The following is a 218,189-nucleotide window of genomic DNA, read 5'->3' on the forward strand; positions in this document are numbered from 1 at the left end:
GCCAAATCCACCACAAAATAACTGGCCAAGGGCACGACAGAAATAAAGAAAATGAGCTCAGACTGATTCGTTCACAATTATAAATTTAACTACTATTTTAATAACTACAAAAAAGGAGAGAAGTACAAGTAAGATGTTGATCCACCTAAAGATGGTAGCAGATTACATCATGCAATTTGGGACTTCGATACATAATTAACAATTACATTTTTAATTAACACCAGTAGGACGAGCATGCGTGAGGCTTGGGCGTGGTTGACGTCCGTCCGGTTCCTGGGCCGCACTTCCCGCGCGTCTGGGCGCCTGAACAGGACTGGTGACGCACTGCTCCTCTAGAGCACTGAGCCGGTCTGGCCCAAGCCATCTAGGAAGTGCATTGAGCTAGTGAGCCTAGGGGCGCCTAACAACCATCGCAGGAGAGTCCGGTGGCGTGTGGGCTAAAGACAAGCCCACGTTCTCGGCATCGTCTCGTGGCTCAAGTTTTGGGGTTGGCTACCAAAACGTGTTGGGGGACACACATTACAGCGACGAAGAGAAGAGGACGGAAGCCTCCGACTGACCCGTGGTAGTATAGCGTGTGTTGTGAGCGATGTCATGCCTAGCCTTATGAGGTGATTTTCGTCAAGGTTAGTGCATACTGACGAGTGCACCCAAAATCCAAATAAATAAATAAATAAATAAATAAATCTTAGAGACAATTGGCAGTATAGAGATAGGACGATAATTGCTTATACTACAGTTGTCTCCTCTCTTGTGAATTGGTGTCACCAGAGCATGTTTCCAGTCTTTGCGATAGGCTCCCAAAGAGGTTAAAGATGTGAGTTGGATATTTGGTAATACATTGGGAATCCATTTTGATCATTTTAACACTTATCCTATCTGGACCTGTTGATTTCCCTTCTGACATAGATGATATTTGCTTTCGAACAAATTCTTCTGTAATGTGAGGTATCACGTATTCATCGTCGAGGGAATCATAGATAGGAGCATCAGCATTATCGTCTTTTTCAGGCTCGTACAAGGGACCGTTACCACTTTTGCGTTTTCCAATTGTAGAAAAGTGTTCATTAAATATATCAGCAATGTCAATAGGATGTCTTATCCATTTGGACAAAGGATGGAGTTTGGAACACTTTTCTGATTCTTCAGGAGAACCTCCTTTAGCTTTTATCCATAACATAAATGAATTGCTTTTGTTTTCTTCTATGGCTGATGTGAAGTATTCTCTTTTCTTTTGACATATTTTCTTAGTCACCGTGTTACGCAGTATTTTGCAAGAATTCCAACGTATTGGTGACCCTGTGCGATTTTGTGCAAGCGATCACGTTGCCTCATAAGTCGAAGAATTTCCCCATCGAGCCAGTGAAAGGAGGCACCCCGAATACGTTTAGTTTTGATCGGTGCGTGGAACTTGATAATGCTCATAAATAGGGAATGCCAAATAGACCACGCTTCGTCGACGTCATGACAATTAAGACATGTTGCCATGGTGAAATTGATCGGCAACACAATGTCCAGTCACATTTTTATGCAGATGACCCAGCTGTACACTTCATTCAGGCCCAACCTTGAAGATGATGATACTAAGATGCGCCATTCTCACATCATATCCTTGCATGACACCCAGAAATGGATGCCAGATTTTTTTTTTTGAGGTTTAACTCACACAAGACAAAGTTCATGATAATTTCTTCGCTACGACTTCAACACAAAATCCAAATCCACGACCTACCAATAAGTGGCGATGTTCTAGTACCCAGTACGGATGCCCGCAATCTCGGTGTGATGTTTGACCGGTTCCTAAACTTTGAAAAACACGTGTCCAAGGTTTGTCAGACATCATACATGCATCTAAGAAGAATAACAAATATCAGACACTTTCTCAGAACGCAGCAGAGCAACTCATTCATGCCTTTGTTACAACCAAACTCAACTTTTGCAGCATCCTGCTCGCTGGTCTTCCACACAGTACGATTCATCATCTGCAACTTGTACAGAATGCTGCCGTACGTCGTCAACAAGCTCCAAAAGAACTGATCACATAACTCCCATCCTCAACAAGCTACATTGGTTACCGATCAAATATAGAATTCAGTTCTTAAGATCCTCCTCACATTCAAGACATTCCACAGCCCTGGCCATCTTTATTTAACAAGCATGCTGCAACCCCGCTCTGTCATGCCTGAGGTCAACAAGCAAGCAATTGCTGTTCCCTGGACTCGGCTGGCCAGTTATGGAGACCGAATTTTTTTTTAGGCATTGCACCTCGTTTATGAAACTTGCCCTCTGATCATTTGAATCAAGAACATGACGGAGTTTCAGGTGGAAAGGCTTGCGGCAGCACCATGCGAAGGAATATATCTCTTATGAATGTGTGAGGTTCTGAAGAACTGGGAGTATACTCAGCGTTTCGGACTACGTGCTCATTCCGTCGTCAGAGCCGCTTATATAAATATCTGGATGCAGTGGGGTGTGACGAGGATGCTAGTGGCTTATGGCGGGTTCAGCTGGGCGCTCATGCGGGACGGGGTCCAGCAGGTCAGTGAGGCGTGTCAGGTGGGCATAGGTTGGGCGGGGTGAGGTGGCCGGGGTTATAGGAGACCCCATTAGCGGGGTGGGGGTGTCCTAGGGTAGAGACGACCCATTGGACTGGGAGGTGAGCAGGGGTTGCCAGATGTCACTGATGGAAAAGCCGATGTCTTGGGGAACGGTGTCGTGCTTGAGAATCTCAAAGGCTTTTCTGATGCGTCTTGCGTACCAGTGCTCGATGCTGGAAGGCCCCCTACGTGATGAGGTGGGCTTGGTCCCAGTTGATGCGGTGGTCTTCAGAGTGTAAATGCTTGACTATCGCTGACTTCTCATACTCTCCCTTCCTGCTATTGGCTTGGTGTTCTTTGAGTCTGGTGGGGGGTTCCCTACCAGTCACACCAATTCACACTTTACCGCATTGGCAGCCTCTTGTACACCCCTGGTCGGTGGTGCGGATCTTGTCGGTCCAAGTCCTGTGGATGTCAACGTGCTGCGGATCTTAAGAGGGGCTTTGTGGAATGCCTTGACGTAAATGACATTAAACAGTTTAAGCAGCGTCTCAAAACATTTTTTTCATGACATTAGCCCTTTTTCATCGTAAACAAAACTGAGTTTTCGTATTCCACGTTAGACCGCCGCCTTTGAATGTTTCCACAGATTAAGTGCGCCTTATATGTGCTTTAGTTATTATTATATTATTCCCAAAAATCAATCTAAGAGAGAGCATCTTTAAATGGAATGGGATAGAGCCATAACTTCTTAACCAAATATTGAAATATTCACAAGCTTCTTTCGTTGAATGTTTTAATAGTTGAGGCAAAGCAAGATTGTGTTCACTATGACCACTCATTTTTGGTGGTTTCCTCAAGTAAATAAAGTTTTACTGAAACATATCCCCATACTATTTTGAACTTAAAAGATTTAAAGCTTACGCATGTCATTAAGTTTGTGATGTCATCTAAGGCAAAGCTTTATGACATCGTGGCTGTTTTGTGCACAAAAACTAAAACCACTTGTTGCCGGTACCGGACACGTGTTCTTAATACGCTCGTCCGGCGTCTCCAGAATTGGACAAAGGGAACTGGGCTTTGTAACAAAAGACCGTACTCGTAACAAAAGACTAGGCTGCTAGGCATTACAAGCATTCTTTTCACTGTCAACAGTGGAGACAATTCAGCATTTTTTGAAACAGTATCCCACGGTTTGGGGCATTCAGTGCGAGCAGATTACCACCGGGGACAAAAGCGCTCCACAGCCGAAGCGATGAGCCACACGGTACTGCACGAAGTGGGACAGAGGGGTAACCCCCACCATTACAATCCCTGTACACACTCCAGCCTACTGTAACTTAACACATCCCCCTAGATGTCTGAAAGAATTCCTGAGATACCAGTATAAAAATAACCGACACAAAGGCGGGCGGGGTTCTCTCTGGCCCATAGTTTGCTTCATATGTGCCGCTGCACGCTAATCTGGGTTCTTTATTTTATGTTTAATGCTTCCGTGAGACACTTTTCCTGTTATCAGTTTACAAAACATCACCTTCATAATGTGCTGTTTAAGATATGTCATTTTTGGAAAATTTAATTATTGCATCAGATCTTACAATAATTAACTTATCTTTTTTAAAGCATTAAAAGTGGATTTGAAATGCTGACATTTCAAGATATTGATTGCTCAAAAAATCTTCCAGTGAGGATTGTGTATCATGCATGACAGAGCACAAAACCAAAACAAAAATTTGCCAACCCTACACCGTACAGGTTTCATGCTACGTCATCGCGCATCGCAATCACAGCATATTTATCGTAAAATGACGCCGCGTATGTACGACAAACACAACCAACTAACGACTTGATTTCAAGTCTAAAGTCTTGCGCGCTACCATAACATCATCTGTTACAAGTCGAGACTTAACTTAAAGTTACCAGGAAATAGAAATATTTTATAAATTTTACTAAAAACCCTTGAAATTGCATCTTTGGGACTCAATTAACCCATTTCAGTTAACTCATTTTAAATGTTTGTTTTGCAATTTTAACCCATATTCTGATGCCTTATTTGGTTTTTATGCTATTGCATATTCATGAGCAGAACTATGATGTCATCCAAGGCACTGAATCTCAATGTTGCACTGATTTGTGCACAGAAAATTTCTAGATTTTTGCTATAGGATCCGCTTTGTTTGAGCAAAACACTGTAGTTCAAATGTGGATACTTTCGTTTAAAAGAACGGGGGATTTTCAAACACTTAAATATGAAGAAGACTGTTGTCGAGCACATTTTCAGGACTACCAAAAGATAATCTTTGTTTGTAAAGCAGATTTGGGTATTTGCCAAGTATGAATTCATGCATTCACAACAAGAGGTTTTAAGCTAGGCTCTACATTTTTAGGCATTACTAATGTAATCTTATGTCCTCCCCTTTTTGCTTCAAGACCAAAACTTTTCAATGCAAAGTTTGATACTAAGATTAAGACTCAAATTTTACATGCAAAACGTGTAGTTTATTGGTAAAATCACTTTTCACCCTGAAAATGAACTATTGCAAAGACTTAATATTAGAAAATATTTGGATTTACTCTAAGTTTGGGGACCTAAAGATGTAGTATTTCCTACAAAAGGTTGTTCTCAGCAGATTCACCTCCACTGCCTTATTATTGTTAACATGGATTTTTGAAATCATAATTCCACAAAAATTCAGACTCTAATTTTAAAAGCCCCGTGTAGTTTCGTCACCAGAGTGGTTTTTATAGTTGCACTTTTTTCGATATCAGCTTTTTTGCAATTTGTCGATGAGCTTTGCTTTTGTCTATGCTTGGTAAGTTTGGTGATTGAACTGTCAGTTTCTTAATACTTCCTTTTAAAAATATAATAAACAAGCCTTCATCTTGCAGATGGGAACAGTCTTGAAAATGTATTTCTGATAAGCTGGTTATTGAACTCATCGACATTGATGGGCTGTAATACATACTAAAGCCTTGCTATTTAAGTTATCAGCCAAGTTACCAAATACACTCATCAGGTCATTAAGAAATTCATCAAGCATTTCCTACTTAACACTTGTGACTTCCATTTATATAAAGCAACAGAATCTTAAGAGGACAAACCAGACTTTTTTTGGGGGGGGGCTGAAAACTGGTCATTTATTTGCAAGTTGTTTCCTTGAAAATCAGCAAAGTGTGAATAGCTTCAGGGGTGCAATTATAAATATAAAAAAGGGAATGTTGATTTGACATCAAAAGCAGTCAAAAATTTGGTTTCTCTCTATTCTGCCTCACAAAACAATTAAAAAGTGAAATACGTTTGCTCCAGAATTGAAACTAGTTCACAGAAATACAAACATGACATTCTGAGACCACTGAATCGTAAAAACGTAAGCAATGCAACTTAAAAATGACAGAAAAACGGATGTTTAAACACTAATACAGTTGAACCTCGTAAATTAGAGGTACCTCTGACTTGGCAGAATACCTTGTTATAATAAAAACCTTGTATTACCAGGAATGAGAACAATGAAAAACACAGGATTGGGACCTAAATATTTTCTTGTTAAAAGCAGAATCTTGTATTAAGTGCAAGATGACATGTGGGCAATGGAGTTGATCTGATTTACCATGTTTACATCATATCATTTGCATGCAGGACTGCATGGAAAACATTTCTATACAAATGAAATAAAAGTATCAAAAACACTATTCAACAACTTGCAGATTTTATCCTCTCAAGACCATTTTCATCAATCCACACGCCATGAATGCTGAAAAGTGTGAAAGAGAGCAGGAAACACCAAACAATGTAACAAATTCAAGTCAGCCAGTAGAGCTGTGAAGTCAGGCATCAAGTTGAGAGGTCAAGGGTCAAAGGACCGACTTGGTGTAGATATAGGTGATTCTTTTTTACAAGTAGAGACTAGCAGCAAACACAATGTCTCTTTTGATCTTGGCAATACCTGAAACAAGACAGACAATTGTCATGTATCAACCTCATTACATAACTAGAAACAGCCAATAAGATTACTTCCATTTCACAACAATACAGTTGGGAGGGTACTTGTACTACTACAGTTGCACATTTTTAACTTCCTGGCCAGTTTGTTTTCTGTTTCTCTTTGCAGGCCGTAACTAATCCTGCACACTCACCACTAGCAAACTTGTTTTCCAGTTCTGTGTTTCCAATAGCCTTAGCAGCATGACACATCTCTCTCAGTAGCTCTTCTAGCCTTCTCATACAACGGATGATACTGCCTGTCAATGCATGGAAGAAGAAAAACATTTGCCTACTAGACAAGGGTGAAAATGACTGGATGAAATCAATGTAGCCATTAAATTAATTATTGATTTATGCATTTGCAAACAAAATTTATAAATTTAAAACAACTACAGTTGTAATTATTTTAGTAATTTCAGATCACACAGAATTTCTGCTGTTATAATGATTGACATTTCTATCAGGTGTTTAACAAATACTAAATAAAATAACAAAAGCCAAAAGACTGACATTCATTTTACAATTTTATCTAAGTTTGAGAGATTTTTTCTGTATTTTTAGGCACACCTACATGCCATTTGTCTTAAAAACATAATTTTAAGAAGGAACCTCAGTTTCATCCTCACTTCTCCCGAAAATTGTTGCCTTTGTAAATTTTTGAACTTCCAAAGTCCCTTCAATACATGCATGGGGAGTGCTATTTCTACTGGGAATTCCATGAATGAACAAGAGGTGACATATTTTGACTGGAAAAAGCATCCCCTTAGGGCAGAAAGGGTTAAAAAAAATCTTCGCATGAGCACCAGGCACCAACTAAAAAATAACCTTCAGGTCAGATCATGCTTTGTGCAAAAGTGAACAAGAACACACATTTTTGACGTAACACATTTGTACAAGTTGAACACATTTCAACTTGGGCAAAACTTCACTGCAACTTTTTGTGACATCAGATTCGCTTCACTTTCATATTTGCCTGAAGTATGGACCGCCCTTTATAGCCCATCTCTTCTCTGCCAATGAGGGGGGTACCTGCTGATGGAGTGGACAGATATGTGGAATATCAAGCCAAGTTTACCAAAACCTGAAACATTGTCTAAAACAGTACAGTTGAAGGACATTTCTGATAGATTCTTGACACTATTACCAACATGAATAACTGTGAAGCACTCATCTAACTAGCTCTTATAAAATTCAGAATAGCTTTGAGCAATCAATTTTGATCAGTTAGCTGTTTGAACTTACACGATGATTACACAAAAGCTATCTTTGGAAGGTATTAGCCTATCGATTTGTAATCTATAGCAGCACCTAGTCGGTATTTTATAGGAGCTTGTACAAGTACATTTTACCACCTCAATAGACATGTTACTGTTTCAGCATGTCAAACTAAAACAAAATTGTGATGAGAGCTTTGAACTTTTGCTTCCAAGTTACAACTGTATATTTACCCTCAAATACATCAGTCATCTTGCAGATTTCAGCAAAGTTGGATCCATTGGCCCAAGCAAACACTACATCCATCATCTGTGGCTTGAAGGATTCCACATAATCTTCTTCTTCCACAGCTAGTTTAGCCTCAGCGCTCACTTTGGCTATTCTACGGGCTGAGTCCTGGCAAACATAAAACATGAAGGACTTATCTTTAACCCTTATACTCAACAATGCTCCAATCTCATCTAAATGGTTGTCACAAGAGTTCCAATTAGTCAGTTATTTAATTTACTATGGCCCAGTGACATCTGTGAAAATCAAAGCCCATCCCACTGTATAAAATAAAAGAATCCATGTCAGCTGAGCAACTTCATGTGAAGTTCCCATCAAGGTGAGCTTCAGCCAATCAGGGCTTGTTTGTTGCACGTACGTAACCCTGAAATGCTACTATCGTGGCACTGCATCGCTGGGTATGGCACACTGGGCCATAGGTTTTGTAGAGGATTCTCCCCACCATCAAAACAAAAGGATAAGCATTAAAAATAAGAAGAGAATGAGTAGTGAGTGAGGTTGCGCTAACCTCACTCTTTTGGTTTGATAAAAAAAATAAGTTGGAATGGCTGGGAATCAAAAGCTGTTATGTCCGCAGTTCAAAATATAAAACACAGTACATGCACGGCCCGATCAGACATGCACTTAAAATATGGTGCTTTTACCACCATGCAACAGGCCGCAATCAAATTCCAGTCTGTGGGACCACTACCACAGTGAATTCCTTTCACTGTGATGAATGTGCAAGAGCATGACACTATACGCTAACACACATTAACTGCCACATGGTACAAAGGATATGGCTCTTATCACCATGGGTCATGTTGCTAGCATTACCAGAGGATGACAGTTTTTATCATTTGCAGCAAACAGCAGCAGCAAACAGAACAATGCAACACGCCCAATACGTTGGACAGTGGATGCAGTTAGTTGCTGTAGTTTTTGATGGGCAACTTCAGCCTATAGCTGTCAGGATTGATATTTAGCAACTTTTAATGAGTTAAAATTTTTTCATTACAACTTCCAGTCTGATGACATCATCAACCTGAATTTATGCACAAACGTTGCAGCATAAAGGTTATTGTATCTACCAATTTTCAAGCGATTCTAGCAAACTTTGCCCAAAACATCTATTCAAAATGGATTTTTGAATGTTTTCAACCTGTAGACAGAGGGTGATTGAATTGAGTGCTGCATGATGTCACTGGTACATGAATTAAGAAATAATATCATACCCAAAACAGCTAAACAAATTTTTGATGGGAAAAAAAGTTGTTTGGGCTGATGTCCAAAACAGCTAAAAATCCAAACTGCATCAAATGCGCATTGGTGTTTTCTATTTACAATGGCACTACCAAGCGAAGGCAAAACCAAGAAATAACTGATCTAAGGAAGGCCATATTTTCAAAGATTTCTCAACTCTCCCTGTACCTGCATTTGCCTCAGAGGGCCTGACAGCTGCTCAGATAATCTGGGTACATTCTTGGATTTCTCCTCAAAAACAAAACAGCTCAGAAGGGCAGTAATCTGCTCTGGTTTCAGGCTATTGAAGACACCATTAAAGATAAGCTCTGTCAGGAGTAGTTCATCAGCACTGTGAATAGCAAACAAGACAAGAATAAAACTTGAACAACTCTCTGTCTGATACAAAGAATTTATTCCCTTGTATTGTCCAAAGGTTATGTGAATTCACATGGTCACCAATGTAGTATTAGGATTGAGTAAACCTCCAAGTCATCACTCTTCCCTTTTGGTGAACCACTCTTCACATATGGGACAATCCAATCCAGCCAGAGGCACTGTCTCAGCATGTGACAGTAGATGACTCTTCTGTTAGTCTTTTGTATTGGCTGCAGCTCAATATTGGTAACACACTCAGCTAATGACTGCACACACAAAGGAGCAAGTCAAAGTCTTCTTGGCAGTCTGTATCAATTTCAAAATAAAAAATTTCACAAAATAGACAAAGAAAATATCATCTTTCAGTGTCTGCCATCTTTACTGGAGAATTCAACTGATATGTCAATGCCGAGTAGTCAACCAAATACGTAGGTAATAAATGAGGTCAATTCAATGTTCTGGGAACTGCACTGAAAAAACAAATTGGGAAGTATCACCTAAATGCAACCTGAGATGCAAGATGTTTTTCATTCGTCAGCACTGATGCTCTCAAAAGGACCCAAACGTATGTGCATAGTCTTTCATCAATTTGAAGTTCTTACATAGTTCCCACTTCTATTTCTCAAAAATGACTGATGATGTGATGTCCATATTTTAAAGAATGCAAGAAACAAGTCAACAACATCTTTCAAATGGAGCAAACTTGTGTGCATGAATGACATCACCTGTTATAAATATACTTTTATTTCCAATGGGCCCTTGTTAGGGCCTTTGTCTTAGTATGCCTTCCATTTTGTACTCATAGCGTACAGTCTTCATTTAGCGGATAGAGAATTTATGGGCAGAAAATGAAATGAAATTTTGAAGCATTGTGCAACAGGAAGCAACATAGTATCTTCATTGCAGCAATCACACTGTGTTAATGCTGATCCAAACAATTGAAAACTAAAAGCACAGTCTGAGAAATTTACACTAAAATGGACGGGTTGGAGCTACACATGCATGCACATGAGTGCCTCACATGCTGATGTGTGCAACTCCATTATTAGTAATTATGAAATGAATAAATTAGCTGTTGGAGGAGTCCTTACTTCAGGAAGTTAAACTGAGTGCAGATCTCTGAATTTACCTGCTGATTTCACATGCTACTCGTCCTTTCATCTCAATAACATCCGCCACAGTGGCATAGCCTAGTCTGCGAATGACTCGTTTCCTACATTTCAACTCCTCCAACTGAATCACTGTCTTAGCTCGTTTCAGCTCACGCTTTGCAGCTTTGACCTCTGATGCAAGCTAAAAAAAAAAGATGCATAAAAAGTATGTCAACTTGAACCTTTAAACCACTTCAATCTGTCCACCAGGAGAATGTTTGGTGTTCAATACATGGTTCACTATTTACCACATTAAAGCAAGGGGAGCTACATAATACCTGAAGAAATGCTCTAATGCACCCTCAAAACTCAATTCACTGAAAGCCTTGCATAAGTGCTGTCTATGCAGAGGGCACTGGCAAGAGTTTAATGTGTGGATACAAAACTCCTCTTTACCCAGTGGGAAAAAAATCTTGCAGGGCCAATAGGGTACATTGTTTTTGTAATATCCAATACAGTTGGGTCTGGTGATTTATGGTCCTTATGTATGAGGTGATAGTATATGTGTGTATGAACCTAAACAATTGATCCATTTATCAAAGGTAAGTATATGGACTAGTCACAATAATACGAAACACGTGTTTCCATAGCTTTAAATAATACTACAAATGTATATAGTACAGAAATAAACAAAACAGTGAAAAGGTTTTATTCTAATTCCTGCATGATCTTTACAAGTTAATTACAACTTGGGTGGAATCAAAGCTATTGGAAACTTTGATGGTACCCTTTCAAATATAAAAGGAAACTGGAACACTTTTGTGATACTTCTCATTACAGTAGAAAGGGTAATGATGCACACAAAGGCATAAGTAGAACCATTTATTTGAGCTTTCTACAATTAAATAAAGTATGAAATTATGTAATGGTCATAACACCCTATTTTACATTTAGCAGAAGTGATTTGGGCAAGGCTATTTGCATTTCAAAGATTTCACTGGCACCAGCTTTGACCTTCTAGGTTATTAAAGAAACAAAGACATTTTCAATTTCATACCTTTGCTTTCTGTTCATACTGGCTGTATAGCTTCTGTACATCAGGGCTTTTGTGTAATGGATGGCTGTACATTCTCTCCTCAAATGCTTCAATTTTCTGGAAAAGAGAAAAAAATCACAAAAGACAACTAGTAATCATTGTGTTTTGCATAGTTGGGAAGGAAACCAAAACGTGTGTAAAGACTGCAACCACTGGGGTACCCCAAACATCAACATCAGATTGCTACAAAACCCCTCAATGTACACATGTTCCTGTATCTGGTACTTGGGAACTGTGTGTGTGATTTCCTTTCCATCCAAAAAAAGCTATGATTTTGACAGGATTAATATGGGCCAAAATGTCTTCAAACTTGGATGTCCCCCAGCCAGGTGAAAAAAGTGGGAAATTTCACCACTTCTTGGTATAACATTTGTCCCAGACACCATGCTTTTGAACAGTGAAACTGCATGCAGATCAACATAGTTGTTGGGAGGCATAAACAACTGTACTGATTGCAAAGTCCTCAATTTTTTCCTGTAACTTTTCACATTTTGCTTGTGGAACCAAAGATTGGGTTCATTCAGGTGAACCTCCATTATGGCAATATAGGTATGATAGGGTTCATTATGGGTCACAAGGGGAACGATTGCTTCATTATGTCTCCCAATACCTCCACAACCTTCCTAAGATTTTCATCTTTGATGCCCATGTCCTCAATTGGGTCCAGAAGCGGCAGACTATCAGGAAATCTTCTCTGAACTTCCTATTCAAAACATGAAGGAATTATGCACATATGAATGGCAAGGAACAGTATGCGTACGGTGTTAACAGTCCTACTGAAAAACCAGAGTTTGAATTTTTCTTTCATTGTGCAAAATATCAATTTCTGCTCACTGTGTGGATGAGCCATAATATAACATAACAACCATTAGGCTTATGAACTTTTAATCAAAACCTGACTTTTAAGAGTTTAGATTTTATGTACTGCATGTATGAAATACGTCTCAAATGGCATTGACTGTAGAAATTTTGACATAGATTAAGGCAAGTTAGTTATCCCTTTTGAGGCAATTTCTGGCAGCTTTCGTCCCCAGTCATGCCATTCAATTGGCACAAAAAGCTGACCCCCCAAACTTTCCGACTTACAGATCAGAAGCGGAACTCTTTTTTTGGCCTCGTGAACTTTTGTAATTTTTATAACTATGGCAATTTAGCCATTACTATTGGTCAAGTGCCTGTCATGTGACTGGTCTTAAATAGCTGATAAAGCACTAGTTGGCTGTGCACCACCTCACATAGTGTGTGTCACACATGCACCAATCTCCATATAAGAAGCCTGCTTATGACCACTCAAGGGAGGCACATACCATAACATGGGTAGAGGGGTGCTTGATAAAAACATGAAGTAAAATTGTTCAACAGAATTGTCGGAAATCAAGAATTGTACCTGTTTTCTACCTTCTGACACAAAGTATATCATGAATGGGAATAACTATGTGTTGGGCCAGTCCTGATTGTTCATTTTAGACCAGCATGGGAATGGAGGCTCTGACATTGTCCCTCACTGGCTCAAGATATCATGAGCCTCCATTCTCCCGGTAAGATCGGCCCAGCACGCATCTATTCCCTTCTTTGAACACTTCCAAACTACAGGCTGTCAGCAAACATATAAATCCTAACATGAAGCACTTCATAGAGTTTGTACTGAGAGGCATGACTAACCACTAAAAACATATTTAGTGAGGTACAATGCCAGGTGCCAATGCATGAATATAAAATTATACAGAAAATAACTGATAACATGTGAATAAAAGGTATTACGTAAATTGACACTGGTCAGTATACACACTGTATTTCACATTATTTGATTTCAATTCATTCCACGCTATACCATGTATAGAGAGATCACTGGCTCATCTACATGTAGTGGGCCTAAGACCTCTACCAAACCATGACACGGTGCATTCATTCCACACTTTACCATGTATACAGAGAGACCACTGGCTCAGCTAGTAGGCCTAAGACCTCTTATCAAACCATGACACGGTGCATTCATTCCACACTTTACCATGTATACAGAGAGACCACTGGCTCAGCTAGTAGGCCTAAGACCTCCACCAAACCGTGACACAGTGCATTCATTCCACACTATACCATGTATACAGAGAGACCACTGGCACAGCTAGTAGGCCTAAGACCTCTTACCAAACCATGACACCCTGCATTCATTCCACACTATACCATGTATACAGAGAGACCACTGGCACAGCTAGTAGGCCTAAGACCTCCACCAAACCGTGACACAGTGCATTCATTCCACACTATATCATGTATACAGAGAGACCACTGGCACAGCTAGTAGGCCTAAGACCTCTTAACAAACCATGACACGGTGCATTCATTCCACACTATATCATGTATACAGAGAGACCACTGGCACAGCTAGTAGGCCTAAGACCTCTTAACAAACCATGACACGGTGCATTCATTCCACACTATACCATGTATACAGAGAACACTGGCTCAGCTAGTAGGCCTAAGACCTCTTACCAAACCATGACACAGTGCATTCATTCCACACTATACCATGTATACAGAGAGACCACTGGCTCAGCTAGTAGGCCTAAGACCTCTTACCAAACCATGACACGGTGCATTCATTCCACACTATATCATGTATACAGAGAGACCACTGGCTCAGCTAGTGGGCCTAAGACCTCTACCAAACCATGACACAGTGCATTCATTCCACACTATATCATGTATACAGAGAGACCACTGGCACAGCTAGTAGGCCTAAGACCTCTTAACAAACCATGACACGGTGCATTCATTCCACACTATACCATGTATACAGAGAGACCACTGGCACAGCTAGTAGGCCTAAGACCTCTTAACAAACCATGACACGGTGCATTCATTCCACACTATACCATGTATACAGAGAACACTGGCTCAGCTAGTAGGCCTAAGACCTCTTAACAAACCATGACACGGTGCATTCATTCCACACTATATCATGTATACAGAGAGAACACTGGCTCAGCTAGTAGGCCTAAGACCTCTTAACAAACCATGACACGGTGCATTCATTCCACACTATATCATGTATACAGAGAGAACACTGGCTCAGCTAGTAGGCCTAAGACCTCTTAACAAACCATGACACGGTGCATTCATTCCACACTATACCATGTATACAGAGAGACCACTGGCACAGCTAGTAGGCCTAAGACCTCCACCAAACCGTGACACAGTGCATTCATTCCACACTATACCATGTATACAGAGAGACCACTGGCTCAGCTAGTGGGCCTAAGACCTCTACCAAACCATGACACAGTGCATTCATTCCACACTATACCATGTATACAGAGAGACCACTGGCTCAGCTAGTGGGCCTAAGACCTCTACCAAACCGTGACACGGTGCATTCATTCCACACTATACCATGTATACAGAGAGAACACTGGCTCAGCTAGTAGGCCTAAGACCTCTTAACAAACCATGACACGGTGCATTCATTCCACACTATACCATGTATACAGAGAGACCACTGGCACAGCTAGTAGGCCTAAGACCTCTACCAAACCGTGACACGGTGCATTCATTCCACACTATACCATGTATACAGAGAGACCACTGGCACAGCTAGTAGGCCTAAGACCTCTTAACAAACCATGACACGGTGCATTCATTCCACACTATACCATGTATACAGAGAGAACACTGGCTCAGCTAGTAGGCCTAAGACCTCTTATCAAACCATGACACGGTGCATTCATTCCACACTATACCATGTATACAGAGAGAACACTGGCTCAGCTAGTAGGCCTAAGACCTCTTATCAAACCATGACACGGTGCATTCATTCCACACTATACCATGTATACAGAGAGACCACTGGCTCAGCTAGTAGGCCTAAGACCTCTTACCAAACCATGACACAGTGCATTCATTCCACACTATACCATGTATACAGAGAGACCACTGGCTCAGCTAGTGAGCCTAAGACCTCTTACCAAACCATGACACAGTGCATTCATTCCACACTATACCATGTATACAGAGAGACCACTGGCTCAGCTAGTAGGCCTAAGACCTCTTACCATACCATGACACAGTGCATTCTTACCTGTACTGACTTGCCCACACTCTGCCTGTTATCAAGTGGTCTGAGGTCCTTTGGTAAATACAACCTTACACTGCTGATATGTGTGATTAAATTCAGTAACACTGGAACCACCTGCAAAAAGAAGTAAAACAGCCACGGAATATTAAACTTAATCTACATTTGCTATGTAGTGTCTTGGTGGTAGTTATTGGGTCTAGATTTGTTAAATGTCATGTCTACAAAAAGGCACTTATCATCCATGTTACCATGTGTATTGTGTTTACCTATCTCTTGTCTACCAAGGAATTTTACAGTTATCATACTGGATGTGAGAAGGGTGAGAACAGCTCCCATTAAATGTCCCTTACATGGGGCTAAATGTTTCTGTAGGTTCAAGTGTGCCTTCTGGTACGTACCTCTGATGTCATGTAAAGTGGCAAACTAAGAGGAAATGTTTGAAGTTAAAGGGAATCAAGGACTTTGGCTAAATAAATGTACAAGCACCTTTATTCAAGTTGTATAGCAAGACTGGAGATAGTGCTTTGGAACTTACAGCCATTTCTCCCTTCTCTCCAGCCATGGGTGGCTTGGCAGAGTCTGTGGCAGCATTCTTAATACTCTCTTTGGAACAATTAAGCAGAACTTCTGCAATATAAAGTGGGTCATCACGTGGACTGTTCATCTTTTGGTTGGCCTTCTTCCTGAAGTTAATGACGACACCCCATCCAAACTCATCAGCTTCATTCTTGACCTAGTAGGGTTTGCACAAGAACTCCAATTTGATCATGTGAAACACTGTGGCATACACTATACAACAACAAAAGAGGTTTTCCGCTGACGTTATTTTTGACCGTCAGCATTCAATTTAAACAAATGTTCGCAGACATGCCTTTGCCTTCGAAGTCTGTCAGCATTCTGGCATACTTGCACATGAAATTGCCAATAGAAATTGCAGGTTCAAAACGGATGCACTGCAGTGGACTTGGAATGTTTCCTAGACTGCCTTTGCCCGTCAAGTGACGTCACATGAAAAACCTTTATAAGCAATAAAGTTTGGATATGCAACATAATGTGTAAGGGTTTCCCCATACCTGTTTCTTTACTACTGGCCAACTGGACCAGTAGAGCCACATCTTGACTTGCCCGCAAAATGTTGACTGGTCCTCTATTTTTTGGTATTTGTTGCACAGTAAAAAAAAAACTCAAACAAAAATGCCACACCAATTTGTTAGTTAAATATGTGGCTAGAGTTGTACATTTATTGCTGCATTTTATCCCAAGAAACCGACACACAAAAAATAATAAAATAAGCAACCTTTAAACCTCAATTTAATCTTTATTTAATCCCAAACTAATGACAAAGAGTGTGCTAATACCACGTCGGTACGGCAGAACAAACAATAGCCAAAAAAGGTCGCTATGCATAAGTAAACAACCTCTTTCGGTAAATTCTCCGGTGTAGACCCTTTCAACCTAGTTTCTGTATTTGGAGATGATGTTCAAATATGGTAAATATAGTTTTTAGAAATTTGGACCCTTTTAATACTCTCCCGATATCCATTGATGTCTGGGTCAAATATGGTTTTGACCACTTTGCACCGGGGGGAGCCCAGTACCGGAGACACAGTGCGTGGCCCACAAGGCCGGGCTGCCCGAAATCGTAGCTCTCATTTCAGTAAAAGATAAGGTTGCTGGGCATATTAAAAAAGTTTACTTGCTGTCAATAATAAATTTTGGCAATCAGCGAAGGTAATTCCATGATTGATTTGCAACAACTGGACTGGAAAACTGGGCCTTTATTCACTTGGAAACAAAAGACCGAACTGCTGGGATTTGCCAATGAAGGTTCGTACAATAGCTATTAGTGTAGAGTGCGGGCCATTACCAGCGGTAATCTGTCATTGCTTTTGTCCTTTCCCAACATATATTTATATTTAAATAATCCGTCATTATTTTGAAACAGTATCATAATCTGCCGCTGCCAGTGAATTGTACGCATGGACAAAAGTGCTTGCTCCAGTGACTAGCCATACAATACCTCTGAGCGCTCGTGGAATCTGGCTACATTGTGCAGCGTTCACAGTGCAGCTTCATGGCTCATGAAGCATAGCCACACCAGCCGTCCAGCATAGCAATGCACTGGGCTAATTCCCAGAACAAAGAGGAAATTATTCAACACTGCATAATGGGGACTCTTTACTGGGCAGCATGCATGGCTGCAATACTCGCATATCAATGGAGGTTCCTGTCAGATTAGAGTGGTCACAGGAGCATCATTCTTTTTTGAGTGTGCAAGTAAATGAAGATATGAATTTTTGAAGAATTTTGAAAGCAGAAAAAAATGAAAAAGCCTCTAGCCCAGCAGCCTGAGTATCAACGTGCCCAGCAGAAAGTGGTTAAACCACTGTGTTGTGTACCTGAAAGTGTCACTGACCCTCACGTTGGGCACTTTGAATTTTTGCCTCTAATGTTTATTGGAGCAATATTTTACTTCAAACTTCAAAAACGTGAAATTTATTCAAACTCCAAATATTCTGATTCATAAATGTCTATTTCATATACCCACTACAAAGTTCTGATGAAATTTTATTTTGTCCTCATTTTCCTATTTTTCTGAAGTGCAAAATATAAGTTTTTAAGTGCGCCACGTAATACTCTACAGGTACAAGCGCTTTAGCAGTGCAGCACTTGTGATGACTTACTTAGTTACACATTGGCTTATAAGCGCATGGGGCTAACATACCGACCTTAAACCTTAATTTGCAGATTTTTACTTGCTGCAGCAAATACTCCGCATGGCCAATATTCTGCAAATTACGGCAATTCAACAGCTGCTGTAAATGCCGTCATAAGTGAAATTTTGATGGGTCAAGGGCAAAAGTTGGCACTGGTTTTAACTGGACCACTTCAAGGAGGGTTTGACTAGTCCACAAAAATGTTGACTGGAATTTGGCCGCTGGACCAGCGTTATGTTCAAACACTGTAAATGACTTTTGAGGAATGAATACGTAAATATTGCTGACCTTGACTAGCCGTCCAGGTTGTAGGAATGGCAAGCAATACTTGGGCTTAGTAATGAAGGCTTGTATCTCGCGTCCCAGCTTGTTGAGTTGTTGTCTGATCTTGTAGTAAGCCTCCACACTCTCTTCCTGAGGGATCTCCATTTGATTGTATTCTTCCTCAAGTTTCTTCAACTCTGCATATAAGAAAAGTCACAGACAAAAGAGACAAAATAAACAAAGCTAATTACTGGAATAACTAACCAATGAGGCAAAGCAAAAATTGATTATATTGGGTCTTCACATTTCATTGGTCATTTCATTGGTGTAAGGCAGTCCCATACTGTGTATGGAAAAATGAATATCTCTATTAATGTCATTCTACTTTCACCTCTACATTGAATGTATGACACGCACACACACAGAAAAGCTTATTACAACAGATACAGGTGCAAGTATAGTAGGAGGAATTCAAAGTGCGTTACTCCAACACTGATCATTCTTGAGCATTCATCATTCAGTAATCTTCAAGACACAGGATTACTCATGCTTTTTTCAAAGTATTAGGCGTACACTTTTCCATTTCAGGACTGAATCACAGGCTAATCTGTTTCAAAGTGAAATGTGATTGAAGAACTTTTCATAGCCGTTTCAACTCAGAAAGTTAGGAGATGAAGTTCCTTCATGGAGTTTGAAGGGATAACAAGTCTTTCATCTAATGTGTTAACTAGGTGACTACATTAATGACGCATGATATCACATTCTCAGTCGGGCACTGCTGACAGACAGCTGGATTATCACCTTTAATCGTGAACCTCGTAGTGTCTATAGTATCCATTAATTTTGTGATTTTTTCTGTGGACCTTATAAAGATCCAACTGAGCACCCCAAATGTCCTCTAATGTCCATGAGTAAGAAGCCAACTGAGCACCCCAAATGTCCTCTAATGTCCGTGAGTAAGAAGCCAACTGAGCACCCCAAATGTCCTCTAATGTCCGTGAGTAAGAAGCCAACTGAGCACCCCAAATGTCCTCTAATGTCCATGAGTAAGAAGGTTAAGCTAACACTTGCAATACAGACATTATTTTGAGAATAGGAAACAAATAGACGCCACAAACACTCTGACTAATCTGACTGTCAATGTAAAGGTACAGCAGAAATGGGATCAATAGTTTCCGTAAAACAGAACTAATATTTTCTGATAACTTACTGTCAAAGAGTTCTGGGATGACAGAATAGTTCTGGAACTGATGGAAAGACCTCTCCAACATGTATTCTGGATTGATGCCCTCTACTCGCAGTAGATTGAGAACCATGTTGTATGTCAAATGGAAGGCACTGTTTAGAGGATCTGGCTGGCCCTAAACGCACACACAAAATGAAAATGAGTATATTGAATAGCAGAGATGAAATACATACTGCAGCACAAAGAATTTGTTTAAATAGTCTTTGATTTACAGCCTTCAATGGCTCCCTCTTGTCTGTTTTACGGAGTGTCGCCTTGGTCCTTCGCAATTGTAATGTACTAATATGCAACTGTTATAACGGATGGATCATTTTTTTTCTGTTCCCATTATGAACAACAGGATGGTGCACTATTTTTGTAACTGAGTACTGATCTGTTACCCAGATCACTTTCAGTTTAGAATAAAATATACTTCCAGTTTGTCAAATACTTAGTGTGAAAACAATGATTGCTCTGTTGTTCAATAGACATCTCTGTACCCAAAAACAATCCTCGATTGAAGCCATGTATATGAACCAGTAACTTCACCAAATTTCAGATTCATTTTTAAGGGAGAGTGAAAAATCAGAACCAATCAAATTTGTAATCAGAATAATTTTTCCATTACCTGCAGGATGTTCTTGCCAACTCCTGGGCTCATCTTTTCATCGATCATCAAGATAACGATGCCTTTGTCATCTAAACCACGCCTCCCAGCCCTCCCACTCATCTGAATGTACTCCCCTGATGAAATCTAAATAATGGTTTAAAACAAGATCATTTCAACAATAATAATCAGTGCTTTTTTCTGGCTTAGAATTTAAATTTAATCAAGGATTTCATCAATAACCAATGGTGTCACTTGTTACCCTGTGGTTCTTGATGAAACTTGCTTAAAGCTGCCCAACTTTAACTTGAATTTTTAATGTCAAAACTTTGTGTTCCCTCAAAAATCAGAAATGCCCCAAAATAAATACAAATTTCTTGTACCCATCTGAAATCCTTGCCATCAAACTTGCGAGCATTTGTGAAGACCACGGTGCGGGCAGGCATATTGAGTCCCATAGCAAATGTTTCAGTAGCAAACAATGCCTTGATGAGGCCCTCAGAAAAGAGAATCTCGATGGTCTCTTTAAGGATTGGTAGAAGTCCTGAGTGATGGATGCCAATGCCACGTTTCAAAAGAGGAAGAACATTTTCCACCTGTGAAAAGACAAGCCATTCTAGTGTTTGTTCCATAATTGATCAACATTGTTTTAAAAGCCCCAAAGGGTCATTCAAACTTCAGCTTGTTCCCAATTGCAGTGACAAACACTGAGAAATCACCTGTTAAATGTGAAACCAGAGTTGCAATTGAATCACAAGTCATCTTATACCATTCACAAGCCCATCACAAGTCAAGCTGTCTTCAGTCGCAAGCTTGACAAACAATCTGCGACATTCCTCTCAATCCTTTTGACACTACTAAGACTCTGGAACTGAATTACTACCTGATTTGTAAATTGACTAACTTCGATAACTACCTTGTCTAAAACAACTAAGTTGTTGACATAACAGCTCTCTAAGTTGGCTTGAAGTTGCCATGAAATTTTTTCTTGGCCCAAAAATTTTGAGCATGTTGTGTGATATGATTTAAGACTTAACAGAACTTACATTATACATGTTTTTCACGCAACAAAGAAATCCAAACTTTTTCCATCACTTTGATACCATTACTAATAATACGTGTTCTTTCTGTAACTCTTTATTAAATACTACAAGTTCCAATTAGTAGCTAAAGCAAGTTAACCTGTGGTAATTTCTTGTCATCATCAGAGAGGCAATCGATAGCATTGTTAAAGACTTCTGTCACCAATGCCTTCTCCTCTGACGAGCTGTTGAAGTCCAGTTTGGACATTTGCATGGCATATGCCTCACACTCTTTCTTGCTGAAACTGAAGACAATGACTGGCTGAAACATCCGTTCCATGATCATCTTGACTATCTTGAAGATATTGGAGGGACCTAGTTGAATAGAAAATGGACAGAATTGACTCATCAATTTAAAGGGGAGGTGAAAACATTTTGTTCACCAAACAGCCAATGACTTTTAGTTCTACAATATTATGAAGCACTGCATGCTTTCAGCACTGCCAGAGATTAATGCAAACTATTGCTGGCTAAACCCTGCAAAACAACTCCTGTAACATGACACATCAGCCGCCCACCATGATGTCTTTCTGAAACGTATACCAGATGTCAGTGTTGGGCTTAGATGTAACAATAACCGACAGCCCCAATATGGGCGTGAATGCCGACCTGACTTGAACTGCATTCACATCATCATTCTTTAGTATAATGTACAAGCAACTCATAAAGCATAACTCAGAAAGCTTGTGAAAAAAAACATACTCAGGAGGGACTCGAACCCATCTGCACTTGTAAGCAAGAAGTTGTGGCTTCAAGTCCCACCCAAGTACGCCTCTGATTTTTTTTCACAAGCTTTCAGGGGAAACACTGAGTATACAGTTTTCCAATACATATCAGGCAGGGCAAAAAAATCCAAAATGAAATTAACATCTCCCTAACGCAAATCCATCCTTAGAAATGGGATTTTGTAATCTTATCTCTTTTGTAAGTGAGGTTTCGCTCCCTGGCAGATGGGTTTACCCAAACAAAGAGGTGTTTAATCCCCTTAATTTTTGTGTATGGTGTAGGCTCCCCAATGCAATTCTCATTACTCAAGAAAGGTATTTCCATTTTACTGTTGTTTAGGATGGGTCCACTTCTTAGCAACAACCCCGAGTAGGATCGCCTTCCACGCTTTGACCCAACCAAGCACAACGTGTTAATGTCAACCACAGAAATGAAAAAAGAATTCTTAAAACGAGTGTACACGTCCTTCATGGAAAAAATAAGGAAAATTATGTGTGTTAACACGTCATTTGGCGTCGAGTGGTTAATTGTGAGAACCAATTGAGGGCATGTGTAAGGCAATCAGAACAGACCAAATCTGTGAATTGATGCAAAAAGGACAAACAATTTAGTTCCCTCACCTAAAGTTCACTTATGCTTTTTCAGCACTAGAGGGCATGCATGAATCTCTGCAAAAGCACATGGGCCATCTGTATAAGGGGACTGTCACACACCCCTTGCCTTGGGTCTTTTATTACATACATGGACATGTAAGAATAAATGAAATGCCAATGTAGAGCAACACCATACCTTTTGTTCCCCCTTTCCGTCCCCTGTTCATTGAGTCACCCTTAGCAGCATCACCAGAATCCCTCAAGACAGACATTGCAGCACCAAAATTATCTTGACGAAACTCTCCCTGTGAGGAGAAACAAAAGTGGTTTTAGGGGGGTTTGCATTTCCCTTTCAAGCATGTAATATATGAAAAGGCTTACGCGCATGAATAATTCAGGTTGTACAAAAAGCTTATTGGTTAAAACATGCTACAGCAAAATGCATGTCCTCTTCCCTTATACTTCACTCAACAATGCAAGCATACACAGTACAAGCACAGTAGGGAAGTGGTACTAACTTTTTCATCAACAACCAGATGCAGTCCATCACCACCCGCAGGAAAGATGTAATGCTGCAAAGGTACTGGCCTGTACTCAGTGTACACAACATGGCAAGGCTGCAAGAAATCATGCCAAGACATGAGTAGTTATAAAGATTATTTCCAACATAGCTATATGTATAATTGCCTTTCAAAGAGGAGCTGTCCTACTCGTACCACAGAAGGAGTTACAACTCTGGCACTTCAAAGTGCTTGAGGATCGTCGCCACCCAGTCGGATGAATACATGTAATAGAAAACATCCCCAAAATGCCCAATTACTGCCTGCAGCTTAGCCGGACCAGTGGGGCCAGTAAATATCCTGGCACTATTTTTTGGTGTTTTGCTTGTAATTAACTACAACTTATCGCTGTGACCAGGAAATAGATAAAATCCCTAATGTAAGACCTACTTTTGTGAATAAACATTTTTATGTTGACACACTGTTCCATTTTCCATGCAATGTTTGTAATATTATTTTTGTCCCTCCAAAACATCAGTTTTCAGAGACTTGGTACAAAATTGACTAAGACTGGCAAACACGTTGACCACACTGGAAAGCTACATGTAAGTTTATATTGAACAAAATGCGCTATTTCATCTCAACCATGTGATCTCATAAATTCACAGTTGTACAAATGCCCCAATAAAAATTATTCAAACAAAACACAAAAACTCATAAACTACTTGGCTATTTATTCCCAAAATACCTCCAGAAGAAAGCATCTGAGAAGGGCAATAACTGCACAAGAACATTCAGGGCACAAGACCTAACAAAAGCAACTGTATTAAAGTTGATGTTGCTGTGAGATCACACCCACCACCAACGAAGACATGAATATTCAATGTCCAATACTTCAGTACACAAAGTTTTAAGGATGCAGACAACCACCGAAAAATTGCGGTGTTGATCATGTTGTACAAAGGGGTCTCATGGTTGTGAAACAGTATCAAGCTCTCTGTGCTCTGGCTACAGACATACCGCACATGCCAGAATGCGGTAATTGGTAAGATGTTATAGCCCGGGCAGTTCAAACTCCTTCTGTGTCCTTCCTCATGCTCAACACACTTCTTACTCATATTACTGCACTGCACAAACAACTGTGATATGGTGCCTGGCAGCTTTTAATGTACAATATGCACAAACCACCAGGCCAGGCCAATACGTTTAGCATGTTTTTCCCCAAACTTCTGGCCAATTTCATGATTATGCATGCATATGGTAGATTGTTTAGACTGAAGATGAAACTGTCCAAACCCTTGTGTTGTAATTAAATTTCACTAGCATTAACATGTCTATAGTACTGACCTGTTTATGCAGATGACAGATCCATTCTGCAAACTGTCTAGCATTGGGTATAGTTGCTGACAGGAAGACATAGTGAACATTGTCTGGCAGAAGTATGATAGTCTCCTCCCAGACAACACCTCTATCTGGATGTACATGTAACACAATTTTCAAACAGAAATTGTAAGTACAGGTCTTAAAAGTGGGGCTCAACAAAGAACTACAACCAGTTTTTACCAGCTGCCATAAGATAAAGCATAAGTTAAGAACCTGTTTTGCACCCCAAGTGTATAATGAATTTGTGTGCTTTTTCATACATGCATATACAGTTGTTACAGAAAATGATAAATATCAAAATAAAAATGTCTAAAGTACAGTAGAATATACACTGATATTATTTGAGCTTTGTCATTTCCAATCCTGAGAAACCTCATTAAATACATAATATAGTCTTCCTGAATCAATGATAAACTTACTCTTGTCTCGCATATAGTGTATCTCATCAAATATTACCCATGCAACCTCTCGCATGATCTCTGAACCTCGATACAGCATGCTTCGCAAAATCTTTACAGAAACAAAGACAATTTTTAAATAAAAGAATTTGCCACATTATGCATTGGGAGAGGGAGCCAATCTTTCTTACTTGCAGCTGCAAGGCTGCATTGTGGAACGATGCAGCTACAACACAACATCAAATGACAATAGTGACACAGAAATTGAAGTGTTGATCCTTGCCGAGAGAAGAAATTCAAGAGAAAAAACCCTTGCCGTGCACAAAGGAATCAACTCATAACACTACTCAATTATGGCCAGGAATTGAACCCAGGCCAGAATAGTGAGAGGCAAGTGTTTTATGCACTCGTCACTTGTGCTACCTAGAATGAAGATATATATTTGAATCAGGGTTTCCCCTGGGGTACTGATGCATGTATGTGCTAGGTGGTCAAACAAATTTTGCCAAGATTCAACTGCCTAAAACAACAAGGAGTGTTTACAAAAAGACCTCAAATAAATTCTATATTGTGTAATAGTACCTTTACTCCAAATTTCCCCTCTAAAAAAAACAATCTTACATGTGTCCCTCCTTACCATTCTGAACAATTTGAATCCGATCTATTTCAAATTATCTGAGTTATTATGCTTTTTCCTTCCATCTTTGTCTATTTTTAGTGTGAGATGGTAACATTCAAACCTGAGGTGGTTACTCAAATCAGTGAGGTGGGCTGCCTCATGGTTGAATAAGCAGGGGAAATCCTGATTTGAATATAAATTTGGTCCGCACTGCAAAGAAGAATGATGGCTCTACTTGAGCTTTAAACAGGTCCCTTCCTCAGGTGAAAACACTGAACTAGTTTAGGGACTGGAGCAGAGTAAGGGTTAGCATCAATAAAAATGTTAAGAGCAATATTTTACAGAGAACTTCAAGGACTCTTCTTATTTCTTACCTCTGTTGTCATGATGAGGCAGCTTGCTGTCGGGTTGATGGTAACATCACCTGTCATCAATCCTACATCTTGGAATTCCTCATACATCTCACGATATTTTTGATTGCTCAGAGCCTTGATGGGGGTAGTGTAGATGACACGTTGCTTATCACGTAGTGACATTGCAATGGCATACCTGTACGTGAACATAAGCTACTGACAGTTTTCAAAAGCACATTGAAAGCACATTCAACCAAGTGCCAGAACTGTTGCAATGATGGTGCTTGAAAACACTGCAGAACGAGAAATGATATTGGGGTAGGTTGCTGAGGACTATGTATTCTGAAACCTATCTGCAAAAGAACTGTCAACTATTCAACTTCTTTAATCGGTTACAAAGTGCTGATTTCCCTGAGGGTTTTCTCTCAGCACCATGCCAGAGCATGAAATTAGGGTCAGACATCCGACATTTTCCGAACATCTATTGTGTTTGTCTGAACAAAATCAAAGATGTTCGGACAAATTGTCCAACCAACGTATCAATAACAGCTCTTAAAATATCAACATAATATATGGGATTGTGGCATCCAATTTATTATTAGTTTTGTGTTAGAATTACGTTAATTACACCTGAGGCCTTCATCAAGGCTGATCACTCATCACCGGCCCATGTCACCTAGCGCCACGCATGTATGTATACTTTACTTGCACAGACATGAAATCGCCCCGTAATTCTTTGTGCATCGTCAACATTCACATTTCGCTGTCACAGTGGTGAAAACACGTGTACGAAACTCAATGCATTAAACGAAGCTGCTCTGCTCTTTGCACCCTTGCAAAAGAATGCATGATGGAAATGCAGCAACAAGTACCAGTCTGTAATGTACATGTACTGAATGTACTGTACATAAGCACTCTTCGTCAGCCGTACACGTCATGAATGCAAAAGGCTGCATGCCAGAAAGACATTGATGTTATGTTGCAAGAGGTTTTCTGCAAGTTAATTCACAGAACTTGGTCTCTTATTTATGTCTGTATTTTCTGTGTTCGTGAGTGTAATTTGAGGTTGTTCTGCTAATGCCGCAAGGTTTGGTGCCCGCAGGTCTAGATGCATCACGTTCGCTTACCAAGCAATACACAGACATTGTTGGCCAGTTTGCCACTGTTACTGCCATCGTGATTGTGTGAATAATTTTCTTGTGAATTGCCGTATGTAGAAATTTTTACACAGATTAAGACAAGTATTCATCACTTTTTGAGATACTTTTGGAGGTTGTCGCCCCCACCGATGCCATTCAATCAGCACAAAATTGCCCCCAAACAAAAAAAATGTTCTGACTTACCAACCCAATTTTTGAGAGGCATGCATAGCACAACTATTTGTTTGGCCTACTAGAAGACTGCATGTATGCAGTAGGCCTTAGTTAAATAACAATAATCATGGATTCTGAGAAATCTTTGGCAAGTGTTGATCCAATTTGAGCAAGCAAATGGCGTGCAAGGTCGGGCAAACTAAATTTAAAAAAAAAATAGTGGTGGCCTGCACCCGAACAAGGATTGCTCAATGTGGCTGCGTGTGCAGTTCTGGTAGGAAAAGAAAAAAAAGGGAATTTCGACCTCTGACACTGCACGTTAAAACTCTACCTGTTATATAATATGGCAGATCAAACGATGGTAATGGCAGAACAAAATTGATGTGTTTTGACATTTTGTCCGAGCACTTTTTGGGTCTAATTTCGCGCTCTGCATGCTACCCTGCGAATCCTTTCTTTTAGCAAATTTCTCAATGTTTTTACTCTCTAAAACAAAGTATTTTTCACGGGACACTTCCTAGGGCCTTCTAAATTCTTTGCAACACTTTCTTTGAACTTCAACTTACAAGGGGAATTAAGCTGCATGTAAAGAAATAGTGGATGGGTTACACCTTCCTCAATAATGCAAAACGTGTCTAAACATCTGGGTGACCTTGAAGGATAAGGATAATACTAGGGTCTCATTTGGCAGAACTTACTCTGCAACTACTGTCTTTCCTGCAGACGTGTGAGCTGAGACCAAGACTGACTGGTTATTCTCAAGACACTTCAGAGCTTCTTTCTGGAAAGGATCCAGAATGAATGGATACTCCTGCAAGGAAGAACAAGTTTATTTCAAATATTCAAATGCTGAAAAAAGGTTTGGAGGGAAAAAAGTGTTCTCTTCTTAATTTCATTCCCTTACAATTATTATATGCTTCATATTTACCCCCCTCCCATCAGTCATTCCTTAACTCTAACTGCAAAAACCCTGTCTGGACCCTTAAGTGAAGACACTCACTTGCAGACCAGCATCTATGACAAAGTATCATGTATATGCACATTTTATGATTAATAATTCCACAGATCTCCAAATTTTGACAGCAGTCACATATTTTATGGACCATATCAATGATATTAAGGAAAACATTACACATAGTGTATGTACAGGCGAGCCATCCCATGCATACTGTTAAGACTGGGTAGTCCCATTCACATGCAGTTGGGCCAAAGTCGGTTCATAATTTGTATATTTGCCACACAACTGTACATCCACAGTTTCCAAAACCTAGAAAAGCATCTTTCTTTGCCCCGAATCACTAACAGACACATTTTCTGCAGGGTCCACCTAAGCCGGTCAGCTGATATGGTCAGATGACATACATGTTGCAGTCTGGCCATCTAACATTGATCAATGAACTGATGACCTTAAGCATATTTCTGCTTGAAATGACATCAGAATTTTTAAAGCTGACTATTATTGGCTTGTGAACTGAGTCACATCAAATTTGCATGCCCGTATCAGGTGTTTCAGAGCCACACTCCATTGAGCAACGGATGACAATGAGTAAAGAGTAAAACTATTACAACTTCAGTCCTTATGCTTAACTGTAGCATCCAAATTCATCCATTCAGCTTCCAATACCTCCTTCCCATCTCACCTTAGCTGGTTTGTTTCCTGAGGGTTTGAGTGGTTCATATTCTTCATTAAGAGGTAGAGCCACCTCGTGACTACAACCTTCAATAGATTCTACTGTCTGACACTTCACCTGGGGTAGGATTTCTGCCAGACTGAAATTAATTGGATGACATTTCTGTTAAAATAGTTTAATACGTGAACACATGTACATGTCTGAGGCCAAACAAAAAATTAGTTGTGTTTCCTATTACAATGAAAAATAAAATAAGATGAAAAATAAATTAGGGTGGTTGGTTGGGTGAAATTTTTTTTTCCCTTAATTTTTTGTTGCCGAAAGAATTAGGGTCGGATGATCTTCTGGGTTTTTTTTGGGGGGGGGCTATATTTGTAATAGGTGTTAAGTCAGTGTCAGATTCATACTGTACATGTGCACATCAATGTTACATATCAGCTCTGTAATTGAGTAGTAAAGCAGCTGGTTGTTGAAATACAAACACACAAAAGCTGTCCATCTCGTGCAAAAATTAAAACAATACAATGTAAAGGACAATGTACATGTACACAAAATTAGGCTCGGGGCAAGGCACCCTAAGTTTTAATATTTTATTGATTTGTTGAATGAAAAGATATAGGTTCCGTGAGGTTTTCTAAGTTGGGTCTGGTAACTGGAAACACAGCCATTTTTTTGTTTGGCCCAAAGATAAACATCACACAGCACAACTTCAGGGTTTGACATTAACTTTTAAAATTAATTTTAATTAGAATGTTTTTCATAATACAATATATACATGTAGTGATCATGCATCATTGCCAAGAATATCAGGATATTCTACCAATTAAACTACCAAAACCCCTCGGGTGTATGTAAACTCCTATTGACATTGGAGGATTTGGGACTGTTAGGGCTATTCATTCATGTACATGTACCAGTACTTGGATGCTGAGACAGTTTGGCATGATACATATTCCAAGCCATCTTACATTTGTAAAGTAACTTACTTGAGTTCATCTGCAGTCAGAGAAAGCTTGGGCTTCTTTCCTGTTGTGTACTCTGGTACCTCATGGTCACCTGCATCAAGCTGTTGATTACCTTCCAAAAAGCTGGAAAAAACATAAAATCAAAATTTCCCACTTTTTAAAAATTTAACAGTTTCCAAAGTAAATGCTAACTGTCCCAGTTAAGTTTGACTTTTTATGACATATTGTTGCTTTCTGATGGTAAATACGTATATTCCTGCAGGGAAAATTAGAGATGTCCATGTTCCGCAGTAGGATAAGATACCCTCTGTAGATGGCAAACACCAATGAAAAAGTGGCAACATGTGGAGATAAAAACCTACACGTACATCACTTTTTGCAAATCAAACCATATACAACACTGCACCAGAACAATTTAGCAAATGTTCAACTTCATAGTTATGTAACCTTTTACCAGAAGTCGTCAGGTGCCCAGAAAAAGGTTGTAAGGGTGAAAAATGAGTCAACCGTCAAATTTATTTTTTCTGGAAACTGATAGAGCACTGAAATATCTTTCATTTGGTATACATGTTGATTCAAGGGACATCATTCTAACGTAATTAACCTGAATAAAAAGGACGGTAGGTGGTTTTACATTACTTTTGCCCGGAATAAGGATGTTACAATGTACAACATAAAAATGTTAAATATTATTTTTGTCATCAACAAAACTTCATCTTCTCAAAAAGATAATAGTCCTGCTTGTGCTTGTATTCGTTATGCATCCCCAAGATTTGGTCCAGAGGGAAAACACCTTAAAAAGAGTTCCATATGCCAACAGTACACCACTATAATTTTCCCTTCAAATGTCATAACAGCTGTCAAATAATGATATTGAGCGTAATCTTTTAAAGTGCACAAACTTCAAATTTGTGTGTGCAATTCTTAAAATTTTGCACAACCAAAAAATTGCATGGATACATGACCCACAAGCAACAGTTGTATGTAACAGACTAACATCAACTACACATTTTGAATGATTTTGTAAGGTCTGTTTCACACGTGATGTACTGCGTGGCACATACACGTACATGTATTTGTTATGGGGCTGGGGCACGGTATGTCACACGTCATGCCAGCAAACTGCGAGAAATTTCCCCATTCAAGCATTTTGATAAATACTGCCATGTGAGAGTAATTAAATTCCTTTGTCAACATTTAATTCTGACTTTTCTTCCCTCTCAAAGATTTCCTTGTGAGAGCTTTTAAAATCCTTCTCAGCTTTAATAGCACAAATATGCATGAATGCCCAAAGTCACTCTTGTACATTGTCTATAAGGAACACAAATACATGTACATGTATGCACAGGTTCAACATGTACACAGTTGGTTGCCAGCACAACATGACACAGGGTCTTTTGTGCAGTCTTCTTCGCTGTACTTGGTTTACTGCACAGTTATGCACATGAAACAGTGAGGAACAGTTGTTGGGCAGCACAAAAGTGCAATTTGATATTCCTGTGAGGGATAGTTGGTGCAGTGCACAACATGACACTGTTGTGCATTTTTTGTACCTCTTACCAACTGACTCAAAGAGTGACTTTAGCAAAGGAGGGAGTTGAATTTCCCTGTTGACATTTAATTCGAAATTCTTAGAGTCGTACATGTACTAGAAATATATCTGCAATAAAAGTAGGATCTCAGACAAAATAAATATCAGGGAAAATAAGGATTTTGAAATGACCCCCTAAAGTCCTTGTTTGTAATGGAGTCTTAACCTTTACTCAAGGCAACAGTTTCCCAAATTGACTGGTGCCAGATAGCTGTAGACTAGCTTTAAGGGGAATGGGTATCCCCAGTCAAATGCCAACCATCACAAATTCCTTTACAATCGCAAAGTTTGAGGCACAAAAACTGTGCACGTTCAAAGATTACACTCAACGTTATCTGTGCAAATTTTAAATACATGTATGCACAACCTTATAAAAATTGCTTGAGCAAAATTGCTCAAGTTGCACATTAGGCCGATGAAAGTTGATCTTAAGGTTCACATCAGCCACAAATTTCTCCAAAATTTGACGAGGGGTTTTCCTAAAGATTCATCACACTCACACTTTGCCAAGCGTGTCCAAGAACATTATGATAAATATCAAACTCTTAACATTCTAACACACAAAAATGTACGTCTACATGATACTGTACATCCAGTGTTCTAGCTAGGACCCTTTTAGTACTGGGTAAGTTTTTGGATTGCGAGGCTCATAGCCGGACTGCATTTGTGCCCTCTATTGATAACGCTGTTTGGCTGGTCTTGAGCAAAGACTACGACCACGTGCATGCTACCTTGGGGGAGGCTACATTATATCCCATAATTTCAAATCTGGGTCTCGTAACAATGCGAGTTAGACATTCTCAATGCTTTCTGATGCATGAAATACCATCAAATTAGTGCATTTTCAGTAATATTTCTGTTCATTTTTTGGAATATCTGTGCTGGGAGGCACAGCCAATTTGAACCTGAGAGCCTGGCGGAAATTTGCAGTACCGGATGGTGCTGCCCACCGTGGCTAGAAGACACTCTCTACATCTATCATGAATAATTTAACTCTACCTACCTAACCCCACTGGCTTTTCCCAAAAATGCCTCCATTCTCTCAATTTAGTATTGCATTCTCTACCGACGGAGACACACACGAAATTAACCGTGACCATTTTGTACATGCATTTCCAAAACAACAAGTTCATTGGATGTATTGGCAAAGACGGCAATTCAATACAATTTTGTGTGTCTCCAAAGATAGAGAATGCAATACTAAATGGAGGGAATAGAGGCATTTCTGTAAAAGCCAGTGCTAGCGTTCGGTTCTAGACTGATGATCTTGACGCAATTTTTAAAAACAAGTGAACGGCGTACGTTTTTGATGTGGGCTGAAATTTCCATGCAGGCAGTGACAAGAACCATGAGATCAACTTTCATCGGCCCAAATTTAAAATCTGTGCACTTTCAAAATGTTCGAAGATTGCACTGCATGCACAGTGACAACATTAAGTATATCATTTTTACTAAATGTAAAATTTAGCTAAGAAAATTCTGAAGCATTTACAAACAAAACACTCGTTTTTTTAGACAAGTTTCACAGGTTTGTGCATTGGGACCAAATGTTTACCGCATTATGGAACTCTTTCCAAGACAGACAACATGACCTGATTGACACAGATTTTTGTCAGACAAGAATCCTAGTTTCTCACGAAATTAGTGCAGCAAGGCCTAAGCTAAAACCATATTTTCAACAGTTTTTTTCTTTTTAACAATACATTATGACGCCTTTTAAATGGTTAACCTCGATTTCCGGCCATCCAGGACTGGGTTGCGCTTTCGTTTCTTGGCGGTCTGATCATCGTCTTCAAAGACAGTAAACAAATCGCCTCCAAACGCATCTGCCATGTTGCTGATCGCAGTTTGGAATTTACCGTCGTCTGTGTCCAACTTAACACGTGGGATTAAACCTCTATCCACTGCACTGGTACGCTGGTGATATGGACACGCCGTTTGTGTAAACGAACAGCAGGGAACCAGTTCTGTTAAGATTAATTCCTGATCATAATGGCTTGTTTATCCTGATGTCGCAGCTACGGCAACGAACGCAGTAAGTACCCTGAAAATGTGATGAGCTTTATTTTTTACTATTCCTGTATTGACACAGTTACGATTATGTGATCCGTGCACATGTACCTTAGGAGTTTTAAGTTGTGCTTGTAGCATGATATGACTCTTTGCTTTACCTTGTATAAGTTGTCATAGGCCTGGGCCCACGCCAACGGTAGTGTGTGGTCATGCATGCCATAGCAGGCCTGGCCCCACTAGTGTGGCACGGATCACTCCTGATTTATCCTTAGGGATAAATCAGGAGTGATCCGTGCCACACTAGTGGGGCTAGCTATAGCAGGCCTAACTTCTTTTCCCATTCATCCAAGCTCTGTGGTTAAAGTACTTAACCTAAACTTTGAATCTTCATGACGAGAAGGGGCGTAAGACTAATAGGAGGATTATTAAGCTTAAAAGGCAGACTGATGTACATGTACATGGTAGTTGACTTGTTTAAGTTTCTTCACGGCATTTATACTTTCAATGCCAAGAAGTTCTTCTCCATTCCACAAACAACCATAAAGCCTAACAAACATGCCTAAAGTAGGGAGTCCAACACTTTTCAGTTTTCTTTTACCCCCACAAATTTAGTACCATTGGAAAGAGAATTTCAAAAGAAAGTGAATGGTATAAAATTTAGCTCAATATCTGTTAGTATAGTGAAGTTATGAATTTTTTGTTATTAAAATTAGGTGTAATTATTCTGTCACTTTTTGGGGGTGGACACAAATTTTATTTTCATCAATGTATTTGAACCACATGGAGTCATGGTCCTCATCGGTTCCATTTCCAGACATGCCAGAGTTTGACTGAGATATTTAATTAAGTCACAGAGGAAGTGTAAAGTAAACAATATCTTTTAAATTATAGAGAACTTTATCAATAATACACATACATATGTAGCATACATACGGGACAGTTGAGTTGGGCTTGAAACTTTTAGTGGTGTGTGAAAGATCACTGAAGCACAGTTTTGATGTAATTTTTGTCATTAATAAATAGATATAAAAATAGAGGACCAAGTTTGTCAGGTGTCATAAGTTCCTTTAAATCTTTTCGTGTTTGACAGGGTCTTTTGATAACATTTGATTGAAGCAACATGTGTGGTTTATGCGCTTGTTATTTGCATCTTGCTCCCCATGCACCATGCATCAATCTGATGCACAGGCATACACCTATAGGGTCGTCATGAGAGTCAGTGTTGATTTAGTGTTGTTGCCAACTTTATTCGCAAGAATGACCAAGAAGGTTGCGATAGAATTGTAAGCTAACTGTTGACTGAATTGGAGAATTGAAAAGCAGACTAATACTGCTTACTGGATCTGGATACTGGGCACTGGATACTGGATACTGAGGAGCTGTACAATGATGCAGGACGTATATACGGTTAGAAACAGGATGTAGTTCAAGTCACAAAACTTAAGAAAGGAAAGTCTTATAGTCACATGTCTTAGCTGGATTCTTAGAACAATGACTGTGAATGAATAATTTCACCTTAAAACAAAGTCCTTGGTGGATGATAGTACAAGCTTAAATGAAGCATGCTGAAGTGTGCCACAGCCTCTGGGCTAACAAGGCCAAATAGGCGGAGCAATATACACTGTACAAGACACTGTGTGGATGTACTCTTACAAGGAAAATGCAGTGAGTAATATGTCTAAGAAATGGCAAACAGGATATACATGTATACAGGAAATGAAAAAGTTATCAAAATTAAAAATGAAGATTCTGAAATAGTAAGGAAACTGACAGTTTGATGTCACCCCCCTTCCTCACTCTGTTTCCTCACTCTCCACTGCCCACAGTGCCTGGGTTTTCCACTTCACCTGCCTTGACCTTTGACCCCGACTTTTTTACCGCACATATAACCCGGGCGCTTCTACTGCACATAAGGGGACTTCCCCTTGCTTTCCCGGTCGCTACAAGTCTCGACTTGCCCGGCCTGAACTTGTGACTTCTACTTCCTCTCTGCACGAACAGGGAATTCCCCTCGTGACTTCTGACAGTTTACAACCGCCTTAAATAAGCGGACTATATATAAAAACAATGTCCAACCAAACCTACATCGTAACCGACGATCACGAGCGTCTCAATGCCGACAACTGTGATCCCCACGTCACCTTTGGTCCTTTTGACCCGAGTAAATTAATTATTTCAAAACCCGTGATTAAAGACAATAAACATGCTTCTGTCTGCAGCTCGTCTATTTTTTGTCACTACAACGGATGAGAAAAAGCCTGTTAATTATGACGATCGAACCCTGTTAGGGCATAAACCTGCTGGATAAATACGGTACAAAACCCCCGAAAATATCAAGGGCCGCCAAATATGCTACCAAATCGAGCAACCTACTGCAAATGTACTCGATCACATAGATTTAGCTGTTTATAGGTTTATTGAATCTCAAGTCGCCATCGGGTCTAACATTCCGTCTAATACCATAAACGCCTACAAAGCCAGTCGCGAAATTGATGACCTTATAAAATAGAGTACGTGGTTAAACCACCTTACACTGCCAAGAACCGAATGTATGTAAAATAGATCCCCATGCTTCTCTATTTTATCACCGAAAAAGACCTATTGACTCATCAAATATCCAGAAATTTACCGATAAGAGTTGTGACGCGCAATCTTTTATTCACCCAAAAGATGTATACCATGGTACTCATGGTTCAATGTTGTTCAAATAAATCTGTGCTACAAGTGTTTAGTGGATTTGATTTTGAAGACGAGTTTGAAGATTGAGAATAAATGAGATTTATTTTGGAGATTTGTGAAAACTAGAAATGCAAAACAATGAAGATTTGAGAAAAAATGAAAAAAATATTTTAAAACCTTGTATAAAATTAGAGATGGAAAAACCAAACAATGTCAATTGTCACTTTTGCAAAAACGTAAACGCGTCTGTTAAGGTAATAGACGGCAGTGATTCTAACAACTGTTCAAATTGTCGCCATATTTATTTATGCCAGGACTGCAGGAATCGCACACGTTGCGAAGGATGCACCAATTGTTCTAATTGTAAATCTTGTCAGGAATGTGATAGTTGTTGGAACTGTAAATCTTGTGAAAGTTGTATCGAATGCATTGATTGTTCCAACTGTACTTATTGTATCAATTGTACGAACCAGAGCGATAAAGATTTTTTAATATTTATAAATAGCGTTTATAAAAGACTTATATTAATTATGCCAAATGACCCTTTACCCAAAGTAAAAACAGACTTTGACAAAGACTTGGAAGAATTGGGTCTAATGATTGACGAAACCAGAGAATTACCTGATGGATATGAACCCGAAGAATTGCCTGATGATTTTTATGGTTGTACCGACTGTCATGATTGTATTGGATGCGAAAGATGCCACAATTATATTGGATGTGAAAATTGTGAAAGATGCTACGATTGTGGAAACTGTACCGATTGTACAAATTGTTATAGTTGTTATTGTTGCATCAACTGCGAAAATTTAGAAGGCAAATCACATTTAGCATTTGAATGGGATGAATATGGTTTTGATCACTATTATAAGATGAGACTAAGAAGACCAAACGAGTCCTACCCTGATCCAGAAACCGAATTAAAAGAGCAAGCTCAAAAACTTGGCTTAATGATTAACTATGACGAAGAAGTAGAAGAACCACCACCAAGTAAGTGAAACAAATACCGAGTGCACTTCCTAAAACAACCCAAAGAGAACTTCCCCCGGACATGGTTGTTCGGTACCTATATTACGCGGGTGAACAGGAGGGAGGCACCGTCAGAAGGGCAACAGATCCAATTTGGTCAGTGGACGTTTGTCAAGTGGAGAAGCGTACCAGTCAGTGTAAGCTAGCCGGGGTTAAAAAATTAAAAACGGGGCCCACTTTGTACTATCTGTTAAACGGGCCAAATAGAAGTTTCGTCAAAGAAGAGCTTCAAGTCGTACCTGAGGATACCAAATTACCACCAGCTAAATAATGTCCGTAAGCTAACATGTCTATGTCGTTTGGTAATATATAACGTTTAGTGTCTAATGGCGAGAGGCTTAACTTATTTTGCCTGATGGTGTACACTTGATGTTTATCTGATCTAAATAACAGCTCTTTATTTAAATGCTGCGCCCGTTAAAATAGGCAGCTTTTATACATCTCGTGCGACAATCGTTTCTGGGTTACGACCTTAGTGACGCTTTTTGCCTTCTTTAAATTTTGATCTTCTGTTAAAATCGAATACATCTTAGGTCTAATGCAAACGACTTCCAAAATGACCTTACCTCCAAATTCGTCTTTCATCTTGCCTATGACTTTTTTGTTTTTGGGATCGTGAAGTTTATGGCCAGGTGGGTAATTGCTACAGTCAAATACATGTAGCTCGCATTTGTTATGCAGGTACTTGGTTAAATTTTCAGTTTGGATCTGAACGAGTGAACTGTCCGTATCCGTGTAAAGTAAATTTACTTTATCGCCGAAATTGAATTTTATCTCATTTTAATAAAAGTCGTACATCAAAGTTTTAGATAAGTCGAGCACGCTTACGCTGCAGTAAATAGGCTTGTTCAGCTTGGTCTTTACGCGATACATTTCCACGAATGAAAGGTCGCACTCTTTAAACGGAACCGTCGATTTGTAATTCAGTTTAAAGGTCAATTTTTTGTACTTATCTGTGTCTTGTACGTCTCTCAATAAACACCCGTCCATTTGGAATCTGACATTTCCATCGTCTTGCCAAAAACTGAATTGTTCATCAGTTTGAAGAAGTCTTTCTCGAAATCGGACTTAGCTAATTTACGCAATTCGGTATATTTATCGATGTAGCTCTTCATCCAAGGCCACTGTTTAAACGACATTACAAGGTGTACCTCTTTTAACTGGAGGCCGAGTTCCAGGTACTTTTGCAACATACGACAATGAACTAAGTATTTATGTTTTGTGCCTAAAGTGGCCACGAGTTTGTCTACAGAGGTTACTTGCTCGCCTTTGCTAATTAAATTTTGTTTGTAGCTTGAAAACCATTCATTTGGAATTGACATATTTTCAGGCGCTAGCGGGAAGTTGTTGTGTTTGACATGTGCTGCGGGTAGTCTAAGGTGACCTCAAACATGTACCCACACGTGTCATTTGGTGGAATTTTAAGAATAAACTCAGGAGTAAACTTGCCTAAGTTTTTAAGCCACTGAAACTCACCCATGGGTAATGATTGACTCATCATAAAGCAACTTTCATTGATACCATTAACCCTACTGAATTCTATACTTTGAAATATCAACTCAACTTTTAGTTAGTTGTGACAAAATAAAATCACTGTGTAGGGGCCTGAAATAGGTACACATTGTTTATCTCAAGAACATGCCCCCCCCCCATTTTCTATGGTTGTGCTTGCTGCTAGTACAGTGGAATCCTACAACTGTTCAGTGTAGGAGTGGTGATGGACAGGAAACGGCTTAGAGAAGAAGTAGCACGGTGTTATGTAATGCTTCCTGAAAGGCAGTGTGGTCACATGTGGGCCATGTGTGGAGTCTTTGTTCTGAGTCACTCTGACTCCATGCGTTGTCGAAGTAACATCGACCCCAACACATGCCCTACAAGTGCCTACCTGTTTCCTTCTTTTACAGGTATGTAATGCTCTTCTTTCTTTTCATGCCAATCTATGAGGTCCTTAATAAGTAGACAAGTGATTTATATTGTTTAGATTTTCATGTAATGGCAACTAGGATGAGTCTTTGACGGGTCAGTAATTACTTGTTGGCAAGTTAGGCATGTATCATGTGGCATGAAGATTTCTTACCACTACGACATTATGCAACACGCAGGGACATGAAGTGAATCAGGGCTCGCCTAAACCCGCACTTTGATTTTTCTAACTTTTAATAACTAGGCCCACTGGGGAGTGAATTCAGTGCGTATTTGTATCAGCGAACTTTTTCAGGCGTGTGGTAGATACAGCCTGAATTAGGCCCTTTGGCCATGCTAATTTGAGTGGAGTGTAACAGGTCAAAACGCGAATCCAGTACAGAGCATGCTGTAGCCTAATTGACCAACTGATAGATTTGGATTGGAACCTAAGGTGTTCATGTTTCTTGTTATAGTGTGGACAGTTATAGTTTCGTGTAAAGAATCGATACTGAAGAATCGATACTGAATGTTTGATACTGGGACCACGGTGTGCGTAGTATCGATTTTTGGTAATCTCTAGGATTAGATTTATTAGTAGTAAGTAACAGATAATGTATTTAAGTTTAGACTCTGACTCCATGCGTTGTCGAAGTAACATCGACCCCAACACATGCCCTACAAGTGCCTACCTGTTTCCTTCTTTTACAGTTTGGAGTCATAATTTTAATGTGCACCCTCACGGTGACTTGTATAGGTCACCTGGGGTGTAACAACTGTGTAAACCAAACTTAAGTTCTTGAATCTGGCTTTAAAAAAAAGTAGCAAGCTAATGAGCATCAGGATGGTCTTCATTCAGCGCTGGCTTCACCTTTATGGGTTTCAATTCTTGGGAAAACTCAGAATGCACGAATTTCACTGCTCCTACTTCTGCATTAGATGATTGAATAACAGAAGAATTACATCAGACATCTTGTTTCCATCACAAAAGTGTTTGGCCCTGAACAATAAAAGAAACTAAGTGGAGGGAGGAAACAAGCGTGCTGACAAGTGACACAGAGTTCTCTGCTGCAGACTATGAATGGTTCATGAACAACTCTGAGCTTGCATCGTGGCATTGTGCGACATGTGCCTTGTTTTTTACTGACGAGTCTGCGATTCCAGTTGGAGAAAGTACCAGAGCATCTGCCCAAGCACTTTCTCCACCTGGAATTTGTGAAGATGTAATGGAAGTGGACGAGCATGCCCTTTGTAGTGAAGAGGAGTCCAACGCGTTGTTTGAAGTCTCTGGTAGATTTCAGATCCCTCAGCTGCCCAAGGAGGAAAGCATTGCCAACGAGTCTGTCCCAGAAGTCATCTCTAATGCTGGTCAAGACCTTGTTGTCACTTACAAGATTTTGGAAAGGGGTACTCAGCGAGGAAAGCTAATTCTGATGGATAACCGAGGCTACAAGTATACCAAGAGGTGGCAGCAAAGCCCATCATCAAGCAAGGCTGCAAAATCCCACTGATCTCTAGTTTCAACTGGCTACTGATTTCATCCTTGTGGACTTCTTAGTCAAGAACATTATCATTGACAAAGAAAGACACTTGCTCTTCATGACCCCAGAATAAGGCATCATTCTTGATTAAGCCGAGACCTGGTACATTGATGGTACTTTCAATGCTGTCCACAAGCCTTTCACCTAGCTGCTGAGTATCCACACCTTTGTGTAATTAGAACATGGACTACAAAAGCAATATCCAGCCTTTTGTGGTGGATTTGGGTCTGGACTGTGGTCAGTACTTTGAGCTATTCTCCCTGATCGTCACATTCAATGGTGCTTGTTCCACTTGATCCAAGCAATCTGGAACAGAGGCCATTGCCCTGGCTTAGCGTGCTGTGCACCATGCAGAAGTTGATGGCTCTTCCATTCCTACCACATGAACATATCCAGCCCTCCTTCATCAAGCTCAAGAACAAAGTCAACGAACCCCTCCTGAGCCATCTGTTTGAGTACCTCCAACATGTCTGAAGTACTTGGATCAACAGCTGTGTTTGACCACTGAAGCACTGGTCAATCTTTAAGCATAGCATTCGCACCATCAACGATGTACCGGTAGAGGGGTGGCATTGCAGGTTGAACCTCAAGGCTGGAAGATCTGGAGGATACATGTACCAGATCATCCCACCTCTACATGCAGAGGCCAAGCTGGTCAGCATCCAGATAGTTCTTGTAAGAGAATCCAAGATGTGCCACATCCAGCAGAGGAGTGCCAGGCAGATTCCAGCTATGAGCAGCCACCAGGGCTTCTATTCACTTGCAGCCATCTGCACAGTCCAGCTGTTTCAAGAACCCAAGAACACAAACCCCAACGGCTGTTTTTAGAGCCATGCATTTTCAAAAGAGACTGTTCCTTTCACATTATAGAAAGGCTCTTTTCAGAGCAACATTCTTTCCCCCCCCCCAAAAAAATGAGAATTTGTATGTTTAGGTAGGAAATCAATCAATCTAAAAATACTGATAGATAAAATAGTAGCACCCAAAAAAAATCAAGAAAAAATTTGCCCAGGTACATAAAACATTCTTCAAAATCCTGTTCTGTTTTTTTCGTAGGTCCAGATCGCATGAAAAGAAAAGCTACCTTTTGCTCTAAAAATCTCGCTTCAAATATCTTTTGCATCAAAATGAGTTTCAGAGTCTCCATTTTTTGTACCTTTGCAGAAAGCTGAAGGTATTCCAAGTATATAATAAGTCAACTACATGTACGCATGCAATAAGATTGTTGGCGTATAAGTTGGTTGGCATACAAGTTGGTTGGCAAATGAGTTGGTTGATGTATGAGGCGGCATTCATATGAGTTGGTCTGCATACATGCGTACGAGTTGGCATCGGTCTGAGTTAACCAGCATTCCACAGAAATGTTCAGTACTCTCTGTGCTCTCTTAGATGTTTCAGATATATGTTTCTTCCACGATAGATTGTTGGTAATGCAGATCCCAAGATACTTTCGGCTGTCTACGCTGGTTAAATTTTTGCTGCCAGAAATGTTAAGATAGTTTTGTCAGTGCCCAGGTTTTAATTGTCCTGCATGTTGATGGGTATAATAATCCATTCTCCAATTTGATTGCAGACATGACCTTTGAGCCTTTAGGGAAGGCCTAAGGAATCCCAGATAGGCTGGGAGATTGGCAATTCATTTTCCCCTAATTTTCCGAGTTACTGCTCTGGCTAAATATTGCACTTGCAGTTGCACCAGTCTTGCCTAAGATCTAAGATCCTACGAGTCCACAAAGATCATGTAAATACATTGTATAATAAAGCATTTTTTTATTGTTTAAGAAAGTTAAAATCTGGATTAAGTAATCTGACTATGGATTTGAATATTCACATTGGGTTCCAGTGGTGTAACTATGGGGAGGGGGGCACCTGACCCCCAAAGGATGTCCAGGTGCCCTCCCCTATGTGAAGTCTTTGAATAATGTCCGTTGTAATGCATTGTAGCTTATTTTCTTATGGTGCCCCTTTGAAAAAAGGTTCTCAGACAAGCACTGAGTATACAGTATTCATGAATTTATTGCTGTGCCGGTATAAAGGCAAAACCTGTAATTAAAATAACTGTGACTGTTTTTCTCAAGATTAAGATAAAATACGTGTAGTTAATAAAAGAAAATTTGTTTACATTTAAGACAGTTTTGGTGAGAAAATCAGCAAATCAGCAGAAAATCAGCAAATGTTATAGCACACTTCCTGCTGCTTTTCTATCTTGGTAGGCTGAATAATGATCACTTGTGGTTTACTGAAATAGACTTGTGCATGAAATTTGTTGCAGCATGAATTGGGAGCACTTCCAAGACATCCAGTGTGCAAACATTGTAAATTCCAGATGTACACATGGTGCCTGGTCAAGCACTTTCAGCAAACTGTTTGATTTGTTATGGTGCCCTCAAATGACAAGAACAGTCTGCAAGCAGCAACTCAAAAACTGAATCTAGAGAAACTAAAATCATTCCTTTAATTGTTGAATTGCTTTTGAGTTAATGGTTAACTGAGTTAAAACAGATAAGTTAGAAACTTTTAAAAGTTTCTTTACAGTTAAGATTGAGGGACATGTATGTTATAAAACATAATAGATTGCCATAATTCACTGTCTTGTGTGCATCCATGTATAAATGACCTTGTCACCCCCATACATATACATAATATAGTGGTTAATTTCTAGAAAGAAAAACATAGCCCTTGAGCCAGGAGAATAACAGTGCTCTCTCCCTCCGAGACTGACCTCCACCAATATTTCTTTAATCCTTTAGTCCCCAAGAGCAGGCAAAAGGATATTAACAGAAAGAAAGTTGCTCTCTCTCTCAAGAAGCCTCTTTAAATCTCTTCAAACTGCATATACCGGGATTTTTTTGCATAATTTCTTAGAACGTTGGATAAAAGATGGACCCTCAATTGGTCTTAGCTTGACCAAATCTCATTGAATTTTAACCATGCATGCACTTGATATATTGAATATACTTTCACACATGTATGTCTCTTTCTGTAGTGTCTCTTGTTTCTATGGCAACCAAATATACAGGGCGACACAACTAAAGAAAGTTTTCTTATAGGACTCTCCTAATTTGGTGCACTTGTTTTTTTAAGTTTTCATTTAGAATACATGTAGTTGCGATTGAGCTTCAACTTCATAATTGTTTGTCTGCTGTCATGAAGATAATGGCAAAATATTACAAAATGTAAAGCACTAGTATACTTAAGTGTAAACCCTACCCTTACCTGAAGCTACATACAACATACATGTACCTCTTGTCAAAAATGTAATATCCAGTTCTGTGGCTTGTACAACCTTAGCCTGGTTTCAATGTTTACGCAAAGAGACACAGAGAGCGTTATCCATCTCTGATGATACACAATTATAAACGCTTTATCTCGACTGATGACACAAACAGGAACGGTGACCATCTGCTTTGAGATGCCAGAGTACAGTAGGCCTGTACAGGTGAGCAAGAATGTCTCTCTTGCTTAATACCACTCATTTTGTCCATTTTTCCTTGTACTGACATCTGACGCTCCAGTTGTCAACAAAAAATCAGATCATTAACAAAATACATCAAACTAGAAAATCACTTTGGCTTCAAGAAGTGGTATCATCACCTAAAAAAGCATTTTATGAGAATATATATATACTTATATATACTCAGTGTTTTCCCCGAAAGCTTATGAAAACAAACAAACAAACAAACACCCCAACACCCCAACAAACAAACAAACAAACAAACAAACAAACAAACCCAACAACCCAACAAACAAACATACAAACACTCACCAAAAAACAAACCAACACCCCAACAAACAAACCATCCAACCAACCAACAAATAAACAAACAAACAAACAAAGAAGCAAACACCCCAACAAACACAAATGTACATGTACTTGGGTGGGACTCGAACCCACGACTTCCTGCTGACTATATAATTACTTATAACATGTTTGACTATTTCCTCTCTTTCCCTTTCCAACAAATTAAGTACATGCACAGGAAGAGGACAATTTCAGTGCATGCCAAGTTATTGGGGTCATGGAATTGTAGAGTTACAAAGTACAAATATAATTGTAAGGTTAAATGACAACTCTCATTAACGCAGAACATACTATACTCACTTTATTTCAGAGCATGAAGTGAAAGATAAAATAAAAGTATGAATGAATGCTTTATTTGCTCTGAAATTTATGTCTTCCTATTTACAGGTTTCATTTAGCGTTTGAGAGCTTACAGCCATGGTACTCGTCAGCACTTCTGGTTTGGTGATATTTGGCATTACGCTGATCACATTGGCCGTCACGTCAGCTGTCATAGCTGTTTGTGGGTTACTACTGCAAAAATGGCAACTAGAGAAGCAGCTGAAGGCCTTCCCTGAAGCACCAGAAAGACATTGGCTCTTTGGCCATGTACACAAGGTATTGACCCCATTGTTGAATGATTCATGAGTATGTTTGGCTCTGTGACAGGAGTTACAGATAATGTCATTAAGGACAAGTGTGGTACCAGTACATGCACTTGTGTGTAGTTTGCGCATGTAGACAAATTAACCTACCAATATTTGAAGATTCTGGCAGTCATGGAAGAGATGGTGTGTGATGTCATTTGACCAAGAAATGGAAAAAATAGGCATCTGAAACACCATTGCAATGATTTTCAAATGAAATGCCATCTTTAAAGTGGAAGCTAAACTAAGACATGTACAATACTTCAATTTGATGTTTTTATTGTCAGCTATTTATTTTTCCATTAGCACTTCATTTCTTAGTCATTTAAGGAGAAAAAGGGACCAACTACATGTACAGTATATGGAACTCAAATGAGATGGACATTGTTGTATGAATGTCATGCTGATTTAGGGGTTTCGATGTGCCTGTTCTGACAACTTGACAACTTCTGGAACAAAGTTGTTCGTTTCTCGTATAATCCTTTTAAGTTCAGCAATAATGAGGCTTAACCAGACCTGATAAGCAAGTCAAATTGTTCATTTAAACTTCGCTTGGCGCAACTTACACCACCTAAAATGACTGTGCAAGTTAATTTGTTACATTAGTTGCGGACTTGCGCAGTGCGTAAGTTTAGTAAAATTAGTCTTAATTTGTTGCACAACTTAAGGAATAAAATGTGGTATAAGTGGAGTTACGCCATTGCATAAAGTTTCGTGAAATCAGCTGCTGCTGAGAATTATAAGAGCCATCTCTGCAGTGGCATACCCTGTTTATAAAGGTAGAACACACATGTTGCACGCGTCTGACAAATAGGTGTTGTGACTTAAGAATACATGGGCATTTCGCTGTTCCCAAACTGTGGCCAGGGTGCCAGAATGCATCATTACAATCCACACCGACATGTTAGTAGACTCATACACATCATGACATGCTTTACTGTGTGGGTTTTTTGATATAACAATAATGCACCTTGCCAGTGTCTTAGGCTTGGTCCAGTACTATCACCAGGCCCCTATGAGGTTTTAAGGAGTAAAACTATCCCATCATATGTACCTGTACTTTTATTCTCTCCATGACATGTAGTAATCAATACACTGTCATATTTATTGAAAACAATTATGAATGCAACCAATTTCCTCTTAGGCAACCTCTGATGAGAAAGCAATAGCATGGGGAAGAAAGAGTGTAGATGAAGCCATGTATGCCTTGGTCTTTTGGGTGGGGCCTTTCATGCCGTTTGTCTGTGTGTTTCATCCGGACACAGTCAAGACAATTCTCAAGACCTCAGGTAACCTAAGTGTATTAAAGTTTGTTAAGTGTTATAGAGGAGTTAAATTTGCATTCAGTGTGCCATGATGTTCAATCTCTCAATTTCTACACCATTTATCAGATCCAACTCAATGAGCTGGGTGCTCATGATGGATACTCATCCATGTAGCATGCTGGTCTCTTGTGAGTGCAGAATCTAAAAGGATCAAATCAAGAACACCTCACAATTTACACATGTACATTCTACATGTAATTGACAATTTTAATGAAGAGATTTGAAACAGTGGTGCACTGTAAAATCACAGAGGGCACACAGCAAAGTGATTTTTACAGAAGTTACCGGTATTAATCACAGCATGAAAAGCCTTGGATTGTGCCATGTTTTACATGTTTTTTTTCCAGCAGTGTTTCTGTAAAATACCTTTTGATTGTATGAAAAATGGAAATATCCCTTCGGATTTGTAGATGTTCTCTCGACCGTTTATCTTAATATTGTATACACTGTGCCCTGGTTGGTCTTGAGCTGGTTTACTTTGAGACAAGAATTCATTGAACAATAGTAAACCACATTTGTTTCTGTGATAGAAATTGCAGTGTCCAAATGTTTACATTGTCGTGCTGATTTGTCATCAATTTATGGTCCTAAAATTGATTTGTGTAATAGCAATTACATCGTTACAGCTCAAGCATGTCAAGTAGGTGGCTGTGCATGTACAGTACATGTACCAGAAGTTGTCTCTGAAAGCTTAACCCCAAAGTCTTATCAAAGTCAAAGCCTGTAATTGATGAAAAAAAATCATGTCTTCAATGCAGCATTGTAAAATAACTCATTTAAAAAAATTAAACAGTTGATGTTTCCTTCGCGTAATGTGTGTATGTGTGTTCTCTGCATCATTTAATACAAACGTATTGGGAAAGCTTCTAATCTCATAGAAAAAGATATTTAGTAATAATGATGAAAATATCCAGTCCTCCCAGTGTCACAAAATCATATTTGACAAATAAATAGGCCTATAATATTGTAATACTGCATTACATACATGTACATATATGTACCTTTATATCAGTATCTATTGTGTCAGTAGTCAACAAATGATGTTCTGTTGCACTTGGCTTTCTCTTTGGAAGTCCAGAAAAACAAGTTACTTGAGGGCAGGCTTTGGAAGTTACGAGACAAACTTCTAATGTACTGTACTTGTACCTGCATAAAACCACTTCACAAACCACTATCACCCAAGGGCTTGAAAAATATACCAACTGACCTCTGGATCAAGACCAGTGTTAAGTACTGATCTCTAACTACTCTTTGTGATCAAACCGACTATTTTTTTTTTTCAAACGGCAAAGTAACAGCAAAAAGTTGTTGTTTTTCTTTTGGGGGGCATCATTCTTGCAAAAACCCTTTGGCCTAGGAAAAGTTTGAACTACTCACGTATGTACATAATGTAAGCCTACAGTAAGGCTAGTGGATTTCAACTAAAATACCTTGTCATTCAGTTTGTGTTGCTTCTTGTACATCCAGAGCCTAAGTCAGAGAATATGTATCGCTTTGTACGGCCGTGGATTGGTGATGGGTTGCTGCTGTCTACTGGCAAGAAATGGGCACGCAACAGACGTCTGCTGACACCAGGCTTTCATTTTGACATTCTCAAGCCCTATGTTGATATCTTCCAAGAATCTGGAGATATCCTTGTTGTGAGTATAGAGCAATGGATGTATGAACAGAAGACATGTATTACCAGTTTTCCACCAATCATGCCAATCCATCGAATAAACCCTATATACATGTACGTACATTTATATTGGACTTTATTTTGGCATTTATGCATATTGCAGATTTGGCTCATTGTGATTGGCCAACACGTTGCAAACTCTTGGGGAGGCACTATTGTGAAAGGCCCGTATTCCAACAATAAGTGAAACTGAAAGAAGCTTAGAAACTTCTGTTTACATGTACACGTGTACATAGCCATTTTTGGCTAACTCTGATTTCCACCTGCTTTGCATTAGAAACACCCTGTCTGCTACTTCAGCTCTGGCCACTGCTGTGGTTTCCCCTGATTATAGACTGTGAACACAGTATTGGGAAATGTTGACTTAAGTGATAACCACAGGTTTTCTGAAAAGGGGTTTGTAAGGGGTACATTCTGATTATACAGTCTTCATCAGGAGGTTGTAGCCATTTTAGATGCTTTGTGTAGCATTCAAATTTGACAGTCTTTACTGAAAGGTTTAGCTTCATGTACGTGTATGACTACAATGTTACCTTTTGCATACGTATCACTTTCACTTGCGGGGATAGATGGGGAAATATGGGAACGATCAAATGCTAAAATTGCATCTCTTAATATGTGAAAGTTTGTCAAACAAAGAGAACTGGCATAGGCAACTGAACACATCATCACATTTCTTATGGTCAGAATTTTTTTAACCGAAAAATCTGCTCTTTGATAATTGTATGTCTTATTTAGAATTTCAGCCGTCGGCTCTTTTTTGGAGACAGGACTTGCCAAATTTCTTTTAAGAATTCAAAATTTGTTACACTAAAACTTAAGAACATGGATTAGAGAAATCCATGCTCTTACAACTTTCCGATGAAGATTAAATGACCAAACAAGCTCTGGGTGTATACATGCATGGTTGCTGGTGTACATGTACATGTATGATGGCTATTATTGATGAGGTACCGTACTGTGATAAGTAGCAAGACTCAGCTGGTAATTTCATTTCCCACATTTATCAGCCCATGTGCAACAACTGATAAAACATCTTTCCATATCATCTTGCAGTGGAGTCTGCTCTGCATTGCAATGTCCGGTATCTGACGCCAACTTTGACTGCTTTCCATATTGCTGCATCTCATGTTCGTTGTCTAATCATAGTCCTTTCTCAAATATTATCATTTCATTACTTGACAAAGCAACAGATAAATCCAAACTTGAAAGTATTCTGGATTCTACAAAGATGCATGTCCTCCAAACTGCAAAACTCATACATTTACACACTATCTTGCCTGCATTGTTCACCAGAATTCGTGCCTTCACATCTGTATCATGCCCTATCTCCTGAAGAATTGGTATTTCTAAAAATTTCTAAAATACGTTCACTTTGACCAATGTAGTGATAGTCAGACTTCAGATAGAATTTAAATGTAAAACATTTAAACAAGCCCCAGAGACAAGGAAATAAACTGCACAGAAGTAAATCATAGAAAGGAATGAGCCTCGAGCTGGACCAAGAGAGGGTGCTATTTGGACCAACAGAGGTTCCTTTGGTACTAACTGCACATTGCTGGTTCACGAATGACTAGGAAACACTAGTGTTGCAGTCACAACGCCACTAACAAAATGAACAATCTGACCAACACAGCTCTTTTCAACCAATGAGGGGGTGCTTCTGCTCGAGGTGGGTTGCATAATCACTGAAAATTGTCTCCAACTCCAGGGGTCCAATTTGGTGCCAAAAAGAAGCATGGGACTGCAGTCTACCAATCAAGTTGAGGCCATTATCTGATTATGGCCAAACTACATGTAGCCAGTGTGATCTTGTTCCAAAGTCCTGGTCAAGTATGCAGAAGCACTGCTTCATAGTAGTGGCCAGGATGGTGCCATCCACAAAGGAGAACCTTTCCCCATATGAGGCATTGCCCCATGTGAGCTCCCAGAGATCAGTTAGACTGCAGTAGAAGCCAGCTCAGGATGATGTACGTACATGCATGTAATGGCCTGCAAGTTTAAGAGGGCGTTCCTGGATCTTTTCTGTCACTGTAAAGGTCCTCATTCCTCATCTGATCCTGTCACAAGATGTTCAGGGCCATACACAGCATCCTAGTGTAGCACCTACCTGTATTGAGAGTCTCCTACATCTTATAATAGTTGTGAGGGTGTAAGTCTCCATTCCATAGAGAAATACTGCCCCTACCATGGTCACAAACGGTGACCTTTTAAAGTTATTGTTGAGCGCTAATGACCAGACTTTGATCCTGCTGTGGAGCAGCACTGAGCACTGGCCACACGTGTCCTCTTTGGGTCTTGGGGTCTTTACCACTGGAGTTGATCCTAGCTTCAAGGTACTTGTAATCAGGTTCATCCTTGGGAGTTGTACCATCCTTTGTGTGGACTGCTGTGTCATCAGTGTTATGTTCTTTGTGTTCGGCCAGAGGCCAAAGGTCACGGATAGTGTTAGGCACCTTGCACAAGCCAGTGAATGTGATTAATGTTCAGAGATGTTTATGCTTGATGCCTTCAGTAATTCTCCTTTTCAGTCTACCTGATGCTTTATTTCTTGATTGCTTTCAGTTTGCTCATAATTGGCATGGTTTATATTGACCTTTACATGTGTACAGGACTACCAACAAGGCAACATTGTTCATTCAACATTTGAGTGGTAAATACACTAGTTATCCACTGCAGCTTGCTTTGATGTGCGCTGTTGCCTTGCTGGATATCTTTTCCTCCAGTGCCCAAATTGTTGTCTTCAGAGGGAAGAGGATGACTAGAGGATCCGGGTCAAAATATCAAGTTCTAATTTACCAGTTCTTTTTAGAACCACACAGGTTCCAAAAGAGATAGTTCCTTACATATTGTACATCTGCCAGCCTCCTACAGAAATCAGTAAGCCTTATTATGTATGCAAGTAACCCCCAGAATTGGACATGCACAGTTGATAAGTGCCAGCTAAAGCAAACATGTACGTGATATTCCTAGAAACCTGCACAACACATGCATTGTTTCTAAACCCATACTGGCTTTCATGTGCTGTCCATACAAGTCATTAATTGTTTTTGCAGAGAGTTCATTCCAAGGGAATTGAATGGCATTTTCAGCTGATCGTTCCCAGTAGTTAATTAGTGACTCTCTTCTGAAGTCATTCCTTTTTCTGTTGAACTACATGTAAGAACAGCCATAGTGTTTTAAGATAATACATTCAAGATGCATGTAAGAATTACGTATACATGTACAGCATAAGTACCTACGTGTACATGCAAATGGCAAGATTTGCAGTTTAGTCAATTACAAGCCACTCATAATTCATGCCACAAAAAGTGACGTGGAATTAAAAGAATTCAAGGGATCGTTCCACATAGCTCATTTAATTAGTTTCAATGTGAGACAAGACAATTTGTATGGCTAGTAGTCTTGGGAATAATCTGTGATGGCTGTGTGACTGTTGATCTAGAGAGCCAAGCATTTGTTTTTATTTTTATTTTCTGACCTTAATCAAGTGCAGAAGAAATGGCAAGCTGCTTGTGACGGAGAAGAGAAGCAGTCTATGGAGATGTTCAGTCATATCAGCCTCCTCATGCTGGATAGCCTACTGAAATGTATCTTCAGTGTTGAGAGTAATTGTCAAACGTAAGACAACAGTAACCTGTGCAGGATGGGATGACCTGTTTAAAAGCACCCCATGGAGATACTGAAACCAGCCCGTGAAATTATTAGAAATTCAAAACTATCAATTTAAAAGTTTTAAGATGAGTGTATGATTGAGGTTTCATTGCCAAGTGTAGGAACTTGCAAGGACAAAAGAAAATAAACTTGTCATGCTGCATTGCTGCATTGTGCTCACCACACTTTCAGGAGAAAGAGAAACCATCTAGCCCCCCTCCTCTTCAAAACACATAATCTCTTGGGGGAGGGGAGGTGGCCCCTCACTCTTGCCAGGTTCTAAAGTAGTACGCCAAGCAAGACTATACATCTTGGTAAACATAAAATTTTTTGTCCACTGTAGACATCTTAACCCCCCCTCCCCCTTTCTATAAGTCATTTCACACTGCATGCACATGTAGTTGGTTCATGACATTTTGAATACACTGCTTTTAGCCACTTCATGCCGGGGCATTTTTCAATGTTGATGATGCTGGGCCGGCATGACTATCATTTTTTCCGTTTTCAAAATCCTTAAAAAATTCATTATTTCATTTAACGGTCGTTTATAGCCGCACAAAGTAATCTTTAGGCACTACTCTAAGTTGACAGGTGACCTTCATTGACGCCCGAGTATTTCAGCCAGGCCTGCAGCCTTGTAAACAGAGCCCAGATTGTGCTGTGTTATATAACTTTCTTTTGTTCACGAACCTGGCTCAGTGCACTGCTGACCTCTTTTCAACAGGGGCCAGATTAGCGTGCAGCGGTGCTGTGTGGCTCATCGCTGCGGTGATGGAGCGCTTTTGTCCCCGGCGGTAATCCGCTCGCTCTCAATGCCCCAAACCCTGGTATACGGTTTAAAACAAGGCTGGATTATCACCACTTTTGAGAGTGAAAAATGTTGGTAATGCCCAGCAGCCTGGTTTTTTTGTTTGGAGTACGGTCTTTTGTTACAGGGCCCTGTTTCCTTTGTCCGAGTTTGGAGACCCCGGCCATGCATATAAACCATACGTCTCCGATTCCGGGTCTCCGGCATGAAGTGGTTAAGGAGCTTTGACTTCAAATCACATGGACCTCCATTTCATGCGAACAGAAATTAATGTTATGGCTGTTTGCTTGTTAGATCTACCAGTTGAATATGTACGTGCACCTGATGGAGCATAAATTGGTCTGTAGGTTTGAACACAAAACTGTTAAATTGACAGAGTTCACTGTCTCCAGCAGTTTCATGGGCTGTCATTGGATTGATACAGCCCCTATGTTTGTATTTATCTGTAACAAATATTTGGCTCCCTGTTTGTCATGTTCATTGTATTTCAATGCTGAATTCACCAAGGAGGCACATATACAATACCGGTATGTCTGTGACTTTCATAACATTTACAATGCATTCTCCTTACCACTCCGAATTTAGATATCATTCATATGCTGTGAGAGATCTTATTGTTATTAAACAATTTTAATCTTTCTTGTAGTGTTGAAGATCACCCATATATCAAAGGCATTTATGAAATTGCCCGGTTGGTCGGAGAACGTTTCCGCTTTCTTCCCTTCCACTTGGACACAGTCTACAACTTAAGCCCTAGTGGGCGGCGCTTCCATCGAGCAATTGAATCAGTTCACAAATATGCACGTGATATCATCCATCAACGCAGGCTGACTCTAGCAGCAGAGACCACCAACAGTAAAACTGGACAAAGGAAGCACGTAGACTTCTTGGACATCCTTCTCTGTGCAAAGGTGAGATTCTTGTTGAAGAGGGGTGTCATGAGGTCCGTGAAAGCTAATCTTAAACAGTCATAAAAGGTATTTATTAGGCATGCCTGCTAGTGCAGCTGCATCACACTTTTAAGTGCATTTTTGGGACCTACCCCTGGAGAAAACATTGTGGATGAATTTAAGGGACTATCTCAAAAGTTGGATATGGTCAATGGCTATTCCACTGGGCACAGTCAGTGTTCTCAGTTGAATGCTCAATGGTCTGCTTGAGGAAGCCATTTCACCTAATTGCAAATACAACAGTTTCCAGTGAGTTGGTACTCGTCATTACTTACGTGTGTCTTTGCTTGTTACCTGATCTGCCTAACATGACTCTCACATAGTCCCCTACCATCCCCAACTGACTCAAAAGGGCAGAATTTTGGGACACCTCATGTAATTGTCAAATTAAATGCATTCATATAAGCTACTCTCAACACATAGACATCAACACATTCAACAGAAGCAGACATTTTGCTCTTTAAGTGTCTTTTTTTAAACAAAATCAAACTTGACTTACTCCAAGATGTACAGACATGGGGATGGACAGAGACTGGGACAGATGGAGGGGGAGATGGGGATTTGCAGGGGAGGGGGGAGACAGACAGAGAGGGAGGCATGGGCGGACACAGACAGGGGTGGACAGAGAAGGAGACTGGGATGGATGAAGAGAGAGTTGAATAAATGGAGAGGGGTAGGGATTGAGACGGGATTTATGGAGATTCGGATGGACAGAGATGGGCACAGAAATATAGGAACACGAGGGGATGGGAACAGATGGACATGGAAATGGACAGAGAATGAGACATGGATGGAGTCAGAAATGGAAATAGAGACGGACAGGGACTGATGGACAGGGAGATGGAGGAGGGATGGATGTAGACGGGGACGGATGCAGTGAGAGACAGAGAAGAGAACAAATGGAAACCACTGCATGTATAGATAAACATTTCCTTTGCAGATATACAATGTATACTAAAAACTCATTTTAACTCGTCTCTACAAAGTGGCAAAAGTCTGAACTGTGAGAACATCAAAATCTTTTTTCCCTTAATGTTTTATTTCAGTCACAGTATTGTGATCAATCAAAGGTCTGTGCAGGTCCACCATGAGGACATCACAAGCTGTTAAATACCAAGTCAAGTCTCAGATCATTCAAATGAATTGTGACAAAGGTATTCTCATACATGTACATGTAGTTCACCTTATCACTCCTGACTGGTCTTGTGAAAAGCAAAATTATGGTGACACACGGTTTATTCCAATTCCAGAGTAGACCAAGATTACAAGGTCTTTCTGTGTACTCCTGATTGAATGATGCATTTTCTTTCCTGTTGGTTTCAACCTGAGCTGTATTTTCCTGGACTTTCCTTTATTTCCCAGGACACTGATGGCAAGGGATTGACAGACCAAGAGATTTTCGATGAAGTAGACACGTTCATGTTTGAGGGTCATGATACGACTGCATCGGGCATATCCTGGTTCTTATACAACATGGCCAGGTTTCCTGAATTCCAGCAGAAGTGTAGGGAAGAGATAGACAGCCTTCTGGCAGACAGAACAGATGACAAATTGCATTGGTTTGTTTTTAATCAAATCATTCTCCAAACTATTAATATGTTATGGTTTTTTCAGTCTTGGTGCTGTGACCTGACTGTACATGAAAATTCATGAGTGTTCATCAAAATGTGATTTACTGAGCAAACAACTTCAAAGCCTGGGGTTGAAAATCAGTCAAAGCCTGAGAGGAAAAGAAAGCCAAGTATTGGACCTCCCTAGGAAGCAGTCTGCTTTTGATGAAAAAAAATTCTGTTGATGACATTTTCCTTTTTGACTTTTGTTTGAGTTCAGGCATAACTTGCATTTAATATGTTGCTGTTATTGTGTTACTGTATGAAGGGATGATCTCAACAATCTACCATACTTGGCCCAATGTTTGAAAGAGAGTCTACGTTTCCATGCACCTGTCTACCATATAATGCGAACTTTGACCCAATCTGTGACCTTTCCTGATGGCAGAATGATACCAAAAGGTAAGAAGCAGTTCATCGGGCATCTAACATAGGATCACTAAATTCTGATTTGAGTAGAATTTCTTTAACTTCCTGTGGAAAGACATTCAAGAAATGTCATCTACAGTGTTCTCCAGTCTATAAATGCTGCCTAGCAGCCAGTGTAATTCCAAACCTTGGGAAGGGAAGGAAAGGCCAAAGGTGATCCTGAAACAGCCTACCCCCTTTGTATTTCCTTGTCGTACTTTTATGAGACCCCAGTAGGTTGGACTTTTAGAAATTAGAAAACAGTATCAAGAGTGCTCTTAAAATTGTTTCTGCTACTGTACTGAATATTCAGTTGTACCAAAGTAATCCTTGCTCCCAGTCTCTCTGAATAGAGCATATTAAATACAGTTGCTGTAAAAAGTTGGTAGATTTTTTTGGAAATCCGGCTGTTTTAATTCTTGAGTGTCAAACAGTGCATGCTGATCATAAAAGGTGCAGTGAATATTTAATATTTTATAGTATTGAATTATAAGAACACATGTAATCTCAATTCAACAGGCATATCTGTCGCTATTCTCATCAGTGGCTTGCACCACAATAAAAATGTTTGGCACGACCCAGAGACCTTTGACCCAGAACGGTTTGCCCCAGAAAGGATCCAGTCCATCCCTACATATGCATATGTGCCATTCTCAGCTGGCCCAAGGTGAGAATTAATTTTGAATTCAGACTGTGAACAGACATCTTTACCACAGAAAGGCAAGGGAACATTCCTTCCAAGTCGACGTGTATTTTGAACAATGGATAAAACATGGGGGGTGGGTAAACCCAGCTTCCCCCCCACCTTGTTTTTCAACGTTTATCGTTTTGAAAAGGATCTGCCAGGTTTTTCTCCACCAGACGTGATGCCTTCTTTTGAGAGAGTGCTGTTCAGTCTGAGTGGTTAACAACAGTCAATCTGTTATCAGATGCTATGCAAGAATAAATGGGATCTTGTCTGGTTACTGTCACCTTTATATTCTAGGAATTGTATTGGTCAGCACTTTGCCATGAGTGAGATGAAGGTGGTTGCAACCATAATACTTCGCAACTTCTACCTGTCTGTTGACGAGTCCGTACCAGTCTTGCGCAGAAATGCTCTGGTTCTTCGAGCTGATAATGGAATAAATTTGTACATCTCGCCTCGCAAACTCTAGAGAACAGACAGAGTTTCAAAGAGGAATATGGTCCAGAGAGGAGTGAAGGTTTGTGTGTGAGGTTGGTGTGAGATTCCAGAATCATTCCAAATTATTAAGGAAGTAACAACAAATCCAAAAGATTTTCATCCAGAGAGGTAAACTGTGCAGCAGTCCTTTGTATAGCAACAATTTTTATGTTTTTTATGCATTTGGTTCACAGAGACACACATGATTGAGTAGGCCTTCTGCTTTGATCGTTAGACTACTTATCTGGAAAACATTTATTATTTACAACAAGTTTGTTTCATGCTAAATCAATAATAATTGATCGACTTGCTGATGCACCCACCATAACTTGGCTAGAGGGGTGTTTTAACTGAATTGAATTAAACTTAATGAATGGTAATTAAGATTGGAATATATGTGTTCTTGGACAATCTTAAACATTTAAGGCTGCCAAAAGAGTTTGGACACTGATTTTGAAGCCCTTGCCACTGGATAATCACATTCTGTGCCACCTCACGTAGCATGTGCCATGTGCACCTATCTCTGCAAGGCAATTGTGTATGACTACTCATGACAGGAACATATTGTCAAATGGCTTGCAATGGCTTGGGTTTGCAAAAAATTAAGAGAATTAGCTACTTGGTATTTAGGTCTTTCGGGAACAATGCCAAAATGAGTTTCTGTCTGGCTGCGCTGATAGGTCAGACAATCACATGCATATTGCTTTTCCAAACCTTGGACACACTTCAGTTTGATTTTGTGCCGTTAGAATACCAAATTTGCTCATACTTTGGAAATTTATGATTTCAAACTTATTTTGACTTTCTGACAAAAAGTTTTCTATGAATGGAAATAAGTATGTGCTTTGCTAGATGTTTAAGACCTGCTCATTAGAATGGGCGCAGTTGATCAACTGTGAAGCTTTGTAGCATCTTTTCTAAGCAATTTCTGTTGGGTCTTTCACCTCCTACTTTGCTCCCTGTCTCTCTGGTCGTTCAATTCCAAGTTCTCCCTGCTGCTTTTGCTTGCTCTGATGCTGTTCCACTCCTAGCCTTGTGGTTTTCTTCAAGATGGTATCTCTTCTTCTTTTGCATGTTGTCAAGGTAATCAACCGCTCTGTTTTTCTGTGCCTTCAACTTGCAAGATAAAAACAGGTAGTAGCCTTAGGAGCTGTTTTCTTTAACACTGCAGACAACACCCACATGTCTGTGTTCTGGCAGATTTTGTTTCTTCCTTTGAATTAATGTACATGTACCTTGTGCACTGACATTCCAGCACTTCAACAGTTATATGGATGCAAGCTTTCATCATTCCTTTAAACTTGTCAGAATCTTTAGATGCCTGTCTTAAGGGCTAGAAGAGTGGCATCAGAGTACCTCAGATGCCAGTTGTCCATTCCAGCATGCATGTCTCCTGGATCCTCCTCCATTTGAGAACGTATACCACTGCAATTCCTTCCACATGATCAATCTACTCATCTGCCCCTCTGCAAAACTTTTTCATCCATTAGTCTGACATTAGTTTGCCAAGCAGACTGAGATTATGCATTTCTATCAGTCCATTATCCAAAAAGTGCTGAGTAATGTGCCGCAAGACGTTCCCTCCTGAGGGAGTGTTCTGAACTTGTCATAATGTTAGATAAGAGTCCCATGGATGAGGAATAGAAGATAAAGGCAATTTCCCCTGTATCTAGGTGGTATGCCAATGAGATTCTCATTCTGTAAACATGTTAAACCACATAGGTCACCTTTTCCATATATGTACCTCAACTTATTCATGGACAAAACAATATTGGCAGCTATACCACTGTTCTGCAGTGCTGAGGAAAAAGTCGTAGGAATAGATTTCAGAGGATGTTGTTGACTATGGAGTTCATTTAGATTTAGTCCATGCCGGTTCAACAAGCTGCATTGAAGCATGGTTTGCAGTACAGCAATCTGTCAGTGCATTGGAAATGTTCTCAAGGAGTTGCTGTTTTGAATCCTCTTCTTTCACATCTGTGAGATATTTTTTGGATTTTGGCCAGATTGCCCATGGAATCTGTGATGTGGCAGTTGCTGTCGTCAGGTAACCACCCCCCGCCCTCAGCAGTTGATCAATAGCCTCAATTAAACAGTAAGATTTTGCTGTGTTGGTACTGCTGTCATGTTTGTCCTGGATGATTGCCTCAATCAATCAGAAATCAAAGTACACATGGAATATTCATCACAAACTAAGCTGAATGCCATGAATTTCCTTGGATCTGAAGGTTTTCTGTACTGATAGATTCTGAGAAAGAGTCCTTTCCAGAGCAGCATCTTACGTGCCACAAGATCTTTTTCTGGTGAGTTGATCTGGGGATGAAGTGAGTCAAAAGCTGTCTTTACTGTATAGGTTTACAATTCTCTGTCTTTATTTAGTGGAGTGTCCAGACACTATTAATTATCACACAAGCTTGAGTAGAACCCAGAATAATGTTGTGCATCTGTGTCCCATATACCATGAGTCTTACCGGTTGGGAGCATGATAACGGATTTATTTTCAAGAAAACTTGACGCGCAGTAAAGATGTTACAGGGGCCAAATGTGCCACCTTTGAGTTTACAGTAAATTTTGCAGTTGTACATTTTGCTTTTAGCGTCAAAATAGCGCATACAAAACAAACCAGAGAACATCAGCATAAACCAAATGCATGTAAAGTAAGACAAAATAAAAGAAAGCACAATAATACTCCAAACAAACTAAATCAAAACAAAAAAAACAAAGCCAAAGACAATCATGCAAAACAAAAAGATAAAAATTGGGGAAAAGCTGCAGCAGAAATCTATGCAAATGCATTATGATAATTTCATATTTTCTGTCAATTGTGTTATATTGTATTTATGTGTTTTTGTTATGACTGACTGTCAGTCTTTTGATGTGCAACCAATGATAGTGCTTACCGACAGTATAATCTAGTTTTTGAGCATGTTGTGCAATTTTGATACTGCATGTAAATACTCCATGAAACTTCTGTGGTCAGACACAGAACCCTTGTCACAGTTGAAGTCGAGTGAAAGAAATGGCCTTCTATTTAGTTATCTATTAACTAATAATCGTCATTACCAGAATTTATATTTGCTTGTGCATGAGCAATCAGGTGTCTTTTTAAAACCCGATTGCATAACAGTATTTAACAGTTAAGTATTTTTTTGCTTTTGTGCTCATTATCTCTAACTAAACTTACAAAGAAATTTTTCATGAGGAAATATGTCTTTAAGGCCACATAGATCAAGAGCAAACAATTGTGTCCACATTCCACATTGTATCCATATTTTATTTATGTGTGTAATTTTGCACAGTCATCACTTATAAATTGTGAGCAAATAAGTATTAATGGGTTTTAATTCCTTTATGTAATTGTATATTTTTTATCAATAGTGTTCTTACAGTTTGTAGACTTGTCTTGAATAAGCTTGTCTTCAAGTGTATTATTTTATTGGTTGAACTCCTGAAAATAAAAGTTAGTCTCAAGTAGATGTGAGAATTTGAATGCATACATGTTGTCACTGGCAGCATTAAGTCAACTTACTCTTGAGACAAGCATAATATTTTCATAGGCTTAATGATTTTCACAAGTTGATCAAAGGAGAGGCAAAGTCAGTGCATCATTCCTCCCCCACACCTTTTAGAAGGGCACATTTCATCTGTGCTTATTTGCACTTATCAGTTTTCAACACAGCTTTGGGCAACCCTCCTTCCTCGTAGCCAAACAGTGGATCCATCACTGAATTCTGTTCTTTTTTTGTAAATGAGAAGTACACTCTTGGTGAGGGATTGGATTTTGAAAGCTTTTTACCCTGAACCCAAACAGTAGCTTTCTTTGAGAAATGGGTTTGTGGGTACACCATGGAATCAATCTCTTTTGGTTGAGGTGTGGTTCTCAAGAACCGGTGAGTATACACTCACTCTACTCAAAGTAGCTTTCTTTGCTGATTTGATGGGAATGACAGGCTTCTACAGAAAGGAATGGACCATGGCTATCAGGTCTTGATACACCAATTTGGTCACTAATGATGCTACTGTTGGTGAGTCTTCAAGACCAACAGACCACATTATCTACAGAAATCCAATGATGTCGAGTAATCCCCCAATAAGAACATTTCAAAAATGACATCATTGGAAAGTGTCCACATATCCTACAGTTAGGCCAAGCAAAAAGATTAGCTGTGTTTCCGGTTACCCGACCCAAAGTAGAAAGTCATGCAGAACATATATCTTTTTAATCAACAAATCAATAAAATATGAAAACTTACGATGCTTTGCCCCGAACCTAATTTTGTATACATCGTCCTGTACATTGTATTGTTGAAATTTTTTTGGCACAAGATGGACGGCTTTTGTGTGTTTGTATTTCAACAACCAGCTTCTTTGCTACTCAATAACAGTGCTGAGGAATATGACACTGTGACTTAGTACCTGTTACAAATATACGTCCCCTCCAAAAAAAAAAAAAACATCATCAGACCCGACATTTTGGGGCTATAAAAATTCAGAGTAAAAAAATTTTACCCAACCAACCACCCTAATTTTTCAGTGTAATAGGAAACACAACTGATTTTTTATTTGGCCATATAGCAATAAGCATGTGAATGCTGTGCTCGTGTCCAGTACACCCATATTTGTGAGGATGTCCTTTCAAAGCTTTCATGATGGCCATCATTTGACATGTCAAGTCTACTTGAGATAAGCAAGAAAAAAAGGTGAATGTCACATTTTTACGAGTGTGCTCAAAGTTATTCTTAATTGAATGCCCTATGTTCAATTTACATTGGATGATAATGAAGTCTCTTCAAGGAACACAAAAAACTAAGACAAAAACATTCTGTCACAATTCTTGAAGCAAACATTGAATGGTACAAAAAATTCCTTTTATTTTCCAAGTGAAAAACAAGTTGGACCAATATGAACTGTTTCTTGAGATGTCCTCAAAAAGTCTCAGCAGTTTTTCATCATGACAATTTGCCCAATTAAAACCCAAGTTTCCCTAAGCTATAAGAGTACTTTTACAGTTTTCTACAACAGGAGTACTTTCAATTTCTCACAGCACAGACAAGTTTTCATGCACTCCCAAGCGTTCCTCATTTGGGCCATGATAAACCAATGACGATGAGGTAAAAGTTTCTCAGCTTCAATAAGTTATACTGAACTAATAGATACACTTGGTGTATTGAAGAATACCATCACTAAACAGAATTCAAGTATCACATTTTTAAACATGGACAGTTACAGCATGGTTTCGTCACAAAGAATATTACACTGAACACCAATGATGTTCGACAAATGAGTTAAACTATTTTGCCTATTTGGCCTGATTCAGTTACAATAAAAGCTCATAAAAATAGGCTGTTGCCGGGAGGTAAACAGGTTAAAGGGGCCATGTATAAAATGACACATTTAAAGGAAGAAAAAGACTCTTTCACAATGTCCTTTCGTTGATTGGTTGAAACAAATTGTCTCATAACAGACTGCATTAAAACAGGTTTGAGTATTTGCTCAACTAAGCCACATTTGATTAGAAGCTTTTGTCTGACATCAATGGAACTGGATCATCCATAACTACAGGTCTGTAAGTGCAATGCTCAAGAGGAGCAGACAAACCAACCCTTTATGATGGAAGTACATGAACATCACGTTCATTCTCATTTTATGATTTCAATTCTATACATCCACCGCAGTAACTTGCTTCAGTAACTTGCTTGAGGGGGCAGCTCAATGAATGCAGAAGGCAGTTAGTTCCTTTACAAGACACAATGTCAACTTACATTAGTGCCTATTTTATTATAACTAAGCAAGGATATTATTACTGATTCTTTAAAACAACAATCCATGCTTCATTTCAGTTTACATAAAATAGTGCATTGAACCTAATAAACGATACCTAACAAATCTAGTTTCACCAACACAGCCTCAACACAACAAAATTAGCACAAAATTACACTGACATACAAACTGCAAGTACATTGTACATGTACCTTGCAAAACTCTCCAAATCCATTTTGAGTTGACCTCAGGTGCTCTGAATCTCTCAGGTATTAAAACATCACAGTAGCCAATAATTGTTAAATTATCCTTCGTGTTACCTAACCCATAAAGTACTTGTAACAGGTCTTTAGTCATAATTAAACAAGAGAAATCAGCAATGTGCCCATCTTTTCCATACCTTAACCCAAACACGGAAAATGATGTACAAATTTACTGTTATCAAAACTCTAAAATGAGCACGACAATTCTGATGGGAACAAGAAGTAGTGGGTCGTATGAATAAAAACTAACAAATGCTATGAAGTTCAAGCAAACAGCTAAAGCATTTACTGAGAACTCGAACCGTTAAGAATAAGAAAATGCTTGAATTTGTAGGAATAAAATGTTTCTTTTACTATTCAGCATCTACTGGTATAAATATTAGCAAATGCTTTATGCTTGTGGCTGACTGCACAGCCGAATGGTTTTGCACAATGGGGCTTCCATTGTCTGTACGTACAGACGCACATAGTGGAACACAGTACTGTATTTTGAGACCTCAGCAAGGCAGGCAAGCACAATGGGAGTAATTTTAATCGCAAAAACCTTGGGAGAAAATTTCTCTGCCACTCTCAAATCAGTACAACTGCCTGCATCTGGTTTCTTGAGATTCCCTCCCAAAGGCGACAGCTTTTCCTTTCGAATGACATTCATGAATACTGCCATTTTGAACATTAGTAAATGCGCCTCGTTTTCAAGCTTGCCCTGACCCAGTCTGGAAAAATGTCCAATTCTGTAGAACTTACTCATTTTTATTCATACAAACTGAAGCAACTGCTTATTGTCAAGCACAAGCTTAAAAAGTAAATACTTTCACTTTTTAGCAAATGCACTAAAGTAAAAGCGTTTGCTTCGTTATTATTCATACATACACAAGCAAATACTTCAAAAATGGTAGTAAAAGCAAATGCTACTTTTTATTCATACGACCCATTAACCAAATTATTTTTGGTTGACACCCCTTGACCACTACCTGCCGGGCGACCTGTTTTCGGGTACATAGGCTTATATGCAGAGCTGGGGAGGCCGGAACTGGGACAAAAGAGTTGGGCCTTATAACAAAAGACTCTGCTCAGCACAAAAGACAGCTGCTGGGCATTACCGACATTTTTTCGCTCTCAATAGTGGAGATAATCCAGCCTTGTTTTGAAACAGTATACCACCGTTTGAGGCATTTAGAGCGAGCGGATTACCACCAGGGACAAAAGCTCTCCACCACCGCAGCGATGAGCAACACAGCACCGCTGCATGCAAATCTGGCCCCTATTAAAAAGAGGTCAGTAGTGCAGGAACAAAAGAATCTTACGTAACACCGCACAATCCGGGCTCTTTTTACAAGGCTGCAGGCCTTATAAATTTTACCTGTCAGTGCCCAAAGAGTCCTTCATTTTGGTACAAACGGCCATAACCCCTTTGCGACAGATGATGGTAAAAACCGCCGTAAAAATTGAGATCCTCAGCGTGCTTTTCAGCTATTATTCTCGGCCCATGCTCGAGCGAACACGGTGAAAGAAGGCAGACCCTGGCTCTTGTATATATGGTGATTGGCCTTTGTGTGGAGCCCAGAAATGAAAAGATCGAATATGCATCATAATCAGCAGCTTCACAATAGTCCCCACTTTGAAAAGAGGCAACGGGAATGTGGAACCGTGAGTAGAGCCACATGCCACCAAACAATGTTCCTTTCACTGTGTAATTCAATGTGTGCAGAGCACGCAGGGCCACAAACCAAGAATTTGCAGTTTGGCAGGTGGCCTTCGTGGCCAAGCGAGGCTGGAATTCTCGGAGTCAGCTTTCAGAAAAAAGTTCCCCTCGTCAAGGGGTTAAATGAAATGATGAATTTTTGAAGAATTTTGAAAACGGCAAATCTTGAAAATGACCCGGTATCTTGTCTTGCTCAAGAAAAATCCACTCGGCAGCAAGTGGTTAATGTACTATACAAAACCTCAAACTGCACTTCAAACCCTCAACCTGTGACTTTCCAAATATCATACTAGGGCTCCTATAATAGATACTGCCAAGTACCCAACAACTTGTACACACCAGAATATTACAGACACTGTAGCTTCATACTTAGAATAATTTCTTTGGTAAACCAAAAATTTAAAAAGATTCACTAGTGTTAAGCCTTAAACACCAGATACCATGGTGGAACCTTGACCCCTAAAAGTCATAAGAACTACTTCTTGAATAAAAAGAAGGCATCTAAAAATCAGCATCCAGTGTGAAGACATGCCTGTCGTCATTTGGTGCCATCACATTTGCACGCTGGTACTCGGCCACGCGCTTCTCAAAGAAATTGGACTTGCCTTCAAGGGAAATGGATTCCATGAAGTCAAAGGGGTTGGGGCTATTGTAAATCTGTGAGTAAAGATAAGTACAGGGTATACATGTAAAAAGGTCCAATTTAAAATGGGGTCTATACACCTGCACTCACTAATAAGGGAATAAATATGTGCTTAACAAGTCTTAATCGTGTGTTTAAGACCAGTTCAAGAGAGTGGACGTGAATATCATTAGCATTCAGTGTCCTGAGCCAGTCTTAAACTAACATTTAAGATATTTGTTGCCATTAATAAATGCCTTTCTTCAAGAGTTACAAGAAGTCACAATACATGTATGATGTACTTCCAACGATTTTGTTCTAGAATTTTACTTTCATTATCTTGAACACCCCAATCCATTTTATGGTATATTCCTTGTGCAAATTGTCCAAAAGAATCTCTTTAGATGAACTTGGAGCGCGCCTGACGAGCCGTGTACACACAGACTCTTGACCAATCAGAATCAATTAAACTGTCTCATATCCAGGTGTCAGTGCAGTGGGCATTATCACTTCTCTGTGGGCATTATCAAATGTGAATACACAGTCAAATTGCACATTGTGCAACAGGTAAACGATCCTGGGTATTTATGAATGTTAAAGGAATACTCGCTGGACTTATTTGTTAGATTGCACAATAAAGAAAATCATGCCCACTGTACAGTAATGAAACAAAATCTTGTTTAAATAGCAAATGTACTCAGGTCACTTGTCTTGTAGTAGGAAGAACTATGTGGCCTGGCACAATTTAGATTTTTCAAAGCTGATAAGAACACTGTTGTAATGCCGAGGTGGGACTTTTCAGAATTCATAATTGAAAAAGAACTTCAGGGAAATGTGTGGCCTGGGAGGCACTAGGACAGCTTGATGTCCATATATTGTCAAGGAAGTAGCCTCAAAAACCAAGGACATTCAAAAATCTGGTATAACTCATTCAGTGCTTCTAAAAACTGTCTTCTAGTATGAAGCAACATAATCCCTGAACCATCGGTGGATTTCCTCACTAGGCTTGAAAACAACACGAAAAAATTTTTGCCTTTTTTTTGAATTGCAAACCTTCACAATATTGATACCTTTTGGCAATTCAGCTCTATCAGCAGCCTATCAGCCACAAACTCAATGTACTGTAACATCAACTCAGCATTCATCCCTATCAGACGAACTGGTAAAGCCTCCAGAAAGAACTGTTTTTCAATCTCTACTGCATCTGTGATGATCTGCTGGATCCTGGTGGGAGTTGGCCGGTGGACAAGGTACGTGAAGAGATGGCAGGCAAAGTCACAATGGAGACCCTCATCACGGCTTATCAGCTCATTGGAGAATGTCAGTCCAGGCATCAAACCCCTGACAGACAAATGGATGTTGCCAGCATATCACTAGAAACTAGTTATGCACATTAAGGTGCAAATTGGTCACAATACAAACACAGCACAATTTACTGTTCCTGAACACAGTTTAGAATAATATGAAGAGCAGTGCAGCAACTAGTCATTCCACTCTACCCTAAGGGTCAGAAACAGTTCTCTTCGAGTAGATCTACATGTACAACACTGAACTGCTTTTATTTGATACAATCTTAATAGGCCTATGTACTGACAATGTCACACTTTGCTTTGATGTGTGCTTTTCTATGGGAGCCAGGAGGGGGCAAAGGATTCCAAGCTCAATAGGTAAGCATGCATGTAAACCAAGCATGACATCATTATAGCATACATGAAGGCCTATTGGAAAGCAATGCCCTGAATGGCTGACATTTATACGTCTGATTTGAATTTGTCATGAGTGTACTTCAACACAAACACATCTTGTAATAATCAAGTTACCTCTTTTTCAACCAAAATATTGCAGCAAACGATCCAGAGAAGAAGATGCCTTCCACTGCAGCAAATGCAATGAGCCTCTCTCCAAATGTAGCTTCCTTGGCATGGATCCATCGTATGGCCCAGTCTGCTTTCTTCTTGACACATGGCACTTAATAAACAAAAGAGGCATTTTTCCTTTGAAGAACCTTGCCATATTAAGCATACTTCCTAGACTCTCAAGGGAAGGCGGTACATACAGTATGCTTATTAACACACTGTGGCCATGTGTTAACTGATGCTTTAGAGTTTTCTTATTTAGCGTTTCTTATTTTGCGCAACCTTTAACGTAAGTGTGTTCCCCATCAGGCATAACAGAAATATCCTCAATTGTTTTATATGAAAGAAATTTAATAAACCTGGCTTTAAGGTCACACTGACAAGAAGACAAACTTTTACAAGAGACATTCAGTAACTAGTTAGACTTTGTATACGTACATGTCAGTTGCTACAAGGACAGTACCTGTAATTCAATTTTACAATGCATGTATAAATTTCACATTTATTGATTTATTTAGTCAACTTAAGTGGTCTCTAAGTACAAACCAATTCTAATTACTGCTTATCACACATATATTCATGATTTAGAGCCAATTCCTCAATGGTTCATAAATCATGGCTTGCCAGTCACCACTGTTTACCATGCAAGCAAGTACATGTAAAGATCCTCTCACAAGTCAATGATGCTAGCATTACAAGGAAAGCATCACCCAAATACAATAAAAGTTTTGGGGAAAATTATGAGACAGTGGGTATATCGTTTGATAGTTTTGGTAAGAAGTTGCATGATTGTGTCAAACAGGTTTAAAGAAATGTTTGTTTTTGCTGAAGAAAGGTTAGCTTTCAATTATCAGCCTAACTCAACACAGTGTCCAATGTAGTGTAGCGTTGGTACGGACTCGCGAAGAACATTGGTCACGTGAACATTGTCAATGTGAAAACGGAGCGATGATTGATCCAGAGAATCGTGTGGTATTTTAAAATAAAAAAGGGTAGATTGTTTATTAAACATTTCTGTTTTAAAAGCAGTTCAACAATTTTTAAATTTTCACCCGTCACACTTTTTGCCCAAACTTCATGGAGAGACCCATACTTGTTACTACCTCATTTTGCACCATATCCTCAATACTATCTTGAGATCTTGACAATGCTCTTTCAAATGACTAAAAATAACTAAAAACTAAAAATATGGATTTTTTTTACTCTTGAATACTTTCAAATAACACTTACTTGTTTCAATTGCATTGAAAAGCTGTGTCTTCTCTGAAGAATCCTGAATGTAGCTTTCTATGAGGAGACTGTACATCTCAGAGTGCACATTCTGTGATGTGAATTAACAATCAAACTACAGGCATCATGAAAGTCTGGCCAAAAATAGGCTGTAACATGTGTACATAAACATAACATTGCTGACGATGCAATGGAAAGGGAGTAGTCAGGAAACGAGGGACTGGTAACAACTTTAACCATGTAAAATCCATAAATGTGATGTTTACTTGAAAAATATATACAAAGGGCTTTCAGCTGGGTGTCACTTTAAAAATGGGCATCGAAATTGCACTTTCTCTTTCCAAAATCAGATCTCCTTCCCACATGCCACTGACCTGATTAACAATTGACACATTAAACATATAATGGCAATTAGGTATACAATTCAGCATTGTTTGCCCCACCTCCATTGCCATTTGGAAGCCATAGAAACATCTTGCTTCAGGAATCTGAACTTCTTGACCAAACCTCTCTACTAGATTCTCATTGACGATGCCGTCACTTGCTGCAAAGAATGCCAGGATGTGCTTGATGAAATGTTGTTCAGATGGCTGTAATCAAATTCAATATTATGTAAATGTATGCTCAATGGTTGGAAACTGAGATGATCATTTACATGTGGTTACAAGATCCATCATGCTTTAGGAAACAAGCTTTACCAAAATAAAGTCTCCCTTCATGTCGCTTCCTTAACAGATTAGCGTATGAACAATCTGCAGGTTTATAGCAGACTGGGGGAAAGACAGAAGTCTGAAAATATTGAAATTTTTAAAAAAGTTTTGTTTGTATTTGTTTTTGTTACTGGGCAACTGTGCTGTAATAAAGATAACAGAAGTACCTTTAAATTCTGCCAATCTGTCAGATCTTTTCCAAGATCTACTTCCTCACACGTCCAAAACGATGCTGTAAACATTAGAAACAGAAATGTGAAGTATTTTATAAAATTGCTTCTTTTATAAAGTGCTTTTCATAAAAGCTTCAGAGTTTTACACACCTGTCAATTTATCAATGTTCTGTAATTCCTTAAACAGTTAACTACCAGGTACTGAATGCTAATTTGAAAGTACACATGTAGCTCCAAGTAACATTTGCAAAGCCTGTTGGGGAAAGGCTTGCATTCCTACCTCGATGAGAATGGACTCCAGCACTTGATTGAAAGTGTTTTGACAAATTAAATGTAATATCACATGTAAAAGTCACTGTTTACAAAATCTGATGCTTTCTAAATAACGTCAACATTTATAACAGAACTGTATTCTCCTTTATAACTGGTTACATTGAACCTAGCACAGAATTCCTGTGAGTTATCTAAGTTAAATTAAAGATTATGCATTCCAACAAACCTTGTGCTTTTTTGTAAAATTCCCAAACGAGTGGATATCTGATTGGCAAAATGACATAGCGTCCAGGGTTAGGTCTTAAAAGGGGTTCGTCTGAGACTTCATGCCTGCTTGTTAAAGCATCTCGGTTTTCCTCTTTGGCACTTTGTGTTTTGTCTGGAGTATGTCTGGGAGTGTTGCCTGATGATGTTTGAGGGTATGGTTCTGACAAACTGTGGAGGTGTTTGTTTTCCTCTGTGGGTGTAGTTCTCCCACATTCTTTATCTTCCTCCTCAATGTACGACATTTGAGATAACACGGCTGGCTCCTCCGTGTCATCCTTGATCTCTGGAGATGATGGCACCTCATTACTGCCAGGTAAGCCATGTAATGAAGGAAGAGCAAACGGTTCAAACTCCTGTGACATGGCATTGGTTGGTGGTGAGAACAAATCTAGCGACATCTGTGAGTCTGGAAGATCATGCTCAGATGCTAGATCCAGATGAGGTAAGGTTATTTTTTCATGTCCATCTTTGCCAATCATGGTGTCTGATGAAGTGCAACTTTTCTTGGAGGGATTTTCACTGGAGATCTGTGGAACACAGTACCATTACACTGATAATGTTACAGAGAAAAACAAGAACTGTGATCCATCCACCAAATCTAACATCAGGTTTGGCAATTTTACACATTGTTTTTGACTGAGCAGCAAAACCTTCATTACTTTACATGGGAAGTACATGTACAACGCACAGCTTCCTTATTTCATTGACATGACAAGAATGTACCATAACATGGCACAATGCTGGATTTGGGTATTCCAAGGAGTATTCTTGCTAAGTGACACAAGTGATTCACAATGCCATCAAATTGTCATTAAAGGACTTGCACCAATGGCTACACACACCGACTATGTAAAAAGGGTCAAAATTGCAACACTCTGCATCACAGCAATCACATGAAGCTCTGTATTACCAAACATTCCAACTTCATCGTCTTGTGACAAGAAGATGACTCCAACCACTAGCAAGCATCACAGTTACTTGACCCTTTTTGGGATCTAATGAGACCAGTTTCAAACTAACAATCTTTCATTTGGCCCTTTCAACGAGCTCTGAAAATAGGGGTCCCTTTTGATGAAATCGCATTGATGTCATGATCACAGAGATGTATGTAGTGCCTTGAGAAAATGTATACCTGTCACAAAAACGTGAGGGTCCCTGTGTGATGATCGCAGATACAGACCTCCTTAAAACTTTTTGCAAGGGTGCTAAATCTTTGCGCTTATCACTGAAATTGATTGTGTGAGTTCAAAGCATGCAATTTTCGCAAGAATGGTTGGCGCTGAAGCCCATGAGCATTTGCCGTCATTCAAAATGGCAATGTATCGCCTGTTAGTAATAATCTTGTGGACATCTGGTTCCTAGGGTGCATTATTATCGATTTGAATAAACTAGAGGAGGGAACCAGATCTATGAATGTTGGGCCTTATTGTCTGGAGCTAGGAATACCAAGAAAAGTTGCGCTTTATTTCTTGAAAATCAAGCTGCTAATGTGTCTTTTTGTGAGTTCAATGAACGAAAAATGCCCAGGATTGCTCGCAAAAAAGAGATATAAAAATCAGGTTGACAGATAGGTGCAAAGCTGTGGCAGCCTGTGACCTGTAGGCAAAATTTGCATGTCTTGTCTTTGCTGAAATGTACACAGTTAGTTTGTGGAAAAAAGCATTCGCTTATATTATGGCTGGAAAACCACTGGTACTCTATACCTCCACCATTCAAAGAATATCGCAGTACCAGTGATCCAAATGCCAATGCTGCAAAACAAGGGACATTCGCTAATGTGCTGCATAGATGAATATATACCTCCTCCTCCAGTGTGGCACTCTGAATGTCCCTTTTAAGATTGTCACTACACTTCCTCTCCATCAATCTGTTTCCAGTTAGAACTAAAAACGAAAGAAAAAGAAACAGCTTGAGAGAAATAATTCTCTCTCTGAAGGATATCTTAATTTTGCTTATCTTTAAAAAAACAGTGAATTAACAACAACCCACAATGAGGAATAGACTCTTTTAGGAAATTTAAAAGGAGACTTCTGTATCTTTTTGAGGTGTTACAAAAACCTAAAGTTGTCTGATCAACAGGCCCAACAGGAAAGCCAACAATTTACTTCCACAATACCAACTGATCCTATCTTTTTTACATCCCATTTCAAAAAGTTTACATTGGCCAAAGAAATTGACTTCTGTCCTCACAAAAACTTTTTTCTCAACAGTTTTCATGCAAAATAAAATATAATACCTATAACTGGTGTTTGCATTTATTTCCCCATCTTTACTTTTTCAGAACAGAAGTTATGTAATCAGGGAATGTTAACATTTAAATATCATTCTAATATTTGCAATTTGATTGAATTGAGGGTTGAACATTGAGCCACACTTGAATTGACTTACAGACTCAGCCTATCACAGCTCACAGATTTGAAGATGCACCCTCATGTTGCGAGCAGCGTGCCTTGATCATCGGTCTATTCACTTGTTCTGTCACATACAAACAAGTACATGTTAATTCAAAAATAACATGGTATTGTTCAATGCTGGCTGTAAGCAAAAATTAACATCAAATCAGTTCACAGCTTTTGGCAGACCAAGAGGACAGCGCCTACAGGGGCAATGGCCCCCCAAAAGAGACAAGTTTCTTTGTTTTGAAACAGGCCAGTGAGAAGTTTTCACAGTGGCTGTAATGTTGTCACTTTGGATTAGTGGTTTCTTTTCTGTTGTAGTAATCTGCAGCACTGTACACAGGAACCATGCACACCAGACTACATGCACATGTATAACCCATGAAGGAAGGAAACAGGAGTTGCGAGTACAAGGCACTTCAAAGTGCTTGATCATCACCGCCTAGTCAGACGAATGATAGAAACATCCTCCAAATGCCTGATTACTGCCTGTAGCTTAGCCCGACAATTGGAGCCAGTAATATCCTTGTGATACTTGTATTTGTGGTGTTTTGCTAGCAATTTTGCACTATCTGATCACAAGAAGTGATCATGAAATCTCATACAACAAACACAAATGCCATATTAAAAAAAAATGATCCAAAGAAGACACAAAATCTTATTAACAACTTGGCCATTTATTCCCAAATAACTCCAGAAGAAGGTGTTCTAGGAGGGCAATAACTGTACATGAACATTCAGGGCATATAGCATAACAAAAGCAACTGTGCAAGTATTAACTTTGATGTTGTTGTGTACTTCATACCAAGCACCAATGAAGATATGAATATTGAATTCCCTATAGTTCAGCACACTAAGTTTTAGGGATACAGATTACCAGCAAAAAATCATAGTCACAATGATATGGTACAAAGGGGTCTCATGGTTGTAAAAAAGAGGATGCGTATCAAGCGCTCTCTGCGCTCTGGCTATGGACATGCCGTACCAGACAGGCCAGAAAGCGGTAATTAGCCAGATGTTATACATGTAGCCTGGGCAGTTCATACTCCTCCTGTGTCCTTCCTCCATGGTATAACAAATGATCTCAGACTATATTCCTTTGGGAAAGTCCATCATTTGCAGTTGTCCAATACAAACCTATTGTTGAAAAGCATACATTTGGTGGTTATGGCTCTAAGCTCCGTGAAATTACATACATACACTGTGTTCTTTCTGGCAAGCTGCCACTTTGAAGAGAGCAACAAAAGGTCATTTCCAATATGAACTGTCCTGAGGTACACACTGTATAGCTCTGGAACTTGTTGAATAGTGGTTTTCAGACTATGAAACAGACTATATTTTAGAAAAAAAGTAGAGTTTTTATTCACAAACTCATTCTCCACACCACAATGACTACATCATAAACTTAGTGTGCATCACACTGCACATGAGTCATGCCAATGAGCCATGGGCTGACTGACCATCTCGGCCAATGACGATATCAGCTCCATCATTCTTACAGGTAGAGGATGAAATCTTGTGTCCGTTCTATTCTGCATAGTGAAGCTGTGGATGGGTATTCTGGTATAAACCACAGTCTGCAAATGTTTTAACTATCAGTTTTGGTACACTGTAAAGAAAACTTAAACTTGAAATCAGAAAAAATGTTTCTGAGGTGTTTTGTAAGAAACGGTCCCAAACTGGTCAAGCTGATATCATTATCAGTGGCCAAGCTGGTTAGTCAGCTCATCACCCGATGCATGTGCAGTGCAATGCACAAGAAGTGTATGGTTTGATTGTCATGTAAAGAATGAGAGATTGGTGATTTACATGTACATGTAATAAACATAACTATTTTGTCTAAAAACCACTATTCAAGAAAATTCAAGAGCTACACATGGGAATGTAGGTACCCGAGGATGGCTCTCACTAAAAAATCTAGTTGAGAAAGTAGAATTTGTGTCACAAGAAGTAATTTACATTAGAGGCTGAATTCAAGAACAGGCATTATGACCCCCATACATGTATGCATGCATACATACATACATATATAGGCCAACAGTAATATGGCCAAAAGGCACGCTGAACTGCCCTCAGGTTTCCAGAAGTAACTTTATCTCAAAACTGTTGCTTTCCAACAGGGCAAGTGAACAACTGCAGCATCCTCACTATAAAGATGTTGGTTGTGTACGAAGTCAGTTTGTGCATCTTTCAAAGAATTTTCTAAGAAAATCTTGAATACAATCAGTCCAGATTCATGTCATTTCAACATTTTAGATATGAATGACCTTCATTGTCATCATGGTCACTGAGATCATAACTGAAGAAAAAGTGGAGGCCTAGGCAGGATATACTCCTAGATCTGCCAGCCACAGTCCGTGTGACCCACCGGTGCTAATTTTTTAATTAGTTTTGTAACACCGTGGGATTTTGAATGTTCCCATTTATTTGGCCTAACACTGGACTTCGCCAATCAAATCTTACCCACAAAAGCCATTGACACTAAATAATATCTCTCAAACACGCATGTTTGATGGCTTTTGGACTGTGTAACCAGCTATTTTTGGCAAATTTCAGACCTTTTACTTATAATCCTGCCTCTCTTCACAAAACGATCTGCACATCTGAGCTGCATACTGTGGCGCATGCCGTTGACATGGAAGACTGGTTCCCATCTCAGTCCTCTGAATGTATATTATATGGATGGCCACCAGTCCTTCTTCTTCTCCTTCCAGTCTAATGATGCAACCTCATTTCCATGGGTACCATCTTGCTATGCCATGTTAGTTCCCAATGAAGGGACACAACCCATGAAGTCAAAGTTGCCAATGACATGGCACATTGTACATCATTGGACTGGCTGGCGTCCCTATTATATATGTTTGGAGGAATGGGATGAGGCAGGCACCAGTCTTCCATGTCAACAGCCATGTGCCACAGTATGCAGCTCAGGTGTGCAGTCCGTTTTGTGAAGAGAAGCAGGATCATAACTAAACGGTCCAGATTTTACCCTAATCGCTGGTTAAATGGTCCAAAAGCCATCAAACATGCGTGTTAAACAGATATTATTGAGTGTTGATGGCTTTGGAGTGGAAGATTTAATTGAAAAAGTGCAGTTTTAGGCATTATAGATGGGAACATTCAAAATCCCATGGCATTAGGAACTCATAAAAATCAGGACCTGTCAGTCACACTGAGTGTGGCTCACAGTTGTGGGAGTAAGCCCAGGCAGGATTGCATCACTTTTTCAAGTCGGGCATGCCCCACCTGTGACAGTGATGCCAAAGTGTGTTTTGAATGGGATGTAACATTGACAGATGATACAGTACAACATTGATGGATCAGGCCTCATACATGTAGGCCTACTTAACAGTAGTGGGACTAGATCCATTAACAGAGCCCTATGTATACTTCTTCGATATACATGTATGTACTGGGCCCTGAACTGGTTGATAGTGATTTCTTTTGATCAAGAATATCTGGGAATGGGATGCCCTGGGATATTATCAGACATCTGCTGGATTTTATGAGCTGAAATTGCACCAGTAATTTCACTCCTCAGGGGGCTAACTATTCCCAAGGTTGCCATTTGCAAAAAACTCGCTCTTCCTCCTTTGGAGGAAAAATCCTGCCTTCAGTTGGCATTTTCCCTACTGGGGATGAATTTTGGCCTGACTTGCATATTAGTACACAGACTCCTTTTTATGGTTGACAGTAGCCTGTATACAGAGCTGGTGTAGTTTGCAGTACGAATTTCGTTCAGATCTGCGAGAGTACCTGTCAATCTAAGTAGTCGTGGAAAATTCCGGCTGTTTTGTGTCGCAGCTAATGCACACCACCCTTGAGTTGACCAATTCCCTGTCCACTCAAATAAAGCTTGCGGCGAATCACTAGAACATGTAGCACGGCTTGCTTTCTGCGACATGACAGCTGTCACTTTTGTGCAAGTCAGGCCATAATTCACCTGGAGAGGGAAAAATGCCAACATTTTTTCCACTAAACAAGGAAAAGGCAAGTTTTCAGCAAATAGCAACCTAGGGGAAAGTTAGCCTCGTACATTGTAAGTAGTGAACATAACAGTACAATTTCAGCTCATAAAATCCAGCGGATGTCTGATAACGCCCCTGGCGGCCGGATAAACTAATCGAAAGAATCACTACCAATCGATTCAAAGCCCAGTATATTGACAAAGGAGTATACATTGGGCCCTGTTTACGGGTCTATAGCAGGCGTTTGTAAACTTTGGGCCCCCATTTTCATCATTTGTGCAAAAGACGTCGATCTACAAAAGAGTACAACCTCGAGCAATGTTCTCTTAATGATGTTGACCCTCTTTATTGTGAATTTAGATCAACAACTTAAAAGAAAATGCGACTTTCTTACCTGATTTTCCGACACTGACACACTGGACCGTGATTCTCAGTTAGCATGACGTCACTATGGACTTCTATTTTCTAACAAGGGATAAATTCACTCTTCATGCTATTCAATGATAATGGTAGACGGAAAAGGAGACCACACAGAATGACGTGCGTACGTATGCATATTATACTCAGCGAGTGTATAGTACACTGGGTACATATTTTATGTGTCCTGAGCATAATAATGCTCATGACGTATGTTGTTCTGTGTCAATGTGTGGCCTCCTTTTCGATCACCTTCAAAAATGTACAGAAGTTCCCAGATGTCCAACCACGAGAATTTCGCCACAGTCAGATGGTTGTTCATTGGCCCAAGATTTTCCCTCATAAATCAAAACTCTGCCCTCTTTCCACAAAATGAATCTTGCAAGGCTGCACTTATTCAGCATGGTGACAGCGTAATCTAGTAGTACTAGTCCTAAGGTGAGTTAACAAGTTTAAAAGTAAGTTTCCATTCTAGCAGTGTACATTTAATGTGTACATTGTAGGAACACAACAGGGTCCCGAAATTTACAAACGCCCTAGTACATTGTAGTAGGCCTAAATAGGACCATGGAGGTAGAATACCTCCATGGTAGGACTCACCATATTCACCAAAACCTCTGGTCAACAGCATGTAGGCCTACATGCCATTATGGTCATGACATGCAGGATTAATACTATATTACTAGCCTAACAAGTACAACCACAAGTTTAAAACGATATTTGCCAGTTATCATTCATAGGCAATTCGGCAAATTTGCACAAGCACATTGCTAGCGACAAGCTCGGACAAGTTGTGTAACCCTGCCTTGCCCTCCGTACGCTATATTCACAGATGAGAAAAAACAAACTAGTACCTGTAGTGATGCACACTAAAATATCACTCAGCATTAAATAACACGAACTGACGGGAAGAAAAGCAATTTTTGCACAGCCCCTTTTGTGTTTGATTTTTGAGTACAGACCCTGTGTATGGGATCGATACTGGTTGGACTACTTAATCCTGCACAGACTGCAGTGCCCCCTCTATATCACTAGCACTTACAGCCTACAGTCATGGAGATCGGTCGACAGCATTTAAAATGCCATTATACAAGTCTAGGTTTCTTCCCGGTCGCCTCACTTTCATCTTAGTTCTAACTCTAATCGTCTCCACGCATTTTATTTTTGGAACACATGCCTTGTCTTCAGTTCAATAAAATTTGATGTATTCGTAAGTGAAAAAGATTATGTTGTGTTTAACATATTTCATTACGAGGAACCAAATTCGTAAAACTGAAGTCCAAGCCATGTTGCTTAAGAACCCATGATTATGAAAACTCCTTTATGAACTGATTGGCCGTTTCTTAATATACGACTTCGTTTCCAATGAGACTCGCCAATAAAATTAATTCCCGATTATAGGTCTGCAGTATTCAAATGAACTTCAAATACTATATTTTTGCATATCATCAGATATTATCTATTGCGTTATCTGACTTCTTTTTGAGCTTAAACTCAAAAGTTCTGTGGTAAAAAATATAGAGCCACTGAGACAAATCGAGTATTGGAAAACGGCCATGGCATGCATCGCATGTATGGTTCGGATCGGCGCGGCGCGTCCACACTAATGCCGTATTTGCACAAACTTACTTCTGTCTAGTCGCGAGTAGATGAAGCGATACAATGTGCACCTGACGTAGCTACAGTGTAGTTGTGCCATGTCAACGCACGCGAAGCTTGATAACGGAGTTGTTCCAAAGAACTTTACCTTTTGGGTTCTAAAGTTAGGGCGTGCTAGTTTTCTGTAATTTTAGACCTCGGTATAACCGTGATTCAGACTGCGGGAAAAGATGTGACTTTGTTTATTTCCTTCTTTTCTTGCAAAACATTGTGGAGTACGAGTGGCAACAGATTCTGAGTCATACAACGGACAACTAGTGCCGGGCCCGTCGCGTGACTTGTGTGTCTCCCACATGCACCTCCATGGTTGTATGAAGTTACTACAAGGACCCAGCACCAAGTTTTGTCAAAGAATTCGAGACCCAGCTCAACTAACAGTTTACTAGCCGAAAATGGCTTGGTGTTGTTCGTCTCTTCTTGCCTGTTTAATGATCATGGCAACCACAATCAATGGACAAAAGACTTTTCCAGGTAGGGCCTAGTTACCTTTTTTAAAAATTCATTTCCCCTTAGTTGCGGATGCTTTGTACCGGTACGGTATATGTACATCAGAGCACAGAGCAAGGAACAGCTCTGTGAGTATGGTCAGAGTCAGACCTAAATCAGACCATATATACTAGAGCAAGTTAACAGACACAGTGCTTCGGCTTAAAAATAAGACCTGTCTTGATGATAATTTCTAGGCAACATTTATCCTTTCCTCCACTTTTTTGAGCAAGAGCTCCATATCCGGCCACCGTGTATAAATTTGCCTCTAGACATAAATTCGTACCTTGCCATGTATTTTTATTACTATGTCCACTCTTTTTTTAAAATCAATTTAGGCCAAGGCCTAGTTAACTTTTAAACTTGTTTTATGAAACTTGTGAATAGTAATGGCCACATTCAGAACTCTTTCCGTTTTTGTCTATCTCAGTTTTTAAACATTTCAAAGTCAAAGTAAATGTATCCTGGTCCAAAATTGTTGTTGCACTCACTTGCAGCCTTGTCAGTCCTTTTCACTTTGTCTTGTTTTATTTGTTATGTTTTTCTGTTTGAGCAAAGTAGATTACTTTGTGTGGATATGTTTTGTGTGTGTTTAAGGTTTGGTACTCTTTTGGGAAAAAGATTCATACTGGTACAGGACACTTGACACCCTTAAAGCCTTTGAGACTGGTCTGAAAATTCCTTAACACTTCAATATTTTCCCTGGTGAATTTGATATTTTATGATATTTCTCTTCCTGATGGCTGATAAACATGTATCACTTTAGACTAAACCTTAGAGAAAAATTTATATCTGTTTGTGAAACACTTATCTTTTGTTGTATTATTTGAGACGGAAGAAAAGAAAAAAGGTAATTTTGTTGTTCATGTTGTACTTAACTACATGTACATGTACTGAAAAGTCATTTTTCTGTGTTTAATAAGCGTACTGAATGCTACTGATGACAACAAATACTGACACATATTCAAGCCATTGATTGCTTGTTTTCAAAAATGTCAATTTTTTTCAGGACATTCTGAATCTGTTAAAGAAATATATTGCTCTTGTTTGATACACTAACTACAAGTGGATTAACTAAATTTTCTATATATATTACAGGGAAAAACAACCAAAAGTGGAAAAATAGGTAGCAAGTACATTGTATTTATGTCACACTGACACACCATAAAATGGTAGACCTGAGATCGGGAGAGGGGTTGAAGGAGATCCAGTCTTTGAGCAGAATGTTTATGACCACAGTCTGTGTGCCTGTCCTGCTCTTTGAGGAGAGAGATATTGTTCAGGCAAATTTGTGAAAGAAAAATAGGCCTATGGTTTGACATTAAAATAAATAAAAAAAATAATAAATCCAATGAATCTCAAATATAGGGCTGAGTCAATTTGAATAATTAACTATTTGAATATTCAACATTCAGTTGGATTGAATAGTCAAATACATGTATTTGGTCTTACCGGCCGGCAGATTGTTGATGAACAAACCATATATAAACAAAATCAGTCACAATAATGCATACAATTATACATTATAATCACTGTAATAGCTTCTCACTTTTAGGACTATTTCCAGCCATGATTTAGCAAAGATTTAGCAACAAAAAACTTCTTCGACACCACAATTTGTGATTGCCAAGAGACCACTTATAATTTTGTTTGATGCAGCCATCTTCCTCTTCGGACCTCCAGTCATTCGATTTCAAGTTGAAATATTCGTCACAAAGGTTTCATCATGTTTGTTTGAACAGAGCTTGTATCAATACATTATTATTACATTATTGTTCCAAAGACTACCGTCTTGGCACATTTATATTTATTTGTTTAAAAGCTATTTTCATATCGGAGGATGGATTCAGCATTGGACTGTTGGACATATCAGCTGCCTTAAGTGTCTGGAATCTTCTTGAAACAAGCCACAATAATATGATTTTAATCATTTAAAAAAGAAAAGTCTCCCTTCTTTTTTATGATTTTTGCATTTGAATATTCAAATTTGAAAAATGAAATCGAGTGTTCGATAATTGTTTGGATATTTGGCACAAACCTACTTAAATGTGTACATGAACCTTCTGTCTTTATATGATTCCCAAAAAAGAATTGTTATTTTCATGTTGTAATTGGCTAATGAATCCAGCATGTGAATGGGTATAGAATGCACTCACTGTAAAGTTGCCTTTTCAGTGACACCCCTAAAATTCATGAAACCCAGAAGTTTTCTGGAGGAAAGTAACCAAGTATCGAATACTGAATCCTCGTCAACTTAAATGAGCTAATTTAGTATTGACAGCGCAGAAACACCAAGTGAAGCATACATGTACATGTACATGTACATGTATGTGAGGTGAGATCCTTCAACTGTGCAGTATATGAGGTTTGCCCTATCAATGTGCCCTGTACAAACTCACGTGTGCTTTGTTCCCAAAATGAAATGACCTTGCTTTTTGGAATACCTGTATATGTGGATCATGCATTCCACATGTATAATGTCCATGTAGGGTACATCAGCACCAATAATCTTTTATATAAATTTACACAACTTAAATGGACATTTTGAAGTTCATACATGTACATAAACTTACTGGTACATGTACAAACGAGTAGACATTTTTTTAAGTGAACTCTACCAGGTGAAAAGAGAAGAGGAGTGTAAAACAAAGATAGTATAGCACTGCATAGATGGGGAACTCTGCCAAAAAAGTGTAATCACCGTGAGCACCTTTCCAGCAAGCGCACACACCTGCGTATTGCACGTTAATGCACAGGCGCAGGTACTAGGCACTAGCACCAGTAGGTGTGTCAGCAGGAATGTCATCTCCATCTCTGTCCGGCAATTCACTGTCAATGTTTAACATTGTGTACTGCTATTACATGTACAGGTACATGTATATGAGAATAAAATTGCATTAAATGCCTAACTTGGTGTTCTTGTTGATTGTTGTATTCATTTGCATGTGTGCCATTACGCTGTTTCTTTATTGAAAAAAATCACCGTTAATCAAAATCAAAATAGATGAAGCAGTGATGCACATCTCTTGGAGATATTGGTGGAGAATAGGGGAGCCTTCAACCTTTTGTCTTTCAAGAAAATAACCCACCGGTAGCCACTCCTTCCAATTTTTTGTCCTGATAAAAATGTACATGTATAACTGAAGACGATGGAAATGGACTTGTCTGGTTGCACCATTTGTATGTAACCATTTTTGCTGTCAATGTTTACTGATTGACAACCACAGGCACTGGTTTTTTCTCCTCAGTTCTCGTAGGGCTCATTTAAGGAATTAATTTTGTTTTAATTTAATATTTAACATAGACTGTTTTCCATTAAATACTGTTAATAATGAACCTTTATTACACCTGTTTCATGAACAAGATAAGCTAGATTTAGCCACTTTGTTCATTTTTAAGCCCTATAAAGGGCCATATGTCATTCCTTCTAATGCTATGACTTATGTACATGTACATCCGGGTACTTTTTCCAAACTTTGCTTGCTCAAATGGTGCCCAGGCAAATTACAACATTTTACACGTATTCACAGTAAAGTTTTCGATCTTGCACCCCTATGCGGCACAATATGATCTCTGGTGAAAACACATTGCTGTCTACTGAACTACATGTACATGTAAGTCATGTACATCTTGCATGTGAGTACAGTACCGATACCTGTAGGTAGGTCAGCATGTACCGGTATATCTAGGCCATGGACATGACATTTGGACAATAATCCAACATTGTGCTCTAGCTTCCAACTGCTTTTCCGTACATACATGTATGTTGTTCATGTACATTTATGTATATACATGTCATCACTATTTTCACAAAGAGACTTTTCTCACCAGAGAGTAAAACCTAGGTTTTTGAGAAAATTGCATAGGTTTGTGTCTTTTTCAAATGCATATTTCCCAGGATTAAGCATGCCATTGACTTAACCAACGCTACTTCATGAAAGAAGACACGTTAAATGGCACAAAACCACTAAATGATATTCATAGAAGTCCATTAAAATTGTTTATCTTGCCTCTTAAATTTGCCTCTTTGTGAAAACGTTAAAATTCTCTTGTGGAAACATGTGCTATTTTGCTATAGCATGTGCCAGGTGCAAAATTGTTACATTTCCGGCATCAAATTTGCCTCTTCATGAAAACGAGTTTGCCCATTTTTTTGCCCTTTATTGCTAACACTAAATGGAAGACAAATTTGCCCCAATTAGATTATCGTGATTTGGCTGATTCAGTAGATTTGGTAAAAATGATTACACCAAGTTGAAAGCATTGCATAACCAAGTTGTTTTTGCGCCAAAACAGAAATTTGACAAAATCATGATTTTGGGCCAAAGTGTTGCTTCATGAAAACGATGAGGATGTGCACAGTACAATGTACCTATAGGTGTGCACACACCTGGTAGGCTATTATAACCTGTTGGTGTCAAAGGCTTGAGTGCAGTGGTTAAGGGTTTTTCCATTTAATACTTTTCTTGCATACCAATACATTGACTGGATTACTGTGATTAAACAGAACTGCAGTACACTTACCCTCCCAGGGAAACTAAGAAATGAGCACCACTGGGCTACCTAAGAACACTTGAACACTTTATGTGTTACACCTAATACCTGCCCTCAGATTTCCTACAAGAACTCACAGATTAAATTACTTTCAAAAAAAAAATTGCCTAATTGCATTAAGCCAGTTCCACTGAAATGCTTTTATAGCCAGGAATATGATTTTTTTTGGAGGGGGGGAAAGATATATAGGTGTATATGCTCGTTGAAGTTGTGGTATGATAACGGTACCCGGTACATATCCAGTTGGTCAATAGTTCAGGCCTTCTGTGGGTCATGAGAGGTCACAACACAAACTGATTTTGATGGCACTGATTGGAAAACCAGTTTGAAATAAATGGACCGAACATATGTTGTATAATTTCTGTATTTCCTGTTCAAATTGATTATTTCCTGTGCTTACACGGTAGCTGCAGTGTTAGACAAGCATGCTATTCTTATTTGGAAATATGCAACATACATTGACATGGAAAGACTTGCTTACATTGACTCTACGTACATTGTTGATATCTTCTACACAAGTACATGTATATAACGGTACATGCAGTAGAAAACACTTGAAGGGAGAGCCTACTTGTGTAGATTATACATGTAGTTCATTAAATTACCCTGTCCATATCAAGCGCATATGGTACTGGTACATGCATTTGTACCCAATAGTCACAGCCAAAGCTAATCCTGTTAAAGACAATCTTGAAGGGAATTCCGTATTTGATTTACAAGGGGAAATCTGACCTTCGAAGAACCGTGAAGGAGCAGGTTTTTATTTAGTATCACTTATGAGTTCCTCATCTGAAGTCTTACACAGCATTTTGACAGTGATTTTTAACCCTAACCCTGAATCCTCCAATTTTAATGTGATCTTACACACACCTTAGGGAGTTAGGGTTAAAGCGAGATACATACATTGAATATTTATTGACTTCAAAGAGGAGCGAGAGGTACACATGTACATACTGGTGCAGGGACAAACTGTAGTAACCCAAATGACAGTCCTGCTGGTTGGACTGTAGACACACAGTAAAGTGCTGCAAATAACTAGTAGCTAACACAAATTGTAAAATAATTAGCACCTGGCCTTGACAGGGAACTTTCTGAGGGGTTAAGGCAGTTAACCTGTGGGTGCCTTGAATTAGTTGGGGGCATAACAGCCAAATTGGAAGGCACAAAGGCTAATTGCACAAGAAATTTAGTTGGTCATGAATTTATACATGTATGCTCATAAAGCATTAAAAAGGTCCTACTGTTTGAACTATAGTTTGTTAAAATTAGGAATGCAGATAATGACTTCAAAGTTGCAGGAAAATTACGCCTTTCTTTTTTGGAAAAAAGACACAGCTAGTGTTGTCCAAGTGTACTTTGACTTCAAAATAAATCCATGAAAATGGAAAATGTTGTGTTAAAATTAGGAATGCAGATAATGACTTCAAAGTTGCAGGAAAATTACGCCTTTCTTTTTTGGAAAAAAGACACAGCTAGTGTTGTCCAAGTGTACTTTGACTTCAAAATAAATCCATGAAAATGGAAAATGTTGTGTACTCAAACAGAAGAATTTTAAGCAAATTTTACATTGCATATTTTGTTAGTTTCAATCATTTTCAATGACTGTTTGACAGTTCCTCTATTATGAGAGATGATACTGGCCAAAATGCCAGAAGTGGACACTTGAATGGGCAGGGGAATTCGGGCATCAGCCAGTTCCAAACAACCTGCTGAACAGTGTAGTGGCTATAGCATGTGATTCCACAGTCCTGGACAAAATTGTTGGAACACTTGGCAGTATAGCCATACGCTCTCCAGTGAACTCCCGTGGTCAGAGCCAGAGCACAGTCCATGCGCGTAGACCCAACATTGAAAGGGGATCTAGTAGGGGTTGGGGGCCCAACAAGATTTTTCCAGGATTGTCTGAATTGGTTCATAGTTGTGTATGTGAATACCATGCCATTCAAGAGGTGTGTCATGTAGCGTCGCTTTTAGAAAACACAAGTTGAAAATATGAAGATTTATTATGGCCAGGCTGCATCGTAGAATTAAAGAAGGGAATATCAATACCTATTTTTGTATTGTGTAACCACAGCAAAGTGTGGTATTAGGAGCCAAGTCCTATGGGGAAAAGAATCTGAAGTCATTTTTAGGGGTGCAATTACAAGGCATGATGTATGCTTCACAGACTTTATGTTTGTAGGAGTGCATTGTATACAATGCACTATAGCATTTTGCAGGTTTTCAGTTCAAAATAGACTTCTTTTTTAAACATGAAGTTTCCATTTGGGTCTGGACACACCATAAAATCGTGTGGGATTTTTGTTTTGTAGTTATTCTGTCATTTTGCTGAGCAATTCAATGATGATCCGTGAAAACCCTAAAAAAAGAAGGGGAGAGACTCAAGTTCTTTAATGATGTGTAGTGGTTCACCGTTGGCAGTGCACCTTATGCATCGTGTGCGCGCGCCCTATTATTTTAGCGTGTGCTATGTGTTCTGTTGGGTGAGGATGGAGAAATGCAATCATTTGAGTGTGAATTCAACACATTTGATGTTATTGCAAGTTTATAGTGATAAAATTAGATTTGGCCAGTGGCGGAAATGGTTGGCGCACTCTTAGTTACCGGTACCAGACCCTCCCCACACACACATACACGTGTATATGTAAACTGGCATGCGTAAACTCAGACAATCCTGGACAAAATTGTTTGGACACTTGGCAATATAGCCATATGCTCTCTAGCAACCTCCCCCCCCCCACTCTTGTGGTGGATGTTGTCATATCCAGCTGGAGTGCAGACCACCAAGCCTAGACCCTACATTGAAAGGGGGTCTGGGGGTTGGAGGCTCAACAAGATTTGTCCAGGATTGTAGCTGTACTGTGTCAAAATATTTCTAAAATTAAATACTGAATAACATGTTTTATGTTGGGAATAAACACACTGCAAGTATTCAGTGCATGTTTCTTGGGTCCTCTGTAAATTTATTAACAAGATTACTGGTCTACAGAGTTGGCTCCCCTAATCAGATCCTAAGCCCTCTGTAATTTGATCTACTTCACAGCACTCTTCATGGGATCTAGCATTACTGCTGCAATACACATCCCTTTGGACTATCCTAAGTTGTCTATTTTCTCCGGGCCAAATTGAGATCCGTCAATACCTGTTTGCCAGGAGGTAAATGTAATAAATAGTGCAGTCCCTAGCCAGGGCATGGACCTAAACCTTGGCCCATTGTAATTCCACACAAATTTCAAGAGTTGCTACCTTGCCCTACTGAGTTCAGGAGGGAAAATAAGGTTTTTACCATAGCCAAATTGGAATGTGACTTTAGGTGCTTCTGTACAGAATCCTGTTTATATCAGCTTAAAATTCCAAAAGTGTATCAAAATTATCAAGATAGGATTCTTTTGTCATTTGTGTATACAGAGTATCCTCTCGATGTTTTGAGGCACAACATTTTCTTCATTTTGTCAAATCAATTAGAACACTAATGTGTGCAGCATTTAAACTGCATGTTAAAGTGTAGTTATATAATTTAGATAAGTTGACGGTGTATGGTTATTTTAAGAATTAAAAACAAGTTTGCTGCATTTGATAGTGTTTTTTCTTTATATGCAAACCAGAAAAATGCATCAGCTTCTAATTTATAACCTATCTATACCTGTCACAGTAGTGCACCTGCCGGATGTGCACATTTCAGGGGTGTAATATGTGAGGATTTTTTTGGATTCCAGATTTTGATCCCGAACTTGTGGATTGTAGATTAACTACATGTATATTGTATTCATGTTTTGTTACCTTTTGGCAATTAGGAGAGAGAGCAAGATTCACATACTGTACTGGTATGTGGTTGTCCTCCCACACATTAAGTGACATTTCTTCCCTGTTTCTTTCATTTAACAAAACAAAATACATACATGTGCATGTACCAGTACATGTGTAACATACATACAGGTACCGGTACAGCCCAAAAATGAGCTGCCCTATAAAGCTTTGTAATAGTGTGGGAAATATTAAACTCTGAATTAGATAATGTGGGCATGGCCTGGTCACTTACCACCATTAGACATTTTTGTGGCAGAAAGTTACATGGAAAACTGTAACTGCATGGCTATATGATGTATTTATTCATCTGTCTAGTTGCGTGATGGAACTGTGATGGAACTGTGACTGCCCAACCAGATATCATTCCATCTAATTTGTTTTGCTCCCTCGGTTTGCACTTGTACTGGCATGTCAGAATCCCAGTACTGTAACCTCCTATGACATTAAAGTAAATTGAGTTAGTGCATGTAACTTAATTTATGCCATTCGTTAAGCCCCCTAACGAATTAACTGCTATTGATTTGTTTTTCCACTGCTGCTGATGATTAATTAACCAGCAGTCTGTGCAGTGTGGCAATCTTGTTAGTTTACATACCCTTGTACATGTATTAAGTATTGAGTTACTGTTCATGGTAGTCCTGTTTATTTAAATACATGTACCAGTAGCACAGTGAGGATGATTAAAAGTTGGTCAATATGATCTCCATGATGTCTTATCAGGAGGAGGGGGGACCAACATGTGGACATTCCTCTGTGGACTAAAGCATGCACATGTCTTGGCCAAGCAAACCCATTGTGTACTACACAAAGAACAAATGGCCATGTACCACTCATGGTACTGTATTAAATAAAAGTGACATCTGCTCATCTGCAGGGGGCAAATTTCATAGAGCTGCTTAAGCATAAGATTTGCTTATGCCCAGAAAACCTTGCTTGATAAATCAGGTTACCAGCCAAAAGTCCATTTGATGTACATGTATATTGTCTTGGGATCATATTTAACTGTCTTTTGGTTAGCATGACAATTAGATAGAGTTTGAACTGGTAACCTTTGTTTCTTTGAGCAAGGTTTTTTCATGCTTAAGCAAATATTGTGCTTAAGCAGCTCTGTGAAATTGTACCCAGTCCTAGTTACATGTGCATGTACTGCTACATGTATACATGCATGCATTGCGGGCATTGGTTAAGCCAGGCACCCAGCTACAGTGTACATGTATAATGCAACAGAAAATACTGTGAACGGAAACGTTTTTTCTCCCATCAGGTTCTAAAACCAATCATATTGAATCTACAGATTTCGTTTAAATAACTATTACATGTACATGTAAATATTAGGTCTCAGATGATACATTTCAGAATAAAACTAAAATGTTAAAAAAGCATTTCTAATCAATAAATTGTTTTTGTCCGTGGGTTTTACAGCGCGATCCCACTTGAATGGGGAAAAGGTGGATCTTGATCCAGCATTTTGGTGTGATCGTTATTTTACCGCAACGAAACCGCAAATCGCATTCCCACTAGCGCTTGATCCACCTTTTCGGACGGAAATGTCGAGCCTGAAAGGTCACTTAGTTCGGTATTGCACATGTGCTAGCTTGCTGAGCGCGCGCTCTGTGGCAGTGTGGAGTGCTGGGGCGGCATGCTTGTGACCCTGCGGTGTTTGGGTGCAGAGTTCTACTGACGTGATGACCTTGAATCGGACCGAATGTTCAGCCTAGTACGTTGTCTCTTAAAACTTTGCTTCCGTTTTTGATACTCTGTCACACGTTGCGGGCTCTACACTAACACGGAATTAGTTTTTGATGGAAAGCAAGTGAAATTACACAAATGAAAAAGGTTGAGAAAGGGACGAATGCGCAACGAAAATTGTGAAAGGGCAATGCACACATCGCGGCACATCGCGGCATGCATGCATTGCGCATGCGTGGTGACACATTTTGCTAGCCCGTAGTTCAGCAGTTGTTTATTGTGCATGCTGTGCACGTTAAAAATTTCACATTAGCTACACGCCAAAAAATGTATTTCTGTGTTTATCAGACCGCAAAAGTTTCGCACGGATGGATGTTGACAGGTCAAATTGCCAGATCAGATCCACCTTTTGCGTTCCCATCTGATCGTGATCCGCCAATTGCAGGATCTGATCCACCAATTGGGGGATCTGTATCCTGCTCCAGAGGAGGATCAAGAAAAGTGGATTTGATCCTGATCCATCTTATAACGGTTAGCGTTCCCACTACACACAATTGCCGGATCTGATCCACCAATTGGGGGATCTGATCCACCAATTGGGGGATCTGTATCCTGCTCCAGAGGAGGATCAAGAAAAGTGGATTTGATCCTGATCCATCTTATAACAGTTAGCATTCCCACTACACACAATTGCCGGATCTGATCCACCAATTGGGGGATCTGATCCACCAATTGGGGGATCTGATCCACCAATTGGGGGATCTGTATCCTGCTCCAGAGGAGGATCAAGAAAGGTGGATCTGATCCTGATCCACCTTGTAACGGTTAGCGTTCCCACTACACACAATTGCCGGATCTGATCCACCAATTGGGGGATCTGTATCCTGCTCCAGAGGAGGATCAAGAAAGGTGGATCTGATCCTGATCCACCTTATAACGGTTAGCGTTCCCACTACACACAATTGCAGGATCTGATCCACCAATTGGGGGGTCTGATCCACCAATTGGGGGATCTGATCCACCAATTGGGGGATCTGTATCCTGCTCCAGAGGAGGATCAAGAAAGGTGGATCTGATCCTGATCTACCTTATAACGGTTAGCGTTCCCACTACACACAATTGCCGGATCTGATCCACCAATTGGCGATTTATTCATTGTCATGCTCATACAGTGTAATATTGTAGTTTCATACATGTAGCAAGGTAAAAGAGAAAATTACCAAATTGGTCATTTCTTTTGTAAGAAAAAACTTGCAAAAGGTCAATGTATACAGAGGTAACTGGCCATTTATGGGAAGCATTGATATATCTACCATGGTGGCACTAACCCATAGTTATTAGTATGAGCCTGGTAAAGTACATGCACTCTGTTATTGTTACCAGTCTTTTCTGATTATTGTTCAGCACCAAAGCCGTCAGCTTTGAATGAAACTTCAACAAGATTTGGCCATTCCTTTGTTAATCAAAGTTGTAGTGGAGAAAAGCACTGAAAATCTCTCTTGAAATCTGGAGTTTTTACAGGGCAAATTCTATTTCTTTCACAGTTGCAAGCAGACTACATGTACCTTGTCAGAGGAGATGTCGAGAATACTCACTCAGTTTCTGGTTGGCTTCACTCCTTGAATGAAATTGTAAATAATCAGTCAAGTGGAGTGATGTCATACGTGTATGGTTCATTTGAATTTTACACTGAGGGAAAGTGTTGATTGCGTGTATCATCTTGGTTTTGCATTGGCCTTAAATGCGCTGTTGGATGATGAGATATACTGTACATGCACATTGTGCCTTGCTGTTTCTGTTTCTCTTGTCAGAAACCACGAGCATGCTGACTGGCATTCTTAGTGCTTGTCATTTTGTTTAGGTTCCCTGTCTTGTTCTCTGAATCAGTCGTTTTCAACTTGTTGCTTTCACTGCTGTGTGGTATCACATTTTGCCACTTACATGTACATGTGTACCCTTTTTATGAAGGATTTGTTAAGTCTCTCTGTTACCCTGTCATTACTGTACATGAAACTTTCTGTCCTCCAAAAGTCAATAGTTTAATTGACAAAGTGAACACATTTACAGTGGAATTGGAATGCCGCTATAACGAACATGCCAGGGTCCACACTAAATGTTCAGTAAGGCGGTCGTTTGGTATAGCGAAATTTACTGCCGAACGTTTCGTTGCCATGTTGCCAGAGCGCCCTCTCTTGTCTAACTGAAGTGCATCCTCTTATGATACCATGGTTCACTGTTTTCGTGATGTTTTGCCGTTGCATTCACGTTTAAAGTTTCTAAAAATGTATCTGTTAATTATTTTTGTTTTTATTAAATCTTAAGTTACAAAACTGATTTCTGGTTTAAACCTAAACGTTGTGAAGCTACCGCTCAGGATCGATCGCTGATGCATGCTGGGGCCAATTTCTTGGCTGTGTATGAGCGGTGCCCTCTTTAGACTAATGTTGCAATGCCACAGCGGATTTCTTCCTCACCTGATCACGTAAAGTCGCAAAACCAGTGTCCATTCAATACTGTTAGCAGATTAACTGTGCGTGCCCTGGCCATCACTACAAGACGACTTTGAACAAGTGCGGATCAATGTACCCATTTTTGTCAGCTAGCTAATTACAATTAACTCTTCAACAACTAGTGGCTTTCCCTTCTAATCCTTGGGGAAATAATGGCAAATTGTCACGTTCCAACATAAAAAACCTGACTGTTTTATCAAGTTGACGTTTGGTAATTACAAACGGCAACTGCATAGTGTTTGATATGTTTTGTGCACAAATTATTGGGAGCCAAGGACGATGTTCGGTACAGCTGAATGTTCGGTATAGCAGCGTTCCAATGTATTACCGTAAAGTATTTAGTGTGCGAAACTGCAAACATGCTGTCTTTAAATCTGTTTCCAGTGTATGTGTTGTTGCAGTTAAATTGCTGGAGTTAAAAAAAGTGTTAGTAATTAACCAGAATAACATTGAAATAGTTTCTTTTGTACATGTACCTCATTCTGAAACATTTGCTGTACATGTTCATTCAAGTTTCATTTTAACATTTGCAGTGTGTGTATCATTCATGAATAAAAATCACAAAATATGGAGGCCCTGACGTTTCGATCCTAGCACAATCTTTCTCAAAGGCAAAATGACAAGTAGACAGGGACAAACAAGGGAATTGGGAATCAACCAAGCATGGATGAATGCAGGAGGACAAAAGGAAAGGTCATGCTGGAAGCTTGATAGAGGGGCAAGGCTGCTCTGTGCCTGCTGCTCTGCCCTCGTGAAGAACGGACACACAACTCCCCCATCAGTGAGATTTGTACGAACCAAGAGCAATTTCTCCTGCATGGGCAAACACTATCTACCTGTACATGGTAAAGCTATGGGCACTCACATACATGTACATGTAGTTCCCTCCTTTGTTTGCTTCTTAATGGGTAACCTTAAAGAGCGCATGCTTGCTTCAGCGCCATGCGGCCCTTGGATCTGGTGGAGATAACATTGATGATGTATTTTTCATCTGGACCAGTGACAGTGGCAGTCTAGACATCTTCATTAACCATATCAATTCTTTCCACAGGACAATTAAGTTCACTTCGGAATATTCCCTCCATCAAGCAAACTTTCATAATGTCAGCATCCAGAAAGAGAACAACTGTATGACTGTCACCCTTGACACTGCAAGACTGGTATAGCATACAGCCAAGCACTCAGGCTGAGACATGTTTGTTCTAATGATTAAGATTTCTATTGTCATACACAGGAACTGAAGAGGCATTTGATTGTAAGGGAACAGAGCTATCACCAGGTTCAACGCTCTATCAATAGGGCCTGCTCCATCCCTAGAAGTCTTTCTCCCAAGGAGAAGACCCCCCCATGAAGAAACCATCCCCAGGGTTCCCTTATCACCACTTTTCACCCGCATCTTCCTCCCCTCCGCAAAATAATCAGTGACAATCATCATATCCTCCACACTTCAGAGCGCCTAGCCAGTGCCGTCCCAGACACCCCACTTGTTGCTTATAGGCATCCCCACAACCTACAGGACCTGATTGTTTGGGCAGAGGCCCTCCTCCCCTTAGATACCCTTCCCGTTCCCAGCATAGCACTTTCAGGTGTGAATCTATCAGATGTGTTGTTTGCCAGAACCATGTCCTGGAATCAGATACACTCTCTGGACACTCCTCCGGTACTACCCATAGGACCAAAGGTACTCACTTCAATGGGGATAAGCTTTGGATCAAATGCTTCTGCACCAAACAACCCCATGGCCTTAACATCCAAGAGGGAAACTACTAATTAACACTCCTTTCTTTCCCTCGCCTTTGTCTGCTGATTTTACCCCCCTTCCCACTTGGGTCCAGTTCACACTGTGAAATTTGGATCGGTTAAGATAGGGTTAAATGTTGTTTCTCGGTTAAAATGTATTCCGCCCTGATTTTAACCCCATTTTAACTGCATAGATCAAGCCAAAACTGTCACCCCATTTAACAGTGTTTCAACTGAACCGTGATATCGACGCGTGATATCGAAGGCAAGCTTTTCTGCATGTGCACGGGCTGGGTCGGTAAAAAGGTACACAGGGGCAGATGTGGACGGACATGAACATCCATGTTCATGCATAGTCAGTAAGGATGGCATCCCTATACAGAAACCACTCGTGCTCATCATTTTGACAAAACAGGTGTTCACTTTGTCATTGGTTGTTTAAAATGTCTGTTCATGGGTCATTTTTGCTTGGTGGAGAGTGCTTTTGTGTGTGAGACTTATGACCAGCCTTATGTTTGGACCAAATGACTTGCGACCTGAATGGGACTGTTACCAAATGACTTGTGGCTTGAAATGGACTTGCAAAATGTGACTTGCTACAGTCTCACCTGCACTGTATTGGTTTTAGTCCTCACAGGCATTTCATCTGCACCCCACCATGGTGGGTCCAACAACATCCATCACTTTTTAAAGTGTCATGCATGCAGTGTTTTTACAGTAGAAGTTTACCAACACTAAGGGTCTGGCAATGGATCCAGGCTATTGGTTCCCACATGTATTAATACCTGTGAATGGACAGTACCAGTACTAAAGGTTAGGATTTGGAGAGTGACTGTGCACATAGGCCTCACTAGGCCTAGGGTATTTTGTAAGGATATTGGAGATGCATGTAATGCCTTTGATTACTCAGTGTCCTTAAATTGATGGGCAAATAGTGCAAGTGGATGGGTTCAATTCAATCCTTCGTTTTAAGAAAATCCATGAGATCTGTACATGTAAATGGCTCTCCCAAATCTCCCAGGAGAGCAAATCACTCTCCTTAAAACAGACCAATTAATAGAAGTACAAAAAGCAGTCAGACAATTGTTATACCCTAGGGGTCCATTGTTTCCAGTTTTTCCGATGGTTTCTAATGGTCTTTTTTAAATTGATTTATATAATTCTGTTGACACTTAAATCCTCTCTGTACTTGTTTCTTTTTTATTGAACCAGAATTTTTATGTTTGCAAATAACAAAATACACTATCAAACAAAGTTTCGACCTACAAATCAACCCAGTTTTTCACATCCCAATTTTGAAAACAATTAAATATTAGTGGAAGTAAACCTTTTCCATCCTGCTTTTAGCATTTTTTCACTGAAAACAGTGGCCATCATTTTGAAAAGGCTAGAATTTTTCCACCTGTGGAACATCCCATATTGAACACTTTGTTTGGACGACATGGTCATGACAGATGGAAAGTTTGGGAAAATGTAAAACCTACATGCACATGGAAACACGACAGTATTTATGTGTGATTAGTGTCTGTCCTGTTGGGGGATTTCCTGAGCAAATTCAGTGGGCACACATGCTGTACATGTATATACATGTACTCGTACCGGTACAGAGCAAGGTTTTTGTGATGATCAAAAGCTTATGGCACATTGCTTTCTGCCTAAGCGCCTCGTAAAAAAGATCATTACAAATTTTCTCTCTTGTCATTCAAAACTTTTTAGCCGACCAATAAAGCATGTAACAGATAGTACCAAGTACAGCGAAACTGGTTCTTGCTGTGTGCAACATACACTGTATGTACATGTAAGTGTGGGATGTACACGTACAGTACATGTGCTGTACATGTACCATAGGGCTGGTTAGCCAGTCTGGGCACAGGCCGCCTTCTATCACATCATATTTATGCAATCACCATGTGTATAGTTTATTCTTGGCAGAATAAATGTGGAATCGTACATTATATATATACATTGTAACACACTGTCCTTTTTTTGGTAATGTTATCCACTGGTTTGTGTCCTATCATTAATTATTATTATATTTGTAAAGAGCCCTTAGGTTGCGCTCCTAAAAATCATGCACTTGTGTACATGTACTATGCTGTACTGTACGTGTACCAATGTTACTGCAGTCTGAATCTACACCCACCGTTTAAAAGAAAAAACTTCTACTCATAAGTACTGATGTCATAGAATTTGACAGGATACTAATTGTATTGTACCAGTATTTTATGTACACATGCGGTACCCTGACTGAAGGTGCCTGGTAACCAAGGGGAGTGCAAGGCTTGCACTGTTGATTCAAAACAGTGGTCTGACAGAAAATAAATGCAGAAGTACTGTCCCAGTAGTTCTTCATGCAACCTTTTCTTATCGTGGGTTATCAGTACAGTGTGCCCTACAGAATTTGGTAGACAGTGTCAACAAAAAAATGTCAGAGTTTGTTAAATCAGGTTTTGATGAATAGACACACAAAGTTAATCTGTGTGCTGGCAGTGATGTCCACGCGTGCATGTACAGTACCAGTACAACATGTATGCACGATTGTGTTGTCCAGTAAGTTTTCAGTAGAACTGTTATAAATCATTTACAGGGAATTCTTTTTAGTTACAGTTGTTCACTTAGAATAGTTTCACAGTTTTTTGAACTGTTACTTGATTGAATGGTAGAATGGCTTCTTGCTATCACATTCTCACCAGTAGATCTTTTTTTATAATGCTTCCTAGACTGGTAACAGAATTAAGCCTTCAACTATCCCAGCAATCAAATCCTTTTAAAAAGAATAAAGGATTAAGTGCAAATGTAGATTAATTCTAACTGAAACGAATTACATTTTTGAATAGTTGGTTTTCAAATCTTTGTAAAATTACTACTAGGTATATGCCAAAATTGTTCATTTTTAAACAGAAACGATAAATTGATGATGAACAGTTTCCAAGTGATGCATTACAGTGCCCAGACCAAACCAATCTTTTATGGTAATACTTGATAGACTTCATTCTACCTGTTTGAAGTGTTATTACAGTCATTTTTAAGGACATAAATAATGTTCATGTTAACACACAAGTCATCCAACTTGAAACTTGCAAAAGTTCATGGATTTTTTTCCACAAATGAATGTTGTACAATGTACATGTATGATAGGCCTTCAAATTAATGTCTCACATAATAAGGATTTCTAAATATCAAGCACTTTACCCTGGACCCATCCTCATCTGAACCACTCATGACATTTCAAGCAATGAGCCTGCATATTGGCACTATATGCATAGCATGAAGGCTTGCTGTCAGAGTTGACACATGGATAGGACTACCTCCCCAATAGTGTGATTTGATTGGCACTGCATACATATTGACTCATCTTCCCCTTAACATTTACACTTTGTATTAGATCAGCCAGCCACTTTGGAGTGACAGATTTTGATGCTCTTATCATGAAAAGTACATGTTTGTGATGGGGTTGAAATGGCATGACTATTTGCTGGTCTGCTGGGGATGAGTGTAATGACAACGCTGCTTCAAATATGTTGTGTGCCATTATCCAAGTCATGGGGAGGATATAATTACTTCGGTACGACATCATGATCTGTTAGTATGTTTGCTTTCAAAGACCTTTTCTGTATCAAAACAAATTTTCATTGATTTTAGGGATGCAGGCATTATTCAGTTACTTAATTCACTGACATTTGAATTGATCAGTCACAATTTTCCTTTTCAATCAATTGAAACCCCCCTTTTTTAAGTAAGTTTTCAAATGCTGGAAGAGGAGGACTAAACATTCTTAAACCAAAATTCCTAAACATTCTCCAGCAAAAAAGTGGGACAAATGCAAAGTAGCCGTAAGGTTACAGTGGAAAGGCTCATACATGTGCATGTACCAGTATGAATGGATTACATGAATTCTCAACACTCGTAATCACTTGCTGTTGGGGAACCCCGTTTCGAGCACCATGGGTTTATACGCAGAGCCGGGGTGCCCGAAATACATGTAGGACAAAAGAGCTGGTCTGTGGAACAAAAGATCTGCTGCTGGGAATTGCCATCCTTTTACGGTTTGCATTTTTCAAAGGTAATCCATCACTGTTTTTAAACAGTATACCACTGCTTTGGGCATAGTGCGTCCATGGATTAGCACCGCGGCTGGAGAATGTTTGGGAAGTGCTCCAGGGCCTCATTGATGAGCGACACAGCACCGCTGCATGCTAATCCAGCCGCGTTTGAAAAGATGCCATTCTCATTTACTGGAGACAAAGGAAATTACTCAACACCTCACAATTCTGGACTCTCTTTACATGGTGGCAGACCTGGCTGAAATACTCAGGATTCAATGAAGGTTGCCTGTCAGCTTAGAGTAGCCGCCAAACAGTCTTTCATGTGGGTGTAAACATCCATTTAATAAAATAATGAATTTTTGAAGAATTTTGAGAACTGAAAATCTTGAACATCTCCTTTATGTGTGCACTGCATTTTTGAAAGCATCCGGCAGAAAGTGGTTAAAGCAATTTCACAAGATGAGCCACTGGCTTTTCTCATATTGTTAAAACTGCAAGAAAAATGCAAGGTCAGGACCATTCAGTCAGTTGAACCCTTTATCAATGGAAACATTAATCCAAAAATAATTGAAAATTTGTAGGCTTACTCATGTAAATTGTGATGTTGTTATTAAATGAAAAATTTGTATTCAAAGCAATCATCAATCTTAACTTCTTCCGTGAAATTGATATGTCTTTCTTGGAAAGTCTGGCTCATAATGATACTTGAGAGATCTGGACAGAAAAGGAAAGCATGTCGTGTTACTTAGTCAACTTATATTTTAAGAAAATAATTTACATTTATGTCCTTGGCTGATATTAAAATTACATTTAAGACCAACTCAGGAGAATGGACGTAACTAAGTCAGCTTTTATTCTTTAATTTCTAAAGTGTTAATTTCATCTTCACTATACGTGTACATGCTTTACACGTCTATATGTCTTTAAAGAACATGTAAGCTAAAAAGGAAATACATGTACATGTATTCTGTACATGAACATACATGTACATGGGAAGCTGGTTGGAATACATGTCCCGGTAGGCCGAGGTGCTGGTTGCTGTAGGTGCTATGGTACACTGCATTTCAGAAGAGCAAGGCTTACTTGTTTTTATGTAGCTAAAGAAAGTCACTCGATACATCATCAGAAAACAAACTTTTCAAAATCAAACATTTTATGAGTTTTGATTGAAATTGACCAAAGTAAAAATATTAACACCAGTACCCTATATGCATATTACAGTACTTACCAGTATATACATGTACATGTAATTGAGAAAGGGAAAATGGTTTGGTTATAAGCAATCTTGTTAAGATAAATGTTCCAGCTATTGCCGGTGAAATACTAAATTTGTTCCAGGAATCTGAAGTGGATTGTACAAATAGTTTGCAATTTGCAGACTTATAGTACATGTATTTTGAATAAAAACATTTCTGTTTAATGTGTTTATTTACTGCATTGTTTGATTGCAGGCAAGTGCGGAATGTCCCATCCATGTGCTCAGATCTGCAAAGATATTCCAGGCATGGAGCGGGTGAAGTGTGAGTGTGAATCTGGTCATATACTGGCTGCTAATGGCTTCCTATGCATTAGTGAAGAAGGTTAGTTAATAATAAAGTAAAAAGTTTTCCATGCTTACAATGTACATGTATTTTGTTTATATTTCCATCATTTTTCAAGTTGAGCCTTATTGCTACATCTCCTTCGATTGTATCCAATCGTTTTATGTGTGAAAGCTGTCTGAAACTGTGTTTGCAGTCAGTCTATAATTCTGTATTTTTTATTGATTCATTTTTTAAAAATATGTTTTCTATTAGTAGGGGTAATCTTTGGTCATTTTTGGACGCTGAAAGTTTTCTAAGAGTGCCCTGGAAACAATCAACATACCAACACTCCACTAAAGGTCCTTACACATGAGCCACTGGAAACACATCTGCAATGTTTGGCACCAAGCGTCTTTCGCAAAGGTTGCCTGTGATTTCATCACGAGCTTTCACGTGGTACAATGAAGCACATTAGCAAATGTCCTTTGTTTTGCAGCATTGATATTTGCATCACTGGTACTGCGATGTTCTTTGAATGGTAGAATTATAGGGTACCAACACTTTTCCAGCCATATAAGCGAATGCTTTTTTGCAAGTTTCCATGAACATTTGTGTATGAATTCAGCGATGACAAAACCTGATATGCCTGTTGGAGGGTGCCCTAGCTGTAAACCTCCTGTCTTCAAGATTCTCTATCTTGATTTCAATCCTGGGCATTTCTTGTTCAATGGACTAACAAATAGCAGCATGATTTTCAGTGCTGGTGCCTTGTTGCCAGCTCCAGTCTTGCGCTTTATAGCATTGGTGTCTGATTTATTAACAGAAGATATCATCTGCGATCCCCGGAAATGCTGTGAAGACAATATTCTGTTTTTCCTCTTTTTTTTTTTTTTCATGGCTCCACAGGAATTTATTTCCGAAAGAAATAAAGTTCCATTTGTTTTGGTATTGGTACCGGTAGCTCCAGATGATTAAGCCCCAACTTCATACATATAGATCTAGTTCCCCTTCCTCTAATATAAAAATCTGTAATAATGCATGCATAGAACCAGGTGGCCTCAAGACTATCACTAACAGGCAGTATATTTGTGAAGCGCCATTTTGAATGACGGCAAAAGCAATGTGGTTTGAGTGTAATGGACTTCAACACCCACCATCCTTGCAAAAATTGCATGCTTTACACTCACACAACCAATCACGGTGATAATCACAATGAGTTTGCACCCCTGTGAAATTTTGGAGAAGGCCATGTGACGATCACACAGGAACCCTTATGATTTGGTGACAGGGATACATTTTCACACGCTACTGCTTGACGTTGATCTTGACATTGATGCAATTTCATCACAAGGAACCCTTGTTTTCGGTAATCACTGATATATATCAATATTATCGATATGGGTTTGATATCGATATCGCCGATGTTAATTATTTGGCAATACCAATATATCAAAAATATCGGATTTTAGAGAAATACCCAAACTGTGAAAACATTAATATTGAAATATATATCGAAAATATCGCTACTGAGGAACAAAATTTATTAAAAACTAAGAAAGTGCATCGTCACATTACCATAATTTTCGATAAGCCACAGCTTACATTGGTTCTCACGCTGAGTGAAAAATGTCCCTGTACATGTAGCTATTTCTTCAGGCAGCTTATACGGCGACTTTTGAAGAATAAATTTAGTCACCTACCGGGTATCTCAGTCTCACATTCAATAATTCGCGTACACAGTGCCCCGAAAATATAACAAAATTTATCCTCCAAAACAGAGAATTATTTGCTAACCAAACGTACGTAGACGAACACCACGTGCTGATGATACTGCTATGCATGGTAGCGTGTATCCCGTCCCATGTAGGCAACGTACGCAATACAGGCGTTAGAACATGTCACCAAAGTGAATTGGATCTCACTATTACGGTGTTGAGGTGTACCCTCAGAACAGTTTACCAGCAATTAATGCCTGTTACAACACAGGTAAAACGATATATCGGTATCGGCCAAAATACAATATCGAAAATTAAAATGAATAAAATTCAACATATCGATAATATCGATATTAAAAAAATGATATATCGGTATCAGCCAAAATACAATATCGATGGTGCCTAGTTTTGGGTGCCCATGTGAAAGGACCTTAATTGGCCAAGACTCAAGCTTGACTACACATGCTTTTATGAAACCATTCTTGGTTCCATTCATAGCCTAGAGGTTTATACAGAAACCACTGCACCCCATGCTTTGACAAGCAGCATTCAGTAGCTCAAACAAAGCAACATCCATGTTCTGATCCTTATAAATAAACAATAATTGATTTATAGTAAACCCCCATTTATAGCCTACAGCCTTTGAGTGGCTCATTATGAATAGGAACCCATGTGACCCAACCTTTAATTTGGATTCTTTCCCTTGAGTTAAATTCCACAGTTGAAAAATTATGACATGATGGGGGGTTGTTTCCTGAAGTTTATCTCTGACCTCCACACAAAAATGTGGGTAACCTTTAAATTCCTTTGTCTGCCTGGCCTGGATCTGCGTGGGCCCCATTTATCCATGGAGGGAATGCAGATGTGCCCCAGCCTGCCATAATGCAAAAAGCACAGTATTGATAGGCCAAACAAAGACCTTTGGCTGGTATTCTGGGTAATGCCAAAGCCCTGATATGAAGTCTAGGCATTAGGGTACTCTTCAATCCGCCTAACAAATGCAGTCAACAGCGGTCAAATAAATTTGCCTACCTCTATGATGGCAAAATCCACGGAGGAAGGAATGAACAAAAACTATTCTTTTCAAGTAAATTGCATCTGTCATAGAGAATATTTTCCTTTTAGGCATGATGAAAGTTTTCTTTCATTTTTATTGAATAAGGTTGCTGGGGAAGTTTGATACCGGTGTTTGAAAACCCAAGTTTCAACTCGACCTGGGAAATGTACATGTAGAACTTGAAAGCTTAAGCAGAATTCAGTAACCTTAATTAACTCTTGACTGCTCGTGTGTCCTCTGCTGAGGAGTCTTTTGACTGACTATTCATGACTCAACCATGACTTGTGACTGACTCATTTACAACTCTGCCTTTTACCTTTGTCTTATAGGCCCTTTGCAGCACAGGGTTAAATGATTCAGTGAAACAGTGTATATCTTTTTGTATACATTATTGTCAACTACAGTACATGTACATGTAAAATAGATTGTTGGTGACTACACCACCCCTACACAGCAAGTGCACAATAGCAACTGTGTGAATAACCGAGTGCATGATGGAATAATTTGGCCACTAACGCAGATGAAGAATTGACTCAAGCAGGTGCTTACATGTACCTGTACATAGTAGAACATTCTCCCAGGGCAAACATATGACAGGAAACAGCATGAGTCTGTGGGATAAGGTTTTATTGGAAATTGGTGGGTAATTGATAATTTCCAGAACCCTGATGTGAGCTTGATGTACGTGTAGTGCATTTGCATTTTATGTTGTGATGAGAAGTAAAGTTTTCAAGTCCTTTCCCTGTTGTTTAATCAAAAGTAAAATTGCATTTGAATAACTTTAAATGTGAATGCAGGTTTTAATGTTTAGTTGACAGGATAAGTACAGTAAGCCTGTCAAGGCAGTGTTGGAGCTCTCGTACTTGTTGTTCAGTACTCAATTTTCAGTACTTGTATAGTTGAAAAAAGTACTCAGCCGGTACTCACACCTTTCACCACCACTCACACTGTATGTGGTACTCAATTTGTAAAAGAACACTGGGACGTACCATGGAGTCTTGTTGATCTGAAGGCAAAAGTCTGGCTGGCCATCATCACCTCACCATTAAAACAAAAATCCAAAATGTTTGCCTTCATTGAAAATCATAAACTGGGGATTTTTTGGCATCGCAAAGAATACCGGTATTTTGCCAAGAGGCAGAGGTAGTGCAGTACAGTATGTGAACGCTAAACTTGATGTTCCCCCGTATCCCAGCACTGTGGTGTTTCTCGTTTATAATGGAACACAAAAAAATTAATATGTCATGAAGGCTGTGCATTTAACTTCCTGGAAAATAGTATGTACTTTCTTAATAAATCAGGTTTCATTTTGAAAACACAGAGAACCTGTAAACAATTAACAACTTAAACCTCTGTCACTTCTTTTGTAAATGTTAATAACAATCAGGTACTGTAATCCAGGTGAACAAGCACTCTGCTAAATTCATGTGTTCGTTTTTATGAATCCAAAATATGGACCATTAGATATTGTTCAACTTTGGGGGTTCATTTTTCCTGAAGTGAACAGCAGTGAATTAATTCCAAATACCTGATGTAATGAGGGAAGTCATGGCTGATATCTGGAACAATGATGACCGTGTCCATCTTTCAACCTAATTGGAGTTAATCAATTAAAGTCTCAAATGTCAGCATTTTTGACGGACGTGAACAACCTGTTGAAATCCTAGCCAATGAAATTTACCGAGGAGTGGCAATCCCTATGGTTATTTTACACAGATTTATATGTGGTGAAAGGTGGTAATATTTACACATATTAAAACCATAATCATGAAATTAAAAAATACCTCTCACAATTAATCGGGTTCTGAAGTCAGCAGTTGTAAACGTTATTCGATTCTGTCATTCGTGTAAAAAAAATCGACTGCAAAAAACAGCGAGTAAAATTGAAATTGGTGTACATGTACAACACAAGCTTTAAAAAAGAGTACAAAAAGCACCCCCAAACCATCATCCTTTTACAACTGGACTGATCACATTTTTTTCAAGTACGTTTCTGAAAACTGCAGTCCAAAATACCGATCATGGCAATTTTGCAGCTTCCATCATAATCTCACAGTGCTGTGAAAGAAACATTTCACTGCATCGTGGCCCGTTTGACCTTTGACATCAACCCAGATTGTGCACCCTTTTTTTTCATTCAATATTCAGCAGTTCCTGCACGGAATGGTGACGCTCTGGATTTTTCTCTTTGTACCAAGGTTTCTTGAAAGAAAATTGGTCATTCTGAATGATGGACGTTCGAAAAAAAATGATGTCCTAGACTAACATTTAATTCAGGAGGAAAATCTAATGCTCAGAGTTGTTAATTTTAATTTATTTTTCAGCGCAGATATCTCCAAAATAAATCGCAAAATGAACGTCGTGCATGGAATTTTCAAGCACTTCATGTGACAGCGTTTTGTACTCATTATACATTGATGCAGCCAAACTTAAAGATATTTTTGGTGGTTGAAAGGTACAGGTATAAGACCTAGCAGATATGCTGGTTTAGTGAGGGTGATTATAAACAGTAAGAGAATGAAGAGAGCCAAACTTTTCTCATCATTTTTCGTCAATTTTGTGCTCTTTTTTTCATAGTTTACATGCGTTTTTTTCAAGTTATTTCTTAGATACTTTAAAATACATCAGTTGAAAAATATACTGAATTCTCCTTGTTAAGAGATATTTTGAAATCAAGTCTTCTGGTACAAGCACTTTGACGGAAAACTTTACATGAATTCAACTGCATTTGATTTGCATTGGTACTACCCAACCAAATGTACACATTATGCCTAATTATCCCCAAATAATCATTCTTATAAATCAGAAGGTGCTTATTTGTATTTTATATGCTCAAAGTCACTCTTTTAAAAGTTTTGAAAAATGATATCCAGAGTTGCATTTTGGTCCATTTTATAAAGAATATGCCGTATGCATTTAGATGATAGTTTCCATAAATGTTTCATTTCGTGTGCAAAAACTGCATACAATGTACTCATACTACTCAACCTGTACTTTGACGCCTTACATGAGTTTGTACTCGGCCTGCACTCGGATGCTGGAAACCTACATGCAGACTTGGGTACTTGGATAATTGGCCTAGGACTCAATGACAGCAAAAAAAATATTACCAAAATTGTGTACTAATGAATTGTTTGCTTGTAACACTAGGTGAAGATTGGGGGAGGGGGTTCAAATCACCCCCCCCCCCCGGCTCTGAGACAACAAAACTCCAAAAAGGTAAAATAAACAAATGAGGAAAATAATAAAAAATCAACTGAAGTAAATTCAAAAACAAGATAGCATCCCACAGGTTTTTCTTATGTGTGCGTGGTGAGTGTTACAAACTGGAGACAATAGTCCCCAACAATAAGATACATGTATTTAAATAAATATCTCCGGCCTAACCCCCCCCCAAAAAAAATTCCTGGATCTGCCCCTGAAGGTACATGTACATCTTTTTGGCCCAACCTTTCAAAAAATAAAAGACCAAATTGTGTGCCTTTAGACTAAGTTTCCAACAAGTGAGTGATTGATTACAGTAATGAGTTTTAATGTTTGTCTGGTTGACACAGTTTCCTCTGTCAAGCATGGGAATCATACTAGTTTTACCACTTACCAGGATAACACCCTCAGTGTTATCTCAGTGTCAACTTAAGTCACTCCTCAAATTCTGGACAAGAATAAGGAACAATGTGGAAGGTAAACATGACATTATTGACACAGACTTGTGTCAACTCGAGTCTGGCCTTTCAGGTTCTGTCATGTGAGTATTTGGAACCAAAATCATGAAAATTGAGTTCATTTTGTTTGTTTTGTTGATTTGTAAAAATCTTTGATATCAACGAACTTGAATGTGAAGGTTTCTGCTGTTACACTGAGTTTTGAGCATAATTTGTGCAACTGTAAAAAGTCTTCTTTTGTTATTTTTTATGATTTATATTAACTTTAGCCAGGGACAGTTTTTACAAAGTACCGGTAATTCTTGTTCGAGAGAAGCGTTAAGCAAAAGACAAACCCAAAACCTGAGCAAGAGGCAAGCAAGATTTATTTTTGTACAGTGGCATTTCAATTGATCTGTACAGTCAGAGGGATTAGAGCAAGGGAGACAAAGGGTTCTGATTTCAAAGGAGCTTACAAGTGAAGTGGAAGAGAACAACAGAAAGACCTTCATGAATATCTCACAAAGCATCAATCTTTAAGATATTAAGTATTGTACATTAATTGTAAGTATATAATGTACACATGTACATGTAGGCCCCATTTAATCTGCCTAATTTCCAGACATTTGGCTACAATGAACATATCTTTCACATTAGTTGAGAAATATAATCGTTGGGAGAGTAAGAAGTTTTGGTCTTAATTAAAACGCATAACCACACTTTCCTCTCTTTGGCAGCAAATCTTTAACATACCTTTATTTCCAGTGATGTTTATTTTGTGCTAATATGAGAAACCAGTGACAAAATGTGTCAGCACTAGAAACTCAATCGGAAAGAGCATAGCACTCCATGGGAAGAGTTACTATTAATCATGTCCCCATCAAGATACCAGTGGCGCTAATTGGCTTTATACCACCATGGTTCCACTTGCCCTCAAAGACTGACACCAGGCCAGGTCATGACCTGACACCAGGCAACATAACATCTTCATCTTCCTATCATTCCCTTCTCATTGCTAGAATGTTCCCCTGTGGCTGTCTCACCTTGCTGACTCAAGCCAGCCCCAGCATTCCACTCATGCCAGGCAGTCTTGAGATGTTGGTCATGTTGGAGCAAGGTTACCCAGGCCTAGCCTATTTGCTGTGCTGAGACTGCTAAGGGTCATTCTTGGTTGATATTTCTCACCCAGGAAATGATAAAAAGAAATCAAGGCTGTGTACCCTCATCACTCCTTGCCCCTATTCATTATAATCAGAATAGATGTCATTTCATGGTAAAGGTCTCCTTGCCATACATTTATAAACCTTCTTGCCCTGTGGGTTATGTATCAGTGCATGCAGCTCTCTTCAAAACAAACTCTTCTTGGCAAATTCTCCAGGTCACTGTTATCATAAGCTCTCTAAAGCCCTTTTCACACTAGTCTGGACTTATCCCAGTAATTACGGTAATTATCCAATTACCCTGGTAGTTGTTCAAACTGGGGTAGAAACTATAACCAGGAGAATTGGTTTTATACTACAACACTTCACCCTGCAATTTGCACTTGTAGCTTCATTCGTAACTGCCTTTCACACTGCAAGGAGCGGCATCCTGGAGAATATGAATTTGATGCGTGCATGCATTGCTCGACCTCGGATATCCCACCATCCATTATGCTCACTACAACATTGTAGTGAAATGGCACCTGTTGTGGACTTAGGAAACCCTTGTGTTGATCGTAGTTCCGTGTTTTCTTTAAAGTCGCCGAAGAAAACAAATGTGCACGTGTATGTACATGTGTATGTGTAACAAAAACCTTAAGCCATGCGTCACGTACATCTACATGTACATGAATGTTCACACATGCTACATGGGTTCAAGACTGTTGCCTTGCAAATAGTGTACACGTACATAAAAACAAACACAGAAAGATGAGTTACTGGCCAAATAGCTCGATGTCCTCCATTTGAAGTACATGTACATGTAGAAATAACGTTATTGCCATTGATCTCTTATAAATCCTGATACTGCGAAGAGAATACATACATGCGTGAGCACTGGCAAACCCTCACCGTCAGCTGTCCCTTTTTCTGAATCCTCTCCGTACATGTACCATGAGTCAGCATATTCGTGTCCTATCCAGTTTTTATTATTGAGATCAGTAATTATTATGACAAGATACCAGCCATGGTGAACATTGGCCGCACACCCCCACCACACAAGGCAGCGCTGACTGTGCATGCGCTATCCTGTGTATTCGACGAAAAAAAATGGGGTTGAAGAAAACTCGGCGAACATTCACATTGCCAGAGGTAACCTGGAGAATTATATCAAGGCTGCCATTAACCCCAACATTAGTGGGTTAAACCATCTTGTGAGTAGGGTTCTAAATTACATGTACCAGGGTTAAATGACGTTTTGAGGCAGTTAACCTGGAGAATTTCTAACCCTGAGAAGTGCATTGTAAACACTCCACATTACCTGGGTAATCTCGGGATTAAATTTTTTGATAACCGCGAGTAACCCAGGTAACCGTGTAGTATGAAACCTGCTTAATTTGCAATGTCTTGCTGCAATTTCAGTATTAAAAGTTTAATTGAAAGTTTGACTCCTACTTGGAGCCTTAACAGTACATTTATACCCTGCATGTATTGTTTGTGCCATTGTACAAGTTGTTTGTAATAGCGTATTTCTTGCAGCTACCTCTCCACAGGGGATTTTGTGTAAAACTGAGGGCAGAGTTTCTGATTGTATCATCCTCACCGGAAATCAAAAGCTTGCTTGTAAAGCTGAACCAAATACAGTCACAGACCAACTAACTTTTTTATGCTGAAATAAAAGGGGGTTAGTCTAAGTCCTGGCACATTTTAAGGCTTTTAAGTTTTGCTTGATCAGTAAATTGAGAGAGGGGAGTGGGGGAGGAAAGAATATTGACACCATTTTGGGGTTTGGAATTCTCAGTTGTCTCACTTGTTTTCATGTACACGGACACGCAACTGGTGAGGTTTGAGACCATATACAGTATGTGTGTTGTGAGACCATGAATAAGATACATCAGAGAACGGAACGCAAAACTGAGGCAGCACAGTAAATGCTATTTGTTTTTTCCAAGATGCATGATATTGCGTCACTCGTGACATATACATGTATCACTTATTATTGCCGGAATACTCGAAAGTTAAAAGAGGTACAATGTGTACTGATTACTTTTTTCTGTCAAATTCTGGTCAGATTGAGTTACATGCACATTTTTTATACTAAATGTTAATAGATGGTGAATTTTAATTGGTTGAGAATGAATCACATGATTTATATGTAAGTGATGTACCATACCCAATGGGCTTACAGTGCATAAATCTCTATCTTTCCTTCTTTTGAAAGTGCTGTTTCCACCGCCTTTTATGAATATAATATTACATGTATAACCTCGGGTATGAGGTTGTAGCTACTGGTATGTGTACTACATAAATTAATAATCTTATGAGATGGGGGGGGCAGTGGAGCATTGTTTTTCCACAAACGCCATTGTTTACATTGATCGTCACTGTTCATTTGTCTCTTTTTTCTTTGTGAATGTGCCAATTATGCTATAATTTCAACACAGTAATGTCAGCAGATGACAACAGGTCACATCTGAGAAGAGGTTTCTCTCTTGTTCAAATCAGAATCTTGATTTTTGAATAGGACAGCAGTAGCATGAAAAAAATTCAGTACATTCTGCTTCAAGTTGTTCACAAATTCTGCTCTATATGCAGCAGGAAGACACCCACAGTTTTAGACCTTACCAGTGACAGAATTGGACAGCTTACTGGAAGATTTGTTTCAAAATGAGCAAGTGTCATTTATTTCGTTATCCTTTATCAAACCCAGACTGTGTCTGTTTCCCATCAGTGAGGAAATGCTTGTTGAATAGACACCAGCCTAGTGCACCTCTGTCTTGGTACATCCGTCTCAAATGAGAATGATTACACTTTTGTTTTGAACTTCATGGTTTCTCTTTGAAGAGAATTCACTTTCATTTCACTACGGATGAAAAATGTTGGAAAAATCCTGTTCTCCACTTGCATGAAAATTATAAGAATTCGTCAACACTTATACAGTACTTTATTTTTGAGTATGACTTTCAATGTTTCCCTTATTTCCAGATGACACCATTGATATCGATGCAGAGACAAGCCTCAAAGAGGCAGAGGTAACTGTTAAAGAGGAGATGGATTCTAAAACCAAGGAACAGCAAGGCAGCGGAGGACAGGAGATAGAGGGTAGTGGCAGCGGCACAGATGATGATGGACAGGAGACAGGGAGTGGTGAGGGGGTGCTTGTGCCTGACCCAATGGCCCTCTGTCAAGACTTTGAGTGTCAAAATGGAGGCACATGCTATGTGGATGTGATGGTAGACAAAGCAATGTGCCACTGCATGCAAGGATTCCAGGGAGAGAAGTGTGCTACAAGCATGGTGATAGGTACATGCCAGGAATTCATGTGCCAAAATGCCGGCACGTGCTATATCGATGATGAAACAAGTAAAGCATCATGCCACTGCCCACTGGGATATGAAGGAGAGATGTGTGAGCAAAGTAAGTCAGGGGCATAAGAGCCATTTGTGTTTGACAGTAATCAGGATAGCTGATCATCAGTGCTCAATTTAAGGTTCATACAAAAAATACAACTTTGTTTTTTGGAGACTTGTTAGGCAATGAGGGAACTTCAAGATTTTTTGCCCAGTTCTAACAAAGTAAAAGCAAAAATATTTTCAAACTGGCAGGCAGAGCTACATGTAATTTAATAACTGTTTGCTGTAATTAAAGATGCACTTGTAGTTGAATGGTAGAGGACATTTTCCTGCAATATGACTTTTGTTATAGAGTAAACCCATAAATATGGAAAAGACAAGGTCTCATTTTTTTTCACTGTGTATTCAAAATTGAATGTGAGCTAAGTATTCATGGTTGGGGGGTCCGGCAGGCACAAAAAGAAAAACAACAATCCTTGGCTATTACTAAAAGTTGTGACGCAGTACATGGGAGTTGAAATACCTGCAGCTGCTAGTTGCTGAAGCATGTTTCACGATAATGTCAGACGCTGAGCCTGGCAGTACCAGTATGGTGTGATTTCTGACAGCCGCACTGATATCAATCAGTTTTGTCACATTCCTATGATGAGAATGATCTAGTTGACAATATCAGCAGCTCTGAAATATTTTTGCAGAACCAATTTGAGAGTGAATTCTCGGAAGAAGGCATTGTAAAAAAATGCCATTACCAGCAATACTGGTGTGAGACGGTAGACAAGATGGCAGAACATGTGATGTGATGTGTACATTTTTGTCAGTGTGCTTTAATTTTGTGCAGCTTGCAATAAATATTACCCCCAACAAAATGTGCACTGCATATTTGCAAGTGTTCACTAAGAACAAAATCTGGCAAATTTAACAGGGACTAATTTAACCCCATTTGTGAAGGAAATGTGAAGACTCTTTTATCAGGACTATTCTGTGGAGTACAGTTGGAGCCACCAACAATGAGTTATTTAGCATACTGTGACTTCAGTTGTGCGTGACCAGTTTTATCTACCACAAAACTTCTGGTGCTGCTGACTGTAGCTGTAGCTAGGCTGGGACAGACGTGCGCACAGATTCCACGTATTACATGCAGGCCCATTGCCAGCTGTACCAGTAGTGGGCATGATTACTGCATGTGACTCCCACTTACCACATCATAATTTCAGCCAATTCACTGGCTGCCCTCAGCAACATATTTTGGACAAATGATGACGTTTATAATGACCCAGCCTGGAAAACAAGGTTCTGAGAGTCATTTTTAAAGTTAGTCAATGACAAAATCATTTTTATTTTTGATAAAGGAAGTTTTCAGCTTTATGCGTATGATGACACAATGCCCTGCATCAGTGAACTACCCAGTACAGTTAACGTCTGCTGCAATTTTGAAAAGGAAATAGCTGTCATAACTAGCCATAATCGTCCAAAAAATTGAGCATAATTTAAAAATTTAGTCTTTACCGCATGAGGTCAGATGTACTGTACTGTACATGTATTTACAGTGTACATTCATGTATCTCAGTATCAGTACATGTAGCCGTGGGTTCCTCTTGTATCTAAGCAGTATTCACATTGGACTAGAAATTGTAAAAAGTTACACAAGTGCTTGTTAACATGTCGCTGAAGCCACCCCTCTGGTGTGTCTGCTGGTGGACTACTGGCACTGCCTTTACACTTGATCCGGTGAGGAGGATCAGATCTGGCACAGGGGATCAGATCGGGATCAAAAAAGTGTGTAAACGCAACGCAGGATCAGGTCCTGATCCCGGGATCTGATCCTCCTCGTGGGAAGGATCAGATCTGGTTCAGATCCCGTTTCTTGCATCAACATTGTCTCTGATCACAGAGTTAGGGCCCTTGAAGGTGAAGGGTACAAAACCTACTTTTCCGAGTTAGAAGAGCAGTGCGAGACATGCAGCGTTGTTCACAGCTTTGTGTCGACAGGCGAGGTGGACACGTCGAAGGTGTTGGTGCATAAAAGGGCTGAATGATGTGCTCACCAGAGATTGTAAATTACAGTCACTCTCGAAATGTTAACAGAGGGGATAGCGTTTCATTAAAACTTGGTGTGAAAAACAAACAAACGATGAAACCAAAACTTACAGAAAAGTTGGTTACGTACCTTACAAACCAAAGACTTGGAAAAAGTAGGTTTTTTTACCCTTCACCTTCAAAGGACCCTAAGCTGACTAAGCTGAAGGACATAGCTGACCTTTGAACTTCAGTTACCTTTTTTTAGGAACACACTGTATATTACAAGATTTGATGCTACATGTATGTTCCTCTCATGAATTCAGGTATAAAATACTGTATGTATTGCACAGTGTAATTTAAAGTCAAGAATTTTCCGCTTTGCAGAAATCCGCAAAAATCGCGGATTTTGGAGTAGAAAGCTGAAAATGCAGTTCTTGGTAAAAAAAATTTAAACAAATATTTTTGATCATTTCTGCACAATTAATCAAATAAATATGAACCCAAATTAGGAATGACAACTCACTTTCACTGTTTAACTCACTTTGAAAGTAACATTTGGTAGTGTTTCCCCTCCTGTTTTTCCTTTGCGTTATTGATTTCCTCCGGCTCCGCACCGTGGAGATCACACAATTCCTGTTCCCTACATACAGTATATGTAGTACTCAGACGTCTCATGGCTTATGAATAAATCAATTGGGATGGGGACCAGCCCAAGATCACAGTGGCATGGTGCGTGTAGACCCTACATGTATCATTATGCCAAAGTTGGGCTACCTGTAGATATATGGTAAATGTAGGCCTAGAGTACTGTACATATGTACATGTACAGTCACATACAGTTTTTGTTGACAAAATTTAGTAAACGGCAGAGAGCAGAATTTACTTTCAGAAAGCAGAAAATTCTTGACTTTAGTGTAATTCTTCCACGACCCATTTTGCTCCAACGCATTATTTTCTTGTGTGGTAAAACTTCCATTGCTGAAGGTTAAACTGAAATTCAACATCCAGTACTTTACAATTATGACAGTTTACTGGCTCTCCATATAATAATTGTATCAAATTGACAGCAGTCTCTGTAAGTTTTAGCCAAAAGTCCAGTGCCAACATAGCTTTAGCCTGCATGCACTTCATACTCTACTTGGAGCGATATGTATGGGTGTATGGTGTACAGTTGTTGGTGGCTAATGTAACAAGAAGTTGTCAGTAACTAAATGTACAGATGTACCTAATGCTTTGAAAGTTCAACATGTACACAGTTGTGAAATATGTATCATCCATTCTGCCTCTTTTCTTCTCAAAATTTTTGGAGAAAACTACATGTATCAGGTCAGAGGGCTACTTGAAGTTGATGGCTGAATCAGAATCCTCATAACATGTGAAATAATGCACATTTTAAAGTCATTTAACATGTAAGATAATGGGAAAGCCAGGCACATGTAGTTAACAGAACGGTGCCGACAGAAGAAATATGTTTCCTTTTTGAAGTTGAAAGTTAATTTTTAGGAATGTTAACTGAATGTACCGGTATGCACATGTACCGGTACATTGTAGAGAGAACATTAAATTCACCGTGTCATCACACAGTAGTGAGCAATGTTGTACCATGGTTGAGTTCATCACAAGTCCCTGCATGTCCCTGTAAGTCCATCACATGTCCGTCACAAGTCATTAGGTCTTAAACCAATTCACAAGCTATTCAAGTGAACTGGCATTTATGTATAAATGGCCTTGTGAAGGGACTTGTGATGGACTAGACTACAGCCAGTGAGCAGTGACCTTTGCATGTTCATGGTGGAAAAATGTGTTGAAAACACATAGATTAGGGTCTGTTTTTAGAGTTAAATTAAAACTATTTGAGGACATACAATATGTGACAGGACAAAAATGAGTCACCAGAGCCATTTTTGAGTTTGAACTCTTTGTTTTGATATGTCGCTCAGTTTGGTATGATGAAAATGGACATTGTGTAGATTAAAAATGTTGATAATTCCTTTAACTCAAAAGTGGGTCTGGCTACCTGGTACATTTTGTGACTCTTTTTTGCTGAGTGGGCCTTGGAAAATGCATGTACGGTAGTTTGCTTAAAATTGGCAACATTGTGTAGATAGTATGTGTATGGTAGGTTTTGGGAGGTAGTAAGCCTGCATCATTGTGTTCAGAATGTCAAGTGTGTTAGAATCTCTTTCACACATTTGAAAATGCATTATTACATGTAGTTTAATCATCATGTTGGTATAAGTTCATTTCCAAAATGTTTGGAACCAATTTGAAATTGTGCATGATACAACTTTTAGACATTTCAAATATATTTGTATACATGTATGAGACGCAAAATCTTAGTATTTCTGGACAAGATATTCTTTCCTAGAAATGCAAAGCTTTAAAACACTGTGTTGGAATGCAAATGTTTTCACACATTTGAAAAAATTCTCATTTTGACAAGTTTGCACGTAAAAATTTATTTTAAATAACAGGAACCAGTTTACAATTAAACAACTTCAATATTATTAATTTACACACCAGTGAGAAAAGGTTAATCTCAGTATTTCTTGCCTAAATTCTTTGTTACATGTAGCTGAGGGAATTTGTTCCTCCACAAAACAAGTGGAATACATACATGTTTCCGGTACATGAACCAATACCAAATTTCTGCTTGGGAAATTCTCCACATGTAAATTCTGTATTCTGTTATGGTCAGTGGTCTATCTTACCACATCCTTGGTACAGTACTGATATCTTCCTACAAGATTCCTCAGAGGGATATTCAGTGTTTTGATTTATTTGTTTTGTTTTGTTTGTGTGGTTGTACATTATTAGTTGTATTTTTGAAGCAGAACTTTATACATCCATTGTTCTCGTAATAGTACACTACGTGTCATCACCAGCTTATGTAACAGCGTGCTCATTATTTGAAAAAAGGAATATCCCTTACAAGAATCAGTGCTTGGGTTGATAACCAAATCAAGGATGTGGCTTTATAAAAGCACAAGCCATTTCCTCTGAAAAAGGTCAGTCTGCATACGTTGGATTACAACATACATGCATTCGGCAGAGTGAAAGAACAGCATTTTGATAAAGTTAGATGTTGGTTGTTGTACAGAAATTAGGTCACCCTGTTGAGAAATGTAGCTTTATATTGTCCTAAGGTCTTTTAGAGACCGTGCAAGTATTTATATCTTTCTTGAGAGTATGAGTTCTTCAGGGAACAATACTTAACGAACAGTGTTAAGAGTCACAGATAACAGAAGCCCTATACAAATGTGATATTTACGGTATGTTGTATGAAGGGAAGAAGTGTGAAGTACCTGGACCTGTAAGTGTTCATGACTTTGTGTGAAATTGAAAGGAGTAATTGTAGGCAACTACCACATGCTGTGTGTGATTATAGGGACAACAATACAAAATAAACTTTGTGTCAAAACATGCTTGAGAAAATGCATAAGGCTGTATTGCTGCACAGCCCATTGAGCAAGATACACTGCTGGATTCAGCCACCATTGTGCCTGTCAAACCAAGCAATCCCCAATGTACATCGTTACTTTTTCAGGGCTAACGTGTTTCGACAGGGTGAAAAGGCATGGGGATTAGTGTCAGCGTGGCAGTCTGGCTGTGTCTGGAGAGAAAACCTTTGGAGCCCATTCCACTGAGGTCTATTCAACCCCAGGAACAGTGGGCAATAATACATCATGCCCCTGCTAGTCTCAGCTACCTGTTCAATTCCCATTGTGCCTGGCCAGTCTTTTATTCTGTTCTTGTTTGGCAAGAGTTGGTTGACATTCTGTACCATGTTTTGCTCTCATTTTTTTCAAGAAGTAGGTCTCATTGAATAGGATAGGGCTTATTGCTACTGGGCATTCCACGAAGTCTATCAGGTTCTCTCTGTTGAATCTAACATCTTTGTCAGAGTACAGAAGGTTCTAATGGGATACATGTCTGTATGACACACACTTTGCACTTTTGACCTCATTGTTTTGTTGTATGTAAAATATCATGGGTGACTTTTTTGTCTTCATTGCTGTGTCAGTGAAAAAATACAATACATCTCAAAATCAAAGCATACTTCCCCTCCCCATAAACCTCAAAGAGTCCATCTTGACACTATTTCCCATTTTTAAAATACAGCCAATGTGCAGAGAGATTTTTTGTGGTACATCTGCTTTCTACTCCAAACCCTTGACAAGGGCAATTACTTGAACTTGTTGACCCTGACCTTGTGAGGTTCATTCTTACATGAAATAACAAATGGTGCCCATTTAGTATGACAAAACATCTTGCTTTGGGTATTCATTACATTTACATGGACCGGTAGACGCCATCTTTCAAAAATTGGGAATAGTGGATTTTGCATTGTTGGTTTGGAATTGCATAGTTTACAAATGAAAGTCATTTTATCCCCATTGCTTCCTGCCTGTTCATGTCCATGTTTATATGGTACATAGTAAGGTAAAAAGGGCCCACATGCAGATACTGTGTGTATGTTTGTGGTACAGGAGCTTCAATGGTACATTGTATACACCTAATGTACATGTACATGTACACATACAGTACATGTACATGTACATGTATGTAACACTGACCCATACATCACCACACAAGCCAGGTTTTTTTTACCTGATTAATTTCACTTTGGGAAGGGTGTTTGGTCAAGTCCATCAACAGACACATCTTTTTTAAAACTGCGCCTGACAGACAATTACAAATCTGATGGCCCAAATCTGAATACAAACCTTTTGGAAGCTGTCCTAATAGGCCATCATTCAACTTTGCAGAGATACAAATGTACATGTGCAGCTGTATGTCCATGAATTTATTGAACGCAAGGGAGTGATAGACCATTGGCCCAACCAGAGCAGTCAGTCACCTTACATGTACCAGTACTTCAGTTTGAGGACTGCGTGCACATCTACACAAGGTTGAGGTTCTGATCACAGGGTAAATGCATGATAAATTTGTAAAAAGGTACATGTGTGACACGAACATACATTTACATGTAGCTAAATAAAGTGGTGTAAGAGCCCCCATCAGCAAATTTAGGCTGAATGGTAAAGTTGTGGTTGACTGCATGTTACTTTGGGCTTTGCACACAAATACGTACCGGTACACTCATCAGAGATGTGGCATGTGTAGGCTTGGTAGCATTTATAGCGGTACATGTATACATGTATGTACTTGTATATGGTGCTTTATGCCAAGTGTCCTCTCTCCCAGACCCTAGATGTGGCAATTTGTAAAGTTATTTGTGTGTTTCCATACCAATATATTTGTAATTCTTGCTCATTATCATGCTTTGTAACTGTACCACATATACCTCTTGGAAACCCTAACAATACATGTACCTCTTGGAAACCCTAACAATACATGTACATCTAAATTTGGTAGACCAGTCCTGGCACTTAATCCTTGTACATTTCAGTATCCCTTAGCAATGGTGAAATCACTTTCTGTACCAGTGAGTTTTCAGGACAAGTTGTATTCAATAACTTGCACTGTGCTCTCTCCACCAGTGGGGAGGGGTGTTCTTTCCTTATAAGAAGACCATTTTCCATGGCCAAGAATAATTATTACATTGACCTTGGATTAGTGCACCTCTTCAACAAAGAAACAATGAAGATTTGATTTTTAAAATTTGAGCATTGAAGTTACTGCAGTCGACAAGTATTGAGTTTTTACCCTCTGCTTGTTTTCAGAACCACCTTTTACGTATAACACATGAATACATACTCTTCACATACTGCAAAACTTCTACATGTACATGTATGTATCTGACCTCAGCAACACGCATGCATACACTTGCAAGTAATACTCTTACTTTTCCCACTTGCAGCTGTTGCCATCAAGTTCCCAAGTTTTCAGAGCCATTCCTACATGGAATTTTCGACACCATTGGGCCTGTACAGGACATTCCAGATCAGGGTTGACTTCAAGCCAGAGATGCTGGATGGACTGCTACTGTTTTGTGGTGAGAAGAACAGCACAGATGGGGACTATTTCTCCCTCGGTCTTGTCAATGGCAAGATGCAATTCAAGTAAGTTAGTTGAGGATACTTCAATGATAAGGTTTTCCCCTGAAACGATTCGTTTTGTATATGTTCGTAAATGTCATGTAAATTTATTCAGGGTGGCAAAAACTATGAACATTTCCAGGTGTACATGTACCCGTATATCATCCAGTCACCACTTGTTATCATACTTCTCAGAAATAAGTGTTGAAGTGAACAAATCTCTATCGGAAGAGATGCAAATCCATGAACAAATATATTGCCCAGCTGACAAATCAACGCTGGCAAAATACTGGGTTGTATAAACAGGGGACTCTGTGACTTACATCCAGCCACAAGCAACTGTGACCTGCCTCACAAAGGGATGAAATACAGTGCAATCAAAGAGTGGCCAACAGCCCCAATGCTGTATCCTCCAGCACCCTATATCCCTTCATCCTCTTCCATAATAGCTCAGCTATCCCCTGAGGCTGGTGTGACTGAGTTGAGAGTGCAGTAAGGATACTGTTACTCATAATACAAGTAGCCATACAAGTTCCTTGGCATTCCCATGGGGCCTGGAGATAACATTGATGACATCAGTAGTTGGGGGGAAAGCAATCCTGTGGGAGGTTTGCCATGCTACCATAAACACCCACAGAATGCAAGACCAGAAATTTGTTTCTTAGGCTCCTCCTTCCAAGTTTTTAATATCATAATCCGATAAAAATGGGGCTATTTAGTGGAGAGCAGGCCCTCGGGGCCCACATTGTAGACGGATAGGTAGGGGGAACTTTTGGGAAGAGGCAAGACAACCGTATTTCGTGGCCTTATTTTGACGAGATATTGCTACAGCATGGCATAGTTGGTAGAATTGTGTGTTGTACCTCCTTGGGCACTTCATCTCTGCAGATTACAGCCACTGATAAGTCACATCTCATTTCCCGTTGGTTTGTTGATGCTTTGCAATTTTAGATTTTTTTCTTTTCAATTTGTATTTTCCCGTATGCCAGCACAGTTGTTTTGTTGGTGTCCTATAAATTGGCAGGTAAAGATACAATTTCATCTTGGAAGATTTTCTCGGTTTGCTTGAGGCATTCCAGTAGACACAAGCTACTGCATTCGTTATTACAGAATTTCAAGAGTTTGAATATGTCATTTACTTTTTAAAAAATGTGTCTAGTTTATTCTATTGTTTGAATTACAGTGCATTTAGTGATGTAGTATTTAATATTTTAAAATGTATTGTCAAGATTAATTTACACTGTAAGTATGGCACACATTGTCCCTTTGAAAGGTGGAGGAAAGTTTGTTGGGGAGAAAAAGTCAGGAAAATTTTTGGAGAAGTTCTTTTTTGTTAATTGCTTTTTGGTAAGGAGAAAATTAACACCAATCTAATACTAATAATAGAAAACTACATGTACTAGAAGGAAATCAGCACATTTTTGTGCTGATTATTTTGAGAATCAATTTTGAATGAAATAAGTATTGCCCCTTGAATGCACAGGCTAATTGAACAAGAGGAATGGAAGAAGTTTGTGTGTGAAGAAGGCAGATGATTGTCTTCAATGAGTAGATGCCGATAGCTACAATTTTCAGTGTTCTTTCTTGGCTGTGCAGATGGTGGAGATAGAGTATCGGATTCTAGAGGTGCCCCCTGTGGGGATGCTTTTATCTCATTTAATTTGGCGCAGAGATCTTATTGATGCCTCACTGGATGAGTCTGTTACACAGAGACGTCATGTGAGGTCACTGACAGCTACAATCAAGGAGCAATTAGAAAATTCATGTGAATAAAAACCCAGGTGATGGAGGAAGTTTAAGCAGTTAACAAGGATGAAATACATGTACACATACAACAAACTGTACTGTTTATGTATATTTTGTCAGTGTTGCACTTGCAGATGCATGCGTAATGAGTTGTAATCAGAATATTTTTTAAATGCAGGATGTTGATTTTGTGGAATATTAATACATTTATTAGTGGTTAAACCAAAGGTCCCAGAATACCGGGTACATGGAAGTAAGCATTAACCACATGCTGCCAGGTGTATTGTATTGTACATGTACATGTACCAGTACATTGATTTTATCATGACCTATCAGTACATGTATATACATGTATGTATCACCACTTAATAGACAGATGCATTTCTCCCCAAGTCTATTACAGATGCCTGGAGAAATGAACATTGAGGTAGAAATGCACATGTAGGCTTCGAAGAAAGAAATCCCAACTGCAGGGGTTGACAAATTTTGGCTCAGGAAATACACTGTGCTTGTCGGGGACTTGGCTTGAATCTAGCGCAGTGCTTGCCCAGTGCCCACCCAATCTGCTTGGTTGTCCTACGGGATGGAATGGAAACAATGCAGTTGTCCTGCATTTCTTCCCTGAACTTTTACAGGCTGTGCATTCGACACCCTAACACATTGACCAAGATGACCCAAAATAAAATGTACCTGTAGCCTACATGAACAACTACCAACAATGCATTCTTAAGGAGTGTGTTTATGTTCAGCCAAGATTCAGGAAACTGACTGTGCAATGTACATGTACATTAAATGTGGTTAATCCAGGTTTGGGGTCCAAGGGGCAAATTTCAAGTTTTCTACAAATGACTGACTTTTTTTTTGCCCATAAAAACTAATGTACATGTAATCTTCAAAACCCCCCTCCCCCAAAAGTGGTACCGGTTGTACCATTTCTAAAACGCTGATTCTTTGAATTCCTAAAGAAAAACAAAAGATGTACATGTACATGTCTTCCTTCTTACATTACACATGCACAACATCGGCTGATATTGCTTGGATAAGAATATCAATTTAGGTGAATAGAAAACTTTTAGTTTATCATCAGTACATGGATTATTTAGTTTCAACCATAACAAAGATATCAGTTACTTATGGAGACATCAGTGCTGTGGATCATCCAATCTTGGTTTGATCCAACCTGACTCATTGCGGCCTGGCCACAGTGCCAGAAATCTCTCTTAACACATTTTCAATGCAACAGCTTACACATGTACATGTACATTGTAATGGAGGTGATTTGCAATTGATTCATCTTTTGTGTTTGTCCAGCTTTAGCTTTTTAATGAGCTCCGTGATAGGATTGGTTCAGTTACAGTAACAGGTAATGGTCCAGACATGTCTGGTCTTGTGGTCAAGAGATTAACTTGTGAATTACTGCTCCTGGTATACTTACCAGGTACATGTAGCCAGTGAATGTATTCTCCATTTTGGCTATTTGGCCTGCTAATAAGCAGGGCATTGTTCGGGACACTGTTGATCAGCTTGCCATTATGCCATCCTCATGGTTTTCCAAGTTTGAGGATTTAGCTAATCTTTAGCTTTGAGGAGACAAAATTTCATAGGGGATTACCTCACACCATTTGTAAAGATAGATGTCTAGCAAGCTTTATTATAGGGTTAACTTTTCATTGTGTCCAAAAAAGCCAGCTTACAGAATCCAAAATGTTGTATTCACCCAGCTGATTGTTAGTAGGCCTATGCACTCTGGTCACATCTTAAGCAGTTAGATATCAGCGGGCAGTGGCAATTGACAAAAGCTTTACAGACATGTACCAGTACATGGAAGCCCTACCGTAGTTTTGAATATGTGATGTTTCTTGGGAACTGACCCATGCAAATGAAAGAAAATTCATGCATGGTCAACTAAGGCAGTTGGCTCTGGTACTGGTACATCCTAGAGCTGGGTCATTTTGGACCATCTCACAGCTGGGGGAGTCAGTCCCACCTGAGAACCCAGCTATCACACGCAAGACCGTGTTGAAGCTTAGCTTGCCTAAAAAGATGGTACTCATCAGCAAACATGTTAAGTTTGAATTCAATATGACCTAGGGTTTTGATGTCATGGTCATTTGACCTCAAACTTGTAGGCCTGCATACCGGTACATTGAGACACAATGGAGAAAGTATGGATTCCTAGCTACAAGAGTGACATCAAGTTGATGTGAAACTGACTGCAAGATGCTACTGAAAAACTCAATGCTCGGCATTTGTAAAACTACTGGTACACTGCAACAATATTACAGAAAATGTTGAGGGTTTCAGAGTTAAAGGCCTTTAATGCAGTAGATACTACATGTACATGTATAACTAAGCACACCAACTTACTTAGAAGAACTTAATCAGTTTTATGTGATATTGCGGCTTATGTTTCGAAGGGCAGTTTTTACCTTTAACATTTATGTATGATTTTCAAATTCAAACTACAGCACTTCATACATTTTTCCACTCAGGAGCTGAAATGTGAACTAAACCATTCTGTCCCAACTCATATACATGTATCCTATTCTTGCGAAATGCCCCAGTTGGGGAAAAAGCATGTTTTATGTACATCATCATGCATGTGTTCATCCGAGAATACTTGGTTGAGTCATGATGTGATTCCTTCTCCACATCATCTCAGCATTTTAATGAGCTGCAGATGGGATAGAGTGCAAACTCAGTATCATTACTGACATTTGCATGCAATTCAGAAGGCTTGGAAGGACAAGGCTTTGGGAATAATGAAATACCGGTGGTTACTGTGCTCATCATCAAAAAAGGAAAATAATGAAAGGATGGCATAGGAAGATTTTTCCTTGAACAAATTGCTTAAACAATTTAAATCATGATTTAAATCAATTGATTTTTTTAACATTGATTTAAATCAGTATTTTATATGAAATTGTGAAATTGGCAAAGATGTGGCAATTTTTCCATTTTTTTCCACTCAGATATAAATTCTACCCCGTTTTTCATATTTTAAACAGCAGATGCACTTCTGTGAGCCCTTTATTAACTAGAATATTGATAAAAAGTACAGTATGGGTGCACACACAGAACAAGCAATCTACATCTAAGTTGGCAGAGAGCTTTTGTTCAGTTCATGTCATTTGTTTTGGATTTATTTTACTTGATTTCAATTTTCAACCTCAAAATTTCAAAATTTAACATGGTAAAGTGTCAGTGCACAACTATGCAATAAAATACAGTCATTGGTGTAATCAACTGGTTTTCATTTATTTCTTTATATTCTTGGGATTAGAAATGCTGGTTATTATGCAATGAAACCAAAACTTCACGTTGTAAACAAGCTAGTTTTAAATAAAGGCATAGGCATCACTCAATAAAGCATGCAGAGAAATAATATCAGAAAAGAAGTCATAAACATTGTAAAAGACACACACATTATGTACAGGTATACACTTGTCAAGGGAAAAATAAGAATGCCTTTGTATTGGTAAAATAGAATCTCCATGGATCACCTGGGTAGGCGACCAGTAGTATTACTACACCCTGAGATACTGGTATAAAGCAGTCCGTATTTGTTTTATAACACCTCTCCCTTAGATTCTACCTGATTTAAGCAGTAAATGATTCATTTGATCTAACTGCTTGTAAAAATATGTCAATTTGTAGAAGAAATGTGTGCAAAATGTACAGATACTTTTCCTAACAACCTCTTCATAAAATGTCTTAACCCAGATCTGTAGTGCTAGCACTTCAGAATGAGCATGATGTGCATTGCGCACACCAGTATGCTCGGCTTGGGTGGTATTTCAGTATTACCAAATACCGCATTTTTTTAAATACCGAACAATACCGACTAACAATCCTTGTATACCGGAATGCCTGCTAATTTGGAATTGAATTTCAAAACCAAAGTATTCTGGCTAATTTGTTCAGAATGTTCCCACAACCTTCTTAAGATGAAAGCAGAAATTATATCCGCAACATTGACTATATATTTCATGGTTTCAGTCACCCAGCATCGCGATTATAATGTCTCTTTTGGTGAGGAGATAAGACACAACGTGATACTTCAGCATGCAGCCATTATCCACCTGTCAAAAGGTTTTGTTTTCCTATCACCATGGGTGAGTTTGCAGTTTTGGAATGGCTTGTAGGCAGTGTTTGTTGTATTGCTCATGACTCATATCACAGCCCTACAGCTTGGAAAATTAAAATCCAGCATGTCTTCCGTGTCCATGCTGGACTTCCGAAGATTTGTATTGGTGGATCAGAAAATGCGAATGCTGCTTGTGCCAGCCTTGTGTGCTGTTTGGGTCTTTTTGTCCTTTATACACAGTATGTACAAGTACTGTGTGAAAATTTGTCTAACCGAAGCCAGGAATGTGTGTTATAAACTATAAAAGGATTCCATAAATCTGCATCTGTTCGACATCCACGGCAATCAAGGATCTTTTTTTATTGTTCTCTCATTCGTTCCAACCACACGAAAAGAGAAGCAAACCCGATTCCTCACTTGCCACTGCTTGTATTTCAGTTTTTCCGGAATATAAAATTAGGACAATATGGTTGATCAAAAAGATGTCTCGGTTATGATTAATCAAATACCTTGTGATCTGTTTAGAATAAACTTCACTGTCATAGGACAACATGTTTAATGTGCATGTGATATTTAAAAAAGCAAATACATGTGAAAGCATCGATCCAGGGATTTTTAAAAGACTTTCAATCGCCATGGATGATGACGAAGCCAACAGTAACTAACCTGCATGCACATGTAGGCCTGGATGTACCTGCAAGAATGTGAAGGCTCATCAACTAAAGCCCCCATCCATGGAAGTAGTCTTTCTAACACAAATTATGTCACAGAGAGACATTTTTATTTAATTTTTCGTCCGTCTTTTGATTCTTGACGCAAGCTGCATGACACAATTGATCGATAGTCCGTGTTCACTCACCCACTGCGTCATGAAGGTATATTGCCATTAGATAGCTGTGTCTTGCCAAATGTGCATCTTGAAAAGACACAGTCTCATTTGCGGGTACGCTAGATCTTTTTGCAGCTATATGAATAATTCAGTGTTGGGCGATTAGTTTGTCTCTTAAGATGTGAGAATAGTCAAGCGAACTTATCTGTGGTGTATTTTTATTTGAATTGGAATGGGAATTTTTGTTTTGGTGTTTGTGTAATCAATGTAAAATAACATTGATTTTTTTAAATCGTGCTCTACGCTGTCACGACTGCAGGAAACAATGTCTGTATATCACGTTGTAAGCATGCCTGATGCATCTGGAGAGGTGGGCAATAAGCCTCGTACTGCGGCTGGAAATTTTGTGGAAACACACTCGCTTGAGTACAAGCAGTACAACTTCAAATTAAATTCATGAACGCAGAAAACACAAAGACATGAGATAAGTTTTGTGAATGAACCAGCAGAAAAACTTGTGACGGCAGTGTTTTTCGACTTTCAACCATAGAGCTGTATGCATGGAACGTACATGTACGACCCTTTTTTAGCAGGAACTGTACATTGACTGGTTGCCGCATTTCTATCATGCTTTCTTTGGCAACGGTTCAGCCCTGCGGGAACCAGTGTGGTACACTGCACTGCACTCATGTTTTCACCACCGCAATTTGCAAACACTTTATAAATGGGTCATCAACAATGGTTTTTTAGGCAACGCAGTCACGGAAACCTTTCGTTGCACCAGGAATTTCGTACATTTTGCTATAACAGATTTTCTCCCCGTAGAAATGTGCACGTTTTCACCAGGACCACAGATTAGTGTTTGTTATAATGGGAATTTTGTTATAACTGATTTCGTAATAACGAAAGTCAACTGTAATTGCTTGCCGGCCGCGCTGCAGAATTTCCTGGAAGCCACCTTACTATTGCACATGCGCAGTGTTAGGGTGCTGCTAAGAGGAGCAGCCACAAGTGACCAACATGTAATCATTACAGTAATGCATTGTCTCAGCGAGTACAAACATGACTGTAGTACATGTGCAGATTTTCACACAATAGGAGTGACATCATAGATAGGAATCACAGACGATGAATCGGTATTTGAAACACCGTTCGGTTTTATTATTCTTTCACATACATGTAAATAATTATTAAACTTCAAATGGAAAGATAAATATTTACAAATAGGTCATTTTGGATACATTTTGTGGTAAATTTTTCAGCATCAGGGAGACATTGGCTTTTAGGGAGACATTTCAGTGTCTCCCTATTTTCAAACTACCAGAAGGAGCCCAAATTTTACCATCCATAGTTTGAGAGATGATAGATAAGGGGCTAAAATGAAAACATACAAAGTTTCGTTCAGATCAGACTGGGGAATATTGAATTGTGGGACAGTAAAGTTGGAAAAACTGTGTAGCTCTTTTAGCTGCACACAATAACATAGCAAAAATAGCAAATGTTATGTGACTGGATCTCGGCCAATCAAGATACATAATCTGTTGGTGAGGTGTTATAATCAAGTTTAGTTCCCTGAGTTACAAATGTATTGAGAGTTGACAAACCAGTTCCTGAGGCAAAACTGAAGGAACTACCGGTAGTTTGTCAACTACCAACACCGGGGGAGCTAGTTTGTCAACTACCAACACTGGGGGAGCTGGTTTGTCAACTGCCAACACTGGGGGAGCTTGTTTGTCAACTACCAACACTGGGGGAGCTAGTTTGTCAATTACCAACACTGGGGGAGCTGGTTTGTCAACTACCAACACCGGGGGAGCTTGTTTGTCAACTACCAACACTGGGGGAGCTGGTTTGTCAACTGCCAACACTGGGGGAGCTTGTTTGTCAACTACCAACACTGGGGGAGCTAGTTTGTCAATTACCAACACTGGGGGAGCTGGTTTGTCAACTACCAACACCGGGGGGGGAGCTTGTTTGTCAACTACCAACACTGGGGGAGCTGGTTTGTCAACTGCCAACACTGGGGGAGCTTGTTTGTCAACTACCAACACTGGGGGAGCTAGTTTGTCAATTACCAACACTGGGGGAGCTGGTTTGTCAACTACCAACACCGGGGGAGCTAGTTTGTCAACTACCAACACTGGGGGAGCTGGTTTGTCAACTGCCAACACTGGGGGAGCTTGTTTGTCAACTACCAACACTGGGGGAGCTAGTTTGTCAATTACCAACACTGGGGGAGCTAGTTTGTCAACTGCCAACACTGGGGGAGCTGGTTTGTCAACTACCAACACTGGGGGAGCTAGTTTGTCAACTGCCAACACTGGGGGAGCTTGTTTGTCAACTACCAACACTGGGGGAGCTAGTTTGTCAATTACCAACACCGGGGGAGCTAGTTTGTCAACTACCAACACCGGGGGAGCTGGTTTGTCAACTACCAACACCGGGGGAGCTGGTTTGTCAACTACCAACACTGGGGGAGCTGGTTTGTCAACTACCAACACTGGGGGAGCTAGTTTGTCCACTACCAACACCGGGGGAGCTGGTTTGTCAACTCCCAGAACTGAGAGGAGCTAGTTTGTCAACTCCCAGAACTAAGAGGAGCTAGTTTGTCAACTCCCAGAACTAAGACGAGCTAGTTTGTCAACTCCTAGTACTGAGGGGAGCTAGTTTGTCAACTACCAACACCGGGGGAGCTGGTTTGTCAACTACCAACACTGGGGGAGCTGGTTTGTCAACTCCCAGAACTGAGAGGAGCTAGTTTGTCAACTCCCAGAACTGAGAGGAGCTATTTTGTCAACTCCTAGAACTGAGAGGAGCTACTTTGTCAACTCCTAGAACTGAGGGGAGCTAGTTTGTCAACTCCTAGTACTGAGGGGAGCTAGTTTGTCAACTCCCAGAACTGAGGGGAGCTAGTTTGTCAATTCCCAACACTGAGGGGAGCTAGTTTGTCAACTCCCAGAACTGAGGGGAGCTAGTTTGTCAACTCCCAGAACTGAGGGGAGCTAGTTTGTCAATTCCCAATATTGAGGGGAGCTAGTTTGTCAACTCCCAGAACTGAGGGGAGCTAGTTTGTCAACTCCCAGAACTGTGGGGAGCTAGTTTGTCAATTCCCAATACTGAGGGGAGCTAGTTTGTCAACTCCCAGAACTGAGGGGAGCTAGTTTGTCAATTCCCAACACTGGGGGAGCTAGTTTGTCAACTCCCAACACTGGGGGAGCTAGTTTGTCAACTCCCAATACTGAGGGGAGCTAGTTTGTCAACTCCCAATACTGAGGGGTGCTATTATCAACTATCAACTCCTTATAGTTGTTTTACCGCTTCTCGGAGTCAGACATACTCAGTTGCCATTCAAATGTTAGGAGAAAGGGAAAGGCAGTGTTACCGGTATGTTCAACTCATATAGCATAACTGGGGCAGTGCTTGTGCGTGCATACTTCACCTGGGGACAGATCCTCATTACCTGAAAGCAAAAAAGCAAGTGGTACATAACGGTGAATGTTCCTGTTAGAATACATGTATGTATGGGGATGCCAGTATTATATTCTGCGGATTTCACAGATGGAAACATACTTGGTTACCACAAAAGAATGGAATTCTTCTTTCATCACATACAAGTAAAATAAATGAAACTCTCGAAATAATGGAACAGGTTTTCCTTTCCAGTCTTGATTAGCCATGTGTTTCATGTACTTCAGTACATTTTAACCTTTGAACTTTTACATAGTACTGTAGTATGGAAGTTTGGGATTAACACCAGTTATTTTTCAGGCTTGCTGCTTGATGTGTGAGCAACATATAAGCTGCATAGATGGTAGGTACATTTGGATATCAGTTTATGGGTGATGACGTTTAGAAGTTGGTTACATTGAATAGAGCATTTAAAGGAGCATAGAATATGTACATGTATTTTCATTTCTTATGTCGGTACATGTAGCTTGTAAATGTATTTTGAGTTTGCTTCTTTGAATAAAGGCTTGACTCAGTTACATTTTTCCTCAAGTGAAAAAACTGCCACTGGAAATAAGCTTTGAAAATTTTGTTTGTGCATGACACAATGTTTCAACCAACATTTAACAATTATTGACCGGTGTGATGTGGGATATGATGTTTTGAACACCCGAGGGATGCATAGCACTGGAGGCGAAGCCAAGGGCACTATGTGTGCCCAAGGGTGTTCTAAATGTCATATTATGCATCACAGCAGTCGACAGTTGTTTTTGTCATACCTCTGTCATGTAGAGGCTTACGAATTTATCCAAAGTAACCAGCTCTAAAGTTCAGAAGATGATAGGCCTACTGTCAAACTGTATATTTAACATAACAGACATAAATGATATTGTCTGTGTATACAGTTTTCGCACCTCCTTTAATTGCATAAACTTAAATGTGAAAATAGTGCAGGTACCAGTGGGTATAAGTTCACATCATGTAGTCTGGTTGGCAGTCCCTGTGTTACCTTATATGCTGCTGGGACGGGAAATGAGTCTGTTATTGAATTCCCTGGTAACCTACTGTATGAACAAAATGTATCATGGGCACTAAACAAAACTAGCTAAATGAGCGACAGTGGTCACTTCGAACATCACGAAGCTCTTCTGTCTGGTGTGCGTGCACATGCTATCGGCAGAATGGGATGTCTCATGATGATATGCAGACATATCTCCCTGTCGTGTTCATTCTGGGTCAGTGAGCAGACAGTATCCAAGAGAAAGGTAGGACAGTTATTATTGATGGCATGATTCTGGTGTACCAAGGTTACAGATGACAGTAATTTCTCTTGTGCAAATATATTTTAAAAAATGAAGTTTAAGTTTTTGAAATGTCAAGTACTTGTTTCACACTTTGTGAAGGCATGTTACTTGGAAACACAATTCATAACTAATGACTTAATTTGGGAATCAGTATTGAACATAACTTTCTAGTCACTCAGTATAGTTGATCATCATTGGAGACTTCCCTGATGGTGCTGTTACAATGTACAGGTGTACATGTACACATACGCCTGTGGACTTCAGTGTCTACAAACCTCTGTTAAAGTGGCAAGGATGTGAGGGTCATACCCCTGGAATTAGGCGGTCTGGAATTTCACTCTTCGTTGAGGGCAAGGGCTTTTTATAAGAAAATTGAACCATGTATCTCCATGAGGACAATTACGAGGGGAGTGGACAACCGTCTACACTGTAGAAGTGCAAAGATGCATTGTATGAAATACATGTAAATATGAACTACAACGTAATGTCACTAAAATCCACATCACAAACTTTAGAAATAATTTTGATACTCAAAACTCTAATATACAGCAGCAGTTAAACTGTAAATTTCGGACCTGTGATATCAAAACTCTGTGTGGACAAGACATATGTTGCAGTTGTTACTTGGATTCATTACATGTAGCTTGTCTCCAAAGTGCTTTTTTTCCCCTGAGACGATTTCTCTGATGTACAAGTGTGTACAGTGTAGGAGGCTCATGTTTTAAGCAATGAATGAGAAGTCAGTTAAAAGGCTTACCAGGCTTGTTTTACTGTCTCGTTACTTCTCTAAAACAAGTTGTACAAGAAATATGTTTAAGGAAGTTATAAAAATAACCTCTTTTTAATGTGTAAAGGAAACAGATAAAAATAACAAAACTTACAATTTGTCCGAAATTACCGTAGGTGATAAAGAGAGAATCTTACAAAAGATCCTCTGGCCTACTCCAGCTTCCAGTTTAAAATCTCACCAACACCATGTCTCCATAATATTTCAAGAATTTTGTCCGAGTTAATTGTGATAAGTCTCACTGTATTTGTGATGCTTGTGAGTTGTCATCACTAAACGCACAATATTATTTCCACACTATCTATTCCAGTGATGACCCCAAGTTTGCAACTATTTTAAAATAAGAGACCACCAAATTAAGGACAAGGGGAACATCAAGTATATTAAAACACTTATACATGTATTTACACTAATAGTATTTACACACTTTACAAGAGAAAAAACAAACTCCGGAGATCTCGAGTCAGTTACCAATCTCTTATGTTCAGAGTCAGATCTCCCCTCAAATCAAACTTCGCCTGTACATTCCCAAACTAATTTTGAACAGCATGAAAAGTAGATTACTAAAAACACAAGCTTGTTCTTTTCGAAAAGATTAATTATTATATTAAGGGCAGGTTACTCCCTCGCATGTGGCGTGCAAAGGTCCTGCATCAAGGTTGGCCTTCAGTGGAAATTGTCTCGACAAATAGGTCCTTGGTAGCCTTGTTCGGATGAAGAGTTGTTCCTGTGTGAACAAGCTCACAAAGTCCCTGGCTATTGGAGCGAGAGGGAAACCTTAAACCTAAGGGGTACAGCCATCTATATCGGAACAATTTTAAGAAAAATACGTACAAGTTCTAGGGCCAAAGTAATCAAAATACAACCAACCATTTTAACAATGATAAATTAATACATGTGACGTCTTCAACATCGATTTCTTGTCACTTTTTGACAAAATACAGACAGTGATTTTGATAGGGCATCGATCTCCATTTCATTCTCAAACACTGAATTTCTACACATTCAACATTTCCTTCTGAAAAGCCAATATGGTGAACTTTCATGAACACAATAATTTGGTATTTCTCAAGTCAACTTAATTCATTTTCAACATCTAAAGGGTTAATTAAGACACAAAATCATGGAAATTTACGGTTATCCCACTGTGATCGATTTTAGGACAGTTTCCAGGAAATCAGGACCAATATACATGTAATTAGGATCGATTGGCAACAACGTTTCAACAATAACCATGGCCGAAAGGTTGTATAATGCCTTAGCGACGAAAATCGTGTTTCACTGAATACAGTAAAATAGAAAAATGCATATTTCACGTCTGGGACGATCCTAACATGAGTATAAAAACATCTGTTATGCTATTTATTTAAAAATGATTAGCTAGATAAGTAATTTAACTGCATTATTTCAACATCACTATCACCAAGCCGGATGATTTTTGGTAAGGTCGTTCGTGTAAGGTTTTAAATCAGTTGTAGTCTAATTCTGCTCGCACATAATCATCATACTTCACTTTGACACTGGAGCATTTGCTCCAAGTGGGCAACAATCTAAAATCCCCCAGTCTGACATTCACATTTGTTGGTCTCAGCTAGGGACATCACATTTTGAAGAGGTATGCAGCTACCAAGGAATCCTTTGGTTAAAGTATGGAAGGAAATTTCTCACGCAAATGCTATGGAATGATAAACTGACGTGTGCTGTATGCTCCTCAGTGTTCAGAGAAGTGTATTTGAGTTGAACAGTTTTGACTGCTTATGAAAACTGATTGACTCATTCCACCCCGGGTTGTTTCGGTTGTGTCCAAACTAGGAGAATGACCTAACCTCTAAGGCACACATCCGATGCTAAAAGTTCAGCCACATCGGGCTAGTATGAAATTGGAGAGAAAGTGGTACAGTGTAATCCATTTGAACAGATGTTGAAGAAGTCTGTTTTGGCCCAGATTCCGATAATCTGGAAATGCCACGTACACTGTTATTAAATTTGGGAGTTGCCGATAGCATTGGTATGATTTGAATATTATTCCCTGCAGGAGTAAACCAGTGCTGCGTCTGCAATGTAGGTCAGCAAAGGTCAAATATAGTTAAATACAGTTTGGTTCTGTCCATGGGGCAGTATCTACCGGTATCCATACTGTAGCTGGATAGTGCCGGGTAACACATTAACAGTAAATACTGCCTAGATGTTATGTACCCATGCCTCTTGAGTGCATGTACTTCAGGTCTTTCAGTTCTTTCTTTTTTTATTTTGTTTCTTTTTTTGATTGGTGTTGTTTTGGTTCATTTTTCTTTGATTTGTTAAGTTACATTGTTAAGTTGTTTATTTCTCGTTTTTTTGGGGGGGAGGTTGAGGTGCAAGGAATAACATCGGAAAGTTCTGTTTTGTTGTGCTTTCATGTTACCTGGTTTCTGAAGGTGAATCAGACAAACTGCAAGTTTTGTCTGCTCATATATGTACGTACATGTACAGTATCTGTACACATACAGTGTACATGTATGTGTGTAATTTATTCAGAAGACCGGCATGCCTGATGGACAAAAAATGTTACGGGTACTAGCTGGGATCAGTGATACATGTAGGTGTACATCCAGAATTATTAGGCTGTGGTACAAGTACCTCAGCCTAATAAATCTGTCATTAACTCATAGCACTGGCCTCGTTCATAGCAGTAAAGTTCATTAAGGGGAAGTTTCATCAGACTTGCTTGCTGGCATTCCTAAAATTTTCTTCAGTGTTTGGAGGGAGTTGTGGAGTGAATGATTCATTCTATCCATTCCTAAGAAATATGTATGCTCAAAGACATCAAGAGATATTCATTTATTGCTTTTGTCAAAGAGTTTTAAGTGCTGTGAGCAAATGAACAGAACTTGGAATAAATGAAATCAAATCAATAAATTTCAGACTGATCAATAGATATGTTGATGGAGAGAGAGTTGTGTTTGGGGGCTAGCAACTGAGAAAGTGTGGTCCTCTGTATTCCTGGTGTTGAAAGTAATGACCAACTGGGCTTCCAAGCAGAGTCCTAAGGCTTGCTTAGGTTGACAATGTTGGAGAGTTTTGTACATGTTGAGTGCACTGTGCAGTGATGATGTTGATTTCTAATGATTTCATTTTATACACTAGTTTGTTCTGTGTGTAAAATAGATACATTCCTGCTACCACATGATGTAGACTTTGCAATTGTGCTTTTATCTGTGTCTAGCAGAGTTACTGACTCGAGTCATGTGACTTGGACTTGAGTCGCTATTTTTATAACTTGTGACTTGACTTGTAAATACCAGCTTTGACTTGTGACTTGACTTGGACTTGCAAAAAATGACTTGTTACCAACCCAAGTCAGACGCTACTCGACCGGCTCCATATATTTTTAATTAAGCTATTCAGTTTATGCCTAACGTGCATAAAAAGGACTTCGGCTTGCGTGGCTTCTACTTCATCCAGCTGCAGCTATTGATCAGGGCAGCACGCATATGCTGCTATGCTCTGCGTTGATGCGTGACTAGGATAAACAGGGCCGTCAATATGTCATCATTTCATCTCCCCGCTTATTTCCACCCCACAAAGAACATTTATTAAATTAAACAGAGGTCCAGTATACGACATATATGTGATAAACTGCAAGAATAGTAAATTTACAACACAAGTGAAAATGGGAATTAAGGAGGCATTGTCAAAACAATTGGAGAAAAGGTGTTCAGAAATTCATAACTCGTAACTTCGTAAGTTGATGCCTGGTTCGTTTGCTTATTACAGCTGGACAAAATAATGTGCAGCTTGACTTGTACTTGGACAGACTTGTGACTTGACTTGCGTTTAGACAGAATGACTTGTGACATGACTTGAGTTGACTTGCCCTGTGACCAAATGACTTGTGACTTGACTGCTGACTGGGCCTAATGACTTGTGACTTGACTTGGACTTGCATGCATGTAATGACTTGTGACTTAACTTGGACTTGCAAAATATGACTATCTGGTGTCTAGAAATCTAAGTGGAATTACCAAATATTGTATAACCACTTAGAGGAAACAAATTGTGGGACAAAAAATGAAACAGCTGGATGATGTGTGTCCATTGTTGTAGTTGTTACGTGAATCCCATACGAGCAGCATAAAAAGAATGCTTTAGTTGCACCTTTGAGTCCAGACGTTTCAGGGTTACTCAGTGAAGAAAGGGAAGAGCATTCCACCATTATCACAAATTTTAGGGAAATGTTTTCCTGAAACATAATAATGCTGCATATATATTTACACTTATCTGTAAATAGACATGCACGTGCATAGACCAAAATGATTACCATCTGGAAGAAATTAAATTGGCAGCGCTAACGATCAAAGAAAATTTATTGGTCTTGCTCCTTTGAAGATTAGGGCAGGAATAGCATTAACAGAAGTTAACTGAGTATGAACTAGACCCCTCTACAGTTCTGGGGCAAGGGTAATGTCCCTGAGGTGCCCAAGCTTTCAGGAACTCTTCTTAGCAGAGGTGCAAGAAGAGAAATAATCCACTTGTAGATTCAGAATGACTCCCTGAAGTATTACGCAGTTTCCTAATACACAACTACAGTGTATACTAACATGTACTATACAAACATGGCCAGTTTTATAAGTTTAATGTGTATGTAGTGAGCTCTAATGTATAGTGATTGGCTTTGAGTGGACTTACATGTACATGTAGTGTCGTACTGAAAAACCTGAAAATTAAATACATCTAGTTTTAGTGAATTTTTCATCCCTAAGGCTTGTACCAGTGTGTCGCTACTGAACAAAACCTGTGTACATGTACATTGTAAGTGTCTTGTTTCTAGAAATGCACAAACAAATCAATAATGCTGTCGTTCATAGAATACGAAATGTAAAATTGTGAAACTTCTTGTGGTATCATTGTGTAATTGTGCATGCTACCAGTAGCACTGGTGGATCACAACTAAGAAAGTGAAATGTCATAAGGGAAAATAAGTTAATTTCACTATAGAAGGTTTAAGACACGTGCTTTGAGGACAGTTAACAAATCCATCTTGACTTAGGATTACTACAAAACAAACTCAGGCTGTGATCTACAGAGCAATTTTGTTCAGACTTTTTTGAAAGTGTGTCATTTATTGTAACTGAAAAAAGACCTAAACATGTAGATCAATATCAAAGTCATATTACCACACACAATATTCCAGCAGGACATGTCTTGCTGCAGAAACTGGAGCTGTTTGTGGAATGTTTTCCTAGACTTGCTCTTTGTTTAATAGCACTATCTAGTCTCCATCTCAAGTGATGGTATCAGATATGTCCAACAGTCAAGGTACATGTTAATGACCTGTATCGTGAAGACAAACAAATGCAATATACATCTACATGTATGCCATTTGTTACTTTGCCACTGCACTGCATATCATGTTTCATAATGATGATAACAAACTGACTCATGAGTTTTCAGATTTTGGTTAAAAGGTGTGAAAATGTACACATACATGTATGCACTTGATTTCAACATTATGTGTAGGATACATGTGCTTCAGCCTGGAGATACGCTGTATGAATCATACAAAATGTTCCATGGGTTGTAATGAATCATGTCTATTGTGTATGTGGAAACAGCGTGCAGTTTGTAGCCCATGCATGTATACATTTATATACACCAGTTAAAAGCCATAATGAATCTTCTTCTTTCTTTGATGTAGTTACGATCTTGGAGGAACAGCACCGGGTATCATCACCAGCTCTGTCACAGTATCCCTTGGTAAGTGGCATACAGTGACCATCAATCGAGATAACTGGGATGGCTGGATCCAAGTGGATGAAGAAAAACCAGTCAAGGGAAAGTCAAAGGTTTGTCGCATTGTTTTCTAGAATGGAAGTTTTCTTTTTAAATTACACATATTTTTTAAATAAACGTACTTGCAATTTCTCTTTGGGTCAGGTGATTTTGTTAGTGTTCCCAAATATGTGTATACCACATTAAACACACTGAGGGAATCTCAGAGAATCTACCTGTACTTACAAATTACAGTCTTATATGCAGGTCAGAGAATGCCATATTTGATTTGACTGCAGCCACCAATGCCTGTCAACTAATGCTATTTTCTTTAATTAAACTTCATCTTAAATCTTGTCATATATTGCTAGATGTCTGTAGTACGAGAGGATGAAGGTAAAGATCTGTGCAGAATTTGATTAGTTTCAAGACATTCTCTTTTAATATTCCTTGTCAATGCCTCAACAGTAGATTAGACCGTTTTACATGTAGTTACCTGCTTAGTGATGTTCTATGGCATGTGATGGGGAATATAGACATTTGAATATGCTCTCGCTTTACCCATTTGAATGTTGAGTGTAACTGAGAATAAGCTTTTTCAAGAACTTTAAATAACTTGGGTATGACCTTTCTCATCATGAACATTTTCATTACAAGAAGATTTGTTTTGTAGCAAATGTTGAGAGAAATGGGATATTAAATGAACATCACCTTAAAAGAAAAATATTCTACAAAAAGTTGTCTGCTACATGTTCATGTAAATGTTCAAAATGAGCAAGCAGACACAAGGAACCAAATCCTTTGCTTTGGACTTGTAGAAGCTTTTTGTGCTGACTTCGAAATACAAGTATCATGATGTTCTGCAAAATTCAAGGCATGTTGCCACTTTGCATAGTATTTGATCTTCAGACTTTGTTGGTGAAGGAACCTGTATTGTGAAGACATGCGCGTGTACATGTACATATACTGTATATACATGTACATGTGCATGTACTAGTATGTACAGTGTACAATGTACATGTATGTACCTGTACATGTCGTAACCCATGGATGTAACCATAACCCTTGCTATGTCAGGTAATGATATGCGCTGTGCAGGTACATTGTACATGTATACGGTATGTGTACTAATAATAGGCATGTACAACCATACATGTACATGTACCCTTGTAGACCATTTTCTAATGTTACCATCTTGGACCACCTTTTACAATTCATGCATCTCAGATAAGTCCATGAAGATGCTGTTAATTGAATTTGGCTAATTGAGTTTAAATGTGTCCCCTGAGTTTCTCTCAAAGAGCAGCTTGTCACCAAGGTATTTTGGAATGCAAGACAAACAAAAGCATATTGAAGACCAGAATAGGTGTCATTTTTATTCATTCTGCCAGAAAGGAAATTCACTGAAACCTTATTGGCTGTAAGTCTTGAACATGCCCATTTCTGATTGATGAGGTTTGGTGAGGACACTAAGTATGGTTCAGATAAGAGTTAGTGGGTTTAATGGATATTTTGATTAGTATGCTCTTGTTTCCCACAACACTCATTCTTACATGTAGAATGAGTTCAACTCAAGAGCAGTCTCAGGGATGGCTGGTTGGGGGTGGAGGGGTTGAGAATTTCAAGTGTGAAACCTAGCTTAGTTTCACCCCCCTTCGTCCCGGGGACACCCCCAAGTTTTTGTCGATCGGGAAAAGCCTTTATGTAATGCTGAGTGATCACACATAGTTGTTTCCAGATTATGGGGACAACACATGTTGAAACATAGAGGATATGGGGACCAAAAGCATTATGGGGACAAATTAACACAGTTCCAACTTTCCTGACAAAAGCAATTGCTTCCTCAAAGCAATGAAGGCCTACCCATCTTGGCCAACACATGTTGACAAGACAGTTTCTACTGATGAGAAATGTTTAACCATGTTTTGGATGCTATGTTTTTTAGTATGTGTGTTTATCCCATTGAGGAAGGCTGTGATTGTCCCCACAACTATTGGGGTTGAGTATTCATCCACATTCATTTATGAACTTTGAACAAAAAAGCCAATGTCAAAGGGAGCCCTACACAGAAAGTGAAACTTGTGTGAACAATAGCAGGGCAATAAAAGGTCCATTATTAAAGGTGTTGACAAACAAGTGTGTATGTCATTCTATAAATTTGGGGTCCAAAAGTATGAAATTTTTGGTGTCCCTGTTACACCCAACCTGTGGAAATTGACATACTGGTACATATAGAAATATCATTGAATTTGACTTAAACTGCATCACTTGTTTGGCAGGTATTTTGCATTACTTAATCACTCTTAGAAATTAAAGACTATGTTCTAAACTTATAAAATCAGTCGTCAGATGTAACAGGGACATGAAAAGAATTGTACACCTAATTTTACAGAATGACCCACATGACACCTGCAGCTGCAGTTTTTGTTCCCTGGGGAGCTGAGAGGGTTTTCAGGGAATGCACAATTGTAGTTTCATTATGAGCAGAAAAGTACATGTAGTAGTGGATATGCAGTAAACAAATATTTCAGTAATCACAGGCTGTAAGTGTTCATGCATTTTGTGTTACTTCATTCAATAATTATAAATCATATTCTACAGGTTAAATTAGTTTAATTGAATTGACAGGTGGTCATTTTGTATTTGAATGCATTTGCTTTTTCTCCTCCAGGGATTATACTCCAAGCTAACTCTCCGTAGCCCCCTCTACCTTGGTGGCCACAGTAACTACACAGCAATCAGCCAAACTGGTATTGGGACTGGATTCTCGGGCTGCGTGGAGAGACTTGTCATCAACAATGTAGACTTAGACATGAGGCAGGAGCCTAGAGGCTTTGGAGTCGCTGGTGTGGATGTAGGTAGGTATGGATAAGCCACCCCTCCTGTCCACCCCCTCACCCATTACCCCAGTGATGGTCCTTTCACATCATTGTACCTGGCTGAATTATACCAGCCCAGTAGATGACTCCCCGTCATCACTCATCACTCATCATCATGTTTCAGCAAAGACAGTACAGCTTAGTCCAGGGTGTAAACTACTGTACAGCATGTTAGACAGGGTCGTATTTCTAAACTTGTAAACTTACCTGAAGACAGGCAGAACTGCAGTCCTTCAACAACTGTCTAATGATACTTGATTGTTTTTATTAATATCCATCACCCCATTCATTCAGCAAAGACCTTGTGAGATGAGCAAATACATGTTCCAAGGAAAAATGAATGGACTTTGGACAAGCACTCCTACTGTTCACTTTGGTTGAGTCACAGTTTGGGCCTTCAAAATCTTTTTCCTTAATAATACTCACAAAAACTGCAGATTTTGAGGGCATAATTCAGACCTCCCAACCTTTTCGATTTTGGTGGGAAATTTCCACTTTTCCTGTCGTTATACGCTTTTATGCATATGTTTTCTGAAAAAAGAAAATCCCGTCGTTGGTCAGTATTTTACCCCCAAAGCGATCAATAAACGGCGTGGCAGGCATTGCGATATGCACATGCAGCTCTTGCATGAATGGTTCAACTGGTTGGTGGCACGCTAATTCGCCGGGCGCATCTTTGGAAAGGGGCAAATTACTAATTTGGTCTCCATATAAATCTAAGACAGGGTTCCCGCAGCCTGGAAAAGTCATGAAAAAGTCATGGAAATTTGTAAAAATGACTAAAGTCATGGCAAACTTAAGGAATTTTTCAAACACAGTATTTAATTTCTGTTACTAGATATAAGTGCATAAAATATATGATTTTATTTGCAACTCTAAAAGTCGGGAGAGTCCAAGAAATTGCGTTATTTGGTCATGATTTTCATAATTTGGTCATGGAACGTCATGGAATTTATTTGTCCTTTAGGTGCAGGAACCCTGTTAAGAGCTTGCCCAAGTTCAAAATTTGCTTGCACAAATCAGAAATTTGAGTAAAATCTTTGCCCTCCAACACTACTCACACATGCAAACAGTGCTGTACCAGCACGGTCATGTCAGCCTGTGCCAATGTGCGGCACGCAATAGTGTGCACAATTGGTTTTGTTTGTTCATTTATTTAATATATTATTACAAACAATTCAAGCATGCTATTGTCACTTTTATGGTCACTTTTAATAGTGTTCTTTTTATTATTGACTACAAACTTGTAATTGATTACTCCATTTAAAATGGCAAAATATTTCGAAGACTTGTAAAACTTTATTTCCATACTGTCACTGGTTCCCGCAATGCTTACACATAAGGTATTGCTTGTGTAGTGAAACGACCTAAGTTACGACCTAAGTGGGTACATTCTTATGAGGAAAAACATCTTTAATGCAAGCTTGGTTAATACCAGATTTTTGTTAAGACAAGCGCTTTTTCCAGCTTTTACCCATAAAGGTCTCTCTTGAAGTCAAAGTTACACGTTCAAGTTCTGTACACCCTCTACTGCCCACCCCAAAATTCACTGGTTTCCTTCTCTATGTATGTACATGTATATAAAGTTGCATCTTTGCAGTCAGTCACCAAATAAAATGTTAATATACGTATTTGCACATTCTCTTGCAGCATCGACCACGATGGTGCAGGTTTATTGCTTTGACAGTGATTGGTGATGAGTCTGTTTGCCCCACGTTACATTTTACCTGTACTCATTTTTCTTTGATCTTCTCAATTATCATACAAGTTTTATTACAACACTTCTTTATTCATCACAGATGTACATGAACTGGTAGATTCCACTTTCATAAAGAATACGTTCGAATTGTTTTGAAAGCAAAATCACTACCTGTCAACAGGAGTACAATTGACAAACTACACATACGAGTGGGGAAAATACTTTAATAATAATATATAATAATGCACTTATATTGCGCTCTTTCCACTAGTGTTCAAAAGCGCATTACAAAGATAAAATTGCTCGACTAAAATCACATTTAACAATTATTACTGTTCACAATTAATAATTGACTAAAAATATAAATTTTAAAAACTATACAACTAAATATCACCATACATAAAAAAGCCCCTCCAAGACACAAACAACTCAAACTCAAATAGACCATAAATAGACATTCCTTGAAAGAAAAGCTTGCCTAAACGAATGTGTTTGAACTTAGTTTTAAATGACGTCATACAATCCGCATCCCTAACATCAGCAGGAAGCACATTCCTCAGCTGTGGTGCTGCAACTAAAAATGACCGACTGCCCAAAGTTGCCAAACGTTTGCCTCTCGGATATTCCAACAACAGTTGATTGGATGATCTTAAATTATACCGAGATGGTGTCCTAAGAATATCGAGATCAGTCAAATAACCCGGTGCAAGACAGTAAATGCATTTAAAAACAATCAGTAATATTTTAAACTGAATTCGAAATTCAACTGGCAACCAATGTAATTCCTCTAAGAAAGGAGTAATATGACAAAATCTATTGTTATGTGTAACCAATCTGGCTGCAGCATTTTGAATGCGTTGATGCTTGGCAAGTTGTGCTTTAGGTAACCCACAATACCAACTGTTACAATAATCCAATTAACTGGTAATAAAAGCATGAGTCAAGGTAATAAGAGACTGTTGACTCAGATGCTTACTAATCCGCCTGAGATTATGCAAATAATAAAAACCAGTGGAGCATACCTTATTTATCTGTTCATCCATTGTTAATTTCTAATCAAACAAAACCCCTAAATTTCTAACAGATTTCGCAGGTTTGATATTAGACATTCCAACTGAAATTTGAGGAATATGAACTTTTTCCAATTGTTTTTTTGGTCCCTAAAACCAAGAATTCAGTTTTATCAGTATTTAACATCAACCTATCATGACATAACCATTCACGAATATCCAATATATAACTTTCTAAAGACAGCTGCATCTTGATTAAGTGAATTACCCAGCTTAAAGGAAAGGTACAATTGTGTATCATCAGCGTAACAGTGCACGGCCAGAAGATGAGGATGAATAACATCCAAAAATTATTTGACTTTTCACTTAAGGCCCTCGTATTAATGAGAGTCGACTGTATACTTCCATCAAGTTCCATTCAGGAAATACGTCGACAGCCAGTTCAATGCTGTGCACTCATGTGCATATACACCTGTACATAACAACCGACATTTCTGTGTTAACTTGCACGTTTTTCCAAATAAACATGTACATAGCATGAGCATGGCTCTTTCTATAATCAAGTCACTCAAACACCATTTGTTACGTGTTGTTACTGCATGCCCAATTTGATTTTGCTGGTTACCTCTTATAACGTTATATATGCTCATATTCGTTTATTTGGTTGATATAATTATGTGCAGGCTTAGATTTTGTGACCATCACCAGTGGAAATCCGTAAACAGATGAGTTGTAATCATTTCCGGAATGGTCATCAATTGACATTGGTATGACTTCCTTCCAGTAGCTCTTCACGATCAAATGGCCACTTTAGTTCCTCGTCATGAACTTTTAAAATTAGGCAACACTTGTCTTTTTTCCTTTTTTAAACTTGAATGCTTCTATGGTTCACAACTGTGTGGGCAACCACGTCCCCCTTCAAAATTACCATGAAGGTTTGGGAAGTTGAACACAGCCACTACCATGGTACAATGTTGCACATAATGTACATGTACTGTACATGTACAAAGAATAAAAATATGGAAGATTTTAGGGAAGTTTGAAGGTTCCTAGCAAAGGGAGTTGTAGGGTTAACCTTTGAGGTGATATTACCAAGGTAAGGCTTGGAACTCTTTAGCAGGCTGAAGCATATACTGTAGGATGTGGAAATCTGCAACAGAGCCAAATGTCAGCATGTCTGCCTCGTCATGGATCCCCTGGGAAAAATAAGAAATTTGGAGATTGTAATTCCATGTGGGAAAGTGTTCCAAATACTCACAGGACCCATGTTACTGGTACAGCTGTACTTGTGCTTATGCACGTACACATACCGTGTACATGTATCTATGATCCAGAGATATCCTTTACCTTTGTTGCTGTTGTTATCCCATCATAAAGTGTGTGAGATCTTCACCTGACAACCACAAACTAATTGTACTTCTATGTTATGAAAGTGGATGTTACCTTTAAAGATATAATGTCTGTGGTCTGGTTGGTTAAACAGATTCATAGAAGTTGCATTAAAAACATAGTTCTCAAAAACTGACTGTGCTTGTGGTCTAGCTCATTTAAGCACATGTGATGCACAAGTTTACCCACATGCGGTATATTTGAGCATTTTGTAAATTTTTACCATTTTCCCCAGATTTTCACAAATACTGCTTTAAAAAATTTATGTATTGCTTGAAAATTTATGTACTGCTTGAAAAATTTATGTACATATCAAAAATATTGATAAAATACTGCTTAAAAAATTATGTACATGTATGTGGGTGATTCCAGAAATTAGGGGTTCAAAAGTATGATTTTTGGGGTCTCCATCTGACCTTTGTTATTTGATATGGAAATATCCCCAGAATTGTTTTCAAATTATTGCTGTTTGTTTGGCAGGTAATTTGCATTAATACATCACTCTTGGAAATCAGAAAATGTGTTCTGAACTTAAAAAGTTATATGTCAGATGTAACAGGGACATGAAAAAAAATGGACCTCAAAATTCTGAAATTACGCATGTGTGGCTTGTTGGCTTTCTGTTGCAGGTTGGTACACATGGCAATGCACCACATGTCATACACTAACTCAAAGTTTGAATTCAAATGTGGCCCCCAAAATGGCAGGCTGTTTGCTTTCTTATAGTAGCAACTGTCAAGGTAAGGTTCACTCAGTGACTGACATGAGTTTTTTGTTGCAGTGGCAAGCTCGTACATGTAGTGTACATGAAGTGTACCAGGTACCGTAGTAGTTTGTCCTTTAAAATATAAAATAGTACAGTGCCCCTGGGAAATGATGCAGCGCCCTTGGCAACTTTCAGGAAAAGTGTTCACAGAAGCCAGCTTTTTGGTTTGTTGAAGCATATGTACATTCAATGTAGCATATTAAACCAAGGACAAGATGAATTGATGGGAAAAGTGCAAACACCTGAGGTAAAAGAAGGAAGGATCATTTCATGGCATGGTTTTTCAGTTTGCTTAACAAATAAGTCTATATTCTACATGTACATGTCAAGGAAGTTCAAGAAAGCGTGAGAAAGTGCCACCCTTTCACTCTGAAGGACATCTTGAGTTATATATACTTATACATATTACTTTTGGCTACAGACCAGTGCAGTATCTCCTTGGATTTACTAGTATATGATTTTTCTGTTTCTGACAAAGTTCCCAGCTTATGTCACAATTTCAAGGTATGTGCACATACATTTTAGGGTGATTTTTCCAATACAAACTTAAATTTCAAAAAAGTAGGAGGGCCTGATGTTTCGATCCTAGCAGAATCCTCACAGGCAAAATGAGAAGTAGACAAGGACAAACGAATGCAGAAAGGCTAAGGGAAGAGGTGAGAAGCTAGTGGCTGGATAAAGGGGTAAAGGGGATTGTGTGAAAGGGGCGTGGTTAAGGCACAAATTGATGTGAGGGAGGAAAAGACCAGAGAGCAAATACAACAGAAGGTGGTGGACCCCAAGTAGGAGGGAAAATGAAATGTTGAGAGGCTATGATACATGTACATGTACGTTGTACCTTGTGGACAACTGCATTTTTTTTAAATGAGGGAGTGCTTAAATTGTTTCAAAGAACCACACAGAATTAAAAGTCCATCATGAAGTGTGATTGAGTGCATGTTTCTACTTGGTGATCATGAAGATGCTGATTGTTACAAGCAGCCAACAAATTGGCATGCACCATCTCTCAAGGAGCTTGTAATGTGAGGTCTATAGCATCATTTCCTCCTTTGGAGTTTGCCAGTGTCAAATTACTGACTGATGGGGACCTGGCTTTGTCTAAGATCCTGTAATATGATCCATGTACCACTACATTAAAAATTTCACTGTGCCTGACATTTAAGATGGAAATTTACAGGAAGGAGAAATCAGTGGACTGTATCATTATGCCGCCACTGAAGTAAACAGAGTGCATTCCTTACTCAAGTCAAAGTGACTGATGTGTTTGGCCTGATGCATTATACCGCTTCTCAAAACAGGTCAAGAAATAACATGATTTTATGAATCATTAAAAGTAGAAGAAATATTTCAAAGGGAGAACTCAAAGGAACCTAGAGTTGGGTTACTTCTTTTTTGTCCATGAAATGTTTGGTTGTATTTTAGAATAGGATTCTATATAACATGTATTGCATGAGGATGCTCATTTTAATGGTGTGCAAGTTTTATCAGTCATTTTATCCACTCATTGCATGATTGTTTTAGTGTTTCACTACTGTTACAAGACTAGACAAGCTGTTTTGTAGGATGAAGAAAAAATTGCTAATGCAGTTCTGTGTAAAACAAATGCAGTTTGTTTTTGTGTGTACATGTATGTTTCAAGAAGAAGATGGGAAATGTCCTCATGATCACGGCAGTTTGGGGGAGGGGAAGGTTTCTATTGGTTTTTCATTTAGAGTGTAGTTTTGTTGAACACTGTGCTACATGTACACCTTGAGTAACTTGTAGTTAAGCAGAGTTCTGTGTGAACGATTGCCCTGTCATACTCACCTCTGCACCAATCACTCATACAAAGTGCAGATTCATTTTAATTTTATTTTGCAGGTAATCATTGATGTTATTGTCAGGGCAATACCCTGTGCCTTTATGTCAAGATTCTCATAAATGGTTAAATGATTCATGCATGTATTTCCATTCAGTGATCAAAAAGTACTGTACACCCAATGGAAAAAAAAGAAGCTGGGTATTTGATGCATGGATCATTAGTGCTGTCGGCTCCTTGCTTGTGGAGCTTCTAAACGTATAATGAATTATATTTGATTGTCTGGAAAGAGTGAGACCTTGGGAAAGGAGACAAGTGCAATAATGTTTGATTTACAGACTGTAATTTTAAGGATCAGGACTGTTCCTCAACAGAGGAATGTCGCTGGGGAGTCTGAATGGCAAACAGTGGTTAAGAGATGAAATAAAATCACACCATTTCACTGCTGCTGATATTTACTCAACTTGTGCGGGAGTTCAGGGTTTGCTCAGATACCTGACAATTTTCATTAAGACTGGTTGACACAGGTTGTTACTTTCTTATTGTACACAAGCACATGAGGAGTTATGTAAAGAACTGAGAAATTTGAGTTGCATAATACATGTGTAGGTTCTCACACTTGTAGGGAAAGGAAAGACAGAAATCAATCAGCTCGGTGTTGTGCTGTTTATTGTTCCTTTGTGGTTATATATTCTTTTGTATCTGGTTGCAGTACTGTACAAAATGCTTGCAATGTTTTCCCCTGACGTGTTCCGGAATGCAGAGACGTCGTTTTTCTATTTACCCTAACCCACTCTAAGGGCCTTTTTACCAGGGTACATCCTCAATCCTCCAAAATCCTCCAATTGCCCAACTTTAAAAACTGCATTCATCCTCAGTCCTCCAAAATCCTCCATTTTTTGGCTTATGCACAAAATGAAAGGTACCTGAAACCTTCAATCCTCCAAAATCCTCCGTGGTTCTTCTTTGGGTTTTTTGTGAGGGGGGCACATCAGGTTGGTTGCTGGGCTGAAGTTAGATTTTTGTAGAGTTGGCTAACAGCTTTACTTTTTAATAAACAATGCAGGCGTGCGGCTTTGTTTTAACACACTGCAGTTGAGGATTGTGTAATTTATGACTAGCAGCAGTGAACAATGGAACACATTATCCATGGGTACATGTATATTGTAAACTGTATAATGTGTCGCCATATGCACCACTACGTGACTGATTTTTAGTATTTCATTCACCATTCATCCTCAATCCTCCAAAATCCTCCATGCTTCAATCACCATTCATCCTCAATCCTCCAAAATCCTCCATGCTTCAATCACCATTCATCCTCAATCCTCCAGAATCCTCCAATGTTCAAATCATCATTCATCCTGAATTCTCCAAAATCCTCCAAAACCACCTGGAGGATTTTGGAGGATTGAGGTGGGTTAGGGTTAATGTAATAGTACAGATGATTGTGTATTGTTACATGTACACTGCTTCCAAAGGTACCCAAGATGTGCCTTTTTTGCATATTCTTTCTTTCCTCAAAAAAAAACCTGTCAATAAGAAATCATAACAATGCAAAATAGCCTTTCAAAGGGCTTTAATTTTTTACCATCGCTATCAATATCTTGTCATGTTGTTTTCTTTTTTTCATTGTTATCAATTCTGCCTGATTTTATGAGCCTTTCACTTGAAAGCCAGCTGGTACATGTAATTGCAAGTGATTGTACAGTTCATAATTTATTCAGAAAATACCTACATATATATGAGCTTTGAAACACAAGTGATTGAGAAGTCTTGTTTGTGTACTGGTAGGGGAATGTAGCAGCGGCCTATGTGATGAGGGTATGTGCAGCAATGGTGGTTCATGTGTGGCCCAGTCAGCTAGTCGTTACCTGTGCCTCTGCCCATTAGGCACGGCAGGACCCACCTGCGAAAAGGGTAAGTAATCCAATCAGGACTAGCCTGCTGGATCCCCCTCTCCGTCCCTCCACTGGTGATGTGGTTAGGCCATTTATCAATTTAACCACAATCAAATTGAATTTGGAGCCATGATCTGTTGACTCATGCAGACTGACGAGTATTAAGAGTGCATTACACTTGCCATACATGTATATGCAGCAGTGTCATTATAGTAGATCATTTTTTGTTGATGTTTTTCTGAGAAAAGCAGCCCTTCTTATTAAAATAAAAATTTATTTATGTACATGTAATGCCATTTGGGAATAAGAATAATTTTGAGGGAAAGGCTATAAAAAAGATGTCCTTAAGATGATCTGACATGAATTACAGTGCTAAGCCTCTACATCTAAAAAATTAGGTTAGATTGAATAACAGCTACAAAAATTGTACAGTGTTTTTCATGTTGATTAAAAAATCTGAGAAACTGCCCAGAAGTTGTCGTTAACCAAAAAGAACACAGTTCATTTGAGTGGTCCAACATAGGATTTTAATTTAAGCTCAGTTTGTAAACATTCTGCCCTGCAGATGGCAATAATGTATGTTTACAAAGGTTACACATTTACAGGAATGCTAGTCCATGGCTTTTAAATTTTGAAACAAAAACTGGCATTCTATACCTCTGATGAAGGCCAGAAATGCAAGTAGTGTTGATTGGAGGGACAAAAAAAGCCTAATTTTTCTTAAACAGTCAGTGCTTTACATATTTTTTTAAATACAGGGACATGTACATAATTTTCTAAAATGTTGTTGAGATTGAATTTGTAGCTCCTCCTATTTTTTTTAAGTTTTAATCACCACTTACTCTGTCTTTTGTAATGGCCATGTGAATTTTCCCTGTCTGTGGGATGACATAATTTTCGATCAATTCTAATTTACATTACCTTTCCAATTTGCATAGAATGAACATACTCTTTGTTTTACTGATGCACAGATGTCCTACTGCACATCCCATCTTTCAATGGTTCCTCCCATCTGGTCCACCAAAGTCTTGGCAAGAACCACCTGTCCTTTCTAGAGATAGAGGTTGTTTTCCGACCCCATCAGCCCACTGGTGTACTCCTCTACAGTGGGCAGAAGTTTGCGAGGGCAGGTGATTTTGTCTCACTGGGCATGTCCGACGGCCATGTGGAATTTAGATTTGACTGTGGTTCTGGACCAGCCGTTTTAAGGTTTGTTAAAATGATTGAGACTTACATTAAAATTAACACAGTTTACTGAAGTCAACGTATAAACAAGGGTTAGCAAGTGAACCATTCATACTAGAACCAGGTGATACAGTGGAATGCCTCAATAACAAGTGTGATGAGTTCCACTTACAGTCTTCAGTAAAGCGGTTGTCGTGCATAGCGATTTTGCAGTCATAGATGCACACACCAGGCCATTCCAGACTCAAGCCCATTCAAACATGTGGCGGCGTGTCCCACAAAATGTTTCTGTGTTTGGATTTTGGGCCTTCACTTACACACTAAAAATAAAGTTGAAAACAAAAACACAGGAATTCCTATATTTTGTTAAATGTATGCTGACTTCCTCACTGGAAGTACACTCATGAAATGAATCACATGGGCCTCACCAGGAATGATTCTAATACAGTAGCTCTGGAGCACGGAGCAGAGGTGCATACAAATGTAATAGCCAAAGTCAGCATCGAATGTCAGACAAGCCTTTTGAAAATGATCAAAACAAACAAGATATTAATCAAAGATTTCTGCGAGTAAAGTAACAAATACCAGTGTCTTTGTGCATAAATTCCCGTGTTGGTGCTTTAAACTAAGGGCACTGGCTGGCTGTGCTGCAGTGGGCAGAAGCTGTATCATCAGTGATGTAGTCTTGACCTTAACCACTTGATGCAGGGGTTTCTAGAACCGGACTCCTTGGGTTTATACACATAGCCGGGCTACCTGAAATCTGACAAAAGAGCTGGACCTCGTAACAAACGACCGCACTCGGAACAAAAGACCGAGCTGCTGAGATTTGCCAACATTTTTTCAGTTGTCAATAGCGGAGGAAATCTGCTATTTGAATGATTATACCATGGTTTTGGCATTCAGCACAAGTGGATTACTACCGGGGACAAAAGCGCTCCAGGGATAAGCGATACAATACTGCTGCACGCTAATCTGGTCCACATTTGAAAAAATGCCAGCATCGCCAGTTTCTGGAACAAGAGAAAATATACGGAGAACATTTATTTCCCCCCCCCCAAAAAAAATGGTGTAAACAGTTTTTATAAAGGCTGAATGAATTTAAATGCTGTCACAGTGTGACAGCAACCTTTTGCTGGTCACGGTGTGACGGGAACCAGTCTTGTGCACACTTCGTGGCTGCATAAGATTGACGGTATTTTCTCAGTGCACCTGCAAGTACATGCAGGCGTCGTACTGAACTGTACATTGCTACTTATGGATACAGCGCCAAAAAAATTTGAACAGTATCTGAACAATGATAAAGTCATGTCTGGCATCTTTGATACTTTGGTATCCACATAAAAACAAAAGACTTTTGACGTCCTATCCATTGAGCATGGAGGATTGGAAGGAAAGATGCAACAAGTCAACTGAGTCAGGTCACTTACTTTGCCCTTTGAACTCAGCTGAGGTGCATGCCATGTAAAAGCCAAACTTGTGCCAGTCCTCTCTGACTTTTTTCTTACAAAATCTGTAGATGGCAGAATGCTTCAAACTGTTAGCCTTCCGGTCATGGAATTTGATGTGGTCTTTTAAAGCAAACTTTATTACTGCAGAGTGTGCCGACATGGTCCTGCTTCAGCATTTGATCAACTTGGTGCCCTCATGCCATAAAGTGCACTGTACCCAAGTACCACAGTTTCTGTAACTAGAAATACAGTGACATGTGGGTACCAGACTATTTAATTTGGTTCCCCAGAATTGATAACATCTTCTACTGAGACTTCCAAAAGTAAATGAGATAATATAAATTTATTTGATTTTTGCTTTTTCCCAAATGGTATATTAAGGTCATGTATGCTCGAGACCCCACAAGATTTTGAGACTTAAGCTTCGAGACCGAGACTGAGTTCTATGAGTCAAGACCTTCAAATAGTCAAGACCTTCAAAATTTGATTTCCAGACCGGTCTTGATACCAAGACCTGCCTTGAGACCTACATCACTTTGTATCATGTGTGTGAACCTGTCTGTGTTATTGCAAAAGTTATGTGAGGTTGTCAGATTTCAGATTAGAACATGATTTTTAGGCCAACAAGGTGTGTCGTTGCTGGGTGCAGCAGAACTATGAGTGATGGTGTGATCTGCATCTGTTTCCCACTGAGTCAAGATTTATAGAAGCTTTCGACTGCTAAAGTCAAGACTACTCATGAAGTGGTTTGGTCACTTTCATGACCACTTTGAGCCATCATGCTTCAAATCTGGACAACACAGCTCCTTTGACGTGATAATAAAGCTGAAGATTGATGCCACTCCTAAATCCTTCCTTGTTCCAATCTGCAAGATAAGGAAAGGAACCAGACAAGCTAACCAAATGCCCACATACAAGGGGAACAGTCACCAAATGAGAAAAAATTGGGCAATCACATGGGAACTAACTTTTGAGATTGATTCAAGATGCATTTACTCGATTGTATCTAAAATACATGCAGGGTCTGCTCTTTTAACGTCCTAGTCGCGTTTTTCCTACAAGTGACTGCTAAAACTTTGGTTGGCCGTCGGTGCAAAAGTAAGAGAATAATCTCAAAGTGTTAAGAATCCCATGCAGCTATCAGAACACCAGATAATTATTCATGTACATGTACTACTTAATATTATAAGCAACCTTATGTAAAATCGATTGGAAGATGTCCATTTTGAACGGATTCAAGTCCATTTTGAACTGAATAATACATGAACATGTCATTGATACATTGCACCCACTGCAGTGGGTACGGTAGGCTAGGAACAATACATGTACACCAGTGTGGTGCAACAGCGATTCCAAGCTGGCCCAGCAAGAATGCGTGCAGATTACATCATATGGTACTGATCGTCTCGCACCCAGATATCATTTCAGAGGTCGAAACTCAAGTCGGTTCATGAATTTTGATGCCTTAGTCTCTGTCACAGAATTTGAATGTTAACAATATCCATTTGTGATGGCAAATAAACTAATACTACACCTAAACTATTTATGACCTGCTCTGCAAAAAGGTGTATTAAGTCGTGCAATGCAAAAACACGTAATGGCCCATTCCATGTGCCAAGGGAAAATATTTTGGAATATTTATATAAAAAATAAAATATATTTTGAAAATATTTGGAATATTTTGAGGCCAATTGCTTGACCAGAAAGCCTCTGTTGCTGAGGAAAAATCAAGAGCGTGTCTAATTTAAGTTTAATGTTTCTGTTCATTATTTTTAAAGGGCATCATCTCAAAAAGCATGTGTGATAAAATGAAATGGTATGAATAAGCAATTTGCAAAATACTCCCGTAATGCTAAGTGCCACTGAGATAAATTATATATCAAATGAAAGCTTAGGATGTGAGCATAACTCAAATTGCAAAAAATGTAACAAAAATACACCTTTTTGCTGAGCCGGTCATGTTGTGCTTTTAATTCACATTGAAGATACATGAATGAATTAAGTTATGGATTGAACAGAGTTGGGACAAAGTTTGACTTCCCTCTTTCTTTAACCATGATTGTTTGAAAAATTTGTGAATTACTTCATATGTCTGGTTTTCGCATAAGTTCCCTGTGTTTGCTTACTAAAAAAGAAATTAGAATACCTTTAAATGGTTTTTGCAGAACATCGGAGCCAATCTCTTTGAATGAGTGGCATATTGCCATTGCATCACGCACTGCACGAGATGGTACTCTACAAGTGGACAAACGACGTGTTCTAAGTGGAATGTCAGAGGGCGCTTTTACCCAGTTGACCTTTGGTAGTGACCTTTACATTGGTGGGGTAGATGATGCTTCACATATATCCATGAATGCAGAAGTAGAAACCTCATTTGTTGGTGATATTCAGAAGGTGGGTATCTACTTGTTAGTTTTTAAAAGTCTACTTGCCTAATACCTTTGGGATCAGAAGGGGTTTTTCTTTGATTTTAACAAGCCTTAGATGGCATTTAGTCATTTGACAAAACTGGAGAACACAAACTCGGTCAAGGTTGAGTAGTTTGTTTTTCTCTATAGTCACTTGCAAAGATGCCTCCAGTGAGTGGTGGTATTCCAGCTTTGACGCTGAAAACTGATATCCCTTCATGGTGTTCACCTTTTATTTTGTGCACCTTTATAAATTTTGTTTGGATTTGTTCACACTTCCAGAGAATCCTGAAACTCATCGAGTACCTTGGAGTCTCATATACACAGTTTCCTGAATTTGCCTTTAATGATAGTCAGCATCCTGTCTGCACATAACCTAGATTCTGTGGTTTTCCTTAGCTACTGCAAGAACAACATGACGTCTGGCAGGATTCCTGTCTTGCAACTCCAAATTAAAACCATTAACTCTGAAGCATGCTGTGATTTCAATGTCATCAGGCATCAGCTGCAGACTTGCAATTTTTTCTCAGTTGATTTCTTCATTCATGCCTTTGTTGTATGCTGTTCCAATTGTCAAAATACTGTGCAAAATCTCATGCAGTTCCTCTCTTTTCTGACCTTCTATTTACACACCCATAATTATAAAGCACTTAGACTCCATTACTGAGTTTCCCCAAAATGAGTTTGACATGGTTTGTGACATTTTCCACAGTATGTAATGGAACAAAATTAATTCAAACAAAAAGTTAAACCGTGTCTTACAAGTCTAATGCAGTGGTTGCAGCCTATTCCCATAGAGTTGTGTGTAATTTCAAGCAGCGGTTGAGTCATTTAGACATGGCCGTACATAGATGTGTTTTTGAATAACTTTTCAATGCTCCAAAATGTAGAACAAGTAGAAGAGTCAAACCAAACCAAACTTAATCATTCTGAATTGCTACCTTGTACTTTGCACATGTGTCAAATTGTCATAAAATTCTCAACTTTCTGTATGGACCACTGCTGGGAGGGTTAATGGCCCTTCACGTTTGGTAGGTCCTAATATGGCATGGGGCTTAATGGCCTCAACTGTTGGCTGATATCTGGTGATTTCTACAGCGGCCCTCCCCACTTTGAAAATTGTTCCACCGCCATTGGTACAGACCCTTATCTGCACGTTGTGTTTGGTTCCCAAGTTATGCCATCCAGGTTTCCATATGTAAGGAACTTCTACACGTAGGTGCCACATTGAGGAGATGCACTAAAGCATTGCACACTGAGGAATAGTGTCGTCACAAATTAAAGGGTTTCAAATGACACCTGTCATTTTATTGTCATAGAATTTTTTTCAATATTTAGGTGATCATTAATGATAAACCACTGGACTTGATTGATGATGCCATCCGTGGAGTCAATGTCTTGAACGCCGATCACCCGTGTATCGGCCAACCTTGCCAAAACAGGGGAGAATGTGCTGCCCAGCATGCCACATATTCCTGTCAGTGCCCACTGTGGTTCCAAGGCATTAATTGTGAAGAGGGTAGGTATATTCGTTGCAAGTTGGTTGTAATTAAGTGATTGGAAATGTCAACCTGGCACAACTGACACATATTCAGCACTTGGACATCACATAAGACACAGTGAGAGTTGTTGTTATGTGACATACATTTAGCATTATGCCAGGTTGTTTCAGGATCTGATTTAGTACAGTAGATAGGTAAAATATTTGGGAGAATTGTGCTTTTGAAAATAAAAGCATGAGATATGGTCTAAAAGCATGAGATATGGTCTATACACTTCTTAATTACAGCATCTGTCAACAAAAATACAATTTCATGAATACAAATGTATGCGTAATGGTTGCTTTGCTATAGACATGTAATTTGTGCATGTGAATGCGTGTAATTTCAGACTTGTAAGTAGCTGCACTGTGAGTTACCCATGATGTATTGTGCTTGTCAGATGTACAGTAAACTTATATTCCTAGTGTGGACTCCTAGTTGCAGCTGATATGAATGCTGCTGTTTCAAGCATGACTACAAACATTTAATATGGCGCTTAATGCATTGCATGACGTGTGTACTGTACAGGTCAAATCCGGTCACCAATAATGCTGTGGCAGATTCCAAGATGTTTTTACTGTAGCACACTGCTGTTGTATTTAACCATTGTAGGAAAAGCCAGTTCCTTTTTTGATTTACCCACACCAAACATATTCACATGAACTCACTGAGCTGAATGTTGAATGTTCTAGTGTTTGACAAGTGAACTTGTCTGTAGGACGTCATCGCTTGCAGCTCCAACACAAGAAGCTAAAGATTTTTCAGCATTTCCTGTGACAAAGCCAATTTATTATTGTTATTCAGGCATGCAACTTTTCCTCCGATCAGCTGATTTCCTTGTTTTTCACTTTACACTCATGCCATCGAAAATTAAAAAACATTGAACAAGATTGCAATTTATCATATCTGATTACTGGATGCCCAGCATATCAGACACAACACAGACAAAAGACTACGTCCTGATTTCAGTGTCATTAACTTTTCCTCCTTTTCTTGAATGATTTTGCAGAAATAGATGGAATCGTCAAAGTGCCTTCATTCCAAGGAAGCAGTTACCTGAGATTCACTAGTGACTGGATCTTAAAAAGGTAAATCTTCTCCCCCTCCCCTAAGCTTGAAGTCACATCCTTGGATATCACTTTGAAATTTGGGTCATTATACCAAACTATCCTGTGTTTTCTGTTGCCATGTACAAACTGAAATCTGTGGTACGGGAAGGGGCGCTGTAAGGAAGGGAAGTTAATTGCAAATAAACCATGCCCCACCTTGGAATTACTTACATGTAGCTGTTACTGTCCTTACTGGATGTCATGGCTTCAAACACTGACTACAGCAAATTTTTGGAGCACATTTTTTTATTTTTAGCCTCAGAAATAAACCATACATTTCACAGAAAACACAAACCCAGTTAACTAAATATAAGAATCTAAAATGATCAAAAAGTTATTGATAATTTGTATTACTTGGGGAGTTTTCAAATTGTCGAGGTAGCATTGCCTTGCACACAAATGAGAAAATATTGATCCATTTAGCATTCACACTTGCTCTTGATCCCTTTGATCTTCCTTGTTGGATCCACTTTCAATACAGTGTATGTGTAAGTTAGAGTTTGATAATGGAACTGTGTGTGAGGCCATTATCACTTGCCAGTTTATTCATGCTTCCAAACTCATCATTATAGTGCACTGCATACTTGTGCAGGTTGTGGCTCATGCTTTTCTCATGCACTGTAGACACACATGCATGGTACATGTACATGTATGTACATGTATTAGAAATCATTTGTATGCAGTGCTGTGTATTTGAGGCAGACGGTCATAAATATAGACTGGACAAGTGACCACTCTGTATTGATGAAGTTACAGAAGCAAAGATGCACTTCAGCATCGTTAGACTTGCACTTATGGGTCCAGTCCACTAATTCAAGCTCCATTGAAAACAGTTTAAAATCAGCGCTGTTCAGGGCCCAATAACATTCACGCCAACATCCCTGAGATTTCTGAAACACAAATGAAATTCTTGTCCGGTCACTTATCTTTCAATTTCTTTTCAATTTTTTGTGGGTTAACCAATTACATTTTTAATTATTCCCACAAAACAAAATCACCCCCCAAAAGTGATTTTTCCGAAGTCTGAGTGCAGCCATTTTTTCAAGTGGCAAGCCTCAACTTTCTCGGGCACTTAGGACCATTTTTCAACCGAAGTTTGTAGCCCTTCTGCTCTCATATGAAAGCTCAAAGACCCAGGGAGTTGATCCCGGCAACGATTTACACAATCTCACCATTTTGGGGGCCAAACAGTCTCCTTTTTCAAAAGATACTGTGTGGGCACTTTTAATGCTAATGAGCTGGCCAGAAATTCTCACTTGAATTAGTGGTCTGCACCCTTACTGTGTCTGCAACATAATAATGTAGTTCTTTGTGTTTCATTTAATGATTGATTCTCTGCAGAGTCGGTGGACAGGATACCAATATTCAGCTGGAATTCCGGACATGGAGTTCAGATGGTCTCATATTCTGGGTGGGCCCTGACGTCATGAAATCCACCAGTGATTTCATGGCACTGGGTCTTGATAATGGAATGCTGAAGTGGAGGTTAGCTTGGATTGTAAAAACCCTGTAACTTCACATATTTTGGTTTGTCATTGATCTGCTCACCGGGTATCATTGTTTCATTGATCCAGTGAGCATCAGTTTGCCATTGATCTGCTCACCGAGTGTCATTGTTTTATTGATCCAGTGAGTATCAGTTTGCCATTGATCTGGCACCGAGTATCATTGTTTCATTGATCCAGTGAACATCAGTTTGCCATTGATCTGCTCACCGAGTGTCATTGTTTTATTGATCCAGTGAGTATCAGTTTGCCATTGATCTGGCACCGAGTATCATTGTTTCATTGATCCAGTGAACATAAGTTTGCCATTGATCTGGCACCGAGTATCATTGTTTCATTGATCCAGTGAGCATCAGTTTGCCATTGATCTGCTCACCGAGTATCATTGTTTCATTGATCCAGTGAGCATCAGTTTGCCAGTGATCTGGTACCAAGTATCATTGTTTCATTGATCCAGTGAGCATCAGTTTGCCATTGATCTGCTCACCGAGTATCATTGTTTCATTGATCCAGTGAGCATCAGTTTGCCATTGATCTGCTCACCGAGTATCATTGTTTCATTGATCCAGTGAGCATCAGTTTGCCATTGATCTGCTCACCGAGTATCATTGTTTCATTGATCCAGTGAGCATCAGTTTGCCAGTGATCTGGTACCAAGTATCATTGTTTCATTGATCCAGTTTGCCAGTGATCTAGTATCAGTTCCTCATTGATCTGCTTACTTTGTGTTGTTTTGTCATTCTGCTAGCCTAGCAGTCTGCACAATGTTAATTTGGAATTACCCTTTAAACCATGACATTAAACCATGAGTTGGTTAGTGCAGAAAGCACCTCTGATGCTTTTTGAACTATATCAAGAACTCCTAATGATAATTGACCAAACGTGAGTGTAACAATAACCAAACCAACTTTTGTTGGTTTAACGTTAGAGACAAGTATTTGCATGTAGATAGCATGCCTTGCTCAAAGACACCTCTATCATTTCCCCTGGATGGGTTCAAACCCCTCTTGGAGTACACATTGCAACTGAGTGTTGTTAGGCCCATGGGCTGGGATATTTCAAGTGGGTATGCAGAATTTTAGTTCGAGATTCTATGAAACAAAGAGAGTAAAATATTGCGTACTACGTGCACAAACTGACTGAGGACAAAGACTTACTGTCACACCACTGACTTACAAACTGTCACACCAGTGGTAGCTTATTGATGCACATTAGAGTAGTTTTGCATGGGCTTCATTTCACACTTTTGTATGTGGACTACCTTTTTCCCCAACAGCTATAACTTGGGTGGTGGTTCCATATCCATCCTGACAAATCAGACATTCAATGATGGTGAGTGGCACATAGTGTCTATGCAACGTCAGCGTGCTTCAGGAATATTGGTAGTAGACCAGAGAGAAGGCCTAACTGCTACTTCACCTGGACCATTGAGAAGCCTTGATATGAACAATGGACTCTTTCTGGGTAAGCAGAATTTTGAAATGCTCACCATTGTGGAGCAAGTTTGGCAGTCTTGTACATGTAGTTTGAGCATTATGCAGTCCTGTTCTGAGTGCAACAAGTAAAGCTTAACCAGTTAAGGCTAAAAACAAAAAAGTTTCTGCTTTCTGGTCTGGAGCTGGCTCTAAAAGTGGTGTGGCGATGCAAATCTTGACACGGATGTTCAGGATATAAAGAAATATTTGTAAAATGGAGTGTGTGTCCTTTGTAAATGCTTGCACATTGTCAATGTAGCTGTTGATTCTAACACCCATATTTCCACCTGTAATCAAAGGTTTATGTCAAAGGTTTTGAGTTTGCTACTCATGATGTTCACTGGTGATCACTTGAATGAATTTTTGTTTTTAGAATCTTACGTAACAATTTTGGTTACATTGTAATTATATTTGAACATACATGTATTGTCATGAATTACCTTGCTGCAGGGGGCATGAAGGACATTGCAGAGCGTTCCTTGAAGCGTTACACCATCGGCTTTTTGGGATGCATACGTAATGTTCTACTGGATAACGAGACTCTAGACCTATACCAAGATGCATCAGAGGGCAGAAATGTCAATCATTGTGCTTAAAGATACATCTGTTCATGTGTGGGAGTTGGGGGTTGCTGTCCCAGTCTTTTGTATTTTGTATAATTTTCATTTGTTTTACTGTGGTTTGTTTTTATAAAATTCATTGCGGCAGATGAAGGCACATTTTATGAAGGAAAGCCTCTAATGTAATGGTGCAAATGTAATTCAAATCCAATCACAGATTGTACGAAATAATATGAATGTTGTACATGTAAGTAGTTGTAAGTCTGGTTGTCTTGTATTCTGTAGCATATTTCTTTCTTTGTAACCCAACTACATGTATAACCATAAGCCACTGTTTTTGTAGCCCTGTAGCCTTAACATTGCAAGTAACCTAATATGACCAATGATGGGAAGTAATGTGACTTCAAGCATTTATGTGATCAGTGGATGGTCTAATTCAGGAAATATGATACACGTACTTGCTCTTTAATTTCTCACTACTTTTGTGTACTGTAAGCATTCTCAGTTGCTATTTTTATACATAGAGTAAAGCCACTATTTTTGCACCCTGTCTTGCAGTACTGTAGTGCTTTTGTTGTTATTCAAAATTTTGTTATGTCAACTCCAATATTTAGGTGCTGACTTTTAGGTTGTATTGGACTTAACATGAGATTATCTCAAGAGTGTCACATAGCCTGATAAAGGTTGATGAAATATATATTTTTTAAATACTTCTGTTTGACCATCTCTCTGAAAGTAAAATTCACAAGGGATGTATATTTGACTGGAATATTTGAAATTTTCCAGCTGGGCACAATGGGGGTCCTTTCCTTATATTGTTGTTTCTATTTATAAAGATGAAATTCTAATAAATTCTTCAACACTTTGCATTATTATTGTCACCAATATTCAAAACATACAATGTAATTCAGAAAATAAATCCAGAGGCAGCATTTCTGATTTTGATTGAGGTGGTCATGGATGAGAAGAATCTTACTTGAGCTGTGCTAGATGGCCATGAAAAAGTACTTCAAAGGAAGGGATCGAGAGGAAGGGTAAAGAAGTGTGTTTGTTTGTTTGTTTAGTTGTGTTTGTTTCTTGTTTACTCCACAGGAGATAGTAGCTTGTATAAACTGGTCAGTCCAGAGAAATGATAAGAGACCAGTTGGAAAGGAGTTACTCAAATACCATCTGTGTTTAAAGGAGCTTCCCTTTTTCCACCTTTTCATGAGGATACAGAACATATGCACTGGGAGATTGGTTAACACTCTGTATAAACTTTTCAAAAAGTGTCATAAGTTGGCATTATGTATTTCTGCCAAACTGTGAGTAAACCCCCCCCCTCGCACATATGTGACATTATTCAGGCCAGTATTGTGATGATAGCTTGAATTACATGCACACACGGGTCTTCCAGAAATACCTGTTGCCACCGCTACCATAGATTATTTGAGTTAAACGGACTCTCTAAGGTGATGGTGACTAGTCTTGGTCATGGTAATAGACCTGTAACATGACTTCACACTTACAGTGTACATGTATTACAAAGTGTAACATCCATTATGTCTTAGATTAAAAAAAGAGAGTGTATCAGAGCCTCCAACAGTCTGATATGGTTTTTCAAAAATCAAAAATCATTACAATATTTAATATGCAGGCTACATAAAGACCAGGAAAATTCATTTTGACTGAATACTTGATATTTTTAAAGTAATTGCATGTACTTTCCAGGAAGTACCCCCGATAAATGGTATCTTGTACACTTACTCCCAGAATATGGTCAGGCAAAGAAAACCTGGACGTACCAGCTGAAATGACAAAGCAATACCTTTGCCATCCTCTTTTTTGTTTTTTCTTTTTTTCATTTTCTTCTGTTTTTTACTCTGGGAGGGATTGAAGAAAGAGAGCTTTTGTACTCATGTGAAAAGACCCCCCCCAAAAAAAACAAATGGATGATATCTTCTTACTATTAACCCATTTGTTCAGGATAAATACCTGTATGTATTTGTGGATGTGCTAGAAAAACTCTCTGCTTGTGTTCCCACCCAAATTTTGCTACTGACAAATGTACAGCAACTTCATCTTGGTGAAATGTGTACTGCCATATCGTTTAGTTCACTAATGGCATGACCACCAATTTGTTCTTAATCTTAAACATTTTGGAAAGGGACAGGGAGTGCTGTAGTCCTTTTTTTAAATTTGATTTAGCCCCCAGATGTGAGGATTGTGTGTGGAAGCCAGCACTAATTTTAAAACCCACCATGTCGATCTTTTTGCTAGTTTGAGTGAATTCTTTCAGTTTAGATAAGTCTTTCTTGGTTCAGAGGATAGTGAAGACAAAAGAGTATTTCAAAGATTTAGAGGAGTCCTGGTAAGGTTAATTAGAAATGTCTTTCTTTTTCTGAACACAGGTTCATGTAATTTCATGTTTTTATCATCTGTTTGATTAGATTCTGAAATATTTCTGTGTATCTATAACATTTTCGAAATATGCTACAGTGACCTGGAGGGTTAATTAGACATGGAAACTCAAAATTCCATTTCTACAGAGCAATTTGCATTATGCAGTAAAGTTGAATTCCATGTCACCTCGTAAACAGTCTACAATTTGCCTCTGTCAAGATGGAACTATTAGCAATAAGCAGAGAACTGCTCAGGTCATGCAAGACTTGATGTAGATCAGTTGCCATTGATTGCTGCCTGTCAGTTTGGAACTCCTTTTTTAAAACAATCCCCAACATATCACCTCATGTGATCTTAGATGACAAATAAGTGGTGATTGATATATTCCAACTGGTCCTAGTTTCAATTCACTTAAGCTTACAATTGAGAATAAATGTTCACTGACTAGTCTCTCATGTGCCTCATCATGTTGATATACCACTCAGTGTGACATCCTGATAAACATGGACATCAACCTTGATCAAGGCATTCATCATTAGCTGCACTGGCTAGCTGTCCGTGTGCAGTGGAAAAATCAAGGCGAACTGCAACCCCATGCAGTCAGTGTGATATGCGCAGTGATGTAGTCAAGTATCAAAATTCGAGCACCAAGTTTTCCGAGTACACACAGTGCCAAGTATAGACCAAGTTTGAGTACTTTTTAATCAAGTCCTGGGCCAAAAATCCAAGTTTTTAGTTTTTCAGAGTCATAGTACGAGCCGAGTACAAGTACAAAGATAATCAAGTACATCTGAGTACATTGTAAAACTAAAACATCATGGAAATATGAATTCATGTACACCAGCGATACCATGCCAACATCCATTCATGAATACGAGGCAGAAATAATAAAAACACTGTGTGACTTGTAACGTGTAGCTTACACGTGAAATTTTCGGTCAAAGTTTAGTATCGAAAAACTAATATAAAAAAATCCCAATTTCTTTTTGGAGTACTGCATGACTGGGATCAAGTTAACCGAGTACAATTTGTCACATTTAAGGACGAATTCAAGTACAAAATTATGAGTATGTGCTGAGTACTTGGGTTTTTTCCCCGAGTACTCGTGATTGAGTACGGGCTAAGTACTTATTGCCATAATTGGTACGCGAATTGTACTCGAGTTCAAGTACGAGTAGTCCGACACTGGATATGCAGGTTCAGCTGACTGACATATCACACTGTCTGCGCAAGGTCGCTGTTTGGCAGGAGGTTATAGATAACTAGCTTGTGCAGTCTGGCTAATGCATGTAATGACGAATACCTTGACCAAAGCTAGGACATAATGTGGTTGAAAAAAGTGCCTGCTGATTTACATTGTGCAAGATTTAAGGATTTCTAACTCAAAAATTGTTGTGGTGAATTCCAATTTATTTTTACTCATAAGTGATATCAAAGTGTGCCATCTGTAATACTGAATGAGAGAGGTCTGAAGGATATTTGTATCATTTTGTTCATAGTACGAGAACTGCTGAGTCGTTAGTTCAAGCAGTGGTACACTGTAGTCAACTTTGCCGAACTAGTCATTATACCTTTAATGTTTGTTCACATCAAGTTTTAATCATGAGCAAAGGCTTAAATTTTGTTTTACTCATATGACGCGTGAGTTCACTTTGTCCAATAAAAAAACCCAGGATTTATTCAATTTTCAATCAGTGGCAGTAATTGTATACATGTACATGCAGTCACAGGTCGTTGTTAATGTGGATCCATGCTCTTTACTGTATTATTGAAATTATGTAGCAATTTAAGGAAACATCATGTTAGCATTTACAAACTGTAAGAATTTATATCAGTGAAATACTCAACATGTAATTGATAGCTAAGTTCGTAGGAAGTTTCTTCCATTAGCTACAGTTTCACTGGTATATTAGCCTGCTGTTGAAGAACTAACCTGTTACTAGTTGAACGTTTTGTTTTTAATTTAATAATTTAAAATGCTATCATCTGTTGCTCAGCTTTGTTAAAAGTAAAGAAAAAGCCTCCCTTGTTAACTTCTCACTTCCATTTGCAATTTTCAATATCAGCCCAGTTGTGTTCTGAATACATTCAAGCATATATATGCCAAAAGAAAACAAGTACTTACTTGAAACTATTAAGATTTGCAAATCAAACAATTTTGTAGCTTCAAAAATTATGCTGTTTTGATACTGTAAACTATTTTATCATGACTAAGTATATTTCAAGTAACTGAGCTGTAAACATCAACTGCAGATATAGTTAAGACAAATGAATCATTGCAAACTATCCTACCAGTGCTGCTTTATGGTTGTATCTCGTTAAATATTCAGGGCTTTGGCTCCAGAAGTGACTGCATGACCTGCAATAACTTTTTAATATTCACAATGTGAACAATTTTAAATTAGATACTCAGTAGTTTTCATTAAATATTTACTTGTCATAGGCATTTTGATCTTTCGCAACCATCTGCATAATTTAAGTCACATGCTTTGCGGAGGAAAGTAACACAATTCTCCATGCAGTCCCTGTATGCCTTCAGAGGTACACTGACTAGAGATTGGCATTTGGGTTAGAGCCAGGGCAAGAATTCGTTTTCTTAGAGCATGGATACAGTGGTTCAAAATATGAATAAGACTGCAAACATGTTAAAGCTTTTGGTTGAAGTCATTTATGTTGAAAACTGTCTCTCCCAGATTCTTCCCTTGTGATCCATTTTTGTTTTGGGTAACTGCCTCTCCCCAAAATCTTTGTCTACGTTTTAAGATTTTTATATTTTGCGTTTTTTTCAGGGATAACTAATTTAAAAAGACTTGCTTGCTGCAGTCGCCACACTGCTGAAAAATATTAGAGGATTTTGTTGTTAACTTCTGGCCATATGCCTGGTTGTAACCTTATAACTAATACATTAGTGTTTGTTTAATGTATTTTGTTCCTTTAAGAAATATTAACCCAAAGCTTGCTTTTGTATATTACATTAATTAAAAAAAGAGCCATAATCCACTTGAATGGTATTGGAACTTTGCCGATGTACTTGTCATCGAATTCGTCTGTCCATATTTGTCTATCTGTATTTCAGTACATCTATCTGAGTCTGTAGAAGTTCTTAGAGTAATTCTATGCGGTCATTTTGGCACCAATTTAGTGAAAAGCGAACATGCCGTTCTTGCACAGCATGCATTTTTCTAAGACAGGTCAGCCAAAATATGTATACTTTTTCCACTTCAGTGTTCAATGCACATGGGCTGGCACACAAGTAGCCTTGACCTTCCAATGACGAACAAAACCATCTTTACAATGAAAATGAGTGTTGTTACATGCATGCCAAGTTTCAACAAAATGAGTAGCACAGCCGATTTCTTGGGGAGGAGACAGAATATGCCCCAACCAGCTGTGAAACGGGCCAAAATAACCCGGCTACTCGAGAATTAAACACTGCGAAAGGATTCTTACCAATGGTTCTTTCTGAAACAACACTTTACAGAAGGGATAAGTTAGAAGCCCCAAGCCTCATTTTTGCACATACACGTATTCCCATCTTGCAGAACTTCAAGTCATTTAAACCAAACAGTTTCCCTTGTCATCTCTGTTTTGGTAGCTACCTAGAACACAATCCCAAATTATGAAAAGCCTGGTTGAGCGGATCACGTGGCATACCTATGATAAAGTGAAACACTGATCTTTTAAAAATGCCATTTATGATGAAACAGTGCCCAGACTTCAGCCTTTCATGGAATGATACGAAAGTCATTTAAATAAGATCAACAGATTTTCACTGCAACTAATCACAAAAAGTAAAATGAAATGCAACTGATCTTGTTTTGAATTTCTTACTACTGCCAAAGCAAAGTACCTGAAGTTAAAAACCTGGGAAAATATTACTCAGTGAGTACAAGAAGTGTTAGTACAAATACATTTTTATTTCTAATATGCAATGGCACGCATAAACAAATGTGAAGACAAAAACCAATCTGCACCAAAAATATAGCACTTTGATGAACTGGAATACAACATAATTCATATTCTTGACTGATGGTGAAGAGGCTTAGAATATTGATCTTAGCAGTTTAAAATGGTTCCTCACACAATACTACATAAAAGAGGAATCAAGAAAACTATAAGTAGGTAGCATCCAAGAGATTTTACGTGGACTCCATTACTAATTCTGTTCAAAAAAATTCTTGGAACCATCATGCATATTACACTGTAGCTACTGACATGATACACTATACACAATTATACACTGTGAAGAAACCAGGTAACAGTTGTCAATATATCCTATCAATTTAGGTTTTTAGCATAGGGTTCAGTAGGATCATCCCCCCTCCCTTTCAAAAAAGCACCTTTCCAAACAAAACCAAAAATTCCTCTTTTCTCAACTGTGGATCCCACTTCCACTGATTTGGGTGGATAAGCCCGCACACAATGGCACACCATCTTACTTGGAAACGTCACTACATAGTGTACATATATCTCCTATTACTTTGGTGCTTGAGTGCCATCCATATCAGCCAAGGGCCAACCAAAGTCATCTTTATTTACAATTTAGTTTTATCCAGCCCTTAAAATCAAGCAAAATTTCACTAAAGACAATTTGTAGTATCAATTAACCACCCAAATACCTCTTAATGATGTCATTCTGAATTATTAACCCAAGAAACATTATTATTAAAAAGAGTGCATGTATTGAAGTGCATAGGTGAGAGCAATATTGCATACACAAGTAAAAGACAAGAATATAATGCAAATGCTTTATGTTTTTAAAATCAAATGTGCTTCCAATTCTGAGTTCAGTTAGACTCCCAATACAAACAACACTGGTGCAGCTAGGATAAGTGGTTCAATTTACTCTTCACAGATAGTGTTGGACTTTATTTGGTTTTGTATTATTTGAATGATTTTGTTTGTACTACAAAGTAGTTAGCCTCTGATCAGCTGCAAATTCCTTCTGAAGGATCCAGGTATGAACCATATCTTGTTTCCTTATGTTGCTTTTAGTCCATGCCCTTCTACTGGGTACCCCTGAGTTAAGACTCAGAATTTACACACATGAATTGATGCTAACATTATGAACATCTTTTTTCAAACTATTTTTTGTTTGGAAATCTTATGCAAATTAAGAATGATGTGACAGGTGTATCTATGATGATATACGCATGCATGGTTACACAAGTTACTTTGTACACTTGTCACAAGTATGAGAACAGGTTCCAGTAAACTGCGCATTGTAAACATTTCACTACACCTCACCCACAGATTCTTGCTCATTTGCCACAAGTGCATCTCTTGTTATTTAGTAATTCTACTGTTTTTGCCAAAGTACCATCAACAAGTTCTATACAATATGTGCATAAATCACGATCATCTGATCAGTGGATCACTGATCACGTCACCGAATTGTTCGTTCTTTTCCCCGTTGAATAGAACTTCATTTGATTGGTTCTCACGCCAAATTTCATACACATGATATATTTCATTTCCAGTAAGAGGAAAATAATACAGAAATGAGAACCAGTCTAACACTCCAAGGTACATGTAGTACCAATGGGTGGTGCCTCTGACACAAAACTGTTTTGCAAATGGTCACTATTAGCGTAACTATCACCCATCAACATTACCATAATCCTTGCCATTGCTGTTATCAACTGTACTTTAACCAGTACTATATATCTCAATGTTACCATTACTGTGATGATTTTCATAACAAATATCATTATTAACTGCTGTCATGGCAACCATGCATGCATCATTCATCACCATCACCACAAGTATCATCTCCAATTAAATCTTCAGGAGAATAAATTCTTAATTTATAAAACTCAGTGTGGAAATCACAGAAGAAAAACTATTGCCTGGTCCTCTGTAGAAAGCATTCTGGTTTTGTTATCTATAAACTGTGGGCATAGCCTTAGTAGCGTTCTATGATTCCTAATGTTTGATTGATGAACACCGGGTTGACAGTTTTGAATACAGATGATAAAGACATTTCCTCTTTAGCATGGACACTTCCAGCAGAAGAGTAGAATGAACTGTGGTATTAAATCACATGAACTATCAGAAAAACTATCCATAACACTCGGGGCCCAGATTAAAAGTGTCTCAGAGTCTGAGATGAAAAACATGTACCATATCATTCTATACTCACTGTTTCTCAAGTTTAAGAACAAGGAGAGAATGAAGATACACTAGGGTGCTGTTCTTCCCCACCAGGGACAATGAGATCATATACAGTCTCCAAACAAGTCTGGGCATTCTAAATCAACTACTGGCACATCATATTATATAGCACCTTGTGCCCATTTACTCTAGCTTACTTGAGGCAAGTAATTCAAAATACATGCACAAGCTTGCGGGTCAAGCATACAATAAATAACATATTTACACATTTTAGACCAAAGGTAAATCAAAGGTGATACTGGTCCAAATGCAACAGTAGTGATTTGAACTGAATACTCTTGCAATTTCCAAATTTTTGACTGGAGGGGTTCTATTGTATTTACATTTTGACTTTGGAAATAAAATGGTTTCATGAAATCTCCACCAAAGTCAGTCAGCAGAACAGCAATTATACTGAATCTATGAAGATACCAACTTTTTAACTTCATGTTGGTTTGGGATTTTATCTCGTTTGAATTATTTAGACACAGCATTCCACAGCACATTATTTGATTTGAAACAACTGAGAAAGTCACAGGGATACTTTAAGTTTGCTTTTACAAAGCAATGACAAATGTTCAGTCTTCCACAAATGGTGGCATGTGCTTCCTCCCCCCCCCCAAAGAAATGGTGACAAAAAGTCCAGGGTTGATTTAGTTTCACTGCAGTCCGTAATAAGTCTATAACTTACAAGCAAGACCAGCTTGCTGTACATACATGTACATGTAGCCTGTGACATACACTATAAACATGGATTCCATGCAGCAGTGGTACTAGTTCAACAGAACTGACTCCAAGGTGTCACAACTAGCAATCCCCCTACTGATTACTGCTTCACATTAACCTTTACAAGATTGTTCTAATGGGACTCAACCACACAGTATGACCTTACATAATCTTTACTGTGTGATAGTTACAAGCAGTTGAGATGACTCCTCTTAAAGCAAGCCTAGGCTGGTTTTCCTTTCAACTCACTAGTTTGTGAAGAACTAAACAAACAGTTTAGAGATATTTTCTTGTACATGGTGCCACCGCAAGCCTAACCTAATTTAGTACTTCCACCATGCATAGCTTCAAGTCTTATCTAAACAAATAGTATTAAATATTTATACCGATGGAGTGAAAGGACAACAGCTAGGGTTTTTATACAAGCTGACTTCTAGGGCCATTTCTTTTGGGTGAGAAGACCCTAAAAAATGTTAAGTTATTTTTAGCATATGTAAACAGCCTAGGAGTTATACCTGTACCAGAGATGAAACCAATGAAACTGACTATCCTTATAATAATACTGGAAATTATCAAGTTTCTCATTTGTTTACCCTGTGAAATGGGTGATTGCACAATTGATTTCATTTGTAATAACTCTCTTGCCTTAGTTTATGCCTACAAATATTAAATTTTACAAATGTAACTTGCAAGTACCTGTAGCCTTGCTAAACAACAAAACTCTTTTACAAATAACTTTAAGAAAATGCGGTATTTTGTGTATAATAACACTAGTAAACATATGTACACTGTCATGCCAGCTGTGACTATTTCATGTCTCAGTCTACAGTGACTGCCTTTCATGCAACCCTTCTAAATGTATCACAAAAAACTGGCTCTTCTCAGCAACGTTACAAGTCCCTTTCAGAGGTCTTGAATTACTACCAACCATGTTATATTTCTCACGTCAAGGTTTACCACTCACTTATCACAAACATGTATCTACAAAGTCAATACATATGCCCTGTGTAGTACCTAATACACAGCACAGTCAAGCTCTGAAGAACAAGCACATGACTGGAACACAGCATTAGGCCCTTTTGACTGCACATTAGTAAATGAAACCTAACTGAAGAGTAGCAATAATTGTACAGTACACAGGTTCACTTTTTTAGCTGTATTCATATACGCATCCCTACAAATATAACAACTCTGCTGCATTCTAATGCTTGTATGCTGTGGGACAGCCTGGTTGACTAGTGTACTGCCTACAAGACAATTTCATGAAAATTGTGTGTTGGAGACAGGGGAAACTAAATTGCAGTTTGACAATGTTACGTTATTCGCCAACCAGGTGTATCTATTTAAACAGAGAAATTCTTATTTTAGAATTTTTAAAACTCCATCTACTGGAAGAGAAAAGATATTTCATGAAGCTATATGAACAAACTGTTTGCTGATCTGAACAATTACAATGGAAGGAGGAAAAAAACAGAAAGAGAGCAGATAAATCGAATTCAGGGAAACTTCAATCAGAACTTAAATTAGCAATTCTTGTGCTTATATATTAGTTTGTTAATTTTCAATAACCAAATCATCATTACAAAATATCTGTCAATTATGTAGTAACAACTCACACACAATTATTCAGTTGGTTTTTGACATTTTCTAGTCCTGAGATGGCTTTTATACAAAATGGCAAAACTTTCAGTGAAGACAAAAATAAGCGATTTAAAAATAGGCTGAATTAAAACAATAATGTGAACAAAAGGAGAGAAAATCATATTTGAAATCAGATTCTCTCCACACACAGGCTAGCAGCTGACAGCAACGTGGTTCATTGGAAACTGTGTTTAAGGCAAGCAGTTAACTCCCTCACATTTGGAATATGTTGGTGAAACTAGCAAGGCATTCTTCTCTAGCTTGATATCAAATGAAATTGTTTCTGTGCAGTTTATAAGTCCCCTTTCAAAGAGCTTGTCTTCAGTAGCGGTCAACTGGCTATTTGAAATCCAGCATAAAACGGTCATAACAATTAATGACAAAATAATACAAATAAATTGCTACAAAAGACATTACAGTTTGCCTTTCAGACCAGAAGCCAAAAGTACTTCTATGGGATAAATATTTACATAGTGAAGTCAACTTTTGTAGGTTGAAAAGACACATTAATCAAGAATTAATTTCACTGCTCACCAACACAGTAACAGAATGACTTTCCTTAGGAACAAATTTACAGACAAAAAAGCTAATGATCTCATCATAACAGAAGTGTCCTCCATACAGTTCAATATCCTCCTAACTGCACAATCTGGGCAGCATCAAGATCCATGTTTGGTACATACATGTACCACATTAATTTCTATGTTTCAGAGACTCACAAAAGTGTTGTAGTCAAGTCCTCTTTCATGTCTGACAATTACAGTGAGATATCATTTGGTACAGAGGAAAACGAATGTTGTTCAAGTACTCATTATGGGCAGAGGGAAATGAGTCTTGTCCAAGTACTCATTATGGGCAGAGGGAAACGAGTCTTGTCCAAGTACTCATTATGGGCAGAAGGAAACGAGTCTTGTCCAAGTACTCATTATGGGCAGAGGGAAACGAGTCTTGTCCAAGTACTTATTACGGGCAGAGAGAACCGAGTCTCGTCCAAGTACTCATTATGGATCACAAATGAGCATCAAAAAGTCTGAACTCTTTTCCATATTCCTACATTAATCACATACTGGTAGAAGTTGTGTATACTCACTACTATTCGTACTGATTTCAAACTGGCATAGCCTTGATACCAACACTAGATTCCAACTACAAGAACATTACATTTCAGTTGACTTAGGGGCCTGAAAGAGACCTTGACAACACTGGTTCACAATACCTATCACTGTCTGACGAGATGTGGCCAGGGACAAAGGTTGTGAATCACCACTCTGACCTACAGAGTTAGACTGGTTGACTACTTCCGATGAGTGTGTTGAATCAGCACAAAGATTCATGCTAATAATCCCCACAAATTCAGCGTAACTTGGTCTTGCTTTGTTTCTTCAGATAGATCGGCTTCACATCTATAGGTTTATATTTCCTGAAGGATCAATAATAAAGGTTAAAATAGTGCATTCTATTCTTAACCAATGCAATTTAATCAATGACTTCCTGCTTACTAGCGCTAATATTTCCACTCAACTACAGTACTAAGCTTAATGGGGTCAGCTGGCTTGTTTTAAACTACAATCAAAGACTTCAAATGGAATTTCACATTGGGGAGTTGGGCAAAATATTCCAGTAACAGTCACTTTATGTAATTTTAAATTCCCACTAATAGTCACTGGTCACAAAGTGTGCACTGAGTCAAGCTGGAGCAGTGATGCCTTTTTAACTCTTTCCATCTTAGTGACTTTCATCTTTTGCGGTCTCTACCTGATTCCTTGGGCTTCCTCAATTTTTTATTTATAATTTTTCTCACATTGGCAACCCTGCTGTTGAGTTCGTGAAACTGCTGAAAAAGAAAGTACTCAACATAAAAAAACATTTTTCTTCTTAAAAAGGGAAATGGTCTGCATGACGTGTTGTATTGCTTGCAACTCATTCTCAGCTGATCAACTAGCTTAGCAATTCTGTATGTTAACTTCTTGCCTTACAACTCTCCTTGCCATTATTTATGAGTAACACCTTCAGACGGTATATCTCAGTGTTACTAACGACATCAAATGGAACCATAAAAGACTGGTATTAAACTCACGCGTAAGGGGATGCAGGAAAGCCTACAACAAATAACGGTGATTCCTTCATAAACATTCGCCATGATGCTTTGTGGAAGCCCCTTGCATCTAGATCCCAAATGCGGAAGCACTGTTGAGGAAACGTGAGGTAACAGATTCTTTAGAAACAATGGCTATTTACAAACAGCATGCAAGAATCAGTGAGATTTCACAGCAATCCAAGACCTTGAGGCACATTACGTAGGAGCTATTTACGTAATGTGATGACAAAAAATTGACTTGGATTCTACTCAATAAAACACAATTCACTCATTCAAGTATAGGTTAACAATAAGAATTTGGCACCAAGACTAGCAAAAGGTAAATACACATGGAGAGGTATGGAAGTTGTATGCTGTATTCACTAGGCATCACTGTAAGATCTACTGGCAGACAGGGTTACATGCCTTTACCCTCAACCCAATGGTACAAATTAAAATTTCCTGGGACTATGTAATGGATATCAGTAGGTTTAAGTGATATTTATCTTAACAAATATCCTGAAAGTTAAGGTACTAATCCAAAACCCTGCAAAAAATGTAACAAAATCGAAACATTCACTGTCATAATTTCCAACATTACCTAGCATACTTACCTTTGCAACTGCAAGCCATGTTTCATAGTCATTGTCAGAGTACATCTGAATGTACATGACACAAGACTTGCCCTTCAATTTAGGTATGAAGCGTTCCTCTTCACAGGGATTTAACGAGTGGTCGAGCACTTCTGCCTTGCTGATCAATCTATGCATTTGGTCTTCATAAGCTTCCCGGGTCATACCCTCCAGGTTTTTTAGCTTCACATGAGGCACTGTGTTATAAGGGTGTTTCTTGAAATACAGTTCCTGTAGTATGTACAATGGTCATGAACACTTGACTCAATTCAATTTCCTATACAATGCACCATTAACTTCTGCCTTCAACTTTTTCACCATTGTGTAAACAATTTTTTTTTCATTGTGTAATATTCTTTTTGCAGACAGATAACTTGGACAATATGACACTTAACTGCCATACTCCATGCACGACTCTCTTCTTAAACCATTGTTTACACTTGTTGGCATAGTGGTGTTTTCCTTGCCTTCCACTTCTGCGGTCCAGGTTCGAATCCCGGCCTGGTCCACACATGGATTACATTTTCAGTCCCTACCTGATTCCGTGGGTTTTACTCAGAACATATAGAGTTTTTCTCCCACTTCTAAAACTGCAACTGCTTCTTATTCTCATTGTCTCCTCTCTACAGGTTTCTTCAGGCTTGCAAGCTACAGCGCCTTGAGCGCTTTTGAGGAATCCTTGGTGTCATTACCAGAAATGATTAATAAAATTGATAATAATAATTTATTGGAGAATTATTATGGTACAAATGAAGAAACAAAGGCTGCATGAGGTAAGGATGTGGCTCAGCAAAGGTGCTGCATGGAAGTGCCATTCCAAAAAAACATCAGTATACACTGCCGGCTCAGCACTAATAGGTTCAACTCAGCTGAAAAGATTCACAGTGACGGGTGCATTTTGAGATTATATTCATTCAAATAAGATAATACTTTATGACATTTTGCGCAGACAATGATTTGATGACTATTTATGCATGAAAACTAACTTCCCTTTCCAGAATGAAAGGATGAGCATCTTAAAGGGAACAGGACCAACTTTATCTCCTGTTCCTACATTAACCTGATACTATATCAAGTCCCCTCTTTAACCCTGCTGCAAAGACTTAATAATAAACCAGTGAATATGAAAAAAATTGTCCAATGATTTCAAAAGATGACCTTTTCGTTCAGAGATTCAACAAATTGAACAGCAACTGCCTGTTATTGTTTGAGATTATTGAATTATGCAAGATTATCATCACCCGTCCCAAAACAGTCCAAAGACGCTATATAACCCAAGAACTCCATCACTTCCTGCAAACTTTACAAAATGCATTATCAGTAAGCAATGGTAAGATAAGATGTCTTATGACTTAAGCTTGGAAAAGCATTTAGTACTTAAAGACAAACCTGAAAATGGCTATTCATGTTCAGACCACTAGCTCCAAAATGAAATGTCCTAGAGATGTCAGGAATGATGCACTCCCGACCCTTACGAACCTCCGGTGTCCGCATCCACATGTCCCAGTCCCAAACCTACATATATACAGGCATGACCAAAAGGAATACACTCAATCACAATAAATGTCATCCGTGTAAAGGAACAATTTGTCCCAGAGACAAAGATATATGATAAACGCAACAAAAAACTGAATGGCAACAACTAATGAAACCTGAAAAGGGTATTCCAGGAAGTCACTCGATCCATCAAATTTAAGAAGAAAGCCATCTTTCCTTTTCAGTCTAATAGTTTAGATTTTGGTCAAGCCTGTAGTTGGCATACATGTACCTTTTGTTCCATAACTGATTTCCATCACTTTTGAGCAAACAGCAACCCTTACAAAGTATCTACACCCACCTCCTGCTTTGAGTGGGGATTAATCCATGCTCTATTACAACTTCCAAAAACACTTCAACAGTTGCATGCAAGCTTTTGGCCTCCTCAAGAGTGAGCATTGTAAGGATAAAGACATGGTGTACCTTTTCCGGTGTAGGCCAGTTGGGCTCAAGTTCTTCCTTATAAAGTGACCTCTTCAGTAACCATCCAAGACCAGGCATGGTTTCTACACGGTACAGTAGTGTAGAGTCTTGAACTGTGTGCTCATAACCCTATACAACAAAAGTGTTACAATATAATGAAACAAGCATTGGATTATCTGTCCATTTATAAACCCCAATAATGTCGGATGATCCAGATTTTGAAATGAACATAACCAAATAAGGTTGATACTTAGATCTTTCCATTGTGACAGAAATACCGGTATGGTAGTGTGTCAGGCTGTGCGGCAACTTTGGACGAGTGAAACCATAAAGAAAACCCCTCAAAGAAGTTGTTGCACTTACCAGGTCATTCCATGCTGATATACAGTAAAGACTGTCATCCCTTTCAAGCAGATAACTTGTTTGACTAAAATAACTGACAAAGATAAAAATCCCCCCCCTAAAAGTCAATACATTCCTTGTCAATGCTATACAACTGCCCCTAAAAGTCTCATTCACAATCTCAAAATATGTCTTTGACAGCAAAGGATTTCTCAATTCAAATTCTTGTGCAAAACAAAATCAGCTCTTTTGTCAAAGACTTTCATTAAATGATTGTACCAACCAATTCACAATCGTTTCTCATTGAAGATTTAAAGAAGGGAGGTGTAGGATATGAATCTTCAACCCAAACCCAAAGCCCTCTTGGATAGGATACATCCTCAGGCCATCTCAAGCCTCCAACGGAATGCAAGTAAAAATTGGACGATCTTCCCAAATCCTACATTATTTCTTGACTTTGTGCTATGACAGGGTGACCACTGCCTCAATCTTCAAGATCCACCAGCAGTTACTGCCACAGGTTGAGGTAGTGTGAATGATATCCTGGAGCAGCGCAGATGATTTTAAGTAAAATCTAGACTTGCTACCTGTACAAAGTTCAGCCCAGGAGCACAACACAATGCATCCTTCACAATCAACATACATGTACACATGTACATACATGTATTTTGACCACACAGTCTCAATCCTGCAAAACCATTCACAGGATTTTATGATGACGGTTAAGTTTAGGGGACACAGTATCTCAAATAGAAATTGATGTAAAGATAAGGATGCAAAGCACTGACATGTGTTTACCTAAATATGTCTTCGGAAACATCTAAATCTTCCTCCAAAATGATTGCATACTTGGCATTCTGTGGGGGGAAATAATGAATCAAAGACAAACACTACAATGACTTCTTGTGTGAAGGTTATCAATTACTTGCACAGCTGTTAACTACAATACTTGCTGTCACATCATCTGACCAGTCTAATAAATATGACAGTTCAAGAAGGGGCACCTTTGTGTTAGTTCTGATAACATACAGTACACACATGTTCCTAGGAACCACTTGCAGCATGATTTGTTACAAGTCTGACCACTCCTGCTGAAGATGGGAGTAACAACATGCCTGCCAAACATAAAATACAAATTGAAAGTCACTCTTGTTTCCACTGCTTTGTGCAACAGATCTCTAATACATGTATACTGTTTGTGTTTACTGTTACCACCACCCATCACCTTCAATGCTTGCAATACTGGGTAGCAGCTATTACACCTGACTGCATGTCTATCAGGTACACAGAAAATATACCGTAGCTGTGGAGGCTGGCCTTGTAATGTTGGCTTATCTGACCAGCCTTAGCCCTTGATCATAGTGTGACAGTAAATGTACAGGGTACATAGAGAATTAGGCTGGCCTTGTAATGTTGGCTTATCTGACCAGCCTTGGGCCTTGATCATCGTTTGACAGTAAACCTACCGGGTACATAGAGAATGTAGCCGTTAGGCTGGCTTTGTAATGTTGGCTTATTCGACCAGCCTTGGACCCTATTGGTGTATGCTGGATGCCCTTGAGGTCAAAAAGTCTGGTCACCTTGAGTGGCTCCTCAAAATAGCCATCAATGAAGACGTTGATCATTTTGGGATTCACTGAAAAAGAAATATAAGACAGAAAAATAGGTTGAATTTCCCTTTTTATATCAATGGTTTACAATCTTTCCTTTTTGAAATACATGCATACTGTCCAGAGGTGAGATTCCAGGAAAATAAAAAATCAGGGGAAAACAAGATGCTTCCTTGCATATGTCCCTCAATCCTTTATTTCAAAAACTTATCACACTACATGTACCTGCAGCATCCTCACTTGATTTTTCTGATTAATTCCTGAGAAGGCCAAAAAGAAATAGTTCTGCTTCCAGTTTCCCAGATTTTTTTGGGCCCGACCCTAAAATTTGTATCAGCAAGTTAGAAAAACAAACATAAAAAAAGAAATAATAAAAAAATCCTGTTGTCTTCTGTTTTCTCACAAAACACCTTTCAACAACTTTTTCATGTCAAAACTAGGGATGAACTGATGATCGGATCGGACATCGGAATTGGGCCGATGTTCGGCAACATCGGCAAAACATCAAATCGGCAAAATTTAACCTTCCTTGCCGATATGAGTGCCGATGTTACACTGAAGAAGGAACTAACTCTGCACTCAGTTTTAGCAAACACATATGTCAGATTTTTACTTGAGCATGAATAAAAACAGAGTTTTTTTCATTTGGTGTGATCAATGAACAGTTATGCCATGGTTAAACACACGCTAAGTATCCCAAAAATTAAATCTTCGTTATTTGTGCCGCAAAAACTCATCACACGGACTGCGGACAAGGAGCAGTCAGTGTACACGTTTACCATTTCTTTTGAAAAGAGCCAGGGAACTACACCGCATGTGACACCATGAAATGTTGTGTGACCAAGTCTGAAGGTAGCCTCCGATTTAGCTTTACTCAAGGCATGTGTGGACACACGATGCGCACCTCTGCCGTTGGCATGACGAAGACACCAAAGTGAATGGCGAAGGCACCAGCCGAGCATGGTGCAATGGTGCCATGCGCGCCTTGACTAAAGGCTAGCTATGATTCAGCCCTAGGTGCTGTGTGTCTATTCTGCATGTACTGTACATGTATTATGCACTGCGTATGTTGGGTTTGAATACAACGGAGCACTGTCAGTATCGTGCGAGCAGCAATGTGATGTACACAATTCTCTCAACTAGGCAAAAAACTAATCCTATTAACGGTAATGTGTAAACTGACATTTAAAATTTTAAGGGAGTACACTGGTTTTGTGTTGTTATGAGCAGGCCTACAAACATCCTGTTAACGTTGCGTTTTCAGGTATTGTTGGTAAAAACATCGGATCGGATTGGACATTGACCAACGTTCCGATTAAAACATTGGACATCAGATCGGCAGTTAAAACCTACACTGTACACCAGTTGATCCCTTGTCAAAACACTTGTATTTGTTTTCCTACTTACATTCCCAACTTCTCAAAAGAAGTTTCCATTATTATCACAAGTTCCCTTTGTGCTTCGCTATTGCAGTGGTGAACAAATGTGCGCGTTGCTCAACGCATTGAAGTAATGCTGTGCTGCTTCCCACCACACTGCGCCAATTCCAAAGAAGTCACTATCGAAATACCTATTCAACCCAGCTAAACTAGGGTTGCTGCACTTCGTGTAGATGTACGTTGGACGCAGCTCTACAACTGTGCTTCAAAAACATCGATGTTGCAAGAAGATTTTTGCAAGTTAATTCACACAACTGGATTTCTTGTCCATGTCCATGTATGTATTTTTCTGTGCTCACAAATTTAATTTGAGGTTGTATTGCTCGTACCATGCTCGTACTTGAAGGCGGTGTGTTTCCACCAAATTTCCTGCAGCAGCATGAGGTTTATCACCTGCCCCTCTAGATTCATCATGCACGCTTACCACAGGATATACGGACATAGTTTGCCAGTTTCTGGTCGTGATTACCTGACCAAGGTTGTGCACAGTGGTGTGAGTTGTTCATAATTCTCAAGAATTATCTGTTTATATTTTTACATTGATTAAGGCAAGTTTTTGCCACCTTTGCAACAATTTTTTGATAGTTTTGTCCCCATTCAATCAGGACAAAAATTACCCCCCCCCAAATATTTTCCAACCTACCTAACCGATGTTTGAGAGGCATGTAATCGGAAGCAGAGCTTTTTTCTTAGCCTAACATTTGCCTTCCCATTTGCTGCCTCGTTTTCCACCTGACATTCAAGCCATAAAAGTTTCCATAAAATTTTAAAGTCTTTATCAAGTCAAAGGTCTCCACCATGATAATAAAGAGCCATGCAACAAGCATTAAATGACATCCAAGTTTTTCGTAAACACTGCCAATAGCGATGCATAACACATGTACAATTCGAAGCTGTGCCGAGCTCTTACGGTTCAATACCATGTACCCCCAATGTCCAGTAGTAATCTATTGTATTCCAATGGGAGTAACAACACAAGAGTGGGTGCACTTTTAAACTTCAACTTGCACAAGTCCTGCATTCACTTTTGTTCAAAATTTGGAAATATTACATGTCTTCTAGTTCCAGCAACGCCATGCCAAGTAGAAAATCTGGAAGTAATGAATCCATTTTTTTTTATTTGAAAATCTGGAAAAAACGGTCAAATCTCACCCCTGAATGCCATGTGATGTCTATTATCATCTCCACTTTCTTGGGCTCATTTCAGCACCGATTTTCAGGGTTTAGATTACAGTTAAATTTTTTTCTGCAAGAATCACTTACAAGTTTGCTTTTAAAATAACAGTAACAAGAAACAAACATGTCCTAGCGAGCTTGTGCAAGTATTTGAAACAATTAGTAAAAGATTGAATATCATTGTTGCCGACCACACTGTACGATTGCTTTCATGTGCCTTCAATTCAAGTTTTGCAGTCCTAACTTACCTCCATGAGCAGAAAGAAGTGACCTTAACATTCGATATAAGTAATTTGGTCTATTGCTGGCAATGACCACCACTGGAACATCCAACATGGTATTGTTCTTCAACTGCAAATAGATGAAGTGGTAGAAATTAACAAGTGTGTGAAGACAGCACAACCTTCCATGACCCATGTGCACAGAAAAAAAGTACAAACTAGAACGGCAAAGCCGCCATGGCTTGCTGCTTGTTATGAATTTGAATTTCTCTCTTGTAATAACACATAAGAAACATCCAAGTTATACAAATACAGTAACTAAATCAAACAAGTAAATACTAACAAAGCTTCATCAAAATTTTTTACAAGATAGGTTGACATACGACTGCAATACAGATGTACAAGCTATTTTATCGACCTTAGCAATACAATTCATTGTACTCTAGGAGAAAAAAACCTAGTCAGCGTTGTCTGTCATTTAAAAGTAAATCAACAAAGACCACCACCAAGGGAGATACAGGTACATGTACAAAGGCTTCACAGTTCTTTACCAGTGTTGTAGTCGAGTACTTTCCGAGTACCAATGTTCTCTGCAAAATACTGAACTGGGTAAGAGGGAATAAAGCCAGAGTGCACAGGCATTTGATGGTAAATGTGCAGAGTAAGAGGTAAGACAAAATAAATGTTAGACTTCAGACACTCCCAGTTGTGTAAAATTTAAGTTTTGAGGAGAAAAGTACTCGGAAAGTACTCTCTGAGTACTTTTGTCGTAAAAAGTTAATTTTAATCAAATAGTGATGGTCTGAAGTCATTGTGTTGCTTTGTAATCTTACCTTTATGCATGTACCATCAAATGCCGATGTACTTCAGCTTTGTTCCCTTCTAACTAGTTAAATATTTGGTAGAGAACTTGATCTCAAAAAGTACTCGACTACATCACTGTTCTTTACAGGAGAGAGGAATGCCTATAGAAAGTGGGTCCAGCTAGTACAGTCAGACTAGACCTAAATGATTATATAAGCAGTACATTTGTGAGTTTAACGGATGGTGCATAATTAAAATTCCTCTTAAGTACTGGGTACATGTACAGTTCTGCACTTTATATCCCACCCCATCATCCTATCCATTTTCTAATCCACTCCCTCCCCATCATCCTGTCCATTTCCAACTCCATATCCTCCCCATCATCCTATCCATTTCCTACTCCGCCCCTTCCCATCATTCCCTTCGCTTCTTACTCTGGCTGTCCCATCATCCCACTAATCCAGCCCAACCATTACGCCAGCCTTATCCAGCATTTCATCCACTTTCTACATACATGTACATGTGTACTTTGTCCCCATGATCCTCCTGCTACAGATACCCCTCCCCCAACAAACATCCTAATCTGTCACTTGGAGTCCCCCCCATCCCTTATATTTCCCCCACATGCTGTACATGGATATTTGTATGTGTCTAAACACTGTCTATACATACATGTACATTATAGGAGTGCTCAGTACATACACGTATATACTGTATGTACTACAGGGTAAGTACACAATACAACTCAAAATCTTAACATTCAAGTTTTATAATTTTTTCATTAAATTCCTAAGTTTTTAAGCATTAATGCCATATGAGACTATTTAAATACTGATGGAATTTCAAGAAGAAGCAAACAAGCACTCAATGGCACATTTTAACACCCACCTGTGGACCTGCAAGGAAAAACTTTAACATTTGAGGGCAGATGGCTGGATGGACAGACGGACAGAAGGCAGAAATCGGTATTACATAGGCTTGCACTTGCTTTGTAGCTCGCCAAAAAGTATAAAATGAAATCTCGTAAGAAATGCACCATCACACTACCTAGTCAGGACAATTTGATCAACTTGAGTAACAGGAGAGATTACACTAAGTACATTTGTATGTCAATTTATCATTCATTTTTAACCCTAACCTTCCTCAGTCCTCCAACAGGTGAAGGATTGAGGAGGGTTAGGGTTAAAGTTTGCACTGTACAAATTCCATGATAATGTGATCGAAGTCAGAGGCAAAGTCACTATGTTCACACAAACTGAGTTATCGACATGCACTGATCAAGTGCACAACTTCAATATCCATCTAATGGGTGTGATCCATGAGTGATAACAGAGTCCTTCATGCCACATATAGTTACTAGTAAGCCTCAATTTCAGTAAGCAACAAATCCAACCAGCAATACGTGCTTTGGTTTCCCTTCCAACCAAGTGTTACTACCAGTCAATATTGCTTTCAAATAAATATTGTGCTGCTCACTCTTCCATTGTGCAAACAACATGGAATAAACGCTGGACTTCAAGGTGATAACACAACTAAAGGATCAGTCACTCACTGGTTCAGGGCTCATATCAATAGGAGCTGGGGCATCACAGGAGCACAGACTCCCATATCCTTCCAGCTGATCACAGAAGGTACGTCTCCTTTGATTTGCCTCTGTATCAGGCCAATTACATTCACTTTCTGAAAGAAAAACAAAATTTCAACAAATATTCTACACTGCATGTAGTTTCATATATATACAGTACACGATGAGTACATCGGTTCTTACAAGCAAGTCCTAAAATTGGACAAAAACTTTGGATTTGTATACATGTATAATACGCATCTGTATTAAATGTATCATAACACATATTACACAACACTTTAAAATCCACTGACTTAAAATGTGCACCTACTTTACAAATTACATGTAGGCTCCACACAAGCACTACAGTATGAAGACTCTGATTTGGGGCCTTCCAGGCAGAGAGGACAAAGCAAAGCACCAGCCACATTCAGTAATGGCAAGCAGGAAGACTGTATACATACCTTTGACTGGGACAAGATTGATAGTGGTCTTGAGGATAACTGGAGAACCCCAGTGGTTCATGTCAACTGCCTTGTTGTGCATCTCTGCAAAGGCATGACCTGTGTTGGGGCATCCAATAATACAATCATTTGGATTTCAAATTATAGAATCTGTGACTGCACAGATAAGAGACTGAAGAGGCATTTTAAAAAGTCATCTGACTTTCCTGAATTCACATCACGCTGTACATATGAATGTAAATGTAAATATCGGTGTGGAGCAATCACTGTTGGGAAAATCACATCATTACCATAATTAGAAGTAAAACCTGCCTTTTGGCCTTTGCCAAGTGATTCATGTAACCAAACTTAACTGAACTCTAACAATATGACATTGGCACAACTTTTCACTCCGGTGAAAAAACATGTATTTTAAAGCACTCCACATTTCCATTTGTATCAATAAAAGTTTACTATGGATTAATAGGAGACATGACTTCTAAGGATAATACTACTTGTGTCCTCAAGGAAGGCATATTCCGCAATTATATGTACTTCTTACGCAGAAGGTGCAAATAAGTCTCTACTTCAGTGAAGATACATGCACAGTAGTTATTTTGTGAGTAATCTGCAGCTGAGAGTGTCACATTGGATTAAAGATGTCGTTACGGTAACTTACATGTTCACATTTTCATTATACCACTATGACGTGTGTTTTTTAGTCTGTTTTGTGTATGCTACTCATTTAGGCCCTTAGCCCTAACCCCCTAGGCTCTTGGACTTTTACATTTACCAAACCTGCCAAAACCTAGCAAACGTTGCTGGAGTTTGATGGACACTGGGCAGTTTAAGTTCATTTACATAATATAGCATGATATGTAATAAACTCAAAATGGACTGAAAAATGCACTTAAGGAAATGCTGTTTAAATGTATAAGTCATCTTTGCTCATAATCAATTTTATATCAACACAAAGCCCTTAAGCTATTGAACTAAAACAGTACTGAACCTGACAATTTCAACAAATACAAGCAGATCCCTGTATTTGCTGGCACATGACTAGACAGTACCTGTTAAAGTCTAAGTCAACATTGTTAAAGTCTGAGTCATTTGGTATGGATGGGTCTACATACTGTAGTAATGGGTTGACAAGCACAGCACTAATAATAAACCTGACAAAATCATGCACAGTCCAACATATGGTACCATTTGCCCTTCACTCCATGGAATGATCCCCGTTTTTCCACTCAAACAAAATCTTACAGCATTTCCCCAGGCCTTTGCTCCACGGCCCCATAAAGTTGGAGACATTCACAATGTACGGCACTGAATCAGCCAAAACTTGAAAATACACATACCTACTGTTGGAGTTTGAAGGGTCTGGGTAGATGGGATCAAGAAAATACAGTGTAGGAAAAAATGTCAGCTATCCTCACACTTTTCTCAAGTTGATTATCCTAGGTTACCATTTACCATGCTTCTTCTGTTTCTGAGTGACAAAAGCCCAGGTATCTCGCCATCCCATCTGTTCAGCATCTCTACTTCCAAGGGTTTTAAGAAATGCACGAGCTGACTCCTTTAGCTGAAATGTCCCCTCATCCTGTTGAGAACATGGCAATAAGTAGTATTAACCTTCATACATGTATATCACAAAAATGTACACATGACAACTACGAAAAGCAATGTGAATTGTGTGACAGACTGTAGGAGCTTGAACTCCCTTGTAAATAATCAAAACAACTGTTGGGCACAATCTGAGGATTTGCATGATAGCTCCATCATGCTTTATTGTTCAATCTGTACAAAATGATCTATCAATACTACTTCCATTATCATCACCAGACTGCCAATCTTTAGGATCACAAAAGTGTATTCTGAAAATCTTAAAGTGGTGTTTTTCATTGAAAATCATATTTCTATAGTAAAGATTGCGGTAACACCATGTATTTATCTCTTCTTTGAGTATGTGTGGTTCTGAGAAGAACCGGGGAATAACTCGACGTTTCGAACAGTGTACTCTGTCCGTCTTCAGGAGACATACTCAAAGAAGAGATAAATACATGGTGTTACCGCAATCTTTACTATAGATCTAGTTTCTTTCACCATGAAAACCTTTAAGTCTTATATGAAAATCATATTTTTTAAAGATTCACATGTACATGTAGATGAGCTAACAAGGTTTAAAAACCATTGCTGCCATACTCCAACTTCGGTGCTTGGTGGTTTCAATGTGGTGTGTAATACATTTGTTTTCCCAGATCCAGATCAGGACAGTTATTCAGTCTGATTGCAGCTCAATTGATCTAGTGAAATGGGATTAATCATCAACCTTGTGTGAAGGAAATACATGTACTACCAAATTATTTTCCCGATTTAAGGTTTTAATTTGGAATAATGCAGTATCAACAAATGTGCAAGTGCCACTTTGGCTCTTCTTTGTGCATGAAAAAATAATCACACGAGAAATCCATTTTTTCAACCACAACCACCATAAAAAGCAGATTTTCTGACAAAGCATTAAAATTCAGTTCATGATACAGAATTCAGGTAAGTTAAAAGAAACAGGGAACATACATCAATGCTTTTGAACACTTCGACTCGACAGCTTAAAACAAGCATGGACCAATAACTTTTGACAGACCAATTAGGTACATGTACCTGTCACATAAAATCAATCACATGCATGTAGTTGGGTACATACACAGTCACGCGTACCGGTATACTGTACATGATTTTTCTCCTTTCTGAAATGGCTGTATGAAATTTCATTTCTCAGAGTATTCTGTTTTGAATGATTGTTTTCTATAATCTTCACCCTCCTTGGTACTTTGGATAGAAACCCTGCCAGACAAATCAGTCTACATCATTTGTCAAAGTGGCTTGCCTGCACTGTGCAATAAGATCCAACAGGTCAACTCTCTCCAAGACCAAACAGCCTGGGAGTCTCGCAGTGTTTACACTTGATCTTGTAAAGGAGGATCAGATCCAGCGAAAGCAATCAAGCGAGGGGATCAGATCCATGCCGCGTTTACACTGGATCCTGATCCCACGTGGCATTGATGAAGCGCTGCAACCTCAGGGCAAAGGTTATGCAAACAGTTCACTGATTCTGCGCACTGGAGCAAAACGTCAGCCAGTATTATGTGTACTTACTGCTGTATATACGTCTCGTTGTCTTATCTTACGTAGTTTCAGATGAAATGATGAAAAATGGGGAAATGGAAGGTTTTGGATCAGCAATATGCAGCGGTAACAAAAGTCACAAAAGGCGACCCAGATAAAGCATGGGAATGGGCAAGTACCAGTTTACTCCCAACTCACAGGACGAAAGCACACGGATTTAATTGGGAACTAGCGTAATGCTGGTTATGTACATAGTGGTCGGACCAACAACGTATGTATGGTGCATGTACAATGTCATGTACGTATACATGACATGTAGGTCTTCACGATGATACAGACTTGTTTTTCACTCGCTTCAAGACTTGCACCGGATGTAGTTACGTCAAAGTCCGAGATCTGATCCAGCGTTGCGTTTACACACGTTTTTGATCCGGATCTGATCATCCTCGCCGGATCAAGTGTAAACGCAGTGTCTGTGGTTCAGTGTTCTGGCCAGGCATTCAAAAACATGTTGGGCCGATACACTAAGCGAAAACCCTGACAGGCTATTAATCCCCAACACGCAATCAATACATTTTATGGTATTTTCCAGGGGAAGAATTGCTAATATTAACATCAAGAAACATTGCAATCAGAGATTTAAAACATATCCTCTGACGAAAAGTTACCAGAATATCGGCAAAATGAACCAAAGTCGAACAGCGAAACTTCCACAATGCGACATAAATACATGTACATGTAGCTCGGGACATGTACATGTATGTATACACACACGTCGTACACATGCACAAGTGGAGACATCATGTACGGCATGCACAATACTGGTTCCCGCCGTGCCACTAAGTAATAGTAAGAGTAGATGAGTCAGAAGCCAGACTACAGCTCCGGATTCCACATGCACAGCCACAATGGCATGGCTGGCAATGGCAGTACGAAGTTGTCCCATGGAGGAAGGAAGATCCAAACGTTTCAAATCAAAATCTCTGATGAATTCACAAAACTTTGTCTTCCTCTCTCTGTAGTTTCTGCTGATGCATTTACTTTGATATGTTTTGTTGTGGTTCATGAGGACGATTTTTGGTAAGACCATGGCCAGCATACACTCAGTGGCCAGTACATGCATACCACATGACAGCCCATCCACACACAGTGTCACAAGAGGGCGTAAAACCTTGGTACATGGATAATGAATATTCAGCATACATTCAGGACCCACTTTCCTACATGTACGTATAGTAACACGGGTAGTATGTAAATTTTTGGACTAATATGACCAAATACGGTTGACACGGGAAAAATTTGAAAATATGTGGAATTTCAAAATTTGCATGACATTTAGAGTAATTAGCGTGATCTCTACAGGGTTAAAACCGCAGTGAAGCATTGGAGAGGCAGCAGACAGATCTTGACATAGGGAGACTCCTGATCGGTCATCGTGCGATAGCACATTTTGATTTCGGCGATTGAATGATAGCTCTATGAGATAATTTGAGAAACAGAGATAGTTTGTGGCGATAGCCCAAATCATATATTTTCTTCATTGGAAAGCGTTGTTTCAAGCTAGGGAGTCAGACTTTAAGACTGTTCGATCATCTTAAAATTGTAAGTTGAGTATTTTGTTGTAGAAAGCTATTTTGTATAATTTTCAGTCATTTTGCTTTAATTATTGTATTCAAGATAAATTTGAAATGTCAAGATTACCTCTTATAAGATACAGTCCATGTTCGTGTGGAAATCCAGTGCATACTGCTAGGATTCATGTTTGTAGAACGGCAACGCCCAGCTTGCATTATTCATAGTGACTATTGTGTACACATGCACAGCCCAACCTTTGTAGATTTAATGCAACATGGTGTTGCGTAGAAAACTCTTCGATTTTTGGTATAATTTCTGCATATTTTTGGAGCTTTATTGTAAATACAGCAATAACTTAATACATGTACATTGTAATTATGAATTTCACAGGACTCCCTTTAGTGGAGTTTCAGTCGTAGAATCTTCCTCTTTGAGGGAGAGGCTGCCCCCGTTACCCCGAAGAGAACCATAGCATCGTGGGAACGGAGGACCTAGAAAGAGGGACTTGTGACCACACTACCTTATCAAGTCTGTGGAGATCCCCAGAGCGCTCAGCCAGTGGTGAGACGACGCACTGGAGGACATGCATGAGTACTCATGTGGGGGATAATAATGTAATGAATTTGTATTTGTAATGTTGTGATTAATATATTTTAGTTTGGTGTAAACTCTTGAAAACCAAACTCACAAGTTCTGTCAAGGATATTGTGAATATTGTAAATAATAATAAATATTTCTTTTTACTTTTTTGTTGTATTGATTACTACCAGTTTCTGAAAGTTTCTTTTTTTGTGGCTTTGTTGTCAGTGAGTGGATATATAAAAAGTGATCAATCTATTGTGATCAATCAATCATTCTAAAGTGATTAATCAATACTTTGGACCTGGTTTGCGACACATGTTGTGTGGAACAGAGCTTTTTCATCATATTTTCGGTATTGTTAATTGTTCTCATTAATTTTTGGTAGTGTATGTTTGTTATTTTAAGTCCAAACTTTTTATTATTTTCGGCCCAAACATCTTACCTCGTAGTGATGAGAAAGCTTGGAATGATGGTCACTTATATTCTTTTGACAAAATTTTAGAACCAAGCATGCCCAGCAAGAAAGTACAAACAATGCTGGGTGAATTATTATGTTCGTTTGTAAGTACATGAAGGCATGCATGGTTTTGTACATGTGCATGTGTCTAACCCATTAGTACACTCCAAGATATGTATCCCAAGTTCAACAAATTTAACCCATCCACGAAGATAGCAGATGAAGCAAAACACAAACCGGTACATGTATACCTCACATTTGATGTGTCCGCACCAGATACATGCACATTCCCAACTGCTTTATTCCATGAAGAAAGTACATATACTAACCTTAATAGTAAAGATCAGAATCCTTCCATCAGATACCATATTAAGAAACAATACCATAGCCTCATCTTCATGAGCCACATAGGTATCAAAGACACGTCTGGCCATGACACTGCCAGTAGCTTGGTTCAACACTAAGACGTGAATACCCCTCCCAACATCCTTCTCTTCCTCCTCCAAAACCTGCAACAAGTAAAACATACATGTACAGTATATGTACTATACTGAGACTGATATCATACCACATACATGTACAGTATATGTACTATACTGAGACTGATATCATACCACATACATGTACAGTATATGTACTATACTGAGACTGATATCATACCACATACATGTACAATATATGTACTATACTGAGACTGATATCATACCACATACATGTACAGTATATGTACTATACTGAGACTGATATACCACATACATGTACAATATATGTACTATACTGAGACTGATATCATACCACATACATGTACAATATATGTACTATACTGAGACTGATATACCACATACATGTACAATATATGTACTATACTGAGACTGATATCATACCACATACATGTACAATATATGTACTATACTGAGACTGATATCATACCACATACATGTACAATATATGTACTATACTGAGACTGATATCATACCACATACATGTACAGTATATGTACTATACTGAGACTGATATCATACCACATACATGTACAATATATGTACTATACTGAGACTGATATCATACCACATACATGTACAATATATGTACTATACTGAGACTGATATCATACCACATACATGTACAGTATATGTACTATACTGAGACTGATATCATACCACATACATGTACAGTATATGTACTATACTGAGACTGATATCATACCACATACATGTACAGTATATGTACTATACTGAGACTGATATCATACCACATACATGTACTGTATATGTACTATACTGAGACTGATATCAATAATGTATTGTATGTGAAAGTATGTCATTCACTAAAACAAAACAAAAATGCACTGCACAGTAATACATATACAACATAAAGTTCTGCCTCAGAGCTGAATGAAGATCCTGTCTCATTCTGTTAACAACACAGAAGAGGAATCAGCATTGCATTTCCCAACATAAGAAAAATTACTTGAAAATAGAAGTGTACATTGGCATCTTCCATGTCTTCCAAATAAATAAGATTACAGTACCTGAGTACCCCCCACAGAGATTGCAGCTTTCTTGTCACTAGAGAGGACCTCTATTTCTAGTTGGCGGGAAAGCTTTTCAAATGTGTTGCCATTAGACAGCAAATTTGTCTCCAGTGCTTCATCCTGAGCTCCTCCTGATAAAAAAAAACCATGTATGATATTGTATGGTACATGTTCACGTACATAATTTTTATTTGACCCTGTTTAGTTAAAATGAAAAATCATTAATATCATTCATGGACAACTTTTTTCTAAAATGACATAAATGAAATTATGAGCCCAATAAGATTTGAAGGTTTGAATGAGGAAGTCACTGAGGTAGTCTTTGTGATTACAGTAAATATGCAGTGACATCACAAGAGTGAATCTTTTGTGAGTTTATGTTCTGAGAGCCCATATTGTCTCATAAGGAAATGGACACAACCGAGTACAGCAACTCTGTCCACTCTTTGTATCAACTTTCAACTTTAAGACCTCCATACATCATCATTGCTTCCATTCCTTCAAACTTACTTCATCCTGTCAAGCCAACAAGGAACCCATGTTCTCACATTAAGTTGCAATCCATCAGTCTCCTTGAGAGGCAGAGGATGCTTTCCAAATTACTGAGTTTTCACAGGTTCCTCTCAGAACCAAAGTCACAAAAATACTGTTATATATATTATATACTGTATCCTGAATTTTGTACTCTGCAAGTAGAAAAGCCACAGAAACCCTGAATTCATGTACATTGGTTTAGAGCTGATGAGCATCCCATTCAAATGATGTGACCCTCTTTGGCAATCTATGAAACAAAAATACCTGTAGGTATAGCATTCTATTTGTGTATGTATATGGATAATGAGATATTCTACAAACACACAAACAAACCAACAGACAAAGGCTGGTTGGTATTCCAATGCAACTCATCTAGCATGTTAGCGAGTCACTTGTACCATGGAACTCTGCAGAAGAACTTGAGTTCATCCCCAAAAAAGTGTGGGCCTGATCCTGGTTTTATCATTTCCTCGAGTATGATATTATCCCAATGGGGTAAATTGGGGATTCACTATTAACCCTCACCATCCTCAATCCTTCAAAATCCTCCAGGTGATTTGGGAGGATTTGAAGGATTGAGGCTGCATGGGAAAAATGCATTGCTGATTGCAAAGGATGCACTGTCTCAAGGTTGTGGGTTAGACCTTGTGTTGTTTATGTTCAGCCATGCATAAATTCTTACCCACATTATACATGTACATGAATCCTCCATATTGCCCCAGGATACCATTTACAATGCCTCACAATGATAAGAGGAATTAATGGAGGATTTTGAAGGATTGAGGCAGTGGGCACCTATCCACAGAACATATTCAAGAAATACTGGAGGATTTTGTAGGACTCAGGCTGTGTCCAATATTTTAATAGAGGGATTTCACATTAGCGCAGTCTGCGCATATCTGCATCGAAACCGAGGCTCTCTGTGTTGAACTTTGTTGCGCGCACCTGCGGAGTCCACACAGTACATGGAGTATCCGGTTCGTAAGTGTGACGCCACTTCAGTTTAAACCACGCCCACTGCATAAGATACACGACCATCGCTGGTTCGTTAGTTCGCAGTCAATTGTCGTTATTTTTTCTTTTGATTTTACGTGTCGAGTCATCTTGAAAGACTCTTCCACAAAAATCTACAGCCTGAAAAGTCTGAATTTAACATGCCTTTATGTATTTTGTGTCTTGACTCCTTACTTCTAATCGTCTGATGGTATTAAGAATTGAAGCTGACACATACAGCCTTGTTTTCAAATGCGGAAGTGCGCAGATCGACGCTAAAAGCGTCGTATTGGGATCCATCTATATTGGCAGTTGGAATATTTTGAAGGATTGAGGGTGTATCCTGGCCAAAAGGGCCTCATCGGTTAGGGTTAATGACCATTACAGTTCACATGATTGACAACTACAGGTGCCAAGTCAAGAATAATTTCTTTTGGGTCAATGTTACACGAAAAAGAAAACGGGTCATTCAATAAATTAGGGATCTGACGTTTGGCATCTGTTTGTGCCCTGTTATACCTGGACTGTGGAAATATGAAATCATGGTATCATCAAAATTGATTTCAAACACATGTATTTTCATTTGTTTGGCTGGTAATTTGCATTACTTAATCACGCTTTGAAATTAATGAATGTGTTCTAAATTTACAACATCTTTTATCAGATGTAACAGGGACAGGAAAAATTAGACTCCAATTTTATAGAATGTGCCCTGTTTATGGAAACTGTACACGATATATACTGTATGTACACGTACCGTCAGTCACCTGAGATACTCTAGACCATACTTGGCTGAACTGATAGAGTTTATGACAGTACACCATGTATTCTTAAAAAGCATACTGCTTACCCTCTGATTGCACCTCTCTCAGCCTTCGCCCAGTGTCCGCAATGAACAGAATATTGATGATGACTGTAGTCATCAGCACCCCAACCAGAAGAAACTAAAGATAGAAGACAAAAAAAACCTGCAATGTCTTCTTCAAAAGTAAACAGAATTAAGTTAAAGGTGAGGTGCATATAGTGGAAAATTACTGGTGCCAAGGCATAAACACAATTCCACATTCATGAAAGTGAAAATCTGTCATTCCATTACTATGTATCCATACATGGACACATGTAATTTTTGATAAATCATAAAAAATGGAAGTGGAAATAATACATGTACACTGTACATGTACCTACTGTACCTATTACTTCCATTCTTTTGGAAAGTTTTCTTTTATTTGATACAAATAACAAATAATAATAAGCTAGGTAAGGGAATGACTCTTTTGTTTGTGTGTTGATTTGCCCTCCAGCCGACTTGACTCCTTTTGAAAAATAAGTCAAACAAAAGGACCAATAACGTTGTACTCATTTCCCATAATGATACTCGTTATTTAGATGGTTTATTCATTTTAAAATACCGGTATCAAACAAGTCAAACAACTTAAAATGTCTGATTTACAAAAAGGTAAAAGTAATTTTAAAATTTTAAGTACGGGTTTTGCCCTTACAGCAACGTACATGTACATGTATCTTGATTAACACTTTATTCTCAGTGCTTGACTTGGGCGGGACTCGAACCCTCGACCTCCTTTTTACTCGTGCAGACGTCTTGACCACTTGACCACAGAGTTTACCAGCATCAGCTGCCCATTGCGAGTCATATGTACCGGTATTATTAAAATAATTCATATTAGCAAAACCAGTTGTCTTTTATTCAGCAATTCTAAAAACAACTTACCAAAGGATATTTGTATTGATAAAAACAAAATCAATGAGGTCAAAAGTACTAAATTCCGTGGCTTTTATATCGACAGTAAATTACAAGTTTCATGGAAAGCACACATAGATTACATATGTAAAATTATTTCAAAAATGTTGGTATCATTAATAAAATGGAACCTTTTTTACTTTCCAAAATTAGACTTACAGAGTACATGTATTTTAATTCTTTCATATATTAATTACGGAATTATAGCATGGGGCAATGCATCTAAACAGCTCATCAATAGAGTTCTTCTCCAAAAAACAGCTGCTCGTATTTCCTCAAACTCAGGTCGCCTGGCTCACTTTGATCCACTGTTAAGTCAGTACAAACTTCTAAAAGTTGATGGCATTTACCTTTTTCAGCTTGCTATTTTCATGTATCAATTCTTCAAAGATGATGTACCCCAATCCAGAACTGAAATCTATAGAACACCCGTCAACCCTCAAGAAGCAATATAAAGCTTTCTTTGTAAGTCACTATTTGAGCTGGAACTTTGATGCATACATTTACTCTCACTGGAATTTCCCCTTGATCTCAATTTGGTAGTCTTAAATTTCATGAAAACCTTGCCTTTATTTTCTACTCTTGATTACATGTATGTATTTATGGATCAATATTTCTCTTTAGATAATGTAAAAGGCATTATCATCATTAATGATTTCTTAAAATCTCTCACCCATGCAACTTGAAGACATCTGTTTAAAGGGTTCCCATTCTCAACAAGCCTTGCTTTTTATGGGATCCCTCCACATCTCTATTATATATATATTCTTCTGCTTTACACTACATGTATATATCCAATATTCAGTCGCAGGCCTACAAGGAAATAAAGTGAGATCAATTTGATTTGATTTACACATAGATGTAGAAGCAGGTACCACGAAACCATTTCAAGATGTATGTTGGTGTAAGGGCAAAAAACCTGTACACATCTTCCAGATGCAAAGTACATCTCAAAATAATTTTTTAATGAGAATGAAATTACAATTTAGAGATACGAGTTCATGTAGAGTAATATAACATCAATTACATCAAAACGCACAAAATGCACTGCTGCAAGATGAGAAAACTCACATTCACTGTAACACCGATAGAACAGTTCAAACAAAATTGGAAAAATAGTCCAAAATATACTGAAGTGACTCGTAATTTTACAGCCAGTAATCAATTAAAACAGTTTGGCCAACGACAGTATACATGTACATGTACATTACCGGTATACGTTATGTACGGCATGTTTTGTAACTTGCACACATATATTGTACATGTCTGCAAATCATTTAGTATTTCAACACTAAGCCCTAATACATGGTTCTGGCAGTCTCAGAATATTGATGCATGCCTAACGAAAGCTACAGACCAGAATAAAGCAGGTGGACTGCATTATAACCAAACTACTGTTGGCGGCATTTGCCGTCCCTCTGAGAATATCAAATGAGTGATAATTCTTGAATGATGGCAACATCTGTAAATAAGTTTGAAGCACCTCTTCACACTTTGACTTACTACAGTTGATAGCTTGTTAACAATACAGGCCAGGAAGTTTGTTCACAACCACAAAATATTTGGTACATGTTTATTTGTATACATGTAATTGGGGTAATTGGGGGACACACATTCCTCCCCCTTTTTCCCCCAAAAATAAATAAATAGAAAAGAAAAGAAGGAAAAGTGGCAGGGACTAACCAACAAGTCATTTTTTCTCAAGTCGAGTCAAGTTGCAAGTCATTCTGTCTCAAATCCGGTCAAATCTCAAGTCATTTTCCCTCAAGTTAAGTCTCAAATCATGTACCCACAAGTCAAGTCAAGTCGCAAGTCAAAAAAATTGGCGACTCAAGTCTGACTAGAGTCCAAGTCACTGACTTGAGTCAACAACTCTGGCAGGGAGAAGAATAACAGAGGGGTCATACTGCTTGAAATTGCACCACAGAGAGCCTAGAAGCCAAAATGGCCCCAGACCCCACGCCGCGAGGGCTTCGTGCTGCACGCTTGCAGGCAATTTACCATTGCTGCTTTAGTTAACGCTTGCCCTTTTGAAAAATCCAGAAGCACATCCCCCTTTGGGAAAATCCTCCATCCGCCCTGGTAATACTGAAAAGAAAATAACTAATCCCCTTTCAGGCTGTGTGAACAATCACATTTAAATTGAATGTAACTGTGATTAAGTTAAGTGTACTAATACAGCACTTAACTGGCATTACTGGAGCTGTGGAATATTGATCAATGAAAGAGGTACCGGTAAATATGTGCTGTACAGTACATGTACATACTGTACATGTGCACGTAGGTACATAACCATACAGTGAGCATGTACCGGTACTAGTGGGTCTATTGTACAGTATATGTCCACCATAATCAAAATTTATACATCTACATGTACCACTACTACACATGTAATTACAAACTCTACATGTACAATGTAGCACGAGGCCCGGTACTGCATGTACAATACACCGGTAACTTGACTCCTTATCTGATGACGCCATCATCACATCATGTCAATTTTCATCTAGAACACTTCCTTTTTTTGTTAGCTGCAAAGTTTCAACCCGATGGGATATGTACTTCAGGAGATATAGGGCTTTAAACAGTGCTCCTTTAATGTCACATGACTTGTCATTTGATCGCATCATCGTCACATCAGGTCAATTTTGTCTGTAACACCTCCCTTTCTAAATACCTGCCAAGTTTGAACCCAATCAGCTATGCATTTCAAGGGTTACAGTACTTTAAAGGATGCACCTTTAATGTCACGTGACTCGTCTGCTGATGACATTGTCATCACATGAGTTCAATCTCCGTTTATAAACCTTCCTAACTACATACTGTATATCTGCAAGGTTTCAACCCAATCAAAAAATACAATACAAAACACTGTTATCGTGGAAAGAGCACAGAATAGAGATTTTAAACATTTTTCCTTTTAGCATTCCATACAATGCAATCTGCTCTCAGCACCATGTGCTTGGAAATTTGCCAACTCCTGAGCATATGCCATATGCACTGTGCGCTGCTTATGTTACAGACAGATATTATGCATCCACACACACACTAGCCAATACACATTATACGAATGGGATTTTCTCATCCGCAAATATTGTAAGGGGATTTTGTTGTCAGCGTTTCATCAACTTCTACTTCTAAGTACACCACTTATGAACTCCATGCAGTTGACTTGAATGTTTTAACTATCATCTAATTAACAGTTCAAGCTTAAATCTGGTTGATTTTTTAGCGAATTTTGAATAAAAAAGTTTTTATTATAACTTCTGGCATGATGTTGTCATTGGCCCACACATGTGTGAACTGGGTAAAAATCATCATCCACGTCAATTTTCAGGCGATTCGAACAAACTCATGATGTCATTGTTCTAAGACCATCTATACACAAGGGTCCTTTATTGATGTAAGTTTGATGAAGATCCAAAATAGCTAAGGAATTAAAGTCGATGATGGAAGAAACATACATGTACAAAACAAAGGGGATTTGGGGCAGAAGAAAAAAACACAACAGAAGTAATGCCTTTTTTGCAACTTGCAAAAAAGCCAAAAAACTAAAACAAAAGCAAAATGAGGAAAAACAGGTCAATACAGTCATTTGCAAAAGTTTAGGACCACCCATACAAAATGTATTAACCTGAAGAAAAACCAAACTTAAACAATCAATCACGAAAACTTATTTTCAACGGTAAGCTTAGTATCTTGGCTACTAGCTACGTGTAAATGATAAATAGCCCCCTCACCTTTTTCAATTTTCAAAACTCAACAGGACAGTTGGACATGGGTAAATATGTGCTTGGCTGGTCATAAACATTCATTTACGACCGGATCTTGAGACTAGATGCTGACATCCCCAGCCACAGGTAAGGGACATTGTCTGCGTGAAGCTTGGGACATTAAGACAAGCCAGGCACACACTGACTCCCACTTATTACTTTTTGAGTCAAAAAGTCAGAAAATATCCAACAAGTTTGTTCAACAAACTTAGTTAATTTTTATTTGACCCCCCCCTCCCCCAGCTATTTCATGGTTACAACTCTATGTACAGTATATGTGTGCCTCTCTCGAGTAGTCGTGAACATTTCCCAGACTGACACATGGATGGTACGTACATGGACTGCATGGGTGGCAAAGAACGCGACCAGCTAAATGTAGTGTGAATATAAACTCCCAAAATGTGGACTCACTGGTAGTACTAGTAGGCCTATTGTACAAACATACATGTAAGTTAAGATTGTCAACGTTCAACCAAGATACAAGGAAGGGACCAAATTTCATCAGAGTCTAAAGTACTGGATACTTAAACCCCCAACACTTAGATGTATCAAATCTACACCCTTATGCCCACAAAATTAAGTACATGTAGTACGCTGTTCAAGGCAATTTTATATTTTGTTTACACACTTGGTAAGTAGCGGGTAATTCAACGATACCAAACGACCATTACATGTACGCATGTGCCATTGTACTCTGTGATTGTCTGCAATGCACACTCATAAACAATAAAACATAAAAAAATAACACTGCATACAGTAGCATACATGTACATGTACTATAGGTGCACATGTGTCACATGTATGTACACTGTATGTACATGTATGTGCAGCACGTGTACAGCATACATGTATTCAAGGAATTCACAGAACATATGCATACTGAGTCATTTATGGCTTCTACACACAAACACATTGTACATGAATTGCACATTACGGGTACGCAGCAGCCAGGGTACCCTTAAAATATAAAGAGTACCTAACAAATGGCATTGCGCGCAATCCCAGCAAAATGCCCCAAACAGTGCTCTCTTTTGGTACGTAGAAAACAGCACATTGTTCTAAATGTTAGATGAGAATCTCTCCTACATGTACCTGTACATGTACCGTTTTTATTCAATGAAATTGTTACCTTTAATTTGTAAAAAAAGTACCTCCATCTATCTCTGAATCAGCGTTATAACCACGGGACTGGGTTTCTCATTGGCACAATGATTTTCAGCAATTCTGCCCTTCGCTGTTTAAGTGTACATTTTATGTGTGGAATTTTTTTTAGTACCCAGCCCCCAAAAAAGGGAACCGGGTTTCAATATGGAAGGGCAGGTACCCCGGTAACCGGCACCCAGCACAGGCCTAGACTAAAATTAATACAATTTAAAGCAATCATTCACATCTACAAAAAATTGTTTACTGGTACATTTTGTATTAAACAGCAAACTTTAAATAATCTATCAAGTGGTACATGTACATGTAAATGTAGCTTAAATCTTGATGAGCACATCGCAATTTTGGTGAATGGCAATAATCAACTTCAAGAGGCACATTACCAGCACAGTCGTGTACAGAGAATGCTCATCAAAAGCATTCAAATTCCAAAGACGGCAATCTTAGGGACATGGTTCACTAATGCACATCAATACGTATGACATTTCCTGTTGAATCAATCCATTCCCAAGAAATCAGTCATGGTACGTATGCTTCTTAGTGTTTCATTTCTTCGAATGAGAATGACTTATAAATTTGCCTCAATTACTTCAGTCATTCAACTTTGTTCTACATGTGCTCTGCTCTGTGGAATTACAAGCATGTGGCCTGTCATAGTGGTCACTGCAGGACAGTGTAAACTGTCCATCTTGTTACGAAGAGGTCAAATGTAGACTGTAAACTGCAGACAGTGTGCCCTCAATATTTGGTTACAGTTCAGTAATCTATTCCTGTCATGCCTGGCATGTAGAAATTTTAAAAAACAACGAACTTGTACCTCTTCAATATTAATTACCACAATAAGGGCCATTATTCTATTTCCCTTCTCTTTTTAATTACAGATAGAAATTCGTGCTTTAGAGAAAGGAAACTGACAAAAATACATTTCCAATACCACTTTTCCAAAATTTCTGGCTAGACACACCACACTAACGTGAGGTGTATAATGAAAAGCTGTGCAAAGGCAATAACATGTACATGTACCATCTTTATGAGGTAAACTAGAAATAACAAATTGAACTTGCAAGCTGAAGTAGTCTCTTTTTTGAACAGCAGTACACAAACATTGACTGTCTCAAGTGGTATACATGTACATGTACAAAGAGTAAAACTAGCCCCCTGAGATGATCCAAAGAATACCACACTTATATGTTTGGTGATATTCTTCAGAATTTTTCGTGAGTTGAGTCGTGTCATGTTGTGTCTTTTTTTTAAGGACTGACATGACTGACACCGCTAGCTGTAATGAAACAAACTCCATGTCCACATTGAATTGCTAATTACCAACCTGCCAACCTGTTCCACAGTTGATCAATTTACGTGTAATGCACAGAATACCTGGCAAATTAATCATTAATGACATTATCTGAATGTACTACAGTGGGATCTCATACATGTACATGTACATGGTATCTCAACATACTGTACTGTTACCATCATTTACAAGTACATGTACTGTAGGCTACACGCACCTTTGTAGGATCTCATTAACATTAGCGAAACACCAACATTTTCAATGCTAAAATCAAGTTACACTTGTACATGTACCGGTACATGTAGATATAAACCCATGCAACATCAAAATTATTGTGCATTCTCTTCAACGTACATGTACAGTACACATAATGTATGTTTATCTCCTTCCATATTGTACATGTACAGTGGATGTAAATGTCCCGAGAACCACTGCTTAGCACATGAGTCGCAATGGGACCAAAATCAGCAATGTACACATGCATACATGTACATGTGCAGTACACATACATGCAAGTTCACGAGCAATGTTGAAACTTATCAAAACTAGCAAAATATTTCATGAAGATTAGAAAGAAAAAGTTAATCTGTCCTGTGTACTGTATTTCTGTTTTGATGATCTTTTTTCTAAGACTGTACAAATCCTTGCCTTTGTAACAAAGTTTGTAAATACTGTACAAGATAGTCCGCATCAAGGAAGTGGCCTATCTGTGGTATATGACCACCCATTCATACACACACGTGTATACACATGTACATGACACACCAATGATCTGCTGACTACGTAACTGTTACTCTGTGAGTTTCATGTACACATGCATGTACCGTACATAAACACCAATGTAATCTGCGAGTTTTGAAGACTTTTTATTTGTTTGAATGAAAAACTTTACGGCAAATTACACCGCAAAACTGTGGTGTACAAGTAACATTTAAAATGGATCACAGATTGTCCAAAACACAGCGCAAACTGCGATACGATACATGGGGAAATTGCTCACTGACTCCATGTTGATACAAAATTGATACTGTACATGCACATAGTATCCGTAAGTCCTCACTCTGGGGTTCTTTCTTAAAAGAACGGAAACCTTCACTATATTCTTTAGAAAAAAAATGTGGAAATTACATTTACTCAAATCCTTAAAAAAGAAAACATGTTGAACGTGTACATTAGTACATGTACCTGAAAAAATTTGGAGCCCAGTCTTCTGAAGAACTGCCCTCTGGAACAGATGTGTGTGTGTTTCCTGGGAATGAATGGTGGGGCCCTGGGGTTTGGTTTCCAGCTGTCCATACTCTACCAAGCTTCTCATTAGTTGAGTCGGAAATGAGAAAGTCAACTTTCAACGGCGACCTCATCCATGACATTAAGAAGCTCTCAGCTGATGAACGGATTCACACACAGTATTCATTCATATCTTGTACAGGTACTCTTGCTCTTCCTAATGTGGAAAAATGTAGAGACATTCCTTGAAATTTCATTTCAGCAAAATAATTAACAGTACCTGTAAATCTTGGAAAAGGAAAGGAAAAACCATTTACTTTATTGTCATTATAGCATCACAGTTCTTCAACTGTTCGTACTAAAATACAAAACAAAATAAAACACTGAAAGGAAACACAAAATACAGGTAGTTAAGCTGTTGTTGTTCTGATTGGCATCAGGGGCCTCAATTGTAATTGACTGTAATGAAAACTCCCCCCCTCCCTCCCAGCTGAAACAGGCAGACCAAGGTACCTGTAAAAAATGCTAGGTACAGGTACATGCAACCATGTACATGTACCAGTACATTGTACATGCACACATACATGTACCTGTATACATGCACACATGTAGAGAGTGGATAACGCATAGAGTCACTACAGTCTGGCCTGCTGCCAACAACAGCTTTGAAAAGTTATGTACATGTACGTCATGATCAGTTTCAGATTTCATCAGAATTGCAATAAAAGGAAAAAAAAAAAACTTGAGTAAGACCTGCAGCGGCTCATTAAATTTTACATTTTAATGTGCAGTAGGCTGTTTGGCAGCATGTACTGTACACACACCACACTCACCAAAACCAAGGATTCCTCAGAAGTGACCCAGGCAGCGTAGTTAAACCATTTGAGAATACACAATGTTTGTGGGAGGGAGACCCAACAAATCAAACCAGCCTGGGCAGTATACATGTACATGTATGACTCTGGGTCTCAGGGGTGAAAGGTGAGGGAAAAACCATGCCAACCTGACTAATTACATACAGTGTAGCATGAATCAAACACAGATAATTACCGGTACTTGTCAATGACCACCACCACCACCACCACCTGCCTGGTTTAATATAAAAGCCTATTGACTTCAGTGAGATTTTAGGCTTTTTTAGTACCCTCTTTAATTTACCTGCTTTTGTATACAAGTACATTGTACACGTACCATACATAAGTACATGAATGTACATTGTACATTTGACCATGGAGCTATCAAACACAAGGAGTTAGAACAAAGTCCCTACAAACCGTAATCCGATTAACTGCTCCGGTCGACTCCACAGACAAAGCATGGTTACCAGCCCCAGTGTTGAAGACCGTAGACATTCTTTGTATACAATGATCGCCACCGCCAGATAGCTGGTAACCCACAGACTCGCCGTGTTTCGCTGCGGCATACTGGAGTAAATAAATGGTGGAAAGGATGCACAAAGAAGATGCGCAGTTCTCTTCAGTAGTCCTCAGGAGTCAGCGAGTGATCTCCGCAGATACGCTCAGAAATTCAAAATCAGCAGTGGTTATATGGCAAAAGACGGACGTTTTAAAGTCAGTTATGACATTTTGCGTTTCCGGCGGTAGAGAACAAAAACCCAAAATATGAACTGCGATATTTATATTATAAGTCGCAATCCTAGTGGTTGCTATGGTTATAAGAAGATGGAAACATGCCGCAGGGATGCATTAGACAACGTGGTGAGGTTTCATGCTGAGACAGTTGCGGGCAATGACAGAAAGGACAACGAATCCTCCCATGTTTTTGTGTGTTTTTATTTTACTCTGGACCAGCTACATTCTCTCAGTTTTCTTGTGCGTATTTTTTGGAGAATTTGTATTAGTTAGTAATTCTGTTTATTGTTAAAAACAACGTCTTGGGGATGTAAAGACATAACCAGACTTTCATTATCATTGGAATATCACAACAATCACTAAAATTATCAAAATTTTATGTCTCCGATGACGGTGTTTTCCATCTCAAGGCAGCCAACATGTGGAAGTGTTACGGACACGCATGCGAGGTACCCACGATCCTTTGCAAATGCAACTCCGAGCATTCCTTATAGCCTACAAGCAGCGCAGAATTTGTTTTGTTCTTGCAGCATGCGCAGTGCTGGCGGTGGCCATCATTGAGCCTTTTGATCTTTGTATGTACTGACTCCTTGTGTTTAATAGCTCCATGATTTGACTCCACGATGTGTGGCACAAGAACACCTCAGCGGGTGAAGTCTGATATGAAGTCTATAGCTGACAAGAAGTCTGAAGTCTGTGTCTTCAAAGCCGGCAAAAAAGCGCTAGTGCTGTTGCCTCTGCCAGGGGAGCCCCTTAAGCAAAATTCAATGGGACCTACCAGTACTGTTTCCTGAGCAGCGTAATGTTCAATGTACAGATTGGATATGGTCACAGCCACCAAACTTGGCACCGCTGAGGAAACAAGCAGCGACGTGTGTGTGCTAACAGCATGCTTTCTGTGAATGGTCCACTAGGCCGGCACGCCATGACATTGTCAACAGAACATCAACATATAGTTCAAAGTGCTATTCGAGGAAAGAAGGAGTCTTCGAGCTCATCGACAAGAGCATTTCCGATTTGAAGGGGACATTTCTCTTTTCTTCCCATGTGTGAGTAAACCATATCATTATTGGAATCTCTGATTCCCACTTAATCTATAGACAGGCACATTAGGTATTTTAAGGACAGTTTTAGAGGTGAAATTGGAGGAATTTGACTCGGGGTACGAGCCATTTTCAGTGAAATGAATTAATGAAGCAAAAGCCTATGGAAGGTACTTGGAACCTACTATCACTTGACCATGTCCAAATGTAAAAAAAGGCTATTTGTAGGGTCAAAGTCACTCAGACTAGGCCTAGCCTAGGCCTAGTACTCAATAACTGTACATGAAGGGTTAATGTCAGAAAAGGGCAGGGTTTTGAGTTTGAGGGAAGTGTTGAAGGGAAACTGCAAGTGTATATAACACGTGGCACATGGTGGATGCAAATTTGCATGGTTAGTTTATCAATAAGAAAGTCACATTTTCTCACAATTCACATTTGAAATTTCCAAAAAACAGGGTCGGTGCAAAAAAGAGAAGGCTGTCTCTTTTTTAGGGGGACTTACCAATACCAGTTTTGCAAGACTGAAATGTCAAATAAATCGGGGATCCCTAGACCGGTAAAGTGGGCGAGACGTACATACTCCTCTGTCATGGAGGAGCATACATTGGGCCCTGTTTACAGGTCTAGGGGGTTGGAAGCGTCCAGGTTACTCAGACTAACGTTAGGGCCTAGACCTAGCTCTACTAAGTGGAGCGTTAGTATTCCTCTTTAACAATTTTGGACTGGATCATCATACTAACGCTACACGACATTACATTGAGTAAGGTGAAAACGGTTCTCAAAAATTCCAAAGACTCACCAAAAATACCCCTATCACCACCTACCGGCTTCCATAAATGCCAACGTCAAACGGTTGGGGCTTCAATGATATTTCTGAATCTGACTGATTTGTTCGACACACCTTTTCGCTGCCTCCTCGCATTCAAATATGGGCGTGTAGTGTTTCTGGCCAATAACTGTATGGGTGAACAAAGTCACCCAACATGTACGTATGAGTAAGCGTTACGTGGTCTGGACACAAGAGTTGTTGATCGTGACCTTTGTGGTCCCAACCAACGACCGTTTCATGGTGCCAAATACAGGCCCCTGCTCGCTACATATGCGTTGCATGGGCATTTGTGCAGACAGTTCACCATACATCCTGAGAAGGCACCATGAAAAAGTCGTTGGTAAGGACCGAGTGACAAAGGTCACGATCAATAAGCCTTATGTCCAGACCATGTAAAGCATGCTCATGCATACATCTTTGGGGACCATGTTCATTTATAGAGTTATTGGCCGGAAAACTACACGCCCGTATACTTTGAATGCTAGGAGGCAGCGAATAATGCTGTGCGTTTGTCAAGCAAAACGGTCGGATTTGGACAGATTTTGAAGTCAGAAATATCACTGAAGCCCAACCATTTGACGTTGGCATTTCTGGAAGCCAGTACGTTGTGACAGAGGTATTTTCGGTGAGTTTTTGGAATTTTTGAGAACCGTTTTCACCTTACTCTATGTAATGTTGTGGAGCGTTAGTATTCCTCTTTAACGATTTTGGACGGGATCGTCATACTAACGCTCCACTTAGTAGAGCTAGCCTAGGCCCTAAACTCTTTACAAATTACTGGCTTTACCTCAAATGTGCCTGAAATTTCACTATTTGTACACTATGAATATGAATATCACCCACACTGTACCGAAAAGAGTTCAGTTATTTTTATCATGTTGCAGCAAAAAGGAGGAAAACATGCAAATCCCTGTAGTTTGCTGTATAGAGTGAATGGAAAGTTGGCCCTAATGGAACCGGAATGGAATACATGACCTGATGACCTACCTCCGCTCCGACCGCGTGATAGTATTAGTACTACCTTTTTAGTAGGGCCATGGAGGTAGGAAAATGGTAGGGCCTACGTAGCCAAGCATTGAAAAATTGGTTCTAAAGCAAACAAATTGAGAGGCATCCTAAAAAATACGGCTTGTCATTGAAGACTGAAAAATTGAATAGTTAATCACCTAATTTCTTCATACAGCAAAGATACCAACAAAAGGATCCATCACTTGGCATGAAGCATTCCATGCATGAAGTAAGTCATGTAGCCGACAAGTACGTGTACTGTACATGTACGTACATGTACGTAAGTATTGCCACTGCCGTTCTTCGATGTATCGAGAATGGTCAATCTGCCTCGTTTCAATGAGCTAGGCCTACATCCTCTTTCAGTTAGCAGGAGGCTCGGTACGCTAGGAACGAGGTTGTTTCTATGCCTGCAGAACATGCCTGAACATAGCCTTTACTCAATGTGCGCGTGGTATTGCTGGTAGTTTTAGTCGTGCGACGTGCGTATGTGTCGTGTGTACATGTAGCCACACGCGCTTTGAGTAAAGGCTAGCCTGATCATAACATCACCCAGCGCCCCCCACACGCATATCTTCGTCCAGTGTGTATATTAAATGTAGGCTCCAGCCAGACGTCTTGCAGGGGTCTTCTGAACGCAGGACCGGAAGCGGGTAATGAATCCGGAAGAATTATTATTATTATCTACTCATGCCAATTCTTTCTCATCCTATACAAGATGGGCATAGGAGAGGCAAAAGCGATAGCAATCACTGTGGCCAAAGACCTGCCACTCCACATCAAGTTGTGTACAAAGTAAATAAAATATAAATAAAATTATATAAAGGTATTTGAAGCCAAAAGTTAGAACTTAAAAACATTTAAATATAAAAGAAAAGGAATTACTGGAAATGAATGAAGATAATGTATGCAATTAAATATGAAATTAAACAAGTTAAATGAATAAGCAATTAATGATAATGACACAATAAATAAGGGCATTATAGGTAGTTTAAATACAAAATAATACACGTGTAAGAGAACAGTAAGTAATGTAAGTGTACATGTACAATAAATGTAATGAAAGTCTAAAGGATAACTGACAAACAGGAGGCTGAAATAGTACTTAAAATGAGAAGACCTGCTGCTCCTCATCAAGGTAAGAGTAAGGTAAAAACATAAATAGATATAAGTAAGACTATATAAAATAAAAATACATTAGAACATATGAATTATATTTTGATATAAAACAGAACATTAGAACATATGAATATTTTGATATAACAGAAATAAAAGGAGATTACTCACTAGAAATTAATAAAAGTGGAAACAGATAAAAATGATGTAAGAAATTTATTGAATGAAGTAAATAAGGAGTTAGCAATAAAGACACAATAGGGCCTAAATACAAAAATGTATAATGTATAAGAGAGGAGGTGTATATAAACATATATGACAAATAAGATAAAATGTAATTGACAAATGGCAGAGAGGAGGCTCAATTATAAGCCTTACTAAAAAGAACAAGTACATACAACATAAATATGGGGTTGTAATTTATGAAAAGAGAACACTGTTTCAAAGAGAGGGACGAAACATTGAAAAAGGCTGTAAAACAATAGCAATGCAAACGTGTTCAGGGAGAGTTGACCAAAGATGAGGGAAAGCGTGGAAACAAGATAAATGCAGGGATTGGGTCCTAGCTTGCCGGTGCTGAAACAAAACATCATAAACATGGCGGAAATTAACAGAAACATTGTTAACACACTGATTACATTCAACAATATTGATCAGACACTTGGAAACAAATGAGAGAACAGCATAATTACAACGACAAGATAAGGCAAAACAACCCAGAGTTTCTAACCTATCAGGGTAACTCATCACACCACACTTGTGGCCAAGGATAAAACGCGTCACACGTTTTTGAACTTTCTCCAAATTGTCGACCTGCCTTCTTGTCTGAGGGAACCAGGCAGGTACACCATACTCTAACATAGGAAGGACGAGAGCTTTAGACAGTGAGAGTTTTGCTGACGTAGAATAGTTGAAGGCAACGGTTTTGGTGAGAGCATGCAAGTGTGCGATTTGCAAAGGAAATAATTACAGATTTAACATGATTGTTTCAGGATAGCTGAGCATTCCCAAGATATTTGAACGATTTTATGGCTGTCATTGGGATACCTGAAAGAAGAGGGATTGGTGTAGTTTTCAGGAGATGTGCAAAGCCTAAGTTTGGATTAACTAGCACTGAAGGTCGTACCATCAGGGGAAACCCTCTAACACCCAGCTTATCAAAGTCCTGCTGGAGAGTAGAAAAATCAGAATAAGCATGAACTTTACGGTACAATAGTATATCATCAGCAAATAAAGCACGATCAGAATTAATATGATGGGCGATGTCATTGATGAATATGTTAAAATGAAGAAGTCCAAGTAAGCTGCCCTTTGGGACGCCAGACTTCACGAAAAAAACACTCAGAAGTTTGTCCGACAAAAGTTACTCTCTAGAGACGGCCCACTAAGAAATCCTTGAACGACCTCCAGAGAGCACTTTTGTCACCCCAACCACTTTAGAGGTTCTCTTCGGACAATTTAAAAGGGGATTTAACACACCAGATATTTTGGACCACTGACAAATGAAAACACAATTGGAACAATCTTGAATTATGAAAATATATTCCACCAAAACCACTATTATTGTCACTGATTATTCACAAGTAGTCAACAATTGATTTTTAAAACCTCCACGCAACTGTAACGTATTGAAGTAATTGAAAGTTTTCAGAATGCTTTTAAAAGTCGCCAACCGAATTAGCAGTTTTCACATATCAAAATATACTCGTGGCCTATGCGACAGTCAAACTGTAGAGAGTATTTATGAGTTAAAATGTGCCCTGATCAAATACATCTAAAATTTCCAAAGTGTCGAGAGAATTTGTGTATGGTAAATTTTCAGTTTCAATCAATAAATATCATATATAAAGTTCAGGAATTCTTACTCATCTTGCCTTCCACACTTAATCACACTTCTCTGAAACTGATTCTTAATTTTCAATTCACTGAGATCTTTCAGTTACACTTCAATTAAATACACGTACTCCTTTAGTTCTTTCAAATTACCGAAAACTTTCAAACTTTCAAAACTACAGATCTTTCATGTTTGATTATCACTTTCTGCTGTTAACTTCTCTTGACTTTCTGTTCTTAAATTTGTAACATCTGGTAATATCAATTTCTCAAAATCTGAATCTTTTCTTTATTCTCTTTTACTCTCTAAAGTCTCAACATCTTGGTTAAATTCTGGTCAGTTAACATTCGAACTCCCCTTCCAACCTCTTCTTTTCAATTCTCAGTTTCTTTTAGATTCTCAGTTTCTTTTAGATTCTCAGTTTCTCTTATTAACTCTCAAATTCTTTCATTAACATCTATATTCCCAAACTTTGTCTAACACACAAAATCTTATTTGATTAAACACATTTTTTATCTAATAATTCTTACATTTCCTTGATTTCTTTTTATTTTTACTGTTACATCACTTTGACGTAAATGAAGTACTTCATTAAATAAATGATTGAAGGAAGAGCACATCGCCATGTTCAACAGGAGAGTAAAACTTTTTGTACAAAAGGCCATTTGGGTAAAAGAAGTTAGAAACTCCTTGGTTACAGCTAACCTTTTCAGTCTTGGTTTCAGCAAGCTCCCTAACTCGTAAGAGTGTCTCATCTTTTGCTTGTGCAACTCATCTTTTTCTTGTGCAACCTTTAGTTTCTCTACTGTTACTATCTACCTCATGAGGTCGGGGATCTTCAGTGATCAAAATGGCTTGTTCTGCTCCTTTATCTGTGACGTCGTTTGAAATGCACATACTGGAGTTGAACGTCCTGACCAAGATTCACCTGGATCTTCTGAACTTCTTGCACCTGCAATGTTTCCTAATATCAAGTCATATGTGGGATTATCCATACGCACAGCTTGTGTTAAACCAGAAGAGTAACTAAGATTCCTAACAGTTTCATCAATTAGTACACAAGTTTTCGCATCACCGGTAAATTTATTTGGTGACACAAAATTGCGTCTTACCACAACACCGCTACATCCGCTATCTTGTATAGAACGGAAACTTTATGGTTGCCAACCATACCTGTAGAAACAGGCATTTTTCTGACGAGTGAATCACTGCAAGCTGCACTCATGATAGGGAGAGAGTGACCATACTTCAGAGTAACGTGATCACTTCCATTGCTCATGCAGCAAGTATCTGCCATTGCACCCTTTTTTTGGTGAGCACGCAAGCTACTGTCCAACCTTTGTCTGCGGAACAGCTAGAAACAGGCTACTGAAGTGTCATTTTCACTCACCTTTCCTGCTCCACCACGAGAGGGTTACGTATCATTTTGACTAAAAGGGTTGATTTTTAAGTGAAAACTGTCCATTTGTGTTGATCTTTGCCCTGACCACATGAAAGTGCCGATTCCGCTAAAACTTGGCAAGTATTTATTATTCACTGATGTCGACAAGCACAGCAATTTTTATCAAAATCTGAAGACCTTAGGTCCAAAAGTGTGTTGGTCTGACATGGAATGACCTATGTTTCTAAGGGGTTTGGGATCACTTTGAAGGCCAAGATGATTTTTGACTACTATAACACTTTTCCAAACAGATTTGTGCAAATTGTTTTTTTTTTTTTTTTCTTTGCTGGAGGATAACAATTTTGACATTGGGTGGCAGGCGGGTGACAAAAAGACTGTGAAGGCTAGTGTACAAGCTGTTGCAATAAGAGTCACACATGTACCAGTACAAACGTCATGTGGAAACAACAACCCAAGAACTCAATAGGGCAAAACATGGGCTAGGGCTCGGTGGGATACTAGATTTTATTACGTACTCATTACTTAACAGACATAATATAGTACCGGAATCACAAAAGCGTACCTTTCTTTCCGTATTATTGATTCAAACTAAAGAAAAAAAAATCCAAAATGCAATTTTCTGTTTTCTGAAAAATGACCATATTTGAGGCAATACTGTCACAACATGATACAATTGCCCAAGATTTTCTCACCACAAGTAGGTAGCCTAGGGAGTACCAGCCCAACTTTTCCCTCCTATACTACCCTACCCCTCCTGACCCCACTTCCCAGGACTTCCCCAGCTCTGGAAAAAATGAAAAAAGTTTCTCACCCTTGGGGAAAGAATAAACCTCACCCTCCCCGCCTTGGATACATTGGGAGAACGAGGCTTCAAGAAAAAAAATGAACAATATATATATTTTCTAACTCTATATTAAAACAGAGATGCCAAACCAAAAAAAAAAAAAAACGTCAATTGTTACTTTTGCAAAAACACAAGTCAATCCGTTAACGTGACAGATTGGGATCTGGCAGTGACTCGGAGTAGTTAGTTTGTAAGTATAAGTTAAGCCTCGTTATCCTTTTGGTAGCGAGGGGTTTTTATGCCCTGAAATAAGTAAACGTTTTAAAAATAATGAACGGTTATTGTTTACCATATGAAAAGAATTATATGCTTAACTAAACGTAAAACAACCCGAATCAGCGTATGTCAACATCGAAAAAGACACATGCCCACACGCGAATAAAAGAATAAAAAACGGACAAGTACACTGCCGGAAAAAACGGAGATGTAGACGATTGTTTTAGAAGATTACAGACTTATACAGACCCAGAAGAAGAAGTAGGAAACGTAGGAGGCAAAAAGAACCAGTGTTTTGTTTACCACAAGCCCAAATCTAAAACAAAGAAAATATTTAAAGAATTAGATATTCAATTGGCAAGCGAACAAACGAGTTTCATCGAAAACAAATTAAACCAAGTTTTAGCAGGTAAGATCTCGAGAGGTAAACCACTCAGGGCGTTGGTGGCTGTATGTTATCAAGACGTAACCAAAGGAACTCCCGGCAAAGTCAAGCAGTTGTTTCAAGTCTGGGAGAAACACTAAGTGCCGTCAATAAATTTAGAACCAGTTTATTAGACTATGGAACTAGAGATATGGAAACGCATTCTTTTTATTTGACCAAAAGCGAGCAGATGTTTGAATTAGAAAATATCATCGATAATTTAAAAGGTGACAAGGCCGTATAAGTCAAAAAAGTAAGCTTTCACCCAGGATACTTCAACATTACAAAATCTAAATTTGGATATGAGTGTATTACCGACAATGAACTTACAGTGCTGTTGTCAGAATTAGAGGCAGACAGTTCGGTTTTGTTTTATGACGTAATAAGATATTACCTTCGAGCTAATGAGGTAGGAAATCCAGATGAATACAGCTCCGAAATTGACCAAACAATAACTGATCTTTACAAAATGCAAAATGCAAACGAACAAAAAGTAAATTTAGAAACCCCAAAACAAAAAATATTTGTAAGAGCTTTAGCAATACCTCTAGCAAAAGAAAACGTGTTTTTATATCTTTTGCTTTTGTGTCAAGAAAAAATTGATACTATAACAGAAGCCCGCCGCATTGCTTTGGGATTTATTCAAGAAGGGTTTTTAGGCGACAATGAAAAAAGAACGAGAACCATTAGAGCCGCACAAATTGAACCAAGAGACGCTCTGCTTGTTAAGGCTTCTAGTTCTATCGCCCTAGTGATGCATCAGTTGCACAAGAGAGAAACTCCCAGTGATTTTTTGCAAGGTGGAGAACGCGGTATGTAGTTATTCCTCCGGGGTTTTACAACGTAGATTGGGTTGATTTTATTTTAAACGCTATTCCGGGTGTGACTTTTAAAGTTCACTGTGATTCCAATTTAGTTACAATTATGATATCAGATTTAAATCTCAAATTGCGGTTAGGCAAAGAAGTCGGTAGGCTGTTAAATTTACCGAGAGGTAGGCTCATTCCAAACGTTATTTACAAAGGGAAGATAGACACAAATCCTCTCAAAGAACTTTGGATACACTGCCGAGAAATAAACAACCATTTTAATTATTTTAACGGGCATCCTTAGACCCCAATATACTGATAAACCACTAGTAAACAGACAAATAGCGAGTTTTGAATTTTCGTTCAGAAACGAGCGAAGAGAAGTCATCAACAATAAAGACAGCACAATTTTAATCGAGCTGGACGTTTTCAAAAACGCGTATATAATGAAAAGAGATGGAGTCGAACATATACCCTAAGCTAGCGTTAAACAGAGCTGAAGCAACTAAAGTCTACCGCGTTCAAAAGATCGAAGACATCCGCGGACAAATCTTTCGAAAGCGCAATGCCAGAGAAACTTCTTATAAAAAGATCAAACGGCTATTAGCAGCGCTCGATTACGTGGAATGTGCAACCGAACTTTGGGCGCTACATCGGCCGCCATAGCCATTTCCGCTTTATTGGGAGCTGTTACAAAACCCGTCGCACTAGTGATGGAAGGCATCGCTATCGGTGCGTTTGGGGCATACACGTTGTTGAAATACGCCAGTCGCAAGTTGACGGCAAAAACCAAGAAACACGATAAAATCCGCATGCTGGCAAATGCCCAACTGAATACAATAGATGAAAACGTCTCTCACGCGATCGAAGACGGTGACGTATCTCAAGAAGAATTCGTTTTGATTTTGTGCGAATTGAGAACATTTGACGATATGAAAAAAAAAGATTTGCACAAACACAACGACTAAATTGCAAGAAAATAAATCACAGAGCACAGAAGAATTTGACCGCCAGGTGCAAGCAAAAACGGAAACTTTAGCCAACAAAAGGGCGGCAGTTTTTAAAAAAGACCTTATGAAAAAACTTGGCGAATAAGTTTTACCTAGTCTGTCAAGTTTTTGGCAGATTCTCTGCCTTCTTACCAAAATATTTTGGAACAAGTGAGACCGACGGCGCCTGCCCTTTCAAACACCTTTATTTAAAAGATGGCCGCGACTTTAGTCAATTATCAATAGTGGTCAATAAAGACTATGGTTTTCTGCCGTATTTCCCAATTTATAAGTTACCGAAAGTGAAAACGGACGAAGCCATTAACCGTTGGGTTACAGATTGACGACGGCTTGTGGAGTAGGTTTTGATTTATTGTCTGTGTCTAATTCGTACGTATCGGCGCTGTTTAATTTTCATGTGTTCTATACGGTGAGAAAAATCTTTTACGTTGTATCATGCCCATCCCGAGCGACGATATATTCAACGCGTTACATAACATTTACGACCATCGGTAATTTACAGACACGTGTCGGCTGTTTAACGTAAACTCGACCAAGTCGTTTAAACAAACGCAAGATACTTTGTCAAACGGATTAGGGACCGCTTACTATTACGACAATGGTTATATACCAGTCCCAAATAAAACTACGACGCCCACGATTTACACGTGACAAGCAGCAAATGCAGCCCAACATACATGGGCACTTATACGGTTACTTGGATTACACAGTCTGATGCAATTAAGTTAGCATGGTGAAATTTCATTCCGAAAAAGTCTAAACTAACAGACGTATGCGTTACAAAGGTAAACGAATCCATTAGAGCTTGCGTTTATGCGTTGCTAGGCGCGCAGGCCCAGACAAAAACGAGCGTATTGGCGACGGGTACCGGACTCAACGCTCAACAGCAGTTTATTACGATAGTGGAATCTTTGATAAACTCAGAGCCCGACCTCGAACAGAGTACCAACCAGTTTCAAGATTCTTTACTTTGCGCAAAATCGCCTTTAAACTTCGTGGTGGCGCCTGTTTTACATTTGGTACCCTCGGACATGGACCTACGTATAGGAACGTTTGAAGGATACAACAACAACCTTCAGATCGCAACGCCCGGAATGCAAACGGGTCATGTTCCAACTTTAAACTCTAGCGCTGTTCCCAACCCAGATCCAGAAAGTAAGCTCGAGCCTAAAGTGTTAGAGCCAGATCCGACGCCTAGTTTACCTGTACAGACAACGCCTCAAGAAAAGAAGCCATTAGACATTCACAACGAAGGGAAAATATCTTTAACCGTAGGGGCTATTGCAGTTGCCGGACTTGGTGTTTTGTTGTATAAGGTATTAGGCCTAACCTCTCAAATTTGAGAGGAGGTTAATTATTTTTGCCCAACTACATCTTCTGCACGCAAGTCAAAATCGAAACGCCTACAAATAAAGTCCAAACGTTACAAGCAATCCAAGCCACTGCTTTACTTGCTACATTAAACAACCAACTCAATACGCTTCCAATGACGTCGGGTCAAGCTCCAAGCGCTTTCAAGCCCACTTTTTCCAACACGTTAGCTAAATTCTGTAGTTGTCGTTTGATCCAATCGGTTACACCTCCTTTAGACGGCGGTGTGGCTTTGGAGCTGGTTCTGAGTACCAGCTGTTCTAAGAACGGATACCACACTACTGTCTATGGTACTCACAGCCAAACTAAAAGCCGTCAAAATACGAACGATCGTTACACCCTGTTCTCTAAACAACGCTCTAATTTTCGCGCGTAATGTTAAATCGCCGTCCATTATCGCGTTGATCGTTTCTTTGACGCGATTGATTTGAGTTTTAATCTGATCAGTGTTTCTTTTAATAATTTCTAACGATATTTGAGTACGAAAGTCCACATTTGTAAAATTTAAACCGTCTGCTGTTGTGTAAGTTGAAGTTCTATCTTCGTGTATTTTGTAATCCGGGATGCTTTCGAGTTGATTTTTGACGTTGTCTGAATATAATCCCAGAGCAGCTCTTATTGCCCAGCGTATGCATTGTTGCTCTTGTTTGTCTGGAACATGAATGATTGCTGTTTTAACCGCTAGTTCTTTTGGAAGAGGAATGTAACTGGCACCTATGGGGTTATAGCGCGCCACGTTGATATAAAACGCGATAACTTTGTCAAATACCCAGCCAGAGCATCGTTAGGTATGGGCTTGGACATCTTCCATTTGTTTTTCTCTTTGTTGTTTTAACGCGTTTTTGACCTCCAGTTTGGTAAACACCGCGATATTTTTACTCGTAAACGTAAAAACACCAACTTTGTTTTCCGCTTCGGGATTTTCCATTTTAAATTGAACCTTGATCGCGGCTTGCAACTTGTACGCTCCTATACCGCAAAATTCGCCTAATGCGTTCTTTTCGATGTAAATATTGTAGAAATCGAAAATCGTTTCGGGTGTCTCCCTCTGCAATAGCTTCCGGTTGAGTGTAGGCTATAATCGCGGTAATGAGATCTTTCCGTAACACGTTGCCATTTGCACCAGTGGCCGTAAAGGGTAGGCTTATTTCGTTGTCTTGAACTACCTGTAAAAACTGACGGTACGTTTGGCGCTGCAGGTTTGTGAATGAACGCTGGCTCGCTTGGATTGCGCGTACGAGGTCTGGTTTCGTGTTGGCGACGGTGAGGGGGAGGTAATGTTATATTGTTTGACAAAGTCGGATAAAAATGATTTTTTAATTCGATTAAAGCCTGATAACAGCATTGTGGTTTGGTTTTAGTATTCATGTTCATATTTATATATAGGTAATTAAATTTGTTTTTACACATTTTTCTTGAAGCCTCATTCTCCCAATCTAGGGGGGGGGTGAGGTTTTTTCTTTTCCCGGGCGACAAAGATTTTTGTACAAGGGTGAGAAACTTTTTAATTTTTTTTTGCCAGAGGTGGGGAAGTCCCGGGAAGAGGGGTGAGAAGGGGTCGGGTAGGTATAGAAGGGAAAAGTTGGGCTGATGCTTGATAGGCTACCTACTCCACATATGAATACAACCAAAAGGAAAATATTCTGAGACCCCTGACAAGGTGACTTTTGCAGGGCAGATATAGTATAAAAATGTCAAGTTTGCAAATTCTAAAAACATACTTCAATGCAAGCTATTAAAAGAGCACTAGGGTGTTACTTAAAGCGATAATTTTTTGTCTCAAGCAGAGGCAAGGAAGCTACTTTTAGGTTGTTACCACTAACTGAAAATTCCTTTTTTTAGTGATGACCCCAGTTTAACGAACTTAAAAGTTCTAATTAGTTCATTAGAATTAGACCATACATAAGTGCTGGAGTATGCGAGCATGCTATCCGAGCTATTGTGTTGTCCCGACTTGACTATGCTAATTCACTACACTGTATGGAATCAACTCGTCTCTAATACAACATCTTCGGAGGGTTCAGAATCGTGCCGCTAAGCTGATCCTCAAGGCCCGTAAGCATACAACTATGTCACCCTTTGCTCAGAGAATTGCATTGGCTTCCAGTCACGTAACACATCGAATTTAAGATCCTGACTGTTATCTTCAAGCGTATCCAAAACAAAGCTCCAGAATACATGAACTCTCTCGTCCTTCCACATCCGTCTATGCGTCCTGGTCTTCGTTCTAGTACAGATAATGCCTTGTTCCATGCTCCTCGGACATACACAACAGCTCGTGACAATGCTTTCCAGGCGTAGGCATGTGCTCCTGGACTCTGGAATGAGCTTCCAAGATTCATTCGTCTGTCTCCTTCTTTGGAGGTTTTTAAGGTTTTTTAAACATTTTAAAACTTTACTTTTCGTTCAGAAATTGAATCAACCATAATACCATTATTGTTTTTTTTCATTATTGATGTAAAGCGCTGTGAAACAACTTACAGTTTGTAAGAGCGCTATACAAATGTAATTATTGTATTGCATTGTGTTGTGTTGTATTGTAAAAGCTTCAGATTGAAAGAACTGACGGCAAAAACAAGGAAATTATTCAGTTACTAATGATATTCACAAAATCAAGCTATTTATAATAGTTACAAAGATTTGGAGTCTAGAATCGAACTCTTCAATTTCCTCAAAGGGTCACAGCTACTTCGATACTTTCCTCAGCAAAGTCAACTTAACAAGCTTGATTCAAAACTCAATTTTCTGTAGGAATATAAACCACAATACCGGTCCACGTGTACAACACTCTGAAATATTCGAAATTCCGTGACTCTAGGTTTCAGTTTAGATTCGTTCAATATCAAAATTATAACTATAATTATAACTTTGACTTCAAATGCTGACTAAACCAGATCTAATAATTTGTTCACGTGTACATTCAATAACCCCAAACTCAGTGTTGCTCAGAGTTGCCTGCTTAATTCAAAATTACAACTCTATTACTTCCAATTAAAGATCCCGGTCACTTCAAACGAAATCTATACAATTATATATTTAAACACTTTCTTCAACTTCAGTTTAATGTTCCTGGAGTAGTTCCACCTGACGGAACTCTCTCGGCACAGGGCAGACTCAGTTCAGCGAGACATCATGGTCATTTGTAGCCATTCAACAAGAACTTGAATTAGACAAGAACCAACACTTGCCGCCGGTTTCAGTACGTGTATATAAAGAATATTGTTGGGTTTGGTGTGATTCAAACATGATATTTCAAGCACGTAAATTCATTTGTTGACAAGAAAACGATCAAGTCCGAATGGTATAAATAAATATTCTAATTCTCAGGAGATGAGAATTATGGGAACACAGAACTTAACGGTTATTTTCTTCAGCTTCAATGTTGGAAGGCCGAGTGTTTCTCTACGGGTGGTCTACAGGACCGATGAGGCAGTCTTTTGCGTTGCAGCGACAGGTTTTTGGCACTGCATTTCCCAAACTGGTGGATAAGTTCAAATTGGTGGCAGCTTTCACCGATTTGCAGACAAAACCTGCTGCACCAAGCGTCTCCGGGCAAGTTGACCCCGGTTCCTGTCACACTCAGTTCCACTCTCATGCACTCAAAAAATAAATTTGGTGTGTCTTCCTTCTCGACCAGAGAACGTTCTCATCAGTTGACGCGCGCACACAATCCTTTCGACTACTGTCCACATTCCTTTACACATATTCACAACGACAGTAACAAATTGCCATCAATAACCATGGCCACACAGACAATGAAATTACGTAATACGATGCACGGCGTTTGGGCAGGTTGGACGCAACCTACGCCTTATTTTGAATCGCTGGTAAAGAAAAACTACCGGGAAATTACGGGAACGGATCAGTCCAAAACTTTTGGCACGATCTATGTGTATTTCTATGTGTGTGATTTATTAGTATAAAGACGGAACGAAATGCTGAGGAAGAGAATGATACTTGTGACAAAAGTATAAGAGTGGATTTGTGAAATATTTTTGCATTTTGGTCAGGTGGACTTTTAAATGCATGTATAACCTGAAAACCAGTTTTTCAGAGTCCTAAGTCGGCCTAAAATGTCAAAACATCAACATGAGCCGTTTCCATGGCAACAGGCTACGTATGGATTTGAAAAGTCTATATTGCTTACTTGCACGTCCTTTCATCCTACAAAGTGTGGTAAAAATTGAAGCTTTGACCGTGCACACATTATGTCCGGTATTTACGTGAAATGGCTATTAAGCATTTGGCGGTATGCGTAAGCTACGTCGTTTTTTGGCTCAAGAGTCTTGAATTGAACCAAGTTAGTCGCAGTACTTTAGTGGTGGAGTTCCTGCATGCCTGGGGGAAGGTGTTCCCTGCCACAGAGGTTGTATGCCCAGTGGACAAAGGTCGGGTTGACTGAACGCTTGTTGGAAGGATCTGGAATAAGTTGTGCTACATGCGGCGACGAGGGAGCCGCCCAGCTTTCTGGAGCCATTGACACCAGGATATTGGACGCATAGGGTACGCTGTAAGGTATGAATCCAAGGCAGAAGATGTCCCTCTCCTTGCGATCATACATGCTTCCTGGGGGGGTGTCCATGACGATGCTGCTATTCCTCCAATTGCCAATTGAAAAAAAAACGGATGAATTTGTCTCGGTGGAGTGGCAGGGGCGTTGGGTTTCGCTGATTTGTGTATCTGGACGGTTTGCCAGTCTTAATCTTCAGACCAATCCCATCAAATGTGGACTATTCAAGATGAGGGAAGGCAGCTCAGGCAGGCCCAGTGTGCTGGATTATCTCTCTTGTCGGAAGCAACTGGGGATTGGAGCAAAGTTCAAGCTGAAAAACAGGACCTTGATCTTTTCCAAGGACAAAGATCGATCGCTCGTCAGGTTGACATGGAGGCACGAGAGACTCCTGGTCACGAAGGTGCAGTTTTGTGTAGAATGGACTGGAGGATGATGGCTTGCTCCTAACTTGCAACAAAAAGGAGGGTGTATAGTCGAGGTTTTGCCAGCACACTTGGGGGGAGCGATGGAGTCAAGGTTGACCGAGGGGTAGCCTGCTCCTTGTGTCTTTCCTTCCTGACAACAGCTGTTGCTCGTCTAGAAGCTTCAGATTTGTTAGTGCCTGTGAGGGTATTGTGACGCCAACCTACTCTGTCAAGAGCTTCCTGGCGCCAAGATTGAGGAAAAATGCCAGCAAGTGAGAGATGCTTTTTCAGTTGGTCCTTGAAAATGTTTTTCTGGGAGCCCCATGATTTCAGTTCCCTTCACAAAGTTCAC

General features: G+C 39.0%; 5 protein-coding genes across 14 annotated transcripts; 2 read left to right on the plus strand and 3 right to left on the minus strand.

The window, feature by feature from the left end:
- Window positions 1–5,014: 5,014 nt before the first annotated feature.
- On the minus strand, window positions 5,015–33,854 carry mtrex (Mtr4 exosome RNA helicase). The gene is made up of 23 exons (XM_022236575.2): window positions 33,577–33,854; window positions 30,278–30,379; window positions 29,301–29,430; window positions 28,359–28,471; window positions 26,369–26,543; window positions 25,397–25,487; window positions 24,942–25,066; window positions 23,613–23,711; window positions 23,291–23,399; window positions 21,876–22,090; window positions 21,077–21,289; window positions 20,715–20,840; window positions 20,072–20,222; window positions 18,886–19,058; window positions 16,416–16,613; window positions 15,884–15,994; window positions 12,419–12,511; window positions 11,770–11,865; window positions 10,751–10,914; window positions 9,433–9,595; window positions 7,968–8,130; window positions 6,672–6,776; window positions 5,015–6,481 (listed from the first exon to the last, which is right to left on the minus strand). The coding sequence occupies exons 1-23, from the start codon at window positions 33,678–33,680 to the stop codon at window positions 6,429–6,431; spliced, it is 3,072 nt and encodes a 1,023-aa protein (XP_022092267.1). The 5' UTR covers window positions 33,681–33,854; the 3' UTR covers window positions 5,015–6,428.
- Window positions 33,749–60,583, plus strand: LOC110980178 (ultra-long-chain fatty acid omega-hydroxylase-like). 3 transcript variants are annotated; one of them, XM_022236578.2, is made up of 11 exons: window positions 33,827–33,882; window positions 44,401–44,450; window positions 45,201–45,410; window positions 46,584–46,728; window positions 48,232–48,404; window positions 51,939–52,063; window positions 53,551–53,815; window positions 55,217–55,413; window positions 55,733–55,866; window positions 56,392–56,539; window positions 56,858–60,583. In XM_022236578.2, exons 3-11 carry the CDS (start codon window positions 45,231–45,233, stop codon window positions 57,027–57,029), a joined length of 1,539 nt encoding a protein of 512 aa, XP_022092270.2. In that variant the 5' UTR covers window positions 33,827–33,882; window positions 44,401–44,450; window positions 45,201–45,230; the 3' UTR covers window positions 57,030–60,583. The 3 variants fall into 3 exon arrangements, with proteins under 3 accessions (XP_022092268.2, XP_022092270.2, XP_022092271.2); XM_022236576.2 differs by lacking the exon at window positions 44,401–44,450 and having other exon boundaries at window positions 33,749–33,882; XM_022236579.2 differs by lacking the exons at window positions 33,827–33,882; window positions 44,401–44,450 and adding an exon at window positions 39,388–39,472.
- Window positions 60,584–61,883: 1,300 nt separating this feature from the next.
- Window positions 61,884–77,740, minus strand: LOC110980173 (ribonucleoside-diphosphate reductase subunit M2 B-like). Of its 8 annotated transcripts, none has more exons than XM_022236566.2 (11): window positions 77,529–77,702; window positions 73,275–73,426; window positions 72,282–72,368; window positions 71,694–71,776; window positions 69,853–70,420; window positions 69,348–69,412; window positions 68,914–69,060; window positions 68,471–68,561; window positions 67,205–67,352; window positions 66,455–66,725; window positions 61,884–65,419 (listed from the first exon to the last, which is right to left on the minus strand). In XM_022236566.2, the coding sequence occupies exons 4-11, from the start codon at window positions 71,754–71,756 to the stop codon at window positions 65,264–65,266; spliced, it is 1,509 nt and encodes a 502-aa protein (XP_022092258.2). In that variant the 5' UTR covers window positions 71,757–71,776; window positions 72,282–72,368; window positions 73,275–73,426; window positions 77,529–77,702; the 3' UTR covers window positions 61,884–65,263. The 8 variants fall into 8 exon arrangements, with proteins under 8 accessions (XP_022092258.2, XP_022092259.2, XP_087000686.1 ...); XM_022236567.2 differs by lacking the exon at window positions 73,275–73,426 and adding an exon at window positions 76,046–76,232; XM_087144560.1 differs by lacking the exon at window positions 73,275–73,426 and adding an exon at window positions 76,652–76,715.
- A 537-nt stretch (window positions 77,741–78,277) lies between these two features.
- Window positions 78,278–163,640, plus strand: LOC110980152 (pikachurin-like). Its single transcript, XM_087144559.1, has 14 exons — window positions 78,278–78,804; window positions 98,617–98,745; window positions 109,226–109,657; window positions 117,437–117,638; window positions 135,492–135,639; window positions 138,237–138,423; window positions 146,901–147,026; window positions 147,979–148,216; window positions 151,809–152,037; window positions 153,390–153,570; window positions 154,602–154,680; window positions 156,043–156,186; window positions 157,483–157,670; window positions 158,132–163,640. Exons 1-14 carry the CDS (start codon window positions 78,726–78,728, stop codon window positions 158,275–158,277), a joined length of 2,508 nt encoding a protein of 835 aa, XP_087000685.1. The 5' UTR covers window positions 78,278–78,725; the 3' UTR covers window positions 158,278–163,640.
- Window positions 163,641–164,519: 879 nt separating this feature from the next.
- On the minus strand, window positions 164,520–204,210 carry pomgnt1 (protein O-linked mannose N-acetylglucosaminyltransferase 1 (beta 1,2-)). Its single transcript, XM_022236520.2, has 17 exons — window positions 204,053–204,210; window positions 199,381–199,639; window positions 191,059–191,152; window positions 188,679–188,812; window positions 187,477–187,656; window positions 182,884–183,010; window positions 181,432–181,530; window positions 180,956–181,083; window positions 178,627–178,729; window positions 175,620–175,789; window positions 174,952–175,010; window positions 174,175–174,247; window positions 173,812–173,940; window positions 173,242–173,367; window positions 171,835–172,083; window positions 171,221–171,330; window positions 164,520–170,563 (listed from the first exon to the last, which is right to left on the minus strand). Exons 2-17 carry the CDS (start codon window positions 199,489–199,491, stop codon window positions 170,497–170,499), a joined length of 1,959 nt encoding a protein of 652 aa, XP_022092212.2. The 5' UTR covers window positions 199,492–199,639; window positions 204,053–204,210; the 3' UTR covers window positions 164,520–170,496.
- Between the last annotated feature and the right edge of the window lie 13,979 nt (window positions 204,211–218,189).

The sequence above is a fragment of the Acanthaster planci genome, linkage group LG12 (assembly GCF_054643075.1).
Source record: "Acanthaster planci isolate LZ-2023a linkage group LG12, COTS_SCS, whole genome shotgun sequence".
Classification (NCBI taxonomy): domain Eukaryota; kingdom Metazoa; phylum Echinodermata; class Asteroidea; order Valvatida; family Acanthasteridae; genus Acanthaster; species Acanthaster planci.

Excerpts from the sequence above, each read along its gene's own strand:
- mtrex (XM_022236575.2), bottom strand. The coding sequence starts at position 33,680 with ATGGCAGATGCGTTTGGAGGCGATTTGTTTACTGTCTTTGAAGACGAT. Across the intron at positions 29,431-30,277 it reads CTGACTGCAGATGAACTCAA|TCTGGCAGAAATCCTACCCC; the intron begins GTAAGTTACTTT and ends AATTAATTTCAG. Across the intron at positions 10,915-11,769 it reads AGTATGAACAGAAAGCAAAG|CTTGCATCAGAGGTCAAAGC; the intron begins GTATGAAATTGA and ends TTTTTTTTTTAG.
- LOC110980178 (XM_022236576.2), top strand. The coding sequence starts at position 45,231 with ATGGTACTCGTCAGCACTTCTGGTTTGGTGATATTTGGCATTACGCTG. Across the intron at positions 45,411-46,583 it reads TCTTTGGCCATGTACACAAG|GCAACCTCTGATGAGAAAGC; the intron begins GTATTGACCCCA and ends ATTTCCTCTTAG. Across the intron at positions 55,414-55,732 it reads ACAGATGACAAATTGCATTG|GGATGATCTCAACAATCTAC; the intron begins GTTTGTTTTTAA and ends TACTGTATGAAG.
- LOC110980173 (XM_022236570.2), bottom strand. The coding sequence starts at position 71,756 with ATGGAGAGGAAGTGTAGTGACAATCTTAAAAGGGACATTCAGAGTGCC. Across the intron at positions 70,421-71,693 it reads GTGCCACACTGGAGGAGGAG|ATCTCCAGTGAAAATCCCTC; the intron begins GTATATATTCAT and ends TGTGTTCCACAG. Across the intron at positions 66,726-67,204 it reads ATATTTTGGTTGAAAAAGAG|GGGTTTGATGCCTGGACTGA; the intron begins GTAACTTGATTA and ends TTTGTCTGTCAG.
- LOC110980152 (XM_087144559.1), top strand. The coding sequence starts at position 78,726 with ATGGCTTGGTGTTGTTCGTCTCTTCTTGCCTGTTTAATGATCATGGCA. Across the intron at positions 138,424-146,900 it reads AGTCGCTGGTGTGGATGTAG|GGGAATGTAGCAGCGGCCTA; the intron begins GTAGGTATGGAT and ends GTGTACTGGTAG. Across the intron at positions 147,027-147,978 it reads AGGACCCACCTGCGAAAAGG|ATGTCCTACTGCACATCCCA; the intron begins GTAAGTAATCCA and ends ACTGATGCACAG.
- pomgnt1 (XM_022236520.2), bottom strand. The coding sequence starts at position 199,491 with ATGGACAGCTGGAAACCAAACCCCAGGGCCCCACCATTCATTCCCAGG. Across the intron at positions 181,531-182,883 it reads TCAGAAACAGAAGAAGCATG|GTCATGCCTTTGCAGAGATG; the intron begins GTAAATGGTAAC and ends GCCCCAACACAG. Across the intron at positions 173,368-173,811 it reads ACTGGCCTACACCGGAAAAG|GTTTGGGACTGGGACATGTG; the intron begins GTACACCATGTC and ends GTATATATGTAG.